Source organism: Haliotis rufescens, unplaced genomic scaffold, assembly GCF_023055435.1.
Source record: "Haliotis rufescens isolate VD_foot unplaced genomic scaffold, xgHalRufe1.0.p SCAF_8, whole genome shotgun sequence".
NCBI lineage: Eukaryota > Metazoa > Mollusca > Gastropoda > Lepetellida > Haliotidae > Haliotis > Haliotis rufescens.
In genome coordinates, this window is record NW_025964372.1 from 46750524 (window position 1) to 47020042 (window position 269519).

The following is a 269519-nucleotide window of genomic DNA, read 5'->3' on the forward strand; positions in this document are numbered from 1 at the left end:
GCTTCCATGGTAAAAACGTTTGCAGTTTTGATTTCCACAGCCATTGATACAATGTTGTAAATACGGCAAAAACCGCAATTGGTTTTGTTCTTTAAAATAATACACATGAAGATATACTGCACAAAGTCTCTCAAGAGGGGACCCGGCGTTCCTGTCGTCAGTGTAGAATTGCTATTACTGTCCCCCCGGCTCTACAGAAACCTATGGTCGTGAGTTCGAATCTTATATTTCCTTGGATTATGTTTCTCGGTTTGTCAGCACCCTAGCCGTTTTCATGGTTTTAACCAAACAGGAAAACGTAGTAGAACTGCCTTCTACCACATCTTGCTGACGCGCCGTGATATTACTGACAAATTGTTCAAAGCTGCGTGAAACCAAACTCACTAACTCAGTCACCGTCACCTCACTCCCTCGTTCAATGTACAGCCATAGAGAATATGGTACGTTTGCTTCAGACTGTGTCGACAAGTGAGGGAACTGACAACCTTCAAATTCAGGTCAGTCAATAAGCGAGACAAGCACTCGGGCAACTGTAGGGACAATTGAAGATTGACGTGACCTATTTGATAATACTTTAGTGACATGTACCGTATTCGACGTAATAAGCGACCCGCTCTAAAAAGCGCCCACGGCGATAATTGCTAATATATATAAAAAACAAACAAAATGCCATTATGTTTCACTCATATGCTCATTGTGCACGACCTGTGAAGATTCCGGGATAGAATAGGTTTTCAGCAACCCATACTTGCCGTAAAAGTCGGCTATGCTTGTCGTAAAAGGCAACTGACGGGATAGGGTGGTCAGGCTCGCTGACTTGGTTGATACATATCATCAATCCCAATTGCGTGGATCCATGCTCATGATGTCAATCACTGGATTATCTGATCCAGACTCGATTATTTTACAGACCGCCGTCTCAGTTTGGAGTATAACACAGAACACGGAGACAGTCGGCTTATCGTTTCTTCAACTTACACTCTCCCACAACGGTGAGTTGTCTTTAGCCTTCTTTTCTGTTCAATGTTTGACAATTTCATAATGGCAGAGACAATTTGTTTAATACGGATGAATGAACCTGGATTGGACAGGTAATGTTGTTCGGGATCTCCTCACTTTGCCACCACCTATTGTTCCCAGTATGAAAATCAGTCAGGCATGGTAATTGGTTGAACAATAGAAGGCACAAGGGGTTATCTCAAAATTTTGATATATGATATGCACAAAATTTCATTATTTTATGAGGCTGACGTCCACCTGCTCGGAGTTGGCTATGCTTGTTTAAACATTGCTACTGTTAATCCCTGGTGGCCTGGTAGCCTGGTGGCAAAGTGAGGATAAACCGCTACCGAGGCCTGGTGTGGACAGCGGGGATCGGGATTTATATTTTTTAGAACTAACCAGTATGCGTCAACAAACGGGTCTATGGTGGAAACTGTGCTTTTTAAGTACCATATGGTCGACTTGCCTAGGTTGTGGTAGAACCCTAATGCAAGCTATAATGTGCGTGCCCGTAAACGCAATTAATATCCTGTTCTTGATAGAGATGATAACTATTGTCCTGGAAGAAGTAAGTTACATCCCATTTTTTATGCCACCCAGTTGTGAGCACACCATGTGGTATTGCTATTGAAAAAAAAGAAATGCCCCAGGTGAGGATCGAACTCACGACCATACAGTAGAACATGGATATAACAAAGTACAAGTGACCAGAGAAATCTGATCGTTATATCCGCTGTTCGTCATATACGTTTTCGCTCGGATACGTCCGCCATCTTGGATAAAACAAAACACAATACATGTTGCAGTAATGACTTGCATAGGAGATAAATCGGGGATTTTTAACACTCCTTTGTATCCGTTTGTTCGCTATATCCGTGTTCATTATATCCGTGTTCTACTGTATTAGGCACGACATCTAAAATATATGGTCGACATGGTATTATAACGTTGTAATCTCTTCTGATATTTAACACATCGACGTATGCATGCTGTATTTTACATCATATTCTCGCCTTCTGCTAAGGTCAAAATGTGTCTGTATGTCATCATGTCCAATGTTACCGTTCCACATTAGGCTTGTGTTCATAAGCTAATGTTACAGTTCCACATTGGGCTTGTGTTAATAAGCTGATGTTACTGTTCCACATTAGGCTTGTGTTAATAAGCTAATGACACTGTTCCACATTAGGCTCGTGTTAATAAGCTAATGTTACAGTTCGCCATTGGGCTTGTGCTAGTAAGCTAATGATACTGTTCCACATTAGGCTTGTGTTAATATGCTAATGATACTGTTCCACATTATGCTCGTGTTAATAAGCTAATGATACTGTTCCACATTAGGCTTGTGTTAATAAGCTAATGTTCATCTTCCACATTGGGCTCGTGTTAATAAGCTAATGTTACCATTCCACATTAGGCTTCTGTTAATAAGCCAATATGACAGTTCAACATAAGGCTTGTGTTAATATGCCAATGTTACTGTTCCACATAAGGCCTGTGTTAATATGCTAATGTTACTGTTCCACATTAGGCTTGTGTTAATAAGCTAATGTTCATGTTCCACATTGGGCTCGTGTTAATAACCGAATGTTACCATTCCACATAAGGCTTCTGTTAGTAAGCCAATATGACAGTTCCACATAATGCTTGTGTTAATATGCTAATGTTACTGTTCCACATAAGGCCTGTGTTAATATGCTAATGTTACTGTTCCACATTAGGCTTGTGTTAATAAGCTAATGATACTGTTCCACATTAGGCTTGTGTTCATAAGCTACTGTTACTGTTCCACATTGGGCTTGTGTTAATTAGTTTATCTTGGCGTTTTGAAGAACACGGGAGTTTTTAGCGGGAGGATACACAATGAGAACAGCAGTGTTCGAACTCATTCTTGTTGGATATTGTGTTGCTGTGAAAGATTGATAAATAATATCACTATGGTATGTAAAACGGCAACGTGCACTCAAACAAATGTTGATTATTTTACCATGAAAGATGCATCGGAAAGGTTTCGTTGATTTGATGTGATTTTCGAGTGCAACTTCTGCATTGTTTGATGCAAAAGCGAAACGTGTGTTTTTCATCAGCTTGTACTTGATTGTTCACCTCATTAAACTTTAAGAGAACTAAATTCACTGTTAAACATTGAACAACAATTCTACTTTCCTGAAATGTATTGCATCGTAAAAGCTATTGGTGAGATAGATTCATATATTCCACTCTCTGTCAACTTGATTAATATATTATCGTTGACGATATTCTAGTATACAATATGTTTTCAATAGCGTTGGGCATATCTAACATCGAAACACTAGCATACTTGCCAACAGCAATTAGCTATTATGCAGTCAGCACCATGATCATTTATGATATAATATTTATACAATGAGTTATTGCGTGCATGTTCCTATAATTTCAACAATGACGGAACATAATAGTATGGAAAGTCACGCGATAGGGACTGTTTAACAAGTCGGCGCCAAGTGTTTAACTATTTCCTTCTGTATATCGGCTATCTCGGAGACGCAGAAATAGAAACAAAGTGCAAATGTAAGTGACTGATTTAGAAACTTGCATCCACCAATCCTTGTAAACAATCATTGTTTTTCTTTGTATTTGCCTTAACCCCTAGTGTTTCCATATATTTGCCTTAACCACCAGTGTTTGCCTGTATATGCCTTAACCTTAAGTGTGTTTGCCTGTATTTGTCTTAATACCTCGAGTGTGTTTGCCTGTATTTGTCTTAATACCCCGAGTGTGTTTGCCTGTATTTGTCTTAATACCCCGAGTGTGTTTGCCTGTGTTTGCCTTAACCCCCTGGTATTACCCGTGTTTTCCTTAACCCCGAGTGTGTTTGCCTTAATATCCCAATGTGTTTGCCTGTATTTGCCTTAATCCCCTAGTGATGTCCGTATTTGTCTTAATCCCCCAATGGCTGCCTTATTTCCCTGTGTTTCCCTGTATTTGCCTTAAACCCCAGTGTGTTTGCCTGTATTTGCCTTAATCCCCAGTGTGTTTGCCTGTATTTGCCTTAATCCCACAGTTTGTCCCTGTATTTGCCTTAATTCCCTAGTGTTGCCTGTATTTGCCTCAATCCCCAGTGTCTGCCTTATTTGCCTGTGTTTGCCTGTATTTGCCTTAACCCCCAGTGTGTTTGCCTGTATTTGCCTTAATCCCCCAGTTTTCCCTGTATTTGCCTTAACCCCCCGAGTGTTTGCCTGTATTTGCCTTAATCCCACAGTTTGTCCCTGTATTTGCCTTTACCCCCGAGTGTTTGCCTTATTTGCCTTAATACCTCAATGTCTGCCTTATTTGCCTGTGGTTGCCTGTATTTGCCTTAACCCCCAGTGTGTTTGCCTGTATTTGCCTTAATCCCCCAGTTTTCCCTGTATTTGCCTTAACCCCCCCGAGTGTTTGCCTTATTTGCCAACATCCCTAGTTTGTTTGCCTGTATTTGCCTTAATCCGCCAGTTTTTCCCTGTATTTGCCTTAACCCCCAGTGTGTTTGCCTGTATTTGCCTTAATCCGCCAGTTTTCCCTGTATTTGCCTTAACCCCCGAGTGTTTGCCTTATTTGCCTGTGTTTGCCTGTATTTGCCTTAATCCCCCAGTTTTTCCCTGTATTTGCCTTAACCCCCGAGTGTTTGCCTTATTTGCCTTAATACCTCAATGTCTGTCTTATTTGCCTATGTTTGCCTGTATTTGCCTTAACCCCCAGTGTGTTTGCCTGTATGTGCCTTAATCCCCCAGTTTTCCCTGTATTTGCCTTAACCCCCGAGAGTTTGCTTTATTTGCCTTAATCCCTCAGTGTCTGCCTTATTTGCCTGCGTTTCCCTGTATTTGCCTTAAACCCCAGTGTGTTTGCCTGTATTTTGCCTTAGTGAGAGAGTGTGTGTGAGAGTGTGTTTATGTGTTAGTGTTTGTGTGTTAGTTTGTGTGTGTGCCTGTGTGTGTGCCTCAGTCTGTGCGTGTGTGTGTCTTGAAAAACGACAAAAGCCATTCCATAAGCATATGAAAACCTATGCTAAAGTCGGTGGTTTGATTAACGTAGAGGCTCTTCATGGTAGAATTGTTATTTCTTTGTCTTATGATCCTCTTGTGAAGCATGTCAAGACTCCTGATGAAAACAAGGCTTTCCACAGTTTTCTTAAACAAGCCAAGGTCATAATCTGAATGTCAATGTTGATGGTTCTGTACTGCTGGGCTAAACATGGGTGTATTCTCTTTTGTTCGAAAGTTTAGAACATAAGATAATCGAAATTTTGTTTACTGTTTGCTGCACCGAGCTATACCATTGTTGCAAAGTTTATTGCATATTTTACGCGTGCTATAGCTTGATGTATAACCCACAGGGTTCGAAATAACCGAGTTCATAAACATCGTATGTGCACTAATGCCAGTATCCATTCTCGCGCATTGTTTCCGTCATCCCGACGGCATTGTTGACGTGATTCGAATCTCATTGTGACGTAAGGATGGAATGACGTCATACCAGAACGATGTCAGGTTGTTGAAGTCATTCGACAAATTGTGTTTTTCTAGGACAGCGGTGGTGATCAGTGAATTTTTCTCTAAAGGGGAGCTCAAAGGGATTAAGAAATAATGGCGAATAAAGAAATTACTACGCTAACATGTTTCTCATGGTGGTTTAACGAAACTCGCTTTCGCTTGGCAAATACAATAATTCTGACACTCGTTTCGTAAGACCAGTATGACACACAAGCTCGTATAATAACCTCTATATATGCAATAAATGTCCGTAATATAAGATGAATATCGTATTACAAGTAATAAATAATGTGCTGACATTTCAAGATCACTGTGAAACAACATATACGAACATTGTCAATATCCAGGAGAACTGTAACCACGTGACTCACTGTATAAACACACGACATCAGTGCTCCTTGACCTGGCCTATTTGTGTATGTGTCCTACTCTGTCGATGAGCCGCCATAGACACACGTACAGTGGATGTAACGGTAATATAAGGTACTGTAAGGTACGGTAAGGTACTGTTTTGTAAATGTTTGCGTCAGGGTCGGAATACTGTAGGGATTCCAGGTCAGACCCGCTCAAGATTAGCCAGTGCATTGTATCTCTAATAAATACCCTTGACACATGCGCCACCATAGCTTCGTTTCGGAAGGGACGTCAACACTGCATCGATTTAGCATAGAATTTCTCTCATTTCAATCGGGCTCAAAACTCTGATAGCGAGTTTGTCAATATCAAGGCGGAATGGAGATAACACATTGGATAATTCAGGATGGGTCAGAATTGGGACGCGATTATTTACATATAAACCAGGGCTACTTTGTCTTTGACCGTGGTCTAACTAACTGAATTGTTGCTAAGTGAATTGTTAGTTAAACACAACTTGGCATTGGCGAATTTTTTTTTCCCTATCATTTGTCTTGATGATAGAACAATTTCATGAAAATCTTTGTCGCCAGTCTGCACTGATGGAAAACGAATGTAGTCTTCTGCCACGGCGACATGGGAGAAAGGGTATGAAATTGACAACTAAATATTTAATGACATCAGTACCAATTGTTTTTCCCTTTATGAACTGCGAAATGTGTTTTATGCGATTGGTATATAGTATGTTACTCTTTGCATTCCAGTATTTGAACAGTATTTGTGATTTTGTAGCTTTTCGTTCAACCAAACGAACAGATAGAAAAGAAATTACTATTATCTTGATCAGGGCTATATTTGCTCATAATAGGCACATCAACATGGACAAGTAATAGTTAGTTGATTGATAAATGTGTTCGAGTTGGTCCAAAATGAATGGTATACTTGCCCCGGGACATGCATTTCATTACCCAAATTGGTAAAGTGCGAGGTGCACGTGCGAAAGGCTCGGGGAACACATTTCACGTGCTTAACACGCAGGGCCGACTCACACAGTGTTCTCACAGGTGAGCTCAGAGTTCCTGAATATCTTTCAAAATACCTTTAACAAAATAAAGTTTTTTAAGCATTGAAGGTGTCATAAATGTTGGACACGGTTTAAGAATGTGAGACCACTCGGCGCGCCTCGTGGTTTAATTGACCATTTCAACGATTAGACACTGGGTCCTCGTCGTCTAACCTTTACTTCGTTCCCCCGCCACCCGTGAACAGACGACTCTTACAGGTGGTGTTGTTGAGTCGTCAAAGTGGACACGATTTGTGGATAAAACCTTTAACAGGCATTTCTCAGAAATTGACGGATGACAACGGAGACACAATTTATGGATATCAACTTCTATACTCAACAACAAAAGTTCCTGTGACACCAATATTTTAGTGTTTTTTTCAAACAAGTAAAATTTGGTTTTCAATATTGTAGTACATGTATGGAATCAAGTCACACAAACTATTATGCAAGCCCAATGCATTTCACTACCCAAGAAAATACTTAAAAAACATCTGCGTTGACGGGATTCCATATGCATTGTTTAGCATCGTGCTGACAACAACCACTCAGAGAAACAACAAAATTACGCAATTATTCAACATTACGAAATGCCACGCCAGTCCGAAAATGAGCGTCTGCGAGCCATTGGCACGCCTGAAGCAGGATCAAGTCAACGTGATGTTGACAATTTTACGTCCACAGAAACAATATTTGGTGTTTATGGCAACGTTGGCAACAGACGAATGCAGTCAGAGACCATCCTTGGAGTGGTAGGCCACGCGTAACCAATAATCGACAAGACAACTGGATTCGAACAACACACCTACGAAATCGATTCCAGCCAGCAACAGTGACTGCAAGAAGCATCCCTAGCCTTCGACGAATATATCACAAACCGTACTTCGTCGCCTCAGATGTGCAGGGATTGTCGCCAGACGTCCCATATGGACAGGAAACCACCGTCAAGCACGTCTACAGTGGTGCAGACAGCGTCTACGCTGGAAGGCCATGCAGTGGGGACAAGTTTTATTCACTGAACAGTCTCGTTTTCACTTCAGCCACAGCGATGGACGGATTCGAGTGTACCGACGTCGAAGTGAACGTTACGTCAATCATTGTGTCATGGAAGAAGACCGGTTCGGGGCCGGCATCGTTATGGTATGGTGTGGGATGACTGCAAGACAGAAGACCCGTTAGACAGTGTTAGAGGGAAATCGCAATGGATTGATTAATTATACATAATTGTGAAGATATGAATATGCACTTACCACAACATTAACAATCAGATTGTCATGGCAAACATATAATGAAACTTTCACATCTGTCTGTGCTATTTATATGAACTACTAGTATATGTTCACAGGATGTATTAATTTCATGTTAGGGTATCTGTTGATGCAGATATCAAATATCAAATGTACATATTGTATACAACGAGTGTGAGTTATTTATCGTACAATAAAACACTGCAGGGAGAACACACCATGAGGGGCGCAGCAGTGTTTTATTGTACGATAAACAACGACTACGAGTCGTCTATTTCTTGTATTTGATATCAACATTATGAACTGCGTCTTTAAGGATGTTGATAAACTGTACAAGCTTCAGAAACTGACTTCAGAAATGTCAAACAAGTCCATTTTACGAACAGGTTGGCTAAGTTTGGTATTTCCAGCATATTCTCACAATCCTCACGTCGATTATCTGTACCATTTCTCCTAATACAGATTGTCCTGTCTCCCACTTTTGTGTGTGGTCGTTCTGCCACTACCTTTATCTGTGTAGCTCAGCTACATCTATGGGAAAAAAACTCACTGGACACTTCCCTAAAAAATCATCCAATTTGAGAGCGCATATTCGATTCACAGAAATGACGTTATGATAAAAGAATGTTTTATCGTGAAATAAGCCACGCTTTGTTCTTCATTATTCTCTGTGATATATAGCGTAACTATCTTATATCTATAATTAAGTGTATGCATAAAGATGTGATAGACCTTGGCATGGTCTACATGTTGGATGTGGCATAACTTTCCAAACAGTGAGTTCATATTCCATTCATTTGAGGTGCATAAGGAATGAACTGCTATAAAATAAGTTGTCAAGAAAGTAAGGGGATATAACTCTAAAACTATTCTTCTGAGGCAACTGTGTAATGAAGACCAAGTCATTCATTAAAAGTTGTAAGGAAATATCATATTTGGGTGCAGCAGACGCCCCTGAGCTCCATACAGTGGTGGACAATGGACCTGTTTGGGCAGAGTTTGGTGTCTGTCATTATTCTTAAAACAATGCTTTCTCATTATTCAAAGTAATTCTTATTGTGTACTGAGGTGAATACATATTTAATGAAAATATTAATTGCATTATTTCGGTACTAAAATCTGGTTTGTATTTTTTTAAGGTGGGTGAATAAGCCAACTGTAACAGACAGACAGATACAAGAGTTACCCCCTTTCATTCAAGTAACAGTTAATTCTCAACACCTATCAAAGTCATTTATCCCGCAATGAGTGTATATTTCATTCTTTTTTTGATGAAACCTTTTTTCCTTGGTAGATCTTACAGGTCTTCTTTTTATTCATCAGAAGGCAACATTACACAATCGTCTTGGATCCCTATTCCTAATTTAGCAAATTTTCAAAATGGCGGCTCACTCAATTCGTCGCGCCACTCACGACGACTTCGATGAGTTGATGCAGATTGGTGATGTGTACCAGGGGATGGACTATCTCGGGCATCGCTACCACACATACATCGACGACCCAAACAACAGATCATACGTCTACGTGATCGGAGATGAAAATGTAAGTGAAGGTTCCACGAAGTCGTTTTTCGCTGAAGACTGCTATACTCTATTCTATATTCGTTAATATTTATGAGCATTACTACGCTAGCCTGAAGTGTGTCTGAGGTTATTTGTACCAATGGCGGGTATTATACTGTTTTGGAGGGTGGTCTTGTTTGACTGTTTCTAGTTGCACTACGAGTCCCTTGTCGGAATTTCGGTTCAAAATTGGTCCCCAGCAACCTATTCTTTTCGTAAGATACTACTTAGTGGATCGGGTGGTCACGCTGTGTCATTAGGTTGGTTGCATGTCATCTACCCTGACGGCGTCGGAGATCAATCACTGGTTGTCAGTTTCAGAGTTGATTAATTTTTTTACAGACTACTGTCAAAGAGATGGAATATCGTTTAGTATGGCTTTAAACAAGCAAACATGATTAGGTTAATATAATGTATGTTTTAAAATGTGACTGCTTCCGTTTAATGGATAGAGCGTCTGCTTGGAGAGCGGAATGTCAGTGATTCGTTCCCCGGCCGCGTCATACCAAAAGACGTCATAAGATGAGACATTGTGTGTCCCGCAGTAGGCATTAAGGGGATAATGAAACTGGTCGGCTCGGAGTCTGTATACTGTGTCTGAGTGGGGTATTTATGTTAAACTGTGGCATGGTATCTCAGTATGGTATCACTATAAAACTGTTATTTATTGCGGACTGGAATGCACGCAGGCACGCAGGCACGCACGCATATAAGTGCAATAATCTAGAACTTTGGAGTTATAACATTGCATTGCAGATTGCCCTTTGCTCAGCATTCATCATCGATGATGGGCAGACCTTCATGATCAGAGGAGCCCGGACGAAGGAAGGTTTCCGAGGACAAGGGATCTACGGCAAACTCAATAAATACGTCTACGTCAGTATGGGGATATACCGTCCATCAAATATGACGTGATGACGACCGGCAATCACAACTACGACGCTAATAAAGATCACCTGTTAAGAAAACACACAGAATTAAATAGAAAGGTTAGTGTTAAAACTCGTACGAGAAATTACTGATGACAAACATGCAACATACAAAATGGGATTTTTTAGGATATTACAAAACTGGAGCAGAACCATCAACTGTGTTCGTATTGTGCAGTGAGTGTCTTTTTGATGTACTTGGTCATATTTGAATAACGTTTTCTTGTCAGTTAAACAAGCATATCTTGACCCGAAATTACATGTGTCCAAAGCTTTAAACGCAAACTAATAGACCCGAGGTATTCTCATTCGTGTGTCTTTGACTACGTCTGTTCGTTGTTTAACGCCGCACTCAGCAATATCCGGGCCATATGTCAGCGTACTGTAAATAATTCAGCCTGGGCCAGTCAATCCAGTGATCAATATCGTGACGACGCCGAGCCTGACAGCCCGATTCATTTCGTCGCCTATGCCGACCATCTTAGGTTACTGGGGACCTGTTTTAACCCGGAACAGGGAAGTTCATAATGTAATGCTCGGTGACTTGGCTTATTGAGTCTCCTCGTATCCTGGGGGGCACGGGTGGCCCAGTCGTCTAAGGCGCTGTGCAGAGTTGCGTCCCTTGGGCACGCCAGAAACCTATGATTGTGGGTTCGAATCCCGGTTCTCCCCGATTATGTTTCTAGGTTTGTAAGCACCATACCCGTGCTCGTGGGTTTCACCGAAGTGGTAAACGTCTTAGACCTGCATCACTTCGGGCTTTCCTCCAACATTAGGCTGTCACGCGTGATGTAACTGGAATACTGTTAAAAGCGGCGTTAAAATCCAACTCACTCACTCACTCCTCGTATCCTGATGGCGTGGAACCTTCCTGGTAATAATATTAATGAGCACGACCATGAAAGAACAGGCAAAATACCCACAAATGTGAGTAAGGTGTGGTTCAGTGGCTCTGTGTGCAGTTCTTCATCCCTCAGTCAAGTTCAGCTCCATCGGATAGATTTCTAGTCCCACTTTCTTCACGATCTGTGATTTGTTAGCCATACCTTGGCTTCATAACATGTTATGATTTCTCATTCCTTAATCTTCTGTTCTCTTTTCGTTGAAATGGCAAACAATTGAAACTGGAATGACATTAAAGCTGGCTGGCCGTAATATAATTAAAATATACTATTCAGAGATGTGGAGACGTCAAATACCACATGATGTACTTGTTAAATTGGATTTGTGGTAGGTATCGATGCCGGAAGGTAGCATTAAACTTCTATTACCATAATTTTACTGTATTATGTAACACTGTCCTCCCTAAACCTATTGTATATTACATCCACAGAGCCTGGTTCATGGTCGATTCAAGATGTCAGACACACATGTTCGTGAGCTAGAAGGACCATATCCGGTCTTGCAGGAAATGACGTCAAGTGATCTACTGGACCTCTTTGTTCTGAAGAATCACGCAAAAGTCTTTTTCCAGTGAAAAAAATTGTGATAGATTGGACACCACTCCGCTTCCTCCCCAGCAATATGAAGTACATCTTGGAACCGGAAGCACTGTGTCTGAGGTCAAAAGGCAATAAAGGCGAAACAACATTACTCACGTTTGGCACGCCTAGCAACTGCGAACTGGGCCTCCGGTACGGCATGGATATATTTGGAGATGACTTCGCAGATTTTCCGTATCACGTGAAACGGCATATGAGTCACGTGGTCACCCTGGCGCAAGGTCACGTGTTCCTGCAGATGGTTATAGAGGAGAGGTTCAGGGAAAACGCCGTCAATGTTCTCCCACTTTTAAACCTCCCACCTTTCGAGCTTTCATGGACAACCCAGATTAACTTTGAAACTACATTTAAAGTTGTAAAATGATGAACCTGCTCTGACTGATGATGTTTTTGCAAACACCTGCTTTTATCACTATTTGATAGTGATTCATAACCACATGCTTATGCTTTGTGCAATGGGCTCTGCTTTTAGAAGAGATTCCGTATGCTTTGGGAAAACTTTGTATCAGTGCATTATATTGTATGAATATTTTTTTTTTCAGTAAGTGGGCCATGGAGAATACTACAGTTATTCTTGTTAAATACTATTTTTACGAAACGAGTGGACTTTCTATGATATCTGACCGAGCTGCATTATCTTTTAGTGCTTACTCTGGTGTTAATGAGCGAAGTTTATTGGCTTGTGTGTAAAACCCCGTTTTTCTGGTAATCCTATTATTACATAGTTTATTTCTATCTAATGACACCCTGTTCTCTGGATCATGGCTCCGTGACTATCCATAACAATTAAGATGAACATTCAGTTCAAGTAAATGAATGAGTTTGTTTTGACGCTACAGTCAGTCAAAAAACCAATGCTGTGAGGTTTGATAACACTCTTCTACCAGGTCGAACATCGTGGATCCTCATTTTCTGCCTAAAGAGAATCATAGTTCATATGCTAATCCATCTACGAATACCCTCCCACTCAAGATGACCTTACTTGTTGCTATATCTATCATCTATCCCCCCAATCTCACCCCCCCCCCCCCCCCACGCCCCCCCCCCCCCCCACACACACACACGCACGCACGCAAACACGCACACACGCCCACGCACACACACACACACACACACACACACACACACACACACACACGCACGCACAAACAACTGACCTAAATAACCTGGACAGGAAATACTGCTGATAGCCTCTGGTCAACTCAGCCGCGCCACCGCAGAAAAGTTCAACTCTGCAGGGGGCATTCTCAGTGGCTTCAAACGCGCTGAAATGTTTTCGCCTTGCATCCAAGATGGTGGACAAGTGAAATCGTATGAAATTTGGCTATTTTATGTCCTATCTCTTTTTTGATTACCCAATAAAGTCAATTCATAGTTACACGGATGTGAAGAAGCTTACACTTTTATAAGACTTATTCATCTCATTCCAAAAAAGCTACTCGCGCTCACATAAAGTTGTAGTTATTATGTCACTGTTTTATTTCTTTAAAAATATATTACATGTTCAACAATAACAATTAAGATGAACATTCAATTTCCGATATAAGTAAATGAATAAGTGTGTTTTACGCCAAAATCAGTCAAAGACCAACGTTGTCCGGTGTGATGACACAATCTACCAGGTAGCACATTGTGTACACCCTATCCCCATTGAAGTCTCCACTGTGGGTATTCCTGGGGACGAAAAGGCCCCATGTACCTGGGAATTTCATCAATACATTCATGCGCGGCATTCTCTGCCTAAAGAAGATCATATAGTTAACATGCTAGTCCAACTCGAACTACCATCCCGCTCAAGATGAATGTTTTATGTAACATCCAACAGGCCCACATTTACGCACGCACGCGCACACACATATTTGGATTTACCAATCCCTGAATTGAGAAGACGTGCGTCACGAAGCTCCTCCAAGTCATCATCAATATCCGTATATGTCTGTGATGTCATTACCCATCCAAAGCCGAATATACCTTTATTGTGTTTTCTTGACAACAAATGTTATAATTGGGATAACACTTTCTGAGTAAAGTACAGATTCTCGTACTTTCTTGGGTTGAGTCCCGTCCGGGATTTGAACCAACACTGTGAGTGAGGCACCCAATCTAACCCAGCCACCGAACCAAAAATGTTAGTCCAGATGACGTATACTTTGTGTACTCCTCTGACAAGAGAAAAATGGCACGGCTTCTATGACCGAAAACTTTGAACCAACAATGCCTTTAAGAAAGTGGTCAACAGTAACACACATTATATTTGGATACCACTTTCTCAGTAAACTACATATTTTTAGGGTGGAGATAATAGACGTTGGTGGTTGATTATCAATTGACAAATTAAAGCCAAAACTTAACTTATGAATGATTGGTAATGGGAAATGGACAATGGGCAAACGGGAGGCGGGGTAATCAGCGCCATGCCAGTTATCTGTTGGCTTCCCTTGTTGCGTTCCCTTCTTTGCTATCTTTTTACTTTTGTTGTTCTTACAGGTACAAATATATGTTCTCTGCCTCATAGCATTTAATAATATGCACCTGATGAAGGAGAAAGTATATATTCCGAAACGCAGTGTTCCTCCGTTGACATCCATAAATATTTTTCCTTGTGTGTATCAGTTCTTAATGCCCTTCAAAGACTCAATCTAGCTTTGTTTTTAAATGTGGTGATATTTGCGTAGAATATAATATGGTCATGCCTATATACATTTGGGTCTTTGTCTACATAAGCATTTAGACATACAATTTAGAGGCTAAGGACATTGCTAATTCTGCAGGCATGAAGTACACGTCATAGCAAGCTGTGATCTTTATTCATACTTTAGATATTCGTAATGGAGATCTGTAACTGAAGTTTACCGTAATCTTCCGCAACTCTCACCTCCTGACCAGTTGAACGTCTTAGTGCATTCAGATGCCATTGTAAAATTCCAGGCTGCCCCTCTTTCTGTGATGTTTTGACGGATGAAATCTATTGCGTTATAATAATCTCTGTTTGCTGATATATAATATGTACATGTTGATGTGTGTGTGTGTGTGTGCGTGCGTGCGTGCGTGCGTGCGTGCGTGCGTGCGTGCGTGCGTGCGTGCGTGCGTGCGTGCGTGCGTGCGTGCGTGCATGCGTGCATGCGTTGTGATACGAGGGTTGGCGAACATGTTGTCAGATGATTGTGTGAGTAAGTTAAGTGGTTGAGGATGTGGCAGGTATGAGTATTGGTACATGCAGACTTGGGGTTGGGGGACTGGGTGTGCCTGTACTGAGGTTTTTTGTTTCACTCACTTATAGTGTTTTCTTTCACTCAAATACTGTTTTACGCATTTTAATGACTGAAACTGTAGTGACTCAAAGGTCATACTGGCCGGGCATTCAACATATCTACCCCAACTACATACGTAGCCATTTTTATGGTGTACAATTCTTCTTCTACCTCTCACACACACACACACACACACACACACACACACACACACACACACACACACACACACACACACACACACACACACACACACACACACGCATTAATTGTTTTATTAAATGCCTTTATTCTGTAAACCTCACCAAGTTTCAGCTTTCGCCTCTTCCTTTGTGGACTGAGGTTTCACATTTGTAAAATGATCTCTCTTATCTGTCTGTACCATCAACTTAACTGCCCTCACCCCCTGCAGTTTTCCCGTCCCATATTGCCAAGCAGGTGACCCACAAGGAGGAATACCGCCCTCCCTCAGTCCAGTGATATTGTGCCTAGCACAATATGTTGGGGATACGTAGCCTTGCTGTGGGCAAACATTTTGTAACAATTTGGCAAACTTTGATATGTAAACAGCAAATATTATTCAGTTTTATTTCAACAAAAACGGAAAAAATCGGATCCTACTTATTTTGTGGATACCATAACAATAAATCAAGCCAATAGATCGTTTGAGCTGGCATGAATATAAAAAATAATTAGCAAGTCGATAGTCATAATTCCCTCTGTTGGTCCCACGTGAAATGTTCTTCATGAATAGAATAGATGGCTGATAGACGTTCGACCGAATAATATCATTTGCTAACTTCAACTGTTCATCTAATTTCCATGAATGTATGTTACATAGTTCATATGTTCATGGGCTTCTTCACTGAATGTATAGTGTGGAGGACTACTTCACTTGAGGATAAGTAACATAAATAATGATGATAATTATGATAGTATTGCCATTAATATTCCTTCAGATTATTAAAAAAAAGTTATTATGTTTTCATAGAGAGAAAGAGGTATGGAGATTGTGAGATTATTTTTAGCATCGGAATTGTTAACATAATTCTTAAAGATATTATGTTTTGTTTGTTTGTTGTTAAATGCTGCACTCAGCAACGTAAGGATATAAAAACATTACATTTAGGTTCAGTTGAATTTTTATATTTGTATCATTTTGCAAATGTTACAGAGACCTGATAAGGGATATATAATAATGTATAGTCGCTATTCTTAAAGTAAGAATATGTTAGATTTATCAACCAGAAATATTGCACACAAGAGGATAATCATATTTGATGACACTATTCAACGTCGAAGTCAACGATATTTGTGTATGTTATTGCTACATGACACGGATACGTCATGATAAAGCAATTAGAAATTGGCATTTGATGATATAAGATAGCTACGCGATAAATCACAAAGAACAAAGAAGGAAGCGATATTTATTTCACGATAAAACATTGTTATAGCATGACGTCATTAATTGAGATTCGAACATGCACTCGCAACTTGAAAAGTAAAATTTGTAAATTTGACCTTATTTTTGAGAGGTATGTGTCTAGTGAGTTGTTCCCAATAAATGTTGCTGGAGAATCCGAAAGTGAGAGTGATATGACAATCGGTATTGGGAGAAAAGGTACAGATGATTGACGAGAAAATTGTGAGAATATGCGGGACCAAACTCAAATCCTAAAATGGATTTATCTAGCAAGGCCGCTGTCGGATTCTATTCAAGGAATCATCATTATTTAAGTTCGGGTAAATATTGTAAAGCGTGTATTTTTTCCTAATTTAACACCCTAAAAGAGGCTGTACGTAATGTTGATATCTCATATAGAAATAAACGAGTCTCGGTCGTTGTTTATCGTACAATAAACAACTCCCACTCGTCGTTTGTTTCTTAATTACATGACCATATACACTAACATCATATCTTTTCATGTTTATCTGTCAACAAAAGCGACATAAGCATTTCCATTATCATGAGAAACCCTTGCCAAAAGTAGCGCCAACTGCACCATTGCGACAACATCAGGAGCATGTTTCATGATTCATCATAATAAATGATGACATTGGATGCTCGCAAAAACGCGAGCTCATTCCGATCCACTAGTGGCACCCGCCACAAACACATCCAAAGGCAAGCCAATTGTTCACCCGAAAAGGCAGAGAATTGCATCTGACATCATTTTTGTCATTGATACGTCAAACCTGGAAATGCCGTCTACACGTCCAACACAAAGCCCAAGCCAGGACCCAAATCCTTCAAACCCGGCCAAAGTTCTGTTAATTACATACATTTCCCCCTAACCTTAAATAATCTATACTAGTTCTGAAGTAAATCGTATTTACCCGTATGAATCGTCTTATGCTATTTATTGCCGATAAACAGAATATGCACACTTTCTGAAAGTACTGTGTGATAAGTCACGCACCAAACCTATACTCTCGATATACATGCTGCTCTTACTTAAAAAAGAATATTGGGTTAACAAGATACGTATATTAAAGTACCATGCTTTCCTGATGTGCTCTCATTCTAATTTGAAATAATGGCATAAATAGTTACCACTCATCTTTCAATATTTTTCAAGGTTGGGTTAATCACGAACATATTTGAACATGTACAACATCTATACTTACTTATCTTTATACTTAAAGGCATCAGGTTTGTCTGTCATAAGACCCCGAAACAAATATGTCCAACACAGCCCAATATTTGGCTCTTGGCTCCTTGTTCTTATATTTTATAAGTATTGTTTAAACAACTGTTTTTTTTTCTGTAAAGTATGTTCATTTCAGAAATTAGATGTTATTCTAGCATCAGGTCTGTGGTACGTTTACTGCATCAGCATTACATTAAAACGATATTACATTATATAAATCCACACAGAGGAAATGCTTAACATTTATCTTTTAAGGAAGAGTGCAGGACGACTTGCTTTATACATATAAATGTGGACATATATGTATGGACATTTGGATGATACAGATATACCTCCTTAAAGATAGTGTTCGCAGATGACTGTAGAAAATGGAATAGTTATGTGAGTAATCGTGTTAATACCACGTTCAGCAATATTTAGCCATATTGCAATATTGGTTTCCAACATACAAGACGGACCATGAAATTTTGACTTGAATTTGGACCTGGCTTTCTGATGTGATGTAACACCCCAGAATCTCCGGTAGAAAAAGGGCTCAAAGCACGAATTAAGATCACGAGATGATACTGATGTATGCATCTGGACATATATTTGCGTAGTATTACTGCCTTAATTCATCAGTATATATGTATCTTGCATAAAAGGATATTATAGGATCGACGCTGACATGCGCATATAACCTATTCACCAGTGCTGTAATATTTCATTTCTTCTGACACATATCGACACGAGAAATTATATTTAAATTCAAAAGGAGCCCAAGTGGGATAGAAATTTGAGTCTGAACCTGTTGAACAAGGCTTGTTTCATTTTGGGCTATAGCATTGCCGCAAGGCCTGGGCGGAAGGGAACACCTGTTTGCACCCATCAGATACCAATCACAACTTCTCTCCCCAAACGAAAACAAAATACGAAAAATGTCGGAAGTGTATCCTTCTAATTTTCTATTTAGATACATATTTTAACTTTAAAGTAATTATATGTATCTCATGTATTATTGGTATCTGTGATGCTGGTACCGTTTTGTTGCCATTGTGTAGCTTTTGTGGAGTTATTATGAATATCAAATACATGCCTTGAAATATGGACTTGTGAAAGAACTCATCATTGAATCATTTGCATTTAAATTAATGCATATACGATTTACTTGGCGTGTATGGACATATTATCCATCTACTTATACACACTTATTATGGACATATACAGAATTTCATTGTACCTTATTATTTAAAAAAATACCCGTGAAGATCCGGGTTAGAATAGTCATTAAACAACCCATGCTTGTACGAAGGCGACTTGGCTCGCTGACTTGGTTGATGCATGTCATCGTATCCCAAATGCGTAGATCGGTTCTCTTGATGATAATGACTAAATTGTTTGGTCCAGACTGGATTATTTACGAACCACCGTCATATAGCTGGTATATTGCTGAGTGCGGCGTTAAACAACAAACAATCAAACAAAATCTATATAATTATTAAACACCTTCCAAAAATGAGAAATTAAACTTATATTTTCTATATATTCTGTTATATTTATAACATAATCAGATTCATAATTTAATTATTGCGTTGCTTTCTTCCCTGTCATTCAATGTGCATGTTCAAACCGCTAAACTTTTAATATTTCATTTTTCATAAATGGCTACGTTAGTGTGTTGCCTAGATCTCTCGTTACCTATTCACAAGAATAGATTAAAATAATTTGTTTTACTATCATATTTCTGTTTATCTAATTCATAATACGAAATTGTTAGTTCATTTATAATAGTATAGATCATATTCGTGTATATCACTATCTGATGCTAAGGTTTTATTTCAGAAAATATAATTAATTCAAAATGTAGAAAGATACACAATTTGCCATTATTTGACTTTTAAACTGTACAAATGATGATACAAAGTATGATATAATGATCAGAATGCCTGTAACGGGTAGTATTTAAGAAAGAAATATTTGTCGAGAAGTCCCATTTTTCAGATATGCCCTTCAGTAGTATTATTACATATCTCCAGAGAGAGGTTTACATTGTAGTTCTCATTATTTGTGGATAATTCAAAAAGCAACATAGAAAATATATATGCTACCATGACGAAAGAATACAGAGTATACATAACTCGCAATTCTATATATTCAGCAAACAGCCCAAAACCGAAACTCCACAACATATCCGATTACACTGATTAAGGCTGTCCCAGTTCTCCATGCGATACCGACGCCCGTTCGTCTCCCAGACCATACAGAATAATAAATTTAAAAGGAATCCAGCTCAAGTCTAGAACGATTTGGCAAGCCTTATTTCTATCCATGAAAGTTAGCATTAATAAAAAAATATTGTTCTTGTCTGCTTCAGATTATATTTGTAGATACTTATTTTAACTAGGAAAATTGTACTGACACCGGCGCTGTCCCTATTGAAGCTATCCATAAGAATTTCGAATTGCCGTCCATTGTTCGATGTCAATACATCGATGACAAGTGAGACTATCATAAAGTAATCGTTGATGCCGCGCTACACTTTGATAAAAATTATAATCAAGTTGACTGGTGTGTACATTACTACAGTGAACATGTACATGATCATGCCCTAATAATCAAATGCCGTAATGTCAAATACTAATTTATTATTGTGTGATGAATTTAACTGGATCAGTGGTAACATGTGATATTAATATTCTATCAATTTCTTTCCTGGTTGGTCCATCCATGTCTACAAAATGAAAATAATACAATTAAAATGGAGCATAGAACAATTCTTAATTTCAGGCTAGAGCTGTGGAAATCTAGACTTTCCCAATCATTATAGACTTGAGTTGGTCTCATGTTTTACATTATTCTCTTGGGTCAACGTCACAGCTCATACCATACACTAACAAGACCAGCTTGCCCCCCGCCGGAGCTCCCGGATTTTGGTTATATCATCTAACATGGCCAACTCTGCTCTTAAGTAAACAAGAACCTAATCAGCGAGGGGTCCTTTATCATCCCTATGTGGCTGCTTATAAAAATCTGATATCTTTTCCAAAAGACCTGGTTAATAATATATTTTCTGCTGAATATTCGAAACAAATAGAGTGAGTTGGTACTACATGTACATATGTATACGGTTCTATTTTAAATGACTGCAGCGCTCCATTATGAAAACAATTTGTTTTAACGCCGCTCTCAGCAGTATTCCAGTGATATATGACGGCGGTCTGTTGTATATGAAATATATGCAAATTGAATCTTGAATCTTGAAAGTTGTAACATTTCCGCAAATAAGTATCACATGCAGTATACAGTATATCAACTGCAATATACTGTATACATCAGTATACAGTGTGTCGCGAGCTCTGCGCTGGGCTGGGGCACACATTTCCTACACCTCTCCCTTCGGCAAACACATCACGAGGGTTGCAACGAGGTCACAGGTCAGGCGTGCACTCGTCAGTTGTCTAATACGGTAAAGAGTAAGATCTTCCGGAAGACCACTGCACTGGAGGTATGTGGATTATTGAGGAGGTACTATGTGTTTGGAACTGGGAGTTGAACACTAAGGACTTTTAGAGAAGAGCTCACAATAAAACGTTATGGACTCGCGGACGGACTTGTGTTATCATTTCAAGACGTACATTTATCAGGTTGAACTTCCTAACTGTAACAATAACTGAACTTTATGCCTTTTATACACATTTGTGATGGGGCGACAATGCGACGACGAGACATATTTTGACCTTGAAAATGTCGCGTTACGGCATCGTCGCCCTTTTGTAAAATAAAGAAAAGGATTATCAAAGAGCGACAATGCGAACACGCGACAATGCGACAAATGGCCAATTGTCGCACTTTTGTTAAATAGATCTTCAAGAAGGGTTATCAATAATGGGATGGGTGATGAGTTCAACTGCATACGCTGTGATTAACAATAATGCTCCGAGTCAATACAGTTTGTCAAATGTATGACATGTATTACGTGAATGAACATATTGTTTATACTCGTCCATGTTTTTGACGGACAAAATAATTTACATGCTCGGTAAAACTGAGGACGGGCATCATTATGTGTTTCCGTGCTTTGTTCAGGTGAACAATTGACTTGTCCTTGCATGTGTTTGTGACGGGTGCCACTTGTGTGGCAGGATACGCTCACCTTTTCCCGAACACCCATTGGATGACCTGAACCACTTCGGATTTTTATCCCACATCAGTCTGATACACCATGATATGACTGAAATACTGAAATACTGTGCAGTTGAAAATGATGTTTAATGCGATTACCGTAGTGTGTTACTGCAACTGTTCATATTTTGTGCAGTGATGTTATGTAATATGTAAAAGAAAGCATATTCAATTATCCAATTGATTTGAATAGAATATACTTGCGTCAGTGTATTTTATTAACGCCCCAAATCGTAATTTAAACACATAAAATAACAGATCTCGCATGGTGCCTTGACTTACTACTAGATTTAATGGGCCACCCCGGAATAAAATAGTTCCCCCCAAAGCGAGGAACATATGTTTTAGTATGTTTACAAGACATATATTCCAAACAATATCCTCATTAGATGAGAAGATCTTTTACAGAATTACCTCAGTAAGTCAATTATAATGACAGAGCGTCGTAATACATTTACATCAAGTACAATACGTCAAAATGGCCGACACGATAAACGTGACGGGAGATATTTTCGAAGTTGTTAATTAACCTGTGGCTATTTCAAGCTTTTGGCATCACTGATCAATTTGCCGATCATTGAAAGGTGATTGTGAAGATGTGTCAAATAGATACTAAGGTAAATTCATAGATTTCTGTAAATTGTCACTGCGACAGTTTGGATTTTTTTTCGTGTTTTTTCTCTCTGGGATGGGTTGTAGCGAGGGTATCCTTAAATGGGCTTGCAACCACGCTTCTGTATGAATTCGTACCAGGGAATTCCAAGGGTTTTCCCCAGGAATGTGGAAGTAGTCAGTGTTTACGCCTTTTCAAGAATACAGTCACGTGAAGAACGTCATGTGACCGACCTCGCGTCCAAGTCGTATATCTTGTAAACTTCACATTAAAAAAATAGTTATTGTTATAACCAAATGAAACACAACCCATTATCCGATAGGGGTAACTGTACATAGCCGTTACCACAATAAACTTAGTAACATTGTTTGGTTTGACTTCTTGGCGCGTGTCTGAATTCCATTAACATGTAACATATCCTAAAACTAGCTTATCAGCAAATCTCGCTGCACTGCGCGCGACAGATACTAGAGCAAGGCATGCCAGAAATACGAAACCTAAAGCTTCCGAAAGGAAGCCTTGGACATCACGTGCGTCGGGGGACCAGCGCCATCTGATTGGCCGTTAACAGTTGTACAAGGCGGAGCAAAAAGCATCGTTTTTCCGTCCATTTTACGCTTGAGAAACTCGACCCTTTTCTGGACACTTTCTAGACGCTGACCAATTAATCAATTTTAATGAATTTTTAGTCGTTTTTCCGTCCAATGACCACATACGGAAAAAAACGACGTTTTCGTGTTTGCAGTGATGCTCTGCCCACATTTAGGAGCAGCTCATTAATTAGTGGGTAAGACAAGGCAGTTTCACTGGTCACACTTGACTGGTCTGTCTTGCGATTGGGTCGTCTGACAATTGGGAGTGAACCATGTGCACATTGTTTCATATTATCACGTTAACACTTCACCTAGTTCATAGGAGCTTTCGAAGTAATGATGAGACCTGGAAACCAGTGACTGACATTACGAGCATCGTTCTATGTCTTAAGGGTGCCATGACAAACAACCAAGCAAGCTTCCATGGTAAAAACGTTTGCAGTTTTGATTTCCACAGCCATTGATACAATGTTGTAAATACGGCAAAAAAACGCAACTGGTTTTGTTCTTTAAAATAATACACATGAAGATATACTGCACAAAGTCTCGCAAGAGGGGACCCGGCGTTCCTGTCGTCAGTGCAGAATTGCGATTACTGTCCCTCAGGCTCTACAGAAACCTATGGTCGTGAGTTCGAATCTTATATTTCCTTTGATTATGTTTCTGGGTTTGTCAGCACCCTAGCCGTTTTCATGGTTTTAACCAAACAGGAAAACGTAGTAGAACTGCCTTCTTCCACATCTTGCTGACGCGCCGTGATATTACTGAAATATTGTTCAAAGCTGCGTGAAACCAAACTCACTAACTCAGTCACCCTCACCTCACTCCCTCGTTCAATGTACAGCCATAGAGAATATGGTACGTTTGCTTCAGACTGTATCGACAAGTGAGGGAATTGACAACCTTCAAATTCAGGTCAGTCAATAAGCGAGACAAGCACTCAGGCAACTGTAGGGACAACTGAAGATTGACGTGACCTATTTGATAATACTGGGCGAGGAGAGCAGTCTTGCATTTGCACGTTATAGAACACTGTTTGTACTCCGCGCGGATATACATGATTGTGTTTCCGAGGGTATGTAAGATGCGGCTCGGTGAACAATTGTTTTTTCATGTGTTTGTGAGAGTACCACCGGTGAGGCAGAGTACGCTCACCTTTTCGCGGACTCCTAGTATCATCACTATTTGATAGTGATTCATAAACACATGCTGATGATATAGTCGTAAATGTACAATCGACTCTGTTTGTGAAAGTATTCTTATGAATATGGAAAGAGTTTTGTCACATTTATTTACATCCATTCTTCTTCCAACCTTTCGTTACCCTCCCTATGTCTTCATTACCGACAGTGTGCAAGCGGTCATGACACCATTCTTGTTAATCTTCCATCTAACCCCAAATGTAGTTACATGTACCGTATAAGCGTACCGTATCGACGTAACAAGCGCCCCGCTCTAAAAAGCGCCCACGGCTTTATTTGCTAATATATTCAAACGCAAGATGTTTTAAGCAAATAGGTAACAAACACGGAACCATAAATTGATACGAGTTTTGGCATGTAGTGAAGCCTGGTGGTGTTAACAATATTTTTGGTTGCATTTTAGACGTCTCGAGTAAAAACGCAACGTAAAAAACGAATCGCCAAAACGCACCATTTCAATGTGGTTATCATGCACCCATATCTCGCGAAATAACGAACTGTAGTGGGTATAAAACTGTGGCCGATTTTTGGACCTACTACTCCTTGGTCAACAATACCACGCCTAACTCAAATTCAGAGAAACCAGGCTATCGGACGTTTGGAAGTTGGAGAGTCTGTCCAAGATGTTGCCCGTCATTTCAACGTTAACATAACCACAATTTACCGTCCCCTGCATCGATACAATGCCACACAGACCACAGATGACCTTCCTCGGAGCGGTCGTCCTAGGGTCACCACACCTCGACAAGATCGGCAGATTACCCGTCAACACCAGCGACATCCGTTCCTAAGTACAAGTGAAAGTGCTTGAGAGACCATAGGGACACATAATCGACACATTAGCCGGGACACTGTGGTCCGATGTCTCCGTTCCAACAACTTCAGATGTTGCCGACCAGCACGTTGTCCTGTTATCCAACCACGGCATCGACAAGCACGACTTCAGTGGGCACAGGGTCATCACAATTGGCGTCATCGTGAGTGGAGGCGTGTCATCTTCTCTGGTGAAAGTCGCTTTTGTGTCTCCCATGCAGACGGAAGAGTCAGAATTTGGCGGCGTCGAGGTGATCGTTTCGCTGACAGAAACGTTGTGGAAAGGGATCCATGGAGTGGACCTAGCGTCATGATATGGGCAGGGATTGGATTTAATGCGACCAAGTGATCAGACCCCACGTTGTTCCATTTTTTGCACAACATCAACAACATATTTTCCAGCAGGACAACGCTCGTCCCCATGTTGCCAAGAGCTACCATGGGCTTTCTGCAACAACACAACATCCGTGTTCTACCGTGGCGAGTCCTGAGCCCCGATCTGAACCCCATCGAACACTTGTACGATGAGGTTCAAAGGCGTCTGCACAATGTGCGCCCAGTCCCTACAACTGCCGATGAACTACGCACAGCTTCTCTGGATGTGTGCAGGAGGATCCCTAGGGCCTCACAAATCGTCTGATCCAGTCAATGTACAGGAGATGTGTGTGGCAGTGATCAATGCTAATGGTGGTCACAACAGGTATTGACAGACATTTTGGGTATTGACCCGAAACTGTGTAAGCCCTTAACATTTGAAAAAAACAAACTATGTCATGTGTCTTGTAATCCATTAAACTGTCTTCAGTCATTTTTTTGTCAATTTTGCCCTATTAGTATTTCTTGTCTTTACTGTTGAAAATAAATAACATGTATACTGCATAATCGACTTGCGTTTCTTTTGCATGTGAGTATAAATATACAACCCCAATTAGCACCCCCTCTGATTCATCAGTGTACACAATATTTATTTATTCGCGTATTTATTATGCACTCGTGTGTTCTATGCATCCTTAACTATGGACAATTAAATTCTAAAAAAAACTTTCAACAAGTGGTTTACGTCTTACTTTCTATTTCCCAGATGAATCCAGACTGACAGACAAACAGGAAAGCACCCAACGTCTCCCTTGACTTCTCACTGAACTAATTACATGATAGTTAAAATGAAGTAGAATTTAGCTGGGTGTAGGGTGTAGAGTCATAACTTGTTTGCTTTCATCACACTCAGGCGATGCGAGTCCCGCTCCATGCAGGGTTGCGGGCCGCCACGCACAGTGCAGAGCTGTGACAAGGTGGTAGAGTGGTGTAGAGAGCTCAGCGAACGGGATAGCGCTACGAGGAGATTGATCCTACGTGCAGTCTCCCGTTTGTGTGCCATCGGCGAACACGCGTGCAGCTGAGACGTTTCATGAAGTCGGGTGCACTTCAGTGCCGTAGCCAGGCGGATTTTTTTTAATAGAAAACAGTTTTATATCAATCATGAAAATACATGAAAAGTTGGAGACAAGTGATACTTGTACCAATATTTGTCACCTATACCCATGCTGCCCTGTTCGGGGCTCAAGTGCACACGTGTGAATGAGTGAGACATTGAGTAATAGTCCTACCGTATCACGAGTCTTCACGACAGGGTTTCGCACACTCACTATAAACTTTAATTATCATTATAGGTTACACGCAACCAAATGTTTTCCCATAGACTTCTGTAGTAACGTTATATGTTTTTTATAAATAACTAAGCATTCAACAGCTATTACCTCTACATGTGTGCACAGTTTGGCCTTAGAGCAGCAATAAAAACACAAAAAAATGACTAGCTCAGCCAGCTCCTTTTCCGAGTACAGGAAGCTAAACACACCACCCCCAGTTTCGCACCAAATGTCACCTACTTGAAAATAGTTGTGGTCATATTCAGCATAAGTCATCATGTTGAAAAAGACAGTACTAAATATAGAAAAACATGGTCAGTTTTAATAACTGGATGGATGTACATTTGAAAGACAAGAAAATCTTACAGAATATCCTCCATTCACAGCCTCCAGATATCTCTCGATCTGCACATGGATCCCTACGAAAACCGCACTGTAGAACCTTCATACTGCAAATATGTTTTATCTTGTTTTAAATGTAAAGCATTTATATAATTGACATTGATATTATATCAATTACACAATCACATAAATCTTCATTTCGTAGTTAATTAATAAAACCTATTGAACCAGACATTCAATTAAATTAAGTACGAAATAATGTTTCTTTGGTACGAAATTCGTTGGGTCCTGCTGAACTAATACGTCCTAACATATGTCATTGAATGCCAGGCCCATGCGCATGGTGGCTCAGAAAACTATGTTCTCATTTGGCAAAACAAACAAAATGCCATTATGTTTTTTCTTATTTTTCACATTTAGACTCTCCTAAATGAGCTGTAGCTGACTGCTCATATGTGCACGACCCGTGAAGATTCCGGGGTAGAATAGGTTTTCAGCAACCTATACTTGCCGTAAAAGGCGGCTATGCTTGTCGTAAAAGGCGACTAAGGGGATCAGGTGGTCAGGCTCGCTGACTTGGTTGATACATGTCATCGATCCCAATTGCATGGATCGATGCTTATGATGTCAATCACTGCACTGTCTGGTCCAGACTCGATTATTTAAAGATCGCCGTCATATAGCTGAACTATTGCTAAGTGCGGCGTTACACAACAAACAAGACAACAACAAAAACAACATAGATAAAATAAGATGTAAGTGCAATTATCTTCAATACGACATTAAACCCAGTTTCATTTCATCTCGCCTCACTTCATATCACTGGCGTCAGATCAATATGAGGCAACTCAGTCAACTGCGTGTTGTTCTGCGAGCCGTGACGATGACGTAAGGACAGCGTAGCCCGTTGGAGTATAACACAGAACACTCGTTTCTTCAACTTACACTCCCTCTCAACGGTGAGTTGTCTTTAGCCTTCTTTTCTGTTCAATGTTTGACAATTCCATAATGGTAGAGATATTCCTCGAGTGTTTTGCCTGTATTTGCCTTAACCCCTGAGTGATTGCCTTATTTGCCTTAGTCCCCCTGTGTCTGCCTTATTTGCCTGTGTTTGCCTGTATTTCCTTTAAACCCCAGTGGGTTTGCCTGTATTTGCCTTACTCCACTGGTATTACCCATGTTTTCCTTAACCACGAGTGTGTTTGCCTTAATATCCCAATGTGTGTTCCTGTATTTGCCTTAACCCCCTAGTGTTGTCCGCATTTGTCTTAATCCCCAAGTCTCTGCCTTATTTCCCTGTGTTTCCCTGTATTTGCCTTAACCCCAAGTGTGTTTGCCTGTATTTGCCTTAATTCCCCAGTTATTCCCTGTATTTGCCTTAACCCCCGAATGTTTGCCTTATTTGTCATAATCCCTCAGTGTCTGCCTTATTTGCCCGTGTTTGCCTGTATTTGCCTTAAACCCCGAGTGCGTTTTCCTGTATTTGCCTTAACCCGAGTGCGTTTGCCTGTATTTGCCTTACTCCCCTGGTATTACCTTTGGTGTTTTCCTTAACCCCGAACGTGTTTGCCTTAATATCCCAATGTGTTTACCTGTATTTGCCTTAACCCCCGAATGTTTGCCTTATTTGCCTTAAGCCCCAAATGTCTGCCTTATTTGCCTGTGTTTCCTTGTATTTGCCTTAACCCCCATTTTTTTCCCTGTATTTGCCTTAATCCCCTAGTGTCGACTGTATTTGCCCCAATCCCCATTGTCTGCCTTATTTGCCTGTGTTGCCTGTATTTACCTTTAACCCCAGTGTATTTGCCTGTATTTGCCTTAACGCCCCAGTGTATTTCCCTGTATTTGCCTTAACCCCCGAGTGTTTGTCTTATTTGTCTTAATCCCCCAGTGTCTGCCTATTTTGCCTGTGTTTCCCTGTAGATTGCCTTAAACCCCAGTGTGTTTGCCTGTATTTGCCTTAATCCCCAGTGTGTTTGCCTGCATTTGCCTTAATCTCTTAGTGTTGCCTATGTTTGCCCTAATCCCCCAGTGTTGCATGGAATTACCTAAAACCAAAGCCTAAATTCCCAGTTTGGTCTACAATGATAGCAGAAAATGAATTCCCTCTACTGGAATATTGGGATTTCTCGACATTACATTACATTCCTTTGTAATAAAAGTAGTCCTCTTCGGTGGGAAATGGATTGAATAGCACCAGACTAATTCAGTTAATCAGAATGCAGGAATTACAATGAACACAACGAAAATTTAATTAACAAAATAATAATTCAAACTCGTCAAAAGTTAATACCAAACCGTGTGTGAGAGCTGCATCACTGCAGTCCTCTTTAATCATGTCACAATGTGTTAGTGCCTTGATACGATTCTTATTACTCTTGTATTTTGAACGTGTGTGTGTGTGTTAAAAAAACACATTCCATAATCATATGTGTTAAAAAAACACATTCCATAATCGTAAACATGTATTTATGAATTATGGACCTTTAGTAGACCGTGCAACATTCAAAAAAGCACTATGATTTTGGGAACTGAACGCAACAAAAACATTTTAATTATCACAAGAATTCTCTACTACAATCCATTGTGCGATTCTAACTACAACATGACCATGTGTTCATGAAGCACTATCAAATTGAGATAATACCAAGTGTTTCGGAAAAGGTGAGCGTATTTTGCCCCACCGATTGCATCTGTCACAGTCTCATTCACAGGGTTTGCAAAGGTCGAAAACGACTTTTCCTAAAGAGAGGTGATTTGACTGACCCTAAACACTTCCGTCCTATTACCTGAATACATGGTATTAAATATTTACAGGGTGTCTCACTGATCTTGTGTCATCATTCTGCGCTTCCAAAGAAGTATACTAGCCACATAAGGAAACTGTGCACGGAGAAAATATAGATATAAGGGCACACCGTCCACATTTGAAATATAGGTTTGAACACAGCAATTATTGGAGACATTCAAACGCTCATGCACGTGCCGTGCGATATGACGTCATTGATGGGGGCCTATGGACGTGCAATGTGTTACTGCACGTGCATCCTGTGCAGCTGTACACAGAAATGTTGTCTTTACAGATGAATCGAGGTTCAACATTTCCCACAGTGACGGGCGCCAACGTGTCTACCGGCGTTTGGGAGAACGTTATGCACGCAACTGTATTGTGGAGAGGAATCGTTTTGGAGGTGGCTCTGTGATGATTTGGGGTGGGATAACAGCACGGCACCGAACCCTTTTGTGGTTGTTCAGGGCAATCTCACCGGTGTTGGCTACAGAGATCAGATTCTGAGGCCTGTGGTCATTCCTTTCCTGCAACGTCATGGTCCGAGATTGACATTTCAACAGGAAAACGCTCGTCCTCACACGGCTAGGGTCGCAATGGATTTCCTTCACCATAACAATGTCATGTTACTGCCATGGGCTGCAAATTTTCCAGATCTCTCCCCAATAGAGCATGTGTGGGATGAAATGGAGCGCCGTCTGCGTCGTCTTCCACATCCTCCAGATAACGTCCGTGACTTGGCACAGGATTTGAGGAGGATATGGCAGGCCATTCCCCAGGCCTTCCATGCCCATTTGGTGGACTCAATGCGTCGCCGATGCACTGCTGTGATTCACGCACAGGGTGGTCATACCCGTTATTGACTTTGTGACTTTGTCGTTTGACCCCCTATTCCATTTTGATCTTCTGACGTCATCGTAGCAGATGTTGTTCAGGTCCCGTTGACATTTTCTTATGGTCCGATCACTCAGCTGCTACAGCGCCTGCATCATTTTGTTCTTGCTGTGTTGTATTTCAATCCAGAATATATCTTCTCCGTGCACAGTTTCTTTAAGTGGCTAGTATATTTACATGGACCAGAAAGGAGACAGAAAGGGATGCTGGGGGTTTAAGGATCATGGGCTAGTTCAGAAACTGATCCATGAAGAGGCTAAAGCCTACCAGCGTGTATGTGCTTGCGTGCGTGCGTGTGTGCTAGTGCGTGTGTTCGTGTAGGGGTGAGGGTGGGGGATGAGAGAGTGTGCGTAAGAGTGTGTTTATGTGTTTATGTGTTAGGATTTGTGTGTGCGCCTGTGTGTGTGCCTCTGTCTCTGTGTGTCTCTGTGTGTCTTGAAAACGACAAAAGCCATTCCATAATCCCATGATAGCTATGCTAAAGTCCTTTATGTGATTTCTACATTATGGTAAGCATATGATAATGAAGTAAGTACCTTTAGTAGACCAGGCCACATCCCAAAAAGCACTATGACTGTGGTAAATAAAAGCGACAAATGTAGATTTAAGAAAATCTGGAGTTCAGAGCTGAACGCTCGCAAAAAAGTTCAAATAAGAATTCTTACGCTGTACCCGTCCTTTCGTATTCTTTGGGTGTTGTTGTTTTGACGAAACATGACATTCAGGGTAATGACACCCTCACACGAAGAATCAAGTGAGACAAAAGATCCCACCACACTCTTCCCTCAATAGGGAATTTACCAATTATAATGGGAGAACGTGGTTTGATTAACGTAGAAGCTCTTCATGATAGAATTGTTATTTATTTATTTGATCATCCTCTTGTGAAGCATGTCAAGACTCCTAATGAAAACAAGGCATTCCACAGTTTTCTTAAACAAGCCCAGGTTTTAATCTGAATGTCAATGTTGATGGTTCTGTACTGCTGGACGGTACAGAAATGAGTGTCAACAAATTAAAATGCCATATCAAATCGGACAAGACTCCTTTTTCAAAGAGAGGCTATCTGAACAACCACTGCATCGCGTTTATGTGCAGTGTGTTGTTAGGATCAGGAACCCTGCATAGTCATTCACTTGGATGAAGTCGGCTGGCCTGAAAAGTGAAACAGAAGTCATTTGTTTGCTGCTCAGGACCAGTCACTTCCAACTTCAAACCGACAGTGTGTTATTTTGCATAAAAAATGGTCATGTTCATATTCGTTCGTAAGAATGTCTGGTATCTGTGACCAAACTCACACTGATCATGACAGTAGCTGCTTCACTCTTCTCATTAACGCGTACTGTGAGAGCGCGACCCATATGTTCCTTGAGACGTCATGTGCACGTCACCCGTTAATAGATCCTCATTGATACAAAGCATGTGATATCGCCTTTGATACCCGTATCAAATTCGTCGCCATTGAATATCCATTTCTTGTTTGTTTCATTTTAGCCACCTTCTAAACATGGGTGTATTCTCTTTTGCTCGAAAGTTTAGAACATAAGATAATCGAAATTTTGTTTACTGTTTGCTGCACCGAGCTATGCCATTGTTGCAAAGTTTATTGCATATTTTACGCGTGCTATAGCTTGATGTTCGAAATAACCGAGTTCATAAACATCGTATGTGCACTAATGCCAGTATCACTTCTCGCGCATTGTTTCCGTCATCCCGACGGCATTCTTGACGTGATTCGAATCTCATTGTGACGTAAGGATGGAATGACGTCATACCAGAACGATGTCAGGTTGTTGAAGTCATTCGACAAATTGTGTTTTTCTAGGACAGCGGTGGTGATCAGTGAATTTTTCTCTAAAGGGGAGCTTAAAGGGCTTAAGAAATAATGGCGAATAAAGAAATTACTACGCGCACATGTTTGTCATGGTGGTTTAACGAAACTCGCTTTCGCTTGGCAAATACAATAATTCTGACACTCGTTTTGTAAGACCAGTATGACACACAAGCTCGTATAATAACCTCTATATATGCAATAAGTCAGTAATATAAGATGAATATCGTATTACAAGTAATAAATAATGTGCTGACATTTCAAGATCACTGTGAAACAACATATACGAAAATTGTCAATATCCGGGAGAATTGAACCACGTGACTCACTGTATAAGCACACGACATCAGTGCGCCTTGACCAGGCCTATTAGTGTATGTGTCCTACTCAGTCGATGAGCCGCCATAGACACACGTACAGTGGATGTAAAGGTAATATAAGGTACTGTAAGGTACGGTAAGGTACTGCTTTGTAAATGTTTGCGTCAGGGTCGGAACACTGTAGGGATTCCAAGTCAGACCCGCTCAAGATTGGCCAGTTGATTGTATCTCTTATCAATCTTGTTAAATACCCTTGACACATGTGTCATCATAGCTTCGTTTCAGAAGGGACGTCACCACTGCATCGATTTAGCATAGAATTTCAATCGGGCTATGATAGCGAGTTGGTCAATATCAAGGCGGAATGGAGATAACACATTGGATAATTCAGGATGGGTCAGAATTGGGCCACAGCTCCTTGTATTGGTTTGACAGGTCCGGACGCGATTATTTACATTTAAACCAGGGCACGTTTGTCTTTGACCGTTGTCTTACCAACTGAATTGTTACTAAGTGAATTGTTAGTTGAACACCACTTGGCAATGGCGGAACTTCTTTTTTTCCCTATCATTTGTCTTGATGATAGAACAATTTCATGAAAATCTTGGTCGCCAGCGGGATTTTAACCCGCGAAGTCCGCACTGAAGGCAAACGAATGTAGTCTTCTACCATGGCGACATGGGAGAAAGGGTATGAAATTGACAACTAAATATTTAATGACATCAGTACCAATTGTTTTTCCCTTTATGAACTGCGAAATGTGTTTTATGCAATTTTTATACAGTATGTTACTCTATGCATTCTAGTATTTGAACAATACTTGTGATTTTGTAGCTTCTCGTTCAAACGAACAGATAGAAAAGACATTACTATTATCTTGATCAGGGCTATATTTGCTCATAATAGCCACATCAACATGGGCAAGTAATAGTTAGTTGATTGATAAATGTGTTCGAGTTGGTCCAAAATGAATGGTATACTTGCCCCGGGACATGCATTTCATTACCCAAATTGGCAAAGTGCGAGGTGCACGTGCGAAAGGCTCGGGGGACACATTTCACGTGCTTAACACGCAGGGCCGACTCACACAGTGTTCTCACAGGTGAGCTCAGAGTTCCTGAATATCTTTCAAAATACCTTTAACAAAACAATGTGTTTTAAGCATTGTAGGTGCAATAAATGTTGGACACGGTTTAGGAATGTTGGACCACTCGGCGCGCCTCGTGGTTTAATTGACCATTTCAACGATTAGACACTGGGTCCTCGTCGTCTGACCTATACTTTGTTCCTCCGCCACCCGTGAATAGATGACTCTTACAGGTGGTGTTGTTGAGACGTCAAAGTGGACACGATTTTTGGATAAAATCTTTAACAGGCATTTCTCCGAAGTTGACAGATGACAACGTTTGACAACGGAGACACAATTTATCAACTTCTATACTCAACAAGAAAAGTTCCTGTGACACCAATATTTAAGTGTATTTTTCAAACAAGTAAAATTGGGTTTTCAATATTATAGTACATGTATGGAATCAAGTCACAAAAACGCAACTGCTACAGAAAAGCATGCATTCTATGCAAAAGTTGACTTTTATGCAAGCCCAATTCATTTCACTACACAAGAATGGATATAAAAACACGCGCTTTAACGAGATTCCATATGCATTGTTTAGCATCGTGCTGACAACAACCACTCAGAAAAACAACAAAATTACGCAATTATTCAACATTACGAATTGCCACGCCTGTCCGAAAATGAGCGTCTGCAAGACAATTTAACGTCCACAGAAACAACATTTGATGTTTATGGCAACGGTGGCAATAGACGAATGCAGTCAGAGACCATCCTCGGAGTGGTAGGCCACGCGTAACCAAAAATCGGATTCGAACAACACACCTACCAAATCGATTCCAGCCAGCAACAATGACTAAAAGTCACGACGAAATTGTTTCAGATTTGGTAAAAAACAGAAATTTGCATTAAATCTTATTCAATGTCACAGGAACTTTTGTTGTTCAGTATAGATGTGTTAATTATACATAATTGTGAAGATATGAAAATGCACTTACCACTACATAACAATCAGATTGTCATGGCAAACAGTTAATGAAACTTTCACGTCTTTCTGTGCTATTTAAATTATCTATATGGTCACAGAAAGTATTAATTTCATGTTAGGGTATCTATTGATGCAGGATGAACAAACCATGAGGGGCGCAGCAGTGTTTTATTGTACGATAAACAACGACTATGAGTCGTCTATTTCTTGTATATGATATCAACATTATGAACTGCCTCTTAAAGGATGTTGATAAACTGTACAAGCTTTAAAGATATTTACCCAAATGTTAATAATAATAACTCCCTGAACAGAAACTGACTTCAGAAATGTCAAACAAGTTCATTTTACGAACAGGATGGCTAAGTTTGGTATTTCATGCATATTCTCACAATCTTCACGTCGACTATCTGTACCATTTCTCCTAATACAGATTGTCCTGTCTCCCACTTTTGGGTGTGATCGTTCTGCCACTACCTCTATCTGTGTAGCTCAGCTACATCTGGGGGAAACAACTCACTGGACACTTCCCTAAAAAATCATCCAATTTGAGAGCACATATTCGATTCACAGAAATGACGTTATGATAAAAGAATGTTTTATCGTGAAATAAGCCACGCTTTGTTCTTCATTGTTCTCTGTGACATATTGAGTAACTATCTTATATCTATAATTAAGTGTATGCATAAAGATGTGATAGACCTTGGCATGGTCTACGTGTTGGATGTGGCATAACTTTCCAAACAGTGAGTTCATATTCCATGCATTTGAGGTGTATAAGGAATGAACTGCTATAAAATAAGTTGTCAAGAAATAAGGGGATATAACTCTAAAACTATTCTTCTGGGGTGGACAATGGACCTGTTTGGGCAGAGTTTGGTGTCTTGCATTATTCTTAAAACAATGCTTTCTCATTATTCTTATTGTGTACTGAGGTGAATACATATTTAATGAAAATATTAATTGCATTATTTCGGTACTAAAATCTGGTTTGTATTTTTTAAGATGAGTGAATAAGCCAACTGTAACAGAAGTATACAAGAGTTAACCCTTTCATTCAAGTAACAGGTAATTCTCAACACCTATCAAAGTCATGTATCCCGCAATGAGTGTATATTTCATTCTATTTTTGATGAAACCTTTTTCCTTGGTAGATCTTATAGTGGTCTTCTTTTTATTCATCAGAAGGCAACATTACACAATCGTCTTGGATCCCTGTTCCTAATTTAGCAAATTTTCAAAATGGGGGCTCACTCAATTCGTCGCGCCACTCATGACGACTTCGATGAGTTGATGCAGATTGGTGATGTGTACCAGGGGATGGACTATCTTGGGCATCGCTACCACACTTACATCGACGACCCAAACAACAGATCATACGTCTACGTGATAGCAGATGAAATTGTAAGTAAAGGTTCCACAAAGTCGTTTTTCGCTGAAAACTGCTATGCTCTATTCTACATCCGTTAATATTTATGAACATTACTACGCTAGTGTGTCAGGTTATTTGTACCAATGGCGAGTATTATAGTGTCTTGTAGGGTGGTATTGTTAGACTGTTCCTAGTTGCACTACGAGTCCCCTGTGGGAATTTCGGTTCAAATTTTGTCCCCAGCAACCTATTCTTTTCGTAAGATACTAATTAGTGGATCGGGTGGTCACGATGTGTCATTTGGTTGATGGCATGTCATCTACCCTGATGGCGTCGGAGATCAATCACTGGTTGTCAGTTCCAGAGTTTATTAATTGTTTACAGACTACTGTCAACGAGATGGAATATCGTTTAGTATTGCTTTAAACAAGCAAACATGATAAGGTTATTATAATGTATGTTTAAAAATGTGACTGCTTCCGTTTAATGGATAGAGTGTCTGCCCGGAGAGCGGAATGTCGGTGGTTCGATCCCCGGCTGCGACATGCCAAAAGGCGTTAAAAGATGATACATTTTATCTCCCGCAGTAGGCATTCCAGGGATAAAACAAGGACTAGTCAGCTCGGAGTCTGTATACTGTGTCTGAGTGGGGTATTTATGTTAAACTGTGGCATGGTATCTCAGTATGGTATCACTATAAAACTTATATTTATTCCGGACTGGAATGCACGCACGCACGCACGCATATAAGTGCAATAATCTAGAACTTTGGAGTTATAACATTGCATTGCAGATTGCCCTTTGCTCAGCATTCATCATCGATGATGGGCAGACCTTCATGATCAGAGGAGCCCGGACGAAGGAAGGTTTCCGGGGCCAAGGGTTCTACGGCAAACTCAATAAATACGTCTACGCCCAGTATGGGAAGATACCGTCCATCAAATATGACGTGATGACGACCGGCAATCACAACTACGACGCTAATAAAGATCGCCTGTTAAGAAAACACACAGAATTAAATAGAAAGGTTAGTTTTAAAACTCGTACGAGAGATTACTGATGACAAACATGCAACATAAAACAATGGGATTTTTTAGGATATTACAAAACTGGAGCAGAACCATAAACTGTGTTCGTATTGTTGCAGTGAGTGTCTTTTTGATGTACTTGGCCATATTTGAATAACGTTTTCTTGTCAGTTAAACAAGCATATCTTGACCCGAAATTACATGTGTCCAAAGCTTTAAACGCAAACTAATAGACCCGGGGTATTCTTATTCGTGTGTCTTTGAATACGTCTGTTCGTTGTTTAACGCCGCACTCAGCAATATCCAGGCCATATGTCGGCGTACTGTAAATAATTCAGCCTGGGCCAGTCAATCCAGTGATCTATATCGTGACGACGCCGAACAGCCAAGTCACCGAGCCTGACCGCCCGATTCATTTCGTCGCCTATGCCGACCATCTTAGGTTACTGGGGACCTGTTCTAACCCGGAACAGGGAAGTTCATAATGTAATGCTCGGTGACTTGGCTTATTGAGTCTCCTCGTATCCTGGGGGGCGCGGGTGGCCCAGTCGTTAAGGCGCTGTGCAGAGTTGCGTCCCTTGGGCACGCCAGAAACCTATGATTGTGGGGTCGAATCCCGGTCCTCCCCGATTATGTTTCTAGGTTTTTCAGCACCATACCCGTGCTCGTGGGGTTCACCGAAGTGGTAAACGTCTTAGACCTGCATCACTTCGGGCTTTCCTCGAACATTAAGCTGACACGCCATGATGTAACTGGAATACTGTTAAAAGCGGTGTTAAAATCCAACTCACTCACTCACACACTCCTCGTATCCTGATGGCTCGTAACATTCCTGATAATAATATCAATCACTTCATTGTCTGGTTCAGATTTGGCTATTGTCATGTAACGGGAATATTAATGAGCACGACCATGAAAGAACAGGCCAAATACCCACAAATGTGAGTAAGGTGTGGTTCAGTGGCTCTGTGTGAATAGCTTCATCCCTCGGTCAAGTCAAGCGCCATCGGATATGTTTCTAGTCCCAGTTTCATCACGATCCGTGGTTTGTTAGCGCCATACCTTGGCTTCACAAAATGTTCTCATTTCTTAATCTTCTCTTTTCTTTTCGTTGAAATGGTAAACAATTGTAACCGGAATACCATTAAAACTGGCTAGTCGTGATATTATTAAAATATACGATTCAGAGATGTGTAGACGTCAAATACCATATGGTGTACTTGTAAAATTCGATTTGTGCTAGGTATTGATGCTGGAAGGTAGTTTTAAACTTCTGTTACCATGATAACTCTACTGTATTTTGTAACACTGTCCTCCCTGAACCTATTGTATATTACATCCACAGAGTCTGGTTCATGGTCGATTCAAGATGTCAGACACACATGTTCGTGAGCTAGAAGGACCATATCCGGTCTTGCAGGAAATGACGTCAAGTGATCTACTGGACCTCTTTGGTTCTGAAGGATCACGCAAAAGTCTTTTTCCAGTGAATAAAATTGTGATAGATTGGATACCCCTTCGCTTCCTCCCCAGCAATATGAAGTACATCTTGGAGCCGGAAGCACTGTGTCTGAGGTCAAAAGGCAATAACGGCGAAACAACATTACTCACGTTTGGCACGCCTAGCAACTGCGAGCTGGGCCTCCGGTACAGCATGGATATATTTGGAGATGACTTCGCAGATTTTCCGTATCACGTGAAACGGCATATGAGTCACGTGGCCACCCTGACGCAAGGTTACGTGTTCCTGCAGATGGTTATAGAGGAGAGGTTCAGGGAAAACGCCGTCAATGTTCTCCCACTTTTAAACCTCCCACCTTTCGAGTTTTCATGGACAACCCAGATTAACTTTGAAACTACCTTTAAAGTGATAAAATGATGAACCCGCTCTGACTGATGATGTTTTTGCAAACACTTGCTTTTATCACTATTTGATAGTGCTTCATGACCACATGCTTATGCTTTGTGCAATGGGCTCCGCTTTTAGAAGAGATTCCATATGCTTTGGGAAAAGTTTGTATCAATGCATTATATTGTATGAATAATTTTATTTCAGTAAGTGGGCCATAGAGAATATTACACTCATAACTTGTCAATAACTTTGTTATGATAACATTGAAGGCCAAACGAACTGTAGATGGAAGTTTTGTTTGTTTGTTTGTTGTTTAACGCCGCACTCAGCAATATTCCTGCTATATGACGGCGGTCTGTAAATAATCGAGTCTGGAGTCTTTTTTCTGTTTCTGTGCATTGTACCACATGTCCCCTTATTTGATAGATTGATAAATGATTTAAGTTATATAGGCGCGATCTTTAAGCATAGAGCATTAAGCATGGGGCACCTTTCTACTTTATGTTTACTGCACGACATCAATTAGTGCTTCTCGTTGTTCTTCGGACTGAGCAGCAAACACAAACTCGCATATCTAATAAAGATTCTGAAGGTTTCTTTCTGCTCCCGAGTTCTATGTTTATTCTATGATCACTCAACCTATCATATACGGCCCTGCAATTCGCTGTGCAGCGTTGAGTCCATTGGGCACTTCAGAAACCTATATTGTGGCTTCGAGTCCCGGTTCGCCCCGATCATGTTTCTAGGTTTGTCAGCACCATACACCTGCCCACGGGTATCACCAAAGTGATAAACGTATCACTGGAATACTGTTCAAAGCAGCGTTAAACCCAACACACCCTGTCACTATTGGTGGGTGGGTGAGTTCGGTTTTACGCCGCTTTTAGCAATGCTCCAGCAATATCACGACGGGGACACCATAAATGGGCTTCACACATTGTACCCATGTCGGGAATCGAACCCGGGTCTTCGAGCTATCGCTTTAACCACTAGGCTACCCGACCGCCCCCTTTCACTATGGAGCTGATCAGTACGCATGATAATGATGAAGAAAGATTGTAACATGTTAATGTGTACGGTAACCTCCGAATTGTCAGACATCCCATTTGTCAGACAGCTTATACCAGGATTAGTCAAGGTTGGTAAGTCAAGCAATGGTAACCTTTCATCAAAGTGGAACAGAAAACACACATTTTGAGGAATTTACAGGATAGGTTTATTATGCACCTTTAATCATCAAATCATACCAGAAATTACACTTTTTGAAGTATTCATTACATAATTATTGCATTATTGCCGTTTCATCAAAGTACTGACAAACTTGACAGGAGTCTGATCTCTAGGTGGGTGGCAGTGGTCCGAGACATCTTTAAGGAAGTCCCCAACAGTGGAACATGCCTATAATACATTTCCCACGGCAGGTCTTGATGATAAATCACCAGTGTGTGGTCTGGCCTGGTCGATTCTAAGAGCAAGTGAAACCATCATTGGAAAAAACTTCCCCTAATCTTTGCTAATAAAACACACGCAACCAGACACAGATCAATCGCGTAGACGTAATCTGGTTAATCTGTATCACTTAACGAGTTTGAGTAGGATGCTCTGCCCACAGTTGGGAGCAGCTCATTAATTAGTAGGTAAGACAAGGCAGTTACATTGGCCACACTTGACTGGTCTCTCTGGCGATTGGGTCGTCTGACAAATGGGATGTCTGACAATTGGTAGTGTGCACATTGTTTCTTATTATCACGTTAACACTTCACCTAGTTCATAGGAGCTTTCGAAGTAATGATGAGACCAGAAAAACAGTGGTTGACATTACGAGCATCGTTCTATGTCTTAAGGGTGCCATGACAAGCAACCAAGCAAGCTTCGATGGTAAAAACGTTTGCAGTTTTGATTTCCACAGCCATTGATACAATGTTGTAAATACGGCAAAAAAAGGCAACTGGTTTTGTTCTTTAAAAAAATACACATGAAGATATACTGCACAAAGTCTCGCAAGAGGGGACCCGGCGTTCCTGTCGTCAGTGCAGAATTGCGATTACTGTCCCCCTGGCTCTACAGAAACCTATGGTCGTGAGTTCGAATCCAGTATTTCCTTTGATTATGTTTCTGGGTTTGGCAGCACCCTAGCTGTTTTCATGGTTTTAACCAAACAGGAAAACGTAGTAGAACTGCCTTCTACCACATCTTGCTGACGCGCCGTGATATCACTGAAATATTGTGCGTGCAACCAAACTCACAAACTCAGTCACCCTGATCTCACTCCCTCGTTCTGGCGCTCGGCATTGAGGGGCTAAAACAAGGACTGGTCGGCTCGGAGTCAGTATACTGTGTCTGAGTGGGGTATTCATGTTAAACTGCGGCATGGTATCTCAGTGTGCTAGCACTATACATCGGCATCAGTCCGGACTAGGACCGGCAGCCCCACACACATATACACGTGCATGCACTTCGCTGTATAAGTGCAATTATCTTGGACGCAACGTTAAACCCGGTTTCACCTCACCTCACTCCCTCATTCAATGCACAGCCATAGAGAATATGGTACGTTTGCTTCGGACTGAATCGACACGCGAGGGAACTGACTACCTTCAAATTCAGGTCAGTCAATAAGCGAGACAAGCACTCAGGCTACTGTGGGGACAACTGATTGACGTGACCTATTTGATAATACTGGCGAGGAGAGCAGTCTTGCATTTCCACGTAATAGAACACTGTTTGTACTCCGTGCGGATATACATGTGTTTCCGAGGGTATGTAAGATGCGGCTCGGTGAACAATTGACTTGTTTTTTCATGTGTTTTTGAGGGTACCACCGGTGAGGTAGGGTACGCTCCGCTTTTCGCGGACTCCCAGTATCATCACTATTTGATAGTGATTCATAAACACATGCTCATGATACAGTCGTTATCGTACAATCGAATCTGATTGTGAAAGTTTTCTTATGAATATGGAAAAAGTTTTGTCACATTTATTTACATCCATTCTTCTTCCAACCTTCGTTAGCGATTCGCTGTGCAGAGTTGCGTCCCTTGGGCACGCCAGAAACCTATGATTGTGGGTTCGAATCCAGGTTCTCCCCGATTATGTTTCTAGGTTTGTCAGCACCATACCCGTGGTCGTGGGTTTCACCGAAGTGGTAAACGTCTTAGACCTGCTCCTCCCACCTGCTTTCCTCCCACATTAAGCTGACACGCTACTGGAATACTGTTAAAAGCGGCGTTAAACCCAACTCACTCACTCACTCGTTACCCTGTCTGTATCATCGGTACCGACAGTGTGCAATCGGTCATGACACCATTCTTGTAAATCTTCCACCTAACCCCAAATGTAGCGACATGTACCGTATTCGTATTCGGCGCAGTTGCCCACCACACCACCCCAACCCCCTGGATTTTTTTATAGAAAACAGTTTTATTTGAATCAAGTTGGGGACAAGTGATACTTGTACAAATATTTGCTCTCCCTGTCAAAAAAAAGTTAATTAGGGCCTTGGTATTTCGCATCGCGACCGTCATAACTTGTTTGCTTCCATCACAGTCAGGCGTTGCGAGTCCCGCTCCATGAAGGGTTGCAGGCCGCCAAGCACAGTGGGGAGCTGTGACAAGGTGGTAGCGTGTTGTAGAGAGCTCCGCGGACGGGACAGCTTAAGCGCAGTCGTTTCATGAAGTCAGGTGCACTTGTCAGCTATAGTCATGCTGTCCTGTTCAGAACAAAAGTTCACACATGTGAATGAGTGAGACATTTTTACTCCGTAATAATCCTGCCGTATCACGGCCGGGTTCGCACAGTCACTATAAACTTTAATTATCATTTCATACTGAGAATATGTTTTATCTTGTTTTAAATGTAAACCATTCATATTATTGACATGCGTCAATGTCACAATCACACAAATCTACATTTCGTAGACAAGTAGGAAAACCTATTGCACCAGAAATTCAACTAAATTAATTACGAAATAAAGTTCCTTTGGTGCGAAATTCGTTGTGTCATGCTGAACAAATATATACGTCCTAACATATGTTAGAATGCCTCAGAAAACTATGTGCTCATTTGGCAAAACAAACAAAATGCCATTGTTTCACTCTTATTTTTCACATTTAGACTATCCTCTAACTGAGCTGTAACTGATTGCTCACATGTGCACGATCCGTGAAGATTCCGGGGTAGAATAGGATTTCAGCAACCCATACGCTGACTTGATTGATACATGTCATCGATCCCAATTGCGTGTCATGGATTGTCTGATCCAGACTCGATTATTTTACAGACCGCCGTTAAAATACCTGGATTATTGCTGAGTGCGGCGTTAAACAACAAACAAACAAACAAATCCCATGTGCACATCATGTTTCTTTGTAAATAAAATACGGTGTAAACATGGCCAGACAGCACATGAAATCTCGCCGCGAAATACTTCGAAATTAAAAAAGAAAGGAAATATTTTACAAAAACATAATAACATTATCCGAGCATGCATCCTACCAGACATCTTTGTCAAACAGCGTTTACACTTCGCTCACCACGGCGAAGATCAGCGTTCGATTCACAACGTTGATACAGCACACGAAACTCGTTACTTACCACTGAGCCCCTCAACAAACTTTAAAAACGCAACAGGTATAAACCCCCTCTCATGGTGTGGCCGGGGGTCGCCAGCGTCAGAGAACATTGCCAATGCCATTTCGTAACATGAGAAACGATTGCTGGAAGAAGCCAAAAATGTAAAACTCATGCAGGCCCGCTATGTTGTTTTTGTTTTTGTTTTGTTTGTTGTTTAACGCCGCACTTAGCAATATTCCAGCTATATGACGGCGGTCTGTAAATAATCGAGACTGCACCAGACAGTGCAGTGATTGACACCATGAGCATCGATCCACGCAACTGGGATACGCTGGCATGCACCAAACAAGTCAGCGAGCCAGACCCGCTATGTAAGTGCAAGTATCTTCAATACGCCATTAAACCCCGTTTCATTTCATCTCGCCTCACTTCATATCACTGGCGTCAGATCAATATGAGGCAACTCAGTCAACTGCGCGTTGTTCTGCGAGCCGTGACGATGACGTAGGGACAGCGTAATCCGTCTCAGTTTGGAGTATAACACAGAACACGGAGACAGTCGGCTCTTCGTTTCTTCAACTTACACTCCCCCACAACGGTGAGTTGTCTTTAGCCTTCTTTTCTGTTCAATGTTTGACAATGTCATAATGGTAGAGATATTTTGTTTAATACGGATGAAAGAACCTCGATTGGACAGGTAATGTTGTTCAGATGTCACTTCACACGCGCATCCAGGGCGTGGTTCAGGGGTGGGGGTTCCCCCTTTTTAAAGCATAGTGATCATGTTGACGTATATAAAAGACAAATAAAAACAAAGGGCTTTATAATTCTTGTTTTTAAAGCTCACCTTGAGGTTATAATGCGTTAAAGCTGTGGAGTTATATATTCTGCAAAGACAAACTCGAATATCTCTTTCCAAGTGCAGTGAGAGAGATGCCAGCATCAAATATTAATGTCACAATCAATTGTCATATGTGAGTAACTTCTGCCTTATACCGAGAACCTCTCATTATAACGCAAGAGTTTGATGTTACTGTGAATTATATCCAGCGACCAAAGCCAATTCAGTATCGCCCATTTGGGGTGTGTCTGTCATGTGTGCATTGTGTCATCTGTAAAGGATCCCCTTAAAATATATATGCTTACATTTTCGCTTGCCAGAGTTCCGGCACATTAACTATGCATTCTGTCCTTTTTTGCGCATACAGCAACTGAGTGTGTGGTTATGAATGGCTAACTTGATTGTCTGAACATACATGTAGGGACAGGCTAAAGATGTACGGATTCTAGTCCGTGTTTCATATGGTAAATCAATGACTGTTCACCGTTGCACTAATAAACCCGGACATTTCAATAGAGGTATGTTCTGGTATAAAGGAGGACAGATGGTTGTTTTTCTTGGTGTGTTTTTAACGCCGCACTCAGCAATATTCCACCTATATGACGGCGGTCTGTAAATAATCGAGTCTGGACCAGACAATCCGGTGATTAATACCATGAGCATCGATCTACGCAGTTGGGATCGATGACACGCATCAACCAAGTCAGAGAGCCTGACCATCCGATCCCGTTAGTCGCCTCTCACGACAAGCATAGTCGCCTTTTACGGCAAGTATGGCTTGCTAAAGACCTATTCCTCCCCAGGATCTTCACGGGTCAGAGACGACAGAAGACATCGAGCACTCATTGGAAGTTCTGCTTTATTCAACAAGGAGGCTTACATTATTGTGCAATTTGGTTAATTCACTGTTTTGTCTAAACACAAATGGGGGGGGCACGGGTGGCCCAGTCGTCTAAGGCGCCGCGATTCGCTGTGCAGAGTTGCGTCCCTTGGGCACGCCAGAAATCTATGATTGTGGGTTCGAATCCCGGTTCGCCCCGATTATGTTTCTAGGTTTGTCAGCACCATACCCGTGCTCGTGGGTTTCACCGAAGTGGTAAACGTCTAAGACCTGCATCACTTCGGGCTTTCCTCCCACATTAAGCTGACACGCCGCGATATAACTGGAATACTGTTAAAAGCGGCGTTAAACCAAACTCACTCACTCACTAAACACAAATGGCAGTTGTGATCAGAATTAGAACTTAATTTTAACATTTTACGTCACGTGTTAGTTATTTCGTCCAGTCTGTTCGTGTCTCTCGATGACTTTACCACCTGGAAAGACATCGATGTGCCCGCCTCCGTGGTCTTGTGGATCGCACGTCTGCCCGGAGAGCGGAAGATCAGTGGTTCATTCCCCTGTAGTTGGCCACGTCATAGCCAACGACGTTAAAAGAAGAAACTTGATGTTCCCCTGCCTGTCAAAAGGATAAAACAAGGGTTAGACGGAATCAGTATACTGCTTGTGATTGGAGTATCATTAATCAAGACTAGTACAAGCAGACGTACGCACGCACCTATATAATTTCAATAATCTTGAACGTGACGTTAAAACCCGTTTCACCTCACCTGGTGATGAATCACGTTTTTTTACATTATCCACATGACCACTGACCGCCCAGAGTGGTATTACACGTATTGTGCGTAAAAGAACCAAGTGTAAAACCAACAAACAACCAACAAGTGGTATACAATCAGTGGACTAAGTACCATGAAGACATGAATGACATGGATTACATGAACTCTGATATCGTGGCAGGGATAAAACCAAGGCAATTGTCAGTTTGCTTGAAATTGAAGCAACAAACTGCATGAATCTGAATGGTTTGTTTGATGAGCATTTCATATGTGCTATTCAAGGATAAGCTGCAATTACAATAACAGTACACAATAGAGCGGTGGTACAATATCCAATGACAGTATATACTATGATGGTAGTGGACAGTTACAAATACACAAATAAAGTGGTGATAGCAAATGTCAGTGAAAATAATTTATATTCACCCCGCGGGGACAATGGTGAAGCTTCCGAGATAGGCTAGGCAGGGAATCAGGGACGAAGAGCGATCCTCACATGAAAGCTGGTTCCGAAGCGATGAAAAGCCTGAGACATACGTAAACAATCTCTTGTCCCCTTATGTAGTCTAACTAGATACTGGAAAGTCCTTTAACATACTGTCACCGTCCGCGATAAACGGAACCGGACTTTTACACACCACACTAACAACTAAATATAGCAACTGAAATATAGTAGTTCCTGAAACATCTAGGGGCGTCATCCTATTGTCATCAGAAGCTTTCCTTTCTCAGGATAACCTGATCTCCAGGCTACAGAAGTTGTTTATGATAGAGAATCTTCCAGGAATTTTTTTTATCTTGCCTCATCCCAAGAACATTCTATAGAATGACCCGGTGAAATTGTACAGAATGCAATCAATGTATAAACCGAATACAACACGTTTCATGAATCTTATTGTTTCATTTTAAAAACAAACGATCGTCACATTTTACGACATATCACTCTGAAGACGACATTTGATTTGTCATTGTTCCATCTGTTGTCCCCGTCTTTGTCCCTACCATCATTCAGCAGAGCCTTGTACTGCTCGAACAGACGTACGTAACAGCGGTCAGGATGTTCTAATTTTTTATTGGCACGAACAATCTTGCGGGGTTTCGATGTACAACAGATACCATCGACCATTCTGGTCCTCATGTGGTCTGGTTATTTGCGGGTTCCTGAACACCTTAAGGGACTTGTGCTCCTTTCCTCCTTCGGCGCGAAATGCAGACCTATAAAAATATACTTTAAATGTAATCATTTTAATAATGAACACTTGCTGTGATGTATCAAAATATATCATTGCTTTAGTAGGTCAAGACAAACATTGAGTTATTTTCCCTGCAACACAGAAACGAAAATAGAGTCATTGCATGTTTTTCAGAGCCATATCTTTTTAACACAGGCAAATACACAAAAATACAATTTACCTGTGTGGTACAGAATTGTGTCAAACAGTAAAAAGCAGTTGTCTTGGTGTCTGTTCCACCAGCACCCCACATTCCTAAAGCAGGTTCTGTTCCTTACATATTTCAGTATTCTTTCAAGAAAACCTCTTTCCTCCAGTCAGTGTCGACTGCCTCCAAACTCATGATATTGAAACATATCTTTGTGGGAATCTTTTCATCGAATAGCCGATTTGAGCGAATGTGACGTAAATAATGTGGATTAGATATGTGTTTCAAGCTTGCGTTCGTACTTTGAACAAGACATATTTGAATGCTATACCGATGTTTTCAGAGCCCATTCCCAACAGATGCTGTCTCAAACAATTCATTAGAATATCCACATTGTAAATGATTTATTTTTGTCTTCATTGCCATCTTTGGAAAACCGCGACGACCCAGTTGTTTCGTACTTCCTCAACCTGTATCCATCACGCTAGATTGGGTCACAAACAAACCACCTGTCTCCTTCATTCATCCCGATCGTCGAGCGCTGTGCTGGTACTTCGCGCTATATGTGATTCCCCACGGTGACGGTAATGAGCCGTATAATGAAACATAGACGAAGAGCGTTGTGTCAGTTTCATCGGTTTGTTTAATTTTTTTTTACGGTTTATATTTATATGTTTCGTCTTTGTCTCTCGGCCTATATGGCAGATAAATCACCAGTTCTATCGTGAAGGATAAAACACCACTCCGGGTTTTGGGTTGAAAATGTAAAACCTTGTCAAAGGCCCTCGTTTTGCATTTTCACCCCCAACCCCCAAGTCGTATTTTATCCTTCACGTAGGAACTGGTCTAGATATTAACGAGTACCATATTGACATGGAGTCATGTGGAATCGTTAATGGGTATGTTGGTTGGTTGTTGTTGAACGCCGCACTCGGCAATATTCCAGTATGAAGACTACATCCGAGAGGTCCGGGGTAGAACAGGTTTTCAGCAACCCATGTTTGCCGTAAAAGGTGACTGTGCTTGTCGTAAAAGGCGACTAACGGGATCGGGTTGTCAGGCTCGCTGATCATGACTTGGTTGATGCATGTCATCGATCTCAAGTCGATGCTCATGATATCAATCACTCTATTTACGTCATATAGCTAGAATATTGCTGAGGGCGGCGTTAAAAAACAAACTAACCAACCAACTGAAGACTAACTTTCTCGCTAAGAAAGTCAGAAGTGAAAGCTGGTGGGGTGTGTGGGGTGTGTGTGTGTGTGTCGGGGGGTGGGGGGTGGGGGGGGTGGGGGATGGGGGTGCGTATGCCAGGTAATCCCAATGCTACTGAGGAACACATGATTGAAGAGGGACTTAACTGACTTTATGTTTCCACCGTTGCCAAAGTAGGCTGCAATTTCTGGGCTTGACCGTAGCGCCATCATCTCTCATTTCATTTGCATTTGCTTAAAATAAAATGGCGGCGCCCTGTCAAGACAATCTCATCGGAAATCAAGACCTTTTTCTGCAATAAAATAGGTCTTACTTCGTGAACTATATCAAATCACTTGAGCACCCTCGATAAAAACATGAAAAATAATGAAAAATATGTCTACACCCGGTTGACGCCACACATGCTCTGAAATCCTGCAATCGACCGAAATATGCATGGCAGTCGCCTTGTGTTTACGAGGTAAATGTCAATTTCGTTCCGCGACCATGCATAGACTCGTTTGTCTAGCCAAAAATTAAAGCCTAGTTCGACAAGGGTGGAAACTGGACCACTACAGTGTGTTAACTCCCTTCCCTCGGGAAGATGGGCGGCCATGTGTTTGTGGGTGGAGCGGACATATACTTGTGGGTAGGGCGGGCATATGCTTGTGGGTCAAGTGACCATATGTTTGGGGGTACGACGGACATATGTGTGGAAGCCGGGTAGACATAACGAGTGACTGAGTGAGTTTTGGTTTACGTCGCTTTTAACACTATTCCCGCATTATAACTACGATGGACACATGAAATGGGCTTCACAGATTATGCTCTTGGGGGAAATTAACCAGGCACCTCAGTTATACATGTACATATGATTAATGTAGTATATTCTCGTGTGTCCATATAGTTCGAGACATATGACATATTGTTTAAAAGTTCTTTAAGTATTTATATGGTTTGTTCGTACCGTCGTTGTATTGTTGTATTATAATATTTGTCTCACTGTCAACCCTCGGCGTAAGGCAGATGTCCAACCATCTCATCAGGCAGGCGACAGTTGAAGACTTTGATGGCGTCATGAATATAGGTGACGTCTACTTTGGCTTGGACTACCTCCGACACGTTTACCACACGATCATGGACAACCCCAACGCCACAGGCTACGTCTACGTTATTGGGGAAGAGATTGTAAGTAAAATGTTGGGATAATTTTATAGCTACATTGAGTTAGAGAGATAGATAGACACGTGGTCGAGAATTATCTCGCTTACACCACGGCATGGGATCGAGTCATGGTAAATATAAAACACCAACGCCGGAGATAAAACGAGTCTCTGAAACATATTCCATTTGCATGGGACGTAAGTATATGAATGGACCACTGAATACCAGTGATGACAGTTGGTGTTTGCGAAAAGGGTTAGCATGTCCTACCCTTCCTGTACCACCCGCAATTCACACCATTTGCATAAAAGAGCAAATGTTTGTTGGTTGGCTGGAGCTGCGGATCAGTTTGTTTGTTTGTTTGTTTGTTGTTTATCGCCGTACTCAGCAAAATTCCAGCTATATGACGGCGGTCTGAAAATAATCGAGTCTGGACCAGACAGTGCAGTGATTGACATCATGAGCATCGATCTACGCAATTGGGATACGATGACATGCATCAACCAAGTCAGTGAGCCTGACAACCCGATCCCGTTAGTCGCCTCTTATAATAAGTTAAGTCGCCTCTTACGCTTGTCAGACAATCAATGGACCAGAAAATCCTGTAACGAGGTACTGCATTTACTGATTTTGTTGAAACTTAAAACGGTATTTTCTTTGTAATTAGGTCTGATGTGTATGAAATGCAGAGATTCGGCTGCTTATTATAAAACAAAACAACGTTCAAGAAACATAATCATTTTGCAACACAGTGGGGTAGTATTAATATCTTGACCCAGACATTTCTTTTGAATTTGACAACAGTCAGATCAGTTGAAGCCTCTAACATGGCTGATAGTGTGATAGTGTGAGGTTATCTAAACGCGGAGGTAATAAGCCCCCACACACACGATGTGATCATCAGGGTCACAACTGCCTCTTAATGTTCGAGGGTGATACAAAAAGAGAACCTCACCCTCGTGTCTCTTGATAACAAACATATCAACACAAGTTGATCAAAGTGGAAAAACTCCGAGACTTTTATCAACAAGTGTTTGATATCAAAAGATACGAGGGTGAGATCTTATTTATCATCCAAAATCATTCTTCCCACTTTATTCAGTTTGTAGACAGTAATAAACAGTGTCTTAGTGTAAAAAGTACTGATAACCGCTTCAGTAGCCATTCGTGATGTCATTTGATTGTTACGTCATGGTAACGAATGACGTCACAAAGGTCTGCAAAGCATTGTGATGCAATTTCGTTGCAGCGATATCTACAATGTATATATCGATTGATCTCACCTAAGCGATATCTCCTGTGGGGGCCAGTTTTGGATGATAAATTTCAGTAATCATGCAGATGGAACATAAGCATTGTTATGAGAAAGTGATAAACAAAATCATTTACACTGCACAATGTAGATGTCGTGTTGTGAACTTCAACAGGACTGGCCACGTAAGTCATTGTAACCTGGCAGTAAAATGTGAACATAATTCAGTTTAAGCGTATTACCTTTGCCGATAGCGTCGGCAGGTTCGTACGTGTGATAATTAGTTTTTAGTCAAGTATAAAAAAGACTAGTTATAACCTTTAAGTAGAAGACAGTACAATGTTCTGGAACCTGGGGACGAGGCGATGGGTCAAGGCCAGAGACTGTCAAAATGTTAGAACAATTTCAATTTCAGCCAGTAAAATCATAATAAACAGTGCTCTTTGGTACAATTAACAAATTTCACTTATGTCGTTTCATGGATATTACACTTTTACACTGTTTAAGGCAGAAGTGTCGTAAAGTGATCAATAATTCAAGTTTAATATTGTATTATCATCAATTCTTATCATAAACCTACGCTTTAGCTAAACATGTCTGTTGTAATTACAAGTTATATAGTGATGGCGAAATTGTTACTGATTCTTGGTTTGAAGACGTTTGTTTAGTCCTATGCGTTTTAGCTTTTATTTAATTCCTTTTCTCTGCACGCAATTATTCGAGGGTAATCAATATATGAGTTTACTCATCACAGGAAACTGGGGGTTTAGGTCGAGATTGGAATCTAATTGGTGTTGGGACTATGATTATTTGAGATTTAAATTCATTTAAGTGACAGAAATGTATTGTGTGTTATGAATTTGATATACTTAAGTGTGAAAGACTGAGTTTTTCGAAGTTGAGAAAAGTGATATTTTCATTGTAGTGGACATAACATTTGATATTTCACTGCTGTGAACATAACACTTTGACAGAACTATTGTCATAAAAGAGTGACCTCCCCTCAGATTGTCTACCTTTGTCGTAAGTGTCTGGTCCGTTCACAAACTGTTGACGTCATTTTTACGTTAGTTCCACACCGACAAGGCAAAATAATGACAGATGGTTGTTTATTGGGTTAATATCGCCTCATGGCGTTTGTTATTCTCTTGAAAATATTCCGTTATAAACTGTTAATTGCTCACTTAATTCGTCAACCGAGACCGTTGGTTTCGCAAAGCGCCATTTTTGTTGCTTGACCAGTGTGTATTCTTTCGTTTCAAACAGCGTTCTCGAAGTTTTCAAGAATATATTTGGTTAAAGCTGATTTTGTGTATAATCATATCTATATGTATGATACAGAATTTTCGCGAAATTAACAATTACATTGGTGTTTAGTTGTAAGAAAATATTGCGTCACCATACGAGGGACAAGTTGAATGTTTTAGAAACTTTTCTAGCAAGCATTTCATTTTGGAGTTTAGAGAGTATGGGGGAGAGAGACAAGAGAGGTTTTGCCAAAGAAACACACAGATAACAAAAAGACAAAAAAAAAGCATAGCACGCGAAGAAAGGGGATTGGGATTGAGGGTTTAAGAAAGTGAGAAAGCAAACTTTAAGAATAGGAATTTTAAAAAAAACATATTCATCGATGGTGCTCATCTCATTCACCAGCCAATACAGGATACGGTTTTTAAAAGCTGCTATTTTATATGTAATGATAAGCGGTGCTTAATTAGTTGCTATGTGTAAATTACCAACGAGCCGTCGCGATGCCACATAAATATTTATTTGTTAGATATACATAGACGTCATTGTCACCGCTATTTCGCCTTTCACGCGCAATGGAATCTATTTCGGGGACTGATTATTCTCTGGCATTGATGTTTCTTATTATTGTGAGAATATGTTCAACAAAACGTACCTAAACTGTAGTCACATCACTTCTTGATAACGGTGTCAGTATCTACACCGAAACATCGCACAAAGAAGTTGTACATTTACAGAACTATCTTCCTTGTTATCAAAACATGGGTACAATGTCGGAAGCCAATGTATGGTGTCCCCAGCCGTGATATTGCTGGAATATTGCTAATCGCGGCGTAAAACCATACTCACTCACTGTTATCAAAACGTTATTTGAAAACAGGAGCCGAAACACTGCAATTTTAAGACGCAAAGCTCTAATCTAAGACTCGCCGCGAATAGCTGCAAAATTGCTGATGCGGCGTTAAGCAATATTCACTCACTCACTCACTCTAATCAAAGACACCCGTATCAAATACATCACCATCGAATAACCACTTTTTGTTTATTTCATTTTTAGCCCCCATAAAAAATGTCCCGTGGTTCATATAATACAGTTTCCATGAATATTATGTCACATTTTCAGATAAATGATACACGATTTTAAGAATCTTCTGATTCCACAGATTGGATTCACAAGCATTTACCGGCTTGACGATGGCAAAACGTTCTTCGTGAGAGCCAGCAGGATCAAGAGTGGGTTCCGTGGGAAGGGCCTTTATGGTAAACTGCTGCATTACGCGTGTGAGGATCATAAAAACATAGAATCCATCCAGTATGAAGCCATGGTCGTACATGGTGTCACCTACGAATCCAAGAGACTCAACCTTGAAAACAACCATACCCAGCTCGTCCAAAAGGTAACACAATCCATGTTGGTTGCCTTAGGTTGTAAGGTTTCTCATTTAACCTCACTGGACGTATGCACCTATAAAAAACAATACGTTTGGAATCTTCCTGAAATAAAAAAACTCTCTAGTTCTCGAAAGTAAATGATGAATTAGGCCTTAGGTCTTAGACGTTCAGACAGCGGCTCCTTGCATACAAGGAACACAACTTTGTTAATATGCTCACCCGAGACTCTGGAATCAGAGAAGGTAGTTACATTCTGTTTGGGTCCCTATACATTTTTTACACTTGCATTGTAACAGACTTCTTTCATTTCCAATTTATGCGCATCAATGACAAAAATTACGTGTGATGCAATTCCCTATTTTTTACAATATGTCCCGTGATATTTCATTTGCAAAATGTATCTGTCTTTGCATTTGTGTGTGACGTGTGCCACCGGTGGGGCAGGATACGTGTTCATAACCCCACTTTTTGCAAGCGCCTGGTATCATGACTATTTGACAGTGAACATGTTTGTACAGCTGCACATTCCTCCCCCATTATTTGTTTCACACAATTTTAGATAAACATGCATGTGTCGGCTTAGTTTAGCATATTACACGATATAACTTTGTTAGAGAGAGGTGTGAGAAGTCATGAAAACATAGAACTCCAGCATTTAGCATTCCTCGCCGCTTTTCTTTCTAAGACTCTCACGGGCGCTGACTCAAATCAACACAGTAGGCACCAGTATTCGTCTTTATACTTTCTTAGTAATCAACAAAGGTCACACCCTTTGCATCCCAGAATACAGTGGCCATAACTTTCTTCAAAGATCTTGAAGACTTTTTGACGTTTTGACTTGAGATAATAGTGGAAGACCAATGTTCCAGCACCAGTCCACTGATCTCTTTTAGAAATTGACGAAATCCTCCTCAATTAGCTCTAAATGTTCTATGTTAATGTCAGTTATTTTTTCCTTAAGATCAGAATTTAGGAACTTTGGCACCCACCAAGCAGATATCTGATTTATCTGTAAATATCCATGAATAACAGTTTCAATGGATCCATGGGTTGGACCTGTGTCTCCCTCAAGTTCAGTAATGATAATACGTCTATCTGACAGTATAAGTTTCTCTTTGATTCCATCTTCATTGATGGAAGTTGAGGGACATCGAAACCTAGGGTCATCATCAAGGTTTGTTCTGCCAGCCATAAACATAGCTGCCCAACGTTTAATAGTGGAATAGTTAGGAAACCTATCCCCATACACTTGTGACATGCTGTCATGAATATCTTGGGTAGTACTTTTCTTTGCTCGGTACTCGTTCCTTTCCATTTCTTTGTCCTTTTGGACCCCTATCACGTACACCTGGCTGTCACTAATATACAAACGGCTTCAATACACTTTCAATGAACTAAAATGCACTGCATAAACTAGTTCACTTTGTAATGGCCCATAGTTGAAAGTTAGTCAGGCTTAGAACCTTTTGACCAGCCCTGGTATTCCTTTAGCGTGTGTGCTACATATGCATTCTTAAAATATAGTCCAATTTCATTTAGTCCCGGTCGTGTTTTATATATCACATGTTCACAATTTCAGTCGGTCCTGAATTATCATTTAGAGCTGGAACGAATGAAAGTCCCTGGGCAGCCTTTGGATGCAGTTCTTGAGACGTTTGATTCGGCGGAAATGACGTCTTTGTTTGTTGACAAGAAGGCATGTGAAGCCTTATTCCCAAGTGGAAGAGTGATAACAGACTGGGTTCCTCTACGTCTTCTACCCTCAAATATGAGGTATATCCTGACAGCTGGTGCCACAGCTCTAGCGTCCAGGGACGAAAACGCGAGAGTGTCGCTCCTCACCATCGGGACCCCAGTGCCTTGTCAATTAGGACTCAGATACTGTTTAGACATTTTTGGAAATGATGGCACGGTGTTTCAAGAACACGTCATACGCCATATCGAGTATATCAAAAACATGACAGATAAAAATACAATGATAGTAATTATGATAGTAGTTGATCCTTGTTTAGCCAGTGTTGTGGACAAACAGTTGTCAGATATGGATATTCCTCCCTACGACTTCCATCCCAAGAGTATCACGGTATTTGAAGATAGCTTCAAGTGACTTTACTATTTCAGATGTTTAATTACACTAACTGTGAAGATTATGACTAGGGCGGAGTGGTTATAGTTCTACTTTGTATAATATCATGATAATGTCATTGCATATGAGAAGCCAGATAGTTGTTGACCGTTGAACGGAATTCTTATGCTTCTGCTTGGTATAATGATTCTCATGCCATGGTCTCCTTTCTGATTGGTCATAGCTTTCAAATCACAATGGCACGTCAGTAATTTGACGCTTCACCCATCGCCTGTGAATACACGTAAGTAATTCGTCCAGTGGTGGGGACGCAGTGTGTGGAAAAGACGAATGAAGTACCTGCGAATACTTTCCTATCAAATGGCCAATGTGACGACACCACTGTCATCACGAAAACAACTTTGTATTCAATCACTCGGTATAGGAACTATCACAACGATTACGTCTTTATGTATCAGGATAACTTCACTTGTGTTGACATCAATGTTTCTAAAGATTGTTTATAAAAGTGGAATTAAGTTATCCATCTGTATGTTGAACTAACATTGTCAATTGTGGGCATAACCTGCCCTTACTTTCCACTCAGTAATGGTCTCAAACTGGCACTTCTACGATAACTAAACCAAATAGAAAATGACCGGGTGAGGATCCAACTCACAACCTTCAGATTGCTCTGACATTGGACGTATGACTGATTAGGAGACTGACGCGCTCCCGGTGCCTGGTGTAGACGGCGGGGATTGGGGTTCATATTTTTTAGAACTTACTAGTATGCGTCAACAAACGGGTCCATGGTGGAAACTGTGCTTTTTTAAGTGCCATATGTTGGACTCGCCTAGGTTGTGGTAGAACCCTAATGAAAGCTATAATGTGTATGCCCATAAACGCCAATTAATATCCTGTTCTTGAAAGAGATCATAACTAGTGTCCTGGAAGAAGTAAATTACATCCCATTTTTCATGCCACCCAGTTGTGAGCACACCATGTGGTATGGCTCTTCATATATTCGATGCCTGCATTTGTCACATATTTTGAGAGTAGGATATTTTTCAAAGATGCCGACGCAGAGGTAAAGTATTCCCTTGTAAAAGCTTTTAACAAATGTGGTGATGATAAATGAAGAAAAACAAGAAATGCCCCGGGTGAGGATAGAACACAGCAAAAAAAAAGAAATTCCGGTATCCGGATCCCTTCCGGATACCTCCGGACACTTAGCCGAAACGCATCCGGGTATCCCGTGGCAGATACCTTGCTGGATACCAGATCTGTGGTATCCAGCATTGGACACCTCATCACTGGAAAACATGCCTCCTGGAATCTGGGTATCCGGCACCGGATACCTCAACCGATATCTCAATCTTGGTGTCAAAGGATCAGGTACCAGATAACCCACCGGATACCTCATTCTGAGTTTTTAAAAAATGCCACATTTTGGGGGGTGCATTTTGTTTAATTAAGTGTGAAACACCTAAAAATATATTTGAAATTAACCAAGAAAATTGAACATTGCTGAAGATATCCGGAAGGTATCCGAATGCAATTTTTCGATATGTCTTTTTTTTCTAGTAAATAATGTTAGCCTGGGCATATCAGATAGCTGTAGTGATATTCTGTGTTATTTCAGTTGTAAATATGCCCTTTAAGTTGAAATCGATGGGCATGTACTTTTGGAGAATACAATTTTTCAATTTCATCTATGATTACTTTTAGATGTTAAGCTGTTTAATGAACAAACATCAGTTCTAATACATGTATGATGATTACCAATAATTCCATGTTCAGACTTCAAGTTTGTTCTGAGTGAAAATATAAAGTCATCGACTGTGTGCTCACTTGGGCCTTTGGTCCTGGTGAGATGATAATAATAATTTTTGTAACGGTACAAGTACTTACCAGCTGCATTGAAGTTTGGAACACAATATGCCTCACTCTGAGGGTGACATGTACCAGATTTCATCGCACTACAGAGAGCACTTCCTCAGTTACTGTGAACATATTTACTGAAAGACATTGAAAGTTAATTTGACCTTCAATATCAGTTGCGACTATTTCAAAAACTATTGTAAAGGGCTTCATATCACTTATACCACTTATGAAGGCCCTAGGCAGAATTATATGCAACAATGAAAATATGACTTATGCTACTCATTGAAATTAGGTGACTGTGATTTGTTACCACTGCTCATACATGAGTATCAATTCACATAACATATAATACTGCATGCATAATAATTCACAAACATCTCCAGAAATAGGCATTTTAGGGATAATGGAAAAAGTAATTTATGACCTTCACTATTGCTTTGATATTAGACTTCAACCCTTCATGAGTCATCACTTTTGACCTTGACAGTGAATTTGACCTTCAATATCAGTGACAAATGTTGCAATAACATTTCAAATAGCTATCCAGCACATAAACCAAATAGGATGTCCTTTGATGGAATTCAAAGTAACATTGACAAAAAAATGAAAATGATATACCACTAAATGTATAAGAGTTATTTAGACTTCTGCAGGAAAAGGCACGTTAGAGAAAAATTAAGTATATGTAGGTCATACGTGACCTTTTGCCAACTTCTACCCCTGCCCTGACGAAGAGTTTGGCCAAAAGCAAACTTTTTTGTCTGGCTATGACATTGACCTTTGACATAACAGATCAATGTGTCATCAGACTTTCCCAGAGCTAAGGAAACACATGTTATTCCTGGCTATCAAATTGAGGCAAAATCTTGGAACATCCCCATTTACACAGCTGGCTAATGAAACAACAAACAATTATCAATTTGTTTTTATTTATATGCTTATACCGCCTATTGTAATGTGTTCACATGATGGTTCCTGGTGCAGTGTTCAATTTCCTCCTATTCTTCAATTCTCATAACAGAGCAGGATAACTGTTCGCTTGAGTTAAGAGTTACCTGCCCTCAAACCTCCTTTTCCTTCTATATTGCCATGGAAGCACAGAAACCAGGATGAGGGGATGCCAGATGGGCTCTATCCCTATTGCATTGTGTTAGTAGAATTGGGAATATTCTTTTCGGTGTATGGGGCCACATTTATAGACAATAAGTACCATTCATCATTCCTTTCAAGTGATTACCACATGGCCAATTTCTTCAACGTCCTTGAAGGGTCCCACTCCAACTTGTCATTGGTTGGTCTTCTCACATAAGCCAGACCAGCCTTTGTGAGTGTGTCCCAGTGCCACTTGGCATACAACTTCTCGGTCGGCCTCCATTGAAATAACAGGACTCTCCTCATCGCTGTCTGCCAATCACTTCTAAAATCTGGAGGGGTCCTTCCAGACTGTCAACCTGGAGTACTCATCCAGGGATCTCAAGTTGGACTTCAGTTTCTGCAGAATTAGGTATAAAGATTGTAGCAATGAAAAGGAATTGTTGCAACATGTACTTACAGATAGAAGGCAGCCAATTCACTAATTTTATCATATATGAGTCTTGTTATATACCAAACATTTGAGATATATATTGTTACATGTTGATGAGTTGAAACAATCATCAACTGACATCTCTTAATAAGCTAAAGTAATAATTGAGGTAGTAAGTGGGCTCATTGGTCACTCGTAATCGTACCCCAATGACGTGGGATATTGTCCATAACAGTCATCATCGTTGTGTCTGAATCAAGTTCATAACAGTAATCACTGGTTTGTCATATAACCGAACTATTGCTGGATGTGGTCTTAAATGAGTGAGTTGGGTTTAACGCCACTTTGAACAGTATTCCAGTTATATCACGGCGTGTTAGCTTGATGTGGGAAGAAAGCCCGAAGTGATGCAGGTCTTAGATGTTTACCACTTTGATGAAACCCACAAGCAAATGTATGATGCTAACAAACCCAGAAGCATTAATCGGGGCGTACCTGGATTCAATCCCACGACCATCGGTTTCTGTGAAGCCCAAGGGATGCAACTATGCATAGCAAGTTGTGTTACCTTAGATAATTGGGCCAACCATGCCAACACGGTGAAAAAGAACAAGCAAACTGAAGAAATATTTGCAGAATAGCTACATGAACATGATGAACCAAACAAAATAATTTCAAATATTTACCACTCACTGCTACTCTTCTCTTGTTCTTCATTGCTTCTCTTCCATGGGCTTCTCTCTTTCCATTGATGCTGTGTAGATGACTGACTCTTTTATTCATCCAGACATTCTGCAAACATAAGTAGCATTCACATTACAGAAATGTCCAAACTGTACATGTTGAACATTGGATTCAATTGAAAAGACCCCAGTTGAGATTCCAACTAAGAACGGTCCTTATTAAAATATTTCATGCCAAACATTCAGAGATAAAACTTAACCCCATATTTAACAACTGTCAAACAATTATTCGACAACAAAGCCAGGGTCATTCAACACAAACTTTACATAGGGAATCACTTGTTGCAAAAATATCCTCGCCAAGGTCAAAGTCATTCCATTTGAATTATTGAGTTATGAAGCTTATACAAAACAAGGACATAACAGTGTAATCATTATTAAAATGTCTTAAGCGTCAAAGAAAATAAGGTCTTTGTTGGCAATTCTTGTACATTATCGTCTGTGTTAGCATCCCACGAAAGTTTAGAGTTACTAATCGTTCCGAGATATTTGTAATTATTAACAATTTCAATTTTCGTCATTATCTATCAAAAGCGGATCTAATTTGTATCACCTGTTTTGACCACAAATCCATTACGACCCTTAAGGAAATCCTCGTCGTCATAACAAACACCCATTTTCGGTCCTTGGGGTTAGCTTGCTTTGGGCAAGGGTTAGCCATATTTTTTTACCTTTTCAAGCGTTAATCAGCGTTTCAAATGGCGCCCTGGACCGTATGGGGATTATGGGCAAAATTGCTTGTTCCGGGTTAACACGACAATGAACTAAGCTGGTTCACGGCTCCCTATGCGCGTCGTCAAGTTGCGCCAAGCTATATTGTGATATAAGGGACGGGGCCCAGCTTAGACACTGAACACGATAGATCATTTCTGCAGCAGTTACGGAAAAGGGCGAGGTTTGCCGAATACAGTTCACCGATGGCCATATTAGGAGCAGCGGGGAATTTGACAGTTGTATGGAACATGTTTTTGCCTAGCGTGCCAGCAATAAGGCACTGTGGCAGAGGGATATCCTAGCGGACCTGAAATTCCTACAGCAGAAATGTTTCACAACCTCGTCAAAATTGGCCTTATGTTGAGATTGCAGCTGAGGTCATGCTGGCAGCTGAAGTGATATATTCAGGTAAGAAATATGTGAATATTACAATGATCACGTATTGAAGTCATTTACCACCTGTAAGCCACTCCCTTGTGACACATTAACTTTTAGAGCCTACATGTAAGTAAATGTGTGATTTTATTTTTATAGGACAAGTAGCCTGTCTATCATATGTTAGTATTTGCTTATGTATATGATGTAGAAATATGTTTTACTTTAACTGGATACTCTGTATGCTGATATGACTCATTGTCTTATTTCATATCCTCACTTTACTCTGTGAGAATGATTACTAGCCTCAACTTATTTTTCTAGATTTGAAGAATCAAGAACAGGGAGGTTTTGCATCAGTGATCATCGTGAAGTGGAAGATAAGACATTTTAAGGATATGAACATTTTCATTTTCACTTTAACTAGTTGAACAATAACCATGATGACTTAATCACGTGGGAATATTTGGTGGTGCGGTAGCCTAGTGGTTGAAGCGTTCACTCTTCGTGATGAAAACCCTGCCACAGGTATTTCTGTTGATTATTTACAGACTAACGCCATATAGCTGCGAGTGCAGCGTTTGACATCAAACAAAGCTAACAGCCGCATACTTACTCATGTGGGGATTCCAGGTTGATATTGGTCCCCATCAGCATGATCAACCTCTGCTAGTTGTAAGAGATAACTTAATGTATAGGGTAATCAGGCTCGCTGACTTGGTTGATCCATGTCATCGTATCCCAATTGTGTGGATCGATGCGCATGATGTCAATTACTGGATTGTCTGCCCCAGACTTGATTATTTACAGACCGCCGTCATGTAGCTGGAATATGGCTGAGTGCAGAGTTAAACAACAAACACCATCATGATTCTACTACCTGCTCTTGTGGATACCATTTTGAGGATTCTACACATTACTTCTTTTCACGTCGTAACTATTGCAATAATACTACATGTGTTTAAAACAAATTTATTCATAATGAACTGGATTTGCAAACAAGCCGATGGCTTATCTAAATGCTGCTGAAATACAAAATAAGCATCAATAAAATACTTATTCAAAATTAATGCAATACTATCAGTTGCTCAATAATGTAATCGTCTGATTATAAGATAACTGAAGGAGAAGCCCATATTGATTAATTAAATCTACCAGATTCCGTGATAAATGCACATATTGATTGACTAATGTCAATGTTTTCCTGTACATAATTTCCAACATTACTATATAAAGCTTTCATATATCATATCCATACTGTATAAAAATACATATTATTTCTAATAATGGCATAATTTGGACACACAAATACGTAATGAATGGTGTCACAAGTGCTGGATAGGTCATTTGACATGCATCAGTTATATGTGAATTTAAAGCTCTACAGGCTAATCTGAGTCATGAAAGGATAGGACTTTGATTCTGTGAAAATAGAAATGCTAAAACATCTCCCGATTTTAACCATGCTATTACAGAATCTGTTCACTTGTTTTTGTATGTAATTTTTTTTTAACAATTACATCAATCTAATGATTGTTTGTATGTGTGACATGCCGGCATGTAGAGTGTATGTGTACAAGCGTGAACATACGCGTGTAAAAATGATGTATGTTTGGCTATGTACCAGTACACACATGTGCGTTTTTATATGCGGTTTGTATATTAGCATCATGATAGTTTCAACCGTAGGTACACTTAATCTAAACTTATGGTTTTGTGTACAGTTTATGTATATCACATGTTAAATGTCTTTGTAGGGAAAATTGCATATCAAAACTGTTATCTGGCAAGATACATTTCCTTGGTCCCCAGAAACATGTTACATGGTACTAAGCCGTCACTAGTCAATAAAGTAATTAACAGACAATTGCAAGTGATACTAACCACCCAACACTAATTGCCCTGTTAATCCCTAATCCACAATGAGTTGACATTGAGGTCATCTTGCTAATGAGCTGTTGTGAGCTTAGCGAGATGATAAACATCAAAGGTGGGACAGGCTTTGATCATGTGTTCTGTAGATGAGATGATGTCACTTGTTTAATGTTTATTTAGGATTAGCTACACCCCTTCATGCTACAAAGGCCGCCCTTGAGATTATCAGACAGTTTGTCTGGATACAACCTGATGTCTCAACTGTAGTTATTGGATTCTCCCTTGTAGCAAACTATGTGTGTGACTTTGACACTCTGTGCAGATGCATAACAATGCATAAAGAACTTGGGGTATGATTCAATTATGTCACGCAAGTCAAAGTTGGTTTCCACTGTATTTAGAAACAGACGATAGATCAAATACTGTTTAACTTCATAACAATCAAATGAGTATTCGAATAGGAAACATACACATATATTTACAATTACCCTTGAAAAATTCCAAAACCGGATAGAACTACGTTAATTATGATAACACTGTGCCAGACCATTATATTTGGCACTTTTTCCTGTTATTGTTAATCTTCATTAAGTTAATTTTCAAAAACGATAGGATAAATGATAAAAATATGATAATGATTTTACTCATGAATATTATCAGTAGCCAAATAAAGGGCAATCAGAGAGGGCAATCCACAAATATGACAGTCTCTAGGGGAGGTTTATGAAAAATTGATCATAAAATATATATAAAGTGCTTTGCATTTTTCCTTTTCAGGGAGAGTTATGTTAAACATGTATAAGAACATACCAGTACATGACCGGTCTCTTAAATAATTTTTAGTTGATGGTTCAGGTGGTTCTGTTCAATTGAATTTTTTTATCAGTGTCTATTTTGGTCTACCAATTAATGGTAGATATCAAATATCTATAATAAGTGAAATAATTATTTCCAATGTGGCTCCCATTGCAACTAAAGCAAGGAACGACTCAAATTAAGTCTGATTCAGCTGCTACATTGACATGTATTTGCTCCTCTAATCAGTAATTCAATCAGTTGTATAGTGACTTGATATATGGCGAAAATATCTGTTGTATGAAATCCTAATGTTACTTTCTTTTGTATTTGGCATGATAGGGTAGTCTAGTGGGTAAACCGTTCTCAGAAGCCCCAGGTTCTATTCCCGACATGGGTACTGTGTGAAAAGCCGGTTTCTGGTGTCCCTGCAGAGATATTGCTGGAATATTGCTAAAAGCCGCGGAAACCATACTAACTTGCTCACTCATTATATAGTATTTTGAGATCGTTTCCATGACTTGTGTGATTGAAAGATTTGATAATTATGAATAGTTCTGTTTTTATGTATAAGAACCTATTTTATGCAAGTTTGCATTACCTTGTTTGCCCTTCCTTTTTGATGTAATGCTAACATTCGAGAAAAATACAGGTGAGCCTTGTGGCACTACAGGAATTGGTTTTAGAAGATCAGATACAATTTTGTATTGTATTTGTTTGCTATGGCATATTTACATGTTCTAAAGTTAAAGGTTAACATGGTTACATATCAGTTGCTTGATGAATTGTCATTACCTTACTGATCGAGAAAACAACGTTTTATCCTTTTTCAATATATGTTTTTTTATTTTTTTAATAACAAGCTTTTAAAGATGTTATAAATTGTTTCAGGCACCTGTATTTCACAGTTGCTTAGACAAGCCATACAAATGACTCACCGGATGATGAATAATCGTCACCAGAACAACCAACAGGTTCACCTCAGAAAGTGATGATTCTGAATGAATAATGCCGCATCAGTGTGACCTGTGGGTTGTTTTATTACGACACTAATCAAGTCTGAAGGAATTAATACCACAGCAGTGTAACTATGTTTATGTGGTGTACACCGACACTGACTATACAAATCTGAATGGCTTTTGTAGTTTACTGCACAAACATAATTGACTTTAGATATTCTTCTACCTTGAAATTATTCTCCGATTTGACTAATTTGTTTATTTAGAAAATGGCATTGAAGCATTCTGTTTTTGATTTTTTTTGTAAACAGTTCGGGTTACTGAACCAATGAAATATCATACAATCAATAAATATTATTTTTTATCTGAACAAATTCTTTGTTTTGCTCATTAGCATAAAGAAATGTATTGTTTGTAGCGGCCATAAAATTTCCGAGTCCCGTGATGGCATTCGAACCACGGACCTTCTGATCACAGGTCGGACGCCTTGTCCACATGACCAAAGAGGTTAACCCCGTCAGCAAGCTGACAAGGTAAGGATGTCATCTGTGGGATGACTCCACGTCCTGCTACATGTTGATCAGCTATTACATAGGTGCTGAACATATATCAAATATACTAATGCCCTGAATGTTTTCCTACAATTAATACAGCTCCCTGAACAAAGTGTTTAGTTCCATTTCAGTAGAAACATTGATATTTCTATGTACCGGTACCTTATTAGGTGTTTTCGGTGGATGCCATTAGTCTTATGCACCTATTTGGGGCAATTATATTCTGTTTCTAACTTCAGTGAAACTCGTATGTCTAGATGTAACAAGTACTGATACCGTTCCAAAATGACCTTTTAAACTCACCAGGAACAAAGGCCAAAGTGAGCACATCGCCAGTGACTTTCATTTTTTGGTCAGTGTGTATGGCCAAAATATTCAAACAATATCATGATGGGTGACACCAAGCAATGGGCTTCACACATTGTACCGATGTGGTGAATCGAAAGGAAATGTAAGCATATCATAACAGGACTGACAGTTTTTCAATTAATACACTAAAACATCTAAAAAGAAATTGAAAAATATTTGCAACAAGAGTACACGCCCATAGATTTCAACTTTAGGGGGATATTTACAACTAAAATTGTATCCCGATACCTGCCGGACACCTACCGGATATCTTTAATCTTCTTCGTTAGTTTCAAACATACTTTTAGATGTTTTACACTTAATTGATCAACATGCAAAATGTCATGGAAGAAGTAAGTTACATCCCATTTTTCAAAGAGGCCGAATGGAGAGGTAAAGTATTTGGTGGGGAACGTTTTGAACAAATGTGTGATGATAAATGAAGAAAAAAAGAAATGCCCCGGGTGAGGATCGAACTCACGACCTTCAGATTGGTCTGACATTGGACGTATGACTGATTATGAGACTGACGCGCTACCTACTGCGCTACCGAGGCCTGGTGTGGACGGCGGGGATCGGGGTTTATATTTTTTAGAACTCACCAGTATGCGTCAACAAACGGGTCCATGCTGGAAACTATACTTTTTTAAGTGCCATATGTTGGACACTCCTAGGATGTGGTAGAACCCAAATGGAGGCTATAATGTGCGTGCCCGTAAACGCAATTAATTTCCTGTTCTTGGTAGAGATGATAACTAGTGTCCTGGAAGAAGTAAGTTACATCCCATTTTTCATGCCACTCAGTTGTGAGCACACAATGTGGTATGGCTCTTCAGATATCCGATGCCTGCATTTGTCACATATTTCCAGAGTAACGGCTCTATGGTGGAAACAGTGCTTTTTTAAGTGCCATATGTTGGACTCGCCTAGGTTGTTGTAGAACCCTAATGGAGGCTATAATGTGTGTGCCCGTAAACGCAATTAATATCCTGTTCTTGGTAGAGATGATAACGAGTGTCCTGGAAGAAGTAAGTTACATCCCATTTTTCATGCCACCCAGTTGTGAGCACACCATGTATGTGCTCTTCATATATCCGATGCCTGCATATGTCACATATTTCCAGAGTAGGATATTTTTCAAAGAGGCAGACGCAGAAGTAAAGTATTTCGTTGTAAACGTTTTGAACAAATGTGTGATGATAAATGAAGAAAATAAAGAAATGCCCCGGGTGAGGATCGAACTCACGACCTTCAGATTGCTCTGACATTGGACGTATGACTGATTATGAGACTGACGCGCTACCTACTGCGCTACCGAGGCCTGGTGTGGACGGCGGGGATAGGGATTTATATTTTGTGAACTCACCAGTATGCGTCAACAAACGGGTCCATGATGGAAACTGTGCTCTTTCAAGTGTCATATGTTGGACTCGACTAGGTTGTGATAGAACCCTAATGCAAGCTATAATGTGCGTGCCCGTAAACGCAATTAATATCCTGTTCTTGATAGAGATGATAACGAGTGTCCTGGAAGAAGTAGGTTACATCCCATTTTTCATGCCACCCAGTTGTGAGCACACCATGTGGTATGGCTCTTCATATATCCGATGCCTGCATATGTCACATATTTCCAGAGTAGGATATTTGTCAAAGAGGCAGACGCAGAAGTAAAGTATTTCGTTGTAAACGTTTTGAACAAATGTGTGATGATAAATGAAGAAAAAAAAAGAAATGCCCCGGGTGAGGATCGAACTCACGACCTTCAGATTGCTCTGAAATTGGACGTATGACTGATTATGAGACTGACGCGCTACCTACTGCGCTACCTACTGCTACCGAGGCCTGGTGTGGACGGCGGGGATAGGGATTTATATTTTGTGAACTCACCAGTATGCGTCAACAAACGGGTCCATGATGGAAACTGTGCTCTTTCAAGTGCCATATGTTGGACTCGCCTAGGTTGTAATAGAACCCTAATGCAAGCTATAATGTGCGTGCCCGTAAACGCAATTAATATCCTGTTCTTGATAGAGATGATAACGAATGTCCTGGAAGAAGTAAGTTACATCCCATTTTTCATGCCACCCAGTTGTGAGCACACCATGTGGTATGGCTCTTCATATATCCGATGCCTGCATATGTCACATATTTCCAGAGTAGGATATTTTTCAAAGAGGCAGACGCAGAAGTAAAGTATTTCGTTGTAAACGTTTTGAACAAATGTGTGATGATAAATGAAGAAAAAAAAAGAAATGCCCCGGGTGAGGATCGAACTCACGACCTTCAGATTGCTCTGACATTGGACGTATGACTGATTATGAGACTGACGCGCTACCTACTGCTACCGAGGCCTGGTGTGGACGGCGGGGATAGGGATTTATATTTTGTGAACTCACCAGTATGCGTCAACAAACGGGTCCATGATGGAAACTGTGCTCTTTCAAGTGCCATATGTTGGACTCACCTAGGTTGTGATAGAACCCTAATGCAAGCTATAATGTGCGTGCCCGTAAACGCAATTAATATCCTGTTCTTGATAGAGATGATAACTAGTGTTCTGGAAGAAGTAAGTTACATCCCATTTTTTGATGCCACCCAGTTGTGAGCACACCATGTGGTATGGCTCTTCATATATCCGATGACTGCATGTGTCACATATTTCCAGAGTAGGATATTTTTCAAAGAGGCAGACGCAGAAGTAAAGTATTTCGTTGTAAACGTTTTGAACAAATGTGTGATGATAAATGAAGAAAAAAAAAGAAATGCCCCGGGTGAGGATCGAACTCACGACCTTCAGATTGCTCTGACATTGGACGTATGACTGATTATGAGACTGACGCGCTACCTACTGCTACCGAGGCCTGGTGTGGACGGCGGGGATAGGGATTTATATTTTGTGAACTCACCAGTATGCGTCAACAAACGGGTCCATCATGGAAACTGTGCTCTTCCAAGTGCCATATGTTGGACTCACCTAGGTTGTGATAGAACCCTAATGCAAGCTATAATGTGCGTGCCCGTAAACGCAATTAATATCCTGTTCTTGATAGAGATGATAACGAATGTCCTGGAAGAAGTAAGTTACATCCCATTTTTCATGCCACCCAGTTGTGAGCACACCATGTGGTATGGCTCTTCATATATCCGATGCCTGCATATGTCACATATTTCCAGAGTAGGATATTTTTCAAAGAGGCAGACGCAGAAGTAAAGTATTTCGTTGTAAACGTTTTGAACAAATGTGTGATGATAAATGAAGAAAAAATAAGAAATGCCCCGGGTGAGGATCGAACTCACGACCTTCAGATTGCTCTGACATTGGACGTATGACTGATTATGAGACTGACGCGCTACCTACTGCGCTACCGAGGCCTGGTGTGGACGGCGGGGATAGGGATTTATATTTTGTGAACTCACGAGTATGCGTCAACAAACGGGTCCATGCTGGAAACTGTGCTCTTTCAAGTGCCATATGTTGGACTCACCTAGGTTGTGATAGAACCCTAATGCAAGCTATAATGTGCGTGCCCGTAAACGCAATTAATATCCTGTTCTTGATAGAGATCATAACGAGTGTCCTGGAAGAAGTAAGTTACATCCCATTTTTCATGCCACCCAGTTGTGAGCACACCATGTGGTATGGCTCTTCATATATCCGATGCCTGCATATGTCACATATTTCCAGAGTAGGATATTTTTCAAAGAGGCAGACGCAGAAGTAAAGTATTTCGTTGTAAACGTTTTGAACAAATGTGTGATGATAAATGAAGAAAAAAAAAGAAATGCCCCGGGTGAGGATCGAACTCACGACCTTCAGATTGCTCTGACATTGGACGTATGACTGATTATGAGACTGACGCGCTACCTACTGCGCTACCGAGGCCTGGTGTGGACGGCGGGGATAGGGATTTATATTTTGTGAACTCACGAGTATGCGTCAACAAACGGGTCCATGCTCGAAACTGTGCTCTTTCAAGTGTCATATGTTGGACTCACCTAGGTTGTGATAGAACCCTAATGCAAGCTATAATGTGCGTGCCCGTAAACGCAATTAATATCCTGTTCTTGATAGAGATGATAACGAGTGTCCTGGAAGAAGTAAGTTACATCCCATTTTTCATGCCACCCAGTTGTGAGCACACCATGTGGTATGGCTCTTCATATATCCGATGCCTGCATATGTCACATATTTCCAGAGTAGGATATTTTTCAAAGAGGCAGACGCAGAAGTAAAGTATTTCGTTGTAAACGTTTTGAACAAATGTGTGATGATAAATGAAGAAAAAAAAGAAATGCCCCGGGTGAGGATCGAACTCACGACCTTCAGATTGCTCTGACATTGGACGTATGACTGATTATGAGACTGACGCGCTACCTACTGCGCTACCGAGGCCTGGTGTGGACGGCGGGGATAGGGATTTATATTTTGTGAACTCACCAGTATGCGTCAACAAACGGGTCCATCATGGAAACTGTGCTCTTTCAAGTGCCATATGTTGGACTCACCTAGGTTGTGATAGAACCCTAATGCAAGCTATAATGAGCGTGCCCGTAAACGCAATTAATATCCTGTTCTTGATAGAGATGATAACGAATGTCCTGGAAGAAGTAAGTTACATCCCATTTGTCATGCCACCCAGTTGTGAGCACACCATGTGGTATGGCTCTTCATATATCCGATGCCTGCATATGTCACATATTTCCAGAGTAGGATATTTTTCAAAGAGGCAGACGCAGAAGTAAAGTATTTCGTTGTAAACGTTTTGAACAAATGTGTGATGATAAATGAAGAAAAAATAAGAAATGCCCCGGGTGAGGATCGAACTCACGACCTTCAGATTGCTCTGACATTGGACGTATGACTGATTATGAGACTGACGCGCTACCTACTGCGCTACCGAGGCCTGGTGTGGACGGCGGGGATAGGGATTTATATTTTGTGAACTCACCAGTATGCGTCAACAAACGGGTCCATGCTGGAAACTGTGCTCTTTCAAGTGTCATATGTTGGACTCACCTAGGTTGTGATAGAACCCTAATGCAAGCTATAATGTGCGTGCCCGTAAACGCAATTAATATCCTGTTCTTGATAGAGATGATAACGAGTGTCCTGGAAGAAGTAAGTTACATCCCATTTTTCATGCCACCCAGTTGTGAGCACACCATGTGGTATGGCTCTTCATATATCCGATGCCTGCATATGTCACATATTTCCAGAGTAGGATATTTTTCAAAGAGGCAGACGCAGAAGTAAAGTATTTCGTTGTAAACGTTTTGAACAAATGTGTGATGATAAATGAAGAAAAAAAAGAAATGCCCCGGGTGAGGATCGAACTCACGACCTTCAGATTGCTCTGACATTGGACGTATGACTGATTATGAGACTGACGCGCTACCTACTGCGCTACCGAGGCCTGGTGTGGACGGCGGGGATAGGGATTTATATTTTGTGAACTCACCAGTATGCGTCAACAAACGGGTCCATGATGGAAACTGTGCTCTTTCAAATGCCATATGTTGGACTCACCTAGGTTGTGATAGAACCCTAATGCAAGCTATAATGTGCGTGCCCGTAAACGCAATTAATATCCTGTTCTTGATAGAGATGATAACGAGTGTCCTGGAAGAAGTAAGTTACATCCCATTTTTCATGCCACCCAGTTGTGAGCACACCATGTGGTATGGCTCTTCATATATCCGATGCCTGCATATGTCACATATTTCCAGAGTAGGATATTTTTCAAAGAGGCAGACGCAGAAGTAAAGTATTTCGTTGTAAACGTTTTGAACAAATGTGTGATGATAAATGAAGAAAAAAAAAGAAATGCCCCGGGTGAGGATCGAACTCACGACCTTCAGATTGCTCTGACATTGGACGTATGACTGATTATGAGACTGACGCGCTACCTACTGCGCTACCGAGGCCTGGTGTGGACGGCGGGGATAGGGATTTATATTTTGTGAACTCACCAGTATGTGTCAACAAACGGGTCCATGATGGAAACTGTGCTCTTTCAAGTGTCATATGTTGGACTCGCCTAGGTTGTGATAGAACCCTAATGCAAGCTATAATGAGCGTGCCCGTAAACGCAATTAATATCCTGTTCTTGATAGAGATGATAACGAATGTCCTGGAAGAAGTAAGTTACATCCCATTTTTCATGCCACCCAATTGTGAGCCCACCATGTGGTATGGCTCTTCATATATCCGATGCCTGCATATGTCACATATTTCCAGAGTAGGATATTTTTCAAAGAGGCAGACGCAGAAGTAAAGTATTTCGTTGTAAACGTTTTGAACAAATGTGTGATGATAAATGAAGAAAAAATAAGAAATGCCCCGGGTGAGGATCGAACTCACGACCTTCAGATTGCTCTGACATTGGACGTATGACTGATTATGAGACTGACGCGCTACCTACTGCGCTACCGAGGCCTGGTGTGGACGGCGGGGATAGGGATTTATATTTTGTGAACTCACGAGTATGCGTCAACAAACGGGTCCATGCTCGAAACTGTGCTCTTTCAAGTGCCATATGTTGGACTCACCTAGGTTGTGATAGAACCCTAATGCAAGCTATAATGTGCGTGCCCGTAAACGCAATTAATATCCTGTTCTTGATAGAGATGATAACGAGTGTCCTGGAAGAAGTAAGTTACATCCCATTTTTCATGCCACCCAGTTGTGAGCACACCATGTGGTATGGCTCTTCATATATCCGATGCCTGCATATGTCACATATTTCCAGAGTAGGATATTTTTCAAAGAGGCAGACGCAGAAGTAAAGTATTTCGTTGTAAACGTTTTGAACAAATGTGTGATGATAAATGAAGAAAAAATAAGAAATGCCCCGGGTGAGGATCGAACTCACGACCTTCAGATTGCTCTGACATTGGACGTATGACTGATTATGAGACTGACGCGCTACCTACTGCGCTACCGAGGCCTGGTGTGGACGGCGGGGATAGGGATTTATATTTTGTGAACTCACCAGTATGCGTCAACAAACGGGTCCATGATGGAAACTGTGCTCTTTCAAGTGCCATATGTTGGACTCACCTAGGTTGTGATAGAACCCTAATGCAAGCTATAATGAGCGTGCCCGTAAACGCAATTAATATCCTGTTCTTGATAGAGATGATAACGAATGTCCTGGAAGAAGTAAGTTACATCCCATTTTTCATGCCACCCAGTTGTGAGCACACCATGTGGTATGGCTCTTCATATATCCGATGCCTGCATATGTCACATATTTCCAGAGTAGGATATTTTTCAAAGAGGCAGACGCAGAAGTAAAGTATTTCGTTGTAAACGTTTTGAACAAATGTGTGATGATAAATGAAGAAAAAAAAAGAAATGCCCCGGGTGAGGATCGAACTCACGACCTTCAGATTGCTCTGACATTGGACGTATGACTGATTATGAGACTGACGCGCTACCTACTGCGCTACCGAGGCCTGGTGTGGACGGCGGGGATAGGGATTTATATTTTGTGAACTCACCAGTATGTGTCAACAAACGGGTCCATGATGGAAACTGTGCTCTTTCAAGTGTCATATGTTGGACTCGCCTAGGTTGTGATAGAACCCTAATGCAAGCTATAATGAGCGTGCCCGTAAACGCAATTAATATCCTGTTCTTGATAGAGATGATAACGAATGTCCTGGAAGAAGTAAGTTACATCCCATTTTTCATGCCACCCAGTTGTGAGCACACCATGTGGTATGGCTCTTCATATATCCGATGCCTGCATATGTCACATATTTCCAGAGTAGGATATTTTTCAAAGAGGCAGACGCAGAAGTAAAGTATTTCGTTGTAAACGTTTTGAACAAATGTGTGATGATAAATGAAGAAAAAATAAGAAATGCCCCGGGTGAGGATCGAACTCACGACCTTCAGATTGCTCTGACATTGGACGTATGACTGATTATGAGACTGACGCGCTACCTACTGCGCTACCGAGGCCTGGTGTGGACGGCGGGGATAGGGATTTATATTTTGTGAACTCACGAGTATGCGTCAACAAACGGGTCCATGCTCGAAACTGTGCTCTTTCAAGTGTCATATGTTGGACTCACCTAGGTTGTGATAGAACCCTAATGCAAGCTATAATGTGCGTGCCCGTAAACGCAATTAATATCCTGTTCTTTGATAGAGATGATAACGAGTGTCCTGGAAGAAGTAAGTTACATCCCATTTTTCATGCCACCCAGTTGTGAGCACACCATGTGGTATGGCTCTTCATATATCCGATGCCTGCATATGTCACATATTTCCAGAGTAGGATATTTTTCAAAGAGGCAGACGCAGAAGTAAAGTATTTCGTTGTAAACGTTTTGAACAAATGTGTGATGATAAATGAAGAAAAAAAAAGAAATGCCCCGGGTGAGGATCGAACTCAAGACTTTCAGATTGCTCTGACATTGGACGTATGACTGATTATGAGACTGACGCGCTACCTACTGCGCTACCGAGGCCTGGTGTTGACGGCGGGGATAGGGATTTATATTTTGTGAACTCACCAGTATGTGTCAACAAACGGGTCCATGATGGAAACTGTGCTCTTTCAAGTGTCATATGTTGGACTCGCCTAGGTTGTGATAGAACCCTAATGCAAGCTATAATGAGCGTGCCCGTAAACGCAATTAATATCCTGTTCTTGATAGAGATGATAACGAATGTCCTGGAAGAAGTAAGTTACATCCCATTTTTCATGCCACCCAGTAGTGAGCACACCATGTGGTATGGCTCTTCATATATCCGATGCCTGCATATGTCACATATTTCCAGAGTAGGATATTTTTCAAAGAGGCAGACGCAGAAGTATAGTATTTCGTTGTAAACGTTTTGAACAAATGTGTGATGATAAATGAAGAAAAGAAAAAATGCCCCTGGTGAGGATCGAACTCACGACCTTCAGATTGCTCTTACATTGGACGTATGACTGATTATGAGACTGACGCGCTACCTACTGCGCTACCGAGGCCTGGTGTGGACGGCGGGGATAGGGATTTATATTTTGTGAACTCACCAGTATGTGTCAACAAACGGGTCCATCATGGAAACTGTGCTCTTTCAAGTGTCATATGTTGGACTTGCCTAGGTTGTGATAGAACCCTAATGCAAGCTATAATGAGCGTGCCCGTAAACGCAATTAATATCCTGTTCTTGATAGAGATGATAACTAGTGTCCTGGAAGAAGTAAGTTACATCCCATTTTTCATGCCACCCAGTTGTGAGCACACCATGTGGTATGGCTCTTCATATATCCGATGCCTGCATATGTCACATATTTCCAGAGTAGGATATTTTTCAAAGAGGCAGACGCAGAAGTAAAGTATTTCGTTGTAAACGTTTTGAACAAATGTGTGATGATAAATGAAGAAAAAAAAAGAAATGCCCCGGGTGAGGATCGAACTCACGACCTTCAGATTGGTCTGACATTGGACGTATGACTGATTATGAGACTGACGCGCTACCTACTGCGCTACCGAGGCCTGGTGTGGACGGCGGGGATAGGGATTTATATTTTGTGAACTCACGAGTACGCGTCAACAAACGGTCCATGCTGGAAACTGTGCTCTTTCAAGTGTCATATGTAGAACTCACATAGGTTGTGATTGAACCCTAATGCAAGCTATAATGTGCGTGCCCGTAAACGCAATTAATATCCTGTTCTTGATAGAGATGATAACGAGTGTCCTGGAAGAAGTAAGTTACATCCCATTTTTCATGCCACCCAGTTGTGAGCACACCATGTGGTATGGCTCTTCATATATCCGATGCCTGCATATGTCACATATTTCCAGAGTAGGATATTTTTCAAAGAGGCAGACGCAGAAGTAAAGTATTTCGTTGTAAACGTTTTGAACAAATGTGTGATGATAAATGAAGAAAAAAAAAGAAATGCCCCGGGTGAGGATCGAACTCAAGACTTTCAGATTGCTCTGACATTGGACGTATGACTGATTATGAGACTGACGCGCTACCTACTGCGCTACCGAGGCCTGGTGTGGACGGCGGGGATAGGGATTTATATTTTGTGAACTCACCAGTATGTGTCAACAAACGGGTCCATGATGGAAACTGTGCTCTTTCAAGTGTCATATGTAGAACTCACATAGGTTGTGATTGAACCCTAATGCAAGCTATAATGTGCGTGCCCGTAAACGCAATTAATATCCTGTTCTTGATAGAGATGATAACGAGTGTCCTGGAAGAAGTAAGTTACATCCCATTTTTCATGCCACCCAGTTGTGAGCACACCATGTGGTATGGCTCTTCATATATCCGATGCCTGCACATGTCACATATTTCCAGAGTAGGATATTTTTCAAAGAGGCAGACGCAGAAGTAAAGTATTTCGTTGTAAACGTTTTGAACAAATGTGTGATGATAAATGAAGAAAAAAAAAGAAATGCCCCGGGTGAGGATCGAACTCAAGACTTTCAGATTGCTCTGACATTGGACGTATGACTGATTATGAGACTGACGCGCTACCTACTGCGCTACCGAGGCCTGGTGTGGACGGCGGGGATAGGGATTTATATTTTGTGAACTCACCAGTATGTGTCAACAAACGGGTCCATGCTCGAAACTGTGCTCTTTCAAGTGTCATATGTAGAACTCACATAGGTTGTGATTGAACCCTAATGCAAGCTATAATGTGCGTGCCCGTAAACGCAATTAATATCCTGTTCTTGATAGAGATGATAACGAGTGTCCTGGAAGAAGTAAGTTACATCCCATTTTTCATGCCACCCAGTTGTGAGCACACCATGTGGTATGGCTCTTCATATATCCGATGCCTGCATATGTCACATATTTCCAGAGTAGGATATTTTTCAAAGAGGCAGACGCAGAAGTAAAGTATTTCGTTGTAAACGTTTTGAACAAATGTGTGATGATAAATGAAGAAAAAAAAAGAAATGCCCCGGGTGAGGATCGAACTCAAGACTTTCAGATTGCTCTGACATTGGACGTATGACTGATTATGAGACTGACGCGCTACCTACTGCGCTACCGAGGCCTGGTGTGGACGGCGGGGATAGGGATTTATATTTTGTGAACTCACCAGTATGTGTCAACAAACGGGTCCATGCTCGAAACTGTGCTCTTTCAAGTGTCATATGTAGAACTCACATAAGTTGTGATTGAACCCTAATGCAAGCTATAATGTGCGTGCCCGTAAACGCAATTAATATCCTGTTCTTGATAGAGATGATAACGAGTGTCCTGGAAGAAGTAAGTTACATCCCATTTTTCATGCCACCCAGTTGTGAGCACACCATGTGGTATGGCTCTTCATATATCCGATGCCTGCATATGTCACATATTTCCAGAGTAGGATATTTTTCAAAGAGGCAGACGCAGAAGTAAAGTATTTCGTTGTAAACGTTTTGAACAAATGTGTGATGATAAATGAAGAAAAAAAAGAAATGCCCCAGGTGAGGATCGAACTCACGACCTTCAGATTGCTCTGACATTGGACGTATGACTGATTATGAGACTGACGCGCTACCTACTGCGCTACCGAGGCCTGGTGTGGACGGCGGGGATAGGGATTTATATTTTGTGAACTCACCAGTATGTGTCAACAAACGGGTCCATGATGGAAACTGTGCTCTTTCAAGTGTCATATGTTGGACTCGCCTAGGTTGTGATAGAACCCTAATGCAAGCTATAATGAGCGTGCCCGTAAACGCAATTAATATCCTGTTCTTGATAGAGATGATAACGAATGTCCTGGAAGAAGTAAGTTACATCCCATTTTTCATGCCACCCAGTTGTGAGCACACCATGTGGTATGGCTCTTCATATATCCGATGCCTGCATATGTCACATATTTCCAGAGTAGGATATTTTTCAAAGAGGCAGACGCAGAAGTAAAGTATTTCGTTGTAAACGTTTTGAACAAATGTGTGATGATAAATGAAGAAAAAAAAAGAAATGCCCCGGGTGAGGATCGAACTCACGACCTTCAGATTGCTCTGACATTGGACGTATGACTGATTATGAGACTGACGCGCTACCTACTGCGCTACCGAGGCCTGGTGTGGATGGCGGGGATAGGGATTTATATTTTGTGAACTCACCAGTATGTGTCAACAAACGGGTCCATGCTGGAAACTGTGCTCTTTCAAGTGTCATATGTTGGACTCGCCTAGGTTGTGATAGAACCCTAATGCAAGCTATAATGAGCGTGCCCGTAAACGCAATTAATATCCTGTTCTTGATAGAGATGATAACGAATGTCCTGGAAGAAGTAAGTTACATCCCATTTTTCATGCCACCCAGTATTGAGCACACCATGTGGTATGGCTCTTCATATATCCGATGCCTGCATATGTCACATATTTCCAGAGTAGGATATTTTTCAAAGAGGCAGACGCAGAAGTAAAGTATTTCGTTGTAAACGTTTTGAACAAATGTGTGATGATAAATGAAGAAAAAAAAAGAAATGCCCCGGGTGAGGATCGAACTCACGACCTTCAGATTGCTCTGACATTGGACGTATGACTGATTATGAGACTGACGCGCTACCTACTGCGCTACCGAGGCCTGGTGTGGACGGCGGGGATAGGGATTTATATTTTGTGAACTCACCAGTATGCGTCAACAAACGGGTCCATGATGGAAACTGTGCTCTTTCAAGTGTCATATGTTGGACTCGCCTAGGTTGTGATAGAACCCTAATGCAAGCTATAATGAGCGTGCCCGTAAACGCAATTAATATCCTGTTCTTGATAGAGACGATAACGAATGTCCTGGAAGAAGTAAGTTACATCCCATTTTTCATGCCACCCAGTTGTGAGCACACCATGTGGTATGGCTCTTCATATATCCGATGCCTGCATATGTCACATATTTCCAGAGTAGGATATTTTTCAAAGAGGCAGACGCAGAAGTAAAGTATTTCGTTGTAAACGTTTTGAACAAATGTGTGATGATAAATGAAGAAAATAAAAGAAATGCCCCGGGTGAGGATCGAACTCACGACCTTCAGATTGCTCTGACATTGGACGTATGACTGATTATGAGACTGACGCGCTACCTACTGCGCTACCGAGGCCTGGTGTGGACGGCGGGGATAGGGATTTATATTTTGTGAACTCACCAGTATGTGTCAACAAACGGGTCCATGCTGGAAACTGTGCTCTTTCAAGTGTCATATGTAGAACTCACATAGGTTGTGATTGAACCCTAATGCAAGCTATAATGTGCGTGCCCGTAAACGCAATTAATATCCTGTTCTTGATAGAGATGATAACGAGTGTCCTGGAAGAAGTAAGTTACATCCCATTTTTCATGCCACCCAGTTGTGAGCACACCATGTGGTATGGCTCTTCATATATCCGATGCCTGCATATGTCACATATTTCCAGAGTAGGATATTTTTCAAAGAGGCAGACGCAGAAGTAAAGTATTTCGTTGTAAATGTTTTGAACAAATGTGTGATGATAAATGAAGAAAAAAAAAGAAATGCCCCAGGTGAGTATCGAACTCACGACCTTCAGATTGCTCTGACATTGGACGTATGACTGATTATGAGACTGACGCGCTACCTACTGCGCTACCGAGGCCTGGTGTGGACGGCGGGGATAGGGATTTATATTTTGTGAACTCACCAGTATGCGTCAACAAACGGGTCCATGATGGAAACTGTGCTCTTTCAAGTGTCATATGTTGGACTCGCCTAGGTTGTGATAGAACCCTAATGCAAGCTATAATGAGCGTGCCCGTAAACGCAATTAATATCCTGTTCTTGATAGAGATGATAACGAATGTCCTGGAAGAAGTAAGTTACATCCCATTTTTCATGCCACCCAGTTGTGAGCACACCATGTGGTATGGCTCTTCATATATCCGATGCCTGCATATGTCACATATTTCCAGAGTAGGATATTTTTCAAAGAGGCAGACGCAGTAGTAAAGTATTTCGTTGTAAACGTTTTGAACAAATGTGTGATGATAAATGAAGAAAAAAAAAGAAATGCCCCGGGTGAGGATCGAACTCACGACCTTCAGATTGCTCTGACATTGGACGTATGACTGATTATGAGACTGACGCGCTACCTACTGCGCTACCGAGGCCTGGTGTGGACGGCGGGGATAGGGATTTATATTTTGTGAACTCACCAGTATGTGTCAACAAACGGGTCCATGATGGAAACTGTGCTCTTTCAAGTGTCATATGTTGGACTCGCCTAGGTTGTGATAGAACCCTAATGCAAGCTATAATGAGCGTGCCCGTAAACGCAATTAATATCCTGTTCTTGATAGAGATGATAACGAATGTCCTGGAAGAAGTAAGTTACATCCCATTTTTCATGCCACCCAGTTGTGAGCACACCATGTGGTATGGCTCTTCATATATCCGATGCCTGCATATGTCACATATTTCCAGAGTAGGATATTTTTCAAAGAGGCAGACGCAGAAGTAAAGTATTTCGTTGTAAACGTTTTGAACAAATGTGTGATGATAAATGAAGAAAAAAAAAGAAATCCCCCGGGTGAGGATCGAACTCAAGACCTTCAGATTGCTCTGACATTGGACGTATGACTGATTATGAGACTGACGCGCTACCTACTGCGCTACCGAGGCCTGGTGTGGACGGCGGGGATAGGGATTTATATTTTGTGAACTCACCAGTATGTGTCAACAAACGGGTCCATGCTGGAAACTGTGCTCTTTCAAGTGTCATATGTAGAACTCACATAGGTTGTGATAGAACCCTAATGCAAGCTATAATGAGCGTGCCCGTAAACGCAATTAATATCCTGTTCTTGATAGAGATGATAACGAATGTCCTGGAAGAAGTAAGTTACATCCCATTTTTCATGCCACCCAGTTGTGAGCACACCATGTGGTATGGCTCTTCATATATCCGATGCCTGCATATGTCACATATTTCCAGAGTAGGATATTTTTCAAAGAGGCAGACGCAGAAGTAAAGTATTTCGTTGTAAACGTTTTGAACAAATGTGTGATGATAAATGAAGAAAAAAAAAGAAATGCCCCGGGTGAGGATCGAACTCACGACCTTCAGATTGCTCTGACATTGGACGTATGACTGATTATGAGACTGACGCGCTACCTACTGCGCTACCGAGGCCTGGTGTGGACGGCGGGGATAGGGATTTATATTTTGTGAACTCACCAGTATGTGTCAACAAACGGGTCCATGCTCGAAACTGTGCTCTTTCAAGTGTCATATGTTGGACTCGCCTAGGTTGTGATAGAACCCTAATGCAAGCTATAATGAGCGTGCCCGTAAACGCAATTAATATCCTGTTCTTGATAGAGATGATAACGAATGTCCTGGAAGAAGTAAGTTACATCCCATTTTTCATGCCACCCAGTTGTGAGCACACCATGTGGTATGGCTCTTCATATATCCGATGCCTGCATATGTCACATATTTCCAGAGTAGGATATTTTTCAAAGAGGCAGACGCAGAAGTAAAGTATTTCGTTGTAAACGTTTTGAACAAATGTGTGATGATAAATGAAGAAAAAAAAAGAAATGCCCCGGGTGAGGATCGAACTCACGACCTTCAGATTGCTCTGACATTGGACGTATGACTGATTATGAGACTGACGCGCTACCTACTGCGCTACCGAGGCCTGGTGTGGACGGCGGGGATAGGGATTTATATTTTGTGAACTCACCAGTATGCGTCAACAAACGGGTCCATGATGGAAACTGTGCTCTTTCAAGTGTCATATGTTGGACTCGCCTAGGTTGTGATAGAACCCTAATGCAAGCTATAATGAGCGTGCCCGTAAACGCAATTAATATCCTGTTCTTGATAGAGATGATAACGAATGTCCTGGAAGAAGTAAGTTACATCCCATTTTTCATGCCACCCAGTTGTGAGCACACCATGTGGTATGGCTCTTCATATATCCGATGCCTGCATATGTCACATATTTCCAGAGTAGGATATTTTTCAAAGAGGCAGACGCAGAAGTAAAGTATTTCGTTGTAAACGTTTTGAACAAATGTGTGATGATAAATGAAGAAAATAAAAGAAATGCCCCGGGTGAGGATCGAACTCACGACCTTCAGATTGCTCTGACATTGGACGTATGACTGATTATGAGACTGACGCGCTACCTACTGCGCTACCGAGGCCTGGTGTGGACGGCGGGGATAGGGATTTATATTTTGTGAACTCACCAGTATGTGTCAACAAACGGGTCCATGCTGGAAACTGTGCTCTTTCAAGTGTCATATGTAGAACTCACATAGGTTGTGATTGAACCCTAATGCAAGCTATAATGTGCGTGCCCGTAAACGCAATTAATATCCTGTTCTTGATAGAGATGATAACGAGTGTCCTGGAAGAAGTAAGTTACATCCCATTTTTCATGCCACCCAGTTGTGAGCACACCATGTGGTATGGCTCTTCATATATCCGATGCCTGCATATGTCACATATTTCCAGAGTAGGATATTTTTCAAAGAGGCAGACGCAGAAGTAAAGTATTTCGTTGTAAATGTTTTGAACAAATGTGTGATGATAAATGAAGAAAAAAAAAGAAATGCCCCAGGTGAGTATCGAACTCACGACCTTCAGATTGCTCTGACATTGGACGTATGACTGATTATGAGACTGACGCGCTACCTACTGCGCTACCGAGGCCTGGTGTGGACGGCGGGGATAGGGATTTATATTTTGTGAACTCACCAGTATGCGTCAACAAACGGGTCCATGATGGAAACTGTGCTCTTTCAAGTGTCATATGTTGGACTCGCCTAGGTTGTGATAGAACCCTAATGCAAGCTATAATGAGCGTGCCCGTAAACGCAATTAATATCCTGTTCTTGATAGAGATGATAACGAATGTCCTGGAAGAAGTAAGTTACATCCCATTTTTCATGCCACCCAGTTGTGAGCACACCATGTGGTATGGCTCTTCATATATCCGATGCCTGCATATGTCACATATTTCCAGAGTAGGATATTTTTCAAAGAGGCAGACGCAGTAGTAAAGTATTTCGTTGTAAACGTTTTGAACAAATGTGTGATGATAAATGAAGAAAAAAAAAGAAATGCCCCGGGTGAGGATCGAACTCACGACCTTCAGATTGCTCTGACATTGGACGTATGACTGATTATGAGACTGACGCGCTACCTACTGCGCTACCGAGGCCTGGTGTGGACGGCGGGGATAGGGATTTATATTTTGTGAACTCACCAGTATGTGTCAACAAACGGGTCCATGCTGGAAACTGTGCTCTTTCAAGTGTCATATGTTGGACTCGCCTAGGTTGTGATAGAACCCTAATGCAAGCTATAATGAGCGTGCCCGTAAACGCAATTAATATCCTGTTCTTGATAGAGATGATAACGAATGTCCTGGAAGAAGTAAGTTACATCCCATTTTTCATGCCACCCAGTATTGAGCACACCATGTGGTATGGCTCTTCATATATCCGATGCCTGCATATGTCACATATTTCCAGAGTAGGATATTTTTCAAAGAGGCAGACGCAGAAGTAAAGTATTTCGTTGTAAACGTTTTGAACAAATGTGTGATGATAAATGAAGAAAAAAAAAGAAATGCCCCTGGTGAGGATCGAACTCACGACCTTCAGATTGCTCTGACATTGGACGTATGACTGATTATGAGACTGACGCGCTACCTACTGCGCTACCGAGGCCTGGTGTGGACGGCGGGGATAGGGATTTATATTTTGTGAACTCACCAGTATGTGTCAACAAACGGGTCCATGATGGAAACTGTGCTCTTTCAAGTGTCATATGTTGGACTCGCCTAGGTTGTGATAGAACCCTAATGCAAGCTATAATGAGCGTGCCCGTAAACGCAATTAATATCCTGTTCTTGATAGAGATGATAACGAATGTCCTGGAAGAAGTAAGTTACATCCCATTTTTCATGCCACCCAGTTGTGAGCACACCATGTGGTATGGCTCTTCATATATCCGATGCCTGCATATGTCACATATTTCCAGAGTAGGATATTTTTCAAAGAGGCAGACGCAGAAGTAAAGTATTTCGTTGTAAACGTTTTGAACAAATGTGTGATGATAAATGAAGAAAAAAAAAGAAATGCTCCGGGTGAGGATCGAACTCAAGACCTTCAGATTGCTCTGACATTGGACGTATGACTGATTATGAGACTGACGCGCTACCTACTGCGCTACCGAGGCCTGGTGTGGACGGCGGGGATAGGGATTTATATTTTGTGAACTCACCAGTATGTGTCAACAAACGGGTCCATGCTGGAAACTGTGCTCTTTCAAGTGTCATATGTAGAACTCACATAGGTTGTGATAGAACCCTAATGCAAGCTATAATGTGCGTGCCCGTAAACGCAATTAATATCCTGTTCTTGATAGAGATGATAACGAATGTCCTGGAAGAAGTAAGTTACATCCCATTTTTCATGCCACCCAGTTGTGAGCACACCATGTGGTATGGCTCTTCATATATCCGATGCCTGCATATGTCACATATTTCCAGAGTAGGATATTTTTCAAAGAGGCAGACGCAGAAGTAAAGTATTTCGTTGTAAACGTTTTGAACAAATGTGTGATGATAAATGAAGAAAAAAAAAGAAATGCCCCGGGTGAGGATCGAACTCACGACCTTCAGATTGCTCTGACATTGGACGTATGACTGATTATGAGACTGACGCGCTACCTACTGCGCTACCGAGGCCTGGTGTGGACGGCGGGGATAGGGATTTATATTTTGTGAACTCACCAGTATGTGTCAACAAACGGGTCCATGCTCGAAACTGTGCTCTTTCAAGTGTCATATGTTGGACTCGCCTAGGTTGTGATAGAACCCTAATGCAAGCTATAATGAGCGTGCCCGTAAACGCAATTAATATCCTGTTCTTGATAGAGATGATAACGAATGTCCTGGAAGAAGTAAGTTACATCCCATTTTTCATGCCACCCAGTTGTGAGCACACCATGTGGTATGGCTCTTCATATATCCGATGCCTGCATATGTCACATATTTCCAGAGTAGGATATTTTTCAAAGAGGCAGACGCAGAAGTAAAGTATTTCGTTGTAAACGTTTTGAACAAATGTGTGATGATAAATGAAGAAAAAAAAAGAAATGCCCCGGGTGAGGATCGAACTCACGTCCTTCAGATTGCTCTGACATTGGACGTATGACTGATTATGAGACTGACGCGCTACCTACTGCGCTACCGAGGCCTGGTGTGGACGGCGGGGATAGGGATTTATATTTTGTGAACTCACCAGTATGTGTCAACAAACGGGTCCATGCTGGAAACTGTGCTCTTTCAAGTGTCATATGTTGGACTCGCCTAGGTTGTGATAGAACCCTAATGCAAGCTATAATGAGCGTGCCCGTAAACGCAATTAATATCCTGTTCTTGATAGAGATGATAACGAATGTCCTGGAAGAAGTAAGTTACATCCCATTTTTCATGCCACCCAGTTGTGAGCACACCATGTGGTATGGCTCTTCATATATCCGATGCCTGCATATGTCACATATTTCCAGAGTAGGATATTTTTCAAAGAGGCAGACGCAGAAGTAAAGTATTTCGTTGTAAACGTTTTGAACAAATGTGTGATGATAAATGAAGAAAAAAAAAGAAATGCCCCGGGTGAGGATCGAACTCACGACCTTCAGATTGCTCTGACATTGGACGTATGACTGATTATGAGACTGACGCGCTACCTACTGCGCTACCGAGGCCTGGTGTGGACGGCGGGGATAGGGATTTATATTTTGTGAACTCACCAGTATGTGTCAACAAACGGGTCCATGCTGGAAACTGTGCTCTTTCAAGTGTCATATGTTGGACTCGCCTAGGTTGTGATAGAACCCTAATGCAAGCTATAATGAGCGTGCCCGTAAACGCAATTAATATCCTGTTCTTGATAGAGATGATAACGAATGTCCTGGAAGAAGTAAGTTACATCCCATTTTTCATGCCACCCAGTTGTGAGCACACCATGTGGTATGGCTCTTCATATATCCGATGCCTGCATATGTCACATATTTCCAGAGTAGGATATTTTTCAAAGAGGCAGACGCAGAAGTAAAGTATTTCGTTGTAAACGTTTTGAACAAATGTGTGATGATAAATGAAGAAAAAAAAAGAAATGCCCCGGGTGAGGATCGAACTCACGACCTTCAGATTGCTCTGACATTGGACGTATGACTGATTATGAGACTGACGCGCTACCTACTGCGCTACCGAGGCCTGGTGTGGACGGCGGGGATAGGGATTTATATTTTGTGAACTCACCAGTATGCGTCAACAAACGGGTCCATGATGGAAACTGTGCTCTTTCAAGTGTCATATGTTGGACTCGCCTAGGTTGTGATAGAACCCTAATGCAAGCTATAATGAGCGTGCCCGTAAACGCAATTAATATCCTGTTCTTGATAGAGATGATAACGAATGTCCTGGAAGAAGTAAGTTACATCCCATTTTTCATGCCACCCAGTTGTGAGCACACCATGTGGTATGGCTCTTCATATATCCGATGCCTGCATATGTCACATATTTCCAGAGTAGGATATTTTTCAAAGAGGCAGACGCAGAAGTAAAGTATTTCGTTGTAAACGTTTTGAACAAATGTGTGATGATAAATGAAGAAAAAAAAAGAAATGCCCCGGGTGAGGATCGAACTCACGACCTTCAGATTGCTCTGACATTGGACGTATGACTGATTATGAGACTGACGCGCTACCTACTGCGCTACCGAGGCCTGGTGTGGACGGCGGGGATAGGGATTTATATTTTGTGAACTCACCAGTATGCGTCAACAAACGGGTCCATGATGGAAACTGTGCTCTTTCAAGTGTCATATGTTGGACTCGCCTAGGTTGTGATAGAACCCTAATGCAAGCTATAATGAGCGTGCCCGTAAACGCAATTAATATCCTGTTCTTGATAGAGATGATAACAAATGTCCTGGAAGAAGTAAGTTACATCCCATTTTTCATGCCACCCAGTATTGAGCACACCATGTGGTATGGCTCTTCATATATCCGATGCCTGCATATGTCACATATTTCCAGAGTAGGATATTTTTCAAAGAGGCAGACGCAGAAGTAAAGTATTTCGTTGTAAACGTTTTGAACAAATGTGTGATGATAAATGAAGAAAAAAAAAGAAATGCCCCGGGTGAGGATCGAACTCACGACCTTCAGATTGCTCTGACATTGGACGTATGACTGATTATGAGACTGACGCGCTACCTACTGCGCTACCGAGGCCTGGTGTGGACGGCGGGGATAGGGATTTATATTTTGTGAACTCACCAGTATGCGTCAACAAACGGGTCCATGATGGAAACTGTGCTCTTTCAAGTGTCATATGTTGGACTCGCCTAGGTTGTGATAGAACCCTAATGCAAGCTATAATGAGCGTGCCCGTAAACGCAATTAATATCCTGTTCTTGATAGAGATGATAACGAATGTCCTGGAAGAAGTAAGTTACATCCCATTTTTCATGCCACCCAGTATTGAGCACACCATGTGGTATGGCTCTTCATATATCCGATGCCTGCATATGTCACATATTTCCAGAGTAGGATATTTTTCAAAGAGGCAGACGCAGAAGTAAAGTATTTCGTTGTAAACGTTTTGAACAAATGTGTGATGATAAATGAAGAAAAAAAAAGAAATGCCCTGGGTGAGGATCGAACTCACGACCTTCAGATTGCTCTGACATTGGACGTATGACTGATTATGAGACTGACGCGCTACCTACTGCGCTACCGAGGCCTGGTGTGGACGGCGGGGATAGGGATTTATATTTTGTGAACTCACCAGTATGCGTCAACAAACGGGTCCATGATGGAAACTGTGCTCTTTCAAGTGTCATATGTTGGACTCGCCTAGGTTGTGATAGAACCCTAATGCAAGCTATAATGTGCGTGCCCGTAAACGCAATTAATATCCTGTTCTTGATAGAGATGATAACGAATGTCCTGGAAGAAGTAAGTTACATCCCATTTTTCATGCCACCCAGTTGTGAGCACACCATGTGGTATGGCTCTTCATATATCCGATGCCTGCATGTGTCACATATTTCCAGAGTAGGATATTTTTCAAAGAGGCAGACGCAGAAGTAAAGTATTTCGTTGTAAACGTTTTGAACAAATGTGTGATGATAAATGAAGAAAAAAAAAGAAATGCCCCAGGTGAGGATCGAACTCACGACCTTCAGATTGCTCTGACATTGGACGTATGACTGATTATGAGACTGACGCGCTACCTACTGCGCTACCGAGGCCTGGTGTGGACGGCGGGGATAGGGATTTATATTTTGTGAACTCACGAGTACGCGTCAACAAACGGTCCATGCTGGAAACTGTGCTCTTTCAAGTGTCATATGTAGAACTCACATAGGTTGTGATTGAACCCTAATGCAAGCTATAATGTGCGTGCCCGTAAACGCAATTAATATCCTGTTCTTGATAGAGATGATAACTAGTGTCCTGGAAGAAGTAAGTTACATCCCATTTTTCATGCCACCCAGTTGTGAGCACACCATGTGGTATGGCTCTTCATATATCCGATGCCTGCATATGTCACATATTTCCAGAGTAGGATATTTTTCAAAGAGGCAGACGCAGAAGTAAAGTGTTTCGTTGTAAACGTTTTGAACAAATGTGTGATGATAAATGAAGAAAAAAAAAGAAATGCCCCGGGTGAGGATCGCACTCAAGACTTTCAGATTGCTCTGACATTGGACGTATGACTGATTATGAGACTGACGCGCTACCTACTGCGCTACCGAGGCCTGGTGTGGACGGCGGGGATAGGGATTTATATTTTGTGAACTCACCAGTATGTGTCAACAAACGGGTCCATGCTGGAAACTGTGCTCTTTCAAGTGTCATATGTAGAACTCACATAGGTTGTGATTGAACCCTAATGCAAGCTATAATGTGCGTGCCCGTAAACGCAATTAATATCCTGTTCTTGATAGAGATGATAACGAGTGTCCTGGAAGAAGTAAGTTACATCCCATTTTTCATGCCACCCAGTTGTGAGCACACCATGTGGTATGGCTCTTCATATATCCGATGCCTGCATATGTCACATATTTCCAGAGTAGGATATTTTTCAAAGAGGCAGACGCAGAAGTAAAGTATTTCGTTGTAAATGTTTTGAACAAATGTGTGATGATAAATGAAGAAAAAAAAAGAAATGCCCCGGGTGAGGATCGAACTCACGACCTTCAGATTGCTCTGACATTGGACGTATGACTGATTATGAGACTGACGCGCTACCTACTGCGCTACCGAGGCCTGGTGTGGACGGCGGGGATAGGGATTTATATTTTGTGAACTCACCAGTATGCGTCAACAAACGGGTCCATGATGGAAACTGTGCTCTTTCAAGTGTCATATGTTGGACTCGCCTAGGTTGTGATAGAACCCTAATGCAAGCTATAATGAGCGTGCCCGTAAACGCAATTAATATCCTGTTCTTGATAGAGATGATAACGAATGTCCTGGAAGAAGTAAGTTACATCCCATTTTTCATGCCACCCAGTTGTGAGCACACCATGTGGTATGGCTCTTCATATATCCGATGCCTGCATATGTCACATATTTCCAGAGTAGGATATTTTTCAAAGAGGCAGACGCAGAAGTAAAGTATTTCGTTGTAAACGTTTTGAACAAATGTGTGATGATAAATGAAGGAAAAAAAAGAAATGCCCCGGGTGAGGATTGAACTCACGACCTTCAGATTGCTCTGACATTGGACGTATGACTGATTGTGAGACTGACGCGCTACCTACTGCGCTACCGAGGCCTGGTGTGGACGGCGGGGATAGGGATTTATATTTTGTGAACTCACCAGTATGTGTCAACAAACGGGTCCATGCTGGAAACTGTGCTCTTTCAAGTGTCATATGTTGGACTCGCCTAGGTTGTGATAGAACCCTAATGCAAGCTATATTGAGCGTGCCCGTAAACGCAATTAATATCCTGTTCTTGATAGAGATGATAACGAATGTCCTGGAAGAAGTAAGTTACATCCCATTTTTCATGCCACCCAGTATTGAGCACACCATGTGGTATGGCTCTTCATATATCCGATGCCTGCATATGTCACATATTTCCAGAGTAGGATATTTTTCAAAGAGGCAGACGCAGAAGTAAAGTATTTCGTTGTAAACGTTTTGAACAAATGTGTGATGATAAATGAAGAAAAAAAAAGAAATGCCCCGGGTGAGGATCGAACTCACGACCTTCAGATTGCTCTGACATTGGACGTATGACTGATTATGAGACTGACGCGCTACCTACTGCGCTACCGAGGCCTGGTGTGGACGGCGGGGATAGGGATTTATATTTTGTGAACTCACCAGTATGCGTCAACAAACGGGTCCATGATGGAAACTGTGCTCTTTCAAGTGTCATATGTTGGACTCGCCTAGGTTGTGATAGAACCCTAATGCAAGCTATAATGAGCGTGCCCGTAAACGCAATTAATATCCTGTTCTTGATAGAGATGATAACGAATGTCCTGGAAGAAGTAAGTTACATCCCATTTTTCATGCCACCCAGTTGTGAGCACACCATGTGGTATGGCTCTTCATATATCCGATGCCTGCATATGTCACATATTTCCAGAGTAGGATATTTTTCAAAGAGGCAGACGCAGAAGTAAAGTATTTCGTTGTAAACGTTTTGAACAAATGTGTGATGATAAATGAAGAAAAAAAAAGAAATGCCCCGGGTGAGGATCGAACTCAAGACTTTCAGATTGCTCTGACATTGGACGTATGACTGATTATGAGACTGACGCGCTACCTACTGCGCTACCGAGGCCTGGTGTGGACGGCGGGGATAGGGATTTATATTTTGTGAACTCACCAGTATGTGTCAACAAACGGGTCCATGCTGGAAACTGTGCTCTTTCAAGTGTCATATGTAGAACTCACATAGGTTGTGATAGAACCCTAATGCAAGCTATAATGAGCGTGCCCGTAAACGCAATTAATATCCTGTTCTTGATAGAGATGATAACGAATGTCCTGGAAGAAGTAAGTTACATCCCATTTTTCATGCCACCCAGTTGTGAGCACACCATGTGGTATGGCTCTTCATATATCCGATGCCTGCATATGTCACATATTTCCAGAGTAGGATATTTTTCAAAGAGGCAGACGCAGAAGTAAAGTATTTCGTTGTAAACGTTTTGAACAAATGTGTGATGATAAATGAAGAAAAAAAAAGAAATGCCCCGGGTGAGGATCGAACTCACGACCTTCAGATTGCTCTGACATTGGACGTATGACTGATTATGAGACTGACGCGCTACCTACTGCGCTACCGAGGCCTGGTGTGGACGGCGGGGATAGGGATTTATATTTTGTGAACTCACCAGTATGTGTCAACAAACGGGTCCATGCTCGAAACTGTGCTCTTTCAAGTGTCATATGTTGGACTCGCCTAGGTTGTGATAGAACCCTAATGCAAGCTATAATGAGCGTGCCCGTAAACGCAATTAATATCCTGTTCTTGATAGAGATGATAACGAATGTCCTGGAAGAAGTAAGTTACATCCCATTTTTCATGCCACCCAGTATTGAGCACACCATGTGGTATGGCTCTTCATATATCCGATGCCTGCATATGTCACATATTTCCAGAGTAGGATATTTTTCAAAGAGGCAGACGCAGAAGTAAAGTATTTCGTTGTAAACGTTTTGAACAAATGTGTGATGATAAATGAAGAAAAAAAAAGAAATGCCCCGGGTGAGGATCGAACTCACGACCTTCAGATTGCTCTGACATTGGACGTATGACTGATTATGAGACTGACGCGCTACCTACTGCGCTACCGAGGCCTGGTGTGGACGGCGGGGATAGGGATTTATATTTTGTGAACTCACCAGTATGTGTCAACAAACGGGTCCATGATGGAAACTGTGCTCTTTCAAGTGTCATATGTAGAACTCACATAGGTTGTGATTGAACCCTAATGCAAGCTATAATGTGCGTGCCCGTAAACGCAATTAATATCCTGTTCTTGATAGAGATGATAACGAGTGTCCTGGAAGAAGTAAGTTACATCCCATTTTTCATGCCACCCAGTTGTGAGCACACCATGTGGTATGGCTCTTCATATATCCGATGCCTGCATATGTCACATATTTCCAGAGTAGGATATTTTTCAAAGAGGCAGACGCAGAAGTAAAGTATTTCGTTGTAAACGTTTTGAACAAATGTGTGATGATAAATGAAGAAAAAAAAAGAAATGCCCCGGGTGAGGATCGAACTCACGACCTTCAGATTGCTCTGACATTGGACGTATGACTGATTATGAGACTGACGCGCTACCTACTGCGCTACCGAGGCCTGGTGTGGACGGCGGGGATAGGGATTTATATTTTGTGAACTCACCAGTATGTGTCAACAAACGGGTCCATGATGGAAACTGTGCTCTTTCAAGTGTCATATGTTGGACTCGCCTAGGTTGTGATAGAACCCTAATGCAAGCTATAATGAGCGTGCCCGTAAACGCAATTAATATCCTGTTCTTGATAGAGATGATAACGAATGTCCTGGAAGAAGTAAGTTACATCCCATTTTTCATGCCACCCAGTTGTGAGCACACCATGTGGTATGGCTCTTCATATATCCGATGCCTGCATATGTCACATATTTCCAGAGTAGGATATTTTTCAAAGAGGCAGACGCAGAAGTAAAGTATTTCGTTGTAAACGTTTTGAACAAATGTGTGATGATAAATGAAGAAAAAAAAAGAAATGCCCCGGGTGAGGATCGAACTCACGACCTTCAGATTGCTCTGACATTGGACGTATGACTGATTATGAGACTGACGCGCTACCTACTGCGCTACCGAGGCCTGGTGTGGACGGCGGGGATAGGGATTTATATTTTGTGAACTCACGAGTATGTGTCAACAAACGGGTCCATGCTGGAAACTGTGCTCTTTCAAGTGTCATATGTTGGACTCGCCTAGGTTGTGATAGAACCCTAATGCAAGCTATAATGAGCGTGCCCGTAAACGCAATTAATATCCTGTTCTTGATAGAGATGATAACGAATGTCCTGGAAGAAGTAAGTTACATCCCATTTTTCATGCCACCCAGTATTGAGCACACCATGTGGTATGGCTCTTCATATATCCGATGCCTGCATGTGTCACATATTTCCAGAGTAGGATATTTTTCAAAGAGGCAGACGCAGAAGTAAAGTATTTCGTTGTAAACGTTTTGAACAAATGTGTGATGATAAATGAAGAAAAAAAAAGAAATGCCCCGGGTGAGGATCGAACTCACGACCTTCAGATTGCTCTGACATTGGACGTATGACTGATTATGAGACTGACGCGCTACCTACTGCGCTACCGAGGCCTGGTGTGGACGGCGGGGATAGGGATTTATATTTTGTGAACTCACCAGTATGCGTCAACAAACGGGTCCATGATGGAAACTGTGCTCTTTCAAGTGTCATATGTTGGACTCGCCTAGGTTGTGATAGAACCCTAATGCAAGCTATAATGAGCGTGCCCGTAAACGCAATTAATATCCTGTTCTTGATAGAGATGATAACAAATGTCCTGGAAGAAGTAAGTTACATCCCATTTTTCATGCCACCCAGTATTGAGCACACCATGTGGTATGGCTCTTCATATATCCGATGCCTGCATATGTCACATATTTCCAGAGTAGGATATTTTTCAAAGAGGCAGACGCAGAAGTAAAGTATTTCGTTGTAAACGTTTTGAACAAATGTGTGATGATAAATGAAGAAAAAAAAAGAAATGCCCCGGGTGAGGATCGAACTCACGACCTTCAGATTGCTCTGACATTGGACGTATGACTGATTATGAGACTGACGCGCTACCTACTGCGCTACCGAGGCCTGGTGTGGACGGCGGGGATAGGGATTTATATTTTGTGAACTCACCAGTATGCGTCAACAAACGGGTCCATGATGGAAACTGTGCTCTTTCAAGTGTCATATGTTGGACTCGCCTAGGTTGTGATAGAACCCTAATGCAAGCTATAATGTGCGTGCCCGTAAACGCAATTAATATCCTGTTCTTGATAGAGATGATAACTAGTGTCCTGGAAGAAGTAAGTTACATCCCATTTTTCATGCCACCCAGTTGTGAGCACACCATGTGGTATGGCTCTTCATATATCCGATGCCTGCATATGTCACATATTTCCAGAGTAGGATATTTTTCAAAGAGGCAGACGCAGAAGTAAAGTATTTCGTTGTAAACGTTTTGAACAAATGTGTGATGATAAATGAAGAAAAAAAAAGAAATGCCCCGGGTGAGGATCGAACTCACGACCTTCAGATTGCTCTGACATTGGACGTATGACTGATTATGAGACTGACGCGCTACCTACTGCGCTACCGAGGCCTGGTGTGGACGGCGGGGATAGGGATTTATATTTTGTGAACTCACCAGTATGTGTCAACAAACGGGTCCATGCTGGAAACTGTGCTCTTTCAAGTGTCATATGTAGAACTCACATAGGTTGTGATTGAACCCTAATGCAAGCTATAATGTGCGTGCCCGTAAACGCAATTAATATCCTGTTCTTGATAGAGATGATAACGAGTGTCCTGGAAGAAGTAAGTTACATCCCATTTTTCATGCCACCCAGTTGTGAGCACACCATGTGGTATGGCTCTTCATATATCCGATGCCTGCATATGTCACATATTTCCAGAGTAGGATATTTTTCAAAGAGGCAGACGCAGAAGTAAAGTATTTCGTTGTAAACGTTTTGAACAAATGTGTGATGATAAATGAAGAAAAAAAAAGAAATGCCCCGGGTGAGGATCGAACTCAAGACCTTCAGATTGCTCTGACATTGGACGTATGACTGATTATGAGACTGACGCGCTACCTACTGCGCTACCGAGGCCTGGTGTGGACGGCGGGGATAGGGATTTATATTTTGTGAACTCACCAGTATGTGTCAACAAACGGGTCCATGCTCGAAACTGTGCTCTTTCAAGTGTCATATGTTGGACTCGCCTAGGTTGTGATAGAACCCTAATGCAAGCTATAATGAGCGTGCCCGTAAACGCAATTAATATCCTGTTCTTGATAGAGATGATAACGAATGTCCTGGAAGAAGTAAGTTACATCCCATTTTTCATGCCACCCAGTATTGAGCACACCATGTGGTATGGCTCTTCATATATCCGATGCCTGCATATGTCACATATTTCCAGAGTAGGATATTTTTCAAAGAGGCAGACGCAGAAGTAAAGTATTTCGTTGTAAACGTTTTGAACAAATGTGTGATGATAAATGAAGAAAAAAAAAGAAATGCCCCGGGTGAGGATCGAACTCACGACCTTCAGATTGCTCTGACATTGGACGTATGACTGATTATGAGACTGACGCGCTACCTACTGCGCTACCGAGGCCTGGTGTGGACGGCGGGGATAGGGATTTATATTTTGTGAACTCACCAGTATGTGTCAACAAACGGGTCCATGCTGGAAACTGTGCTCTTTCAAGTGTCATATGTAGAACTCACATAGGTTGTGATTGAACCCTAATGCAAGCTATAATGTGCGTGCCCGTAAACGCAATTAATATCCTGTTCTTGATAGAGATGATAACGAGTGTCCTGGAAGAAGTAAGTTACATCCCATTTTTCATGCCACCCAGTTGTGAGCACACCATGTGGTATGGCTCTTCATATATCCGATGCCTGCATATGTCACATATTTCCAGAGTAGGATATTTTTCAAAGAGGCAGACGCAGAAGTAAAGTATTTCGTTGTAAACGTTTTGAACAAATGTGTGATGATAAATGAAGAAAAAAAAAGAAATGCCCCGGGTGAGGATCGAACTCAAGACTTTCAGATTGCTCTGACATTGGACGTATGACTGATTATGAGACTGACGCGCTACCTACTGCGCTACCGAGGCCTGGTGTGGACGGCGGGGATAGGGATTTATATTTTGTGAACTCACCAGTATGTGTCAACAAACGGGTCCATGCTGGAAACTGTGCTCTTTCAAGTGTCATATGTAGAACTCACATAGGTTGTGATTGAACCCTAATGCAAGCTATAATGTGCGTGCCCGTAAACGCAATTAATATCCTGTTCTTGATAGAGATGATAACGAGTGTCCTGGAAGAAGTAAGTTACATCCCATTTTTCATGCCACCCAGTTGTGAGCACACCATGTGGTATGGCTCTTCATATATCAGATGCCTGCATATGTCACATATTTCCAGAGTAGGATATTTTTCAAAGAGGCAGACGCAGAAGTAAAGTATTTCGTTGTAAACGTTTTGAACAAATGTGTGATGATAAATGAAGAAAAAAAAAGAAATGCCCCGGGTGAGGATCGAACTCACGACCTTCAGATTGCTCTGACATTGGACGTATGACTGATTATGAGACTGACGCGCTACCTACTGCGCTACCGAGGCCTGGTGTGGACGGCGGGGATAGGGATTTATATTTTGTGAACTCACGAGTACGCGTCAACAAACGGGTCCATGCTGGAAACTGTGCTCTTTCAAGTGTCATATGTAGAACTCACATAGGTTGTGATTGAACCCTAATGCAAGCTATAATGTGCGTGCCCGTAAACGCAATTAATATCCTGTTCTTGATAGAGATGATAACGAGTGTCCTGGAAGAAGTAAGTTACATCCCATTTTTCATGCCACCCAGTTGTGAGCACACCATGTGGTATGGCTCTTCATATATCCGATGCCTGCATATGTCACTTATTTCCAGAGTAGGATATTTTTCAAAGAGGCAGACGCAGAAGTAAAGTATTTCGTTGTAAACGTTTTGAACAAATGTGTGATGATAAATGAAGAAAAAAAAAGAAATGCCCCGGGTGAGGATCGAACTCAAGACTTTCAGATTGCTCTGACATTGGACGTATGACTGATTATGAGACTGACGCGCTACCTACTGCGCTACCGAGGCCTGGTGTGGACGGCGGGGATAGGGATTTATATTTTGTGAACTCACCAGTATGTGTCAACAAACGGGTCCATGCTGGAAACTGTGCTCTTTCAAGTGTCATATGTAGAACTCACATAGGTTGTGATTGAACCCTAATGCAAGCTATAATGTGCGTGCCCGTAAACGCAATTAATATCCTGTTCTTGATAGAGATGATAACGAGTGTCCTGGAAGAAGTAAGTTACATCCCATTTTTCATGCCACCCAGTTGTGAGCACACCATGTGGTATGGCTCTTCATATATCCGATGCCTGCATATGTCACATATTTCCAGAGTAGGATATTTTTCAAAGAGGCAGACGCAGAAGTAAAGTATTTCGTTGTAAACGTTTTGAACAAATGTGTGATGATAAATGAAGAAAAAAAAGAAATGCCCCGGGTGAGGATCGAACTCACGACCTTCAGATTGCTCTGACATTGGACGTATGACTGATTATGAGACTGACGCGCTACCTACTGCGCTACCGAGGCCTGGTGTGGACGGCGGGGATAGGGATTTATATTTTGTGAACTCACCAGTATGTGTCAACAAACGGGTCCATGATGGAAACTGTGCTCTTTCAAGTGTCATATGTTGGACTCGCCTAGGTTGTGATAGAACCCTAATGCAAGCTATAATGAGCGTGCCCGTAAACGCAATTAATATCCTGTTCTTGATAGAGATGATAACGAATGTCCTGGAAGAAGTAAGTTACATCCCATTTTTCATGCCACCCAGTTGTGAGCACACCATGTGGTATGGCTCTTCATATATCCGATGCCTGCATATGTCACATATTTCCAGAGTAGGATATTTTTCAAAGAGGCAGACGCAGAAGTAAAGTATTTCATTGTAAACGTTTTGAACAAATGTGTGATGATAAATGGAAACTGTGCTCTTTCAAGTGTCATATGTAGAACTCACATAGGTTGTGATTGAACCCTAATGCAAGCTATAATGTGCGTGCCCGTAAACGCAATTAATATCCTGTTCTTGATAGAGATGATAACGAGTGTCCTGGAAGAAGTAAGTTACATCCCATTTTTCATGCCACCCAGTTGTGAGCACACCATGTGGTATGGCTATTCATATATCCGATGCCTGCATATGTCACATATTTCCAGAGTAGGATATTTTTCAAAGAGGCAGACGCAGAAGTAAAGTATTTCGTTGTAAACGTTTTGAACAAATGTGTGATGATAAATGAAGAAAAAAAAAGAAATGCCCCGGGTGAGGATCGAACTCAAGACTTTCAGATTGCTCTGACATTGGACGTATGACTGATTATGAGACTGACGCGCTACCTACTGCGCTACCGAGGCCTGGTGTGGACGGCGGGGATAGGGATTTATATTTTGTGAACTCACGAGTACGCGTCAACAAACGGTCCATGCTGGAAACTGTGCTCTTTCAAGTGTCATATGTAGAACTCACATAGGTTGTGATTGAACCCTAATGCAAGCTATAATGTGCGTGCCCGTAAACGCAATTAATATCCTGTTCTTGATAGAGATGATAACGAGTGTCCTGGAAGAAGTAAGTTACATCCCATTTTTCATGCCACCCAGTTGTGAGCACACCATGTGGTATGGCTCTTCATATATCCGATGCCTGCATATGTCACATATTTCCAGAGTAGGATATTTTTCAAAGAGGCAGACGCAGAAGTAAAGTATTTCGTTGTAAACGTTTTGAACAAATGTGTGATGATAAATGAAGAAAAAAAAAGAAATGCCCCGGGTGAGGATCGAACTCACGACCTTCAGATTGCTCTGACATTGGACGTATGACTGATTATGAGACTGACGCGCTACCTACTGCGCTACCGAGGCCTGGTGTGGACGGCGGGGATAGGGATTTATATTTTGTGAACTCACCAGTATGCGTCAACAAACGGGTCCATGATGGAAACTGTGCTCTTTCAAGTGTCATATGTTGGACTCGCCTAGGTTGTGATAGAACCCTAATGCAAGCTATAATGAGCGTGCCCGTAAACGCAATTAATATCCTGTTCTTGATAGAGATGATAACAAATGTCCTGGAAGAAGTAAGTTACATCCCATTTTTCATGCCACCCAGTATTGAGCACACCATGTGGTATGGCTCTTCATATATCCGATGCCTGCATATGTCACATATTTCCAGAGTAGGATATTTTTCAAAGAGGCAGACGCAGAAGTAAAGTATTTCGTTGTAAACGTTTTGAACAAATGTGTGATGATAAATGAAGAAAAAAAAAGAAATGCCCCGGGTGAGGATCGAACTCACGACCTTCAGATTGCTCTGACATTGGACGTATGACTGATTATGAGACTGACGCGCTACCTACTGCGCTACCGAGGCCTGGTGTGGACGGCGGGGATAGGGATTTATATTTTGTGAACTCACCAGTATGCGTCAACAAACGGGTCCATGATGGAAACTGTGCTCTTTCAAGTGTCATATGTTGGACTCGCCTAGGTTGTGATAGAACCCTAATGCAAGCTATAATGTGCGTGCCCGTAAACGCAATTAATATCCTGTTCTTGATAGAGATGATAACGAATGTCCTGGAAGAAGTAAGTTACATCCCATTTTTCATGCCACCCAGTTGTGAGCACACCATGTGGTATGGCTCTTCATATATCCGATGCCTGCATGTGTCACATATTTCCAGAGTAGGATATTTTTCAAAGAGGCAGACGCAGAAGTAAAGTATTTCGTTGTAAACGTTTTGAACAAATGTGTGATGATAAATGAAGAAAAAAAAGGAATGCCCCGGGTGAGGATCGAACTCACGACCTTCAGATTGCTCTGACATTGGACGTATGACTGATTATGAGACTGACGCGCTACCTACTGCGCTACCGAGGCCTGGTATGGACGGCGGGGATAGGGATTTATATTTTGTGAACTCACCAGTATGTGTCAACAAACGGGTCCATGATGGAAACTGTGCTCTTTCAAGTGTCATATGTTGGACTCGCCTAGGTTGTGATAGAACCCTAATGCAAGCTATAATGTGCGTGCCCGTAAACGCAATTAATATCCTGTTCTTGATAGAGATGATAACGAGTGTCCTGGAAGAAGTAAGTTACATCCCATTTTTCATGCCACCCAGTTGTGAGCACACCATGTGGTATGGCTCTTCATATATCCGATGCCTGCATATGTCACATATTTCCAGAGTAGGATATTTTTCAAAGAGGCAGACGCAGAAGTAAAGTATTTCGTTGTAAACGTTTTGAACAAATGTGTGATGATAAATGGAAACTGTGCTCTTTCAAGTGTCATATGTAGAACTCACATAGGTTGTGATTGAACCCTAATGCAAGCTATAATGTGCGTGCCCGTAAACGCAATTAATATCCTGTTCTTGATAGAGATGATAACGAGTGTCCTGGAAGAAGTAAGTTACATCCCATTTTTCATGCCACCCAGTTGTGAGCACACCATGTGGTATGGCTATTCATATATCCGATGCCTGCATATGTCACATATTTCCAGAGTAGGATATTTTTCAAAGAGGCAGACGCAGAAGTAAAGTATTTCGTTGTAAACGTTTTGAACAAATGTGTGATGATAAATGAAGAAAAAAAAAGAAATGCCCCGGGTGAGGATCGAACTCAAGACTTTCAGATTGCTCTGACATTGGACGTATGACTGATTATGAGACTGACGCGCTACCTACTGCGCTACCGAGGCCTGGTGTGGACGGCGGGGATAGGGATTTATATTTTGTGAACTCACGAGTACGCGTCAACAAACGGTCCATGCTGGAAACTGTGCTCTTTCAAGTGTCATATGTAGAACTCACATAGGTTGTGATTGAACCCTAATGCAAGCTATAATGTGCGTGCCCGTAAACGCAATTAATATCCTGTTCTTGATAGAGATGATAACGAGTGTCCTGGAAGAAGTAAGTTACATCCCATTTTTCATGCCACCCAGTTGTGAGCACACCATGTGGTATGGCTCTTCATATATCCGATGCCTGCATATGTCACATATTTCCAGAGTAGGATATTTTTCAAAGAGGCAGACGCAGAAGTAAAGTATTTCGTTGTAAACGTTTTGAACAAATGTGTGATGATAAATGAAGAAAAAAAAAGAAATGCCCCGGGTGAGGATCGAACTCACGACCTTCAGATTGCTCTGACATTGGACGTATGACTGATTATGAGACTGACGCGCTACCTACTGCGCTACCGAGGCCTGGTGTGGACGGCGGGGATAGGGATTTATATTTTGTGAACTCACCAGTATGCGTCAACAAACGGGTCCATGATGGAAACTGTGCTCTTTCAAGTGTCATATGTTGGACTCGCCTAGGTTGTGATAGAACCCTAATGCAAGCTATAATGAGCGTGCCCGTAAACGCAATTAATATCCTGTTCTTGATAGAGATGATAACAAATGTCCTGGAAGAAGTAAGTTACATCCCATTTTTCATGCCACCCAGTTGTGAGCACACCATGTGGTATGGCTCTTCATATATCCGATGCCTGCATATGTCACATATTTCCAGAGTAGGATATTTTTCAAAGAGGCAGACGCAGAAGTAAAGTATTTCGTTGTAAACGTTTTGAACAAATGTGTGATGATAAATGAAGAAAAAAAAAATGCCCCGGGTGAGGATCGAACTCACGACCTTCAGATTGCTCTGACATTGGACGTATGACTGATTATGAGACTGACGCGCTACCTACTGCGCTACCGAGGCCTGGTGTGGACGGCGGGGATAGGGATTTATATTTTGTGAACTCACCAGTATGTGTCAACAAACGGGTCCATCATGGAAACTGTGCTCTTTCAAGTGCCATATGTAGAACTCACCTAGGTTGTGATAGAACCCTAATGCAAGCTATAATGTGCGTGCCCTTAAACGCAATTAATATCCTGTTCTTTGATAGAGATGATAACGAGTGTCCTGGAAGAAGTAAGTTACATCCCATTTTTCATGCCACCCAGTTGTGAGCACACCATGTGGTATGGCTCTTCATATATCCGATGCCTGCATATGTCACATATTTCCAGAGTAGGATATTTTTCAAAGAGGCAGACGCAGAAGCAAAGTATTTCGTTGTAAACGTTTTGATCAAATGTGTGATGATAAATGAAGAAAAAAAAAGAAATGCCCCGGGTGAGGATCGAACTCACGACCTTCAGATTGCTCTGACATTGGACGTATGACTGATTATGAGACTGACGCGCTACCTACTGCGCTACCGAGGCCTGGTGTGGACGGCGGGGATAGGGATTTATATTTTGTGAACTCACCAGTATGCGTCAACAAACGGGTCCATGCTCGAAACTGTGCTCTTTCAAGTGCCATATGTTGGACTCACCTAGGTTGTGATAGAACCCTAATGCAAGCTATAATGTGCGTGCCCTTAAACGCAATTAATATCCTGTTCTTTGATGGAGATGATAACGAGTGTCCTGGAAGAAGTAAGTTACATCCCATTTTTCATGCCACCCAGTTGTGAGCACACCATGTGGTATGGCTCTTCATATATCCGATGCCTGCATATGTCACATATTTCCAGAGTAGGATATTTTTCAAAGAGGCAGACGCAGAAGTAAAGTATTTCGTTGTAAACGTTTTGAACAAATGTGTGATGATAAATGAAGAAAAAAAAGAAATGCCCCGGGTGAGGATCGAACTCACGACCTTCAGATTGCTCTGACATTGGACGTATGACTGATTATGAGACTGACGCGCTACCTACTGCGCTACCGAGGCCTGGTGTGGACGGCGGGGATAGGGATTTATATTTTGTGAACTCACCAGTATGTGTCAACAAACGGGTCCATGCTCGAAACTGTGCTCTTTCAAGTGCCATATGTTGGACTCACCTAGGTTGTGATAGAACCCTAATGCAAGCTATAATGTGCGTGCCCTTAAACGCAATTAATATCCTGTTCTTTGATGGAGATGATAACGAGTGTCCTGGAAGAAGTAAGTTACATCCCATTTTTCATGCCACCCAGTTGTGAGCACACCATGTGGTATGGCTCTTCATATATCCGATGCCTGCATATGTCACATATTACCAGAGTAGGATATTTTTCAAAGAGGCAGACGCAGAAGTAAAGTATTTCGTTGTAAACGTTTTGAACAAATGTGTGATGATAAATGAAGAAAAAAAAGAAATGCCCCGGGTGAGGATCGAACTCACGACCTTCAGATTGCTCTGACATTGGACGTATGACTGATTATGAGACTGACGCGCTACCTACTGCGCTACCGAGGCCTGGTGTGGACGGCGGGGATAGGGATTTATATTTTGTGAACTCACCAGTATGCGTCAACAAACGGGTCCATGCTCGAAACTGTGCTCTTTCAAGTGCCATATGTTGGACTCACCTAGGTTGTGATAGAACCCTAATGCAAGCTATAATGTGCGTGCCCTTAAACGCAATTAATATCCTGTTCTTTGATAGAGATGATAACGAGTGTCCTGGAAGAAGTAAGTTACATCCCATTTTTCATGCCACCCAGTTGTGAGCACACCATGTGGTATGGCTCTTCATATATCCGATGCCTGCATGTGTCACATATTTCCAGAGTAGGATATTTTTCAAAGAGGCAGACGCAGAAGTAAAGTATTTCGTTGTAAACGTTTTGAACAAATGTGTGATGATAAATGAAGAAAAAAAAGAAATGCCCCGGGTGAGGATCGAACTCACGACCTTCAGATTGCTCTGACATTGGACGTATGACTGATTATGAGACTGACGCGCTACCTACTGCGCTACCGAGGCCTGGTGTGGACGGCGGGGATAGGGATTTATATTTTGTGAACTCACCAGTATGCGTCAACAAACGGGTCCATGATGGAAACTGTGCTCTTTCAAGTGTCATATGTAGAACTCACATAGGTTGTGATTGAACCCTAATGCAAGCTATAATGTGCGTGCCCTTAAACGCAATTAATATCCTGTTCTTGATAGAGATGATAACGAGTGTCCTGGAAGAAGTAAGTTACATCCCATTTTTCATGCCACCCAGTTGTGAGCACACCATGTGGTATGGCTCTTCATATATCCGATGCCTGCATATGTCACATATTTCCAGAGTAGGATATTTTTCAAAGAGGCAGACGCAGAAGTAAAGTATTTCGTTGTAAACGTTTTGAACAAATGTGTGATGATAAATGAAGAAAAAAAAAAGAAATGCCCCGGGTGAGGATCGAACACAAGACCTTCAGATTGCTCTGACATTGGACGTATGACTGATTATGAGACTGACGCGCTACCTACTGCGCTACCGAGGCCTGGTGTGGACGGCGGGGATAGGGATTTATATTTTGTGAACTCACCAGTATGCGTCAACAAACGGGTCCATGATGGAAACTGTGCTCTTTCAAGTGCCATATGTTGGACTCGCCTAGGTTGTGATAGAACCCTAATGCAAGCTATAATGTGCGTGCCCTTAAACGCAATTAATATCCTGTTCTTTGATAGAGATGATAACGAGTGTCCTGGAAGAAGTAAGTTACATCCCATTTTTCATGCCACCCAGTTGTGAGCACACCATGTGGTATGGCTCTTCATATATCCGATGCCTGCATATGTCACATATTTCCAGAGTAGGATATTTTTCAAAGAGGCAGACGCAGAAGTAAAGTATTTCGTTGTAAACGTTTTGAACAAATGTGTGATGATAAATGAAGAAAAAAAAAAGAAATGCCCCGGGTGAGGATCGAACTCACGACCTTCAGATTGCTCTGACATTGGACGTATGACTGATTATGAGACTGACGCGCTACCTACTGCGCTACCGAGGCCTGGTGTGGACGGCGGGGATAGGGATTTATATTTTGTGAACTCACCAGTATGCGTCAACAAACGGGTCCATGATGGAAACTGTGCTCTTTCAAGTGTCATATGTAGAACTCACATAGGTTGTGATTGAACCCTAATGCAAGCTATAATGTGCGTGCCCGTAAACGCAATTAATATCCTGTTCTTGATAGAGATGATAACGAGTGTCCTGGAAGAAGTAAGTTACATCCCATTTTTCATGCCACCCAGTTGTGAGCACACCATGTGGTATGGCTCTTCATATATCCGATGCCTGCATATGTCACATATTTCCAGAGTAGGATATTTTTCAAAGAGGCAGACGCAGAAGTAAAGTATTTCGTTGTAAACGTTTTGAACAAATGTGTGATGATAAATGAAGAAAAAAAAAAGAAATGCCCCGGGTGAGGATCGAACTCAAGACCTTCAGATTGCTCTGACATTGGACGTATGACTGATTATGAGACTGACGCGCTACCTACTGCGCTACCGAGGCCTGGTGTGGACGGCGGGGATAGGGATTTATATTTTGTGAACTCACCAGTATGCGTCAACAAACGGGTCCATGAGGGAAACTGTGCTCTTTCAAGTGCCATATGTTGGACTCACCTAGGTTGTGATAGAACCCTAATGCAAGCTATAATGTGCGTGCCCTTAAACGCAATTAATATCCTGTTCTTTGATAGAGATGATAACGAGTGTCCTGGAAGAAGTAAGTTACATCCCATTTTTCATGCCACCCAGTTGTGAGCCCACCATGTGGTATGGCTCTTCATATATCCGATGCCTGCATATGTCACATATTACCAGAGTAGGATATTTTTCAAAGAGGCAGACGCAGAAGTAAAGTATTTCGTTGTAAACGTTTTGAACAAATGTGTGATGATAAATGAAGAAAAAAAAAAAATGCCCCGGGTGAGGATCGAACTCACGACCTTCAGATTGCTCTGACATTGGACGTATGACTGATTATGAGACTGACGCGCTACCTACTGCGCTACCGAGGCCTGGTGTGGACGGCGGGGATAGGGATTTATATTTTGTGAACTCACCAGTATGCGTCAACAAACGGGTCCATGATGGAAACTGTGCTCTTTCAAGTGCCATATGTTGGACTCACCTAGGTTGTGATAGAACCCTAATGCAAGCTATAATGTGCGTGCCCTTAAACGCAATTAATATCCTGTTCTTTGATAGAGATGATAACGAGTGTCCTGGAAGAAGTAAGTTACATCCCATTTTTCATGCCACCCAGTTGTGAGCACACCATGTGGTATGGCTCTTCATATATCCGATGCCTGCATGTGTCACATATTTCCAGAGTAGGATATTTTTCAAAGAGGCAGACGCGGTAGTAAAGTATTTCGTTGTAAACGTTTTGAACAAATGTGTGATGATAAATGAAGAAAAAAAAGAAATGCCCCGGGTGAGGATCGAACTCACGACCTTCAGATTGCTCTGACATTGGACGTATGACTGATTATGAGACTGACGCGCTACCTACTGCGCTACCGAGGCCTGGTGTGGACGGCGGGGATAGGGATTTATATTTTGTGAACTCACCAGTATGCGTCAACAAACGGGTCCATGATGGAAACTGTGCTCTTTCAAGTGTCATATGTAGAACTCACATAGGTTGTGATTGAACCCTAATGCAAGCTATAATGTGCGTGCCCGTAAACGCAATTAATATCCTGTTCTTGATAGAGATGATAACGAGTGTCCTGGAAGAAGTAAGTTACATCCCATTTTTCATGCCACCCAGTTGTGAGCACACCATGTGGTATGGCTCTTCATATATCCGATGCCTGCATATGTCACATATTTCCAGAGTAGGATATTTTTCAAAGAGGCAGACGCAGAAGTAAAGTATTTCGTTGTAAACGTTTTGAACAAATGTGTGATGATAAATGAAGAAAAAAAAAAGAAATGCCCCGGGTGAGGATCGAACTCAAGACCTTCAGATTGCTCTGACATTGGACGTATGACTGATTATGAGACTGACGCGCTACCTACTGCGCTACCGAGGCCTGGTGTGGACGGCGGGGATAGGGATTTATATTTTGTGAACTCACCAGTATGCGTCAACAAACGGGTCCATGATGGAAACTGTGCTCTTTCAAGTGCCATATGTTGGACTCGCCTAGGTTGTGATAGAACCCTAATGCAAGCTATAATGTGCGTGCCCGTAAACGCAATTAATATCCTGTTCTTTGATAGAGATGATAACGAGTGTCCTGGAAGAAGTAAGTTACATCCCATTTTTCATGCCACCCAGTTGTGAGCAAACCATGTGGTATGGCTCTTCATATATCCGATGCCTGCATATGTCACATATTTCCAGAGTAGGATATTTTTCAAAGAGGCAGACGCAGAAGTAAAGTATTTCGTTGTAAACGTTTTGAACAAATGGGTGATGATAAATGAAGAAAAAAAAGAAATGCCCCGGGTGAGGATCGAACTCACGACCTTCAGATTGCTCTGACATTGGACGTATGACTGATTATGAGACTGACGCGCTACCTACTGCGCTACCGAGGCCTGGTGTGGACGGCGGGGATAGGGATTTATATTTTGTGAACTCACCAGTATGCGTCAACAAACGGGTCCATGCTCGAAACTGTGCTCTTTCAAGTGCCATATGTTGGACTCACCTAGGTTGTGATAGAACCCTAATGCAAGCTATAATGTGCGTGCCCGTAAACGCAATTAATATCCTGTTCTTGATAGAGATGATAACGAGTGTCCTGGAAGAAGTAAGTTACATCCCATTTTTCATGCCACCCAGTTGTGAGCACACCATGTGGTATGGCTCTTCATATATCCGATGCCTGCATGTGTCACATATTTCCAGAGTAGGATATTTTTCAAAGAGGCAGACGCAGAAGTAAAGTATTTCGTTGTAAACGTTTTGAACAAATGTGTGATGATAAATGAAGAAAAAAAAAGAAATGCCCCGGGTGAGGATCGAACTCACGACCTTCAGATTGCTCTGACATTGGACGTATGACTGATTATGAGACTGACGCGCTACCTACTGCGCTACCGAGGCCTGGTGTGGACGGCGGGGATAGGGATTAATATTTTGTGAACTCAACAGTATGCGTCAACAAACGGGTCCATGATGGAAACTGTGCTCTTTCAAGTGTCATATGTAGAACTCACATAGGTTGTGATAGAACCCTAATGCAAGCTATAATGTGCGTGCCCGTAAACGCAATTAATATCCTGTTCTTGATAGAGATGATAACGAGTGTCCTGGAAGAAGTAAGTTTCATCCCATTTTTCATGCCACCCAGTTGTGAGCACACCATGTGGTATGGCTCTTCATATATCCGATGCCTGCATATGTCACATATTTCCAGAGTAGGATATTTTTCAAAGAGGCAGACGCAGAAGTAAAGTATTTCGTTGTAAACGTTTTGAACAAATGTGTGATGATAAATGAAGAAAAAAAAAAGAAATGCCCCGGGTGAGGATCGAACTCAAGACCTTCAGATTGCTCTGACATTGGACGTATGACTGATTATGAGACTGACGCGCTACCTACTGCGCTACCGAGGCCTGGTGTGGACGGCGGGGATAGGGATTTATATTTTGTGAACTCACCAGTATGCGTCAACAAACGGGTCCATGATGGAAACTGTGCTCTTTCAAGTGCCATATGTTGGACTCGCCTAGGTTGTGATAGAACCCTAATGCAAGCTATAATGTGCGTGCCCTTAAACGCAATTAATATCCTGTTCTTTGATAGAGATGATAACGAGTGTCCTGGAAGAAGTAAGTTACATCCCATTTTTCATGCCACCCAGTTGTGAGCACACCATGTGGTATGGCTCTTCATATATCCGATGCCTGCATATGTCACATATTTCCAGAGTAGGATATTTTTCAAAGAGGCAGACGCAGAAGTAAAGTATTTCGTTGTAAACGTTTTGAACAAATGTGTGATGATAAATGAAGAAAAAAAAAAGAAATGCCCCGGGTGAGGATCGAACTCACGACCTTCAGATTGCTCTGACATTGGACGTATGACTGATTATGAGACTGACGCGCTACCTACTGCGCTACCGAGGCCTGGTGTGGACGGCGGGGATAGGGATTTATATTTTGTGAACTCACCAGTATGCGTCAACAAACGGGTCCATGATGGAAACTGTGCTCTTTCAAGTGCCATATGTTGGACTCGCCTAGGTTGTGATAGAACCCTAATGCAAGCTATAATGTGCGTGCCCGTAAACGCAATTAATATCCTGTTCTTTGATAGAGATGATAACGAGTGTCCTGGAAGAAGTAAGTTACATCCCATTTTTCATGCCACCCAGTTGTGAGCACACCATGTGGTATGGCTCTTCATATATCCGATGCCTGCATATGTCACATATTTCCAGAGTAGGATATTTTTCAAAGAGGCAGACGCAGAAGTAAAGTATTTCGTTGTAAACGTTTTGAACAAATGTGTGATGATAAATGAAGAAAAAAAAAGAAATGCCCCGGGTGAGGATCGAACTCACGACCTTCAGATTGCTCTGACATTGGACGTATGACTGATTATGAGACTGACGCGCTACCTACTGCGCTACCGAGGCCTGGTGTGGACGGCGGGGATAGGGATTTATATTTTGTGAACTCACCAGTATGCGTCAACAAACGGGTCCATGATGGAAACTGTGCTCTTTCAAGTGCCATATGTTGGACTCGCCTAGGTTGTGATAGAACCCTAATGCAAGCTATAATGTGCGTGCCCTTAAACGCAATTAATATCCTGTTCTTTGATAGAGATGATAACGAGTGTCCTGGAAGAAGTAAGTTACATCCCATTTTTCATGCCACCCAGTTGTGAGCACACCATGTGGTATGGCTCTTCATATATCCGATGCCTGCATATGTCACATATTTCCAGAGTAGGATATTTTTCAAAGAGGCAGACGCAGAAGTAAAGTATTTCGTTGTAAACGTTTTGAACAAATGTGTGATGATAAATGAAGAAAAAAAAAAGAAATGCCCCGGGTGAGGATCGAACTCACGACCTTCAGATTGCTCTGACATTGGACGTATGACTGATTATGAGACTGACGCGCTACCTACTGCGCTACCGAGGCCTGGTGTGGACGGCGGGGATAGGGATTTATATTTTGTGAACTCACCAGTATGCGTCAACAAACGGGTCCATGATGGAAACTGTGCTCTTTCAAGTGCCATATGTTGGACTCGCCTAGGTTGTGATAGAACCCTAATGCAAGCTATAATGTGCGTGCCCGTAAACGCAATTAATATCCTGTTCTTTGATAGAGATGATAACGAGTGTCCTGGAAGAAGTAAGTTACATCCCATTTTTCATGCCACCCAGTTGTGAGCACACCATGTGGTATGGCTCTTCATATATCCGATGCCTGCATATGTCACATATTTCCAGAGTAGGATATTTTTCAAAGAGGCAGACGCAGAAGTAAAGTATTTCGTTGTAAACGTTTTGAACAAATGTGTGATTGATAAATGAAGAAAAAAAAAGAAATGCCCCGGGTGAGGATCGAACTCACGACCTTCAGATTGCTCTGACATTGGACGTATGACTGATTATGAGACTGACGCGCTACCTACTGCGCTACCGAGGCCTGGTGTGGACGGCGGGGATAGGGATTTATATTTTGTGAACTCACCAGTATGCGTCAACAAACGGGTCCATGATGGAAACTGTGCTCTTTCAAGTGCCATATGTTGGACTCGCCTAGGTTGTGATAGAACCCTAATGCAAGCTATAATGTGCGTGCCCGTAAACGCAATGAATTTCCTGTTCTTTGATAGAGATCATAACGAGTGTCCTGGAAGAAGTAAGTTACATCCCATTTTTCATGCCACCCAGTTGTGAGCACACCATGTGGTATGGCTCTTCATATATCCGATGCCTGCATATGTCACATATTTCCAGAGTAGGATATTTTTCAAAGAGGCAGACGCAGAAGTAAAGTATTTCGTTGTAAACGTTTTGAACAAATGTGTGATGATAAATGAAGAAAAAAAAGAAATGCCCCGGGTGAGGATCGAACTCACGACCTTCAGATTGCTCGGACATTGGACGTATGACTGATTATGAGACTGACGCGCTACCTACTGCGCTACCGAGGCCTGGTGTGGACGGCGGGGATAGGGATTTATATTTTGTGAACTCACCAGTATGCGTCAACAAACGGGTCCATGCTCGAAACTGTGCTCTTTCAAGTGCCATATGTTGGACTCACCTAGGTTGTAATAGAACCCTAATGCAAGCTATAATGTGCGTGCCCGTAAACGCAATTAATATCCTGTTCTTGATAGAGATGATAACGAGTGTCCTGGAAGAAGTAAGTTACATCCCATTTTTCATGCCACCCTGTTGTGAGCACACCATGTGGTATGGCTCTTCATATATCCGATGCCTGCATATGTCACATATTTCCAGAGTAGGATATTTTTCAAAGAGGCAGACGCAGAAGTAAAGTATTTCGTTGTAAACGTTTTGAACAAATGTGTGATGATAAATGAAGAAAAAAAAAGAAATGCCCCGGGTGAGGATCGAACTCACGACCTTCAGATTGCTCTGACATTGGACGTATGACTGATTATGAGACTGACGCGCTACCTACTGCGCTACCGAGGCCTGGTGTGGAAGGCGGGGATAGGGATTTATATTTTGTGAACTCACCAGTATGCGTCAACAAACGGGTCCATGATGGAAACTGTGCTCTTTCAAGTGCCATATGTTGGACTCGCCTAGGTTGTGATAGAACCCTAATGCAAGCTATAATGTGCGTGCCCGTAAACGCAATTAATATCCTGTTCTTTGATAGAGATGATAACGAGTGTCCTGGAAGAAGTAAGTTACATCCCATTTTTCATGCCACCCAGTTGTGAGCAAACCATGTGGTATGGCTCTTCATATATCCGATGCCTGCATATGTCACATATTTCCAGAGTAGGATATTTTTCAAAGAGGCAGACGCAGAAGTAAAGTATTTCGTTGTAAACGTTTTGAACAAATGTGTGATGATAAATGAAGAAAAAAAAGAAATGCCCCGGGTGATGATCGAACTCACGACCTTCAGATTGCTCTGACATTGGACGTATGACTGATTATGAGACTGACGCGCTACCTACTGCGCTACCGAGGCCTGGTGTGGACGGCGGGGATAGGGATTTATATTTTGTGAACTCACCAGTATGCGTCAACAAACGGGTCCATGATGGAAACTGTGCTCTTTCAAGTGCCATATGTTGGACTCGCCTAGGTTGTGATAGAACCCTAATGCAAGCTATAATGTGCGTGCCCGTAAACGCAATGAATTTCCTGTTCTTTGATAGAGATCATAACGAGTGTCCTGGAAGAAGTAAGTTACATCCCATTTTTCATGCCACCCAGTTGTGAGCACACCATGTGGTATGGCTCTTCATATATCCGATGCCTGCATATGTCACATATTTCCAGAGTAGGATATTTTTCAAAGAGGCAGACGCAGAAGTAAAGTATTTCGTTGTAAACGTTTTGAACAAATGTGTGATGATAAATGAAGAAAAAAAAGAAATGCCCCGGGTGAGGATCGAACTCACGACCTTCAGATTGCTCTGACATTGGACGTATGACTGATTATGAGACTGACGCGCTACCTACTGCGCTACCGAGGCCTGGTGTGGACGGCGGGGATAGGGATTTATATTTTGTGAACTCACCAGTATGCGTCAACAAACGGGTCCATGCTCGAAACTGTGCTCTTTCAAGTGCCATATGTTGGACTCACCTAGGTTGTGATAGAACCCTAATGCAAGCTATAATGTGCGTGCCCGTAAACGCAATTAATATCCTGTTCTTGATAGAGATGATAACGAGTGTCCTGGAAGAAGTAAGTTACATCCCATTTTTCATGCCACCCAGTTGTGAGCACACCATGTGGTATGGCTCTTCATATATCCGATGCCTGCATATGTCACATATTTCCAGAGTAGGATATTTTTCAAAGAGGCAGACGCAGAAGTAAAGTATTTCGTTGTAAACGTTTTGAACAAATGTGTGATGATAAATGAAGAAAAAAAAAGAAATGCCCCGGGTGAGGATCGAACTCAAGACCTTCAGATTGCTCTGACATTGGACGTATGACTGATTATGAGACTGACGCGCTACCTACTGCGCTACCGAGGCCTGGTGTGGAAGGCGGGGATAGGGATTTATATTTTGTGAACTCACCAGTATGCGTCAACAAACGGGTCCATGATGGAAACTGTGCTCTTTCAAGTGCCATATGTTGGACTCGCCTAGGTTGTGATAGAACCCTAATGCAAGCTATAATGTGCGTGCCCGTAAACGCAATTAATATCCTGTTCTTTGATAGAGATGATAACGAGTGTCCTGGAAGAAGTAAGTTACATCCCATTTTTCATGCCACCCAGTTGTGAGCAAACCATGTGGTATGGCTCTTCATATAACCGATGCCTGCATATGTCACATATTTCCAGAGTAGGATATTTTTCAAAGAGGCAGACGCAGAAGTAAAGTATTTCGTTGTAAACGTTTTGAACAAATGTGTGATGATAAATGAAGAAAAAAAAGAAATGCCCCGGGTGAGGATCGAACTCACGACCTTCAGATTGCTCTGACATTGGACGTATGACTGATTATGAGACTGACGCGCTACCTACTGCGCTACCGAGGCCTGGTGTGGACGGCGGGGATAGGGATTTATATTTTGTGAACTCACCAGTATGCGTCAACAAACGGGTCCATGCTCGAAACTGTGCTCTTTCAAGTGCCATATGTTGGACTCACCTAGGTTGTGATAGAACCCTAATGCAAGCTATAATGTGCGTGCCCGTAAACGCAATTAATATCCTGTTCTTGATAGAGATGATAACGAGTGTCCTGGAAGAAGTAAGTTACATCCCATTTTTCATGCCACCCAGTTGTGAGCACACCATGTGGTATGGCTCTTCATATATCCGATGCCTGCATATGTCACATATTTCCAGAGTAGGATATTTTTCAAAGAGGCAGACGCAGAAGTAAAGTATTTCGTTGTAAACGTTTTGAACAAATGTGTGATGATAAATGAAGAAAAAAAAAGAAATGCCCCGGGTGAGGATCGAACTCACGACCTTCAGATTGCTCTGACATTGGACGTATGACTGATTATGAGACTGACGCGCTACCTACTGCGCTACCGAGGCCTGGTGTGGACGGCGGGGATAGGGATTAATATTTTGTGAACTCAACAGTATGCGTCAACAAACGGGTCCATGATGGAAACTGTGCTCTTTCAAGTGTCATATGTAGAACTCACATAGGTTGTGATAGAACCCTAATGCAAGCTATAATGTACGTGCCCGTAAACGCAATTAATATCCTGTTCTTGATAGAGATGATAACGAGTGTCCTGGAAGAAGTAAGTTTCATCCCATTTTTCATGCCACCCAGTTGTGAGCACACCATGTGGTATGGCTCTTCATATATCCGATGCCTGCATATGTCACATATTTCCAGAGTAGGATATTTTTCAAAGAGGCAGACGCAGAAGTAAAGTATTTCGTTGTAAACGTTTTGAACAAATGTGTGATGATAAATGAAGAAAAAAAAAAGAAATGCCCCGGGTGAGGATCGAACTCAAGACCTTCAGATTGCTCTGACATTGGACGTATGACTGATTATGAGACTGACGCGCTACCTACTGCGCTACCGAGGCCTGGTGTGGACGGCGGGGATAGGGATTTATATTTTGTGAACTCAGCAGTATGCGTCAACAAACGGGTCCATGATGGAAACTGTGCTCTTTCAAGTGCCATATGTTGGACTCGCCTAGGTTGTGATAGAACCCTAATGCAAGCTATAATGTGCGTGCCCTTAAACGCAATTAATATCCTGTTCTTTGATAGAGATGATAACGAGTGTCCTGGAAGAAGTAAGTTACATCCCATTTTTCATGCCACCCAGTTGTGAGCACACCATGTGGTATGGCTCTTCATATATCCGATGCCTGCATATGTCACATATTTCCAGAGTAGGATATTTTTCAAAGAGGCAGACGCAGAAGTAAAGTATTTCGTTGTAAACGTTTTGAACAAATGTGTGATGATAAATGAAGAAAAAAAAAAGAAATGCCCCGGGTGAGGATCGAACTCACGACCTTCAGATTGCTCTGACATTGGACGTATGACTGATTATGAGACTGACGCGCTACCTACTGCGCTACCGAGGCCTGGTGTGGACGGCGGGGATAGGGATTTATATTTTGTGAACTCACCAGTATGCGTCAACAAACGGGTCCATGATGGAAACTGTGCTCTTTCAAGTGCCATATGTTGGACTCGCCTAGGTTGTGATAGAACCCTAATGCAAGCTATAATGTGCGTGCCCGTAAACGCAATTAATATCCTGTTCTTTGATAGAGATGATAACGAGTGTCCTGGAAGAAGTAAGTTACATCCCATTTTTCATGCCACCCAGTTGTGAGCACACCATGTGGTATGGCTCTTCATATATCCGATGCCTGCATATGTCACATATTTCCAGAGTAGGATATTTTTCAAAGAGGCAGACGCAGAAGTAAAGTATTTCGTTGTAAACGTTTTGAACAAATGTGTGATGATAAATGAAGAAAAAAAAAGAAATGCCCCGGGTGAGGATCGAACTCACGACCTTCAGATTGCTCTGACATTGGACGTATGACTGATTATGAGACTGACGCGCTACCTACTGCGCTACCGAGGCCTGGTGTGGACGGCGGGGATAGGGATTTATATTTTGTGAACTCACCAGTATGCGTCAACAAACGGGTCCATGATGGAAACTGTGCTCTTTCAAGTGCCATATGTTGGACTCGCCTAGGTTGTGATAGAACCCTAATGCAAGCTATAATGTGCGTGCCCGTAAACGCAATGAATTTCCTGTTCTTTGATAGAGATCATAACGAGTGTCCTGGAAGAAGTAAGTTACATCCCATTTTTCATGCCACCCAGTTGTGAGCACACCATGTGGTATGGCTCTTCATATATCCGATGCCTGCATATGTCACATATTTCCAGAGTAGGATATTTTTCAAAGAGGCAGACGCAGAAGTAAAGTATTTCGTTGTAAACGTTTTGAACAAATGTGTGATGATAAATGAAGAAAAAAAAGAAATGCCCCGGGTGAGGATCGAACTCACGACCTTCAGATTGCTCTGACATTGGACGTATGACTGATTATGAGACTGACGCGCTACCTACTGCGCTACCGAGGCCTGGTGTGGACGGCGGGGATAGGGATTTATATTTTGTGAACTCACCAGTATGCGTCAACAAACGGGTCCATGCTCGAAACTGTGCTCTTTCAAGTGCCATATGTTGGACTCACCTAGGTTGTGATAGAACCCTAATGCAAGCTATAATGTGCGTGCCCGTAAACGCAATTAATATCCTGTTCTTGATAGAGATGATAACGAGTGTCCTGGAAGAAGTAAGTTACATCCCATTTTTCATGCCACCCAGTTGTGAGCACACCATGTGGTATGGCTCTTCATATATCCGATGCCTGCATATGTCACATATTTCCAGAGTAGGATATTTTTCAAAGAGGCAGACGCAGAAGTAAAGTATTTCGTTGTAAACGTTTTGAACAAATGTGTGATGATAAATGAAGAAAAAAAAAGAAATGCCCCGGGTGAGGATCGAACTCACGACCTTCAGATTGCTCTGACATTGGACGTATGACTGATTATGAGACTGACGCGCTACCTACTGCGCTACCGAGGCCTGGTGTGGACGGTCGGGATAGGGATTTATATTTTGTGAACTCACCAGTATGCGTCAACAAACGGGTCCATGATGGAAACTGTGCTCTTTCAAGTGCCATATGTTGGACTCGCCTAGGTTGTGATAGAACCCTAATGCAAGCTATAATGTGCGTTCCCGTAAACGCAATTAATATCCTGTTCTTGATAGAGATGATAACGAGTGTCCTGGAAGAAGTAAGTTTCATCCCATTTTTCATGCCACCCAGTTGTGAGCACACCATGTGGTATGGCTCTTCATATATCCGATGCCTGCATATGTCACATATTTCCAGAGTAGGATATTTTTCAAAGAGGCAGACGCAGAAGTAAAGTATTTCGTTGTAAACGTTTTGAACAAATGTGTGATGATAAATGAAGAAAAAAAAAGAAATGCCCCGGGTGAGGATCGAACTCAAGACCTTCAGATTGCTCTGACATTGGACGTATGACTGATTATGAGACTGACGCGCTACCTACTGCGCTACCGAGGCCTGGTGTGGACGGCGGGGATAGGGATTTATATTTTGTGAACTCACCAGTATGCGTCAACAAACGGGTCCATGCTGGAAACTGTGCTCTTTCAAGTGTCATATGTAGAACTCACATAGGTTGTGATTGAACCCTAATGCAAGCTATAATGTGCGTGCCCGTAAACGCAATTAATATCCTGTTCTTGATAGAGATGATAACGAGTGTCCTGGAAGAAGTAAGTTACATCCCATTTTTCATGCCACCCAGTTGTGAGCACACCATGTGGTATGGCTCTTCATATATCCGATGCCTGCATATGTCACATATTTCCAGAGTAGGATATTTTTCAAAGAGGCAGACGCAGAAGTAAAGTATTTCGTTGTAAACGTTTTGAACAAATGTGTGATGATAAATGAAGAAAAAAAAAGAAATGCCCCGGGTGAGGATCGAACTCACGACCTTCAGATTGCTCTGACATTGGACGTATGACTGATTATGAGACTGACGCGCTACCTACTGCGCTACCGAGGCCTGGTGTGGACGGCGGGGATAGGGATTTATATTTTGTGAACTCACCAGTATGCGTCAACAAACGGGTCCATGATGGAAACTGTGCTCTTTCAAGTGCCATATGTTGGACTCGCCTAGGTTGTGATAGAACCCTAATGCAAGCTATAATGTGCGTGCCCGTAAACGCAATGAATTTCCTGTTCTTTGATAGAGATCATAACGAGTGTCCTGGAAGAAGTAAGTTACATCCCATTTTTCATGCCACCCAGTTGTGAGCACACCATGTGGTATGGCTCTTCATATATCCGATGCCTGCATATGTCACATATTTCCAGAGTAGGATATTTTTCAAAGAGGCAGACGCAGAAGTAAAGTATTTCGTTGTAAACGTTTTGAACAAATGTGTGATGATAAATGAAGAAAAAAAAGAAATGCCCCGGGTGAGGATCGAACTCACGACCTTCAGATTGCTCTGACATTGGACGTATGACTGATTATGAGACTGACGCGCTACCTACTGCGCTACCGAGGCCTGGTGTGGACGGCGGGGATAGGGATTTATATTTTGTGAACTCACCAGTATGCGTCAACAAACGGGTCCATGCTCGAAACTGTGCTCTTTCAAGTGCCATATGTTGGACTCACCTAGGTTGTGATTGAACCCTAATGCAAGCTATAATGTGCGTGCCCGTAAACGCAATTAATATCCTGTTCTTGATAGAGATGATAACGAGTGTCCTGGAAGAAGTAAGTTACATCCCATTTTTCATGCCACCCAGTTGTGAGCACACCATGTGGTATGGCTCTTCATATATCCGATGCCTGCATATGTCACATATTTCCAGAGTAGGATATTTTTCAAAGAGGCAGACGCAGAAGTAAAGTATTTCGTTGTAAACGTTTTGAACAAATGTGTGATGATAAATGAAGAAAAAAAAAGAAATGCCAAGGGTGAGGATCGAACTCACGACCTTCAGATTGCTCTGACATTGGACGTATGACTGATTATGAGACTGACGCGCTACCTACTGCGCTACCGAGGCCTGGTGTGGACGGCGGGGATAGGGATTTATATTTTGTGAACTCACCAGTATGCGTCAACAAACGGGTCCATGATGGAAACTGTGCTCTTTCAAGTGCCATATGTTGGACTCGCCTAGGTTGTGATAGAACCCTAATGCAAGCTATAATGTGCGTGCCCGTAAACGCAATGAATTTCCTGTTCTTTGATAGAGATCATAACGAGTGTCCTGGAAGAAGTAAGTTACATCCCATTTTTCATGCCACCCAGTTGTGAGCACACCATGTGGTATGGCTCTTCATATATCCGATGCCTGCATATGTCACATATTTCCAGAGTAGGATATTTTTCAAAGAGGCAGACGCAGAAGTAAAGTATTTCGTTGTAAACGTTTTGAACAAATGTGTGATGATAAATGAAGAAAAAAAAGAAATGCCCCGGGTGAGGATCGAACTCACGACCTTCAGATTGCTCTGACATTGGACGTATGACTGATTATGAGACTGACGCGCTACCTACTGCGCTACCGAGGCCTGGTGTGGACGGCGGGGATAGGGATTTATATTTTGTGAACTCACCAGTATGCGTCAACAAACGGGTCCATGCTCGAAACTGTGCTCTTTCAAGTGCCATATGTTGGACTCACCTAGGTTGTGATAGAACCCTAATGCAAGCTATAATGTGCGTGCCCGTAAACGCAATTAATATCCTGTTCTTGATAGAAATGATAACGAGTGTCCTGGAAGAAGTAAGTTACATCCCATTTTTCATGCCACCCAGTTGTGAGCACACCATGTGGTATGGCTCTTCATATATCCGATGCCTGCATATGTCACATATTTCCAGAGTAGGATATTTTTCAAAGAGGCAGACGCAGAAGTAAAGTATTTCGTTGTAAACGTTTTGAACAAATGTGTGATGATAAATGAAGAAAAAAAAAGAAATGCCCCGGGTGAGGATCGAACTCACGACCTTCAGATTGCTCTGACATTGGACGTATGACTGATTATGAGACTGACGCGCTACCTACTGCGCTACCGAGGCCTGGTGTGGACGGCGGGGATAGGGATTTATATTTTGTGAACTCACCAGTATGCGTCAACAAACGGGTCCATGATGGAAACTGTGCTCTTTCAAGTGCCATATGTTGGACTCGCCTAGGTTGTGATAGAACCCTAATGCAAGCTATAATGTGCGTGCCCGTAAACGCAATGAATTTACTGTTCTTTGATAGAGATCATAACGAGTGTCCTGGAAGAAGTAAGTTACATCCCATTTTTCATGCCACCCAGTTGTGAGCACACCATGTGGTATGGCTCTTCATATATCCGATGCCTGCATATGTCACATATTTCCAGAGTAGGATATTTTTCAAAGAGGCAGACGCAGAAGTAAAGTATTTCGTTGTAAACGTTTTGAACAAATGTGTGATGATAAATGAAGAAAAAAAAGAAATGCCCCGGGTGAGGATCGAACTCACGACCTTCAGATTGCTCTGACATTGGACGTATGACTGATTATGAGACTGACGCGCTACCTACTGCGCTACCGAGGCCTGGTGTGGACGGCGGGGATAGGGATTTATATTTTGTGAACTCACCAGTATGCGTCAACAAACGGGTCCATGCTGGAAACTGTGCTCTTTCAAGTGTCATATGTAGAACTCACATAGGTTGTGATTGAACCCTAATGCAAGCTATAATGTGCGTGCCCGTAAACGCAATTAATATCCTGTTCTTGATAGAGATGATAACGAGTGTCCTGGAAGAAGTAAGTTACATCCCATTTTTCATGCCACCCAGTTGTGAGCACACCATGTGGTATGGCTCTTCATATATCCGATGCCTGCATATGTCACATATTTCCAGAGTAGGATATTTTTCAAAGAGGCAGACGCAGAAGTAAAGTATTTCGTTGTAAACGTTTTGAACAAATGTGTGATGATAAATGAAGAAAAAAAAAGAAATGCCCCGGGTGAGGATCGAACTCACGACCTTCAGATTGCTCTGACATTGGACGTATGACTGATTATGAGACTGACGCGCTACCTACTGCGCTACCGAGGCCTGGTGTGGACGGCGGGGATAGGGATTTATATTTTGTGAACTCACCAGTATGCGTCAACAAACGGGTCCATGATGGAAACTGTGCTCTTTCAAGTGCCATATGTTGGACTCGCCTAGGTTGTGATAGAACCCTAATGCAAGCTATAATGTGCGTGCCCGTAAACGCAATGAATTTCCTGTTCTTTGATAGAGATGATAACGAGTGTCCTGGAAGAAGTAAGTTACATCCCATTTTTCATGCCACCCAGTTGTGAGCACACCATGTGGTATGGCTCTTCATATATCCGATGCCTGCATATGTCACATATTTCCAGAGTAGGATATTTTTCAAAGAGGCAGACGCAGAAGTAAAGTATTTCGTTGTAAACGTTTTGAACAAATGTGTGATGATAAATGAAGAAAAAAAAGAAATGCCCCGGGTGAGGATCGAACTCACGACCTTCAGATTGCTCTGACATTGGACGTATGACTGATTATGAGACTGACGCGCTACCTACTGCGCTACCGAGGCCTGGTGTGGACGGCGGGGATAGGGATTTATATTTTGTGAACTCACCAGTATGCGTCAACAAACGGGTCCATGCTCGAAACTGTGCTCTTTCAAGTGCCATATGTTGGACTCACCTAGGTTGTGATAGAACCCTAATGCAAGCTATAATGTGCGTGCCCGTAAACGCAATTAATATCCTGTTCTTGATAGAGATGATAACGAGTGTCCTGGAAGAAGTAAGTTACATCCCATTTTTCATGCCACCCAGTTGTGAGCACACCATGTGGTATGGCTCTTCATATATCCGATGCCTGCATATGTCACATATTTCCAGAGTAGGATATTTTTCAAAGAGGCAGACGCAGAAGTAAAGTATTTCGTTGTAAACGTTTTGAACAAATGTGTGATGATAAATGAAGAAAAAAAAAGAAATGCCCCGGGTGAGGATCGAACTCACGACCTTCAGATTGCTCTGACATTGGACGTATGACTGATTATGAGCCTGACGCGCTACCTACTGCGCTACCGAGGCCTGGTGTGGACGGCGGGGATAGGGATTTATATTTTGTGAACTCACCAGTATGCGTCAACAAACGGGTCCATCATGGAAACTGTGCTCTTTCAAGTGCCATATGTTGGACTCACCTAGGTTGTGATAGAACCCTAATGCAAGCTATAATGTGCGTGCCCTTAAACGCAATTAATATCCTGTTCTTTGATAGAGATGATAACGAGTGTCCTGGAAGAAGTAAGTTACATCCCATTTTTCATGCCACCCAGTTGTGAGCACACCATGTGGTATGGCTCTTCATATATCCGATGCCTGCATATGTCACATATTTCCAGAGTAGGATATTTTTCAAAGAGGCAGACGCAGAAGTAAAGTATTTCGTTGTAAACGTTTTGAACAAATGTGTGATGATAAATGAAGAAAAAAAAGAAATGCCCCGGGTGAGGATCGAACTCACGACCTTCAGATTGCTCTGACATTGGACGTATGACTGATTATGAGACTGACGCGCTACCTACTGCGCTACCGAGGCCTGGTGTGGACGGCGGGGATAGGGATTTATATTTTGTGAACTCACCAGTATGCGTCAACAAACGGGTCCATCATGGAAACTGTGCTCTTTCAAGTGCCATATGTTGGACTCACCTAGGTTGTGATAGAACCCTAATGCAAGCTATAATGTGCGTGCCCGTAAACGCAATTAATATCCTGTTCTTGATAGAGATGATAACGAGTGTCCTGGAAGAAGTAAGTTACATCCCATTTTTCATGCCACCCAGTTGTGAGCACACCATGTGGTATGGCTCTTCATATATCCGATGCCTGCATATGTCACATCTTTCCAGAGTAGGATATTTTTCAAAGAGGCAGACGCAGAAGTAAAGTATTTCGTTGTAAACGTTTTGAACAAATGTGTGATGATAAATGAAGAAAAAAAAAGAAATGCCCCGGGTGAGGATCGAACTCACGACCTTCAGATTGCTCTGACATTGGACGTACGACTGATTATGAGACTGACGCGCTACCTTCTGCGCTACCGAGGCCTGGTGTGGACGGCGGGGATAGGGATTTATATTTTGTGAACTCACCAGTATGCGTCAACAAACGGGTCCATGATGGAAACTGTGCTCTTTCAAGTGTCATATGTTGGACTCGCCTAGGTTGTGATAGAACCCTAATGCAAGCTATAATGTGCGTGCCCATCAACGCAATTAATATCCTGTTCTTGATAGAGATGATAACGAGTGTCCTGGAAGAAGTAAGTTACATCCCATTTTTCATGCCACCCAGTTGTGAGCACACCATGTGGTATGGCTCTTCATATATCCGATGCCTGCATATGTCACATATTTCCAGAGTAGGATATTTTTCAAAGAGGCAGACGCAGAAGTAAAGTATTTCGTTGTAAACGTTTTGAACAAATGTGTGATGATAAATGAAGAAAAAAAAGAAATGCCCCGGGTGAGGATCGAACTCACGACCTTCAGATTGCTCTGACATTGGACGTATGACTGATTATGAGACTGACGCGCTACCTACTGCGCTACCGAGGCCTGGTGTGGACGGCGGGGATAGGGATTTATATTTTGTGAACTCACCAGTATGCGTCAACAAACGGGTCCATGCTGGAAACTGTGCTCTTTCAAGTGCCATATGTTGGACTCACCTAGGTTGTGATAGAACCCTAATGCAAGCTATAATGTGCGTGCCCGTAAACGCAATTAATATCCTGTTCTTTGATAGAGATGATAACGAGTGTCCTGGAAGAAGTAAGTTACATCCCATTTTTCATGCCACCCAGTTGTGAGCACACCATGTGGTATGGCTCTTCATATATCCGATGCCTGCATATGTCACATATTTCCAGAGTAGGATATTTTTCAAAGAGGCAGACGCAGAAGTAAAGTATTTCGTTGTAAACGTTTTGAACAAATGTGTGATGATAAATGAAGAAAAAAAAGGAATGCCCCGGGTGAGGATCGAACTCACGACCTTCAGATTGCTGTGACATTGGACGTATGACTGATTATGAGACTGACGCGCTACCTACTGCGCTACCGAGGCCTGGTGTGAACGGCGGGGATAGGGATTTATATTTTGTGAACTCACCAGTATGCGTCAACAAACGGGTCCATGATGGAAACTGTGCTCTTTCAAGTGCCATATGTTGGACTCACCTAGGTTGTGATAGAACCCTAATGCAAGCTATAATGTGCGTGCCCGTAAACGCAATTAATATCCTGTTCTTGATAGAGATGATAACGAGTGTCCTGGAAGAAGTAAGTTACATCCCATTTTTCATGCCACCCAGTTGTGAGCACACCATGTGGTATGGCTCTTCATATATCCGATGCCTGCATATGTCACATATTTCCAGAGTAGGATATTTTTCAAAGAGGCAGACGCAGAAGTAAAGTATTTCGTTGTAAACGTTTTGAACAAATGTGTGATGATAAATGAAGAAAAAAAAGAAATGCCCCGGGTGAGGATCGAACTCACGACCTTCAGATTGCTCTGAAATTGGACGTATGACTGATTATGAGACTGACGCGCTACCTACTGCGCTACCGAGGCCTGGTGTGGACGGCGGGGATAGGGATTTATATTTTGTGAACTCACCAGTATGCGTCAACAAACGGGTCCATGATGGAAACTGTGCTCTTTCAAGTGCCATATGTTGGACTCGCCTAGGTTGTGATAGAACCCTAATGCAAGCTATAATGTGCGTGCCCTTAAACGCAATTAATATCCTGTTCTTTGATAGAGATGATAACGAGTGTCCTGGAAGAAGTAAGTTACATCCCATTTTTCATGCCACCCAGTTGTGAGCACACCATGTGGTATGGCTCTTCATATATCCGATGCCTGCATATGTCACATATTTCCAGAGTAGGATATTTTTCAAAGAGGCAGACGCAGAAGTAAAGTATTTCGTTGTAAACGTTTTGAACAAATGTGTGATGATAAATGAAGAAAAAAAAGAAATGCCCCGGGTGAGGATCGAACTCACGACCTTCAGATTGCTCTGACATTGGACGTATGACTGATTATGAGACTGACGCGCTACCTACTGCGCTACCGAGGCCTGGTGTGGACGGCGGGGATAGGGATTTATATTTTGTGAACTCACGAGTATGCGTCAACAAACGGGTCCATGATGGAAACTGTGCTCTTTCAAGTGCCATATGTTGGACTCACCTAGGTTGTGATAGAACCCTAATGCAAGCTATAATGTTCGTGCCCTTAAACGCAATTAATATCCTGTTCTTTGATAGAGATGATAACGAGTGTCCTGGAAGAAGTAAGTTACATCCCATTTTTCATGCCACCCAGTTGTGAGCACACCATGTGGTATGGCTCTTCATATATCCGATGCCTGCATATGTCACATATTTCCAGAGTAGGATATTTTTCAAAGAGGCAGACGCAGAAGTAAAGTATTTCGTTGTAAACGTTTTGAACAAATGTGTGATGATAAATGAAGAAAAAAAAGAAATGCCCCGGGTGAGGATCGAACTCACGACCTTCAGATTGCTCTGACATTGGAAGTATGACTGATTATGAGACTGACGCGCTACCTACTGCGCTACCGAGGCCTGGTGTGGACGGCGGGGATAGGGATTTATATTTTGTGAACTCACCAGTATGCGTCAACAAACGGGTCCATGCTCGAAACTGTGCTCTTTCAAGTGCCATATGTTGGACTCACCTAGGTTGTGATAGAACCCTAATGCAAGCTATAATGTGCGTGCCCTTAAACGCAATTAATATCCTGTTCTTTGATAGAGATGATAACGAGTGTCCTGGAAGAAGTAAGTTACATCCCATTTTTCATGCCACCCAGTTGTGAGCACACCATGTGGTATGGCTCTTCATATATCCGATGCCTGCATATGTCACATATTTCCAGAGTAGGATATTTTTCAAAGAGGCAGACGCAGAAGTAAAGTATTTCGTTGTAAACGTTTTGAACAAATGTGTGATGATAAATGAAGAAAAAAAAGAAATGCCCCGGGTGAGGATCGAACTCACGACCTTCAGATTGCTCTGACATTGGACGTATGACTGATTATGAGACTGACGCGCTACCTACTGCGCTACCGAGGCCTGGTGTGGACGGCGGGGATAGGGATTTATATTTTGTGAACTCACCAGTATGCGTCAACAAACGGGTCCATCATGGAAACTGTGCTCTTTCAAGTGCCATATGTTGGACTCACCTAGGTTGTGATAGAACCCTAATGCAAGCTATAATGTGCGTGCCCGTAAACGCAATTAATATCCTGTTCTTGATAGAGATGATAACGAGTGTCCTGGAAGAAGTAAGTTACATCCCATTTTTCATGCCACCCAGTTGTGAGCACACCATGTGGTATGGCTCTTCATATATCCGATGCCTGCATATGTCACATATTTCCAGAGTAGGATATTTTTCAAAGAGGCAGACGCAGAAGTAAAGTATTTCGTTGTAAACGTTTTGAACAAATGTGTGATGATAAATGAAGAAAAAAAAAGAAATGCCCCGGGTGAGGATCGAACTCACGACCTTCAGATTGCTCTGACATTGGACGTACGACTGATTATGAGACTGACGCGCTACCTTCTGCGCTACCGAGGCCTGGTGTGGACGGCGGGGATAGGGATTTATATTTTGTGAACTCACCAGTATGCGTCAACAAACGGGTCCATGATGGAAACTGTGCTCTTTCAAGTGTCATATGTTGGACTCGCCTAGGTTGTGATAGAACCCTAATGCAAGCTATAATGTGCGTGCCCATCAACGCAATTAATATCCTGTTCTTGATAGAGATGATAACGAGTGTCCTGGAAGAAGTAAGTTACATCCCATTTTTCATGCCACCCAGTTGTGAGCACACCATGTGGTATGGCTCTTCATATATCCGATGCCTGCATATGTCACATATTTCCAGAGTAGGATATTTTTCAAAGAGGCAGACGCAGAAGTAAAGTATTTCGTTGTAAACGTTTTGAACAAATGTGTGATGATAAATGAAGAAAAAAAAGAAATGCCCCGGGTGAGGATCGAACTCACGACCTTCAGATTGCTCTGACATTGGACGTATGACTGATTATGAGACTGACGCGCTACCTACTGCGCTACCGAGGCCTGGTGTGGACGGCGGGGATAGGGATTTATATTTTGTGAACTCACCAGTATGCGTCAACAAACGGGTCCATGCTGGAAACTGTGCTCTTTCAAGTGCCATATGTTGGACTCACCTAGGTTGTGATAGAACCCTAATGCAAGCTATAATGTGCGTGCCCGTAAACGCAATTAATATCCTGTTCTTTGATAGAGATGATAACGAGTGTCCTGGAAGAAGTAAGTTACATCCCATTTTTCATGCCACCCAGTTGTGAGCACACCATGTGGTATGGCTCTTCATATATCCGATGCCTGCATATGTCACATATTTCCAGAGTAGGATATTTTTCAAAGAGGCAGACGCAGAAGTAAAGTATTTCGTTGTAAACGTTTTGAACAAATGTGTGATGATAAATGAAGAAAAAAAAGGAATGCCCCGGGTGAGGATCGAACTCACGACCTTCAGATTGCTGTGACATTGGACGTATGACTGATTATGAGACTGACGCGCTACCTACTGCGCTACCGAGGCCTGGTGTGGACGGCGGGGATAGGGATTTATATTTTGTGAACTCACCAGTATGCGTCAACAAACGGGTCCATGCTCGAAACTGTGCTCTTTCAAGTGCCATATGTTGGACTCACCTAGGTTGTGATAGAACCCTAATGCAAGCTATAATGTTCGTGCCCGTAAACGCAATTAATATCCTGTTCTTGATAGAGATGATAACGAGTGTCCTGGAAGAAGTAAGTTACATCCCATTTTTCATGCCACCCAGTTGTGAGCACACCATGTGGTATGGCTCTTCATATATCCGATGCCTGCATATGTCACATATTTCCAGAGTAGGATATTTTTCAAAGAGGCAGACGCAGAAGTAAAGTATTTCGTTGTAAACGTTTTGAACAAATGTGTGATGATAAATGAAGAAAAAAAAAGAAATGCCCCGGGTGAGGATCGAACTCACGACCTTCAGATTGCTCTGACATTGGACGTATGACTGATTATGAGACTGACGCGCTACCTACTGCGCTACCGAGGCCTGGTGTGAACGGCGGGGATAGGGATTTATATTTTGTGAACTCACCAGTATGCGTCAACAAACGGGTCCATGATGGAAACTGTGCTCTTTCAAGTGCCATATGTTGGACTCACCTAGGTTGTGATAGAACCCTAATGCAAGCTATAATGTGCGTGCCCGTAAACGCAATTAATATCCTGTTCTTGATAGAGATGATAACGAGTGTCCTGGAAGAAGTAAGTTACATCCCATTTTTCATGCCACCCAGTTGTGAGCACACCATGTGGTATGGCTCTTCATATATCCGATGCCTGCATATGTCACATATTTCCAGAGTAGGATATTTTTCAAAGAGGCAGACGCAGAAGTAAAGTATTTCGTTGTAAACGTTTTGAACAAATGTGTGATGATAAATGAAGAAAAAAAAGAAATGCCCCGGGTGAGGATCGAACTCACGACCTTCAGATTGCTCTGAAATTGGACGTATGACTGATTATGAGACTGACGCGCTACCTACTGCGCTACCGAGGCCTGGTGTGGATGGCGGGGATAGGGATTTATATTTTGTGAACTCACCAGTATGCGTCAACAAACGGGTCCATGATGGAAACTGTGCTCTTTCAAGTGCCATATGTTGGACTCGCCTAGGTTGTGATAGAACCCTAATGCAAGCTATAATGTGCGTGCCCTTAAACGCAATTAATATCCTGTTCTTTGATAGAGATGATAACGAGTGTCCTGGAAGAAGTAAGTTACATCCCATTTTTCATGCCACCCAGTTGTGAGCACACCATGTGGTATGGCTCTTCATATATCCGATGCCTGCATATGTCACATATTTCCAGAGTAGGATATTTTTCAAAGAGGCAGACGCAGAAGTAAAGTATTTCGTTGTAAACGTTTTGAACAAATGTGTGATGATAAATGAAGAAAAAAAAGAAATGCCCCGGGTGAGGATCGAACTCACGACCTTCAGATTGCTCTGACATTGGACGTATGACTGATTATGAGACTGACGCGCTACCTACTGCGCTACCGAGGCCTGGTGTGGACGGCGGGGATAGGGATTTATATTTTGTGAACTCACCAGTATGCGTCAACAAACGGGTCCATGATGGAAACTGTGCTCTTTCAAGTGCCATATGTTGGACTCACCTAGGTTGTGATAGAACCCTAATGCAAGCTATAATGTGCGTGCCCTTAAACGCAATTAATATCCTGTTCTTTGATAGAGATGATAACGAGTGTCCTGGAAGAAGTAAGTTACATCCCATTTTTCATGCCACCCAGTTGTGAGCACACCATGTGGTATGGCTCTTCATATATCCGATGCCTGCATATGTCACATATTTCCAGAGTAGGATATTTTTCAAAGAGGCAGACGCAGAAGTAAAGTATTTCGTTGTAAACGTTTTGAACAAATGTGTGATGATAAATGAAGAAAAAAAAGAAATGCCCCGGGTGAGGATCGAACTCACGACCTTCAGATTGCTCTGAAATTGGACGTATGACTGATTATGAGACTGACGCGCTACCTACTGCGCTACCGAGGCCTGGTGTGGACGGCGGGGATAGGGATTTATATTTTGTGAACTCACCAGTATGCGTCAACAAACGGGTCCATGATGGAAACTGTGCTCTTTCAAGTGCCATATGTTGGACTCACCTAGGTTGTGATAGAACCCTAATGCAAGCTATAATGTGCGTGCCCTTAAACGCAATTAATATCCTGTTCTTTGATAGAGATGATAACGAGTGTCCTGGAAGAAGTAAGTTACATCCCATTTTTCATGCCACCCAGTTGTGAGCACACCATGTGGTATGGCTCTTCATATATCCGATGCCTGCATATGTCACATATTTCCAGAGTAGGATATTTTTCAAAGAGGCAGACGCAGAAGTAAAGTATTTCGTTGTAAACGTTTTGAACAAATGTGTGATGATAAATGAAGAAAAAAAAGAAATGCCCCGGTGAGGATCGAACTCACGACCTTCAGATTGCTCTGACATTGGACGTATGACTGATTATGAGACTGACGCGCTACCTACTGCGCTACCGAGGCCTGGTGTGGACGGCGGGGATAGGGATTTATATTTTGTGAACTCACCAGTATGCGTCAACAAACGGGTCCATGATGGAAACTGTGCTCTTTCAAGTGCCATATGTTGGACTCACCTAGGTTGTGATAGAACCCTAATGCAAGCTATAATGTTCGTGCCCGTAAACGCAATTAATATCCTGTTCTTGATAGAGATGATAACGAGTGTCCTGGAAGAAGTAAGTTACATCCCATTTTTCATGCCACCCAGTTGTGAGCACACCATGTGGTATGGCTCTTCATATATCCGATGCCTGCATATGTCACATATTTCCAGAGTAGGATATTTTTCAAAGAGGCAGACGCAGAAGTAAAGTATTTCGTTGTAAACGTTTTGAACAAATGTGTGATGATAAATGAAGAAAAAAAAAGAAATGCCCCGGGTGAGGATCGAACTCACGACCTTCAGATTGCTCTGACATTGGACGTACGACTGATTATGAGACTGACGCGCTACCTTCTGCGCTACCGAGGCCTGGTGTGGACGGCGGGGATAGGGATTTATATTTTGTGAACTCACCAGTATGCGTCAACAAACGGGTCCATGATGGAAACTGTGCTCTTTCAAGTGTCATACGTTGGACTCGCCTAGGTTGTGATAGAACCCTAATGCAAGCTATAATGTGCGTGCCCGTAAACGCAATTAATATCCTGTTCTTGATAGAGATGATAACGAGTGTCCTGGAAGAAGTAAGTTACATCCCATTTTTCATGCCACCCAGTTGTGAGCACACCATGTGGTATGGCTCTTCATATATCCGATGCCTGCATATGTCACATATTTCCAGAGTAGGATATTTTTCAAAGAGGCAGACGCAGAAGTAAAGTATTTCGCTGTAAACGTTTTGAACAAATGTGTGATGATAAATGAAGAAAAAAAAAGAAATGCCCCGGGTGAGGATCGAACTCACGACCTTCAGATTGCTCTGACATTGGACGTACGACTGATTATGAGACTGACGCGCTACCTTCTGCGCTACCGAGGCCTGGTGTGGACGGCGGGGATAGGGATTTATATTTTGTGAACTCACCAGTATGCGTCAACAAACGGGTCCATGATGGAAACTGTGCTCTTTCAAGTGTCATATGTTGGACTCGCCTAGGTTGTGATAGAACCCTAATGCAAGCTATAATGTGCGTGCCCATCAACGCAATTAATATCCTGTTCTTGATAGAGATGATAACGAGTGTCCTGGAAGAAGTAAGTTACATCCCATTTTTCATGCCACCCAGTTGTGAGCACACCATGTGGTATGGCTCTTCATATATCCGATGCCTGCATATGTCACATATTTCCAGAGTAGGATATTTTTCAAAGAGGCAGACGCAGAAGTAAAGTATTTCGTTGTAAACGTTTTGAACAAATGTGTGATGATAAATGAAGAAAAAAAAGAAATGCCCCGGGTGAGGATCGAACTCACGACCTTCAGATTGCTCTGACATTGGACGTATGACTGATTATGAGACTGACGCGCTACCTACTGCGCTACCGAGGCCTGGTGTGGACGGCGGGGATAGGGATTTATATTTTGTGAACTCACCAGTATGCGTCAACAAACGGGTCCATGCTGGAAACTGTGCTCTTTCAAGTGCCATATGTTGGACTCACCTAGGTTGTGATAGAACCCTAATGCAAGCTATAATGTGCGTGCCCGTAAACGCAATTAATATCCTGTTCTTTGATAGAGATGATAACGAGTGTCCTGGAAGAAGTAAGTTACATCCCATTTTTCATGCCACCCAGTTGTGAGCACACCATGTGGTATGGCTCTTCATATATCCGATGCCTGCATATGTCACATATTTCCAGAGTAGGATATTTTTCAAAGAGGCAGACGCAGAAGTAAAGTATTTCGTTGTAAACGTTTTGAACAAATGTGTGATGATAAATGAAGAAAAAAAAGGAATGCCCCGGGTGAGGATCGAACTCACGACCTTCAGATTGCTGTGACATTGGACGTATGACTGATTATGAGACTGACGCGCTACCTACTGCGCTACCGAGGCCTGGTGTGGACGGCGGGGATAGGGATTTATATTTTGTGAACTCACCAGTATGCGTCAACAAACGGGTCCATGCTCGAAACTGTGCTCTTTCAAGTGCCATATGTTGGACTCACCTAGGTTGTGATAGAACCCTAATGCAAGCTATAATGTTCGTGCCCGTAAACGCAATTAATATCCTGTTCTTGATAGAGATGATAACGAGTGTCCTGGAAGAAGTAAGTTACATCCCATTTTTCATGCCACCCAGTTGTGAGCACACCATGTGGTATGGCTCTTCATATATCCGATGCCTGCATATGTCACATATTTCCAGAGTAGGATATTTTTCAAAGAGGCAGACGCAGAAGTAAAGTATTTCGTTGTAAACGTTTTGAACAAATGTGTGATGATAAATGAAGAAAAAAAAAGAAATGCCCCGGGTGAGGATCGAACTCACGACCTTCAGATTGCTCTGACATTGGACGTATGACTGATTATGAGACTGACGCGCTACCTACTGCGCTACCGAGGCCTGGTGTGAACGGCGGGGATAGGGATTTATATTTTGTGAACTCAGCAGTATGCGTCAACAAACGGGTCCATGATGGAAACTGTGCTCTTTCAAGTGCCATATGTTGGACTCACCTAGGTTGTGATAGAACCCTAATGCAAGCTATAATGTGCGTGCCCGTAAACGCAATTAATATCCTGTTCTTGATAGAGATGATAACGAGTGTCCTGGAAGAAGTAAGTTACATCCCATTTTTCATGCCACCCAGTTGTGAGCACACCATGTGGTATGGCTCTTCATATATCCGATGCCTGCATATGTCACATATTTCCAGAGTAGGATATTTTTCAAAGAGGCAGACGCAGAAGTAAAGTATTTCGTTGTAAACGTTTTGAACAAATGTGTGATGATAAATGAAGAAAAAAAAGAAATGCCCCGGGTGAGGATCGAACTCACGACCTTCAGATTGCTCTGAAATTGGACGTATGACTGATTATGAGACTGACGCGCTACCTACTGCGCTACCGAGGCCTGGTGTGGATGGCGGGGATAGGGATTTATATTTTGTGAACTCACCAGTATGCGTCAACAAACGGGTCCATGATGGAAACTGTGCTCTTTCAAGTGCCATATGTTGGACTCGCCTAGGTTGTGATAGAACCCTAATGCAAGCTATAATGTGCGTGCCCTTAAACGCAATTAATATCCTGTTCTTTGATAGAGATGATAACGAGTGTCCTGGAAGAAGTAAGTTACATCCCATTTTTCATGCCACCCAGTTGTGAGCACACCATGTGGTATGGCTCTTCATATATCCGATGCCTGCATATGTCACATATTTCCAGAGTAGGATATTTTTCAAAGAGGCAGACGCAGAAGTAAAGTATTTCGTTGTAAACGTTTTGAACAAATGTGTGATGATAAATGAAGAAAAAAAAGAAATGCCCCGGGTGAGGATCGAACTCACGACCTTCAGATTGCTCTGACATTGGACGTATGACTGATTATGAGACTGACGCGCTACCTACTGCGCTACCGAGGCCTGGTGTGGACGGCGGGGATAGGGATTTATATTTTGTGAACTCACCAGTATGCGTCAACAAACGGGTCCATGATGGAAACTGTGCTCTTTCAAGTGCCATATGTTGGACTCACCTAGGTTGTGATAGAACCCTAATGCAAGCTATAATGTGCGTGCCCTTAAACGCAATTAATATCCTGTTCTTTGATAGAGATGATAACGAGTGTCCTGGAAGAAGTAAGTTACATCCCATTTTTCATGCCACCCAGTTGTGAGCACACCATGTGGTATGGCTCTTCATATATCCGATGCCTGCATATGTCACATATTTCCAGAGTAGGATATTTTTCAAAGAGGCAGACGCAGAAGTAAAGTATTTCGTTGTAAACGTTTTGAACAAATGTGTGATGATAAATGAAGAAAAAAAAGAAATGCCCCGGGTGAGGATCGAACTCACGACCTTCAGATTGCTCTGAAATTGGACGTATGACTGATTATGAGACTGACGCGCTACCTACTGCGCTACCGAGGCCTGGTGTGGACGGCGGGGATAGGGATTTATATTTTGTGAACTCACCAGTATGCGTCAACAAACGGGTCCATGATGGAAACTGTGCTCTTTCAAGTGCCATATGTTGGACTCACCTAGGTTGTGATAGAACCCTAATGCAAGCTATAATGTGCGTGCCCTTAAACGCAATTAATATCCTGTTCTTTGATAGAGATGATAACGAGTGTCCTGGAAGAAGTAAGTTACATCCCATTTTTCATGCCACCCAGTTGTGAGCACACCATGTGGTATGGCTCTTCATATATCCGATGCCTGCATATGTCACATATTTCCAGAGTAGGATATTTTTCAAAGAGGCAGACGCAGAAGTAAAGTATTTCGTTGTAAACGTTTTGAACAAATGTGTGATGATAAATGAAGAAAAAAAAGAAATGCCCCGGTGAGGATCGAACTCACGACCTTCAGATTGCTCTGACATTGGACGTATGACTGATTATGAGACTGACGCGCTACCTACTGCGCTACCGAGGCCTGGTGTGGACGGCGGGGATAGGGATTTATATTTTGTGAACTCACCAGTATGCGTCAACAAACGGGTCCATGATGGAAACTGTGCTCTTTCAAGTGCCATATGTTGGACTCACCTAGGTTGTGATAGAACCCTAATGCAAGCTATAATGTTCGTGCCCGTAAACGCAATTAATATCCTGTTCTTGATAGAGATGATAACGAGTGTCCTGGAAGAAGTAAGTTACATCCCATTTTTCATGCCACCCAGTTGTGAGCACACCATGTGGTATGGCTCTTCATATATCCGATGCCTGCATATGTCACATATTTCCAGAGTAGGATATTTTTCAAAGAGGCAGACGCAGAAGTAAAGTATTTCGTTGTAAACGTTTTGAACAAATGTGTGATGATAAATGAAGAAAAAAAAAGAAATGCCCCGGGTGAGGATCGAACTCACGACCTTCAGATTGCTCTGACATTGGACGTACGACTGATTATGAGACTGACGCGCTACCTTCTGCGCTACCGAGGCCTGGTGTGGACGGCGGGGATAGGGATTTATATTTTGTGAACTCACCAGTATGCGTCAACAAACGGGTCCATGATGGAAACTGTGCTCTTTCAAGTGTCATATGTTGGACTCGCCTAGGTTGTGATAGAACCCTAATGCAAGCTATAATGTGCGTGCCCATCAACGCAATTAATATCCTGTTCTTGATAGAGATGATAACGAGTGTCCTGGAAGAAGTAAGTTACATCCCATTTTTCATGCCACCCAGTTGTGAGCACACCATGTGGTATGGCTCTTCATATATCCGATGCCTGCATATGTCACATATTTCCAGAGTAGGATATTTTTCAAAGAGGCAGACGCAGAAGTAAAGTATTTCGTTGTAAACGTTTTGAACAAATGTGTGATGATAAATGAAGAAAAAAAAGAAATGCCCCGGGTGAGGATCGAACTCACGACCTTCAGATTGCTCTGACATTGGACGTATGACTGATTATGAGACTGACGCGCTACCTACTGCGCTACCGAGGCCTGGTGTGGACGGCGGGGATAGGGATTTATATTTTGTGAACTCACCAGTATGCGTCAACAAACGGGTCCATGATGGAAACTGTGCTCTTTCAAGTGCCATATGTTGGACTCGCCTAGGTTGTGATAGAACCCTAATGCAAGCTATAATGTGCGTGCCCGTAAACGCCATTAATATCCTGTTCTTGATAGAGAAGATAACGAGTGTCCTGGAAGAAGTAAGTTACATCCCATTTTTCATGCCACCCAGTTGTGAGCACACCATGTGGTATGGCTCTTCATATATCCGATGCCTGCATATGTCACATATTTCCAGAGTAGGATATTTTTCAAAGAGGCAGACGCAGAAGTAAAGTATTTCGTTGTAAACGTTTTGAACAAATGTGTGATGATCAATGAAGAAAAAAAAAAGAAATGCCCCGGGTGAGGATCGAACTCACGACCTTCAGATTGCTCTGACATTGGACGTATGACTGATTATGAGACTGACGCGCTACCTACTGCGCTACCGAGGCCTGGTGTGGACGGCGGGGATAGGGATTTATATTTTGTGAACTCACCAGTATGCGTCAACAAACGGGTCCATCATGGAAACTGTGCTCTTTCAAGTGCCATATGTTGGACTCACCTAGGTTGTGATAGAACCCTAATGCAAGCTATAATGTGCGTGCCCGTAAACGCAATTAATATCCTGTTCTTTGATAGAGATGATAACGAGTGTCCTGGAAGAAGTAAGTTACATCCCATTTTTCATGCCACCCAGTTGTGAGCACACCATGTGGTATGGCTCTTCATATATCCGATGCCTGCATATGTCACATATTTCCAGAGTAGGATATTTTTCAAAGAGGCAGACGCAGAAGTAAAGTATTTCGTTGTAAACGTTTTGAACAAATGTGTGATGATAAATGAAGAAAAAAAAGAAATGCCCCGGGTGAGGATCGAACTCACGACCTTCAGATTGCTCTGACATTGGACGTATGACTGATTATGAGACTGACGCGCTACCTACTGCGCTACCGAGGCCTGGTGTGGACGGCGGGGATAGGGATTTATATTTTGTGAACTCACCAGTATGCGTCAACAAACGGGTCCATGCTCGAAACTGTGCTCTTTCAAGTGCCATATGTTGGACTCACCTAGGTTGTGATAGAACCCTAATGCAAGCTATAATGTGCGTGCCCTTAAACGCAATTAATATCCTGTTCTTGATAGAGATGATAACGAGTGTCCTGGAAGAAGTAAGTTACATCCCATTTTTCATGCCACCCAGTTGTGAGCACACCATGTGGTATGGCTCTTCATATATCCGATGCCTGCATATGTCACATATTTCCAGAGTAGGATATTTTTCAAAGAGGCAGACGCAGAAGTAAAGTATTTCGTTGTAAACGTTTTGAACAAATGTGTGATGATAAATGAAGAAAAAAAAGAAATGCCCCGGGTGAGGATCGAACTCACGACCTTCAGATTGCTCTGACATTGGACGTATGACTGATTATGAGACTGACGCGCTACCTACTGCGCTACCGAGGCCTGGTGTGGACGGCGGGGATAGGGATTTATATTTTGTGAACTCAGCAGTATGCGTCAACAAACGGGTCCATGATGGAAACTGTGCTCTTTCAAGTGCCATATGTTGGACTCACCTAGGTTGTGATAGAACCCTAATGCAAGCTATAATGTGCGTGCCCTTAAACGCAATTAATATCCTGTTCTTTGATAGAGATGATAACGAGTGTCCTGGAAGAAGTAAGTTACATCCCATTTTTCATGCCACCCAGTTGTGAGCACACCATGTGGTATGGCTCTTCATATATCCGATGCCTGCATATGTCACATATTTCCAGAGTAGGATATTTTTCAAAGAGGCAGACGCAGAAGTAAAGTATTTCGTTGTAAACGTTTTGAACAAATGTGTGATGATAAATGAAGAAAAAAAAGAAATGCCCCGGGTGAGGATCGAACTCACGACCTTCAGATTGCTCTGACATTGGACGTATGACTGATTATGAGACTGACGCGCTACCTACTGCGCTACCGAGGCCTGGTGTGGACGGCGGGGATAGGGATTTATATTTTGTGAACTCACCAGTATGCGTCAACAAACGGGTCCATGATGGAAACTGTGCTCTTTCAAGTGCCATATGTTGGACTCACCTAGGTTGTGATAGAACCCTAATGCAAGCTATAATGTGCGTGCCCTTAAACGCAATTAATATCCTGTTCTTTGATAGAGATGATAACGAGTGTCCTGGAAGAAGTAAGTTACATCCCATTTTTCATGCCACCCAGTTGTGAGCACACCATGTGGTATGGCTCTTCATATATCCGATGCCTGCATATGTCACATATTTCCAGAGTAGGATATTTTTCAAAGAGGCAGACGCAGAAGTAAAGTATTTCGTTGTAAACGTTTTGAACAAATGTGTGATGATAAATGAAGAAAAAAAAGAAATGCCCCGGGTGAGGATCGAACTCACGACCTTCAGATTGCTCTGACATTGGACGTATGACTGATTATGAGACTGACGCGCTACCTACTGCGCTACCGAGGCCTGGTGTGGACGGCGGGGATAGGGATTTATATTTTGTGAACTCACCAGTATGCGTCAACAAACGGGTCCATCATGGAAACTGTGCTCTTTCAAGTGCCATATGTTGGACTCGCCTAGGTTGTGATAGAACCCTAATGCAAGCTATAATGTGCGTGCCCGTAAACGCCATTAATATCCTGTTCTTGATAGAGAAGATAACGAGTGTCCTGGAAGAAGTAAGTTACATCCCATTTTTCATGCCACCCAGTTGTGAGCACACCATGTGGTATGGCTCTTCATATATCCGATGCCTGCATATGTCACATATTTCCAGAGTAGGATATTTTTCAAAGAGGCAGACGCAGAAGTAAAGTATTTCGTTGTAAACGTTTTGAACAAATGTGTGATGATCAATGAAGAAAAAAAAAAGAAATGCCCCGGGTGAGGATCGAACTCACGACCTTCAGATTGCTCTGACATTGGACGTATGACTGATTATGAGACTGACGCGCTACCTACTGCGCTACCGAGGCCTGGTGTGGACGGCGGGGATAGGGATTTATATTTTGTGAACTCACCAGTATGCGTCAACAAACGGGTCCATCATGGAAACTGTGCTCTTTCAAGTGCCATATGTTGGACTCACCTAGGTTGTGATAGAACCCTAATGCAAGCTATAATGTGCGTGCCCGTAAACGCAATTAATATCCTGTTCTTTGATAGAGATGATAACGAGTGTCCTGGAAGAAGTAAGTTACATCCCATTTTTCATGCCACCCAGTTGTGAGCACACCATGTGGTATGGCTCTTCATATATCCGATGCCTGCATATGTCACATATTTCCAGAGTAGGATATTTTTCAAAGAGGCAGACGCAGAAGTAAAGTATTTCGTTGTAAACGTTTTGAACAAATGTGTGATGATAAATGAAGAAAAAAAAGAAATGCCCCGGGTGAGGATCGAACTCACGACCTTCAGATTGCTCTGACATTGGACGTATGACTGATTATGAGACTGACGCGCTACCTACTGCGCTACCGAGGCCTGGTGTGGACGGCGGGGATAGGGATTTATATTTTGTGAACTCACCAGTATGCGTCAACAAACGGGTCCATCATGGAAACTGTGCTCTTTCAAGTGCCATATGTTGGACTCACCTAGGTTGTGATAGAACCCTAATGCAAGCTATAATGTTCGTGCCCTTAAACGCAATTAATATCCTGTTCTTGACAGAGATGATAACGAGTGTCCTGGAAGAAGTAAGTTACATCCCATTTTTCATGCCACCCAGTTGTGAGCACACCATGTGGTATGGCTCTTCATATATCCGATGCCTGCATATGTCACATATTTCCAGAGTAGGATATTTTTCAAAGAGGCAGACGCAGAAGTAAAGTATTTCGTTGTAAACGTTTTGAACAAATGTGTGATGATAAATGAAGAAAAAAAAGAAATGCCCCGGGTGAGGATCGAACTCACGACCTTCAGATTGCTCTGACATTGGACGTATGACTGATTATGAGACTGACGCGCTACCTACTGCGCTACCGAGGCCTGGTGTGGACGGCGGGGATAGGGATTTATATTTTGTGAACTCACCAGTATGCGTCAACAAACGGGTCCATGCTCGAAACTGTGCTCTTTCAAGTGCCATATGTTGGACTCACCTAGGTTGTGATAGAACCCTAATGCAAGCTATAATGTGCGTGCCCTTAAACGCAATTAATATCCTGTTCTTGATAGAGATGATAACGAGTGTCCTGGAAGAAGTAAGTTACATCCCATTTTTCATGCCACCCAGTTGTGAGCACACCATGTGGTATGGCTCTTCATATATCCGATGCCTGCATATGTCACATATTTCCAGAGTAGGATATTTTTCAAAGAGGCAGACGCAGAAGTAAAGTATTTCGTTGTAAACGTTTTGAACAAATGTGTGATGATAAATGAAGAAAAAAAAGAAATGCCCCGGGTGAGGATCGAACTCACGACCTTCAGATTGCTCTGACATTGGACGTATGACTGATTATGAGACTGACGCGCTACCTACTGCGCTACCGAGGCCTGGTGTGGACGGCGGGGATAGGGATTTATATTTTGTGAACTCACCAGTATGCGTCAACAAACGGGTCCATGATGGAAACTGTGCTCTTTCAAGTGCCATATGTTGGACTCACCTAGGTTGTGATAGAACCCTAATGCAAGCTATAATGTGCGTGCCCTTAAACGCAATTAATATCCTGTTCTTTGATAGAGATGATAACGAGTGTCCTGGAAGAAGTAAGTTACATCCCATTTTTCATGCCACCCAGTTGTGAGCACACCATGTGGTATGGCTCTTCATATATCCGATGCCTGCATATGTCACATATTTCCAGAGTAGGATATTTTTCAAAGAGGCAGACGCAGAAGTAAAGTATTTCGTTGTAAACGTTTTGAACAAATGTGTGATGATAAATGAAGAAGAAAAAAGAAATGCCCCGGGTGAGGATCGAACTCACGACCTTCAGATTGCTCTGACATTGGACGTATGACTGATTATGAGACTGACGCGCTACCTACTGCGCTACCGAGGCCTGGTGTGGACGGCGGGGATAGGGATTTATATTTTGTGAACTCACCAGTATGCGTCAACAAACGGGTCCATGATGGAAACTGTGCTCTTTCAAGTGCCATATGTTGGACTCACCTAGGTTGTGATAGAACCCTAATGCAAGCTATAATGTGCGTGCCCTTAAACGCAATTAATATCCTGTTCTTTGATAGAGATGATAACGAGTGTCCTGGAAGAAGTAAGTTACATCCCATTTTTCATGCCACCCAGTTGTGAGCACACCATGTGGTATGGCTCTTCATATATCCGATGCCTGCATATGTCACATATTTCCAGAGTAGGATATTTTTCAAAGAGGCAGACGCAGAAGTAAAGTATTTCGTTGTAAACGTTTTGAACAAATGTGTGATGATAAATGAAGAAGAAAAAAGAAATGCCCCGGGTGAGGATCGAACTCACGACCTTCAGATTGCTGTGACATTGGACGTATGACTGATTATGAGACTGACGCGCTACCTACTGCGCTACCGAGGCCTGGTGTGGACGGCGGGGATAGGGATTTATATTTTGTGAACTCACCAGTATGCGTCAACAAACGGGTCCATCATGGAAACTGTGCTCTTTCAAGTGCCATATGTTGGACTCACCTAGGTTGTGATAGAACCCTAATGCAAGCTATAATGTGCGTGCCCGTAAACGCAATTAATATCCTGTTCTTTGATAGAGATGATAACGAGTGTCCTGGAAGAAGTAAGTTACATCCCATTTTTCATGCCACCCAGTTGTGAGCACACCATGTGGTATGGCTCTTCATATATCCGATGCCTGCATATGTCACATATTTCCAGAGTAGGATATTTTTCAAAGAGGCAGACGCAGAAGTAAAGTATTTCGTTGTAAACGTTTTGAACAAATGTGTGATGATAAATGAAGAAAAAAAAGAAATGCCCCGGGTGAGGATCGAACTCACGACCTTCAGATTGCTCTGACATTGGACGTATGACTGATTATGAGACTGACGCGCTACCTACTGCGCTACCGAGGCCTGGTGTGGACGGCGGGGATAGGGATTTATATTTTGTGAACTCAGCAGTATGCGTCAACAAACGGGTCCATCATGGAAACTGTGCTCTTTCAAGTGCCATATGTTGGACTCACCTAGGTTGTGATAGAACCCTAATGCAAGCTATAATGTGCGTGCCCGTAAACGCAATGAATATCCTGTTCTTTGATAGAGATGATAACGAGTGTCCTGGAAGAAGTAAGTTACATCCCATTTTTCATGCCACCCAGTTGTGAGCACACCATGTGGTATGGCTCTTCATATATCCGATGCCTGCATATGTCACATATTTCCAGAGTAGGATATTTTTCAAAGAGGCAGACGCAGAAGTAAAGTATTTCGTTGTAAACGTTTTGAACAAATGTGTGATGATAAATGAAGAAAAAAAAGAAATGCCCCGGGTGAGGATCGAACTCACGACCTTCAGATTGCTCTGACATTGGACGTATGACTGATTATGAGACTGACGCGCTACCTACTGCGCTACCGAGGCCTGGTGTGGACGGCGGGGATAGGGATTTATATTTTGTGAACTCAGCAGTATGCGTCAACAAACGGGTCCATCATGGAAACTGTGCTCTTTCAAGTGCCATATGTTGGACTCACCTAGGTTGTGATAGAACCCTAATGCAAGCTATAATGTGCGTGCCCGTAAACGCAATGAATATCCTGTTCTTTGATAGAGATGATAACGAGTGTCCTGGAAGAAGTAAGTTACATCCCATTTTTCATGCCACCCAGTTGTGAGCACACCATGTGGTATGGCTCTTCATATATCCGATGCCTGCATATGTCACATATTTCCAGAGTAGGATATTTTTCAAAGAGGCAGACGCAGAAGTAAAGTATTTCGTTGTAAACGTTTTGAACAAATGTGTGATGATAAATGAAGAAAAAAAAGAAATGCCCCGGGTGAGGATCGAACTCACGACCTTCAGATTGCTGTGACATTGGACGTATGACTGATTATGAGACTGACGCGCTACCTACTGCGCTACCGAGGCCTGGTGTGGACGGCGGGGATAGGGATTTATATTTTGTGAACTCACCAGTATGCGTCAACAAACGGGTCCATCATGGAAACTGTGCTCTTTCAAGTGCCATATGTTGGACTCACCTAGGTTGTGATAGAACCCTAATGCAAGCTATAATGTGCGTGCCCGTAAACGCAATTAATATCCTGTTCTTTGATAGAGATGATAACGAGTGTCCTGGAAGAAGTAAGTTACATCCCATTTTTCATGCCACCCAGTTGTGAGCACACCATGTGGTATGGCTCTTCATATATCCGATGCCTGCATATGTCACATATTTCCAGAGTAGGATATTTTTCAAAGAGGCAGACGCAGAAGTAAAGTATTTCGTTGTAAACGTTTTGAACAAATGTGTGATGATAAATGAAGAAAAAAAAGAAATGCCCCGGGTGAGGATCGAACTCACGACCTTCAGATTGCTCTGACATTGGACGTATGACTGATTATGAGACTGACGCGCTACCTACTGCGCTACCGAGGCCTGGTGTGGACGGCGGGGATAGGGATTTATATTTTGTGAACTCAGCAGTATGCGTCAACAAACGGGTCCATGATGGAAACTGTGCTCTTTCAAGTGCCATATGTTGGACTCACCTAGGTTGTGATAGAACCCTAATGCAAGCTATAATGTGCGTGCCCGTAAACGCAATGAATATCCTGTTCTTTGATAGAGATGATAACGAGTGTCCTGGAAGAAGTAAGTTACATCCCATTTTTCATGCCACCCAGTTGTGAGCACACCATGTGGTATGGCTCTTCATATATCCGATGCCTGCATATGTCACATATTTCCAGAGTAGGATATTTTTCAAAGAGGCAGACGCAGAAGTAAAGTATTTCGTTGTAAACGTTTTGAACAAATGTGTGATGATAAATGAAGAAAAAAAAGAAATGCCCCGGGTGAGGATCGAACTCACGACCTTCAGATTGCTCTGACATTGGACGTATGACTGATTATGAGACTGACGCGCTACCTACTGCGCTACCGAGGCCTGGTGTGGACGGCGGGGATAGGGATTTATATTTTGTGAACTCAGCAGTATGCGTCAACAAACGGGTCCATGATGGAAACTGTGCTCTTTCAAGTGCCATATGTTGGACTCACCTAGGTTGTGATAGAACCCTAATGCAAGCTATAATGTGCGTGCCCGTAAACGCAATTAATATCCTGTTCTTGATAGAGATGATAACGAGTGTCCTGGAAGAAGTAAGTTACATCCCATTTTTCATGCCACCCAGTTGTGAGCACACCATGTGGTATGGCTCTTCATATATCCGATGCCTGCATATGTCACATATTTCCAGAGTAGGATATTTTTCAAAGAGGCAGACGCAGAAGTAAAGTATTTCGTTGTAAACGTTTTGAACAAATGTGTGATGATAAATGAAGAAAAAAAAAGAAATGCCCCGGGTGAGGATCGAACTCACGACCTTCAGAATGCTCTGACATTGGACGTATGACTGATTATGAGACTGACGCGCTACCTACTGCGCTACCGAGGCCTGGTGTGGACGGCGGGGATAGGGATTTATATTTTGTGAACTCACCAGTATGCGTCAACAAACGGGTCCATGCTCGAAACTGTGCTCTTTCAAGTGTCATATGTTGGACTCGCCTAGGTTGTGATAGAACCCTAATGCAAGCTATAATGTGCGTGCCCATCAACGCAATTAATATCCTGTTCTTGATAGAGATGATAACGAGTGTCCTGGAAGAAGTAAGTTACATCCCATTTTTCATGCCACCCAGTTGTGAGCACACCATGTGATATGGCTCTTCATATATCCGATGCCTGCATATGTCACATATTTCCAGAGTAGGATATTTTTCAAAGAGGCAGACGCAGAAGTAAAGTATTTCGTTGTAAACGTTTTGAACAAATGTGTGATGATAAATGAAGAAAAAAAAGAAATGCCCCGGGTGAGGATCGAACTCACGACCTTCAGATTGCTCTGACATTGGACGTATGACTGATTATGAGACTGACGCGCTACCTACTGCGCTACCGAGGCCTGGTGTGGATGGCGGGGATAGGGATTTATATATTGTGAACTCACCAGTATGCGTCAACAAACGGGTCCATGATGGAAACTGTGCTCTTTCAAGTGCCATATGTTGGACTCGCCTAGGTTGTGATAGAACCCTAATGCAAGCTATAATGTGCGTGCCCGTAAACGCAATTAATATCCTGTTCTTGATAGAGAAGATAACGAGTGTCATGGAAGAAGTAAGTTACATCCCATTTTTCATGCCACCCAGTTGTGAGCACACCATGTGGTATGGCTCTTCATATATCCGATGCCTGCATATGTCACATATTTCCAGAGTAGGATATTTTTCAAAGAGGCAGACGCAGAAGTAAAGTATTTCGTTGTAAACGTTTTGAACAAATGTGTGATGATAAATGAAGAAAAAAAAGAAATGCCCCGGGTGAGGATCGAACTCACGACCTTCAGATTGCTCTGACATTGGACGTATGACTGATTATGAGACTGACGCGCTACCTACTGCGCTACCGAGGCCTGGTGTGGACGGCGGGGATAGGGATTTATATTTTGTGAACTCACCAGTATGCGTCAACAAACGGGTCCATGCTGGAAACTGTGCTCTTTCAAGTGCCATATGTTGGACTCACCTAGGTTGTGATAGAACCCTAATGCAAGCTATAATGTGCGTGCCCGTAAACGCAATTAATATCCTGTTCTTTGATAGAGATGATAACGAGTGTCCTGGAAGAAGTAAGTTACATCCCATTTTTCATGCCACCCAGTTGTGAGCACACCATGTGGTATGGCTCTTCATATATCCGATGCCTGCATATGTCACATATTTCCAGAGTAGGATATTTTTCAAAGAGGCAGACGCAGAAGTAAAGTATTTCGTTGTAAACGTTTTGAACAAATGTGTGATGATAAATGAAGAAAAAAAAGGAATGCCCCGGGTGAGGATCGAACTCACGACCTTCAGATTGCTGTGACATTGGACGTATGACTGATTATGAGACTGACGCGCTACCTACTGCGCTACCGAGGCCTGGTGTGAACGGCGGGGATAGGGATTTATATTTTGTGAACTCACCAGTATGCGTCAACAAACGGGTCCATGATGGAAACTGTGCTCTTTCAAGTGCCATATGTTGGACTCACCTAGGTTGTGATAGAACCCTAATGCAAGCTATAATGTGCGTGCCCGTAAACGCAATTAATATCCTGTTCTTGATAGAGATGATAACGAGTGTCCTGGAAGAAGTAAGTTACATCCCATTTTTCATGCCACCCAGTTGTGAGCACACCATGTGGTATGGCTCTTCATATATCCGATGCCTGCATATGTCACATATTTCCAGAGTAGGATATTTTTCAAAGAGGCAGACGCAGAAGTAAAGTATTTCGTTGTAAACGTTTTGAACAAATGTGTGATGATAAATGAAGAAAAAAAAGAAATGCCCCGGGTGAGGATCGAACTCACGACCTTCAGATTGCTCTGACATTGGACGTATGACTGATCATGAGACTGACGCGCTACCTACTGCGCTACCGAGGCCTGGTGTGGACGGCGGGGATAGGGATTTATATTTTGTGAACTCAACAGTATGCGTCAACAAACGGGTCCATGATGGAAACTGTGCTCTTTCAAGTGCCATATGTTGGACTCGCCTAGGTTGTGATAGAACCCTAATGCAAGCTATAATGTGCGTGCCCGTAAACGCAATTAATATCCTGTTCTTGATAGAGAAGATAACGAGTGTCATGGAAGAAGTAAGTTACATGTACATCCCATTTTTTATGCCACCCAGTTGTGAGCACACCATGTGGTATGGCTCTTCATATATCCGATGCCTGCATATGTCACATATTTCCAGAGTAGGATATTTTTCAAAGAGGCAGACGCAGAAGTAAAGTATTTCGTTGTAAACGTTTTGAACAAATGTGTGATGATAAATGAAGAAAAAAAAAGAAATGCCCCGGGTGAGGATCGAACTCACGACCTTCAGATTGCTCTGACATTGGACGTATGACTGATTATGAGACTGACGCGCTACCTACTGCGCTACCGAGGCCTGGTGTGGACGGCGGGGATAGGGATTTATATTTTGTGAACTCACCAGTATGCGTCAACAAACGGGTCCATGATGGAAACTGTGCTCTTTCAAGTGTCATATGTTGGACTCGCCTAGGTTGTGATAGAACCCTAATGCAAGCTATAATGTGCGTGCCCATCAACGCAATTAATATCCTGTTCTTGATAGAGATGATAACGAGTGTCCTGGAAGAAGTAAGTTACATCCCATTTTTCATGCCACCCAGTTGTGAGCACACCATGTGGTATGGCTCTTCATATATCCGATGCCTGCATATGTCACATATTTCCAGAGTAGGATATTTTTCAAAGAGGCAGACGCAGAAGTAAAGTATTTCGTGGTGAACGTTTTGAACAAATGTGTGATGATAAATGAAGAAAAAAAAGAAATGCCCCGGGTGAGGATCGAACTCACGACCTTCAGATTGCTCTGACATTGGACGTATGACTGATTATGAGACTGACGCGCTACCTACTGCGCTACCGAGGCCTGGTGTGGACGGCGGGGATAGGGATTTATATTTTGTGAACTCACCAGTATGCGTCAACAAACGGGTCCATGCTGGAAACTGTGCTCTTTCAAGTGCCATATGTTGGACTCACCTAGGTTGTGATAGAACCCTAATGCAAGCTATAATGTGCGTGCCCGTAAACGCAATTAATATCCTGTTCTTTGATAGAGATGATAACGAGTGTCCTGGAAGAAGTAAGTTACATCCCATTTTTCATGCCACCCAGTTGTGAGCACACCATGTGGTATGGCTCTTCATATATCCGATGCCTGCATATGTCACATATTTCCAGAGTAGGATATTTTTCAAAGAGGCAGACGCAGAAGTAAAGTATTTCGTTGTAAACGTTTTGAACAAATGTGTGATGATAAATGAAGAAAAAAAAGGAATGCCCCGGGTGAGGATCGAACTCACGACCTTCAGATTGCTGTGACATTGGACGTATGACTGATTATGAGACTGACGCGCTACCTACTGCGCTACCGAGGCCTGGTGTGAACGGCGGGGATAGGGATTTATATTTTGTGAACTCACCAGTATGCGTCAACAAACGGGTCCATGATGGAAACTGTGCTCTTTCAAGTGCCATATGTTGGACTCACCTAGGTTGTGATAGAACCCTAATGCAAGCTATAATGTGCGTGCCCGTAAACGCAATTAATATCCTGTTCTTGATAGAGATGATAACGAGTGTCCTGGAAGAAGTCAGTTACATCCCATTTTTCATGCCACCCAGTTGTGAGCACACCATGTGGTATGGCTCTTCATATATCCGATGCCTGCATATGTCACATATTTCCAGAGTAGGATATTTTTCAAAGAGGCAGACGCAGAAGTAAAGTATTTCGTTGTAAACGTTTTGAACAAATGTGTGATGATAAATGAAGAAAAAAAAGAAATGCCCCGGGTGAGGATCGAACTCACGACCTTCAGATTGCTCTGACATTGGACGTATGACTGATCATGAGACTGACGCGCTACCTACTGCGCTACCGAGGCCTGGTGTGGACGGCGGGGATAGGGATTTATATTTTGTGAACTCAACAGTATGCGTCAACAAACGGGTCCATGATGGAAACTGTGCTCTTTCAAGTGCCATATGTTGGACTCGCCTAGGTTGTGATAGAACCCTAATGCAAGCTATAATGTGCGTGCCCGTAAACGCAATTAATATCCTGTTCTTGATAGAGAAGATAACGAGTGTCATGGAAGAAGTAAGTTACATGTACATCCCATTTTTTATGCCACCCAGTTGTGAGCACACCATGTGGTATGGCTCTTCATATATCCGATGCCTGCATATGTCACATATTTCCAGAGTAGGATATTTTTCAAAGAGGCAGACGCAGAAGTAAAGTATTTCGTTGTAAACGTTTTGAACAAATGTGTGATGATAAATGAAGAAAAAAAAAGAAATGCCCCGGGTGAGGATCGAACTCACGACCTTCAGATTGCTCTGACATTGGACGTATGACTGATTATGAGACTGACGCGCTACCTACTGCGCTACCGAGGCCTGGTGTGGACGGCGGGGATAGGGATTTATATTTTGTGAACTCACCAGTATGCGTCAACAAACGGGTCCATGATGGAAACTGTGCTCTTTCAAGTGTCATATGTTGGACTCGCCTAGGTTGTGATAGAACCCTAATGCAAGCTATAATGTGCGTGCCCATCAACGCAATTAATATCCTGTTCTTGATAGAGATGATAACGAGTGTCCTGGAAGAAGTAAGTTACATCCCATTTTTCATGCCACCCAGTTGTGAGCACACCATGTGGTATGGCTCTTCATATATCCGATGCCTGCATATGTCACATATTTCCAGAGTAGGATATTTTTCAAAGAGGCAGACGCAGAAGTAAAGTATTTCGTGGTGAACGTTTTGAACAAATGTGTGATGATAAATGAAGAAAAAAAAGAAATGCCCCGGGTGAGGATCGAACTCACGACCTTCAGATTGCTCTGACATTGGACGTATGACTGATTATGAGACTGACGCGCTACCTACTGCGCTACCGAGGCCTGGTGTGGACGGCGGGGATAGGGATTTATATTTTGTGAACTCACCAGTATGCGTCAACAAACGGGTCCATGATGGAAACTGTGCTCTTTCAAGTGTCATATGTTGGACTCGCCTAGGTTGTGATAGAACCCTAATGCAAGCTATAATGTGCGTGCCCATCAACGCAATTAATATCCTGTTCTTGATAGAGATGATAACGAGTGTCCTGGAAGAAGTAAGTTACATCCCATTTTTCATGCCACCCAGTTGTGAGCACACCATGTGGTATGGCTCTTCATATATCCGATGCCTGCATATGTCACATATTTCCAGAGTAGGATATTTTTCAAAGAGGCAGACGCAGAAGTAAAGTATTTCGTGGTGAACGTTTTGAACAAATGTGTGATGATAAATGAAGAAAAAAAAGAAATGCCCCCGGTGAGGATCGAACTCACGACCTTCAGATTGCTCTGACATTGGACGTATGACTGATTATGAGACTGACGCGCTACCTACTGCGCTACCGAGGCCTGGTGTGGATGGCGGGGATAGGGATTTATATATTGTGAACTCACCAGTATGCGTCAACAAACGGGTCCATGATGGAAACTGTGCTCTTTCAAGTGCCATATGTTGGACTCGCCTAGGTTGTGATAGAACCCTAATGCAAGCTATAATGTGCGTGCCCGTAAATGCAATTAATATCCTGTTCTTGATAGAGATGATAACGAGTGTCCTGGAAGAAGTAAGTTACATCCCATTTTTCATGCCACCCAGTTGTGAGCACACCATGTGGTATGGCTCTTCATATATCCGATGCCTGCATATGTCACATATTTCCAGAGTAGGATATTTTTCAAAGAGGCCGACGCAGAAGTAAAGTATTTCGTTGTAAACGTTTTGAACAAATGTGTGATGATAAATGAAGAAAAAAAAAAGAAATGCCCTGGGTGAGGATCGAACTCACGACCTTCAGATTGCTCTGAAATTGGACGTATGACTGATTATGAGACTGACGCGCTACCTACTGCGCTACCGAGGCCTGGTGTGGACGGCGGGGATAGGGATTTATATTTTGTGAACTCACCAGTATGCGTCAACAAACGGGTCCATCATGGAAACTGTGCTCTTTCAAGTGCCATATGTTGGACTCGCCTAGGTTGTGATAGAACCCTAATGCAAGCTATAATGTGCGTGCCCATCAACGCAATGAATATCCTGTTCTTTGATAGAGATGATAACGAGTGTCCTGGAAGAAGTAAGTTACATCCCATTTTTCATGCCACCCAGTTGTGAGCACACCATGTGGTATGGCTCTTCATATATCCGATGCCTGCATATGTCACATATTTCCAGAGTAGGATATTTTTCAAAGAGGCAGACGCAGAAGTAAAGTATTTCGTTGTAAACGTTTTGAACAAATGTGTGATGATAAATGAAGAAAAAAAAGAAATGCCCCGGGTGAGGATCGAACTCACGACCTTCAGATTGCTCTGACATTGGACGTATGACTGATTATGAGACTGACGCGCTACCTACTGCGCTACCGAGGCCTGGTGTGGACGGCGGGGATAGGGATTTATATTTTGTGAACTCACCAGTATGTGTCAACAAACGGGTCCATGCTCGAAACTGTGCTCTTTCAAGTGCCATATGTTGGACTCGCCTAGGTTGTGATAGAACCCTAATGCAAGCTATAATGTGCGTGCCCATCAACGCAATGGATATCCTGTTCTTTGATAGAGATGATAACGAGTGTCCTGGAAGAAGTAAGTTACATCCCATTTTTCATGCCACCCAGTTGTGAGCACACCATGTGGTATGGCTCTTCATATATCCGATGCCTGCATATGTCACATATTTCCAGAGTAGGATATTTTTCAAAGAGGCAGACGCAGAAGTAAAGTATTTCGTTGTAAACGTTTTGAACAAATGTGTGATGATAAATGAAGAAAAAAAAGAAATGCCCCGGGTGAGGATCGAACTCACGACCTTCAGATTGCTCTGACATTGGACGTATGACTGATTATGAGACTGACGCGCTACCTACTGCGCTACCGAGGCCTGGTGTGGACGGCGGGGATAGGGATTTATATTTTGTGAACTCACCAGTATGTGTCAACAAACGGGTCCATGCTCGAAACTGTGCTCTTTCAAGTGCCATATGTTGGACTCGCCTAGGTTGTGATAGAACCCTAATGCAAGCTATAATGTGCGTGCCCATCAACGCAATGAATATCCTGTTCTTTGATAGAGATGATAACGAGTGTCATGGAAGAAGTAAGTTACATCCCATTTTTCATGCCACCCAGTTGTGAGCACACCATGTGGTATGGCTCTTCATATATCCGATGCCTGCATATGTCACATATTTCCAGAGTAGGATATTTTTCAAAGAGGCAGACGCAGAAGTAAAGTATTTCGTTGTAAACGTTTTGAACAAATGTGTGATGATAAATGAAGAAAAAAAAGAAATGCCCCGGGTGAGGATCGAACTCACGACCTTCAGATTGCTCTGACATTGGACGTATGACTGATTATGAGACTGACGCGCTACCTACTGCGCTACCGAGGCCTGGTGTGGACGGCGGGGATAGGGATTTATATTTTGTGAACTCACGAGTATGCGTCAACAAACGGGTCCATGCTCGAAACTGTGCTCTTTCAAGTGCCATATGTTGGACTCACCTAGGTTGTGATAGAACCCTAATGCAAGCTATAATGTGCGTGCCCGTAAACGCAATGAATATCCTGTTCTTTGATAGAGATGATAACGAGTGTCCTGGAAGAAGTAAGTTACATCCCATTTTTCATGCCACCCAGTTGTGAGCACACCATGTGGTATGGCTCTTCATATATCCGATGCCTGCATATGTCACATATTTCCAGAGTAGGATATTTTTCAAAGAGGCAGACGCAGAAGTAAAGTATTTCGTTGTAAACGTTTTGAACAAATGTGTGATGATAAATGAAGAAAAAAAAAGAAATGCCCCGGGTGAGGATCGAACTCACGACCTTCAGATTGCTCTGACATTGGACGTATGACTGATTATGAGACTGACGCGCTACCTACTGCGCTACCGAGGCCTGGTGTGGACGGCGGGGATAGGGATTTATATTTTGTGAACTCACCAGTATGCGTCAACAAACGGGTCCATGATGGAAACTGTGCTCTTTCAAGTGTCATATGTTGGACTCGCCTAGGTTGTGATAGAACCCTAATGCAAGCTATAATGTGCGTGCCCTTAAACGCAATTAATATCCTGTTCTTGATAGAGATGATAACGAGTGTCCTGGAAGAAGTAAGTTACATCCCATTTTTCATGCCACCCAGTTGTGAGCACACCATGTGGTATGGCTCTTCATATATCCGATGCCTGCATATGTCACATATTTCCAGAGTAGGATATTTTTCAAAGAGGCAGACGCAGAAGTAAAGTATTTCGTGGTGAACGTTTTGAACAAATGTGTGATGATAAATGAAGAAAAAAAAGAAATGCCCCGGGTGAGGATCGAACTCACGACCTTCAGATTGCTCTGACATTGGACGTATGACTGATTATGAGACTGACGCGCTACCTACTGCGCTACCGAGGCCTGGTGTGGATGGCGGGGATAGGGATTTATATATTGTGAACTCACCAGTATGCGTCAACAAACGGGTCCATGATGGAAACTGTGCTCTTTCAAGTGCCATATGTTGGACTCGCCTAGGTTGTGATAGAACCCTAATGCAAGCTATAATGTGCGTGCCCATCAACGCAATGAATATCCTGTTCTTTGATAGAGATGATAACGAGTGTCCTGGAAGAAGTAAGTTACATCCCATTTTTCATGCCACCCAGTTGTGAGCACACCATGTGGTATGGCTCTTCATATATCCGATGCCTGCATATGTCACATATTTCCAGAGTAGGATATTTTTCAAAGAGGCAGACGCAGAAGTAAAGTATTTCGTGGTGAACGTTTTGAACAAATGTGTGATGATAAATGAAGAAAAAAAAGAAATGCCCCCGGTGAGGATCGAACTCACGACCTTCAGATTGCTCTGACATTGGACGTATGACTGATTATGAGACTGACGCGCTACCTACTGCGCTACCGAGGCCTGGTGTGGATGGCGGGGATAGGGATTTATATATTGTGAACTCACCAGTATGCGTCAACAAACGGGTCCATGATGGAAACTGTGCTCTTTCAAGTGCCATATGTTGGACTCGCCTAGGTTGTGATAGAACCCTAATGCAAGCTATAATGTGCGTGCCCATCAACGCAATGAATATCCTGTTCTTTGATAGAGATGATAACGAGTGTCCTGGAAGAAGTAAGTTACATCCCATTTTTCATGCCACCCAGTTGTGAGCACACCATGTGGTATGGCTCTTCATATATCCGATGCCTGCATATGTCACATATTTCCAGAGTAGGATATTTTTCAAAGAGGCAGACGCAGAAGTAAAGTATTTCGTTGTAAACGTTTTGAACAAATGTGTGATGATAAATGAAGAAAAAAAAGAAATGCCCCCGGTGAGGATCGAACTCACGACCTTCAGATTGCTCTGACATTGGACGTATGACTGATTATGAGACTGACGCGCTACCTACTGCGCTACCGAGGCCTGGTGTGGACGGCGGGGATAGGGATTTATATTTTGTGAACTCACGAGTATGCGTCAACAAACGGGTCCATGCTCGAAACTGTGCTCTTTCAAGTGCCATATGTTGGACTCACCTAGGTTGTGATAGAACCCTAATGGAGGCTATAATGTGCGTGCCCGTAAACGCAATGAATATCCTGTTCTTTGATAGAGATGATAACGAGTGTCCTGGAAGAAGTAAGTTACATCCCATTTTTCATGCCACCCAGTTGTGAGCACACCATGTGGTATGGCTCTTCATATATCCGATGCCTGCATATGTCACATATTTCCAGAGTAGGATATTTTTCAAAGAGGCAGACGCAGAAGTAAAGTATTTCGTTGTAAACGTTTTGAACAAATGTGTGATGATAAATGAAGAAAAAAAAGAAATGCCCCGGGTGAGGATCGAACTCACGACCTTCAGATTGCTCTGACATTGGACGTATGACTGATTATGAGACTGACGCGCTACCTACTGCGCTACCGAGGCCTGGTGTGGATGGCGGGGATAGGGATTTATATATTGTGAACTCACCAGTATGCGTCAACAAACGGGTCCATCATGGAAACTGTGCTCTTTCAAGTGCCATATGTTGGACTCGCCTAGGTTGTGATAGAACCCTAATGCAAGCTATAGTGTGCGTGCCCATCAACGCAATGAATATCCTGTTCTTTGATAGAGATGATAACGAGTGTCCTGGAAGAAGTAAGTTACATCCCATTTTTCATGCCACCCAGTTGTGAGCACACCATGTGGTATGGCTCTTCAGATATCCGATGCCTGCATATGTCACATATTTCCAGAGTAGGATATTTTTCAAAGAGGCAGACGCAGAAGTAAAGTATTTCGTTGTAAACGTTTTGAACAAATGTGTGATGATAAATGAAGAAAAAAAAGAAATGCCCCGGGTGAGGATCGAACTCACGACCTTCAGATTGCTCTGACATTGGACGTATGACTGATTATGAGACTGACGCGCTACCTACTGCGCTACCGAGGCCTGGTGTGGACGGCGGGGATAGGGATTTATATTTTGTGAACTCACGAGTATGCGTCAACAAACGGGTCCATGCTCGAAACTGTGCTCTTTCAAGTGCCATATGTTGGACTCACCTAGGTTGTGATAGAACCCTAATGGAGGCTATAATGTGCGTGCCCGTAAACGCAATGAATATCCTGTTCTTTGATAGAGATGATAACGAGTGTCCTGGAAGAAGTAAGTTACATCCCATTTTTCATGCCACCCAGTTGTGAGCACACCATGTGGTATGGCTCTTCATATATCCGATGCCTGCATATGTCACATATTTCCAGAGTAGGATATTTTTCAAAGAGGCAGACGCAGAAGTAAAGTATTTCGTTGTAAACGTTTTGAACAAATGTGTGATGATAAATGAAGGAAAAAAAAGAAATGCCCCGGGTGAGGATCGAACTCACGACCTTCAGATTGCTCTGACATTGGACGTATGACTGATTATGAGACTGACGCGCTACCTACTCCGCTACCGAGGCCTGGTGTGGACGGCGGGGATAGGGATTTATATTTTGTGAACTCACCAGTATGCGTCAACAAACGGGTCCATGATGGAAACTGTGCTCTTTCAAGTGTCATATGTTGGACTCGCCTAGGTTGTGATAGAACCCTAATGCAAGCTATAATGTGCGTGCCCATCAACGCAATTAATATCCTGTTCTTGATAGAGATGATAACGAGTGTCCTGGAAGAAGTAAGTTACATCCCATTTTTCATGCCACCCAGTTGTGAGCACACCATGTGGTATGGCTCTTCATATATCCGATGCCTGCATATGTCACATATTTCCAGAGTAGGATATTTTTCAAAGAGGCAGACGCAGAAGTAAAGTATTTCGTGGTGAACGTTTTGAACAACTGTGTGATGATAAATGAAGAAAAAAAAGAAATGCCCCGGGTGAGGATCGAACTCACGACCTTCAGATTGCTCTGACACTGGACGTATGACTGATTATGAGACTGACGCGCTAACTACTGCGCTACCGAGGCCTGGTGTGGATGGCGGGGATAGGGATTTATATATTGTGAACTCACCAGTATGCGTCAACAAACGGGTCCATGATGGAAACTGTGCTCTTTCAAGTGTCATATGTTGGACTCGCCTAGGTTGTGATAGAACCCTAATGCAAGCTATAATGTGCGTGCCCGTAAACGCAATTAATATCCTGTTCTTGATAGAGATGATAACGAGTGTCCTGGAAGAAGTAAGTTACATCCCATTTTTCATGCCACCCAGTTGTGAGCACACCATGTGGTATGGCTCTTCATATATCCGATGCCTGCATATGTCACATATTTCCAGAGTAGGATATTTTTCAAAGAGGCAGACGCAGAAGTAAAGTATTTCGTTGTAAACGTTTTGAACAAATGTGTGATGATAAATGAAGAAAAAAAAAAGAAATGCCCCGGGTGAGGATCGAACTCACGACCTTCAGATTGCTCTGACATTGGACGTATGACTGATTATGAGACTGACGCGCTACCTACTGCGCTACCGAGGCCTGGTGTGGACGGCGGGGATAGGGATTTATATTTTGTGAACTCACCAGTATGCGTCAACAAACGGGTCCATGATGGAAACTGTGCTCTTTCAAGTGCCATATGTTGGACTCACCTAGGTTGTGATAGAACCCTAATGCAAGCTATAATGTGCGTGCCCGTAAACGCAATTAATATCCTGTTCTTGATAGAGATGATAACGAGTGTCCTGGAAGAAGTAAGTTACATCCCATTTTTCATGCCACCCAGTTGTGAGCACACCTTGTGGTATGGCTCTTCATATATCCGATGCCTGCATATGTCACATATTTCCAGAGTAGGATATTTTTCAAAGAGGCAGACGCAGAAGTAAAGTATTTCGTGGTGAACGTTTTGAACAAATGTGTGATGATAAATGAAGAAAAAAAAGAAATGCCCCGGGTGAGGATCGAACTCACGACCTTCAGATTGCTCTGACATTGGACGTATGACTGATTATGAGACTGACGCGCTACCTACTGCGCTACCGAGGCCTGGTGTGGACGGCGGGGATAGGGATTTATATATTGTGAACTCACCAGTATGCGTCAACAAACGGCTCTATGGTGGAAACTTTGCTTTTTTAAGTGCCATATGTTGGACTCGCCTAGGTTGTGGTAGAACCCTAATGGAGGCTATAATCTGCGTGCCCTTAAACGCAATTACTTTCCTGTTCTTTGTAGAGATAATAACTAGTGTCCTGAAAGAAGTAAGCTACATCCCATTTTTCATGCCACCCAGTTGTGAGCACACCATGTGGTATGGCTCTTCAGATATCCGATGCCTGCATGTGTCACATATTTCCAGAGTAGGATATTTTTCAAAGAGGCAGACGCAGAAGTAAAGTATTTCGTTGTAAACGTTTTGAACAAATGTGTGATGATAAATGAAGAAAAAAAAAGAAATGCCCCCGGTGAGGATCGAACTCACGACCTTCAGATTGCTCTGACATTGGACGTGTGACTGATTATGAGACTGACGCGCTAACTACTGCGCTACCGAGGCCTGGTGTGGACGGCGGGGATAGGGATTTATATATTTTAGAACTCACCAGTATGCGTCAACAAACGGGTCCATGGTCGAAACTGTGCTTTTTTAACTGCCATATGTTGGACTCGCCTAGGTTGTGGTAGAACCCTAATGCAAGCTATAATGTGCGTGCCCTTAAACGCAATTAATATCCTGTTCTTGATAGAGATGATAACGAGTGTCCTGGAGGAAGTAAGTTACATCCCATTTTTCATGCCACCCAGTTGTGAGCACACCATGTGGTATGGCTCTTCAGATATCCGATGCCTGCATGTGTCACATATTTTCAGAGTAGGATATTTTTCAAAGAGGCAGACGCAGAAGTAAAGTATTTCGTTGTAAACGTTTTGAACAAATGTATGATGATAAATGAAGAAAAAAGAAGAAATGCCCCGGGTGAGGATCGAACTCACGACCTTCAGATTGCTCTGACATTGGACGTATGACTGATTATGAGACTGACGCGCTACCTACTGCGCTACCGAGGCCTGGTGTGGACAGCGGGGATCGTGCTTTATATTTTTTAGAACTCACGAGTATGCGTCAACAAACGGGTCCATGGTCGAAACTGTGCTTTTTTAACTGCCATATGTTGGACTCGCCTAGGTTGTGGTAGAACCCTAATGCAAGCTATAATGTGCATGCCCGTAAACGCAATTAATATCCTGTTCTTTATAGAGATGATAACGAGTGTCCTGGAAGAAGTAAGTTACATCCCATTTTTCATGCCACCCAGTTGTGAGCACACCATGTGGTATGGCTCTTCAGATATCCGATGCCTGCATGTGTCACATATTTCCAGAGTAGGATATTTTTCAAAGAGGCAGACGCAGAAGTAAAGTATTTCGTTGTAAACGTTTTGAACAAATGTGTGATGATAAATGAAGAAAAAAAAGAAATGCCCCGGGTGAGGATCGAACTCACGACCTTCAGATTGCTCTGACATTGGACGTATGACTGATTATGAGACTGACGCGCTAACTACTGCGCTACCGAGGCCTGGTGTGGATGGCGGGGATCGGGGTTTATATTTTGTGAACTTACCAGTATGCGTCAACAAACGGGTACATGATGGAAACTATGCTTTTTTAAGTGCCATATGTTGGACTCACCTAGGTTGTGATAGAACCCTAATGCAAGCTATAATGTGCGTGCCCGTAAACGCAATTAATATCCTGTTCTTGATAGAGATGATAACGAGTGTCCTGGAAGAAGTAAGTTACATCCCATTTTTCATGCCACCCAGTTGTGAGCACACCATGTGGTATGGCTCTTCAGATATCCGATGCCTGCATGTGTCACATATTTCCAGAGTAGGATATTTTTCAAAGAGGCAGACGCAGAAGTAAAGTATTTCGTTGTAAACGTTTTGAACAAATGTGTGATGATAAATGAATAAAAAAAAAGAAATGCCCCGGGTGAGGATCGAACTCACGACCTTCAGATTGCTCTGACATTGGACGTATGACTGATTATGAGACTGACGCGCTACCTACTGCGCTACCGAGGCCTGGTCTGGACAGCGGGGATAGGGATTTATATTTTTTAAAACTCACCAGTATGCGTCAACAAACGGGTCCATGGTGGAAACTATACTTTTTTAAGTGCCATATGTTGAACTCGCCTAGGTTGTGATAGAACCCTAATGCAAGCTATAATGTGCGTGCCCGTAAACGCAATTAATATCCTGTTCTTTATAGAGATGATAACGAGTGTCCTGGAAGAAGTAAGTTACATCCCATTTTTCATGCCACCCAGTTGTGAGCACACCATGTGGTATGGCTCTTCATATATCCGATGCCTGCATATGTCACATATTTCCAGAGTAGGATATTTTTCAAAGAGGCAGACGCAGAAGTAAAGTATTTCGTTGTAAACGTTTTGAACAAATGTGTGATGATAAATGAAGAAAAAAAAAGAAATGCCCCGGGTGAGGATCGAACTCACGACCTTCAGATTGCTCTGACATTGGACGTATGACTGATTATGAGACTGACGCGCTACCTACTCCGCTACCGAGGCCTGGTGTGGACGGCGGGGATAGGGATTTATATTTTGTGAACTCACCAGTATGCGTCAACAAACGGGTCCATGATGGAAACTGTGCTCTTTCAAGTGTCATATGTTGGACTCGCCTAGGTTGTGATAGAACCCTAATGCAAGCTATAATGTGCGTGCCCATCAAAGCAATTAATATCCTGTTCTTGATAGAGATGATAACGAGTGTCCTGGAAGAAGTAAGTTACATCCCATTTTTCATGCCACCCAGTTGTGAGCACACCTTGTGGTATAGCTCTTCATATATCCGATGCCTGCATATGTCACATATTTCCAGAGTAGGATATTTTTCAAAGAGGCAGACGCAGAAGTAAAGTATTTCGTGGTGAACGTTTTGAACAAATGTGTGATGTTAAATGAAGAAAAAAAAGAAATGCCCCGGGTGAGGATCGAACTCACGACCTTCAGATTGCTCTGACACTGGACGTATGACTGATTATGAGACTGACGCGCTACCTACTGCGCTACCGAGGCCTGGTGTGGATGGCGGGGATAGGGATTTATATATTGTGAACTCACCAGTATGCGTCAACAAACGGGTCCATGATGGAAACTGTGCTCTTTCAAGTGTCATATGTTGGACTCGCCTAGGTTGTGATAGAACCCTAATGCAAGCTATAATGTGCGTGCCCGTAAACGCAATTAATATCCTGTTCTTGATAGAGATGATAACGAGTGTCCTGGAAGAAGTAAGTTACATCCCATTTTTCATGCCACCCAGTTGTGAGCACACCATGTGGTATGGCTCTTCAGATATCCGATGCCTGCATGTGTCACATATTTCCAGAGTAGGATATTTTTCAAAGAGGCAGACGCAGAAGTAAAGTATTTCGTTGTAAACGTTTTGAACAAATGTGTGATGATAAATGAATAAAAAAAAAGAAATGCCCCGGGTGAGGATCGAACTCACGACCTTCAGATTGCTCTGACATTGGACGTATGACTGATTATGAGACTGACGCGCTACCTACTGCGCTACCGAGGCCTGGTCTGGACAGCGGGGATAGGGATTTATATTTTTTAAAACTCACCAGTATGCGTCAACAAACGGGTCCATGGTGGAAACTATGCTTTTTTAAGTGCCATATGTTGAACTCGCCTAGGTTGTGATAGAACCCTAATCCAAGGCTATGATGTGCGTGCCCGTTAACGCAATTAATATCCTGTTCTTGGTACAGATGATAACTAGTGTCCTGGAAGAAGTAAGTTCATCCCATTTTTCATGCCACCCAGTTGTGAGCACACCATGTGGTATGGCTCTTCAGATATCCGATGCCTGCATGTGTCACATATTTCCAGAGTAGGATATTTTTCAAAGAGGCAGACGCAGAAGTAAAGTATTTCGTTGTAAACGTTTTGAACAAATGTGTGATGATAAATGAAGAAAAAAAAGGAATGCCCCGGGTGAGGATCAAACTCACGACCTTCAGATTGCTCTGACATTGGACGTATGACTGATTATGAGACTGACGCGCTACCTAGTGCGCTACCGAGGCCTGTGTGGACAGCGGGGATCGTGCTTTATATTTTTTAGAACTCACCAGTATGCGTCAACAAACGGGTCCATGCTGGAAACATGTTTTTTATGTGCCATATGTTGGACTCGCCTAGGTTGTGGTAGAACCCTAATGCAAGCTATAATGTGCGTGCCCGTAAACGCAATTAATATCCTGTTCTTTATAGAGATGATAACGAGTGTCCTGGAAGAAGTAAGTTACATCCCATTTTTCATGCCACCCAGTTGTGAGCACACCATGTGGTATGGCTCTTCAGATATCCGATGCCTGCATGTGTCACATATTTCCAGAGTAGGATATTTTTCAAAGAGGCAGACGCAGAAGTAAAGTATTTCGTTGTAAACGTTTTGAACAAATGTGTGATGATAAATGAAGAAAAAAAAAAAATGCCCCGGTTGAGGATCGAACTCACGACCTTCAGATTGCTCTGACATTGGACGTATGACTGATTATGAGACTGACGCGCTACCTACTGCGCTACCGAGGCCTGGTGTGGACAGCGGGGATCGGGGTTTATATTTTGTGAACTTACCAGTATGTGTCAACAAACGGGTCCATGATGGAAAGTATGCTTTTTTAAGTGCCATATGTTGGACTCGCCTAGGTTGTGATAGAACCCTAATGCAAGCTATAATGTGCGTGCCCTTAAACGCAATTAATATCCTGTTCTTGATAGAGATGATAACGAGTGTCCTGGAAGAAGTAAGTTACATCCCATTTTTCATGCCACCCAGTTGTGAGCACACCATGTGGTATGGCTCTTCAGATATCCGATGCCTGCATGTGTCACATATTTCCAGAGTAGGATATTTTTCAAAGAGGCAGACGCAGAAGTAAAGTATTTCGTTGTAAACGTTTTGAACAAATGTGTGATGATAAATGAATAAAAAAAAAGAAATGCCCCCGGTGAGGATCGAACTCACGACCTTCAGATTGCTCTGACATTGGACGTATGACTGATTATGAGACTGACGCGCTACCTACTGCGCTACCGAGGCCTGGTCTGGACAGCGGGGATAGGGATTTATATTTTTTAAAACTCACCAGTATGCGTCAACAAACGGGTCCATGCTGGAAACTATCCTTTTTAAGTGCCATATGTTGAACTCGCCTAGGTTGTGATAGAACCCCAATGCAAGGCTATGATGTGCGTGCCCGTAAACGCAATTAATATCCTGTTCTTGGTACAGATGATAACGAGTGTCCTGGAAGAAGTAAGTTCATCCCATTTTTCATGCCACCCAGTTGTGAGCACACCATGTGGTATGGCTCTTCAGATATCCGATGCCTGCATGTGTCACATATTTCCAGAGTAGGATATTTTTCAAAGAGGCAGACGCAGAAGTAAAGTATTTCGTTGTAAACGTTTTGAACAAATGTGTGATGATAAATGAAGAAAAAAAAGAAATGCCCCGGGTGAGGATCGAACTCACGACCTTCAGATTGCTCTGACATTGGACGTATGACTGATTATGAGACTGACGCGCTACCTACTGCGCTACCGAGGCCTGGTGTGGACGGCGGGGATCGGGGTTTATATTTTGTGAACTTACCAGTATGCGTCAACAAACGGGTCCATGATGGAAACTGTGCTTTTTTAAGTGCCATATGTTGGACTCGCCTAGGTTGTGATAGAACCCTAATGCAAGCTATAATGTGCGTGCCCTTAAACGCAATTAATATCCTGTTCTTGATAGAGATGATAACGAGTGTCCTGGAAGAAGTAAGTTACATCCCATTTTTTTCATGCCACCCAGTTGTGAGCACACCATGTGGTATGGCTCTTCAGATATCCGATGCCTGCATGTGTCACATATTTCCAGAGTAGGATATTTTTCAAAGAGGCAGACGCAGAAGTAAAGTATTTCGTTGTAAACGTTTTGAACAAATGTGTGATGATAAATGAAGAAAAAAAAAGAAATGCCCCGGGTGAGGATCGAACTCACGACCTTCAGATTGCTCTGACATTGGACGTATGACTGATTATGAGACTGACGCGCTAACTACTGCGCTACCGAGGCCTGGTGTGGATGGCGGGGATAGGGATTTATATTTTGTGAACTCACCAGTATGCGTCAACAAACGGGTCCATGATGGAAAGTATGCTTTTTTAAGTGCCATATGTTGGACTCACCTAGGTTGTGATAGAACCCTAATGCAAGCTATAATGTGCGTGCCCGTTAACGCAATTAATATCCTGTTCTTGATAGAGATGATAACGAGTGTCCTGGAAGAAGTAAGTTACATCCCATTTTTCATGCCACCCAGTTGTGAGCACACCATGTGGTATGGCTCTTCAGATATCCGATGCCTGCATGTGTCACATATTTCCAGAGTAGGATATTTTTCAAAGAGGCAGACGCAGAAGTAAAGTATTTCGTTGTAAACGTTTTGAACAAATGTGTGATGATAAATGAAGAAAAAAAAGAAATGCCCCGGGTGAGGATCGAACTCACGACCTTCAGATTGCTCTGACATTGGACGTATGACTGATTATGAGACTGACGCGCTACCTACTGCGCTACCGAGGCCTGGTGTGGACGGCGGGGATCGGGGTTTATATTTTGTGAACTTACCAGTATGCGTCAACAAACGGGTCCATGATGGAAACTGTGCTTTTTTAAGTGCCATATGTTGGACTCGCCTAGGTTGTGATAGAACCCTAATGCAAGCTATAATGTGCGTGCCCTTAAACGCAATTAATATCCTGTTCTTGATAGAGATGATAACGAGTGTCCTGGAAGAAGTAAGTTACATCCCATTTTTTTCATGCCACCCAGTTGTGAGCACACCATGTGGTATGGCTCTTCATATATCCGATGCCTGCATGTGTCACATATTTCCAGAGTAGGATATTTTTCAAAGAGGCAGACGCAGAAGTAAAGTATTTCGTTGTAAACGTTTTGAACAAATGTGTGATGATAAATGAATAAAAAAAAAGAAATGCCCCGGGTGAGGATCGAACTCACGACCTTCAGATTGCTCTGACATTGGACGTATGACTGATTATGAGACTGACGCGCTAACTACTGCGCTACCGAGGCCTGGTGTGGATGGCGGGGATAGGGATTTATATTTTGTGAACTCACCAGTATGCGTCAACAAACGGGTCCATGATGGAAAGTATGCTTTTTTAAGTGCCATATGTTGGACTCACCTAGGTTGTGATAGAACCCTAATGCAAGCTATAATGTGCGTGCCCTTAAACGCAATTAATATCCTGTTCTTGATAGAGATGATAACGAGTGTCCTGGAAGAAGTAAGTTACATCCCATTTTTCATGCCACCCAGTTGTGAGCACACCATGTGGTATGGCTCTTCAGATATCCGATGCCTGCATATGTCACATATTTCCAGAGTAGGATATTTTTCAAAGAGGCAGACGCAGAAGTAAAGTATTTCGTTGTAAACGTTTTGAACAAATGTGTGATGATAAATGAAGAAAAAAAAGAAATGCCCCGGGTGGAGATCGAACTCAAGACCTTCAGATTGCTCTGACATTGGACGTATGACTGATTATGAGACTGACGCGCTACCTACTGCGCTACCGAGGCCTGGTGTGGACAGCGGGGATAGGGATTTATATTTTGTGAACTCACCAGTATGCGTCAACAAACGGGTCCATGATGGAAACTGTGCTTTTTTAAGTGCCATATGTTGGACTCGCCTAGGTTGTGATAGAACCCTAATGCAAGCTATAATGTGCGTGCCCTTAAACGCAATTAATATCCTGTTCTTGATAGAGATGATAACGAGTGTCCTGGAAGAAGTAAGTTACATCCCATTTTTCATGCCACCCAGTTGTGAGCACACCATGTGGTATGGCTCTTCAGATATCCGATGCCTGCATGTGTCACATATTTCCAGAGTAGGATATTTTTCAAAGAGGCAGACGCAGAAGTAAAGTATTTCGTTGTAAACGTTTTGAACAAATGTGTGATGATAAATGAATAAAAAAAAAGAAATGCCCCGGGTGAGGATCGAACTCACGACCTTCAGATTGCTCTGACATTGGACGTATGACTGATTATGAGACTGACGCGCTAACTACTGCGCTACCGAGGCCTGGTGTGGATGGCGGGGATAGGGATTTATATTTTGTGAACTCACCAGTATGCGTCAACAAACGGGTCCATGATGGAAAGTATGCTTTTTTAAGTGCCATATGTTGGACTAACCTAGGTTGTGATAGAACCCTAATGCAAGCTATAATGTGCGTGCCCGTTAACGCAATTAATATCCTGTTCTTGATAGAGATGATAACGAGTGTCCTGGAAGAAGTAAGTTACATCCCATTTTTCATGCCACCCAGTTGTGAGCACACCATGTGGTATGGCTCTTCAGATATCCGATGCCTGCATGTGTCACATATTTCCAGAGTAGGATATTTTTCAAAGAGGCAGACGCAGAAGTAAAGTATTTCGTTGTAAACGTTTTGAACAAATGTGTGATGATAAATGAAGAAAAAAAAGAAATGCCCCGGGTGGAGATCGAACTCAAGACCTTCAGATTGCTCTGACATTGGACGTATGACTGATTATGAGACTGACGCGCTACCTACTCCGCTACCGAGGCCTGGTGTGGACAGCGGGGATAGGGATTTATATTTTTTAGAACTCACCAGTATGCGTCAACAAACGGGTCCATGCTGGAAACATGTTTTTTATGTGCCATATGTTGGACTCGCCTAGGTTGTGGTAGAACCCTAATGCAAGCTATAATGTGCGTGCCCGTAAACGCAATTAATATCCTGTTCTTTATAGAGATGATAACGAGTGTCCTGGAAGAAGTAAGTTACATCCCATTTTTCATGCCACCCAGTTGTGAGCACACCATGTGGTATGGCTCTTCAGATATCCGATGCCTGCATGTGTCACATATTTCCAGAGTAGGATATTTTTCAAAGAGGCAGACGCAGAAGTAAAGTATTTCGTTGTAAACGTTTTGAACAAATGTGTGATGATAAATGAATAAAAAAAAAGAAATGCCCCGGGTGAGGATCGAACTCACGACCTTCAGATTGCTCTGACATTGGACGTATGACTGATTATGAGACTGACGCGCTAACTACTGCGCTACCGAGGCCTGGTGTGGATGGCGGGGATAGGGATTTATATTTTGTGAACTCACCAGTATGCGTCAACAAACGGGTCCATGATGGAAAGTATGCTTTTTTAAGTGCCATATGTTGGACTCACCTAGGTTGTGATAGAACCCTAATGCAAGCTATAATGTGCGTGCCCGTTAACGCAATTAATATCCTGTTCTTGATAGAGATGATAACGAGTGTCCTGGAAGAAGTAAGTTACATCCCATTTTTCATGCCACCCAGTTGTGAGCACACCATGTGGTATGGCTCTTCAGATATCCGATGCCTGCATATGTCACATATTTCCAGAGTAGGATATTTTTCAAAGAGGCAGACGCAGAAGTAAAGTATTTCGTTGTAAACGTTTTGAACAAATGTGTGATGATAAATGAAGAAAAAAAAGAAATGCCCCGGGTGGAGATCGAACTCAAGACCTTCAGATTGCTCTGACATTGGACGTATGACTGATTATGAGACTGACGCGCTACCTACTGCGCTACCGAGGCCTGGTGTGGACAGCGGGGATAGGGATTTATATTTTGTGAACTTACCAGTATGCGTCAACAAACGGGTCCATGATGGAAACTGTGCTTTTTTAAGTGCCATATGTTGGACTCGCCTAGGTTGTGATAGAACCCTAATGCAAGCTATAATGTGCGTGCCCTTAAACGCAATTAATATCCTGTTCTTGATAGAGATGATAACGAGTGTCCTGGAAGAAGTAAGTTACATCCCATTTTTTTCATGCCACCCAGTTGTGAGCACACCATGTGGTATGGCTCTTCAGATATCCGATGCCTGCATGTGTCACATATTTCCAGAGTAGGATATTTTTCAAAGAGGCAGACGCAGAAGTAAAGTATTTCGTTGTAAACGTTTTGAACAAATGTGTGATGATAAATGAAGAAAAAAAAAGAAATGCCCCGGGTGAGGATCGAACTCACGACCTTCAGATTGCTCTGACATTGGACGTATGACTGATTATGAGACTGACGCGCTAACTACTGCGCTACCGAGGCCTGGTGTGGATGGCGGGGATAGGGATTTATATTTTGTGAACTCACCAGTATGCGTCAACAAACGGGTCCATGATGGAAAGTATGCTTTTTTAAGTGCCATATGTTGGACTAACCTAGGTTGTGATAGAACCCTAATGCAAGCTATAATGTGCGTGCCCATCAACGCAATTAATATCCTGTTCTTGATAGAGATGATAACGAGTGTCCTGGAAGAAGTAAGTTACATCCCATTTTTCATGCCACCCAGTTGTGAGCACACCATGTGGTATGGCTCTTCAGATATCCGATGCCTGCATGTGTCACATATTTCCAGAGTAGGATATTTTTCAAAGAGGCAGACGCAGAAGTAAAGTATTTCGTTGTAAACGTTTTGAACAAATGTGTGATGATAAATGAAGAAAAAAAAGAAATGCCCCGGGTGGAGATCGAGCTCAAGACCTTCAGATTGCTCTGACATTGGACGTATGACTGATTATGAGACTGACGCGCTACCTACTCCGCTACCGAGGCCTGGTGTGGACAGCGGGGATAGGGATTTATATTTTTTAGAACTCACCAGTATGCGTCAACAAACGGGTCCATGCTGGAAACATGTTTTTTATGTGCCATATGTTGGACTCGCCTAGGTTGTGGTAGAACCCTAATGCAAGCTATAATGTGCGTGCCCGTAAACGCAATTAATATCCTGTTCTTTATAGAGATGATAACGAGTGTCCTGGAAGAAGTAAGTTACATCCCATTTTTCATGCCACCCAGTTGTGAGCACACCATGTGGTATGGCTCTTCAGATATCCGATGCCTGCATGTGTCACATATTTTCAGAGTAGGATATTTTTCAAAGAGGCAGACGCAGAAGTAAAGTATTTCGTTGTAAACGTTTTGAACAAATGTGTGATGATAAATGAAGAAAAAAAAGAAATGCCCCGGGTGAGGATCGAACTCACGACCTTCAGATTGCTCTGACATTGGACGTATGACTGATTATGAGACTGACGCGCTACCTACTGCGCTACCGAAGCCTGGTGTGGACGGCGGGGATAGGGATTTATATTTTTTAAAACTCACCAGTATGCGTCAACAAACGGGTCCATGCTGGGAACTTTGTTTTTTATGTTCCATATGTTGGACTCACCTAGGTTGTGATAGAACCCTAATGCAAGCTATAATGTGCGTGCCCTTAAACGCAATTAATATCCTGTTCTTGATAGAGATGATAACGAGTGTCCTGGAAGAAGTAAGTTACATCCCATTTTTCATGCCACCCAGTTGTGAGCACACCATGTGGTATGGCTCTTCAGATATCCGATGCCTGCATGTGTCACATATTTCCAGAGTAGGATATTTTTCAAAGAGGCCGACACAGAGGTAAAGTATTTCGTTGTAAACGTTTTGAACAAATGTGTGATGATAAATGAAGAAAAAAAAGAAATGCCCTGGGTGAGGATCGAACTCACGACCTTCAGATTGCGGGGATAGGGATTTATATTTTGTGAACTCACCAGTATGCGTCAACAAACGGGTCCATGATGGAAACTATGCTTTTTTAAGTGCCATATGTTGGACTCGCCTAGGTTGTGATAGAACCCTAATGCAAGCTATAATGTGCGTGCCCTTAAACGCAATTAATATCCTGTTCTTTGATAGAGATGATAACGAGTGTCCTGGAAGAAGTAAGTAGTAGTATAGGTAATGGGGGTTCTGGCTCACTTCCACTGGAGCCGGATTCATATACCTATACTGCTACTACAGATGGAATTTTTGATGCCAAAATGATTATGTGATTTAATGATAGTCATGAGATTGACTCTAGCTCACCAATACCTGGGGCCAATCATTGCTTCTATTAGTATCAAAATGATGATGCGATTCAACGAAAGTAGTTTTAAAAGAAATATCAATATTAATTAATAATGGATAAAATTTACTATAGCCCACGAGGATATTGGAAAGGTGTAGGAGCAATAAAAAAATAAGCCACCGCGGCTAAGGTATCTAAAGATGTGGCCAAGGATTGGTATAAGAAACAAGCGATGTGGCAAATATATTTACCGGCACCGCGTTATATACCGAGGAAGAAGTTTGATATTTTTACGACGAATGAAGTTCATCAGGCTGACCTCTTGTTTCTTCCCCACGATAAGGTAAAACGCAAAACGTATAAATACGCTTTAACGGTAGTGGATGTGGCTAGTCGATACAAAGAGGCTGAGCCATTAACATCGAAAGAATCAACAGAGGTAGCTAATGCACTGAGTCGCATATATAAACGCGGACCGCTAAAATGGCCTAAGCTATTTCAAGTAGATCCCGGTGGCGAGTTTATGGGATCGGTAACTAAACTGCTAACAAAGCATGATGTCGAAATCGTCCGTGGTGAAAGAGAGGCCCACCGCAGTCAAGCTATCGTTGAAAGATTTAACAGGACATTAGCGGAACGTTTGTTTGGCGATCAGTATGGGATCAAAATGAAATCCGAGCGATTGAGATCAACCGAATGGGTGACACGATTATCAGCTGTTGTATCAGCGCTGAATAATGAAGTAACGAGATTAATAGGGAAGAAACCATCCGATGCTATTAAAATGAAATCCTTGACTTCCGAATCTTCAGCACCGAGGAGAGGCAAAGAACGAAAACTTCCGGATAGAGTAAGGGTAAGATATTTATACCAGCCCGGTGAACTCGAAGGAGGCCTACGTCGCGCAACCGATCCCATATGGTCCCTTAAGGCGTATAACATTAGTCGATTGGTTACGAAAGAAGGAGAGCCTATTCTTTATTATCTTCAAGATGGACCGGGTAGGGCATTTGTACGAGAAGAGTTGTTCATAGTTCCCGACGGTACAGTATTACCACCATAACCATAAGCATAGGTATTTACACCATCATTATCAATCCATCTCTTTGTATCTAAGGGGGATAATGATGTCTTGTTCATTCTTAATCCATATATCCTATGATTGTAACTTCTTAAAGAGTTCATCTCGTGTTTGAACGTTCTACCGTTAAATAATTATTCTTTATACTGTTCGTGTTTGATATGCTTTTTTACAACATACTTCTTAACGCCCTTAGCTTTTCTTATCTCTCCATTATCGGACTTCTTTATAGAATACATCTTAGGTCTTAATCCTACATACTCTGCTATAGGGGTCCCAGCACATTCATCCTTCATCTTACCTAACACCTTTTTATTTACTACGCTGTGCAGTGGATTATCTTTTGGGTAATCGCTTGTGTCGTACATATCTAATTTTTCTGCCATATCTTTATACACATCCTCGGTTTGTATTTCCATCAACAAAGAATCTGTGTCGGTATATAACACCTCGCATCTATCGCCGTATTGCTTCTTAAGTTCGTTGTAATAAAAGTCATACATTAAGTGTTTTGACAAGTCGAGGATACTCATAGCGACGTACACCGGTCTGTTGAATTTTATATTACTCTTCTGCATATGCAACGCGGCTAAGTCGTTATCGAATATCTTGCTTCTGTTAAAAGCCGGACTGGCTATAAGTTTCCTGAGTCTTTCTTCCTCATTAGATCTGACTAATTTAACATCAACACGCTTCCTTAGATTCTCCATAGTTTTACCAAATACTGAGTTATTCATGAGCTTATATAGATTCTTTTCAAAATCGCTTGTAGCTATCTTTCTTAAATCTGTGTTCAACCTTCTATAGGGCTCCATCCAAGGGCTTTGATCGAACTTTAGAACTCTGTGTATTTTCTTAAGTTTCATGCCTAACGATAGATACAACTGGAGATTTCTGTAGTGAACTATATATTTTGTTTTATCCATCAAATTTGGTACGAGTTTTTCTACGTTAGCTAACCTACTATTACCCATCAAGGAGCGTTGATATTCCGACATCCAATCTTTATTAACCATTAATCTTTCGGGAGCTAGCGGATAACTGTTATGGTCTTTATGTAACGAACTTGGATATTCCAAGTCAACTTCTAGTATGTATCCTTTATTCACTTCGATATTATGGTTATTATTCACTTCGACCCATTCAAAACCACCCGTGGGTAAAGGTTGACTCATAGCCCATCCGTACAAATTGTTAGCGTCGAGATATAATATGTGAGTGTTGGGTTTACTGGGATCGTATCCTTCCACTAATTTATTATTAGCCTTAGAATACCTTTTAGCTGCCATCGATATACCACCTCTTAATCCTTTCTCAAAAACAAGTGCATATCGTAATCGTAATTTTAGTTCTACACCGGTCTTCTTCAACAATGCATCCCACGATAGTCCGGGACTGGAATAGTACCATGCCGGGTCCAAGCCATATTGTTTGAAACATGTCTTTCTAAATATCTCGAATATATCGGCGAGTAACAGTACATCGGTTTTTAAGTACAGATCGTGATAATCGCCTAAATTCTTACAACCTAATTTATCCCAGACCGTCAGAGCGTGTTCATAATCGGCATCTGTTATTCTAGATTCTGTTAAGTTACTATAGAATGATTCGAGGGGTGGTAATTCAGTTTCTTCGAATCTAGACCAATCATCCATATATTCGTAAGGATATACACCTTTTCTCAGCAACAAATGACGTGTTATCTTATCGGTATATTTATTTGTTATCGCGAAGTCATCAGGATTGTTCGCATTAGCTAAATTGTCCAGGGAAGATAACAGAAACTGTACGGAGTCTATGAATCTAAGCCCATTACTTTGCTTTGTTCTAGATTTCCCATCCTTGTCCCTATAATGTATAGGTTTAGTCAACGAGAACGATATGTATTTTTCCATATTATTAGGAATGCACGTTAAACCGCCGTCGGTCTTCGAGATAGCTTGCATAATGAGATGTGAATCGTATCCCCTAAGGTTATGAAACACAACGGGGATGGGTATTGTTTGAGAGTTCATTTTTAGTTTCAAGTTACACTCGTTATGAGCGGCTCCCCGATAATTACCCGTGACGTGACAATGATCTCTTACGGAATCCCCATCCAGGGGTTTATTACAAACGTGACAACTCGTTGACTTCTTATGGGCCCTCCAATTATTGCTCGTCATACGCATGGGTTTCTTACACGATAATTTTTCCCTGATTATTCTCTCTTCATTTTGTAGATATTCTAGGAACTTTCCCGCTGCATCGAGACCTCTGTAAATCACGGGCGGGTTTGTTTTCCCATCATACCTTACAACTATATATCCAAACCCACAAGGAATATGTTCTTGAGTTTTGTACGTAAAACTATTATCAGTATTGCTATGGTTGGTATTTTCTATGGGTTTGATAAGCGCTTCGAAGTCGGCGTAAATTACGTACGGTACTGGCATTTGATTACAATAATGTTCAAATTTTAATATATTTTTTCCCTCTTTAGGCATATCGATCCTGATAGCATTCTGTCCAACACCTCTACAGTCTTCTTTATGCACTTCTAATAGATCTTGTCTGCTGTACCCATGCAGGCATCTTTCACAGAAATATTTCTTTTCTTTATGTTTTGTTTGATCGTATAATAGCCTGTTTAAACTCTTTATCCATGTATAATGATATTTACCATCTTTTTCGATCAGAAATGAATTGATTCTGGGGATATTTTCCGGAGCGGAGCTTATCCTGTGTACAACAATTCCTTTAGAATTAAATTATTTTGCTTTTCCACCTTATCAATTTGTGATATTGGTGTAGGTTCGTCTATACCATCGAAGTTGAGTCCATCGTTTTGGGGATAGCTAGAAGGTCTATCCGGATTTTTGTCTACGGGGAACAATGCAGATCTTATCATCATTCTTAAACAGTCATCGGATTTATTTTTTACGTTAATTATGCCTTTTTTCTTCTTATAATACGGAGGTAAATCTATATAAGATCCACCTTTGAAGGGCATATAATTTGCTATATCTAAATATAAACTATCGATTTTATCAACACCCCAACCCGAACCTCTATTAGTCCAGCGTTCTAAAGTTTCCTGTATCCTCTGAATTGATGTATCTAATGATGAGTTTATAGTATCGGATTCGGTTATAACTTCTTGATTGCTACGGAAATATGGTTCGGTATATTCGGTGCTATCGTCTGTGTTACTTTTACTCAATGTCATTTTAATCGTCAGCTGGTATTTTATACTATGTAAATCATCTAATTCCTCGTTAATTTTACTCGATATGATGGGCTTAATATCGTTAACATCCATGTTGGAATTAATATCCATCTTCCAACCTCTTAGATATTTACCAACGCCGGCGGATGTGGGTACAAATATTAATTCTTGATGTTGATTATCATTATTATTAGGTTGATTCTCAACATCATTATCATTATCAACATTATCAATAGGTTGATTATTATCTAGTAAAGCGATCAATTCAGCTCTTCTCATTCGAGAATAACCTCTCAGCCCACTGTTTCTCGCTCGAACTTTGAGTTCTCTAACAGTCTGGGGTCTGTTGTATTCCAAACCGAGTAAATCCATCAATTCAGCTTTTCTCATACGAGAATATCCACGCAGTCCACTTTGCTTTGCCATAGCTTTTAATTCTCTGACAAAAAACATTGTGGTTGAATGGTATATGCAAAATGAGACAAATGTCTAATTGGTTGTTTTCATATATCTAAATACATATTCTCCCCAACCTATTCCTCTCATTCATGTAATCTCTCTTCCTAGCATAAATAATCTGGTTCCTGACCCTATCAGCACCGTGTTCCTTACATAAACAATAACGACCTTTGACCCCTATCCTGCATACAGAACACGTATAGTTAATGTTTCCGCGCCTGATGTAATAATTGTGTATGCCGCAGTAAAAAAAATCAACACAGCGTCGGTTACAAAGGGTAGTCTTTCCCATGAGTGTAAACTTGCAGTTATTCATGGTATATACATCTATCATATCATTTGTCTAAATGCAAATCACAGCTACACTGTGAGATATTGATTATGCTATTTATAGATCGCTCTAAACTAGGTCACTCTGACTTATGCATGGTATAGCTGAAAATCAATAGAGAAGTCAATCCAATAATAATAAATGTGACCTCTCGGTTCTTTTGTTCCTCTGACGGTGTATAAAACTGACTCATTGTTGGTCTTGGTATTGGGTCTAGTTTTTTCCCATAAACGAGGAAGTATTCGTGCATGGCAGATTCGACATCTTTAAACGTTTGAATTGAATGTCCTTCCTTAATCAGTTGTTCATGAATAAAGTCTAATCTCTTCATTCTCTGCTGTGTATATTGTAACTGGGCTGCTTGGTATTGTTCTAAAGCTTCGTTATGTCGTTTACGCTCCTCTTCAACTTCTTTAGCGTTTGATTCCCTCATACTGGAAAATAAATAATTACTCCCCGAAAAAGCTAGAGCATTAACAACAGCTCCACCGACCATCATCGCAATTGATGCCATATTCAAATCTTTATATGAATATAAATATTCAAATGTTTAATTACTTCATCATGTCTTCCGGGATAAGTCCTTGTTTGATGAGCATATCCTTCGTTGCCATAGCTAATCCAATATCCAGAACCATCATTGGTATGTCATATCCATTAAAATCTAGCTTGGGAGGTGTGGCTTTAGTAATCATTTTAGCCATACGGGCATAGCCAATGGCCAAGCCGGTGACCACCGCTGAATGATACGTCGCGTTTACCAACATTTTACCGTCTGTAGCTGGAGTAGTCATGCTTCTTATAGCATTATATGAGGACTAACCTCTAATTGAACTTGTTGTTGCGGCGGGGGTGACGTTTTCTCTTCTCCGGTCTTATAAAAGAACCATACAACCGCTATACCAGCAACTCCTACTAGTGCCCATGTTTTAATCGGATTAATATTTGAATTATTTATTAATTTCGCTTTTCGCGCCAGCCCTCCCTTTCTTCCTCCAGCTATTTTCAAAGGATTCTTAGTAACTCTGGGTTGTTTTTTTGTTTTCTCATTCACATGTGGTGCATTCACATTCACTGGTGGTGGTTCCTCATTCACTTGTTGTGTGTTCACTTCTTGTTGCGTTTCCACAATCTGTGGTTCCTCGTTCACAATCTGTGGTGTCACCTGTTGTGATTGTGTCTCCATTTATATTATTAAGTGGGCACGTATGTTTAAATTGACAATACCTAGCCGTTATTAAAGCTGTGGTGAACGGAGCTAAAAACATTCCGTATCTATGATAAAACTCACAGCTTACCGCGCTTATAGCGTGTTCAATGAATGGGTCTTTCTCGAGAGATTCACATTAATACAGGCGATGTTCTGCCGGGATGGGGAGAAACGTACTAGCTACGGCTGTGTATAGTTGTAATATAGAAGACCCTATCGTTTTAGTCATGGTAGCTCCAAGTCTAGACTCGTAACGCGCGTACAGTTTTTTAATCTCTTCGTCGGTCATGTTATCAATTTTTTCGATGGTATAATTTTCTCCCAAATATTGGGAACATTTTCCACCGGCTACCAAAGCGGCGAGTCTTTCTCTATGTTTATCTAAAGATTTATCTAAAGATTTATCAGCATGTTGATGTGTTTTTTGATCAGGCTCAGATTCTTTGAGCATTTGTTCGATGAGTTCGTCGCATTCCATAATGTAATACCTAAGGAGATATTTAAGTCTAACATAATATAATATGACATATCCAATACATCCCGTTATAATGAACTGTTGCGAAAGAATGAGGATTTCGAACCACATTTTATGTAATATTAACCGCTAATGTTCAATTTGCTACATTTTTGCTACATTTTTGCTACATTTTTGCTATAATTTTGCTACATTTTGCTATAATTTTGCTACAATTTTGCTAAGCAATTGCATAAGCAGCTGGTTGATCGGTTTTTAATACGAGTTTACAGTGCTTCGTTGCCGCTAACACTTTTCTGACTTTATCTCGTTCCCCCTTGGTATAAATGACATCATTTTCGCGTAAACATTCCTCGAATGAATCTCGGTCTTTGCAATGAAAGAGTGCTACCCATTTGGTCTGCTCTCTGAGATCTTTCAGGACAGAGTTGTATTTTTGAGTAAGTACCCAAACGCTATGTTGAGTATGCCGACCGGAGAATGCTAAATACGAAAGCATATCTTTCTTTTTTGTTAGTTCTTTACTCGCGCTGCAATCGTCTATTACGAAAAGGGTTGATTCTCCTTTGTATTTTTCGTGACATACTCGGAGGCAGTCTTGTAAACGATCGCCCGGATCGACTCTGTGTACCCCGTCATCATTCATTACCCAATCTCTCGATAGGTATGTTTTATTAACGCTTATAGTCGGGCACAGAATAATAATATGATCGAAAACGTCCCGATAATGACTTTCTAAAATATCTAGAATAAAAGCTGTTTTTCCGCAGCCCGTTTGACCGCATATGATAGCGCAGTGCGGATCTTGAGGTAAAAGATTATCAATAGATTGCTTGCACGAATCTCCCATTCTGTATATTAAGTTGCGCATCCATAATCACGTACAAATATATGTTTAATTTACCAGCCGCTTCCTGGAGCTTCGTTATCTGTATGGTGGCACCCTCGCTAGCATTTTCTATTCTCCTCCCACTGCCGTGTAGTTGGTCATCGTCCGTTGTTCGCATGTCGAGCCATAGCGCGTACTTCGTGGTGAGGTATTCACCCATCGATACACTCCCGAGAGACAGATCTTTCACGACCGCGTTAACTTCCGGGGAGCGTTTTATAGAAGGAAGTTTTTTAATCTCATCCCACTGGTGATACGCTAGCATTCCTTGGCTATATAGTTGATTAGGAACGCCCTCGATAGTCAATTCTACTTTTGTAATCTTGGGATTGTAGAACTTCTCGGTATTTCTTTTAAACGCATCGGAGGGGTCCTCGAACAACATTAAAATACCCTTCAGCGACCTCGTGGGAACGTTTAGATTAATATTCCACATCGTATCTTTTTTGTCCCTCGTGATCTTTCGGTGTCGCAGCATGCGATCGTACAAAATGGCTAAACTTCCCGTATACTGGTTACGAATTTGTCTGGCTAATTCGGGGTTCCGTTATCATATCGTACTCCAGCGAGATATTGTCAATTGAATAGCTAGCATCTTCATTAGCAGATCTGATTACTCTACCGTAGTCATTAAAAGTGAGTTCGTATTCTAACCTATCGCCTAGGGATGCTTGATAAAAGGGCATGTGGGAATCTAGTAATCCAAAGTCTAAGGGAACATAGAATCTGTTACCTAATGCGTCGGCAACGGCCTTATCTTATCCTTATCACCCACGCGCAGTCTCAATGTGTTCTTATTACAAATACCTTGGTACTGTAAGTTTTCCCGCTCTTTATCCGTTCTCCAGAGATCCATGTAGCAATAGTATACATCGCTATCGTCGATACTCAAAACCTCATTACCGCTAATTTTAATCGCGATTTTCTTAACGATAGCACGACCTATGTTCTGAACGGGCTCCCTGTTAACGTCTGTAGAAGTCAAACTAATCGTAAATGCTAGTCGGACAGTTCCCGGAACTAACACATCGTGTGCGCCGAGATTAGGAAAGCGAACCAGAAGCGTTTGATTCTGATCTATGGTACTAGGGTTATTAGTTATAGTTACAGACTGACGAATTGCTTTGACCCCTAATGGATCTCGAAGTCTACGTTGTGGGTTTAACTTGCGTCCGTATTGTGAAGACATTGTTTATATTGAAATTATGTACCCTATGTTTAATATAAAAATGACTGATTTTGATATTAATGACTTTGATCTAAGTACCTTTGATGATCCGAATCCAATCGAAGAGGGTACTGATGAAACCAGGTTTAGTAGTCTTAACGATGAACTTTTACAATCGTCTGTCAATGATTATTACGATGCATTAAAAGATGATAAAAATTATGTTATCCCAATAGGTCGTGACTATTCAAAGTTTATGCTAGATAGTAAAGGAATATTACGACTGCGTGACTCTCCACATATTGATCTTATGCATTATAGTACTTGTAAGCCCCTAGCCTTGTCTACTATCGCTGGTAAACATAGCCGCGAGTTTGTTCGTGATAAATTAGGTTTTGTAGAATACGGACGAACAAAACTTCCCGCGAAGACTACTAAGGTTCTTAGGACTGTGCGGGAAGAACTCAGTAACACAGAAAATTTGGAAGAAGCCTCTAACGTGGCCTCGAACGGACTCGGAGAAATCTTGGATACCTATTACGATAATTCCACGTTACAGGTACCATATTCAGAGTTCAGTATGAGGGAATTACGAGGTCTTGACAAGGCAATGCGAACAATGCGGGGAGAACTCATCAATAATATAGCCAAGATATCCGAAATCGACAAGCATATAGCTCAAGAGAAAACAAAACTTGAACAGGCGGGCGATGAGTTCAGTAGACGCCGCGTAGCGGAAAGATTGCGTAACTTAGAAGACGAAAGATCGGCCCGCCTCGAAGCTGCTTCCAGTAATAGAAAGGCACTTCGTTCGCAAATCAGTCGTATTCGAGAAACTATCGATCAAGTCCTCAACGATGACACTACACTGGCCGATAAAATTAAAACATTGTTCAGAGAACAGGGAATAACAATTGCCAGTATTTTAACCGCGTTGGGATTTATTATATCGACTTTGACTCTCTCGTTAACAGGTGGCAGTACAGGTGGAGGTGTACCTCCTAACGATAAAAATGGTATAAAAGAGTGGATAAAAAAGCATTTAAAAGCATTAGGTTCAGCACTGGGAAAGCTCGCTGAGAAAGCCGCGGCCGCACTTCCCGGTATAATAGGGAGTGTTGTTTCCTGGCTATTGAATTTATTAGCTAAGACCACCACTTGGCTTAGTCAAAACTTGTGGGGGCTGATCGTAGCAATTGCAGGGCTGTTGTACGTATTCGCTAAGAACTATTTAACCACCAAATCAGTTCGCTAACCAAATCATGAGTAAGCCAACCGAGACTCCACCCACTACAAGCGCTGTTTTTTCATCGATATGTTGTTGATTTTTAGCCTCAATATGCGGTGGTACTTGTGCGTTAGTAGATGGTTGTGCATTAGTAGAAGTTTTAGCGATAGTTGGTGTTTGCGGCTTGACTATTCCCTTTTCGCCCGTGATCGTTTGAGTTATTAATTCGACGTTAATATCTGAATTTATACCTGGTTTTTGTTGATCGGTAGCGATAACAATTTTATTATTATAGCCTATCACTTGACCGATCTTAAGTTCCATATTACTCGGAGACATGTATAGTCCCGGAGCATAAACGAAGTCCACTTTGGATTGAGCGTACTGTAATGCATCTTGAAAACGCTTTATAGACGATGGTATGTCAACTGGTGAATTAATGGCGTCCTCCACGTTTGCGACAAACTGTTTTTGCGCATCGAGCGCCGTCCCAGTACCGATAATGGATGTTCGTGTTTGCGATTGTGCACCGAGAATTGCCCATACATAAGTTCTTATCGATTCATTAAATCTTACAAATCCTGGGTTAGTAAAATTATTTTCCGTTTTATCATTAAGAAATTCATTCCAAGCGTTTGCAGGTGGTTGCTCAACCTTTTGGACGGTGAAAGCAACACCACCCTTAAAGTTCATACGATCATCTCTCCACTCGTTACTCGAGAGAGCAAAGCTCGGAAGGAGCCGACCCCTTTTCAGTAAATCATCGCTGACTTCTTTAACAGAGTGTGCACCAGCGTACGGAATACCTAGACCATGGTTTGCTCCTTTAATACGCCAATCTTTACTCGTAGAAACATTAAATTCATTACAAATACGTTCATACGCCCCCCTATTATACGGATTATTTGTGGAATTCCACGCTCGATCCTGCGGTAATGGAGCACTAATTTCTTTAAGTAAACGTCTAATCTGATAGTACACGTGAAATAATAAAACAGACTTATTTAGCATAAATCCTGGGGCATTAACAGATACGCCACATCCCGTTGTGGCACACCATATGGCAAAGTTTAACTGATTCTGCCAAAATTGCATCGGATTGTGAAACCAATCGTGCACCATTTTATCGCTAGTTGCCGTGACCCTGTACTTTTCAAAGATATCGGGGAATTTAACGAAAGATTCAGCACCAGAGGCAGTTACTATAATCGATTGATTAGTAATGTATCTCGATTTCATATTTAAGTTATGATATAGTATCATTGTATATTTAATATGTATGTTACACTCCCGGGAATAACAAATGGTCAGTCTATTGAACTGCTTCATACTATCGATAACTCGGATGGACAACTCGAAGTAGCTCTATGTGATGTAACGTATTACCCACTGTGGACCAATATAAGTGCTATAAAAAATAATAATAAGATGAGTATACCAGGTGAAAACAATGGTATTGACAGAGAACTCATTATACCTGATGGGTATTACAGCGTATGCTCACTCAATGATGAATTTTTTAAGTCTAATGGAATGAGTATCACACAAAATGAGTCGAATGGGACAGTGAAAATATACACTGGAGAAAAAGGTGTAATTATTTACGAGTACTTAGCAATTACACTTGGACTTGGACAGTCAGCATTATTACCACCCAAAAAAACAGTGACTGTATATTCATTACCCGATTTAGTTCCCTATAAAGAGTTGTGCATCCATCATGATCAGATCAGTACGACGGATAATATTCAACAAGAAAGTCCTTCAACTCTACTCAGATGTGTTCCAGTTAAAGATGAAAAATACAATAGCGGTAGAACGGAATCTTTCTCAACATTACAATATAAAAAATTAAAGCGGGGTATTATTTCAGACCTCAAAATTTTTGTATTAGATGTAAAACACCAACCTGTACATATAGGATACTTAAGTGTAACACTCCATATTAAAAATAATGGTTGATTCCATATTTAAGTTATGATATAGTATCATTGTATATTTGATATGTATGTTACACTCCTGGGAATAACAAATGGTCAGTCTATTCAACTGCTTCGTACTATCGATAACTCGGATGGACAACTCGAAGTCGCCCTATGCGATGTAACGTATTACCCGAGGTGGACCAATATAAATGCTGCAAAAAATAATAATAGGATAAATATATTATCCGTACTTGGTACTGTCAAATACATTACTATACCTGATGGGTATTACAGTGTAAGCTCACTCAATGATGAAATTTTAAAGCCTAATGGAGTTAGTCTCTCACAAAATGAGGCGACTGGGACAGTGAAATACAACCATTCAGATGATATAATTGTATTGGGCAAACCAGGTAGAGAGGAATTTAGTCGCTTAGATGACACACATCCTTATGTTAAATTACCCGATTTAGTTCCCTATAAAGAGTTGTTCATCCATTTTGATCAAATAAGCACGACGGATAATATTCAACTAGAAAGTCCTTCAACTTTGCTCAGATCTATTCCAGTGAAAAATGAAAAATATAATAGCGGTAGAACGGAATCTTTCTCGTCATTACAATATAAAAAATTGAAGCGTGGTATTATTTCAGACCTCAAAATTTCTTTATTAGATGTAAAACACCAACCTGTACATATAGGATACTTAAGTGTAACACTCCATATTAAAAATAATGGTTGATGCATCAGGCCCTGGAACAGTAAGACAATGTAATACAATTGCACTTTCCGATCTCGGAGACACGGAAGGATTCGGTAAACCCGGCACCGATGGTAAGTTATACGCTTTACACTTACACGATAATGTATACAATCGGAAAGAAGTCACATTCACGGGTAATCTAGGAGATTTAAGCGATGTTGATGTTAGTAGACTCCTTAAAAACACTTCGTACAATATTACTCGCAACGATGATAATAAATGGACTATGGTCGAAGCAAACATCGAGTGGCTACTGAATATCGTCATTATCCCACCTTATGTGATGATTGGTAAGGGACATAATTTAACTAAGATAATAAATAGTGGCATCGTACTCGCGGCTTATATCCCATCAAAACGAAAAAGTGTGTTAGTTACCCCCCTTCCAGAAAACCCAGGTCATATGTTATATAGTCGTCCGGCCTTAAAAAATGTTACTTTAAATTTGGTTACTGAATTCGAAGATATTAAAGTTAACTTGAGTGCAATACCTAATCTTTCTACGCTTATTATTGAAGTCTTGTTTGGAGATGCACCGGAAGATGCCTTCGATATATTACCAGGTCTATCGATTAAATGGCAAAAGAAACACCAACGTCAACGTTGCAGTATTATTCATATCGGAGCATCACCCGTTGCAACCCTCGAGGGGGTACAAATTATTAAAAGTGACAATATTTCTCTTTCTAAGATATTCTTGCCGTATAATATACATTTGATAAGGTTGATGTATAGTCTCAAAACATTTAAGCAAGACCAATTAAAGACTATTATATGATCGTTATATACACTATGAGTTTATATCCAACGCTCGGTGAAGCATTTGAAAAGATGGAAACTGTTGATGGATTTCGATTACATCAAATAAGCGACATAAAACATCGAATAGGGAAGGATAGGGAGTTGAGACTTGGATTGTATAAAAAGTATTGCAGAGCCTTGAATGCTCTGGACGGAGTTGACACCGTGCTTTTGGTATCTGGCATGGGACTCGGTGTAGCGGGTATCGGTTTACTATCAACTATAATCGCCGCGCCTATCGTGCTCGGCATGGAAATAACCGCTGGAATATCGGGACTGGCAGGAATAGCGATAAAATTCATTTCTCGTAGGTTACAAAAGAAAGCATTAAAACACAATAGTATTCGGATACTCGCCGAAGCAAAGTTGAACAGCATTGAGGATCATATTTCGACAGCAATGACCGATTGTAAGATATCCGAGGATGAGTTTCGTTTAGTGCTGTCGGAACTCACCAAATACAATAAAATGAAGCAGGAGATTCGATCAAAATCTCGTAAGACCAGTGGTATTAGCGAAGACGAGAAAAAAAAGTTCATAGAAGAGGGGAGGCAACAAGCGCGTCAATTATTCCGTGCCAAAACCAAAGAACTGGTTGGAGATTAAAAATAGATTGCTTACTATCGTGTGATTACATTTAGACAAATGCTAACATAAATATATAATAATGGAGAAAGCTATTCAATGGAAAGAATTACCACAAGGTTTTTATTATATCAGTGATGTCAAACCAACCAAATACGGTTATCAATTGTTTCTTATCAATTTACAAAAAGAGTGTAGTTATATAGTCTGGTCTCCTAGTAAAATGAACGAAGAACTTAATAAAAATGTTGAATATCGCTTTATCGATAAAAATAATAAAGAATATTTTTATTACCATTTAGACTCCTCTAAAGCAATGATTGGCCCCAGGTATTGGTAGTGGTCCAGAACCATCATTACCTATAAAAATTTATATCATAGACTCCAGGTGGTGGTGAGCTGGAGTCAATTTAGCTGAATCTCATGACTATCGTTGAATCGCATAATCATTTTGGCATAAAAAATTCCATCTGTAGTAGCAGTATAGGTATATGAATCCGGCTCCAGTGGAAGTGAGCCAGAACCCCCATTACCTATACTACTTAAGTTACATCCCATTTTTCATGCCACCCAGTTGTGAGCACACCATGTGGTATGGCTCTTCAGATATCCGATGCCTGCATGTGTCACATATTTCCAGAGTAGGATATTTTTCAAAGAGGCCGACACAGAGGTAAAGTATTTCGTTGTAAACGTTTAGAACAAATGTGTGATGATCAATAAAGAAAAAAAAAAAAAGCCCCGAGTGAGGATCGAACTGACGACCTTTAGATTGCTCTGACATTGGACGTATGACTGATTATGAGACTGACGCGCTACCTACTGCGCTACCGAGGCCTGGTGTGGACGGAGGGGATAGGGATTTATATTTTTTAGAACTCACCAGTATGCGTCAACAAACGGGTCCATGATGGAAACTATGCTTTTTTAAGTGCCATATGTTGGACTCGCCTAGGTCGTGGTAGAACCCTAATGCAAGCTATAATGCGCATGCCCGTAAACGCAATTAATATCCTGTTCTTGATAGAGATGATAACGAGTGTCCTGGAAGAAGTAAGTTACATCCCATTTTTTATGCCACCCAGTTGTGAGCACACCATGTGGTATGGCTCTTCAGATATCCGATGCCAGCATGTGTCACATATTTTCAGAGTAGGATATTTTTCAAAGAGGCAGACACCAGAAGTAAAGTATTTCGTTGTAAACGTTTTGAACAAGTGTGTGATGATAAATGAAGAAAAAAAAGAAATGCCCCGGGTGAGGATCGAACTCACGACCTTCAGATTGCTCTGACATTGGACGTATGACTGATTATGAGACTGACGCGCTACCTACTGCGCTACCGATGCCTGGTGTGAACAGCGGGGATCGTGCTTTATATTTTTTAGAACTCACCAGTATGCGTCAACAAACGGGTCCATGGTCGAAACTGTGCTTTTTTAACTGCCATATGTTGGACTCGCCTAGGTCGTGGTAGAACCCTAATGCAAGCTATAATGTGCATGCCCTTAAACGCAATTAATATCCTGTTCTTGATAGAGATGATAACGAGTGTCCTGGAAGAAGTAAGTTACATCCCATTTTTCATGCCACCCAGTTGTGAGCACACCATGTGGTATGGCTCTTCAGATATCCGATGCCTCCATGTGTCACATATTTTCAGAGTAGGATATTTTTCAAAGAGGCAGACGCAGAAGTAAAGTATTTCGTTGTAAACGTTTTGAACAAATGTGTGATGATCAATAAAGAAAAAAAAAAAGAAATGCCCCGGGTGAGGATCGAACTCACGACCTTCAGATTGCTCTGACATTGGACGTATGACTGATTATGAGACTGACGCGCTACCTACTGCGCTACCGAGGCCTGGTGTGTATGGCGGGGATAGGGATTTATATTTTTTTAAACTCACCAGTATGCGTCAACAAACGGGTCCATGCTGGGAACTTTGTTTTTTATGTTCCATATGTTGGACTCACCTAGGTTGTGATAGAACCCTAATGCAAGCTATAATGTGCGTGCCCTTAAATGCAATTAATATCCTGTTCTTGATAGAGATGATAACGAGTGTCCTGGAAGAAGTAAGTTACATCCCATTTTTCATGCCACCCAGTTGTGAGCACACCATGTGGTATGGCTCTTCAGATATCCGATGCCTCCATGTGTCACATATTTCAAGAGTAGGATATTTTTCAAAGAGGCCGACACAGGGGTAAAGTATTTCGTTGTAAACGTTTTGAACAAATGTGTGATGATCAATAAAAAAAAAAAAAAGAAATGCCCCGGGTGAGGATCGAACTCACGACCTTCAGATTGCTCTGACATTGGACGTATGACTGATTATGAGACTGACGCGCTACCTACTGCGCTACCGAGGCCTGGTGTGGACAGCGGGGATCGTGCTTTATATTTTTTAGAACTCACCAGTATGCGTCAACAAACGGGTCCATGGTCGAAACTGTGCTTTTTTAACTGCCATATGTTGGACTCGCCTAGGTCGTGGTAGAACCCTAATGCAAGCTATAATGTGCATCCCCGTAAACGCAATTAATATCCTGTTCTTGATAGAGATGATAACGAGTGTCCTGGAAGAAGTAAGTTACATCCCATTTTTTATACCACCCAGTTGTGAGCACACCATGTGGTATGCCTCTTCAGATATCCGATGCCAGCATGTGTCACATATTTTCAGAGTAGGATATTTTTCAAAGAGGCAGACGCAGAAGTAAAGTATTTCGTTGTAAACGTTTTGAACAAATGTGTGATGATCAATAAAGAAAAAAAAAAGAAATGCCCCGGGTGAGGATCGAACTCACGACCTTCAGATTGCTCTGACATTGGACGTATGACTGATTATGAGACTGACGCGCTACCTACTGCGCTACCGAGGCCTGGTGTGTATGGCGGGGATAGGGATTTATATTTTGTGAACTCACCAGTATGCGTCAACAAACGGGTCCATGCTGGGAACTTTGTTTTTTATGTGCCATATGTTGGACTCGCCTAGGTTGTGATAGAAACCTAATGCAAGCTATAATGTGCGTGCCCTTAAACGCAATTAATATCCTGTTCTTGATAGAGATGATAACGAGTGTCCTGGAAGAAGTAAGTTACATCCCATTTTTCATGCCACCCAGTTGTGAGCACACCATGTGGTATGGCTCTTCATATATCCGAGGCCTGCATGTGTCAAATATTTCCAGAGTAGGATATTTTTCAAAGACGCAGAAGTAAAGTATTTCGTTGTAAACGTTTTGAACAAATGTGTGATGATAAATGAATAAAAAAAAGATATGTCCCGGGTGAGGATCGAACTCACGACCTTCAGATTGCTCTGACATTGGACGTATGACTGATTATGAGACTGACGCGCTACCTACTGCGCTACCGAGGCCTGGTGTGGACGGCGGGGATCGTGCTTTATATTTTTTAGAACTCACCAGTATGCGTCCACAAACGGGTCCATGGTCGAAACTGTGCTTTTTTAACTGCCATATGTTGGACTCGCCTAGGTCGTGGTAGAACCCTAATGCAAGCTATAATGTGCATGCCCGTAAACGCAATTAATATCCTGTTCTTGATAGAGATGATAACGAGTGTCCTGGAAGAAGTAAGTTACATCCCATTTTTCATGCCACCCAGTTGTGAGCACACCATGTGGTATGGCTCTTCAGATATCCGATACCTGCCTGTGTCACATATTTTCAGAGTAGGATATTTTTCAAAGAGGCCGACGCAGAAGTAAAGTATTTCGTTGTAAACGTTTTGAACAAATGTGTGATGATCAATAAAGAAAAAAAAAAAGAAATGCCCCGGGTGAGGATCGAACTCACGACCTTCAGATTGCTCTGACATTGGACGTATGACTGATTATGAGACTGACGCGCTACCTACTGCGCTACCGAGGCCTGGTGTGGACGGCGGGGATAGGGATTTATATTTTGTGAACTCACCAGTATGCGTCAACAAACGGGTCCATGATGGAAACTGTGCTCTTTCAAGTGCCATATGTTGGACTCGCCTAGGTTGTGATAGAAACCTAATGCAAGCTATAATGTGCGTGCCCTTAAACGCAATTAATATCCTGTTCTTGATAGAGATGATAACGAGTGTCCTGGAAGAAGTAAGTTACATCCCATTTTTCATGCCACCCAGTTGTGAGCACACCATGTGGTATGGCTCTTCAGATATCCGATGCCAGCATGTGTCACATATTTTCAGAGTAGGATATTTTTCAAAGAGGCTGACGCAGAAGTAAAGTATTTCGTTGTAAACGTTTTGAACAAATGTGTGATGATAAATGAAGAAAAAAAAGAAATGCCCCGGGTGAGGATCGAACTCACGACCTTCAGATTGCTCTGACATTGGACGTATGACTGATTATGAGACTGACGCGCTACCTACTGCGCTACCGAGGCCTGATGCAGGGATAGGGATTTATATTTTTTAAAACTCACCAGTATGCGTCAACAAACGGGTCCATGATGGAAACATGTTTTTTATGTGCCATATGTTGGACTCGCCTAGGTTGTGATAAAACCCTAATGCAAGCTATAATGTGCGTGCCCTTAAACGCAATTAATATCCTGTTCTTGATAGAGATGATAACGAGTGTCCTGGAAGAAGTAAGTTACATCCCATTTTGTATGCCACCCAGTTGTGAGCACACCATGTGGTATGGCTCTTCAGATATCCGATGCCTTCATTTGTCACATATTTCCAGAGTAGGATATTTTTCAAAGAGGCCTACACAGAGGTTAAGTATTTTGTTGTAAACGTTTTGAACAAATGTGTGATGATCAATAAAGAAAAAAAAAGAAATGCCCCGGGTGAGGATCGAACTCACGACCTTCAGATTGCTCTGACATTGGACGTATGACTGATTATGAAACTGACGCGCTACCTACTGCGCTACCGAGGCCTGATGCGGGGATAGGGATTGATATTTTTTAAAACTCACCAGTATGCGTCAACAAACGGGTCCATGGTCGAAACTGTGCTTTTTTAACTGCCATATGTTGGACTCGCCTAGGTCGTGGTAGAACCCTAATGCAAGCTATAATGTGCATGCCCTTAAACGCAATTAATATCCTGTTCTTGATAGAGATGATAACGAGTGTCCTGGAAGAAGTAAGTTACATCCCATTTTTCATGCCACCCAGTTGTGAGCACACCATGTGGTATGGCTCTTCAGATATCCGATGCCAGCAAGTTTCACATATTTCCAGAGTAGGATTTTTTTCAAAGAGGCAGACGCAGAAGTAAAGTATTTCGTTGTAAACGTTTTGAACAAATGTGTGATGATAAATGAAGAAAAAAAAGAAATGCCCCGGGTGAGGATCGAACTCACGACCTTCAGATTGCTCTGACATTGGACGTATGACTGATTATGAGACTGACGCGCTACCTACTGCGCTACCGAGGCCTGGTGTGGACGGCGGGGATAGGGATTTATATTTTGTGAACTCACCAGTATGCGTCAACAAACGGGTCAATGCTGGAAACTGTGCTCTTTCAAGTGTCATATGTTGGACTCGCCTAGGTCGTGGTAGAACCCTAATGCAAGCTATAATGTTCGTGCCCGTAAACGCAATTAATATCCTGTTCTTGATAGAGATGATAACGAGTGTCCTGGTAGAAGTAAGTTACATCCCATTTTCATGCCACCCAGTTGTGAGCACACCATGTGGTATGGCTCTTCATATATCCGATGCCTGCATATGTCACATATTTCCAGAGTAGGATATTTTTCAAAGAGGCCGACGCAGAGGTAAAGTATTTCGTTATAAAAGCTTTGAACAAATGTGTGATGATAGATGAAGAAAAAAAAAGAAATGCCCTGGGGGAGAATCGAACTCACGACCTTCAGATTGCTCTGACATTGGACTTATAACTGATTATGAGACTGACGCGCTACCTACTGCGCAATCACGGTACGTTTCTATTATAATTAATCTCCGGTCTAATGCCTTTACACAAAAGTCTACGTTCAATGGTGTCAGACGAAGTAACAGTTTCTCCTGCGTTCAACACTACTCTAATACCAACACCTGCTTGTGGCATTTAGAGATTGTCGTATGGATAAAGACAGGATTGACTTATACATTTCAACTTCTTGTATTCTGTATCCATAATTAGCCAAGTCTGTCTTCACTAATCCTGGAAGGTAGGCGGTCGGGTAGTGGTAAAAGCGTTCACTCGTCACGCCGAAGACACGGGTTCGATTCCCGACATGGGTACAATGTGTGAAGCCCATTTCGTGTGTCCTCCGTCGTGATATTGCGGCACTATTGCTAAAAGCGGCGTTAAACCATACACACTCACTCACTGATACTGGGCGGTGAATAGAACAAACTTCACAAATTCTTGGGCGACATCGTTTTGACGGTCCAATTTGGATAGATCAATATGCGTGTTTTTAATCTACGCACAGGCACACAAACTGTCCATCAAAGAAATGTGTTGAGTTACGAATGTATTATATATTCGGAAATGCATTTATTTTGACCATGACATACACTCGGTAGGGCAAATCAACTTTGTGTCGCATCTTTCTGATATACACTGGATAGGACACATCAACTTGGCACCACATCACACAGCCATACATAAAATAGGATATATCGGCTTACGATGGAAATTTATTGATTTTGCCAGTTGGGTCCTGGAGTCGATCGATCCATGTCTCCAGCATCCCCTTCACAAGACCACGTGGTGGACGGCGGATTTGATTGTGTATTCGATCCATGGACGTTATTGCCTATGCTGTCACAGGGTGTTAGCGAGTGTGAGCATAGGGTGTTGACGGGTGTGTTGAAGGGTGTGGATATAGGGTGTAGACGGGTGTGGATATAGGGTGTTGACGGGTGTGGATATAGGGTGTTGACGGGTGTGTTGACGGGTGTGGATATAGGGTGTTGACGGGTGTGGATATAGGGTGTTGACGGGTGTGGATATAGGGTGTTGGCGGGTGTGGATATAGGGTGTTGACGGGTGTGGATATAGGGTGATGACGGGTGTGTTGACGGGTGTGGATATAGGGTGATGACGGGTGTGTTGACGGGTGTGGATATAGGGTGTTGACGGGTGTGGATATTGGGTGTTGACGGGTATGTATGTTGGGTATCGAATCAAACTTCCAATCTGAAGTCACTATATGGATAAAACATTGCCGATGTGATTTTTAATTTTAATTCACTCACTCCTATCTGTATGAGCCCACAACTCAAGTAGTGTAAGACACGAACAATCATGGCATCATATTCTCATAACTTAGACTACCTCCCAGAATAACATTGAGGAAATGACAATAGTTCCAGCCTGTCTATTGTTTCATTCAAATGACGTCTATACCGGAGGGCGTCATACATGGCTACCATTTAATGGTCACCAGTGCTTCGTGTGCATTCCCAGTGTACTTCTACATAGTTTTTACACTGGAAGTTGACAACTTTAAGCTTTGCAAACCCGTGACTGACAACATGAGTATGTATTTACGTTGTTCTATAAGTGCCCCTTAATCTACTGTAGATAATTCAATGGACAGGGATGATTGCTGTTTTCCTGGGGCAGTTGCTCTACAATATCAATGGCAATATTAAAACATACCACTCATGATATAATGACGTGACTGTGCCAGACTCTTACTACCGTCATCAATTCCCGTATAATTTAACCGCATGTTCATTACAGGAAAATGCAGTGCGCTCCTCAGCGGCGCATGTACACACAATGACACACATCTAGGTTGAACTGTAATTCAAAAATTGACATGACACGATAAGATGCTGATCACTTCAACTGTAATTGTCCCATATTTCTAGATAAGGAGGATATATAAATCAAACGAAGTAACATTTTCCTGATCGCGATTCTCATTTTAATCAACATATGTGTGAAAACACGAGTGAGTGTTCATTCACTTAGAATCCAGACAATATTATAGATTTCCGAGATCCAACATCCTACATAAAGAAGCAAAATATTTTTTTTCTCCAGACTGGGGTTGAACGATTTTCCTTCGAAACACATTCCACTTTTCACAATCGTTCCAGAACAATGACTCTGTTGAAGCTTGGGACACGTTAGTTCATATCCATGACACATCAAAACTCAATTTACACAATTGAAAACAAAATACATGAATAAACATCCATTGGCAGCGTGGTCGCAAGAGACCTGGAAGACAAGATCACGAAGTGGTCGATAAAGATGACAGATTTTACACTTACAACTTTCACAAGAACACAGCGATTTCTTTCACTATCAACCATTGTTTGTGTTTCTCAGTAAGTGTCACCCTTAAACATTTTACTTTTGAAATGGTTCCGTTGTGATAATCCAAACGACCTTCCGCAAATGATCCTAACGGAGCGATAGGAATACAAGATGGCGGTTGAACCAAAGCTGTATACCGCCTGCCATATTCCAAAATGGCGCCGTGTGCCCGGTCTCTTTCCGGGTCAGCAAAATGACCCGTTTCTATGGCAACACTACTTACATTCTGGGGTTCATCAAATATAACGGTAATACTGTCTCCAGAGTTGGGGTTTCTACCCCAGAAAAACCTTCCCGTATTTGATTTGTTATAAGCTAAGCCAATATGATTGTCTTCAAATGTGCTTATAGTGGTATACAGCTTTGCTGGTGGATTATCTCCCTTGTGCTTCTTAACACGACCTTCAAAGTACACATCCACCATATTACGGGTAGTATTACTCAGTGAAGAATGGTAGCCCACGTGATTAAACAGAGTCGGAATTCTAACAAATCGTTTCCTTTGCAGCATAAGATTCAGAAAATGCAACAACAAAAAGTCACATGGTTGCTCGTTGTAGAACGATCGCAAGAGGTTTGCAAGTTTGGGAATATCAAAACTTTTGTAAAGCTTTCCAATGTATCCCATAACAGAAAAGTCCAGCATGGTCCACGTGTGCTTCCGCTGCTGAATGTAGGACCTTATTTTTGGTACGTATCCTTCCGCGGCTGTGACGTCATCCTCCAGCTGCATATAGTACTCGGACAGGTCTTTGGCATAGTTCATCAAAAATGCATAGTCAAGATTTTGTTTCGACCGCCATTTGACTCTATATTCCGCATCCCCGAACGTTGTCCTCAGAGCGTCCAAAGACGGGTAGTAACTGTCTGGTGCTCTCATCATATGAATAAAGCCGTTGAGGACATGCGCGGAGAACTCATCAGTGAGAGCATGTTTCAATTCCGAAATGTAGGTGGCGTTTTGGTCGTTCACAGAAATAACAACTGTAACATTTTGGCGATCTGTTTCAGAGCTGTGGTCGATCAGTGACCTCAGCGTTGACAAAAGATATGTTCCATTTTCTCTGCAAACTGTTGGAATTCCAATGGTTAGAAAGCCTGAAAGAGGAAGCAATTTGACACATGCTACCTATTATAAGTAGTTTATAATGATTCATTTGTTCTTTTGTAATTATATACGTAGGACATATGCAATATCACACTGTAGCACTACATCAAACCTTTGCACTCTATTCTTTAACACACCCGTGGAGATTCGGGTCAGAATTGGTCGTCAGCATTCCATCCTTGCCGTAAATGGAGACTACGCTTGACGTACGAGGCGACTAACGGGTTCGGTTGGTGAGCTCGCTGACTTGGTTGGTGCATGTCATCGTCTCCCAATAGCATAGATCGATGATGATGATGATGTCAATCACAGGGTTGTCTGGTCCAGTTTCGATTATTTACAGACCGCCGTCATATAGCTGGTGTATTGCTGAATGCGGCGTTAAACAACAAACAAACTATTTTGTGACACCTCACAGTGGAGGTGTTGGCCCCTGTCAGTTGTGGCATGTTGTGACGTGTACTCTGTCATCATCTGCCCCATTTACGCACATTGTGCAGCTTCTGTCTGAACAAATCATATAAACTGTTAAGTGACACATCACAACATGGTGGAATGGGTTAACTGGACATCGTACACCAACGGTACGAATCGTTGTGCATAATATCAAACATGGGATGTCCTGGTCCAAACTCGAATATTAAGTAAGCCTGATGTGGGAAGAAAGCTTGAAGTGAAGTTGACCCTAGACGTTTAACACTTTTGTTCTGACCAAACTAGAAACAATCAGGTCGAATCTGGAATTCGAACCAACGACCATTTGTTTCTGGCATGCCTGAAGGACGCAAGTCTGCACAACTAATTGTAAAAACGACTTGGCCTATTGGGCCACCCGTGCACCCTAACTGTTCTGACAGTACATCCTTTCATAAGTGTTACCTTTCTGTAATCTGGGTTTTCCAACAAGAAGAATCGCTTCGCCCCACATGTCAGCTCGTGGCTGCTGAAATTAACATGAACAAGATCAGTTCTGTCAAAGTCTTTGTTTGTTGGTTGTTGTTTACTGCCGCACTTAGGAATATCCCAGCCATACGGCAGCGGTCTGGAAATAATCTATCCTGTTTAAATATCTAACCTTAGTGTTACTACGTGCACATATTGGATATGGGACGCATAAAATACGGGGTGTATCACCATCAATAAACACCTAAACTGAAACAGGATTAACAAAGTCGACTTCAAATGCGACTTAATTGACTTTCCGTACATCTCACACGACACTCTTGTAGGATGAACATGACTTAAAAAACTATCCTTAATAGACTTTAATGAATTAGCTTTAACGTCATCTATGAGAAAGACATCTAAAGTCCGACTACAATGACGAGGATATGGCGATAAACTGCTCGTGACTACATAAGCTACCCATTCAAATGTCTTCAAAAGGTGGAATAAAGGTTGCTCGCTTTGCACTATCTTAATACACTCGTATATATTGATCCTAATAACTTCACCTTCAACAAGCTTTCAAATTTCCGACCAAGCCGCAATATACACAGACACTTACCGTATAGCGCCTCTCTACGTTGTTGTCGATCATTATTGTGCCTAAAAAATATATAAAATGTTCAAGGTACTGTCTGGTCAATGGGTTACAAATAACAATGTCGCTATGTACATAATGATACTGTAATGAACATACAGGTCATATCTTGCTCCACGTTGGGCTAGTCCATGTTATTACAGCTTATCTTAGTTTAAGGATTCGGATATGAGAGCGAAACAGTGAGTTAGGATTGAAGCCTATTTGAACAGTATTTCAGTTTTGATTATGACGGCGTGTCAGCTTGTGGGAGGAACGCCCGAGGGGATGCAGGTCTTTAGACGTTTACCACATTGGTGAAACCAACGACCACTGATATGGCGGTGACAAACAAATCATCTTTAATCAGGGTGAATCTTGAGTTCGAAACCCCAATCATAGATAGGATCATGACACGACAACGGGACGCAACTCTTCACATCGAATTGCAGCGTGTTAGATGATTGGTCGACCCGTCCTCCCGGTTCGAGTCACAGGCTGAATTAGCAGATTAACATTCTCTGTTTTCAATGTAGAGCTAGGCTGCCCGTCGACTTAACCGCGCTGAACTGAATTTTGGAACCGAACGCTCAGCATGAGGTTTCAAGTGATACATTTAACGAGGTTAAATCTACAGGTAACCTTGCTCTACATTGATAACACAGTATGTTTATCTCTAATCTACCAGACTAAGCACGCGAACAATTTGGTGTTAAATTTTTTTGTGAATGAGTCCAGGGTTTGAGTAGGTTGTCGATCTGAATTTACTGACTCATCGACAACAGCCTTTAAACAAAATATGACGCTCTTATTGCTCAAGAAGTTTGACACGAATACCCTACTCAGACACAGTGTATACTGACTCCGAGCCGACCAGTCCTTGTTTTAGCCCCTCAATGCCGAGGGTAACAACAATGTCTTTTAACGTCTTTTGGTATGACGCGGCCGGGAATCGAACCCCGAACTTTCCGCTGTCCGAGCGGACGCTCTACCGCTGGACCACGGAGGCGGTCACCAAGTCGCAGAGCCTGTCAGGGTTCATCGCCTGTTATGATCAGCAGTTGACACCTGGATGTCTGTTTTATCACAAGGCCACACGGTGTCACAGCCGCTCGTTGTTTGCCAGGGGAAGTGAGTGAGAGACGTTTGATACCGCTGTTAGCAATATTCGAGCAATATCTCAGCGGGGGACACCAGTAATAGGCTTTATAGGGCTCCATAACTCTGCCATACAATTTCGGCCATGTATAATACATTCCAGAATTTTCTTTTGTTCAGTTTTCAAATTTGAATAGAGAACTTTGTCAATATATTTTTCAAATAGTAGTCTGGAATGAGTGGAATGACTTTCGGACTGGCCAGTGTCAACTTCCTGGTAATCATTTCATTGGTCGGTCAAAGTTCGCGGAAGGTCGTTCTGACGTGACCTGCAGTGAGAAGATCTCTGTTTAGCGGTAGCAAGCACTCACCGACCAACGGTGGCGAACGGCCCTAGGAAGATCTGATACAATAACCTGTTTCTTTGCTATCTGCGGTAAATAATTCGACTGACCCAATGAAACCTATCGGAAACGCTCCTAATTGCCCGTGGTAACACGTATATTATTTATTAAGGTATTTAAAACGTCGCTTGCACATGAATTTCTCAACACCCAACATAAGCACCCGACCTATCCTTGTTTTAGTCCCTTAATGCCGAGCGCCAGACAGGGAAACAACGAGAACGTCTTTAGGTATGACGCGGTGGGGGTTCTCCGGGCGAACGCTCTACCAGTAGACCATGGAGTGCAGTCAGTTTTCAAGTATTCGCACATTAATCAAGGTATAGATAATAGCGCAGTGGGTGGAACGAATGACAACTGATGTGCGTGTGTGTTTGCACAGCGGCTAGCACACACAGCATACACGGCACACATATGAATCGCTATGAATTACATTAGTGAGTGAGTGAGTTTGGTTTAACACCGCTTTTAACAGTATTCCAGTTATATCACGGCGTGTCAGCTTAATGTGGGAGGAAAGCCCGAAGTGATGCAGGTCTCAGACGTTTACCACTTCGGTGAAACCCACGAGCACGGGTAAGGTGTTGACAAACCTAGAAACATAATTGGGGCGAACCGGGATTCGAACCCACAATCATAGGTTTCTGGCGTGTCCAAGGGACGCAACTCTACACAGCGAATCGCGGCGCTTTAGACGACTACGCCACCCGTGCCCCCAAATTACATTATACCAGGTATGCGCGAAAGGGTGCCCTGCTCAAATATAACATAAAAGCAATGCTTACCAGTTCCGGCAGAGCACGCGGTCGTTCTAAGCGACGAATTCCACATTAACCACGTTAACGTCAACGTCATCATTGTGATCAACAGCCAGTGTCTGACGTTGCATCGTGGCCAACGTCGAACCAGCATGGTGGATACTCGGACCTCTATCACCAAGGTGGATTCTGACGGATATCGTTAACCCAAAAGGCCACAGAAAACACTAGCAGAACCAGAGAGACATCAAGCAGATATTCTGTGGGCCACGATGATCTATCTAGCTCTGCTGGGGTTGCATGATAACGCTTAGGTTTGCTAGATGGTGCTTGGTCAGGAGTTGCTTGAGAATGCTTGGGAAGGATGCTTGGAGTTGCTTGAGGAGGCTGGAGGATGCTTCGGGTTGCTTGATGATGCTTGGGTTGATTGATCCCGCATCAGCGGGGGTCTTCTGAGGATTCTGTGGCTGCTTGATGATGCTTTTGGCTGCTGGAAGATGCTTGGGGCAGGGCTGCTTGACGATGTAAACCCTGTGTCTGTTGGCTCAGCTAAAACAGAAACGTGTAACTTGTAAATGATGTTTCTTTGATTGTTGTTTAACGCCGCACTCAGCAATATTCCAGTTATATGACGGCGGTCGGTAAATAATCGAGTCTGGACCAGACAACCAAATTATTGACATCATGAGCATCGATCCACGCAATTGGGATACGATGACATGCATGCATCAACCAATTCAGCGAGCCTAACAAACCGATCCCGTTAGTCGCCTCTTACGACAAGCACAGTCGCCTTTTACAGTTATCATGGGTTGCTGAAAACCCATTCTATACCTGATCTTCTCGGGTTTGTAAATGATCTAATATTGAACATCCCTAGAGTGCACATTTGATCACATTTTATCAGCATCGCTGCAGTTTACATCGGAAGTGTGAGGGCGATATAACAGTAAAGCCACGCATCGAAGTGTCGAAGCCAGTGTCTATTATATACGCATTTCATTGACGAACCGACGAACATTTTACTGTCGAATACATACAGCTGACTGAAATGTATCTTTTGCGACTAATACAAGCACTTGTATGTTTTGTGGACCAGATAGGCCAATCAATTAAGCTATCGTTTCCATCTTGAGTGATAAAGTGACACCCTCGGTGGTTACCTGGATACGGCGGTATGAACCGGATTGCGTGATTGATTTCTTTCTGAACACAAATGACAAACTTTCTGCTTCGCACGGTGACTGGAATTAATTAAGAATTGTGTCTAACCATGCTAATCTTTTTAATCAGTAACAACTGATGCACCGGCGAACTGTTCATTGTTTGTAAAATGAGACGAAAATAAACAGAATACTGCATAATGCACACTTGTTAGAGTGTAATAAATTAAAACGTACCCAGTCTCTCACACAATTCAACAGAATATCGCAAATCATACATATTCTCCCCTCCCCCCCCCCCCCCCCCTCCTCTCCTCTCACTTGTCAGCTCGAAGACAGTACTCTCTCTCTCTCTCTCTCTCTCTCTCTCTCTCTCTCTCTCTCTCTCTCTCTCTCTCTCTCTCTCTTACCAAGTTGTAATATACGTAAACGCTGATTAGGCGTAAACATATAAACTGCTAAGTAGCATTCTTGTAATATTATAGATATTCAAATAAGTGTACTTGTTCTTAGTGTGTGGCGTGGATACATATAGAAGCAATATATGTATTATGATCAGGGTTCATTTGTACCCCATCAGCAAGTGTGAAGCAGGTCCTAACACATCTGTTTTGTCAAATATGTAAATGAATGGCAAAAGTAGGATTGATTAAGGGATCGACCGATGTATTAATAAAAGAGATTGAGCGGTCAAGGGGTACACAGCTTGCTCTGAAATCGCACTTTATTTTTGAACAGATTGCAGTATGCCACTATAAAGTGGGCACTGGTGAATATATCATCATTAAAAAACTAGCCAACACGGTATGGGGAATAACGGATTGTCAGTGTGTATGAGTGGTATACCAATCCCGGAGTCTCAAGCATTCCCAGCCAGGGCTGAAAACCCGCTACCCCAATTTAACAATGTGTACGCCATGACAAGGACAATTCAACGTTGTGTACGCAATGACAAGGACAATTCAACAATGTGTACGCCATGACAAGAAAAATTCAACAATGTGTACGCAATGACAAGGACAATTCAACAATATGTACGCCATGAAAAGGACAATTCAACAATGTGTACGCAATGACAAGGACAATTCAACAATATGTACGCCACGACAAGGAAAATTCAACAATGTGTACGCAATGACAAGGACAATTCAACAATGTGTACGCCATGACAAGGACAATTCAACAATGTGTACGCAATGACAAGGAAAATTCAACAATGTGTACGCAATGACAAGGACAATTCAACAATGTGTACGCCATGACAAGAAAAATTCAACAATGTGTACGCAATGACAAGGACAATTCAACAATATGTACGCCATGAAAAGGACAATTCAACAATGTGTACGCAATGACAAGGAAAATTCAACAATATGTACGCCACGACAAGGAAAATTCAACAATGTGTACGCAATGACAAGGACAATTCAACAATGTGTACGCCATGACAAGGACAATTCAACAATGTGTACGCAATGACAAGGAAAATTCAACAATGTGTACGCAATGACAAGGACAATTCAACAATGTGTACGCAATGACAAGGACAATTCAACAATGTGTACGCAATGACAAGGAAAATTCAACAATGTGTACGCAATGACAAGGACAATTCAACAATATGTACGCCATGAAAAGGACAATTCAACAATGTGTACGCCATTGCAAGGAAAATTCAACAATGTGTACGCAATGACAAGGAAAATTCAACAATGTGTACGCTATGACAAGGACAATTCAACAATATGTACGCCATGAAAAGGACAATTCAACAATGTGTACGCCATTGCAAGGAAAATTCAACAATGTGTACGCCATGACAAGGAAAATTCAACAATGTGTACGCAATGACATGGACAATTCAACAATATGTACGCCATGAAAAGGAAAATTCAACAATGTGTACGCCATTGCAAGGAAAATTCAACAATGTGTACGCCATGACAAGGAAAATTCAACAATGTGTACGCAATGACAAGGACAATTCAACAATATGTACGCCATGAAAAGGACAATTCAACAATGTGTACGCAATGACAAGGAAAATTCAACAATGTGTACGCAATGACAAGGAAAATTCAACAATGTGTAGGCAATGACAAGGACAATTCAACAATATGTACGCCATGAAAAGGACAATTCAACAATGTGTACGCCATTGCAAGGAAAATTCAACAATGTGTACGCCATGACAAGGAAAATTCAACAATGTGGACGCCATGACAAGGACAATTCAACAATGTGTACGTCACGACAAGGACAATTCAACAATGTGTACGCAATGACAAGGAAAATTCAACAATGTGTACGCAATGACAAGGAAAATTCAACAATGTGTACGCAATGACAAGGACAATTCAACAATATGTACGCCATGAAAAGGAAAATTCAACAATGTGTACGCCATTGCAAGGAAAATTCAACAATGTGTACGCCATGACAAGGACAATTCAACAATGTGTACGCCATGACAAGGACAATTCAACAATGTGTACGCCATGACAAGGACAATTCAACAATGTGTAGGCAATGACAAGGGCAATTCAACAATGTGTACGCCATGACAAGGGCAATTCAACAATGTGTACGCCATGACAAGGACAATTCAACAATGTGTAGGCAATGACAAGGAAAATTCAACAATAACACTCTGACCCGGAAAACCCTCAAAACGCTTCATTATGAGATACAGCAAGTGTCCATTAAAATGACTTGCATACCATCAAATCACTTCATTGTAGATTTATCTTCGGGATTCACTTACTTCCAACGTACTCCTTAAACCATAGAAGCACGTTTCTTATAGCGAGGAGATATCGGAATGGAAGAAAACCTCGATATTACGCATTACAAAAAGTCGCCAGGTAATACATACACTTAGAATCCAGACAATGTCCACACATGCCCGACATGGATTATATACAATTGACTTCAAGATATTATGAGAATATATGCTTGGATCTCTTACCTTTCACCGCGGTAGGTCCGAGTTAAATGACAATACGTGACGTCTAATCTGGACTTGCGACAGACAATGACATTGGCTTTCTACAGCTGTTGCGTTTTCCGCGTGTGTTCAGTGTGTATGTCGGTATTGTGAACGCTGTGTGTAGGAAGCAACTTGATTGTATTGCTGAAGGCTTGTCTATTGTTAACAAATCACAGGACACCGTGAAGGGGCCTTAACCGTTCAGATAACGCCCACGTGATATATGGGGTTTGTTTTGCAGTGGCGATCGTCACACCTGCACTATAACTCACTGGATCATCGATCTGTTTAATATTGAACACCAACTCTTACCTTGTGAAAGCCTAACGTATATTGTTCGTCTATACAACATCGAAAATACAGAATGTCCACTATGTACAAGGTGAGGTAAAATGGGGTTTAACGTCGCGTCCAAGATTATTGCACTTATATAGCGACGTGCATGTACGTGTGTGTGTGGCTGCTTGTACTAGTCTGGACTGATGCCGATTTATAGTGCTAGCTCACTGAGATACCATGCCGCAGTTTAACATGAATACTCGACTCAGACACAGTATACTGACTCCGAGCCGGCCAGTCCCTGTTTTATCCCCTTAATGCCGAGCGCCAGACAGGGTAACAACAAGTACCATCTTTTAACGTCTTTTGGTATGACGCGGTCGGGGATCGAACCCCGGACCTTCCGCTCTCCGGGCGGAGGCTCTACCACAAGACCACGGAGGCGGTCCCAATACGTAGAAGGTTATAATAGCAATACTACAGTAATATCCTAATAGGGCAAAAACTTACACTCATTCTATTCATGTGTTCATTGAACAGAGATGGCTACACAAGAAATGGATTTTGGCACATTCCACTCATGTGTTAATCAAACATGGATCTGAGGCGTGACGAGCCAATCCATCGCGAGGCAATGTATCCAAAGCCCCCAAACGGATTGAGTAATTGGCCATGAGCTTCATAACCCAAGCGTGATGGAGATGGCGTGACAGTATGGCATTCTGTAGTTTACAACAGTGATCAGCGAACGTATACTTGTCGTTTGTTGTGTAACGCTGCACTCAGTAATATGCCAGTTGTATGTCGGACGCCTGTAAATACTCGAGTCTGGAGGCCAGTTGTTGATATTACGAGTAACGTCCTACGTCGTCGGGGGTGTAGACATACGAGCAACGTCCCATGTCGACGGGGGTGAAGACATACATGTCCCGGAGTCTAACCACCCGAACTATTTAGTTACCTCTTACGACCAGCATAGGTTTGCGGGAACCTATTCTAACTCTGAACACACCCACCCACTAATTCACCCTCACCCCACACCCCACACCCCACACCCCACACCCCACACCCCATCCTCCACCGTCCATATAGATATTTATATAGTGAATGGTGAAATATGTTTTTTGCACTTACGCAACAACGTGCATGCACATGTGTGTTGGGGGTGGAGGGGGTGCTTCCCGGCACTAGTCCGGACTGATGCCTATTTATAGGCAAGCACTCTGAGAAGCCATGCCGCAGTTTAACATGAATATCCCACTCAGACAAGGTATAGTGAATCCGAGCCAACCAGTCCTTGTTTTAGCCCCTTAATGCCGAGAGCCAGACAGGGTAACAACAAGTACCATCCTTTAACGTCTTTTGGTATGACGCCACGGAGGCGATCCATATTCCAATACTAAAATCTGTAATTGTCCAAAAGCATGGAGCATGGGTCCTTTAAAAGTGTATCCATTTCATATTCGACCGCCTCCGTGGTGAAGTGGTAGGGCATCCACCTGCAGAGTGGAAGGATTCGATCCCCGGCCGCGTCATACAAAAAGACGTTAAAAAATGGTAATTGTTGTTACCCTGTCTGGCGCTCGGCATTAAGGGGCTAAAACAAGGACTGGTCGGCTCGGAGTCAGTATTCATGTCTGAGTTGGGTATTCATAATAAAGTGCGGCATTTCTCAGTGGGCTAGCACTCTAAATCGGCATCAGTCCGGACTCGTACAAGCAGCCGCCCACATATATAAGTGCAATCATCTTGGACGCGACGTTTAACCCCATTTAACCTCACCCCACCCATGTTATATTCGAGTTCCTGGTAAGACACACACACCCGCGCTTATTTGTATTGATTCGCTTAAAATATACTCTTGAAAGATGGTAAGGGATACTCGGAAACAACTTAAAAATTAAAAATTTGGGAGATATTAGTTTCTTGTGATAGTTGAATGATAACAATGAACGCAGAAGGAACATATTACAACCGAGGGTGAAGAATGATAATAGATGATTTGACCGCCAACATTCTTGAAGCACGAAGATATAAAATTTCAAAGTTTGCCAAACAGTCACTCGCCAAGGCATGCTGTGTATAAGTCTCCCAATGACGATTTGAGGGTGTCTGTTCCAATCCTCTTGCAGCGTCTGACCAAGTTCAGTCAACGTGGTCAGCGGCCTATGACGTTGAGGCAGACGTCTCCTTATCATGTCCCAGATGTGTTCAATGGTAGAAAGGTCTTGGTTTACTGTCTGCTAATCACAGACCACAAAACACTTAACGTATTGGCCACTGCACGCGGACTTCTCCACCTTTCCAGCATGTCAATAGCCCGTAGACGCTCCGCGCGTTGCAGACGCCGCATCGCCAGGTCATACACAAACAATGAAGGAGACCACAACTGCATGATAAACAGAATTAATAAGATTGACAGGAATAATGGTCCACAGACATTCATCGACCCAAAGTGGCAATGTGTTTTTACGTTCTCGTATAGGATGTTTGTCGTCAACACTCACCTTTGTTCTGAAACTTGGTATCAACATTAATTTTTCATATACTTTCTTGAAGAATATATACAAACATGTGCAACCTCCAAAGCATGACGAATCGATCAATTATCTCACCACGAGAGGCATAGGTTCTTTGGAATCAATTCAATCTTCAGCAACCCATGCTTGCCGTAAAAGGCGGTGATAATTGTCGTAAGTGAGTGAGTGAGTTGGGTTTAACGCCACTTTTAACAGTATTCCAGCTATATCACGGTGTGTCAGATGATTGTGAGAGGAAAGCCCGAAGTGATGCAGGTCTCAGACGTTAACCACTTCGGAAGGACCGGATGAGGGCAACACATACCCCTGTCTTGGTCCCGAAAGGACCGGATGAGGACAACACGTGGCCTTTACTGGGTTCCGGAAGGACCGGATGAGGACAACGCGTGGCCCTGACTGGGTCCCGGAAGGAACGGATTAGCACAACACCTGCCCCTGACTGGGTCCCGGAAGGACCGGATGAGGACAACACATACCCCTGACTTGGTCCCGAAAGGACCGGATGAGGACAACACGTCGCCTTTACTGGGTTCCGGAAGGACCGGATGAGGACAAGACAAGTCTCCCAAGTCCTGTGCTTGTAAGCGGCGCGATGATGAGACCAGTCATTCCCAGAACTGGTACACTATCGTATGAAAGTGATTGATCGCTGCCTGACTTTGTAGACACGAATATGTCTTTTCCATCATCTTTTCCCCTTCAACGATTGCTTTTGTTTGTCTGTCAGGGATGAAATCGCGAATGCTTTCGTTATCGACCAGATCTTCGTCTGCTGTAGTCGCCATATTTGAAGCCATACCAGCTGAGAACAGTAATCTGATTGGATATTGACGTTTTCATTACGAGGGGCACAACCCTTAACATCCTACATGAGTGTAATTTGTTTTGAAACCATACCTCAAAATAGTAGTTAAATGCTGTTTACACGTTTACATATTTACTAATCTCTGAAAGGGAGTTGTCCACTCTATACGTTTAGTATCAGAGATAGACAATGGGATATATAAGATTTTATACCTTGGCGGGTGCTACCGGTATGGCGAGATATCCTTACCCTTTTCGCGAACACCTGGTGTCATCACTGATTTTAAGTGATCCATTTCTATAATCCCCCCCCCCCCCCCCCCCCCCTCTATTTTTCCTTTTACTCCCAATGGAATCTGTTTCGTCAAACAATCTAACAATTTTCTAAAATTGACGGTTGAAACTGGTCACATTAAACAAATAAACTAATATTATACGTCACCCTGTTATATTCGGCCTTATCGTAACTCAGAATGATGGTCCACGTGATCTTGATAAAATACTGTGCAACCTGCCTTGGATGGGAATAGATTTCTCAGCAGGGTAAAAAATCTCTTTACCCCGGCACGAGCTGCACGTGCATTTCTGAGAGGCAGAATAAATCCCTTATACCCCGCTTCCAAGCAAAAAGCCGCACGCTTTTCCCCCACCGAGTCAATTAAAGTCACGTGACATAGGACAAGCTGACCTCAGCTCAATCGAACAGCTGTTTTCCATCAATTCAGCAACCCATGCTTGCCGTAAAAGGCGACTAACGGGATCGGGATGATTGATGCATGTCATCGTGACGTTTCGATGTACGAAATTAGAATACGATGTCATGCATCGACCAAGTCAGCGATCCTGACCGCCCGGTCCCGTTAGACGCCTCTCACGACAAGCATGGGTTGCTGAACACCTATTCCAAACCGGATCTTCACGGATTTGCATAATGTCAATTGCAACATAAAACGAGTGTGAGCTCCGCGATTCAACAGTCTCACTCCCACGAGGGTAGTCAGTTACTCCGCTGTATGCAGTCGTAGGTCTGAAACCCACGCCTAAATATAAGTAGTATATCAAACGAAAAAGTCATACTTTATTGAACATATTTTGAGTGATGTTGATGCGATGATCTGTTTATGAAGAATTCATGTAAAAGTTCTTTATACCTGTTCAACCCTAACTGCAGTAAATATGGAAATAGCATTTGAAGAGCGAAAGTCATGCACTCGAAGTAAAAAGTTGATTTGTGTATCTTCACGTTATTAGGTCGGACTTGCTAAGAAATAGTTTGGGGGTATGCTTTACTGTCAAGCATACTACTGCTTCAAAATATCCAACATTGTATGCCTAAAACTCGGTTAATGGCCTATTCTAACAACCCACCAACATCTACGACTTGCTCTTGTCTGCTCCAACATGACTTCGCCGACATGCCGCATCCGTCAATGAAGGATCCCCTGCGGTAACTCACATAACCCGGCTTGCATTTTCACGAGACACCACATACGTTGGTTGGTTGGTTGTTTTACGCCGTACTCAGCAATATACCAGCTATATGACGGCGGTCTGTAAATAATCGAGCCTGGAACAGACAATCCAGTGATTGATATCATGAGCATCGACCCATGCAATTGGGGTCGATGACATGCATCAACCAAAACACCGAGCCTGACCACCCGAAGATCCGGAGTAGAATATGTCTTCAGCAACCCATGCTTACCGTAAAAGGCGACCATGCTTGTCGTAAGAGGCGAGTAACGGACTCGGGTTACTCGCCTCTTACGAAAAGCATAGTCGCCTTTTACGGCAAGCATGGGGGCGGTCGGGTAGCCTAGTGGTTAAAGCGTTCGCTCGTCACGCCGAAGACCCGGGTTCGATTCCCAACATGGGTACAATGTGTGAAGCCCATTTCTGGTGTCCCCCGCCGTGATATTGTTGGAATATTGCTAAAAGCGGCGTAAAACCAAACTCACTCACTCACTACGGCAAGCATTGGTTGCTGAAGAGCTATTCTACCGCAGATCTCCACGGGTTCCACATAAGTCTAAACAAACAAACGATTACATAATCGTAATGAATCTCTATTGTGCGATTCCGACTGTATAGTAAGCATGTGTTCATTAATCATTATCAATTACTGATGATGCCGGGGTTGCGCATCCTGCAATGGGTCTCAAACACATGCAAAGACAAGTCAAGGTTTCCTCTGCACACAGGAACATGATACAAGCCAAAATAGGGAATTGCATCTGACATCATTTTAATCTCTGATGTGTCAAACGTTAAGGACTTGTTACATTGAAGAAACAAATTTTGTGTCAAATAACGCTCCTTGAAATCTTCGTCAGAAGAGCATGATCGAATTGTACCTCAGCTGCTTGAATATTGCTGAAAGGGATACTCAGTTATTTAAACGTCCACATCATCTATCTTATGGATACTTCCTTGTCTCTCTGAATCTTAACGAATAGGTCTAAATATGAAACAGTTTCACTGGCCTTTTTCTATTTCTTGTTCAGGTGGGTAAATCAGTGGAAGAGAATTGGCTATGTTACAGGGAAATCTGTCTCTCTGTTTCCATGTACCGTTTCCTCTTACACTCACACTGACACCGAAACAGCCACCTGCCATAGCACGTCACTTGCCAAGCATCGATCGGAGGGTGTGTGCAATGGATAAATCATGAGAATCTGTTGTTTCCGGTCGTAAAGGCTACGAACCCCGATTCGAGTGACTTCCCGACCAAAACGATGTGACGGTTCATTGAAAGGCAATTCACATAGTGATTCACATAAGGAAGAAAATATATATGGATGTCAACTTCTTTATTATGAGGAACACAACATTTCGGAGTATATGCTTACTCCTTCATCAGGTCATCGTTGTGTTCATCATACTAAAGAGGGGCGGTCGGGTAGCCTAGTGGTTAAAGTGTTCGCTCGTCACGCGGAAGACCCGGGTTCGATTCCCGACATGGGTACAATGTGTGACGCCCATTTCTGGTGTCCCCCGCCATGATATAGCTGGAATATTGCTAAAAGCGGCGTAAAACCATAACACTCACTCACTCACTCATAATATAGAAGTTGACATCCATATATTCTCTTCCTGGTGTGACGGCTGACATACAATTCCTCTATAGTTTGGATTGTGATCTGTAGCTGCGTCAGTTTTACTTTTTACAATGCACACTCAGAACGCCCATGGAGATCCTGGCTAAGAATAAGCAGCAACAACAAAAGCGTGACGTCAAAATGGTTTGAGTACTGACATATGGTCTCAGAATTGATTATTCCTCAACACAATGTTCTGGAATATGGACGTTGGCAGTTGCGTTCACGTTCGACTCGGTATACCTTTAACGATGCAACATTACTTGCATAGCTCATGGTGTAACATTATTTCCAAATATTGGACTCGTTTGCCGACTTTGCTTCATTTTGTCAGCACACCTCATGCTTCAATACCTCAAGCCAGGTGACTGTACCATATTGAACCATTTCTTTACAGGGCTTGTGTTTTTTTCAATACTGACATCAGACGGGGTATCACATGGCATATTGCATAATGGCTGCCCGTCGGTATGGCACAAGGTTGAATGTATGCTTATAGGTATGGGATAATGTATAATGGATGCTTGTTGGTATGGGATATTGCATAATGGATGCTTGTTGGTTTGGGGCAACGTATAATGGATGATTGTTGATATGGGACAATGTATAATGGATGATTGTTGGTATGGGATATTGCATAATGGATGCTTGTTGGTATGGGGCAATGTATAATGGATGCTTGTTGATATTGGACAATGTATAATGGATGATTGTTGGTATGGGACATTGTATAATGGATGATTGTTGGTATGGGATATTGCATAATGGATGATTGTTGGTATGGGACAATGTATAATGGATGATTGTTGGTATGGGACAATGTATAATGGATGATTGTTGGTATGGGACATTGTATAATGGATGATTGTTGGTATGGGATATTGCATAATGGATGATTGTTGGTATGGGACAATGTATAATGGATGATTGTTGGTATGGGACAATGTATAATGGATGATTGTTGGTAGGGGACATTGTATAATGGATGATTGTTGGTATGGGATATTGCATAATGGATGATTGTTGGTATGGGACAATGTATAATGGATGATTGTTGGTATGGGACAATGTATAATGGATGCTTGTTGATATGGGACAATGTATATTGGATGATTGTTGGTATGGGATATTGCATAATGGATGCTTGTTGGTATGGGGCAATGTATAATGGATGCTTGTTGGTATGGGACAATGTATAATGGATGATTGTTAGTATGGGACAATGTATAATGAATGATTGTTGGTATTGGGACAATTTATAATGGATGATTGTTGATATTGGACAATGTATAATGGATGATTGTTGGTATGGGACATTGCATAATGGCTGTCCGTCTGTATGGTACAATGCATAATGGATGCTTGTTGGTATGGGACAATGTATAATGGATGCTTGTTGGTATGGGACATTGCATAATGGCTGTCCGTCGGTATGGTACAAGGTTGAATGTATGCTTGTAGGTATGGGACAATGTATAATGGATGATTGTTGGTATGGGACATTGCATAATGGATGCTTGTTGGTATGGGACAATGTATAATGGATGATTGTTAGTATGGGACAATGTATAATGGATGCTTGCTGGTAGGGGACATTGCATAATGGGTGCTTGCTGGTATGGGACAATGTAAAATGGATGTTTCAGGCTACCAAAGATAGGGATGACTGGAATTATCCACAACAATGACACATGGGCCATGCAATCTTGACAGTCGTTCTGACCAATCCCATAAAACCCGAAACCTGCACACTCGTTGAAAACTTGAAGACAACCCAAGTTCTTTCAAATAATGATGATGATGATGAGCATAATCATAATGTGCCAAATCCACACCCTAAAGCATGATCAAAGCTGATCATGATGACGAATAATAATAATCCATCCTCCCTCGCCCAATGCAATGTCTCTTAACATTAAGAGAATGTGTCGAGACCCGAACTGTTTCTTGGAGCCCTTTCGTTCAGTGAACGTGTGAAGTTGGAAGAACAAGACGGATATTCTCTCATATGAACACTGTCATATTCCTTCACGGCCTTCACCGTTCACCTTTCATTAATGTTTTATCGACTAATATTGTTTGTAAGCGAAAATCCATTTTCCTTCTCCGTCTTACGTTATATTTCCAGTCTCAGCAAAGAGCACTGCATTATCAGCGCGAATAGAAGCCACTCGTATAATATAGACTAATCCTCAACACGGAATCAGAATATTCCATCTCGGGGTGGATGTGAGTGAGTGAGTGAGTGAGTGAGTGAGTGAGTGAGTGAGTGGGTGAGTGGGTGAGTGAGTGAGTGAGTGAGTGATGAGTTACCACTCAACGAACACGAGTATGGTGCTGAAGAAGGAAGAAACATATTCAGGGCAACATTAGGCCTTTAACCCGCGAACTTGAGTTCCCGGCACGCACAAGAAAAATTATCGATTTAAGTGATGACACGCGTTACATACAAGGAATTATGTCTTCCAACTCATTCAAATTGCCAACTTGTATTCTTTTGCAACAATCTCTTTTCATTCCACATAGCTTTTGTTCTCATCATGCGGCCTTGTGCTTTTATCTTATTGATTTCTTCAAGTTTTTCGCTTAAAGCATTTCGTCAATTTCTTGTGTTATTTCATCCATATTTCTAGTTAAGGTAGATTTTTCTTTTTCTCTTTCTCGTTTTTTTATGTGATGAATATTTAATGGTTTCTCCCCTAATCATTAACAATGGTGTTTCGAGAAACAGCTGGTCGTCAATACTGAATTCATTTGTGTTATCATTTGTTTTTCGTATTGTATCTCGTATAATATGTATCTATCGTAAATTATCATCCAAAACTGGCTCCCACAGGAGATATCGCTTGGGGGAGATCAAGAGATATGTACATTGTAGATATTGCTGCAATGAAATTACATCACAAGGCTTTGCAGACCATTGGTTACCATGACGACACAATCAAATGACATCAATAATGGCTCTGCTACTGAAGCTGTTAGCAGTACGTTTTACACTTATGACACAGCGTATTACTGTCTACAAACTGTAAAGGTTGGAAGAATGATGTTGGATGTTAAATAGAACAAGCAAGCCTCGGCGTTTTTTCACTTTTATCAACTCGTGTTGATATATTTGATATCAAAAGACACTCGGGTGAGATTCTCTATTTCTATTCCATCACTTTTCACATCATCAAGGTTGTAGTCTAAGTACTTGGAACATAAAATGGTTACCCCTCTGGAATTACTTCTAAGTGAACTAAAATAACTTTTCATCTTGAAGACAATATATTGAGGAACGTTTTCTCTTTAAGAATCTGTACATTTTCTTTCGCTTTACCTTATCATTTAAACCTCTGTCATTTAATGATGTAATCTTTATTTTATCCATTGTGAGTAGTTAAATCGTATTCCTGATATGTCGCCCGTGAAGATCCGGGATAGAATAGGTCTTCAGCAACCCATGCTTGCCATAACAGGCGACTATGCTTGTCGTAAGAGGCGACTAACGGGATCGGGTGGTCAGGCTCGCTGACTTGGTTGATGCATGTCATCGATCCCAATTGCGTGGATCGATGCTCATGTTGTCAATCACTGGAATGTCTGTTCCAGACTCGATTATTTACAGATCGCCGTCATATAGCTGGAATATTGCTGGGTGCGGCGTTAAACAACAAACAAACAAACCTGATATGTATGATATATATATAGTTTGGTACTGCAACAAGGAAACGTACAACTACATTTAAACATAACTTACATATTGAAATATGATATCATATTTCTTGCAGAGCAGGTTAATATAAAGTAAGTTCATGTACAGAGATTGATATTTCTGATTGACAAACATGCAACAAAGATTGAAGAAATACAACAAAAAGGAAGTTCATTAAATGTATGCCTTTTTCTACTCTCAACAGGGTGTTGTTTTGTCTTCTCTTACTAACATTCTATTTCTCCTCTTACTAGCATTCTATTTCTCCTCTTACTGGCATTCTATTTCTCCTGTTACTAGCATCCTATTTCTCCTCTTACTGGCATTCTATTTCTCCTCTTAATGGCATTCTATTTCTCCTCCTACTAGCATTCTACTTCTCCCCTTACTAGCATTCTATTTCGCCTCTTACTAGCATTCTACTTCTCCCCTTACTAGCATTCTATTTCTCCTCTTACTAGCATTCTATTTCTCCTCTTACTAGCATTCTATTTCTCCTCTTACTGGCATTCTATTTCTCCTCTTACTGGAATTCTATTTCTCCTCTTACTAGCATTCTATTTCTACTCTTACTAGCATTCTATTTCTCCTCTTACTGGCATTCTATTTCTCCTCTTACTAGCATTCTATTTCTCCTGTTAATAGCATTCTATTTCTACTCTTACTAGCATTCTATTTCTCCTCTTACTGGCATTCAATTTCTACTCTTACTGGCATTCTATTTCTCCTCTTACTGGCATTCTATTTCTCCTCTTACTGGCATTCTATTTCTCCTCTCACTAGCATTCCATGTCTAAGCTTACTAGAATTCGATTTTTACTCTTACCAGCATCCTATTTATACTCTTACAAATAATCTATTTGCCCTGTAACTAGCATTCTATTTGTTCTCTTTTTACTAGCATTTTATTTCTACTCTTACAAGAACTCTTACTGGCATTCTATTTCTCCTCTTACTAGCATTCTATTTCTCCTGTTAATAGCATTCTATTTCTACTCTTACTAGCATTCTATTTCTCCTCTTACTGGCATTCAATTTCTACTCTTACTGGCATTCTATTTCTCCTCTTACTGGCATTCTATTTCTCCTCTTACTGGCATTCTATTTCTCCTCTCACTAGCATTCCATGTCTAAGCTTACTAGAATTCGATTTTTACTCTTACCAGCATCCTATTTATACTCTTACAAATAATCTATTTGCCCTGTAACTAGCATTCTATTTGTTCTCTTTTTACTAGCATTTTATTTCTACTCTTACAAGAACTCTATTTCTACTCTTATCAGCACTCTTTTTCCACTCGTCCTAGCATTCTATTCCTTCTCTTTCTAGATGTCTTTCTATACTCTAGATTTCTCTTACTAAAACCCCTTGGAGTAGTTGTTATAATATTGGGTTAGCTAATTTCTTCATGTGTATGTGTACGCAAGCAACTCAAATTGATAATGGTGATTTACAAACGGAGTGTATGATACGGAATAAAACAATATTCACACTATCACTCATATATAAAACATGTCACTCTCGGTGCTCATGATGCCAATCACAGGATTGTATTGTTTGGTTCAGATCGCCATCATATTCTGGAATATTGCTGAGTGCGACGTTAAAAAACAAACACACAAAATCAATTTCAAAGGAAAGGGGTGAATTTAAAATGTCATTGTTTTTCACTTATCCTACAAGCACTTGATTCGTACCTTTAAAACCACACTTGAAGAGTACAAGTTTAGACTTTTTTCGGTCACCGAGATTTTGACAGAAAATAATCTGAAAACGAACTAATAAAGGCGTTATTTCTGCGACATGCTATTTGAAAATCCACAATTCCTGGTCATATAGGTATTCGTATTTATGAAAAGAAACAAAATTAAAGAGAAATACAAATATAAACTCCTATCAGGTGAATTCTTTCATTTGAAATCAAAATAACAAAGCAGATTTCAGTCAAACACACACCCTTGGAGTCCGTTCAATATTGCTGTTTAATCGTAACGATATAAACTCTCACAAACTGCTCAGTAACATCCATGTATTATTACTGATATTCAAATAGGTGTACTTGTTCTTAGTGTGACATGGACAGACATATAGAAGTAACAACTGTATTATGATCATGGTTCATTGTACCCCATCAGCAAGTGTGAAGCAGGTCCTAACACATCTGCTGTGTCATGTATTATGCGTTATACAGTCGAAACTCGCTTATATACGGACAATTGCCTGTTCTCAAACATGTGAAATGAATGGCAAAAGTTTATGAAGGATGGACCGATTTATAAATTAAATATGTTGTGCTGTACAGACCTAAAAGCATGCTGTGACAGCGCACTTTAGTGAAACAGCTGACGAAATGCATGTTTAGCGTTGTCTACCTGTCTACCTGCTTGTGTACAGCTGTGACGGAGAGGTTTGGGCAACCATCTAACACAAACTTTAATGACCATTTTTACCCCCATTTGATGAAAGCTAAGATTGAATTCATGCTGTGTGAATTAATGTAGTCAAGACAGCTGTACATCTCCCTCGACGAATCGTATTATTAAAGTGGGCGGTCGGGTAGCCTCGTAGTTAAAGTGTTGAACGAAGCGACTCGAACACCAGCACTTTCCCATTTAACAACGTCTGGTTTAAACCGTCTTTTTATTCAAAACGTAAAAGGAGGCTGATTTACATCTTGTATATTCCTTCTAGATAACGCCACCTTCGACCGCCTCCGTGGTCTTGTGGTAGACCGTCCGCCCGGAGACGTTAAAAGATGGTACTTGGCGTTCGGCATTAAGGACCAAATAAGGACTAGTCGGCTCGGAGTCAGTATACTGTCTGAGTGGGGTATTCATGTTAAACCGCGGCATGGTATCGCAGTGAGCTAGCACCATAAATCGGCATCGGTGCGGACTAGTACAAGCAGCCACACACACACACACACACACACACGTACATGCACGTCACTACATAAGTACAATAATCTTGGACGCGACGTTGGGGTTTGAGGTTGTGACTACTGCAGGCTTGAAGTGATTTACAACGCCATTTACGTTTCAAAGAATTGGATGATGGTGTACATCGAAAGAAAAAAATGCAATTTGGGGTTTGTTTTAACTAAAAATATAATTGTAAAAATCTGGTATTGTAGCTGTAAACAATATCTGTTCCTCGACAAAAACGAAGCGTGAAGAGGTTACCAGTAGTATGACATCTTAACGCGATCTCTTACGTGATAGAGAGGTAATTGAGAAAAGCGACATATGTTAAGTGTGTTGTCGATCTGGATTAAGGATACGCCAGTAACTGCCTTTAAACAAGAGTAAGATATTGGTTATTTAAGTAAGACATTGGTTATTTAAGTAAGCCATTGGTTATTTATATTAGACATTGGTTATTTATATTAGACATTGGTTATTTACACCAATATACTGTAGTCATATACGTGGCAGGTATTGAAAGTGTTGAACAAAGTTAACAAATCTGTTTTCAGGGAACAAGAATGATGCCGAATTTAAGACGAGGCTTGTGTCTTATTTGAGGTGGGTTTCAAATCAAATTTGACCCGTGAAGATCCGGGGTAGAATAGGTCTTCAGCAACACATGCTTGCCGTATAAGGCGACTATGCTTGTCGTAAGAGGCGACTAACGGGATCGGGTGGTCAGGCTCGCTGTCTTGGTTGATGCATGTCATCGATCCTAATTGCGTGGATCAATGCTTGTGATATTATTCACTGGATTGTCTGGTCCAGACACGATTATTTACAGACCGCCGTTATATAGCTGGAATATTGCATAGTCGCCTGTTACGGGAAGCATGGGTTGCTGAAGACCTTTTCTACCCCGGATCTTCACGGGTCCCTTACTCAGTACTGACCCAGCTGTTTGTACAACACGATACCGAAACCGACGTGGTCTGTAAATAATCGCGTCTGGACTAGACAATCCAGTGATTGATATCATGAACATTGATCCACGCAATTGGGATCAATGACATGCATCAACCAAGTCAGCGAGCCTGATCACCAGATTTGGTTTGTAGCCCCTTACGACAAGCATAGTTGCCTTTTATGGGTTGCTGAAGACCTAGATTAACCAGGATCTTCACGGGTCTGAGGTGAGAAAGAGCAACAGTGGTCGTGTTTTGGATTGCACTTTGTTGCTTAATGCCCTACGCTGAGCAATAGGTGTACATGTGATTATGAATTATTCAAGGATTGCTTATTCCTGTGTTCACAGACAGACCTGATATTCCTTGGGCACCAACGCCCGCCTCGGACAACCTTGTTGCAACTGTGACACAGATACAGTGGTTTGTGTATGTTAGGGTTAATCTCGCGGCGTGGGAGGTGTTTGACATCAACTTGCCGAATATTTCTCAAAAGATTTGACGTAACAGTCGGATGAAGATCATAATATTAAAAGCGACAAACGTCCCTTGTACAATTCGGGTTGTATCATGAACATGTGTTCATAAATCACTATCAAACAATGATGATACCAGGTGTTCGCGAAAAGGTGAACGTATCGAAGAGTGATCACATGCAGAGACAAGCACAAACATATATTACACAAGTTCAAAATCAAATACTTATATTCTCGACTTGTTTAACAGAATGGTTACAAAATGCATATTTTTTTGCAAATCTGATTGATGAAATAACCATCCATAAAAATACATTCAATTTCATCGGAACCTGATGCATATTGGCACTGCTTGGGCGCAGGTCATTTTGATTTCCAAGAAATGGCTCGCGTCCAAGCATTTCAATAGTTGGGGAAATACTGACAAAAACCGAGGTACTAATCTATTTCTCACAAATCTCTGTCTTAGTAATTACGAGGTTGTACTTATGTACCAGTTGTTTTGAAATAATTACTCAGTAACAGTACATATTCAGAATATTCAGACCATATCTCCACCCCTTACTTCGCTATGACTAAACATGACCCACACCAATTACTACTCACTGTCAATGGCTGTCAAAATAGTTGTTTCTGGGGACAGCTGTATTTACAAATTGCATGATTTGCTTGTTTGTTTGTTTGTTTGTTTGTTTGTTTGTTGTTTAACGCCCCGCTCAGCAATAGTCCAGCTATATTACGGATTTAAATAGTCGAGTCTGGACCAGACAATCCAGTGATTGACATCATGAGCATTGATCCACACAACTGGGATTCCGGTGACATTCATCAATCAAGTCAGCGAGCCTGACCACCCGATCCCGTTATTCGCCTTTTACGACAAGCATAGTCGCCTTTTACAGCAAGCATGGGTATACCTATTCTACCCCGGATCTTCAGGGGTTTCAAAACACCGTAGGTATATCTCCAAGTCACACTGTACATTAAGCGTGTCCATCTGTTCATCTGTTTCTACGTTTATCATTCTGCTTCAGATAATACACATTAGACGGACTTTTTAAAATAAAATTTCTAAGTGTGCCCTTCAAGCAAGGTGAAGTTGTTCTAACTGCGCCAATCCGATTTTAAGAATGTCACCCGCACCCTGGAACAGGGAATTTCGAACACTCGATACACAGTAGATCTTGTTTCGTTTAGTGTCATAACCACAAGCGTTCTGACAAAGCATCTGTTAAACCCATAAACTATTGATTTTATTGCCATCACCGGACAAGAAGAAATAATGACTGGATGGTTTGGGGGATCATCCCAGTGACCTCCTGTGGGGATCACCCCAGTGACCTACTGGGTGGAGAGTTCAGGCTCCGTAACTTGGCTAGCAGCGTGTCATCGTACCCTGACGGCGTGCATCGTTGCTCATAATATCAATCACTGGATTACAGACCTCTGTCATATAGCTGGAATATTGCCGAGTGAGGCGTTGAACAACACACACAACAACACAAAATCATAAGGCTTTAACGCCGCTGTGGTGGTCATTTCAGTCTTACCACGGCGTGTGATCTTATTGAGCAAGTGACGCATTTCGTAGCGTTAAACACTTGAAACCCACGAGCACGAGACCATCGGATCCTGGCAACTAAGGGACACAACTGCCTTAGATGCTGTTCCCTAAACATATCCAGAAAATGATTAATTTTTGCCTTTTTAACCGAGTCTATATTTCAGTTTTTCAGACTGATCAAGGAAGTTTTGAGAGTCAAGAAACATGGAACCATGTATTCAATACATGATCGAGAAACTGATGTCGATAATGAGTGAGTATTGGTAAGTTTTTCTTAATGAAGTTTTCAGCAATATTCCAGTAATAGATCTTCTTACTAATGGGCAACACAATGTGTTTCCAATTTCTAAATTTGTTCCGTAGTATTAAGAATGAGATGGTATGCTATCGCCTTACATAGTGAAAAGCGCAGCTACAGTTTCTTTCTCGGGACATTTCGGGAGGGTAGAAGAGGCACACACTCACACACTCTCTCTCTCTCTACCACACACACACACACACACACACACACACACACACACACACACACTCCCCTCTTCCTTGGAACCTCTGGTAATAACCTGTATTCTTGTTCCAGATGCCTTCAAAATCCCATTCGACACACTGCCCCTATATCGACGACCTACATGTCTTAATTAGTTAGGAGGTGATTATCTAAATATTTTCAATTACATGATAACCAGCCAAAATGTCGGCCACTAGCTGCCTGGCTGCATCGTCAGCACAGATCATATTCAAGGAAGTTGAACAAAGCTCAGCAACATCCAGTTGCCAATAACATACCGCTTGGTCCCCCAAACAAAAGGGCATTGTCTAAAGCAGAGAGATACTTCACTTACCTATGATCATGTGTTCAGGGTATCATCTGCTGGGGAAAACACGAGATGTACCTTTCAACTCTCGTGTGTGATTATTATCGACAAAGTAGAAAGATCAAGTTTCACAAGACTTCCCGACACGATCAGTCTGCGAGGGCGAACTGGAAAGGCGGGTTAGTTTGATTGCTGTTGTATCACTTGGAGATCTGCTGTGGGGCGTTTTCGACATAATGTGTATTCCCACTGTAAGCTGTCAGGAAACTTTCTTTTATGTATTTTCTTTGTAATTTACGGGCTTTTAATGCAGTGTAGCGGTCAAGGGGTGGTACGTGTCAAAGCAAGGAGTGGGAACACGGTTACTTTTAAAATGACTGTTTGTGATTTACTGTTCAAATAACATCTATTTCCAGAGAGGATAATACGCAAATTAATACTTTATAACAAAACAAACTACAGTAAACTACGGTTATAACGAACACGCTTATAACGAACTTACGGATATAACGAACTTACTTTTTTGGTCCCGACTATTCGTGTAGTTATGCTGTATATATGCTTATAACGAACTACGGTTATAACGAACTAAAATTAGTAGTCCCTTTGAGTTCGTTATAACCGTACTTTACTGTATCCTGGTGGGATACCGACCCTATGGGACGTGGCCTATTTTTGTATGTTTTAACATGTTTTCAACACAGAGCATGGCTTCCGTGCAGTCAAATTGGTTGCTCAGAAGATGGGAGACGTCTCAACAAAGTTGCGTCCTGTAAAGGCGCGCCAGGGTCGGCTCAGGGAGAGTTTGTATCCCAGTTTTCCTACCGATATTTAATATGTTGCCTCTAAGCAACACACCTAGTCTGTCATACATACCCTGAAACAAATATATCCAATACAGCCCCTGCAAGTCTATAGTAGTTGGCAAGTCTAGATTACTTCAGTTTCTGAACACGAAGAGTGAGTGAGTGAGGTTTTACGCCGCTTTTAGCAATATTCCAGCAATATCAGGGCGGGGGACACCAGAAATGGGCTTCACACATCGTACCCATGTCGGGAATCGAACCTGGGTCTTCGGCGTGACGAGCCAACGCTTTACCCACTAGGCTACCCGACCGCCCCCTGAACCTGAAGAGAGTCTCTGCATGGGCTCCTTTTTATTATTTTGTATTAAGATAATTTAACGTTTATTATGTGTAAAATATTTTCATTTCAGGGACCAGATGTTAGTCAATAACATACCCGTTCACGTCGTTTCATCAAAACAGGAGCAACAGTGAATGAGTGATCAGAATTTCAGTTATATGCGAGCTTCGGAACGCCACGGAACAATATCATGGCCTTCAATATGCGCATTCGGGAAAGGTCGTTCCAGCTTAACTGTTTCGATGTAGATTCTTACACCATTATCACGTTAGAATTCCAGCTGGATAACGGTGTAAAACTCCACATCGAAATGTCGCTATGAGCAATAAACCAGAAGTTGTTATCCATAAAGTTGTACGTTTTTCTTACTCGTTTAAGGTTGTTTTCCTGATTCAGAAATCAGATATTTCCGAATGCTTCGCGCACTCGAATCAAGAATGTAGAAGCAACAACGTTGTCCAGAAAGGTACGCGACCTCCTATGGTATGTCCTCAGATCTTCACGCCGCGATGTCGTGTCAGAGTAAAGGAGGTGATGTTAATGTGAGCCGCTGCTGTCATAAGGCGTTGGCCATGTTCACGGGGGTGGGGCTCACAGCTCTGGGATCATTATCAGGACGAATCTGGCACATCCATAACTTCACTAGATAATGTGTTTAGATTCCTTAAATTGCCTCATGCTTTTCACATGTTTAGGTCTGTCGTAGTAATCAGATAAACTTTCATTGTAAGCTTCTTGTATGAGAGAAACACCATTAGTCAAACACATTGAAGATCACTTAGAATTTCAAACCTCGGCCGACATGGGTACAATGTGTGAAGCCCATTTCTGGTGTCCCCCGTCGTGATATTGCTGGAATATTGCTAAAAGCGGCGTACTCACTCACTCACTCACTCACTCACTCAAACCTCGGCGGGATACATACCTCTTGATTTCTAATCGTCACGCTACGGAGACTGCTGTCGTCACATATCTCAACTTTCCTAGTCACCGTTTTACCGAGTTTGGTTAAGTTGTACATAATTTTGTAAATATTGTACCAAGTTCGTTGTAAGTCCTGGTGGTATATGTGTGATGCAAGTGCCTGTGAATCTGATTTGTGTATTTACTTTCAATATATACATCTTATCCATATTGGACTTATTGCCTGATGATGTTTATGGAAACGGGTTTCTAGTCTAAGCATGTTTAAATACGAAACATGTTTATGCGTGTTCAAATTCGAAACATGTTCAAACTTAACACAAGTTACAAATCTAAGTTGTAAGGTGTTTACATTCTGAACTTGTTTAGATTATGGGGATGTTGTGTTTAGATGGTATTTAGGCTGTAAGACGTTACCTCATTTCATGTGTTTAGACCTAAATACGTTTAGATAGAACCCAATAAATGTTGATTCCGTTTAGGTTTAAAACTCATTTCTAATCATGTTTAGATCTAAATATGCATTGTCTGTGTTTAGATCCTAAACACTTTTAACAGTGTAGTCTAAATTATAAAACAACAAGCCCTATTCCACATGACATCAGCATCAGAATTCGTTTTTAGGGGAATCAAATGTATTGTGAAAGAAAAAAACAACTTCTATGTTAGCTACAAAGAAAATTATAATGTGTGCCTCGTTAAGAGACGAAGCGCTTTAATTAACCATCAACATCGACCTTAAGGTCAAATTCATCCATCTGTTTGCTTTGTCCGCCAGGCCTGTATATTTTACTGTTATATTTTCCATGGTAACACCTACGTTATCAATCGACAGTAGGAAATGAAAATATCTCTACACATCTGCCGAGCGCGGAAACGAAGATTGATTAACGAGGACACTGAGCAGCAATTAATTACAACTACTAAATAATAATATATACTCAATATATCCTTACTTAACGTCTCAAGGATTGGCTATTGTGATTAACAATCCTGTGACAACGCACCCGACCGTTGAAACGTTAGGTCCACAAGAGAGGAGGCTAAATCGATGCGGATTGTGGGTTTATACTGATCGCCCGTGTCGTCATTAATTCACCGTTATTAACTTTCTGTGCTATAGCCCGCATCAGTAGTACAGTCAAGGGAGGTACCTTAAGATTTACCTGTTGTATACATGTGTTTTTTTGTATAATAAAAAATAGTGCCTTTTATATAATTTTATTTATTGGCACTGTGTACGCGCGCCTCTCTCTCTCTCTCTCTCTCTCTCTCTCTCTCTCTCTCTCTCTCTCTCTCTCTCTCTCTCTCTCTCTCTCTCTCTCTCTCTCTCATAAACAAAATCAATGTCAAAGGAACAGAGTGAATTTAAAGTGTCATTGTTTTTCATTTATCCTACAAGCACTTGATTCGTGCCTTCCATCACACTTGAGGGTTAGACTTTTTTCGACCACCGAGATTTATACAGAAAAAATCCGAAAACCAACTAATAAAGCCGAGAGGCCTAAAGTGTCACGCCCCAACATATATCTTTGATACTGCAGGTGGTTCGTTCAACTCTATCGCTCTTTACGCGTATTGTGATTAAGAACTGGTTTTGTTGGGGAGTTGCGAGCACATTCTTCCATCAGTAACGGGAATTTCAGGTTATCAGTCACGACTTGAACCGTTAAACAGCTGAAGATTGATTATAACACCGTCTTCCATCGACTCCAACTGCCTCGGCAGAGATGAAAAGGATGTGACCGACGGAGATAAAACGCAACATGAACACAGAGGCAAGATACTCCCGTCTGTCTCGTCAAAACCTCCAGGATGAAACGAATGGGGATTGCCTAAAAGTCGGGCCAAGAAAAGTCGGGCCGGGCCGGGCCAGCGGGTAATACTAAAAATGTATTGCAGAATAATAAAACGAAACGTGCATATCTAGGCAGATCGCAAATGTCCACAAACGTATAGTTTTGCTCATTTAATTGAGTTTGAATCAAAATGCATCTTCAACAATGTAATAAACTGATAATGATGACTACATACCGTGAGTCCTCGTAGAAAAGTCAGTGTCTTGACTGTGTGTTTTCTGTGATGAGAAAGTTTCTCACCGACCTTAGCGTGTAGGGGTGTGAGTTTTAAACATATTTATTTCACAACTTGCGAACTAGGTTGGTAAACAAGCAAAAGCTTATTTGAATACCGCTCCAGAATTAGAATACAATATAATGTATTATCAAATGTGTTTACATCTACAGCCTAATATTATATCTTCCATATATACCGCTTTATAATGTCACAGTACATCGTATTTAAAGAAAACTGGTCCGTTAAAGTCAAGCACGTTTATTGTATTTTCTTAAGAAAATCTCTGTCACAAGTGTTCGGTCCGACTTGGCCCGGGCTGTCAAATTCAACTTTAAACACACAAATGTATCATCAAATGTGTTTACATCTACAGCCTAGTATTATATCTACCTATATACCGTTTTATAATGTCACAGTACATCGTATTTAAAGAAAACTGGTCCGTTAAAGTCAAGCACGTTTATTGTATTTTCTTAAGAAAATCTCTGTCAGAAGTGTTCGGTCCGACTTGGCCCGGGCTGTCAAATTCAACTTTAAACACACAAATGTATCATCAAATGTGTTTACATCTACAGCCTAGTATTATATCTACCTATATACCGTTTTATAATGTCACAGTACATCGTATTTAAAGAAAACTGGTCCGTTAAAGTCAAGCACGTTTATTGTATTTTCTTAAGAAAATCTCTGTCAGAAGTACGGCATACATTGTATTCTGTCAGAAGTGTTCGGTCCGACTTGGCCCGGGCTGTCAAATTCAACTTTAAACACACAAATGTATCATCAAATGTGTTTACATCTACAGCCTAGTATTATATCTACCTATATACCGTTTTATAATGTCACAGTACATCGTATTTAAAGAAAACTGGTCCGTTAAAGTCAAGCACGTTTATTGTATTTTCTTAAGAAAATCTCTGTCAGAAGTGTTCGGTCCGACTTGGCCCGGGCTGTCAAATTCAACTTTAAACACACAAATGTATCATCAAATGTGTTTACATCTACAGCCTAGTATTATATCTACCTATATACCGTTTTATAATGTCACAGTACATCGTATTTAAAGAAAACTGGTCCGTTAAAGTCAAGCACGTTTATTGTATTTTCTTAAGAAAATCTCTGTCAGAAGTACGGCATACATTGTATTCTGTCAGAAGTGTTCGGTCCGACTTGGCCCGGGCTGTCAAATTCAACTTTAAACACACAAATGTATCATCAAATGTGTTTACATCTACAGCCTAGTATTATATCTACCTATATACCGTTTTATAATGTCACAGCACATCGTATTTAAAGAAAACTGGTCCGTTAAAGTCAAGCACGTTTATTGTATTTTCTTAAGAAAATCTCTGTCAGAAGTGTTCGGTCCGACTTGGCCCGGGCTGTGAAAATCAACTTTAAACACACAGATGTATCATCAAATGTGACAGACAGACAGACAGATAATTGTTTATTTACGTCTCACTTCTGTACAACATACTACATACATATATACATAGAACATAGATAAAAGCACAGAACCACTCAATATGAGTTATGAGAGACGAGGTCACCTAAAATTAAAAATACAAGTAGAATTTATAAGTGGTAAAATATATCACGAAGGTAAATCTAAGCATTAAATAAAATATTTTTGCGTTTTGCAAGTAAAAGTTTGCAGGTTTTGGCCGTTAGAAACAACAAATCATCTTTGGACATAATAAAAGAGAACTTATCAACATCAGATAAACTTGAAAAGTATCACAGAGATTCGCACATGTAGTTAAAAGGCTATCAGTAATGTTTTTATATAAACGACAATGAAATAAACCATGGCTTTTATCCTCCACGCATTCATGACAGTTAAAACACACCCGTTCATTCAATGGTATATTATTGTAGCGACCTGTCAGCGGAATAGAGCTTGAGCACGGCGGTGAGACCGGGGTAGGGGAAACTGCAAATACCGTTCAACTTCAAAACTTGTCTTAAAATGTCGATAAAGTCGGAGCTTGTTATTTCCTGTTCCATGTCTACTTTCCTCCTGTCTGACTGACTTACTCCATTCCTGTATGAAGTTCTGCTTTATCTTCTCTCTAACCGTGCTCGTTAAAAAGTGTATATAAAAAGTGTTTCCAATAGGGATAAAATGGTCTAACTGTAAACTTCGTAGTTTCTTGTGGACACGGAGATTCCAGTTACGTGTTCCTAATGACGCCGCTGAGTCTGCCCACTTGAACACTTTAAATACAAGTCTGTCCGGATTCACGTCGCACGATCGCTTGTGATACCTTGCTACACTTCTCCATAGCCGTACAACCGGTGGCTCCCATCCCATGTCCCCTGATACAGCGCTGTTTGGGGTTGACTTCCTCACTCCCATAAAATACTTCATGGCCCTGTTATGTACGGTGCTGATAGCTGGAATGTGATGAGCTCCCCATATCGCAGCTCCATAGTCTATTGTTGCCCACACCATGGAGTCATATAGCTTGGTAAAGGTTTTGTACTCCATCCCTCCTAGAATCTTGCTCTTTGATATGAGAAGTCCCAGAGCACGACTTGCAGCACTTGCCACGGCATTCCCCATCCGAGTGTAGTCCAGATGTTCTGTTAGTAACAAACCGAGGTAACAGTAACTCTCCACTATTTCCAAATTAATGCCGCTACACCGGAATAAACTATCCGTTCTTGTCACTGCCTGGCTCCGGAAATCCACAATCTTCGATTTGTTGGGATTAATTGACATCTTGTTTGTCGTACACCACTGCCCAAGCCCGTTAAGAAGTATGTTTAAGTCCTGTTCACTCTCAGCCAGAAGAATGATGTCGTCAGCGTAAGCCAGAACACAAATGCATTCATCGTCAACAGTTACACCAACTTCTATGGCATTCAGCGTAGTTATGAGGTCATTGATGTACAGGTTGAATAACAGTGGAGAAAGTAGGCATCCCTGGCGTAGACCACTCTTGACGTTAAACCAAGACGTAAACGACCCGTTTATCCGCATACAAGCCTGAACATTCCGATACAGTGAGACAATAGCATTAAACATATTCCCTTGGATCCCGATGTCACTCAATTTACTAAATAGAATACCTCGATCAATACAGTCGTAAGCTCTCTTGAAGTCCACGAAAGCAGCAAAAAGTTTGTTTCCCCATACTCTTACGAGTCTCTATTATGGATGTCACAGTACATCGTATTTAAAGAAAACTGGTCCGTTAAAGTCAAGTACGTTTATTGTATTTTCTTAAGAAAATCTCTGTCAGAAGTACGGTATGCATTGTAGACAGACAGACAATAATTTATTAATGTCCCACTCCTGTACATACATAAAACAGCTCTGTACAAATAAACATTGATAGAATGTACAGAACCATTCGACAGAATTATGAGAGATTATTTACACATTATCCCAATGCTAAGTATATGATAAATTGTTGAATTCATTAAATTGAGAACGAATTGTGTGGTTTTTCAAGGCATTGCCTAAAAGTCGGGCCGGGCCGGGCCAAGACGGGCCAAAGTGTTACTGGCTAATTACTTCATTATCGGCGACCATACCTACATATTATTGATGCAACATACACATATGTCATTAATGAACAATCACCAAACAAAAAAGTGCACCATAAATAAGTAATTCGGAGTAAATTGCTTGAAAACCAGAAAGTGGAGCAGTGTGTAAGCGTCGCTGATCTTGGTAACATGTAAAAGAGCAATCGTTAAACGAAATAAGATTTGAAACGTATCAAATACTTCTAGCTATCGTGATACAACGTTCCATCTGTGCGCATAGTGTTTATATTTATAGGAACGTTCTATATATAAGTAAATACCACTTTATAATGTCACTGATCGTCATATTTAAAGCAGACACGTTGGTTAAAGTAGACCTCTTCTCCCTATACTCTCAACAGTCACACAGGTGTTCGGTCCGACTTGGCCCGGGATGTCAAAATCAACTTCAAACTCACATATGTATCATCAAATGGATTCACATCTATAAACTAGTATAATATCTACCTAAATACCACTTTATAGTGTCTCAGATCGCTGAACTTAAAGAAAATAAGGTGCTCAAAGTGAAGCATTTTTACTGTATTTTCTTTAGAAATTCTCTGTCAGAAGTGTTGGGTCCGACTTGGCCCGGGCTGTCAAAATAAACTTAAACCTCACAGATGTATCATCAAATGGATTTACATCTTTAGAATAGTATTATATCTGCCTATATACCACTTTATAGTGTCTCAGATCGGTGTACTTAAAGAAAACAAGGTGCTCAAAGTGAAACCCTTTTTCCTCTACATTCTCAACATAGTCTCTATCAGAAGTGTTTTGCTTGTGTTGGGTCCGACTTGGCCCGGGCTGTCAAAATCAATTTTAAACACACAGACGTAACCTCAAATGTGTTTACATCTATAGGTTAGTGTTCTATCTACCTATATACCACTTTATAATGTCACGGTACATCGTATTTAAAGAAAACAAGGTGCTCAAAGTGAAGCATTTTTACTGTATTTTCTTAAGAAAATCATCTATAGATTAGTATTATATCCACATATATATGGGCCTGCCCATGGACGAGAATATTTCCCTTTACTCAAAACTCATGTTTTTGTTTCGCAAATACTTAACTTGTATTCCATCAAGTATCATACACAAAATTTAACTCATTTTAACTTAATTCAACGATTTTATAGCGATATTGAAATATTTCGCCCATGGGCGAGAAAAAGGCTTGGCCCATGGGCGAGCATATTTTCCTTTACAGAAAACACATGTTTGTTTCGCAAATACTTAACTTGTATTCCATCAAGTATCATACACAAAATTTAACTCATTTTAACTTAATTCAACGATTTAATAGCGATATTGAAATATTTCGCCCATTGGCGAGAATATTTTCCTTTACACAAAACTCATGTTTTTGTTTCGCAAATACTTCACTTGTATTCCATCAAGTATCATACACAAAATTTAACTCATTTTAACTTAATTCAACGATTTTAGAGCGATATTGAAATATTTCGCCCATGGGCGAGAAAAAGGCTTGGCCCATGGGGGGAGCATATTTTCCTTTGCTCAACAGTTTTAGTTTCGCAAATACATTAAGGGATTATATGGTATGGTAGCTGTAGCAGACAGATTGACAGTCGTTGTTACGTGCGTCACTAGGTAATTAGTACGGCATTGACCCTATTGTTGATTGTTACACTTCTTTGAGGATTACCTCTGTGGCCAGTGGCAGACCTAATTCAAACTCCTTCCACTTACTTACTTACTTACTTTGGAGATTTAACGTGCGCTTTCCGACTGATGCGTATTTCGCACACTGGCCCGGCCAGGCCATTTAATGTGTTTCCGAAAGGGGCGAAAGTGGTCTGTGCAACCCAAGAGGGGGGTTTAGGGGTTGCTTATATAGAATTTGGGAATTTTGAGATTTGGAATAGATGCCGATGGGGTTGGGGAGGAGAACTAAGGGAGCTGGGTATGGTGGGTGTTTGTTTGTTTATGTGATTTTGATTTGGTAGGTTATTGTGTTTTTAGATGCGTTTTATTAGTTCCGTTTTTATTAAGAATACGCCTAAGGCCTTGAAGTTTTCAAGTTTATTTTGTGGGTTTAGTATTGCTTCTAGAGTGAGAGCCTTGTTTAGATTGAGGGTGGTTTGAATGCGGTTCGATGTGTTAGGTAGTGTGTGCAGTGGATGAGTGTGGGCAGTTACCTGTAGTGTGTTTTTTTATTTTTTTTAGGTGGTTATTTAGGTTGGTGTGTCCTGTTTAGAGTTTAGTGATTACTCTGTCGATTTTTTTGGATGGATGGAGAATTTTTGGTTTGGTTAGTGGTTTGCTGAGCACTCTTTTGATTTGGCTATTTGAGTTCAGATATAGGTTATGCCATTTTTTGGTGATTTTTTGCTTGTTTACACTTTTAATTTCTGATTTTGAGATGGGTAAGTTTAAGCTTATTTCTGGGATTTTGAGGGATAGTTTAGCTGCTTTATCGGCGTTTTCATTACCGTATATTCCTACGTGGGCGGGTATCCACAAGAAGGTTATTTGTTTGCCTGCCTTAGTTAGGTCGTTGGAGCTTTTAAGTATTTGATTTATTAATTTAGGTCAGTTTTTGGTATTTTTGTTTTGGAGGGCTTGCAGTCCACTTAGGGAGTCGGTAAGTATTAGGATTTTTTTTGTGGTTTTTGGATTCTTGATTATGGAGGGCTGAGGCCATGCACATTAGTTCTGCCGTGAATATTGACTGGTTGTTTGGGAGTCGGAAGGATTGTGTGGTTTTAGTTGGTTGTGTGGTATGGACTCCGAAACCTGTGTGTTTGGAGGTCGGATCTGAGGATCCGTCCGTGTAAATGTGACACCAATTTGGCCAATTTTCGTGTATGTATGCTAGTGTGGTAGTTTTAGCTATGTTTGGGTCGGTTTGTTTATTTATTTGGCTAGCTAGTGTTGTGTCTATTTTGGGTATTTTAAGTTTAGGGGTGAAAATATTTGATTGTTTGCAGTTTTGTTTAAGATTTTTAATTTGGTGTTCATTTAGGTAGTTTGTTATTCTTTGGGATATTGGGGTAAGTAAGGGGTGTTTACGAGCTAGAGCTTGGTTTTTGGGGCTGATGTTTTGATTTATTAAGTTTTGGATGAGAGGGTTTGATTGGGACGCGGCCGAGAAATTTAAGCTTAGCTGTTCCCTGCGTAGACTTAGTGGCATTTCTCCTGTTAAGGCCTGAAGTGAGGTGTAGGAGGTGCCATGTTGGGTGCGTGTAATTAGTTTGAGAGCCTGATATTGTATTGAGTCAAGTTTTTTAGATAGAGAGTTGTTTAGGGTGTTGTATATTGCGCAGCCGTAGTCTAGTTTTGATCTAATTAGTGATATGTAGAGAGAGAGGAGGGTATCTTTTGAGGCTCCCCAGTTAGAGCCAGTTAGGCATCTTAGTGTGTTTAGGTCTTTACTGCATTTAGTTGTTAGGTTTTGGATGTGAGCATCCCAGGTGAGATGTTCATCGAAAATAAGTCCTAAGAATTTGGTTTGTTTTTGAAATGTGATTGTTTGATTGTTTAGCTGGAGGATTGGGGAGGCGGGTTTCATGTTTTTATGTTTGAATACTATTCCTGTTGTTTTTTCTGAGTTAAGGGAGAAGCCCCATTTGTCAGCCCATTGCTGTATTTTATTAAGAGATTTTTGGAGTAAATTTTGGGCCATGTTCATGCTTTTAGTGCGGATCCAGATGGCTCCATCATCCGCGAATTTTGATGTGTTTACTTTAGGGGATAGGCCCTCGAATAGATCGTTTATCATTATATTGAAGAGGGTGGGGCTGAGGATACTGCCCTGTGGAGTACCATTTTCTAGAAGACAGTGGTCCGATAGAGTTTGGTCTATACCCACGGTTATTTTACGATTGTTTAGGAAGTCCTGGATGTAGTTTATTATCTGACCTTTGAGTCCTATTTTTTTAAGTTTTTTGTATTAGCCCATCGTGCCATACCATGTCGAAAGCTTTAGAGAAGTCTAAGAAGATGCCTGTGGTATATTGTTTATTTAGTTGTCCTGTCTTAATATCTTGTTCTAGTCGGGCGAGGTTATCTAGGGTTGAGCGGCCAGGAGTGAAACCGCTTTGATCTGGGTTTATGATGTTATTTTGGGTTAAGTAATGTTGTAATCTATTTTTAGTCATTGATTCCATTACTTTACATAAGTTTGAAGTTAGGGATATTGGTCATAGAGAACTTTAATTTATGGCGTCTTTTAACACCAAACACTTCTGACATAGATTTTCTTAAGAAAATACAGTAGAAATGCTTCACTTTGAGCCCCTTGTTTTCTTTAAATACAATGTACCCTGACATTGTAAAGTGGTATATAGGTAGATATAACACTAATCTATAGATGTAAACACATTTGAAGATACATATGTGTGTTTAAAGTTGATTTTGACAGCCCGGGCCAAGTCGGACCCAACACAAGCAAAACACTTCTGATAGAGACTATGTTGAGAATGTAAAGGGAAAAGGGCTTCAGTTTGAGCCCCTTGTTTTCTTTAAATACGAGGTACCGTGACATTATAAAGTAGTATATAGGTAGATATAACACTAATCTATAGATGTAAACACATTTGAAGATACGTCTGTGTGTTTAAAGTTGATTTTGACAGCCCTGGCCAAGTCGGACCCAACACAAGCAAAACACTTCTGATAGAGACTATGTTGAGAATGTAGAGGAAAAAGGGCTTCACTTTGAGCACCTTGTTTTCTTTAAGTACAGCGATCTGAGACACTATAAAGTGGTAGTTAGGTGGATATAATATTTATCTATAGATGTGAATCCAATTGATGATACATCTGTGAGGTTTAAGATAATTTAGACTGCCCGGGCCAAGTCGGACCGAACACTTCTGACATAGATTTTCTTAAGAAAATACAGTAGAAATGCTACACTTTGAGCCCCTTGTTTTCTTTAAATACGATGTACCGTGACATTATAAAGTGGTATATTGGTAGATATAACACTAATCTATAGATGTGAATCCATTTGGTGATACATCTGTGAGGTGTAAGTTGATTTTGATAGCCCGGGCCAAGTCGGACCGAAGACTTCTGACATAGATTTTCTTAAGAAAATACAGTAGAAATGCTTCACTTTGAGCCCCTTGTTTTCTTTAAATACGATGTACCGTGACATTATAAAGTGGTATATTGGTAGATATAACACTAATCTATAGATGTAAACACATTTGAAGATACGTCTGTGTGTTTAAAGTTGATTTTGACAGCCCTGGCCAAGTCGGACCCAACACAAGCAAAACACTTCTGATAGAGACTATGTTGAGAATGTAGAGGAAAAAGGGCTTCACTTTGAGCACCTTGTTTTCTTTAAGTACAGCGATCTGAGACACTATAAAGTGGTAGTTAGGTGGATATAATATTAATTTATCGATGTGAATCCATTTGATGATACATCTGTGAGGTTTTAGTTGCTCTTGAGAGCCCGGGCCAAGTCGGACCGAACACTTCTGACATAGATTTTCTTAAGAAAATACAGTAGAAATGCTTCACTTTGAGCCCCTTGTTTTCTTTACATACGATGTACCGTGACATTATAAAGTGGTATATAGGTAGATATAACATTAATCTATAGATGTAAACACATTTGAAGATACATACGTGTGTTTAATGTTGATTTTGACCGCCCGGGCCAAGTCGGACCGAACACTTCTTACATAGATTTTCTTAAGAAAATACAGTAAAATACTTCACTTTGAGCCCCTTGTTTTCTTTAAATACGATGTACCGTGACATTATAAAGTGGTATATAGGTAGATATAACACTAATCTATAGATGTAAACACATTTGAAGAAACATATGTGTGTTTAAAGTTGATATTGACCGCCCGGACCAAGTCGGACCCAACACAAGCAAAACACTTCTGATAGAGAGAATGTAGAGAGAAAAGGGCTTCACTTTTGAGCACCGTGTTTGCTACTGCAATATGAGACACTAAAGTGTTATATAGGTAGATTTTATATTATAATTAGTTTATAGATGTAAAGTATGTGTTGTATTTTTAGAAGCGCTTTGACAGTTATTAACGCGTGTCGTGTCAGTCCTATGACATTCGCGAATATCCACTTGCAGAAAACATCCTGTGTTGGTTTAACATCAATTAGTAAAGGTTAATTAGGGATGCCAAACACGTTAATTAATGAAAGAAGAGTAGTCAAAACACTGTCATTTCGAATCCCTGCCCAGGACATCACACCCCTGCACGCTAAGGTCGGTGAGAAACCTTCTCATCAAAGTAAAGACACAGTCAAGACACTGACTTTTCGGTATGAACTCTCGGTATGTAGCTATAATTATCATTTTATTACATTGCTGAAGATACATTTTTATTCAAACTCAATTAAATGAGCAAAACTATCCGTTTCTGGACATTTGAGATCTGCCTAGATATGCACGTTTCGTTTTATTATTCTGCAATCCATTTTTAGTATTACCCGCTGGCCCGGCCCGGCCCGACTTTTCTTGGCCCGACTTTTAGGCAATCCCGTTTTTCAATACATCTTAGACTGGTGAGTCGTCTGCTCGATGATAACCAGCCTATTCGTATGCTACCCCAGCTGGAGCCATCTGGTAACAATTAATCACAAGCTGTCAATGTACAATACATTATAATACATCATGATGGCAGTTTCCATGTAACGATTAAGTATTTCTGAGCAGCTTAAAGATATGTTCAATATCTAGATATATGTATCTTTACTTTGCTTAGAAATACTTAATCTTTACATGAAAACTGTCATCTTGATGTATTATGCTGCTGGTGATTGAGCCGTGATTGCTGCCAAGGGCGGCCACACGAGATACTGAGTTCAGCGCACCCTTGTGGCCTTATGTGACGTGACAATGAACAGTTTTCAATGCCTTTGTACAACGACAACATGTGACTATCGGACTCCAAAATTTAATTTTTGTATCTATGATATTAAATTAAATATATCGACTTTATTAGGTTCAATAAATTTACTAACAAATCTACCTATTACGCATTGAGCGATTATCTCCTTTTGCATGTCCGATTGGGAATCTCAAATGTCCGGTTTAAAATATTGCTTACCGGACATTTAAATTTTTCTGTCCGGACATTTTAAAAAGTATTGTCCGGACATTCGGGATGAACGGGATTCGAGCACACTGTCATAGGTTTCTGGCGTGCCCAAGGGACACCACTCTGCATAGCGAATTGCAGCGCATAAGGCTAACTTTGACCAACCGTGCCCCCGTACTCAACTGTAACAAACTATCATACAACAAAGATGTTGAAGATGAGATATGTATTGCGTAACATTCCATGAAGAAACAGTGGCAATATTACACTATCACAAACTACAAAATATATGCACATAAGTACATTTAACATACAGAGAAGGCACCTTATAACAAGTTTATTTTCAAACAAGTGTATTATAATGATGTGGCAACAATATGAGCATTGAGCCAAACACTTCTGATAGAGTCTCTGTTCAGAATGTAGAGGGAAAAGGGCTTCACTTTGAGCTCCTTACTCTCTTTAAATACCGCGATCTGTGACATTATAAAGTAGTATAAAGGCAGATATAATACTAATCTATAGATGTAAATACATTTGATGATACATCTGTGTGTTTAAAGTTGATTTTGACAGCCCGGACCAAGTCGGACCCAACACAAGCCAAACACTTTTGATAGAGACTATGTTGAGAATGGAGACGGAAAAGGGCTTCACTTTGAGCTCCTTACTCTCTTTAAATACCGCGAACTGAGACATTAGAAAGTGGTATATAGGTAGATTTAATACTAATCTACAGATGTAAACACATTTGAAGATACATCTGTGTGTTTAAATGTGATTTTGACAGCCCGGGTCAAGTCGGAACGAACACTTCTGACAAAGATTTTCTTAAGAAAATACAGTAAAAGTGTTTGACTTTAACGGATCAGTTTTCTTTCAATTAATTATTGCGCAAAAGCGCATGTCGTAGCATTAACCACTTGAAATCCACGAGGAGACCATCGGATCCTGGCAACTAAGGGACACAACTCCCTTAGACTCCGTTCCCCAAACATATCTAGGTAATGAATCATTTTTGCCTTTTAATAGAGTCTTTATTTTGTTTATCAGACTGATCTGGGAAGATTTAAGAGTAAAGGAACATGGAACCATCTATTCAGTACTGGTACATGATCGATAAACTTTTGGTTTGTTTGTTTGTTGTTTAACGCCGCATTTAGCAATATTAAAGCTAAATGATAGAGGTCTGTACATAATCGAGACTGGACAAGACAATCCAGTGATTGACATCATGAGCATCGATCCACGCTATTGGGATAGGATGACATGCATCAACCATGTATTTTACAGCAGGAATGGGTTGCCGAAGACCTATTCTACACGGGTCTATTTTATATGCAATCCGAGGCGGTCGGGTAGCCTAGTGGTTAAAGCGTTCGATCGCTACGCCCGACAATGGTGTCCCCCGCCGGGGGAATATTGCAGCAATTAATTATTGCTGGAATATTGCTAAAAGCGGCGTAAAACCATACTCACTCACTCACTATATGCAATCCGCTTAGTTCATGTATGTGTTTACCCAAGAGCTTCTTTTCTGGCCAATACGCGACCAATTACAGGCCAATGAATGTGTTGTCGACTGCGGCATAAAATAACGCCCCAAATCCCAGTACAGCGCAACAATTAACTCATTTTCTGGAATTATGTTATTATGTTGCGTTGCTGGAAGAATGATGTGATCTGTATTTTCCTGATAATATTCGAGCAAGATTACCGCCAACATAATTATAACATAGTTAGGTGCATAGCGTCGACACTGAGAGACCCTGCATTCCTCAGCTATAACAGGAAGGGTTACGTTGACCTGAAACGGGGAGAAATTGATACATGTTATGGATGAATGAGAATCTATGGAATGTGTAACCGCAATAAACATGTATGAGCGGCGTCAGTTGTCAACAATACCAGAGCGTGTTGGTTACAGTTTTGGCTGTTGTTTAGCGCCGCACATTCAACTTTGTGACGGCGGTCTGTAAATTATCGATCCGAACCAGACAATCCAGTGAATTGATTGACATCATGAGGATTGAGTGAGTGAGTGAGTGAGTTTTGAGTGAGCATGGGTTTACGCCGCTTTTAGCAATATTCCAGCAATGCCACGGCGGGGGACACCAGAAATGGGCTTCACACATTGTACCCATGTGGGGAATCGAACCCGGGCCTTCGGTGTGAGCAAACGCTTTAACCACTAGCCTACCCCACCGTTCCTTCATGAGGAGTGGTCCACGCAATTGGGATAAAGTGACCATGCGTGACCCCCGAATCCATTTAGTGGCCCCTTGTATGCATAGGTTGCTGGGGACCTTTAATCTAACCTGAACGCCTGGAGTTTGCTGAATAAAGTCCACATGGCTCGTTTACATACTTGATACACAATGTGTGCACATGCACTAAAGATTTACAATTATATTTGTACATGGGTAGGTGTCTTTTCAGTTATATAGACGTATTTAAAAGTAGATTCTTTCGTGGGGGGTAGAAAGGGATATTGATAGAATTTATGAAAGGATGGTTGTTCATTATTATATTTGGTGATGAATGTTTCTATTTTTGTCGTACTAGTCTATCTGGATCGTAAAGACGTGTAAGTTTCCCTAAGACCGAAAAACGGGTGTTTGAACGTAAAGATGTGTAAGTTTCCCTAAGACCGAGAACGGGTGTTTGATTGTAAAGATGTGTAAGTTTCCCTAAGACCGAGAACGGGTGTCTGATTGTAAAGACGTGTAAGTTTCCCTAAGACCGAAAACGGGGGTTGGGTCGTGAAGCGAGAGTCACCAGAGCGTGAGGCACGGTAACGGTATAACGAGACAGCATTGGCACTATAGCGCGGTAATTGAGCGGATGGTAGAGCTCGGGCTGCACCCGGTCAATTGCATTGTTGCCCATGTATTTCAATCATTCAAACGCTACCTTTTGAAACGCAGATGATTTTTCAGAGCTGATTTGTCTCACGCTCTTGGGATGACCCCAACATTATTTGTGTTATCAAAGGAGAGCATATACACGTGTCTGGGAATGATCACTCTTTGAAATGTAGCATGTAAACGGCTTTTCACATTCTAATACCATTCGACAGATTCACAATGGCGGGTGAAAATGAAACCTTATGTTAGCTATTGGATTACGCACGATATACAAAAGGTTCATTTAGGAGATAAACATGTTCTGTTTTCAATGTAGAGCTAGGTTACCTCTAGGCTTTAACCGAGCTGAATTGAATTTGGAACCAAACGGGCTGCGTAAGGTTTCAAATGTTAAATTTGGGGAAATATACAAATGCCCAATACACTGTACGATTATGGTAATATAATATTGTATCGAGAATGGCAGATTTTTTATTGAAGACGAACTCCATTATTGCTAATATGCGAGTGCACATATTCAGCTCTGAACAGAAAGTATCTTAAACAGGACATCACGTCTCAGACCATACTATCTTTGACTGAAATTATTTCATTTTAAAACCTTGCAGTTGTTTATATGTAAATATCATTTGTCCATTCAAGGGAATAAGCAGTCTAGATTATCGGCCGTGGGGAATATTTGGAAATAATTCATATTATGAACATATATTCTTCACATCTGGCATATAAAGACATAGTTACACATGCCAAAAGCATTGTTCATGGGATGACGTCGGCCATAGGCATAGAATCAGTTACATTCACGCAGTGACTCCGTGCTTCACATCCTGCACACAGGGGGCACGGGTGGCCCAGTCGTCTAAGGCGCCGCGATTCGCTGTGCAGAGTTGCGTACCTTGGGCAGGCCAGAAACCTATGATCGTGGGTTCGATTCCCGGTTCGCCCTGATTATGTTTCTAGGTTTGTCAGCACCATACCCATGTTAGTGGGTTTCAACGAAGTGGTAAACGTCTGAGACCTGCATCACTTCGGGCTTTCCTCCCACATTAAGCTGACACGCCGTGATATAACTGGAATACTGTTAAAAGTGGCGATAAACCAAACTCACTCACTCACTCACTCACACATCCTGCACAGGAGTTGGGAACTAGACCCGTATAGTCATCTTTAGAACACATTCATTTCAAGAGCCGGTTGGGTAGTCTTGTGGTCAACATGTTTGCTCATCGCGCGACTCGCGAGTTCGATTCCCTTCGTGGATGCAATGTGTGAAACCCATGCCTGGTGTCACCCGCCGTGACAGTGCGTGGATATTTATAAAGCGGCTTAAAACAGTACCCCCTCACTCACTCACTCACTCATCCATGGCGTTATCCATATCTTACCCTGAACTGTTTGGACTTTTGTGGGTGAGATTAAATGGGGTTTACGTCGCGTCAACATTTTTGTACTTATATAGTCTTTATTTATTATTATTAAAATAGCACCTGGTGAGTTAAAACCTGTATTCACGTTTGCATGTTTCAGGAGTTTATAGTTCCATTGGGAGACAAAGTCGCTAAATGGTATTCTTACGTAAGAAACAGTCAGAACAGAACAGAACAGATATTTTATTAGGTAGATACAATTTTTATGGATAACAACTTCTTTAATACTGTGGAAAGCGACGTTTCGGTTTAGATCCTTATACCGCTGTCTTGCTTGACAAGACGTTGTTATCCATAAAAATTGTGTCTATCTTGTCATCCGCCAACTTCTAAGTAATGCCTATCAAACAAGTTAGATATTTTATTCATGAAAAAGACTTTGGCTTCAGCCCCTCGTCTAACAGATACAACAAATATATATATATTGACAATGGAGGTAGGACACGATTTCATATTTACTGTAAGCAGGATTTAATATATTTAGAAATGTAAAACAGTTGTGTTTTACAACTTGTTTGTGGCAGGCTAACTAGTTTTAATTCAGATGGCCTTTCCCAATAGTATTTATGTATATATTTTACTCTGATATCTTTATATTTGGGACATATTAATAGAAAATGATACTCATCTTCAAGTACGTTAACACTTCTAGCTTGACAATAATCACAGTATCTAAGATCTTTGATAATGTTGTAATATCGTCCAACTTCTATTTTTAACTTGTGACTCGATATTCTAATCATTGTTACATATTTTCGTAGACCCTGTGGTAAAATATTGAGATATAGTTCATAACCAAAAGTTACTTTTAGATTTTTGCACAACATCAACTTTCTACTATTATTGAGATCTGAGTTCCATGTTTGTATATAGTTATCAATAAGGACAAATAACATAGGATTTACAGACCAAGGATTTAACCACACATATGTAAAACCATTTGTACAAAACATATCTTTTACGACCATGCCCAATTTTTCGCACCTTTATCAATGGTTCTTTATTTAATGGCACTGAGAAGAACCGTCGCCTCGTCCTTGAAGCAAATTGCAAAATATATGTTCTAGTAAATACAGTATACTGTGTCTGAGTGGGGTATTCATGCTGAACTGCGCCACACAAACAAACACACACACACACACACACGCGCGCACGCACGCACGCACGCACGCACGCGCGCGCGCATGTTTAGAATTTAAATTTGTTTCAATAAAGTGTATTTCATTTGTCAATACGTAACATATGGATAAAATGTATAATATATTATTAGATGTTACTTGTGCACATCAGGTATTTGCATTACGCATACATACCACCAGGCATTATAACGAACAGGTAAACGTACAGGTAAACCAAGCTAATTTATGGTGACTACGAAAGTTAACATTTGTGGCGTCTGTGTCTCCGGGGCACAGGTGGTAGAGTGAAGGACTACAAACCAAAAGGTTGCAAGTTCGTATCGCAGCGGGGGTGAATTTCTAAGTGTTCTTAAATTTTTTGTTGCTGTATGACTAATGGTATGTCTCTCGTACATGAAGCTTATTATGGAAGTATTCTCACCCTCAAAAGAGACGCGAACCATAGTTTGTTTTTGTTTGTTTATTTGTTGTTTAACGCCGCACCCAACAATATTCCACCTATATGACGGCGGTCTGTTAGTAATCTAGTCTGGACCAGACAATCCGGTGATTGACACTATGAGCAACGATCCACGGAATTGGGATTGATGACATGCATCAACCAAGTCAGCGAGTGCGACCACCCGACCCCGTTAGTCGCCTCTTACGACAAGCATAGTCGCTTTTTACGGCAGGCATGGGTTGCTGAAGACCTATTCTACCCCGGATCTTCACGGGTCGCGAACCATAGTAACTTATAGAGAAGTATGTACGTTAAAAAGAGATGTGTCAAACGTGTATCATTTGAAGACAAAAGTAACAATCCGCCAAGTGTTAAGACAAAGTGTCTTTACTATCGCGAAATGCTGCACGTGGTTTCCAAATTTTAGACGCTAATCTTGCACGAGACAAATGGTAAATCTCGAGTCGTGGATCTATGACGTCACATATAAAGCGTTCATGAGCGTCGCTTCACACAACTTCCCAGTATGTTCGTTTGTGCATCAAACCAATCCAATATCTCTTGAATATGAGTAATTCATCATATAGTAACCAATATGTATCATGGTATTCGCGTTTCTATTGTCGGTGAGTATATATCTGTGATAGGGATAGGATATATCTGTGATGTTACATGGATGGGATAGGATATGCCCTGTGATATACAGTTGGGACATATATTGTATTTGCGTTTCTTCTGGCGATGAGTATATATCTGATTACTGCGATTCTTTCAGTGGGGGTGGGGATAGGTACATACGGGTCTTTCACACATTTAAACCCTGATCACGTTTAAAGTTTAAACACAATCCTAAACATGTTCAGGCCTAAACATGTCAACGTGTTAAGGTTTGTGTTTGGGATCTAAGTACATTTTACTAGTGTAGAACGTGTTTTAATATATCAGGATTGCCGTATTGGACGGAATTATGTGAACTAGCTCAGAGATGAGTGTCGAAGATGTAAACGCGTACATGACGGAAGAACGGATGACGGACCACGCGCTACAAAAGAAATTATGAAAAACACTCTCACAGTTGCAAAGTTGTGATATTTATTTGATATTAATATTATTCAATTCTACGTGTTAAAAACTGCGGCATAGTACCTCGGTGGTCCAGCACTATAAGAAAAACTGGCATTAGTCCGTACTGGTACAAGCAGCCACACACGTCCGGTCGGTTTTAATGAGGTGGAATCCACAAGAAAGAACATCAACACGCAATCGGACATGGCACGTTATCGAACTGTCTCTCTACCTAATCATAATAAATAAGGAGAAAGAAAGATCGATTCGCTCTGTTAACATGTAGGACCCGTGAAGACCCGGGATAGAATAGGTCTTCAGCAACCCGTGCTTGCCACAAAATGCGTCTATGCTTGTCGTAAGAGGCGACTAACGGGATCGGGAGGTCAGGCTTGCTGACTTGGTTGATGCATGTCATCGTATCCCAATTGCCTGGATCAAGGCTCACGATGCCAGTCACTGGATTGTCTGGTTCAGACTCGATTATGTACAGACCGCCGTCATATAGCTGGAATATTGCTGTGTGCGGCGTTAAACAACAAACAAACAAACAAAAATGTTAACATAATATTAAATGTGGCAATGGAGATGTTTTAATTAAGATAATGGACAAATGTAGACATGAACCTGGATCAAAGAGAACAAGGAATGTTGTGTTGTTCTGATGCAATAAAAGGGCGGTCGGGTAGCCTAGTGGTTAAAGCGTTCGCTCGTCACGCCGAAGACCCGGGTTCGATTCCCGACATGGGTACAATGTGTGAAGCCCATTTCTGGTGTCCCCCGCCGTGATATTGCTTGAAAATTGCTAAAAGCGGCGTAAAACCATACTCAGTCAGTCAGTCGTGATATTGCTGGAATGTTGCTAAAAGCGGCGTTAAACCGTACTCACTCACTCACTCACTCACTCACTCACTCACTCTGATGCAATAAACAACGTCGGAATGCTTCTTGGAAATGGTTGGACCATTTGCCAATGCTACCATTAAGGAAACATATAACATTCCAAACATATAGGTTGAAGATTTGATAAGATTTTCTATTTAGCCAATAATGGTCAGGTTTCTTGGAAGGATGAAGCCAACTGACAAAAACAGTATTCGCTGGGGTGAGTTACGGATAAATATGCATAGCTAAGCAGACCATGTAGGCCTTCTACTTTCATGGTAGGCAAACATGGTGACGCCCTTAGTTATCTGTGATCGAGTCAGAATCGACCGCCGGGGATCTGGACAAATTACTACTCAAATGAATGGAGCGTGAGATTGCAATATATAGTGAGAAATATTAAACAATTGATACACTTAGATGCAATGAACATAATGTTAAACGTTATAATCGACATAGAAGATATTTCAAATGTTATGTAATCGTAAGAAAAGAGACTTCCAAGATACCGCAAGAGCTAAATGTGATGATATTAAAAGTCATAGCGATAAATTGTGGAAGGATATCAAGGCAATACGAAACAAATATGTTTCAAGCACTATCACTTCTAAGGAATCGACCGAAAAAAGATATACTTTTAAAACTACTTAAAAACATGTATTTAATTAGTACATTTATTGCTATAAAAAAGATGACGAAAATAACTTTGATAACCAAAATAGTCATTTTTATTCTCAGTATTTGATTCTAAGCTCTTTGTTGATACATGTTGTGTGTTGCAACCTTTCTGAGTTCTAAAACAAAATAAGCTCCCGGATATGATGGCATTCTAGCAGAACTGAGTAAAACTTCCCTCTAAATAAGTGTTCCCATATGTGTAAAACTGTTCAGATAGATTATAAGGTCTGGAATGTACCATAGAACACGATGGAGAGTGATTATATTTCCGCTTCACAAGATAGGTGTTGACGATCAGATTAGAACCTCAAAGAGTCGACAGAGTTGTCTCCCCGGACAACAATCTACTTCCGGTGCGTACAGTCGAAAAGAAATATGATAGGTGATGAATACGTGACACTTGTTTATGAATAACAACCATTTTATTCTTTACAGCGACTTTTCAGAGTCCCTCCATTAGATGACCCGTAGTGAGTCATATATGTATATACCTGTTGATGTGATTACAAAAGGTTGGATTAATGTACAAAAGTAACTATATTAATTATGACCATCCTGACATCGATATTTGCTGGCAACAAACAAAGTTCTCCATATCATGGAAAATGGGAGACCGCAAGAAAATATTGAAATACAAAGAAAGAAGCCAAACATTCAGAGACCTATGCCACATTACAAAATATCATTTCTATGTCATTATCATGATCATGGGAGGTACACAATCATAAACCACTGAAGTTTAGTGAAGCATTTAGTTTTCTCATTGATCAAATTCATTGTAAATAACTTTGAATATGTTATAAGTGTGGTGGTAAACAGTGAAGTCGAAAACATTTGTGAGATATACTATCACAATAAGGTAAATGCATTTGTCTGTAATTTTAGGCTACTCACCACGGCTAATGTTTATGAACTTTTTTGCAACTTAACGGGATGCAGATCCATATTAACTGGAAACATGATAAATAAATAACCAAACTTGAAATATACCCATGTTTAGGTGACAATGGGTGGCTCAGGACGAAAATGTGACTGTAGTTTCCACTTTTCGTTTGTTTTTTGTAAGAACTAGTAGGAGAGAGTTTTGTCGGAGACTCTAGATAACCTTTGAGAATGCGTTTTTCTAACATATACCATTAATTATAACAGGATATTGGAAATTAATATAGACTGCCATGTCGTTTGACTGTAGTTAGGATTGTACAAATACAAACATTTGTTATCCTATATGATCATATATAGTAATATAAAGTCGAGAAATATAGTATATAGAGGGAAGTACTTAATATTTATAGAATAACCCACGAGGTACGAGTGATTACGGTAAATATGTCACGAGTGAAATTAATGTTTTAAGTTCCGAGCTTTAGCGAGGAACTTAAAACATTAATTTCACGAGTGACATATTTTCCGTAATCACTCGTACCTCGTGGGTTATTCTTTTTATTACCCATATTCATATTAAAGACATGTTTCAACAAAAAAAACAATCAACTGTCGCCGATCAAGAATCAGCTGTTTTGTATCAATCCGCGTGTGACTAAATACTGTCCACTCATTGCAACCGCATTTCTCAATTAACACGTTGTTACGCGTGAAAAATATAGTTCTGTTAAAAATTGTAATTAAAAGATCAAATTATTGCAGTTATATTTCTGTCCGATTTACACAGCGTACACGATCTAGCATTGATAAAGAAGACAGGTTTCCAAAAAGGTTCATCAGGTTTTTTAATCAAAGCTTGTTTTGACAAGATCTCGTCACTGACAGACAGCCCCCGTCGTGCATCGGCAGATACATGCATTTCACATTGAGAAGAGGAAACACGGAAAACCTGTCAAATTTTTTATGTGTCATTTGACTAAAATGCCAAAATCTATAACAACAACATAGACGGAATGTACAGAAGTCTTGTTTGTTAGAGAAAAGTTACGAAAAGAAGGTAAACTTTGAAAAGTACGATTGCTGTCACAGTGTCGGAATGAATGACCCGACCTGACCCAGATATGAGACAGCCGAAACCAGGAATGACAAGAGAACCGGCGTTACAGTTTAATCCGGACAACAAGTTTATTGAACATCGTGTGTGATTTGAGACAAGTGTCACTGATGGGAAACATGTGCATGTGGGATTTCAGGAGGATTTGTCAAACGCGGAGTGGACACAGTCAGATGACGGGAGTTTGTTGATATTTTGATGTGATTCATAATGGTCGAATACCTGTTGATAGACAAACACGGTATCTGGAGACTTGGTGCTAAGCTGTCCGCATTCACGGAGTTCATTTAGTTCAATATCGGACACAGGATCAGCTCGCTGGGGTAAGTTTTCTTTTCCTTGTATTTTTAATTATTTTTGTTTTGATTTCAAAACCTCCGACTTCAGCAAAGTGCATCGATTTCGCAACCAGATGCTGGTAATCATGTCGCTAAGGTAACACTCTATGCTACCCTTGATCTCCTTCAAAGTAGACAGTTCGAATTCTGAACTGTCTGATGTGCATGTCGAAATGATAAATTTGCAAATAATAATGTTTAGTTGCACCTTTCCTGTGTCATTAACCCTCATAGTCATATGGTCAGCGGACGTCAGTCAGCCTGCATACCGCTCAGCGCCGTAGAATCTATTTTGCAGACGTCGCGGTTACGAAAAACGTATACATTGTATAAACAAGTGTCACGTCCTTATTTCTTCACACAACGTTACAAAATTGTACGAAATAGTGTATCTTTATGATGTCTTTCGGAAAGTCTAAATGTCGTTGCAAAATGAATTTGTTTTTATTCTCATGCCATCGTTGAAAGTGTGAGTAGTCATATTTTTCGTGCTTTTCTTACCTTTATACATTTGTGAACTAAATTCATGTCAACTTGTCAAGTTTATATTTTTTCATTGTGTTTTCATTTTCATTGGCAGTTATCGATGTCATCATCGTTCACAAAGGCAAACCTGTCTATACAAAGTTCGGTTTTTGGATCCGGGTGGTCTAAAAATTCTTGAAACAGCAAGCTCTCTAACACAGACGCAAACCAGGACTTGGTGGTGATGATCTTGGCGCCCTAGAAACAGTTTCTGGCAACATCACAATGTGAATCTTTGAACTTCAATCTGGCCATATGCAGTTTTGACAACAAAGACATTAAATGTGTTCAGAGGTTGAACTATACGAATAACTTTTCATGTCAGTCAGATCTCCGTCCGCTTTAACGAGGTCATTTACTTTGACAGGTCTCAAATGGCCAGCCATGTTTGTTTACAAACGGGGACTTAGTTTTGGTTTTTACTGTAAAATGAAAATCTTGTGAAATAAATGAAAAAAATGATAATGTGAAATCATGTTGTTAATATGAAACTATGTGTCTTGTCTTAAAAATCTCGAATCAGGAAGATTGTAGCACGTAAAACATCTGAAGGGAAAGGCGTGGATTTGTGAATGAATGGGATGAGAAAAAAATAGTTCCGTTGTCCAATGAAAATTGATCTTTGTTCTACTGACCAATCAGCTTCGAGAATCACTAATTGCACACTGTGCAAATATCAAAAAGTTATTACACTGCATATTTGAGCCCATATGGGTAATAAACTGGTATGTGTTTGTTATAACCATGAACTGTAGTGTCAGAGTGTAGAGAGCACAATGTAGCTTAGAACGCGTTGATGCATATTATATGTTTGCAGTTATTATATGGATGAGAATTCTGTGAGCACGTGATTTTAGAGCAGGTGTCGAGAAGACGCGTAAAACAGACACATCTGACGATCACATTTGGCAAGTTGTCATATCTATTTACATTTATATTCAACCTCACGTGCCAAGTCTTCTACAAGCCCTCAAAAATATAAACACTAAAAACCGCCCCAAACTAATAAATCAAATACTCAAAAGCTCAAACAACTTAACTAAGGCAGGTAAACAAATAGAGTTCATTTGGATCCCCGCCCACGTAGGAATCTTTGGAAATGAAAACGCAGATAAAGCAGCAAAATTATCCCTTAAACTCCCAGAAATAAGCTTAAACTTACCCAGCTCAAAATCAGAAATCAAAAGTGTAACTAAACAAAAAATCAACAAAAAATGGCAAAATATATATATAAACTCAAATAGCCAAATCAGGAAAGTACTAAAAAAAAACCTAACTAAACCCAAAATGCTACACCCATCCCAAAAAGTCGACAGAATAATTACTTATCTACAAACAGGCCACACCAAACTAAATAATCACTGTAAAATAACTAATCTACACACAGCAGGAACCCGCCCACACTGCAAACAACAAGAAACACCACAACACGTACTCATTCACTGCACACCCTACCAAACACATCGAACAACACTACAGACCACCCTAAATCTTAAAACCGCATTTACACTAGAATCAACCCTAAATCCACAAAATAAATTCGAAAAATTCAAAGCCTTAGGCATATACCTAATTAAAACAGGACTAATTAGTCGCATTTAAACCCAAATAAAATATTAAAACCAAAACTACCTTATCTAACAACCACCCAACACACACAGCTCCCTTAGTTCGTCCTCCACCCACTCTTGGCATTCGTTCCAAATCTCAAAATTTCAAAATTACTATATAAGCAACCCCTAAAGCCCCCCTCCTGGGTTGCACAAACTCATTTTTCCCCTTTTCGGAAACACATTAAATGGCCTGGCCGGGCCCGTGTGCGACATACGCTTGCAGTCGGAAGGCGCACGATAAATCTCCAATATAAGTAAGTAAGTAAGCCAAGTCTTTGTGGTTAAACAAGAGAAAAGTGACATAAGTTTCATTACGCTACCTTATATGTATTCGATTGATTATAAGCCAGCTGTTTTGAGATTTAGTCATTTTCATCCTCAGACATCGAACATGTTCAAGGCCATTGGTGGCATAATTCAGTCGACCTAATTTATCAAACGTAGCAAGCTGTGTGTATGTTGTGCAGTTGGTGGTTCTGCTGTATTCCAAGATGGCGCTTTCAGCGATATCTCTCTTCAGCGTCCTGTATCCCGTCACTATGGTGATGTGTTTCAAGGTGCGAGGTTTTCCGAAAGCTATAGTCGCTGTATCCCCAATTCGGACATCTTTTGCCCACAGTGTCCCCTGACCAGAGTATACGCGGCCCAACGTGAAACGCTCGTGAATAGTCATGGTCGTGGACAGAGTGGCCGGAGGATTGTGGTCATCTTGACTCAATGATGGCCTGGTCTGTCCTGGTAGGGTTGACCAATATCCAATGTGCATAAATAAATCTGGGTGATGTTTTAAGGACATCTTCTGCAACATTATTTTCTGAAAAAAACTCAGCAGATAATCGCAGGGTTGTTCGTTAAAGAAAACCCGCAGCAAATAAGCCAGTTTACCTATATCAGTACTGTGATAGAGTTTACCAATGAAGCCAAATCGAGAGAATTCAGCCATAGTCCATGAAGCATATCTTCCGTTCAGTTGTCGAATATAGGACTTTATCCGACCGAGATAATCACGAGCCGCGATGACGTCATCCTCCAGTTGCATATAGTATTCAGAAAGAGGCTTTGAATAATGCATGAGAAACGCGTAATCCAGATTCTGTTTGGATCGCCACCTTACGCGTTCAGTACTGTCTCCGTAAGTCCTCTTCAGTGCTCTTAATGGCGGATAGTAGGCATCAGGTGCGCTTATAACTTGAATAAAGCCGTTTTCCAAATATTTAGGAAACCACATGCTAACATTTCGCACCAATTCGGCTGCGTAGGTGGCGTTTCTATCGGCAAGAAATATAACTATTGTCGTGTCATTTTTGTCGTTCTCTGTTGAGTTTAGAACAAGAGACTTGAGTGTGTCGTAGATATATGTTGCGATTGGTCGTCTGGTAGTTGGCAGCCCAATGGTCAAGAAACCTGTTGTGAACACAATCATATGTGTATTAATCATTGTTGCAAAACGATCATAATTTTTCGCAAATATTTTCGTTAATTATCTCTCTTCACTTGCCCATATCTTGATTGTCTGATGTCTATATAACACTTATTTTATATGCACATTGAGTGACGGGTGCTCCATGTTTACCCTTTTCGTGAACATCTGATGTCAACACTGATTTTCAGTGATCCATTCACATAATATTCACGGCTGTTTTGCCTTTTACACGCCCAATGTAATCTGATTCGTCGGATAATCGAGTTTTACATTTTAAGGATTTGCTCTACTCCGTACAACTTGCAGTACAAACAAGTTTGTGTCAAGACATTAAAACACCACATTACTCATTCGTGCTTAATTTGAAGGCACGCATTTATATCATGTTCCCACCGTTTGGAAAAGGACACACCGCTGTGATTAATGTTCCGCCATTAACTGAAGAAGTGAAATACAATACAATTGCGTTTCGTTTGAAATTATGCCAGGGACGGCTTCGAATGAAGGGCAAGGTCACCGTCAGAATAACGACAGCTAGTTAACAGGGTGTTGCGCAGGGGACTGTAATATTGTCCAGGCATTGTGCCAATCTTATGTCAGGCACTTTTATTCCCACGGTTGTATGATAAAGATTTATTTACCACCCGAGTGATCTGTGTGTGTGTGTGAGTGTGTGTGTGTGTGTGTGTGTGTGTGTGTGTGTGTGTGTGTGTGTGAGAGAGAGAGAGTGTGTGTGTGTGTGTGTGTGTGTGTGTGTGTGTGTGTGTGTGCTACCGTGTTCATTCATATACACTCTTTTAATTGGGTCATTTCCTGAAAGATATTAGCCTCGAGGGGTCATTCCTAAGTAGGTCTACAAGTTGTAGATATGATTCAAAATATTATCATTAGGTTCTATTTCGCCACACAAAATTGTAACAGCATACTGAAAGTCACAAGTGCTGTATTAGCGTAGGACTGACACAGTGTACCTAAGTTTATATCTATACATACATGTATGTATATTGATTTGTACTTGATTTATGTTAAGATATATATTAATTTAGGCAGGATTGCAAAGCTGTTTTTCACAATTCAATTACAAATGTGAAGTGCTAGATTATTTGGAGAAGTGTTAATCTTGATGAAGTCTCTGCAGTTTATATGAATGGAAACAAGTTGACCAATATTTGAAGTTCAGATTTAATAAGTTAGTGACGTCATCACGTCATGGATTCTTGGACATGACAAAAATATACAGAGTAAAGCGTACTGCAATATAACTATCTGCGAGGCAAGGAATGGGTTCATTGTGGTGGTGGTTGCAGAGACAAATACATACTGAGACCATATCACCGTATAATTGGCAATTATATTTTCTTTCATTCATATATGAAACGTTAGAAGAATGGTGTAAACATTGTTGGGATCCCATTCCATTCCTGGTGTCAGATCTTTGAAAAGCCAATAAACTGAAATTTATATAATCAAAAATTCGAATTTCTGACTTTAACGAGGTCCAGGTATATTACGTGGAATGTCTGCATGAGAGCTGCTTTGTGTATTTACAAGTGTGTTAGGAGATCTCTGAGGCCTAAAAAAGAGTCATAAACTACAGGTTTCGTTGATAGGAGATATATCGAGTCACAAATAATGTACTGCCTTATAATTAAATTAAAGCGACAAAGCCCTTTCCATAGCCATGAGAAATTTCCGCTAAAAGCAGATGCTTTTGTACGATTCCGACGATGTCATGAGCATGTGTTTATGAATCACTATCAAAAAGCGATGATACCAGGTGTTCGCGAAAGGGTCAGCGTATCCTGCTCAACTGGTGGCACCCGTCATAAATGCAAAGACAAGTCAAGACTAGATATCGAAAATTTTAAAGACAGATAGTGATCCCATTAACTTAAAAAAGCATCACAAATATCTACATATAAGGGCCCTAAAACTTTATAGAACTTTATTAACACTGTTCTGCGCTAAGTAGGGATATTTGTAACTATGAAAAGTATCATTAATACAAATGTACCTCGGTAGTACGTTGCCACTGTTATGCTCTGAAGAGCATTGTATATAATAGCGTGTTAGTTATTGCCCTCCAGCTATGTAAACGTGTATTTTCTTACTATAGTCGTCTGGTTATACTATTATATTTATTACAATTCTTAGACAAAATAATTATACTCACTGGATTTTCAACGTATCTGGACAACCCCAAATGTCCGTTGTCGAAAAATTCTAAAATAGAAATATATTTCAGTCAGGTTCCTTTTTTCTTTTAACACTGCTGTTTTGCTTATTTTACATATTTTACCCGTATTAGGTAGGAATCGAGCTCGGGCCATTAGCATGATGAGCTCTCGTCTGAAACACGAGGTGACTTGACCACCACACCGCACGCTATAAAGGCATGCAGTTTATGGTTGCCTTTGGCATACGGTATAGCACTGAAACTGTTTGAGAATGAGATTGCAGTTATTAGCTTATATCACATGAACACAACAATTCCGTTTAATACTATTCTGTTACAAAACAAACGAACACTAAACACTATCTTCGTATGCAGTCCAGTGGTCGCAAATGCTACACCCTATGTGTTTGGTCCACACACTCAATCCCCCTCTCACTCCGCTTGGACTCGTCCGGCTAATGGCAGTTTCACAGTGCAAGTCTACTTAGATACCATATTGCAGTTTAACCCCACTCGAACACAGCATACCAAGCCGACCAGTCTTTGTTTTATCGCATTAATGCCGAGCGCCTGGCAGGGTAACAAGAAGTACCATTTTTGTACGACCTATGTTCACGGTGTGAAGTTCAACTACTGGACTCCAGAATCCCCTGGAGCGTTCTCCTGGGCAGGAAGGACACAACTATCCCATGCTTGTCATAGGAGACGGTGAATGAGAACTGGGTGGCCACTTTGTGTATGCGTGACATTTGGCTCCATGTCGTGAATCGTTGTGCATGCTCTCATTTTGTATGGCTCATGGACTATCGTATCTGCAGAGTGAACTTAAGACACATTGAGTGTTAGATATTTAAGTAATTTATCGACGTCCTCGTCGGGAACCAGGACTTTATTGCTGGTCCTACGAGACTTGGAAGACTGCGTCATTGTCACCCGATGGTTGATCAGTCAATGTGTGTCGTCCAGATTTCACTCACTCACTCACTCACTCACTCACTCACGCACTCACTCACGCACTCACTCAATCACTCACCTGACCGCGATCCGTTTGGCTGAAGGGGAAATATTCCGAGTAGAAAACACAAGCATGCCATTAATAGTATCAGGTACGGCCTTTGTTTCTTGCTGATGCACCTTGCCATCTTCAGTACGTATTTCATTTTGGGAAGGGCAGTTCCTGTAAAACAAAACACTTGCGAGTAGAGTGACATACACGCTTGTGTGCCGAGCTCGTCACGTCACGTTCATTATGTTGTTCAAGGCGTTACCGTACTTTGTAATATTAGGGAATTATACTCCCTTGTGGCCGACCAATTTATCGAAACATTCAATGCAAAAATATAGTTCCATTGAAAACCAATGTTGCGTTCAGCTATTACACATCAGGCTCACAGTATGACAACATGGCAATGAACATAGTGTTTGTTGGTTAACGCCGCGGTAACAAGATGCATGCAAGTATTATCTTACAAATTGAATACATAATGTTACGTGTCGTTTCCCAAATTGAAACATTATGTTTACCCAGGAATCTGTACGTAACAAAATTGGGTGTGAAATCAACAAGTGGTATACAATCAACAAATGAATTACAAAATTCACTTAGAATACAACTCAATACAAATTACTGCACAGCAATTACAATGGCAGTAAACAAGAGAGTGGTAGTACAATTTACAATGGCAAATTATAATATGATGGCAGTGGCCAGTCCATCGGCACTAGAACATTACTACATTAGAAGTTTCCATAACATACTATCACCGTCCGTGGTATACAGGACCAGAAGTTTATACACCACACTAGCATCTAAATAAAGTAACTTCCTGACGACTGCTTTCTGTCAACACACAATGCAATGAGCGTCTACCGAATCTCAACAGAAACAATGTAACATAGTTGCAATCATTGTTAAACAACAAAATACACTGCCATATGACAATAACTAACACCGTATAAACTGAGAGGCAAAAGAAATAGACTGAGTTGTTTCTATGTAATTGTAAATTGAAAGAACTGTTTGATTATGTCTATTGAATCATGACTCATTCCTGCAACAGTTTGTAAACAGTAATTTGTGGCTGGGTATTTTGTGTATAAATATATTGGTTCAATAAAGAGTGAAATTAAAAAATAATTTGCATACATATACCCCACCATGCCGATAAAGATAAGATGTCTAAGATATCCCTCAGTTTATTTGGAAATTTCCTCAAAATTATGTGTTATATTAGGAAATGAGCTTCAAAGACGTCGTTTGACGACCGAAGAAATAGGCATGCTTAAAACTGGGTCAACACAACGTCACCTTGCACACGTCTTTTGTGTCAGTTTGTTGGTGTCACTGTGATAAGCAGGGAATGGAATCGGTACCAGACGTTTGGATGAGCTATCTATCAAGCGATATGCAGATGGTTGACAGTGTTCCACCACACAGCGGGAGGACAGGTTTCTCCCGATTGCAGCAAACGTAATCACTTCCTGACTGGCACCACACTCAGAAATGACACGCGGAACGCTAGTGGCGTTAACGTTTCTACTAAGACAGTGCGTTATCGTCTCCGTGAGGCTGGTCTTCGTTCACAGAGTGCCTGACCCGACTTCACAGGCAGGCACGTTTGAATTGGACAGACCAGGACTGGGCCCCAGTACTTTTCACTGATGAATCGAGATCATGTCCAGACTTCACAGATCGCCGTGCCCGAGTGTTGCGTAGATAAGGGGACAGATTTCAGGATTCCAACGTAACTGAACATGACTGCTATGGAGAGGCTGAATCACTATTTGGAGTGGGATCAGTAGAGCTGGAAGAACAGTCCTCCATGTCCTATAGCGGGGCACGATGACAGGTGTGTGCACTTCGGGGATTGTATTCTGGATGTGTACCTGATACCGCATGCTGGTGCAATAGGACCGGACTTGACCTCATCGTTTCTGGGTCGTCGATGCCTACTTAGAGGAGGAGACCATTGTCCTCGTGGAGTGACCAGTCCGGTCACCAGACGTCTACCCTATCGACCACATTTGGAACGAGCTGCAGATCCCCATCACACTACGCCCTGTCCGTCCGGCAACACTACAGGATCTCGCCAATGCTCTTACTGAAGAGTGGAAGATCTTCCCTTGGCAACGACCCAGAAACATATTGGGAGCGTAAGACGACGGTGCCAGGCTGTGATCACATATCACGTGGATGACGTACGCTCTACTTAAAGGCTTTTGGGGGTTATTTGACAATGTATTGTTTTCGTGATTTTTTTAACTTTTCAGTTTTGGTCAAATACTCTCAGTTTACCGGGTGATCTGACTGATTATTGGTCTCATTTGTTTATTGGCATTGTGTGGCACATGACAACGGACTTTTGTTCATTAAACATGTCTTCACGAAGTATTGTAATTGTCTATTTCAGCTGATGCACACAATATGATGTATTATCTTTTAAAGTGGTGATCCAAAGCTAACTTTGAGCAGTATTTGGGTGTGTTTGTGTGTGTCAATGTATATCTGTGTGTGTGTTTTCACTTGGAGAATCAAGATCACACGGTTCAATGATGTTCAATTCGTCACTCGTTGATGAAATTTTACAGCTACCTCGCAAGTCTGGAACAATATTCCAATTTTTGACGACATGTCGAGCATTTTACGGCCACTTCTGAGCTATCGAACTAAGCTGACAACGCGCTCACAGATGGCTCCCGTTGTGTGTTATATTGGTCGATGAAAAATCTTACACGTTTTAGGTTAGGAATGTCCATTGTTTCAACAGGTTAACCTACCCTGTGCACGTGCCGAGGTTGGACAGCTAAGTGGACTAGTTGCTTTAGCTTTGAGGGGAGTTTTGAAATATTGTGCACGTAGCACAAGTGCTGTCATTAGGTTGTCTGTATAGCGTCTGTGTGCATGCATATAAGCACATTTTTAACAAACAGTCAGGAAATGTGCGATATAATTTTGAAGACAGATATCAAAAGGTGTTTTTCCCATGAAAACGGAGATCGTTCACATTCAGAGGAAGAATAACAATACGCAAATCAAATATCATACCCCTTTTACGTCTTCTTGATTCAAATAACAGCTACTTTAAATGCATGGACATCAAATGGGTAACGTGTTGACCTCAACAGGTATGTGGCAAGCACTTGCCCAATCTGATATATTTCCCCATTGGGAACTAATTATATTTCACTTCCAAACACGAAACCTTCATAAAATCGCAACATATCGATAACAAATTTTGAAATGCTGTGATCTCAATTTTTTAATAATTGAGGAAGATAATTAACTAAGTCAGAAATAGAGTAGTTAAAATCTGAACTACCTGAGTTCAAAATGGAACATGAAAATAGAAAAATCCGCTACATGTGAACACTTATCGAGACGCTTTGAATTGGATCAAGAAGCAACAATTGACAAGAAAACGCGTAACTTTGAATATAAGCTACTTCACAGAATTATTACTGCAAATTGATTTCTGCACAAAATAGACCGTGAAGATCCGGGTAGAATAACAAACTGCAAGAAGCGATATTAACTCCATAACGACAATGGGAGACATTTTGCGGGGAGGCAACTCCTGTATGACAATAGTTCCTTCAAAGTGCAGTGAAATATCAAGTGGTATGTTCACTGCAATAAAGATATACGGCTTAGAAAAGGTCTTCAACAACCCATGCTTTACGTCAGAGGTGACAGTGCTTGTCGTAAGAGGCGACTAACGGGATCGGTGGTCAGGCTCGCTGACTTGGTTGATACATATCATTGTATCCCAATTGCGTAGATCGATGCTCATGATGTCTTTCACTGGATTTTCTGGTCCAGACTCGATTATTTACAAACCGCCGTCTTATAGCTGGAATATTGTTGAGGCGTTAAACAACAATCAAACAAATAAACTACATAAAATTGGCAGACGAGTTGACAGTTCATGTACTTTCTGCGAAAATAAACTGAAATGTCAGAAAACGTTTTCTTCACTTGCAACAAAGTTCAACCATTAATACAGCAGTTTGTGAAATTGTACATCACCATCACAAAAGTTATCGATTTGGATTGCACATCGTTCATACTTGGCACTGTGTGCTATCAAACCACTTATATGCAATCACAAAACAATACATGTATAAATGAAAATGTACAGAAACTGATTTAAGAGCTAAACATCATGAGACAAACAAATAAAATAGCAAAGTAAATATAAGGAGAAGATCACTTCTGTCTGTCCCAATGGGATACATTGTTTAGCGAAAAACCTATGCTGTAATTGGATAGCATGTGTGATCAAACTTATGCTCTCCTCCGTCTACCATTACCCTCTCCTCCATCTACCATTATCCTCTCCTCCATCCAACATTGTCCTCTCCTCAATCCTTCGTCTACCATTATCCTCTCCTCCATCTACCATTACCCTCTCCTCCATCTACCATTATCCTCTCCTCCATCCAACATTGTCCTCTCCTCCATCTACCATTATCCTCACCTCCATCTACCATTATCCTCTCCTCCATCCAACATTGTCCTCTCCTCCAACTACCATTATCCTCTCCTCAATCCTCCATCTACCATTATCCCCACCTCCACCTACCATTATCCTCTCCTCCATCTACCATTATCATCTCCTCCATCCAACATTGTCCTCTCCTCCATCTACCATTATTCTCACCTCCATCTACCATTATTCTCTCCTCCATCCTCCATCTACAATTATCCCCAGCTCCATCTACCATTATCATCTCCTCCATCCAACATTGTCCTCTCCTCCATCTACCATTATCATCTCCTCCATCCTCCTCCATCTACCATTATTCTCACCTCCATCTACCATTATCCTCTCCTCCATCCAACATTGTCCTCTCCTCCAACTACCATTATCCTCTCCTCAATCCTCCATCTACCATTATCCCCACCTCCACCTACCATTATCCTCTCCTCCATCTACCATTATCATCTCCTCCATCCAACATTGTCCTCTCCTCCATCTACCATTATTCTCACCTCCATCTACCATTATTCTCTCCTCCATCCTCCATCTACAATTATCCCCAGCTCCATCTACCATTATCATCTCCTCCATCCAACATTGTCCTCTCCTCCATCTACCATTATTCTCACCTCCATCTACCATTATTCTCTCCTCCATCCTCCATCTACAATTATCCCCAGCTCCATCTACCATTATCATCTCCTCCATCCAACATTGTCCTCTCCTCCATCTACCATTATTCTCACCTCCATCTACCATTATCCTCTCCTCCATCCTCCATCTACCATTATCCCAACCTCCAACTACTATTATCCTCTTCTCCATCTACCATTATCATCTCCTCCATCTACCATTTCCATGTCCTCCATCCTCCATCTACCATTATCCTCTCCTCCATCCAACATTGTCCTCTCCTCTATCTACCATTATCATCTCCTCCATCCTCCATCTACCATTATCCTTTCCTCCATCCAACATTGTCCTCTCCTTCATCTACCATTATCATCTCCTCCATCCTTCATCTACCATTATCCTCTCCTCCATCTACCATTATCATCTCCTCCTTCCAACATTGTCCTCTCCTCCATCCACTATTATCCCCTACTCCATCTACCATTATCCTCTCCTCCATGTACCATTATCCCCTTCTCCAACTACTATTATCCTCTCCTCCATCTAACATTATCCTCTCCTCCAACTACTATTATCCTCTCCTCCATCTACCATTATCCTCTTCTTCATGTATCATTATCCCCTCCTCCATCTACCATTATCCTCTCCTCCCTGTATCATTATCCCGTCCTCCATCTACCATTATCCTCTCCTCCATGTACCATTATCCCCTCCTCCATGTACCATTATCCCCTCCTCCATGTACCATTATCCCCTCCTCCATCTACCATTATCCCCTCCTCCATCTACCATTATCCCCTCCTCCATCTACCATTATCCTCTCCTCCATCTACCATTATCCTCTCCTCCATCTGACATTATTCTCTCCTCCAACTACTATCATCCTCTCCTCCATGTCCCATTATCCTCTCCTCCATCTACCATTATCCCCTCCTCCATCTACCATTATCCTCTCCTCCATCTACCATTATCCTCTCCTCCATCTACCATTATCCTCTCCTCCATCTACCATTATCCTCTCCTCCAACTACTATTTTCCCCTCCTCCATCTACCATTATCTTCTCCTCCATGTACCATTATCCCCTCCTCCATCTAGCATTATCCTCTCCTCCATGTACCATTATCCCCTCCTCCATCTAGCATTATCCTCTCCTCCATCTACCGTTATCCTTTTCTCCATCTACCATTATCCCCTCCTCCATCTACCATTATCCTCTCCTCCATCTACCATTATCCCCTCCTCCGTGTACCATTATCCCCTCCTCCATCTACCATTATCCCCTCCTCCACCTACCATTATCCTCTCCTCCATCTACCATTATCCTCTCCTCCAACTACTATTATCACCTCCTCCATCTACCATTATCCCCTCCTCCAACTACTATTATCCTCTCCTCCAACTACTATTATCCTCTCCTCCAACTACTATTATCCCCTTCTCCATCTACCATTATCCCCTCCTCAATCTACTATTATCCTCTCCACCATGTACCATTATCCCCTCCTCCAACTACTATCATCCTCTCCTCCATGTACCATTATCCTCTCCTCCATCTACCATTATCCCCTCCTCCAACTACTATTATCCTCTCCTCCATCTACCATTATCATCTCCTCCATCTAACATTATCCCCTCCTCCAACTACTATTATCCTCTCCTCCAACTACCATTATCCTCTCCTCCATCTAACATTATCCCCTCCTCCAACTACTAATATCCTCTCCTCCATGTACCATTATCCCCTCCACCAACTACTATTATCCTCTCCTCCATCTACCATTATCCTCTCCTCAGTCTACCATTATCCCCTCCTCCAGCTACTATTATCCTCTCCTCCATGTACCATTATCCCCTCCTCCATCTAACATTATCCTCTCCTCCAACTACTAGTATCCTCTCCTTCATCTACCATTATCCCCTCCTCCAACTACTATTATCCTCTCTTCAATCTACTATTATCCTCTCCTCCATCTACCATTATCCTCTCCTCCATCTACCATTATCCTCTCCTCCATCTACCATTATCCTCTCCTCCATCTACCATTATCCCCTCCTCCATCTAACATTATCCTCTCCTCCATCTAGTATTGTCATCTCCTTCATGTACCATTATCCTCTCCTCCATCTACCATTATCCACTTCTCCATGTACCTTTATCCCCTCCTCCATCTACCATTATCCTCTCCTCCATCTACCATTATCCCCTCCTCCATCAACCATTATCCTCTGCTCCATCAACCATTATCCTCTCCTCCATCAACCATTATCCCCTCCTCCAACTACTATTATCCCCTCCTCCAACTACTATTATCCTCTCGTCCATCTACCATTATCCTCTCCTCCATCTACTATTATCATCTCCTCCATCTACCATTATCCTCTCCTCCATCTAACATTATCCCCTCCTCCATCTACCATTATCCCCTCCTCCATCTACTATTATCCTCTCCTCCATCTACCATTATCCTCTCCTCCATCTACTATTATCCCCTCCTCCAACTACTATTATCCTCTCTTCCATCTACCATTATCCTCTCCTCCATCTACCATTATCCTCTCCTCCATCTACCATTATCCCCTCCTCCATCTACCATTATCCTCTCCTCCATCTACTATTATCATCTCCTCCATCTACCATTATCCTCTCCCCTATCTACCATTATCATCTCCTCCATCTACCATTATCCCCTCCAACTACCATTATCCCCTCCTCCATCTACTATTATCCTCTCCTCCATCTACCATTATCCTCTCCTCCATCTACTATTACCCCCTCCTCCAACTACTATTATCCTCTCTTCCATCTACCATTATCCTCTCCTCCATCTACCATTATCCTCTCCTCCATCTACCATTATCCTCTCCTCCATCTACTATTATCCCCTCCTCCAACTACTATTATCATCTCCTCCATCTACCATTATCCTCTCCTCCATCTACCATTATCCCCTCCTCCATCTACCATTATCCTCTCCTCCAGCCAACATTGTCCTCTCCTCCATTTACCATTATCCTATTGGTGATCCTTTATTATCGCTTCATTTCTATTATTAATCTTTCCACCTGTGAAGATCCGGGGTAGAGTTGGCCTCAGGGAACCCATGCTTGCCGTAACCCATGGTTCCAACCCATTGTGCCTTTGTTTTCTAGAATTGGCTGTCTGCTGGTTATTGGACGAAACCTGAAGCTTTAACAAATGTTATATTTGGGATAACACTTTCTTAGTAAAGTACAGATTAAAGTACTTTGGGGGTTGAGCCCCGTCCGGGATTCGAACACACACTGCCAGAGTGAGGCACCTAATCGGCAGCACAAAGTCAGCGATCTAACCCACATCGTCCGATAACGATTCTGTCATGCGTGGGTCAATTATTTACTGCAGTACTAAATAACCATCTTTGGCGTCTAACATACTTTACTAGTGAAAATGATTGGGGGTGGGGGGTCGGGTTTGTTTTGTTGAACGCCGCACTCAGCAGTATTCCAGCTACATGACGGCGGTCTGTAAATATTCGAACCTGACAATCCAGTGATTGAATTCATGAGCATCGATCTTCGCAAATGGGACACGATGACATGTTTCAAAAGTCAGCGAGCCTGACCACCAGATCGCGTTTGTCGCCTCTTAAAACGCGCATTCGCAGGTGTGATCGGACGTGTTCACGTCGAGCTGATGAAACGAGTTCAAAATGGACTAATACACATCAACAATAACAACGAAAAACGGTGAAAGATACACAGAACTTATGTGAGTACAGTTGTGACGAGAATGTTCAGACCAATTACAATTTAATGTCGTTTGGAGAAGAAATAGTCTCATGTCATCAGAAGGCAATCGCCTGTCAATCGCTGTCACGCACCAGTCATCCGTGACAATCACTGATTTCACGTGCAATATGGGAGACACTTGAATGTTGGCGAGGGCATATCTTGTGTTTTACACCATGTAGACGCAATCCACGTCGATTATTGGAAGAACTAAGAATATAGGAATCATATTCATCAAGACATTTGAAGATATTGCTCATGTTGAATTTGTTTCTACATGTCAGTGGGTGTTTGATGGCTCCTCATGGTCAAATGTATACCAGTCAGTTTGACAAGACAATGTGCAAGACCTCATGTGTTGTTGGTGAAATTAACAATGTTTATGCCTGCATTTACCTGTACATACCACGACCCTTACAAATATGTTCTGACGTGGAGTTGAACCCAGGCCCGCGGTGTCGGGGCAGTGGCGGTAGGAGTGCTCGGAGTAAGGCAACTGGACAGTCTACTCTAGCGTTCACGAGTGACGTTAATTCAAACAACAGCGATTCTGACCAATACGAGTGAGTGAGTGAGTATGGTTTTACGCCGCTTTTAGCAATATTCCAGCAATATCACGGCGGGGAACGCCAGAAATGGGCTTCACACATTGTACCCATGTCGGGAATCGAACCCGGGTCTTCGGCGTGACGAGCGAACGCTTTAACCACAAGGCTACCCGACCGCCCCGACCAATACGAGGATGACACCACTGATGTTTTGAAACTGATAAGATCGGACATTGATAAACTTAATAGAAAGTTTGATACAGTCAGAAATGAAATTAAAATTAATTTTTTGAAGATGATATCAGAAAACGTTGAACTTAAACAAAAGAATATCTAAACTATTTTTGTTGATAAAAAAGAGGCCCAGAGCAGGAGAAACAATCTTTTTATTCATGGCATAGAGGGCGTGATTGGAGAAAAGTGGGCGGAGACTGAGAAACTAGTGAGTTATTTTCTACACGATAACCTTGGTATGGACAATGTGACACTATCGATATCGAGCGAGCTCATCGTCTAAGAAGTCAAGGAAGACAGAAGCCTTTAATTGTAAAGTTCCTGTCCTACAAGGGCATGGTAAGCATCATTGAACTTGCCAGAGAGAAACTTTAAAGGAAACGAGTTGTTCCATGTAGAGAACGATTATACGGAGAGAGTCAGAAAGATAAGTGCGGGGCTTATCCCTTATATGGTGGATGCACGTAAAAATGATAAGACTGCTTACCTCTCCTATGACAAGCTAGTGAAAAACGGCGAAGTCTATGTCCTTGAAAATAATGATGGTTGGATGGTTTGTGGTTTAACGCCGCGCTCAGCAATATTCCAACTACATGACGGGGGTCTGTAAATAATCGAGTCTGGACCAGACAATCCAATGATTAATATCATGAGCATCGATCCACGCCATTGGGATCGATGACATGCATCAACCAAATCAGTGAGCCTGACCACCCGATCCCGTTAGTCACCTCTTACGACAAGCATAGTCGCCTTTTATGGCAAGCATGGGTTGCTGAAGACCTATTCTACCCCGGATTTTCACGGGTCTGAAAATGAGACCTCAGAAAGATCAGTAATCGACCCACTACCACCAATCGGGGGTCACCGAGCCATAATCGTTGGGCACATGGAGGGACGGCTCATGGCCCAGGAGGAGCGGCGGCGAGGGTACTCATGGGGAGTATGTTGGCCCAGGAAGACGGCCGCGGCCCAGATTCAAAGACCGATACATATCTACCTGTACGGGACACGCCACCATCTACACTGGTCAATCTTAATGTGTGTGTGTGTGGAACATACAAGGAATACATTCCCATCTGCAAGATAACGCCTTCATGACATTCATGAACAGTTTGATATTTTCGGCTATGTCGAAACTATGCAGTGTAACACTAGTAAGCTAGTAAACTTATTTCCTGATTATCTATGTCATGTAACCCAAGCAAAAAGAATCCAGCAGTTAAAGGATAGTTAAAGTTAAGGATAATTTCATCATTGGGTTTCTATACAAACTCCCTGAAACATCCCCGTTATACGAGGACCCTGAGATTGATGGTATTGAAGAGTTGGACTCTAAAATATCAGTTATTATATCGCGCTATGGTAGTGATACACCTATCCTATTATTAGGGGAACATAATGCCAGAGTTGGGTCGAATGACGATATTTTGATTGAAGATGATCATGACTTTAATTACCCACAGATTTGTATTCAGCTGATGACTTTAACGAGATCAACGCAAGACCTTGTAGTGAATAAGTATGGGTTAGCTCTATTGGAAGTATGCAAGTTGTGGGGAATACACATTGTAAATGGTAGGAGAAAAGGTGATGAAGTTGGTTCAGTCACGTGTATTACAAGAAATGGATCAAACCTAGTTGACTATGTACTAGCAACTACAAACTGTTTTCAATCTGTTATAGATATCGTTGTTCATTCCAGAACGGACTCGGGCCATCTTCAAGGATCTTGTATTTTACAAGTTAAATTAAATTCAAGTGCTGTTTATGTCGCAAACGATGGCGGCGTAATTAATATGTGACGATGTGTTGAAATATAAATGGGCTCATTTACGACGTAGAAAATTAAATGACGCTGAAATATCTGAGATATCACTTAACACTGTGAATGATCTTCTGCTATTGCAACTGAGAAGCTAGTGGAGCTCTTGCAACATATAGGGAATCATCTTAAACGTAACTGTAACAGTCCATAGTCGAGTTTAATACGTGTACAACCTAAATGGTTTGATCATGAATGTAAGCTCGCAATAAGAACCAAATATTGTCGTCTTAACACGTTTCGGAGATGTCGAACAAATGATAATTTGAGGAGGTATATTCAGTCTAAGAGACACTTCCGTATTTCATGTAAAGAGAAGTGCCAATATTTCAACAATGAGATCGCGGACGATGGCGATTGTAAGAAGTTTTGGGTTAAAATAAAAGCACTACTGCAGAACCGAAATGAGAAGATACATATGTCGGCAGAGAAGTGGTTTATTTATTTTAAAGATTTATTACGCCCGACTCGTTGTAACAGCAGTGATGGGTTTGATGCAACTGTGAATGATTATATGACACATCACGATGATGAATGTACTTATTTTATTACTTGCCCGTGAAGAGATCACCCGTTTAATAAACATACAGCTGTATTACACATTGTGTAATACCAAAACGCGTGCTTATGTACTCTCGGAACACGTTTCACGAACAAATATTGAAAGCTCTCAACATCCCTTGGCTTATTCAACGACATTGCGTGTGGAGATGATAGATCACTGAGAGGAGCTTATGCACACTCGATGACCTCAGCAACCTTGTTGCTAGGTTGACGTCACATGGCATTGTTTCGCCGTAGGATCTTGCAACAAAATTCCACAAATTACGTCATCGGGTATTGTGACGTAATTGTAAACTTTGAGGTGCAAGGCCCCGTTCCACAAGGCGATCGTACGGTAGCGCAACGACAGTCGTTGGTCTAAGTTAAAGTATATGAGTTGCGATAACCTTAACGCTACGATTATTTTGTGGAACGGACGCCTGAATTCTAAAGGTGGACCGTTGGATGGTATTAAATTCATATGTTTCAACTTTTGACGTATTTGAAGTACATGTATTACTGTGTTAAACTCAGTTGGATTATGCCGTGGATCGTGTAGGTGTCAGCCTATTCACACTCAACAGTATAATTCTAAAAACGTTATAAATGGCCAGTAATAAATAAAATACTAAACTCGCTCCCGTGTTATACCAATTTTATGAAACTCGTGAATAGTTGTGGTATCTGACTCGCTTTCGCTCGTCAGATACCAGAACTATTCACTCGTTTCATAAAATTGGTATTACACGGGAGCTCGTTTGGTATTCTATTTGTAACAGTATGGATAATCTGTCAGAACGTATTAGCAGAGAGGAGATTGAAATTAATCAAGTCACTTCAAATGGGCAAATCCCGGGGTATTGATGATTTACCACCCGAAGTTTTTAAACACGCTAATTCAATTTTACTATATTTAGAAATATTATTCAATGCTATATTGGATAGCTTTTTTTCCGATAGTTGGAATGTCGGCATGATTATCCCGTTGTATAAAAAGGGGATGTTTATGATCCAAACAGTTACCGTTCTATTTCTTTGCTACATGTCATGGGTAAAATATTCACATCTATCCTTGAATCCAGAATAAGGATATGGCTGCAGGTACATAAAGTATTACATGAATGTCAAGCAGTTATTAGACATGACTATGCTACAATTAATCATATATTTGTCCTATAATCTTTATGTCAAAAGAATTTGAGAAAACCAAAACACAGATTCTATGCAACTTTCATAGACTTTCGTAAAGCATTTGACTTTGTTGACAGAAATAAGCTATTGTATGTACTTCTCAAAGGTGTACATGGGAAAATGTTTAGAATTCTAAAAGATATGTATGACAAAGTCTTAGTTTGTGTTAGAATCGGAAGTTCGAAAACTGAAATATCATGTGGAGTACGCCAGGGATGTATGTTGAGTCCTGTTTTATTTATATTTTTTATAAATGTGCTTGTAGATGAAATGAAGAAATATGGATATAGAGGTGTTTTTGTTAGAGATGGACTAAACGATATCATAATGATATTATTTGCAGATGACGTTATATTGATTGATGACACTCTAATAGGCCTACAAAGAAAACTTGATGTGTTAAAAGGTTAATGTAACAAATGGGGCCCAGAAGTTAATATTGAGAAGTCATGCATTGTTGTTTTCAGAAATGGCGGATACCTAAAAAATACAGAACAATGGACTTATGGTGGTACACATATAAAAGTAGTATCCCACTATAAATATCTAGGTATTGTCTTCACATGCACATTAATTTGGTCAAAAGCGTGTGAAACATTAGCACTACAAGCCAGAAAGGCTTCGTTTCCTATTATTACCTTATTAAAGGATTATCCAAACATTTCTCTTAAGGTAGCATCTCCAATATTTGACAGTAAAACAGCTTCCATATTGTTATATGGTTCGGAAATATGGGGTTACACTTCTCGTGAAAATATTGAATATTTTTTAATTTAAACGATATTTATCTGTTAAGAAAAAGTATCAACAAATGCCGTACTAGGCGAAGTAGGTAGGACCTACTTATGGGTTAACTATTTTAGTCGGTGTATAAAGTATTTGTGCATGCCGTTGCATATGGATAGTTGTCGATACCCAAAGCCATGTTATGACATGTTGAAATCACAGAATGAAAACGGCAGCCACAACTGTGTAACGCATGTTCGTTTGCTGCTACTAGAGACTTGATTTCCGTATGTTTGGATCGCACAGGAATGTGGCAGCATATCAAATTTTATACAATGTTATAAGCAAAGATGTAAAGACATAGATATTCAGAATCGGCATGCTAAATTATTTTTTCGTCATTTCTAAACCATTATTCTACATATACATGTAAGTCTGTACTCGAACCGGAGAAATATATTATGGACTTATGTCCAAACAAGGATTTTATCCGCATATTATTTAAATTCCGATGTTTAAACCATAAGTTGGGTATTCAACTCTTTCGTAACAATGACAAAGTCAATATTGATTTACTTTAGTGCAAGAAATGTAGTCATAATATAATTGAAGATGAATACCACATCTTTTCAGTTTGTCCATTTTATAAGGAAAACAGAAAGCTCTACATCTAAAGCTACTATTACCAGTATCCATCACGATCAAAATTTAATCAACTAGTAGCAACAAAAAATATTAAGCTAATTAAAAATATAACGATATATTTGAAAAGAAATCTGCCTGTATAATGTATCATAAATATTGTATTGAGATAGTATTACAGTTGTCCAACCTTTCCGTGTGAAAAGGTTTATCTCATGTAATGTACTTTCGGCCATGCGGCCTTTGATTAAACTTCTTCTTCTTCTTCTTCTTCTTCTTCTTCTTCTTCTTCTTCTTCTCAGTCGCCTGTTACGGCACGCATGGGTTGCTGAAGACCTATTCCATCCCGGATTCTTCACGGGGATCTATTATTTCTGAGATTCAAGCAGGTTTTCGCAAGAAGTATGCCAGTATTGATAACATTTGTGTTTTATAGGGTTTGATTGATATTAGAAAGCACAAAAACAACTTGTTCTGTGCAGTTGTAGACTTTCAGAAGGCGTCCAAATTATATAACGAATAAGGTTATGGCAAACAACTTCTGTCATATGGCATGACGATTAAACTATTTAGATTAATTCAGGTTATATACTGTAATAATAAACCCAATATTATCCATAATAGAGACATCTTGGGCTACTTTAGCTGTAACAAGGGAGTGCGCCAGGGAGAATACTTGTTTCCATTATTGTTCAGTCAAACGACATTGAAACCTATTTCAAAGCCTATAACTGTACAGGTATCACTTTAGACACTGTTGTAGGATTTAAACATGCATAAATTGTGATACTTGTTTTGTGTTTTGTTATCTTTTTGTAAGAGCGACAATGTCACCTCTGGGATTCCATAGAATTCAGAAGACTACTTCTGCCCTGGAACCCCCCACAATGCTATAGCTCGTGTACATAGAGAACAAAAATGGATATCGACCACCACCTGTAACCGTTCTGTGGCCAGGTTGGCCCAGACGTGTAGGGCATCGCAAAATTCAGTGTTGCGTCTTTTGCAGCGTGCTAGAAATCTATAAACGTGAGTTCGAATCCCAGATTCGCACGTGGGCTTCACAAAGAAATAAACAAGTGAGACCTGCATAACCTCCTACTTCAATCTGACACGCCGTGATATAACTGAAATACAGCCTTAGAATGTTGTTTTATCCTGTCGTTTATCCTGTGGGAGTACTTTATGTCATTTGAGAGTGAGGCGCAACTAAACTGGTCTGTCTGTCTGTCCAAACTCACCCAGATCTATCAAACTTAACATTCTTAAATATATTTGTTTCTCTATTTCGGGTTTTTCTTGTCATTCTTGAAATGGCTTATACTGTTCTTATATAACTCTAATGGAAACTATTATATTCGTCACATGTGTCATTCGGGGTCTGAAGTAACTATAGTTATAGTTGAGACGACGTGCACTCCACGAGACCGAATTCAAAAATGACACATGCACCAAACATTTTTAGCCGAGGTCTTACATGTCGAAAATATAACTCTTCATCAGGATTATAAAGTGTATTATACGGGCATTTTGGACCGTCGTCATCAATAACGAAGTTCGTTACGCATTATTACACAATATGTGCCACAGCTATTTGTCATTAGCAGTGGTGTCTTCAATCAGTAATAAAAAAGAGATAGAATTACAATCCTTATACATTGTACACAAATTATGCAAATAAACATAATACCAACTACCGGAAAGAAAGCAAGAGGAAGAGAAGATTCTGATCGTTGTGGTTAGACATCTGCATGAGGAAGAGGCAAGCGAAGAAACCGCAATCAGCATATTCTCTACATATACCAAACAAAAGTCTAAATAGTCACCTGATTTCTCTTCATTCCCAGCCGTACAACAGTCTACCGCCACACGTACGTTCTTCGACTGAAGAACTGAAGTCCCAAGCCCAGGAAAACGACACTCGTAAAATTCCTGGATGATTTGGGCAAAATGCTAAAGTTAGGTTGAAAGACGAGCCCGGAGACGATCGAGTAGTTTCATATAACTAATTATTTTCCGGGGCCTGCAGATGTTGTGAGCTATTGATAACTGGCTGCTGCTTGACAACAATGTGCATGATGCAGCTACTTTTATCTTGTTAATGTTATTATTATTGACTGTCCGCCATTTGATACACATTGTGCAATTGTGCTGTGCATATATGAACTGTATATGATATCCTACCATTGCAAAAGAAATCCATAACAAGCTTGTATATGGTTTTGAAAGATCCAAAGCATATACAAGTTTGGAATGATGCGATATACAGAAATATACAAGTGTGAATATATGACATAATCATACAAAAATATACAATAGTGTATATATGTTGTATCCAAATTGTTTTTCTTTGTATATACCAGTAAAGTGAGATAATTCTTATGTATTCGTGTATAATTATTGTATATGTACAAAATGAAGAGTTTTAAGTTGAGCACGGTGTTCCTTTGTAAATGTTGGTAAAGGGGGATATTGCTATGTATTGTTCTATAATTGTTTTGTATGTGCAAAAAGCTGATCAAAATTGTTAGCAAGTTACAAATAAAACTGATATAGTGGCGTGTAACATTATTGGAATGTTTAATTAGTACTCCTCACTGTTAGAGGGAGTCCTTTCTCTCAATGATATTGACGGGTAAGCGATTGAGGCGTCTGGTACTTTTCCTGGCGCGGTGCTTATAAGTAATTATGACATGGTTAATATTTGTATTGTTTAGGGTGTTACACAATTAAACATATCTATTTCTTTTGAGTGATTGAGTGATTGTTGTTTAACGCAGCATCAACAATCGTCTAGCTATTCGCGTCGATTGTTCCCAAGAATTATGGCTCACATTTAACCGTCCCGTTATTTTGCAGATTGTTCTCTTCATTGGTGAAATGGCACACACCTAAATCCTTTTCACTTCCCCCAACATTGTTATATATGTATGCAAACTGATCAATCTGTCTTTATGATATTTGATAAAAACGTGATTTTATTGAATGTGTCAAGGCTACCATAGTGCTTTACAAAGACGCGTGTGCGAGCATGTGCACGTGCATGTATATTTGTATACGCGAGATGCTCATGTATGTTTGTATATGCGAGGTGCTCGTGTGATATATTCTACTATAATCCATGGGGTGTGGGAGGGGCAGGGGGAATGGGGGGATCTGCACAAGATGTTAATGTATTCATACTTCTCACGATCTCCAGATAAGCTGCGTATTTGCGTGAAATACGCAAACTGCATTTGTAAATCACCATAAACCTTTTGAGTTGCTTGCGTACACAAATTATAAAATCCAATATGCGTAATAACCTAATGTAGCTTTCCAGCTCGCGCTCACAGATGTTTTTACATATCTTTTCTTACTGGGTGAATGCAGGCATCTTGTACACAAGAATTCCACTGTAGTGAATAATGCACAGCTGTGCAACATCTTATTTATTGTAACTTGTATCACTGTAACGAAGTTATGTAGTACATCAACACATGTTCAGTAGAAGTTAAAAACTAAAACAGTATAGAAGTACAATTATTTTGAACAAGGTCCATTCATAGGTTTGCAATTAAGGATTGACTGTGTATTTTTTTCGGTTCATTGAGGTATGAATCGAAAAGCCGATGTGTAAACTGTATGGATCCGTGTAGCGGATTCTTACAAAAGTTTGCACTTCGGTTTTTCGATTCATACCTCAATGAACCGAAAAGAAATACACATTCAATGCTTATAATTAAATTCGACAACGTAAAACATGTTTTATCTACAATAGTTTAACCAAAAACAGTTGTATATATCAAAACAGACGAAAATGACGAGATTGAAAAACATTCCAGGTGTATGAATACATACTGTGGCGTGACATAAATCAGGTGATCGTTTAATTTATGCACATAACTTGAGACGCCTACACGGCCAGTGGCCAATAAACGGAGAGTAGGATCAAAACAATGTTCATTGGACCTGTCAATCAAGGCAAGAGACGAGAAGAACTGCAACAGTCAGACTGTAACGAACCGGAAGAAATATGTCCGGGAGAAACTGTTTCATATGACATGGTCTGCAAAATAACGGTACGGTAAAATTTGGGCCATAATTCTTGGGAACAATCCACGCGAATAGCTAGACGATTGTTGATGCGGCGTTAAACAATAACCACTCAATCACTCAAAAGAAATAGATATGTTCCCTGAAAACGGGAAAACACAGTTGGAAAAATGGTAGTTAGAAATGAAACCCGAAGACATGAAAGTTGTGGAACCGAAGCGAGTGGGGACAAAAACAGGCGAGCGAGCCTGCACGTTTGGGATATTGGGATTCCCCGACATTCCGCAGTAATAAAATTAGTGCGCCTCGGTGGTCGTGGCTTAAGTTTTTACATTCATTGGGAAAGGAATGCAAAAACAAGTAACCAATTTAGGCAATCGGAATGCAGGAATTTCAATGAACACAGCGAAATTTTAATAATTATCCTATAGACGGGATGAGAGTAATAATACACTGAATACCGCAACAAACTATCAATACCCAATGTGAATTACAACATGTGAGTGAACGCTCAATAGCTCAGTCATTTATCGGAAGCCCTGGTCTCCCACACTCCCACTCAATTGTCAAAAGAACTGGTAACCTGCTGAAGGAAAGCGATTAAATTGATGACATAATGGGAACGTTTCAGCTTGCATAATAGTGTTTTATTTAACCAGAATCTTAACAGAAAGGTTAATGGGGGCATATGAACCTTGATGGCAAAAATTTCAGCATAAGTGAAATTACAGTTAACCCAATATTAAAATGTTGGAAACGTATCATCATCTTATTTTAGTACCGACGATATGAGCATGAACTATTCAAATACACACCCTTGATATCCGGAATGACACATAACTTTCTAAGGCTTGGAAACATTTGAAACTTATATATTTACAAATGTTTCCTCACCTAAGGAAACGTTCATATTTCAAACCCTAGTACACTTAGAAGGGACTATGAAAGCTCAGAACCTATTACAATTAAAAGGAATGCATTCGAATACTCTAT

General features: G+C 41.4%; 3 protein-coding genes, 1 long non-coding RNA gene and 184 other non-coding genes across 193 annotated transcripts; 3 read left to right on the plus strand and 185 right to left on the minus strand.

The window, feature by feature from the left end:
• Positions 1 to 5907: 5907 nt before the first annotated feature.
• LOC124126969 lies at positions 5908 to 12810 on the plus strand. 2 transcript variants are annotated; one of them, XR_007219390.1, is made up of 4 exons: positions 5908 to 5993; positions 9498 to 9716; positions 10493 to 10725; positions 11999 to 12810. It is a non-coding gene; the product is annotated as an uncharacterized LOC124126969 (long non-coding RNA). The 2 variants fall into 2 exon arrangements; XR_006859863.2 differs by having other exon boundaries at positions 9543 to 9716.
• Positions 12811 to 28257: 15447 nt separating this feature from the next.
• On the plus strand, positions 28258 to 40176 carry LOC124126971 (histidine N-acetyltransferase-like). Of its 2 annotated transcripts, XM_046490497.2 has the most exons (4): positions 28258 to 28404; positions 36524 to 36742; positions 37504 to 37737; positions 39084 to 40176. In XM_046490497.2, exons 2-4 carry the CDS (start codon positions 36581 to 36583, stop codon positions 39615 to 39617), a joined length of 930 nt encoding a protein of 309 aa, XP_046346453.2. In that variant the 5' UTR covers positions 28258 to 28404; positions 36524 to 36580; the 3' UTR covers positions 39618 to 40176. The 2 variants fall into 2 exon arrangements, with proteins under 2 accessions (XP_046346453.2, XP_048244780.1); XM_048388823.1 differs by lacking the exon at positions 28258 to 28404 and having other exon boundaries at positions 36385 to 36742.
• Positions 40177 to 44540: 4364 nt separating this feature from the next.
• LOC125376842 (histidine N-acetyltransferase-like) lies at positions 44541 to 56878 on the plus strand. 2 transcript variants are annotated; one of them, XM_048389039.1, is made up of 4 exons: positions 44541 to 44760; positions 50224 to 50385; positions 54025 to 54258; positions 55833 to 56878. In XM_048389039.1, the coding sequence occupies exons 2-4, from the start codon at positions 50224 to 50226 to the stop codon at positions 56358 to 56360; spliced, it is 924 nt and encodes a 307-aa protein (XP_048244996.1). In that variant the 5' UTR covers positions 44541 to 44760; the 3' UTR covers positions 56361 to 56878. The 2 variants fall into 2 exon arrangements, with proteins under 2 accessions (XP_048244996.1, XP_048244997.1); XM_048389040.1 differs by having other exon boundaries at positions 55855 to 56001.
• A 9671-nt stretch (positions 56879 to 66549) lies between these two features.
• Trnam-cau lies at positions 66550 to 66649 on the minus strand. The gene is made up of 2 exons: positions 66613 to 66649; positions 66550 to 66585 (listed from the first exon to the last, which is right to left on the minus strand). It is a non-coding gene; the product is annotated as a tRNA-Met (tRNA).
• Positions 66650 to 67314: 665 nt separating this feature from the next.
• On the minus strand, positions 67315 to 67414 carry Trnam-cau. The gene is made up of 2 exons: positions 67378 to 67414; positions 67315 to 67350 (listed from the first exon to the last, which is right to left on the minus strand). It is a non-coding gene; the product is annotated as a tRNA-Met (tRNA).
• Positions 67415 to 67825: 411 nt separating this feature from the next.
• Positions 67826 to 67935, minus strand: Trnam-cau. Its single transcript has 2 exons — positions 67889 to 67935; positions 67826 to 67861 (listed from the first exon to the last, which is right to left on the minus strand). It is a non-coding gene; the product is annotated as a tRNA-Met (tRNA).
• Positions 67936 to 69365: 1430 nt separating this feature from the next.
• Positions 69366 to 69465, minus strand: Trnam-cau. The gene is made up of 2 exons: positions 69429 to 69465; positions 69366 to 69401 (listed from the first exon to the last, which is right to left on the minus strand). It is a non-coding gene; the product is annotated as a tRNA-Met (tRNA).
• Positions 69466 to 69876: 411 nt separating this feature from the next.
• Trnam-cau lies at positions 69877 to 69976 on the minus strand. Its single transcript has 2 exons — positions 69940 to 69976; positions 69877 to 69912 (listed from the first exon to the last, which is right to left on the minus strand). It is a non-coding gene; the product is annotated as a tRNA-Met (tRNA).
• Positions 69977 to 70386: 410 nt separating this feature from the next.
• Positions 70387 to 70486, minus strand: Trnam-cau. The gene is made up of 2 exons: positions 70450 to 70486; positions 70387 to 70422 (listed from the first exon to the last, which is right to left on the minus strand). It is a non-coding gene; the product is annotated as a tRNA-Met (tRNA).
• A 411-nt stretch (positions 70487 to 70897) lies between these two features.
• On the minus strand, positions 70898 to 70997 carry Trnam-cau. Its single transcript has 2 exons — positions 70961 to 70997; positions 70898 to 70933 (listed from the first exon to the last, which is right to left on the minus strand). It is a non-coding gene; the product is annotated as a tRNA-Met (tRNA).
• A 410-nt stretch (positions 70998 to 71407) lies between these two features.
• On the minus strand, positions 71408 to 71507 carry Trnam-cau. Its single transcript has 2 exons — positions 71471 to 71507; positions 71408 to 71443 (listed from the first exon to the last, which is right to left on the minus strand). It is a non-coding gene; the product is annotated as a tRNA-Met (tRNA).
• A 411-nt stretch (positions 71508 to 71918) lies between these two features.
• On the minus strand, positions 71919 to 72018 carry Trnam-cau. The gene is made up of 2 exons: positions 71982 to 72018; positions 71919 to 71954 (listed from the first exon to the last, which is right to left on the minus strand). It is a non-coding gene; the product is annotated as a tRNA-Met (tRNA).
• Positions 72019 to 72429: 411 nt separating this feature from the next.
• Positions 72430 to 72529, minus strand: Trnam-cau. The gene is made up of 2 exons: positions 72493 to 72529; positions 72430 to 72465 (listed from the first exon to the last, which is right to left on the minus strand). It is a non-coding gene; the product is annotated as a tRNA-Met (tRNA).
• A 411-nt stretch (positions 72530 to 72940) lies between these two features.
• Trnam-cau lies at positions 72941 to 73040 on the minus strand. The gene is made up of 2 exons: positions 73004 to 73040; positions 72941 to 72976 (listed from the first exon to the last, which is right to left on the minus strand). It is a non-coding gene; the product is annotated as a tRNA-Met (tRNA).
• Positions 73041 to 73451: 411 nt separating this feature from the next.
• On the minus strand, positions 73452 to 73551 carry Trnam-cau. Its single transcript has 2 exons — positions 73515 to 73551; positions 73452 to 73487 (listed from the first exon to the last, which is right to left on the minus strand). It is a non-coding gene; the product is annotated as a tRNA-Met (tRNA).
• Positions 73552 to 73962: 411 nt separating this feature from the next.
• Positions 73963 to 74062, minus strand: Trnam-cau. Its single transcript has 2 exons — positions 74026 to 74062; positions 73963 to 73998 (listed from the first exon to the last, which is right to left on the minus strand). It is a non-coding gene; the product is annotated as a tRNA-Met (tRNA).
• Positions 74063 to 74983: 921 nt separating this feature from the next.
• Positions 74984 to 75083, minus strand: Trnam-cau. The gene is made up of 2 exons: positions 75047 to 75083; positions 74984 to 75019 (listed from the first exon to the last, which is right to left on the minus strand). It is a non-coding gene; the product is annotated as a tRNA-Met (tRNA).
• A 411-nt stretch (positions 75084 to 75494) lies between these two features.
• Trnam-cau lies at positions 75495 to 75594 on the minus strand. The gene is made up of 2 exons: positions 75558 to 75594; positions 75495 to 75530 (listed from the first exon to the last, which is right to left on the minus strand). It is a non-coding gene; the product is annotated as a tRNA-Met (tRNA).
• A 1942-nt stretch (positions 75595 to 77536) lies between these two features.
• On the minus strand, positions 77537 to 77636 carry Trnam-cau. The gene is made up of 2 exons: positions 77600 to 77636; positions 77537 to 77572 (listed from the first exon to the last, which is right to left on the minus strand). It is a non-coding gene; the product is annotated as a tRNA-Met (tRNA).
• Positions 77637 to 78047: 411 nt separating this feature from the next.
• Trnam-cau lies at positions 78048 to 78147 on the minus strand. The gene is made up of 2 exons: positions 78111 to 78147; positions 78048 to 78083 (listed from the first exon to the last, which is right to left on the minus strand). It is a non-coding gene; the product is annotated as a tRNA-Met (tRNA).
• Positions 78148 to 78558: 411 nt separating this feature from the next.
• On the minus strand, positions 78559 to 78658 carry Trnam-cau. The gene is made up of 2 exons: positions 78622 to 78658; positions 78559 to 78594 (listed from the first exon to the last, which is right to left on the minus strand). It is a non-coding gene; the product is annotated as a tRNA-Met (tRNA).
• Positions 78659 to 79069: 411 nt separating this feature from the next.
• Positions 79070 to 79169, minus strand: Trnam-cau. The gene is made up of 2 exons: positions 79133 to 79169; positions 79070 to 79105 (listed from the first exon to the last, which is right to left on the minus strand). It is a non-coding gene; the product is annotated as a tRNA-Met (tRNA).
• A 411-nt stretch (positions 79170 to 79580) lies between these two features.
• Positions 79581 to 79680, minus strand: Trnam-cau. Its single transcript has 2 exons — positions 79644 to 79680; positions 79581 to 79616 (listed from the first exon to the last, which is right to left on the minus strand). It is a non-coding gene; the product is annotated as a tRNA-Met (tRNA).
• A 411-nt stretch (positions 79681 to 80091) lies between these two features.
• On the minus strand, positions 80092 to 80191 carry Trnam-cau. The gene is made up of 2 exons: positions 80155 to 80191; positions 80092 to 80127 (listed from the first exon to the last, which is right to left on the minus strand). It is a non-coding gene; the product is annotated as a tRNA-Met (tRNA).
• Positions 80192 to 81113: 922 nt separating this feature from the next.
• On the minus strand, positions 81114 to 81213 carry Trnam-cau. Its single transcript has 2 exons — positions 81177 to 81213; positions 81114 to 81149 (listed from the first exon to the last, which is right to left on the minus strand). It is a non-coding gene; the product is annotated as a tRNA-Met (tRNA).
• Positions 81214 to 81624: 411 nt separating this feature from the next.
• Trnam-cau lies at positions 81625 to 81724 on the minus strand. Its single transcript has 2 exons — positions 81688 to 81724; positions 81625 to 81660 (listed from the first exon to the last, which is right to left on the minus strand). It is a non-coding gene; the product is annotated as a tRNA-Met (tRNA).
• Positions 81725 to 82135: 411 nt separating this feature from the next.
• Positions 82136 to 82235, minus strand: Trnam-cau. Its single transcript has 2 exons — positions 82199 to 82235; positions 82136 to 82171 (listed from the first exon to the last, which is right to left on the minus strand). It is a non-coding gene; the product is annotated as a tRNA-Met (tRNA).
• A 411-nt stretch (positions 82236 to 82646) lies between these two features.
• Trnam-cau lies at positions 82647 to 82746 on the minus strand. Its single transcript has 2 exons — positions 82710 to 82746; positions 82647 to 82682 (listed from the first exon to the last, which is right to left on the minus strand). It is a non-coding gene; the product is annotated as a tRNA-Met (tRNA).
• A 411-nt stretch (positions 82747 to 83157) lies between these two features.
• Trnam-cau lies at positions 83158 to 83257 on the minus strand. Its single transcript has 2 exons — positions 83221 to 83257; positions 83158 to 83193 (listed from the first exon to the last, which is right to left on the minus strand). It is a non-coding gene; the product is annotated as a tRNA-Met (tRNA).
• A 411-nt stretch (positions 83258 to 83668) lies between these two features.
• On the minus strand, positions 83669 to 83768 carry Trnam-cau. The gene is made up of 2 exons: positions 83732 to 83768; positions 83669 to 83704 (listed from the first exon to the last, which is right to left on the minus strand). It is a non-coding gene; the product is annotated as a tRNA-Met (tRNA).
• Positions 83769 to 84690: 922 nt separating this feature from the next.
• Trnam-cau lies at positions 84691 to 84790 on the minus strand. The gene is made up of 2 exons: positions 84754 to 84790; positions 84691 to 84726 (listed from the first exon to the last, which is right to left on the minus strand). It is a non-coding gene; the product is annotated as a tRNA-Met (tRNA).
• Positions 84791 to 85201: 411 nt separating this feature from the next.
• Positions 85202 to 85301, minus strand: Trnam-cau. Its single transcript has 2 exons — positions 85265 to 85301; positions 85202 to 85237 (listed from the first exon to the last, which is right to left on the minus strand). It is a non-coding gene; the product is annotated as a tRNA-Met (tRNA).
• Positions 85302 to 85712: 411 nt separating this feature from the next.
• Positions 85713 to 85812, minus strand: Trnam-cau. The gene is made up of 2 exons: positions 85776 to 85812; positions 85713 to 85748 (listed from the first exon to the last, which is right to left on the minus strand). It is a non-coding gene; the product is annotated as a tRNA-Met (tRNA).
• Positions 85813 to 86223: 411 nt separating this feature from the next.
• Positions 86224 to 86323, minus strand: Trnam-cau. Its single transcript has 2 exons — positions 86287 to 86323; positions 86224 to 86259 (listed from the first exon to the last, which is right to left on the minus strand). It is a non-coding gene; the product is annotated as a tRNA-Met (tRNA).
• Positions 86324 to 86734: 411 nt separating this feature from the next.
• On the minus strand, positions 86735 to 86834 carry Trnam-cau. Its single transcript has 2 exons — positions 86798 to 86834; positions 86735 to 86770 (listed from the first exon to the last, which is right to left on the minus strand). It is a non-coding gene; the product is annotated as a tRNA-Met (tRNA).
• A 411-nt stretch (positions 86835 to 87245) lies between these two features.
• Trnam-cau lies at positions 87246 to 87345 on the minus strand. The gene is made up of 2 exons: positions 87309 to 87345; positions 87246 to 87281 (listed from the first exon to the last, which is right to left on the minus strand). It is a non-coding gene; the product is annotated as a tRNA-Met (tRNA).
• Positions 87346 to 87756: 411 nt separating this feature from the next.
• On the minus strand, positions 87757 to 87856 carry Trnam-cau. The gene is made up of 2 exons: positions 87820 to 87856; positions 87757 to 87792 (listed from the first exon to the last, which is right to left on the minus strand). It is a non-coding gene; the product is annotated as a tRNA-Met (tRNA).
• A 411-nt stretch (positions 87857 to 88267) lies between these two features.
• Positions 88268 to 88367, minus strand: Trnam-cau. Its single transcript has 2 exons — positions 88331 to 88367; positions 88268 to 88303 (listed from the first exon to the last, which is right to left on the minus strand). It is a non-coding gene; the product is annotated as a tRNA-Met (tRNA).
• Positions 88368 to 89288: 921 nt separating this feature from the next.
• Positions 89289 to 89388, minus strand: Trnam-cau. The gene is made up of 2 exons: positions 89352 to 89388; positions 89289 to 89324 (listed from the first exon to the last, which is right to left on the minus strand). It is a non-coding gene; the product is annotated as a tRNA-Met (tRNA).
• Positions 89389 to 89799: 411 nt separating this feature from the next.
• Positions 89800 to 89899, minus strand: Trnav-cac. Its single transcript has 2 exons — positions 89863 to 89899; positions 89800 to 89835 (listed from the first exon to the last, which is right to left on the minus strand). It is a non-coding gene; the product is annotated as a tRNA-Val (tRNA).
• A 411-nt stretch (positions 89900 to 90310) lies between these two features.
• Positions 90311 to 90410, minus strand: Trnam-cau. Its single transcript has 2 exons — positions 90374 to 90410; positions 90311 to 90346 (listed from the first exon to the last, which is right to left on the minus strand). It is a non-coding gene; the product is annotated as a tRNA-Met (tRNA).
• Positions 90411 to 91332: 922 nt separating this feature from the next.
• Positions 91333 to 91432, minus strand: Trnam-cau. Its single transcript has 2 exons — positions 91396 to 91432; positions 91333 to 91368 (listed from the first exon to the last, which is right to left on the minus strand). It is a non-coding gene; the product is annotated as a tRNA-Met (tRNA).
• A 411-nt stretch (positions 91433 to 91843) lies between these two features.
• Positions 91844 to 91943, minus strand: Trnam-cau. Its single transcript has 2 exons — positions 91907 to 91943; positions 91844 to 91879 (listed from the first exon to the last, which is right to left on the minus strand). It is a non-coding gene; the product is annotated as a tRNA-Met (tRNA).
• A 411-nt stretch (positions 91944 to 92354) lies between these two features.
• On the minus strand, positions 92355 to 92454 carry Trnam-cau. Its single transcript has 2 exons — positions 92418 to 92454; positions 92355 to 92390 (listed from the first exon to the last, which is right to left on the minus strand). It is a non-coding gene; the product is annotated as a tRNA-Met (tRNA).
• Positions 92455 to 92865: 411 nt separating this feature from the next.
• On the minus strand, positions 92866 to 92965 carry Trnam-cau. Its single transcript has 2 exons — positions 92929 to 92965; positions 92866 to 92901 (listed from the first exon to the last, which is right to left on the minus strand). It is a non-coding gene; the product is annotated as a tRNA-Met (tRNA).
• A 411-nt stretch (positions 92966 to 93376) lies between these two features.
• Trnam-cau lies at positions 93377 to 93476 on the minus strand. The gene is made up of 2 exons: positions 93440 to 93476; positions 93377 to 93412 (listed from the first exon to the last, which is right to left on the minus strand). It is a non-coding gene; the product is annotated as a tRNA-Met (tRNA).
• Positions 93477 to 93887: 411 nt separating this feature from the next.
• Positions 93888 to 93987, minus strand: Trnam-cau. Its single transcript has 2 exons — positions 93951 to 93987; positions 93888 to 93923 (listed from the first exon to the last, which is right to left on the minus strand). It is a non-coding gene; the product is annotated as a tRNA-Met (tRNA).
• A 411-nt stretch (positions 93988 to 94398) lies between these two features.
• Positions 94399 to 94498, minus strand: Trnam-cau. The gene is made up of 2 exons: positions 94462 to 94498; positions 94399 to 94434 (listed from the first exon to the last, which is right to left on the minus strand). It is a non-coding gene; the product is annotated as a tRNA-Met (tRNA).
• A 411-nt stretch (positions 94499 to 94909) lies between these two features.
• On the minus strand, positions 94910 to 95009 carry Trnam-cau. The gene is made up of 2 exons: positions 94973 to 95009; positions 94910 to 94945 (listed from the first exon to the last, which is right to left on the minus strand). It is a non-coding gene; the product is annotated as a tRNA-Met (tRNA).
• A 411-nt stretch (positions 95010 to 95420) lies between these two features.
• Trnam-cau lies at positions 95421 to 95520 on the minus strand. Its single transcript has 2 exons — positions 95484 to 95520; positions 95421 to 95456 (listed from the first exon to the last, which is right to left on the minus strand). It is a non-coding gene; the product is annotated as a tRNA-Met (tRNA).
• Positions 95521 to 96442: 922 nt separating this feature from the next.
• Trnam-cau lies at positions 96443 to 96542 on the minus strand. The gene is made up of 2 exons: positions 96506 to 96542; positions 96443 to 96478 (listed from the first exon to the last, which is right to left on the minus strand). It is a non-coding gene; the product is annotated as a tRNA-Met (tRNA).
• A 921-nt stretch (positions 96543 to 97463) lies between these two features.
• On the minus strand, positions 97464 to 97563 carry Trnam-cau. Its single transcript has 2 exons — positions 97527 to 97563; positions 97464 to 97499 (listed from the first exon to the last, which is right to left on the minus strand). It is a non-coding gene; the product is annotated as a tRNA-Met (tRNA).
• A 1241-nt stretch (positions 97564 to 98804) lies between these two features.
• Trnam-cau lies at positions 98805 to 98904 on the minus strand. The gene is made up of 2 exons: positions 98868 to 98904; positions 98805 to 98840 (listed from the first exon to the last, which is right to left on the minus strand). It is a non-coding gene; the product is annotated as a tRNA-Met (tRNA).
• A 411-nt stretch (positions 98905 to 99315) lies between these two features.
• On the minus strand, positions 99316 to 99415 carry Trnam-cau. The gene is made up of 2 exons: positions 99379 to 99415; positions 99316 to 99351 (listed from the first exon to the last, which is right to left on the minus strand). It is a non-coding gene; the product is annotated as a tRNA-Met (tRNA).
• Positions 99416 to 99825: 410 nt separating this feature from the next.
• Positions 99826 to 99925, minus strand: Trnam-cau. The gene is made up of 2 exons: positions 99889 to 99925; positions 99826 to 99861 (listed from the first exon to the last, which is right to left on the minus strand). It is a non-coding gene; the product is annotated as a tRNA-Met (tRNA).
• A 1241-nt stretch (positions 99926 to 101166) lies between these two features.
• On the minus strand, positions 101167 to 101266 carry Trnam-cau. Its single transcript has 2 exons — positions 101230 to 101266; positions 101167 to 101202 (listed from the first exon to the last, which is right to left on the minus strand). It is a non-coding gene; the product is annotated as a tRNA-Met (tRNA).
• A 408-nt stretch (positions 101267 to 101674) lies between these two features.
• On the minus strand, positions 101675 to 101774 carry Trnam-cau. The gene is made up of 2 exons: positions 101738 to 101774; positions 101675 to 101710 (listed from the first exon to the last, which is right to left on the minus strand). It is a non-coding gene; the product is annotated as a tRNA-Met (tRNA).
• A 412-nt stretch (positions 101775 to 102186) lies between these two features.
• Trnam-cau lies at positions 102187 to 102286 on the minus strand. The gene is made up of 2 exons: positions 102250 to 102286; positions 102187 to 102222 (listed from the first exon to the last, which is right to left on the minus strand). It is a non-coding gene; the product is annotated as a tRNA-Met (tRNA).
• A 411-nt stretch (positions 102287 to 102697) lies between these two features.
• Trnam-cau lies at positions 102698 to 102797 on the minus strand. The gene is made up of 2 exons: positions 102761 to 102797; positions 102698 to 102733 (listed from the first exon to the last, which is right to left on the minus strand). It is a non-coding gene; the product is annotated as a tRNA-Met (tRNA).
• Positions 102798 to 103208: 411 nt separating this feature from the next.
• Trnam-cau lies at positions 103209 to 103308 on the minus strand. The gene is made up of 2 exons: positions 103272 to 103308; positions 103209 to 103244 (listed from the first exon to the last, which is right to left on the minus strand). It is a non-coding gene; the product is annotated as a tRNA-Met (tRNA).
• A 411-nt stretch (positions 103309 to 103719) lies between these two features.
• Positions 103720 to 103819, minus strand: Trnam-cau. The gene is made up of 2 exons: positions 103783 to 103819; positions 103720 to 103755 (listed from the first exon to the last, which is right to left on the minus strand). It is a non-coding gene; the product is annotated as a tRNA-Met (tRNA).
• Positions 103820 to 104744: 925 nt separating this feature from the next.
• Trnam-cau lies at positions 104745 to 104844 on the minus strand. Its single transcript has 2 exons — positions 104808 to 104844; positions 104745 to 104780 (listed from the first exon to the last, which is right to left on the minus strand). It is a non-coding gene; the product is annotated as a tRNA-Met (tRNA).
• A 412-nt stretch (positions 104845 to 105256) lies between these two features.
• On the minus strand, positions 105257 to 105356 carry Trnam-cau. The gene is made up of 2 exons: positions 105320 to 105356; positions 105257 to 105292 (listed from the first exon to the last, which is right to left on the minus strand). It is a non-coding gene; the product is annotated as a tRNA-Met (tRNA).
• Positions 105357 to 105767: 411 nt separating this feature from the next.
• On the minus strand, positions 105768 to 105867 carry Trnam-cau. Its single transcript has 2 exons — positions 105831 to 105867; positions 105768 to 105803 (listed from the first exon to the last, which is right to left on the minus strand). It is a non-coding gene; the product is annotated as a tRNA-Met (tRNA).
• A 411-nt stretch (positions 105868 to 106278) lies between these two features.
• Trnam-cau lies at positions 106279 to 106378 on the minus strand. The gene is made up of 2 exons: positions 106342 to 106378; positions 106279 to 106314 (listed from the first exon to the last, which is right to left on the minus strand). It is a non-coding gene; the product is annotated as a tRNA-Met (tRNA).
• A 412-nt stretch (positions 106379 to 106790) lies between these two features.
• Positions 106791 to 106890, minus strand: Trnam-cau. The gene is made up of 2 exons: positions 106854 to 106890; positions 106791 to 106826 (listed from the first exon to the last, which is right to left on the minus strand). It is a non-coding gene; the product is annotated as a tRNA-Met (tRNA).
• Positions 106891 to 107301: 411 nt separating this feature from the next.
• On the minus strand, positions 107302 to 107401 carry Trnam-cau. Its single transcript has 2 exons — positions 107365 to 107401; positions 107302 to 107337 (listed from the first exon to the last, which is right to left on the minus strand). It is a non-coding gene; the product is annotated as a tRNA-Met (tRNA).
• Positions 107402 to 107812: 411 nt separating this feature from the next.
• Positions 107813 to 107912, minus strand: Trnam-cau. The gene is made up of 2 exons: positions 107876 to 107912; positions 107813 to 107848 (listed from the first exon to the last, which is right to left on the minus strand). It is a non-coding gene; the product is annotated as a tRNA-Met (tRNA).
• A 412-nt stretch (positions 107913 to 108324) lies between these two features.
• Positions 108325 to 108424, minus strand: Trnam-cau. Its single transcript has 2 exons — positions 108388 to 108424; positions 108325 to 108360 (listed from the first exon to the last, which is right to left on the minus strand). It is a non-coding gene; the product is annotated as a tRNA-Met (tRNA).
• Positions 108425 to 108837: 413 nt separating this feature from the next.
• On the minus strand, positions 108838 to 108937 carry Trnam-cau. The gene is made up of 2 exons: positions 108901 to 108937; positions 108838 to 108873 (listed from the first exon to the last, which is right to left on the minus strand). It is a non-coding gene; the product is annotated as a tRNA-Met (tRNA).
• A 412-nt stretch (positions 108938 to 109349) lies between these two features.
• On the minus strand, positions 109350 to 109449 carry Trnam-cau. Its single transcript has 2 exons — positions 109413 to 109449; positions 109350 to 109385 (listed from the first exon to the last, which is right to left on the minus strand). It is a non-coding gene; the product is annotated as a tRNA-Met (tRNA).
• A 413-nt stretch (positions 109450 to 109862) lies between these two features.
• Trnam-cau lies at positions 109863 to 109962 on the minus strand. The gene is made up of 2 exons: positions 109926 to 109962; positions 109863 to 109898 (listed from the first exon to the last, which is right to left on the minus strand). It is a non-coding gene; the product is annotated as a tRNA-Met (tRNA).
• Positions 109963 to 110375: 413 nt separating this feature from the next.
• On the minus strand, positions 110376 to 110475 carry Trnam-cau. The gene is made up of 2 exons: positions 110439 to 110475; positions 110376 to 110411 (listed from the first exon to the last, which is right to left on the minus strand). It is a non-coding gene; the product is annotated as a tRNA-Met (tRNA).
• Positions 110476 to 110886: 411 nt separating this feature from the next.
• Positions 110887 to 110986, minus strand: Trnam-cau. The gene is made up of 2 exons: positions 110950 to 110986; positions 110887 to 110922 (listed from the first exon to the last, which is right to left on the minus strand). It is a non-coding gene; the product is annotated as a tRNA-Met (tRNA).
• Positions 110987 to 111397: 411 nt separating this feature from the next.
• Trnam-cau lies at positions 111398 to 111497 on the minus strand. Its single transcript has 2 exons — positions 111461 to 111497; positions 111398 to 111433 (listed from the first exon to the last, which is right to left on the minus strand). It is a non-coding gene; the product is annotated as a tRNA-Met (tRNA).
• Positions 111498 to 111908: 411 nt separating this feature from the next.
• Positions 111909 to 112008, minus strand: Trnam-cau. Its single transcript has 2 exons — positions 111972 to 112008; positions 111909 to 111944 (listed from the first exon to the last, which is right to left on the minus strand). It is a non-coding gene; the product is annotated as a tRNA-Met (tRNA).
• Positions 112009 to 112419: 411 nt separating this feature from the next.
• Trnam-cau lies at positions 112420 to 112519 on the minus strand. The gene is made up of 2 exons: positions 112483 to 112519; positions 112420 to 112455 (listed from the first exon to the last, which is right to left on the minus strand). It is a non-coding gene; the product is annotated as a tRNA-Met (tRNA).
• A 411-nt stretch (positions 112520 to 112930) lies between these two features.
• Positions 112931 to 113030, minus strand: Trnam-cau. Its single transcript has 2 exons — positions 112994 to 113030; positions 112931 to 112966 (listed from the first exon to the last, which is right to left on the minus strand). It is a non-coding gene; the product is annotated as a tRNA-Met (tRNA).
• Positions 113031 to 113441: 411 nt separating this feature from the next.
• On the minus strand, positions 113442 to 113541 carry Trnam-cau. The gene is made up of 2 exons: positions 113505 to 113541; positions 113442 to 113477 (listed from the first exon to the last, which is right to left on the minus strand). It is a non-coding gene; the product is annotated as a tRNA-Met (tRNA).
• Positions 113542 to 113952: 411 nt separating this feature from the next.
• Positions 113953 to 114052, minus strand: Trnam-cau. The gene is made up of 2 exons: positions 114016 to 114052; positions 113953 to 113988 (listed from the first exon to the last, which is right to left on the minus strand). It is a non-coding gene; the product is annotated as a tRNA-Met (tRNA).
• Positions 114053 to 114464: 412 nt separating this feature from the next.
• On the minus strand, positions 114465 to 114564 carry Trnam-cau. Its single transcript has 2 exons — positions 114528 to 114564; positions 114465 to 114500 (listed from the first exon to the last, which is right to left on the minus strand). It is a non-coding gene; the product is annotated as a tRNA-Met (tRNA).
• A 413-nt stretch (positions 114565 to 114977) lies between these two features.
• On the minus strand, positions 114978 to 115077 carry Trnam-cau. The gene is made up of 2 exons: positions 115041 to 115077; positions 114978 to 115013 (listed from the first exon to the last, which is right to left on the minus strand). It is a non-coding gene; the product is annotated as a tRNA-Met (tRNA).
• A 412-nt stretch (positions 115078 to 115489) lies between these two features.
• Positions 115490 to 115589, minus strand: Trnam-cau. The gene is made up of 2 exons: positions 115553 to 115589; positions 115490 to 115525 (listed from the first exon to the last, which is right to left on the minus strand). It is a non-coding gene; the product is annotated as a tRNA-Met (tRNA).
• Positions 115590 to 116000: 411 nt separating this feature from the next.
• On the minus strand, positions 116001 to 116100 carry Trnam-cau. Its single transcript has 2 exons — positions 116064 to 116100; positions 116001 to 116036 (listed from the first exon to the last, which is right to left on the minus strand). It is a non-coding gene; the product is annotated as a tRNA-Met (tRNA).
• Positions 116101 to 116511: 411 nt separating this feature from the next.
• On the minus strand, positions 116512 to 116611 carry Trnam-cau. Its single transcript has 2 exons — positions 116575 to 116611; positions 116512 to 116547 (listed from the first exon to the last, which is right to left on the minus strand). It is a non-coding gene; the product is annotated as a tRNA-Met (tRNA).
• A 411-nt stretch (positions 116612 to 117022) lies between these two features.
• On the minus strand, positions 117023 to 117122 carry Trnam-cau. The gene is made up of 2 exons: positions 117086 to 117122; positions 117023 to 117058 (listed from the first exon to the last, which is right to left on the minus strand). It is a non-coding gene; the product is annotated as a tRNA-Met (tRNA).
• Positions 117123 to 117533: 411 nt separating this feature from the next.
• Positions 117534 to 117633, minus strand: Trnam-cau. Its single transcript has 2 exons — positions 117597 to 117633; positions 117534 to 117569 (listed from the first exon to the last, which is right to left on the minus strand). It is a non-coding gene; the product is annotated as a tRNA-Met (tRNA).
• A 411-nt stretch (positions 117634 to 118044) lies between these two features.
• On the minus strand, positions 118045 to 118144 carry Trnam-cau. Its single transcript has 2 exons — positions 118108 to 118144; positions 118045 to 118080 (listed from the first exon to the last, which is right to left on the minus strand). It is a non-coding gene; the product is annotated as a tRNA-Met (tRNA).
• A 922-nt stretch (positions 118145 to 119066) lies between these two features.
• Positions 119067 to 119166, minus strand: Trnam-cau. Its single transcript has 2 exons — positions 119130 to 119166; positions 119067 to 119102 (listed from the first exon to the last, which is right to left on the minus strand). It is a non-coding gene; the product is annotated as a tRNA-Met (tRNA).
• A 411-nt stretch (positions 119167 to 119577) lies between these two features.
• On the minus strand, positions 119578 to 119677 carry Trnam-cau. Its single transcript has 2 exons — positions 119641 to 119677; positions 119578 to 119613 (listed from the first exon to the last, which is right to left on the minus strand). It is a non-coding gene; the product is annotated as a tRNA-Met (tRNA).
• A 411-nt stretch (positions 119678 to 120088) lies between these two features.
• Positions 120089 to 120188, minus strand: Trnam-cau. The gene is made up of 2 exons: positions 120152 to 120188; positions 120089 to 120124 (listed from the first exon to the last, which is right to left on the minus strand). It is a non-coding gene; the product is annotated as a tRNA-Met (tRNA).
• Positions 120189 to 120599: 411 nt separating this feature from the next.
• On the minus strand, positions 120600 to 120699 carry Trnam-cau. Its single transcript has 2 exons — positions 120663 to 120699; positions 120600 to 120635 (listed from the first exon to the last, which is right to left on the minus strand). It is a non-coding gene; the product is annotated as a tRNA-Met (tRNA).
• A 411-nt stretch (positions 120700 to 121110) lies between these two features.
• Trnam-cau lies at positions 121111 to 121210 on the minus strand. Its single transcript has 2 exons — positions 121174 to 121210; positions 121111 to 121146 (listed from the first exon to the last, which is right to left on the minus strand). It is a non-coding gene; the product is annotated as a tRNA-Met (tRNA).
• A 411-nt stretch (positions 121211 to 121621) lies between these two features.
• Trnam-cau lies at positions 121622 to 121721 on the minus strand. Its single transcript has 2 exons — positions 121685 to 121721; positions 121622 to 121657 (listed from the first exon to the last, which is right to left on the minus strand). It is a non-coding gene; the product is annotated as a tRNA-Met (tRNA).
• A 411-nt stretch (positions 121722 to 122132) lies between these two features.
• Positions 122133 to 122232, minus strand: Trnam-cau. Its single transcript has 2 exons — positions 122196 to 122232; positions 122133 to 122168 (listed from the first exon to the last, which is right to left on the minus strand). It is a non-coding gene; the product is annotated as a tRNA-Met (tRNA).
• A 411-nt stretch (positions 122233 to 122643) lies between these two features.
• Positions 122644 to 122743, minus strand: Trnam-cau. Its single transcript has 2 exons — positions 122707 to 122743; positions 122644 to 122679 (listed from the first exon to the last, which is right to left on the minus strand). It is a non-coding gene; the product is annotated as a tRNA-Met (tRNA).
• A 410-nt stretch (positions 122744 to 123153) lies between these two features.
• Trnam-cau lies at positions 123154 to 123253 on the minus strand. The gene is made up of 2 exons: positions 123217 to 123253; positions 123154 to 123189 (listed from the first exon to the last, which is right to left on the minus strand). It is a non-coding gene; the product is annotated as a tRNA-Met (tRNA).
• A 411-nt stretch (positions 123254 to 123664) lies between these two features.
• Trnam-cau lies at positions 123665 to 123764 on the minus strand. Its single transcript has 2 exons — positions 123728 to 123764; positions 123665 to 123700 (listed from the first exon to the last, which is right to left on the minus strand). It is a non-coding gene; the product is annotated as a tRNA-Met (tRNA).
• A 410-nt stretch (positions 123765 to 124174) lies between these two features.
• On the minus strand, positions 124175 to 124274 carry Trnam-cau. The gene is made up of 2 exons: positions 124238 to 124274; positions 124175 to 124210 (listed from the first exon to the last, which is right to left on the minus strand). It is a non-coding gene; the product is annotated as a tRNA-Met (tRNA).
• Positions 124275 to 124685: 411 nt separating this feature from the next.
• Positions 124686 to 124785, minus strand: Trnam-cau. The gene is made up of 2 exons: positions 124749 to 124785; positions 124686 to 124721 (listed from the first exon to the last, which is right to left on the minus strand). It is a non-coding gene; the product is annotated as a tRNA-Met (tRNA).
• A 411-nt stretch (positions 124786 to 125196) lies between these two features.
• On the minus strand, positions 125197 to 125296 carry Trnam-cau. Its single transcript has 2 exons — positions 125260 to 125296; positions 125197 to 125232 (listed from the first exon to the last, which is right to left on the minus strand). It is a non-coding gene; the product is annotated as a tRNA-Met (tRNA).
• A 411-nt stretch (positions 125297 to 125707) lies between these two features.
• Positions 125708 to 125807, minus strand: Trnam-cau. The gene is made up of 2 exons: positions 125771 to 125807; positions 125708 to 125743 (listed from the first exon to the last, which is right to left on the minus strand). It is a non-coding gene; the product is annotated as a tRNA-Met (tRNA).
• A 411-nt stretch (positions 125808 to 126218) lies between these two features.
• On the minus strand, positions 126219 to 126318 carry Trnam-cau. The gene is made up of 2 exons: positions 126282 to 126318; positions 126219 to 126254 (listed from the first exon to the last, which is right to left on the minus strand). It is a non-coding gene; the product is annotated as a tRNA-Met (tRNA).
• Positions 126319 to 126728: 410 nt separating this feature from the next.
• On the minus strand, positions 126729 to 126828 carry Trnam-cau. Its single transcript has 2 exons — positions 126792 to 126828; positions 126729 to 126764 (listed from the first exon to the last, which is right to left on the minus strand). It is a non-coding gene; the product is annotated as a tRNA-Met (tRNA).
• Positions 126829 to 127239: 411 nt separating this feature from the next.
• Positions 127240 to 127339, minus strand: Trnam-cau. Its single transcript has 2 exons — positions 127303 to 127339; positions 127240 to 127275 (listed from the first exon to the last, which is right to left on the minus strand). It is a non-coding gene; the product is annotated as a tRNA-Met (tRNA).
• A 411-nt stretch (positions 127340 to 127750) lies between these two features.
• Positions 127751 to 127850, minus strand: Trnam-cau. The gene is made up of 2 exons: positions 127814 to 127850; positions 127751 to 127786 (listed from the first exon to the last, which is right to left on the minus strand). It is a non-coding gene; the product is annotated as a tRNA-Met (tRNA).
• Positions 127851 to 128260: 410 nt separating this feature from the next.
• Positions 128261 to 128360, minus strand: Trnam-cau. Its single transcript has 2 exons — positions 128324 to 128360; positions 128261 to 128296 (listed from the first exon to the last, which is right to left on the minus strand). It is a non-coding gene; the product is annotated as a tRNA-Met (tRNA).
• Positions 128361 to 128771: 411 nt separating this feature from the next.
• Trnam-cau lies at positions 128772 to 128871 on the minus strand. The gene is made up of 2 exons: positions 128835 to 128871; positions 128772 to 128807 (listed from the first exon to the last, which is right to left on the minus strand). It is a non-coding gene; the product is annotated as a tRNA-Met (tRNA).
• Positions 128872 to 129282: 411 nt separating this feature from the next.
• Positions 129283 to 129382, minus strand: Trnam-cau. The gene is made up of 2 exons: positions 129346 to 129382; positions 129283 to 129318 (listed from the first exon to the last, which is right to left on the minus strand). It is a non-coding gene; the product is annotated as a tRNA-Met (tRNA).
• Positions 129383 to 130303: 921 nt separating this feature from the next.
• On the minus strand, positions 130304 to 130403 carry Trnam-cau. The gene is made up of 2 exons: positions 130367 to 130403; positions 130304 to 130339 (listed from the first exon to the last, which is right to left on the minus strand). It is a non-coding gene; the product is annotated as a tRNA-Met (tRNA).
• Positions 130404 to 130814: 411 nt separating this feature from the next.
• Positions 130815 to 130914, minus strand: Trnam-cau. The gene is made up of 2 exons: positions 130878 to 130914; positions 130815 to 130850 (listed from the first exon to the last, which is right to left on the minus strand). It is a non-coding gene; the product is annotated as a tRNA-Met (tRNA).
• A 410-nt stretch (positions 130915 to 131324) lies between these two features.
• Positions 131325 to 131424, minus strand: Trnam-cau. Its single transcript has 2 exons — positions 131388 to 131424; positions 131325 to 131360 (listed from the first exon to the last, which is right to left on the minus strand). It is a non-coding gene; the product is annotated as a tRNA-Met (tRNA).
• Positions 131425 to 131835: 411 nt separating this feature from the next.
• On the minus strand, positions 131836 to 131935 carry Trnam-cau. The gene is made up of 2 exons: positions 131899 to 131935; positions 131836 to 131871 (listed from the first exon to the last, which is right to left on the minus strand). It is a non-coding gene; the product is annotated as a tRNA-Met (tRNA).
• A 411-nt stretch (positions 131936 to 132346) lies between these two features.
• Positions 132347 to 132446, minus strand: Trnam-cau. Its single transcript has 2 exons — positions 132410 to 132446; positions 132347 to 132382 (listed from the first exon to the last, which is right to left on the minus strand). It is a non-coding gene; the product is annotated as a tRNA-Met (tRNA).
• Positions 132447 to 132856: 410 nt separating this feature from the next.
• On the minus strand, positions 132857 to 132956 carry Trnam-cau. The gene is made up of 2 exons: positions 132920 to 132956; positions 132857 to 132892 (listed from the first exon to the last, which is right to left on the minus strand). It is a non-coding gene; the product is annotated as a tRNA-Met (tRNA).
• Positions 132957 to 133367: 411 nt separating this feature from the next.
• Positions 133368 to 133467, minus strand: Trnam-cau. Its single transcript has 2 exons — positions 133431 to 133467; positions 133368 to 133403 (listed from the first exon to the last, which is right to left on the minus strand). It is a non-coding gene; the product is annotated as a tRNA-Met (tRNA).
• Positions 133468 to 133878: 411 nt separating this feature from the next.
• Positions 133879 to 133978, minus strand: Trnam-cau. The gene is made up of 2 exons: positions 133942 to 133978; positions 133879 to 133914 (listed from the first exon to the last, which is right to left on the minus strand). It is a non-coding gene; the product is annotated as a tRNA-Met (tRNA).
• Positions 133979 to 134899: 921 nt separating this feature from the next.
• Trnam-cau lies at positions 134900 to 134999 on the minus strand. Its single transcript has 2 exons — positions 134963 to 134999; positions 134900 to 134935 (listed from the first exon to the last, which is right to left on the minus strand). It is a non-coding gene; the product is annotated as a tRNA-Met (tRNA).
• Positions 135000 to 135409: 410 nt separating this feature from the next.
• Trnam-cau lies at positions 135410 to 135509 on the minus strand. The gene is made up of 2 exons: positions 135473 to 135509; positions 135410 to 135445 (listed from the first exon to the last, which is right to left on the minus strand). It is a non-coding gene; the product is annotated as a tRNA-Met (tRNA).
• Positions 135510 to 135921: 412 nt separating this feature from the next.
• Positions 135922 to 136021, minus strand: Trnam-cau. Its single transcript has 2 exons — positions 135985 to 136021; positions 135922 to 135957 (listed from the first exon to the last, which is right to left on the minus strand). It is a non-coding gene; the product is annotated as a tRNA-Met (tRNA).
• Positions 136022 to 136432: 411 nt separating this feature from the next.
• Trnam-cau lies at positions 136433 to 136532 on the minus strand. Its single transcript has 2 exons — positions 136496 to 136532; positions 136433 to 136468 (listed from the first exon to the last, which is right to left on the minus strand). It is a non-coding gene; the product is annotated as a tRNA-Met (tRNA).
• A 410-nt stretch (positions 136533 to 136942) lies between these two features.
• Trnam-cau lies at positions 136943 to 137042 on the minus strand. Its single transcript has 2 exons — positions 137006 to 137042; positions 136943 to 136978 (listed from the first exon to the last, which is right to left on the minus strand). It is a non-coding gene; the product is annotated as a tRNA-Met (tRNA).
• A 411-nt stretch (positions 137043 to 137453) lies between these two features.
• Trnam-cau lies at positions 137454 to 137553 on the minus strand. Its single transcript has 2 exons — positions 137517 to 137553; positions 137454 to 137489 (listed from the first exon to the last, which is right to left on the minus strand). It is a non-coding gene; the product is annotated as a tRNA-Met (tRNA).
• Positions 137554 to 137964: 411 nt separating this feature from the next.
• Trnam-cau lies at positions 137965 to 138064 on the minus strand. Its single transcript has 2 exons — positions 138028 to 138064; positions 137965 to 138000 (listed from the first exon to the last, which is right to left on the minus strand). It is a non-coding gene; the product is annotated as a tRNA-Met (tRNA).
• A 412-nt stretch (positions 138065 to 138476) lies between these two features.
• Trnam-cau lies at positions 138477 to 138576 on the minus strand. Its single transcript has 2 exons — positions 138540 to 138576; positions 138477 to 138512 (listed from the first exon to the last, which is right to left on the minus strand). It is a non-coding gene; the product is annotated as a tRNA-Met (tRNA).
• Positions 138577 to 138987: 411 nt separating this feature from the next.
• On the minus strand, positions 138988 to 139087 carry Trnam-cau. Its single transcript has 2 exons — positions 139051 to 139087; positions 138988 to 139023 (listed from the first exon to the last, which is right to left on the minus strand). It is a non-coding gene; the product is annotated as a tRNA-Met (tRNA).
• A 410-nt stretch (positions 139088 to 139497) lies between these two features.
• On the minus strand, positions 139498 to 139597 carry Trnam-cau. The gene is made up of 2 exons: positions 139561 to 139597; positions 139498 to 139533 (listed from the first exon to the last, which is right to left on the minus strand). It is a non-coding gene; the product is annotated as a tRNA-Met (tRNA).
• A 410-nt stretch (positions 139598 to 140007) lies between these two features.
• Positions 140008 to 140107, minus strand: Trnam-cau. Its single transcript has 2 exons — positions 140071 to 140107; positions 140008 to 140043 (listed from the first exon to the last, which is right to left on the minus strand). It is a non-coding gene; the product is annotated as a tRNA-Met (tRNA).
• A 412-nt stretch (positions 140108 to 140519) lies between these two features.
• Positions 140520 to 140619, minus strand: Trnam-cau. Its single transcript has 2 exons — positions 140583 to 140619; positions 140520 to 140555 (listed from the first exon to the last, which is right to left on the minus strand). It is a non-coding gene; the product is annotated as a tRNA-Met (tRNA).
• Positions 140620 to 141031: 412 nt separating this feature from the next.
• On the minus strand, positions 141032 to 141131 carry Trnam-cau. Its single transcript has 2 exons — positions 141095 to 141131; positions 141032 to 141067 (listed from the first exon to the last, which is right to left on the minus strand). It is a non-coding gene; the product is annotated as a tRNA-Met (tRNA).
• Positions 141132 to 141542: 411 nt separating this feature from the next.
• On the minus strand, positions 141543 to 141642 carry Trnam-cau. Its single transcript has 2 exons — positions 141606 to 141642; positions 141543 to 141578 (listed from the first exon to the last, which is right to left on the minus strand). It is a non-coding gene; the product is annotated as a tRNA-Met (tRNA).
• Positions 141643 to 142053: 411 nt separating this feature from the next.
• Positions 142054 to 142153, minus strand: Trnam-cau. The gene is made up of 2 exons: positions 142117 to 142153; positions 142054 to 142089 (listed from the first exon to the last, which is right to left on the minus strand). It is a non-coding gene; the product is annotated as a tRNA-Met (tRNA).
• A 411-nt stretch (positions 142154 to 142564) lies between these two features.
• Trnam-cau lies at positions 142565 to 142664 on the minus strand. Its single transcript has 2 exons — positions 142628 to 142664; positions 142565 to 142600 (listed from the first exon to the last, which is right to left on the minus strand). It is a non-coding gene; the product is annotated as a tRNA-Met (tRNA).
• Positions 142665 to 143075: 411 nt separating this feature from the next.
• On the minus strand, positions 143076 to 143175 carry Trnam-cau. The gene is made up of 2 exons: positions 143139 to 143175; positions 143076 to 143111 (listed from the first exon to the last, which is right to left on the minus strand). It is a non-coding gene; the product is annotated as a tRNA-Met (tRNA).
• A 411-nt stretch (positions 143176 to 143586) lies between these two features.
• Trnam-cau lies at positions 143587 to 143686 on the minus strand. Its single transcript has 2 exons — positions 143650 to 143686; positions 143587 to 143622 (listed from the first exon to the last, which is right to left on the minus strand). It is a non-coding gene; the product is annotated as a tRNA-Met (tRNA).
• A 411-nt stretch (positions 143687 to 144097) lies between these two features.
• Positions 144098 to 144197, minus strand: Trnam-cau. The gene is made up of 2 exons: positions 144161 to 144197; positions 144098 to 144133 (listed from the first exon to the last, which is right to left on the minus strand). It is a non-coding gene; the product is annotated as a tRNA-Met (tRNA).
• Positions 144198 to 144607: 410 nt separating this feature from the next.
• Trnam-cau lies at positions 144608 to 144707 on the minus strand. Its single transcript has 2 exons — positions 144671 to 144707; positions 144608 to 144643 (listed from the first exon to the last, which is right to left on the minus strand). It is a non-coding gene; the product is annotated as a tRNA-Met (tRNA).
• A 410-nt stretch (positions 144708 to 145117) lies between these two features.
• Positions 145118 to 145217, minus strand: Trnam-cau. Its single transcript has 2 exons — positions 145181 to 145217; positions 145118 to 145153 (listed from the first exon to the last, which is right to left on the minus strand). It is a non-coding gene; the product is annotated as a tRNA-Met (tRNA).
• Positions 145218 to 145628: 411 nt separating this feature from the next.
• Positions 145629 to 145728, minus strand: Trnam-cau. Its single transcript has 2 exons — positions 145692 to 145728; positions 145629 to 145664 (listed from the first exon to the last, which is right to left on the minus strand). It is a non-coding gene; the product is annotated as a tRNA-Met (tRNA).
• Positions 145729 to 146138: 410 nt separating this feature from the next.
• On the minus strand, positions 146139 to 146238 carry Trnam-cau. Its single transcript has 2 exons — positions 146202 to 146238; positions 146139 to 146174 (listed from the first exon to the last, which is right to left on the minus strand). It is a non-coding gene; the product is annotated as a tRNA-Met (tRNA).
• A 417-nt stretch (positions 146239 to 146655) lies between these two features.
• On the minus strand, positions 146656 to 146755 carry Trnam-cau. Its single transcript has 2 exons — positions 146719 to 146755; positions 146656 to 146691 (listed from the first exon to the last, which is right to left on the minus strand). It is a non-coding gene; the product is annotated as a tRNA-Met (tRNA).
• A 410-nt stretch (positions 146756 to 147165) lies between these two features.
• Trnam-cau lies at positions 147166 to 147265 on the minus strand. The gene is made up of 2 exons: positions 147229 to 147265; positions 147166 to 147201 (listed from the first exon to the last, which is right to left on the minus strand). It is a non-coding gene; the product is annotated as a tRNA-Met (tRNA).
• A 411-nt stretch (positions 147266 to 147676) lies between these two features.
• Positions 147677 to 147776, minus strand: Trnam-cau. Its single transcript has 2 exons — positions 147740 to 147776; positions 147677 to 147712 (listed from the first exon to the last, which is right to left on the minus strand). It is a non-coding gene; the product is annotated as a tRNA-Met (tRNA).
• Positions 147777 to 148186: 410 nt separating this feature from the next.
• Positions 148187 to 148286, minus strand: Trnam-cau. Its single transcript has 2 exons — positions 148250 to 148286; positions 148187 to 148222 (listed from the first exon to the last, which is right to left on the minus strand). It is a non-coding gene; the product is annotated as a tRNA-Met (tRNA).
• A 417-nt stretch (positions 148287 to 148703) lies between these two features.
• Positions 148704 to 148803, minus strand: Trnam-cau. The gene is made up of 2 exons: positions 148767 to 148803; positions 148704 to 148739 (listed from the first exon to the last, which is right to left on the minus strand). It is a non-coding gene; the product is annotated as a tRNA-Met (tRNA).
• Positions 148804 to 149213: 410 nt separating this feature from the next.
• On the minus strand, positions 149214 to 149313 carry Trnam-cau. The gene is made up of 2 exons: positions 149277 to 149313; positions 149214 to 149249 (listed from the first exon to the last, which is right to left on the minus strand). It is a non-coding gene; the product is annotated as a tRNA-Met (tRNA).
• A 410-nt stretch (positions 149314 to 149723) lies between these two features.
• Trnam-cau lies at positions 149724 to 149823 on the minus strand. The gene is made up of 2 exons: positions 149787 to 149823; positions 149724 to 149759 (listed from the first exon to the last, which is right to left on the minus strand). It is a non-coding gene; the product is annotated as a tRNA-Met (tRNA).
• A 412-nt stretch (positions 149824 to 150235) lies between these two features.
• Positions 150236 to 150335, minus strand: Trnam-cau. Its single transcript has 2 exons — positions 150299 to 150335; positions 150236 to 150271 (listed from the first exon to the last, which is right to left on the minus strand). It is a non-coding gene; the product is annotated as a tRNA-Met (tRNA).
• A 411-nt stretch (positions 150336 to 150746) lies between these two features.
• Positions 150747 to 150846, minus strand: Trnam-cau. The gene is made up of 2 exons: positions 150810 to 150846; positions 150747 to 150782 (listed from the first exon to the last, which is right to left on the minus strand). It is a non-coding gene; the product is annotated as a tRNA-Met (tRNA).
• A 411-nt stretch (positions 150847 to 151257) lies between these two features.
• Trnam-cau lies at positions 151258 to 151357 on the minus strand. Its single transcript has 2 exons — positions 151321 to 151357; positions 151258 to 151293 (listed from the first exon to the last, which is right to left on the minus strand). It is a non-coding gene; the product is annotated as a tRNA-Met (tRNA).
• Positions 151358 to 151768: 411 nt separating this feature from the next.
• Trnam-cau lies at positions 151769 to 151868 on the minus strand. Its single transcript has 2 exons — positions 151832 to 151868; positions 151769 to 151804 (listed from the first exon to the last, which is right to left on the minus strand). It is a non-coding gene; the product is annotated as a tRNA-Met (tRNA).
• Positions 151869 to 152280: 412 nt separating this feature from the next.
• Trnam-cau lies at positions 152281 to 152380 on the minus strand. Its single transcript has 2 exons — positions 152344 to 152380; positions 152281 to 152316 (listed from the first exon to the last, which is right to left on the minus strand). It is a non-coding gene; the product is annotated as a tRNA-Met (tRNA).
• A 410-nt stretch (positions 152381 to 152790) lies between these two features.
• Trnam-cau lies at positions 152791 to 152890 on the minus strand. The gene is made up of 2 exons: positions 152854 to 152890; positions 152791 to 152826 (listed from the first exon to the last, which is right to left on the minus strand). It is a non-coding gene; the product is annotated as a tRNA-Met (tRNA).
• A 411-nt stretch (positions 152891 to 153301) lies between these two features.
• Trnam-cau lies at positions 153302 to 153401 on the minus strand. Its single transcript has 2 exons — positions 153365 to 153401; positions 153302 to 153337 (listed from the first exon to the last, which is right to left on the minus strand). It is a non-coding gene; the product is annotated as a tRNA-Met (tRNA).
• A 411-nt stretch (positions 153402 to 153812) lies between these two features.
• On the minus strand, positions 153813 to 153912 carry Trnam-cau. Its single transcript has 2 exons — positions 153876 to 153912; positions 153813 to 153848 (listed from the first exon to the last, which is right to left on the minus strand). It is a non-coding gene; the product is annotated as a tRNA-Met (tRNA).
• Positions 153913 to 154323: 411 nt separating this feature from the next.
• Positions 154324 to 154423, minus strand: Trnam-cau. The gene is made up of 2 exons: positions 154387 to 154423; positions 154324 to 154359 (listed from the first exon to the last, which is right to left on the minus strand). It is a non-coding gene; the product is annotated as a tRNA-Met (tRNA).
• A 411-nt stretch (positions 154424 to 154834) lies between these two features.
• On the minus strand, positions 154835 to 154934 carry Trnam-cau. The gene is made up of 2 exons: positions 154898 to 154934; positions 154835 to 154870 (listed from the first exon to the last, which is right to left on the minus strand). It is a non-coding gene; the product is annotated as a tRNA-Met (tRNA).
• Positions 154935 to 155346: 412 nt separating this feature from the next.
• On the minus strand, positions 155347 to 155446 carry Trnam-cau. Its single transcript has 2 exons — positions 155410 to 155446; positions 155347 to 155382 (listed from the first exon to the last, which is right to left on the minus strand). It is a non-coding gene; the product is annotated as a tRNA-Met (tRNA).
• A 410-nt stretch (positions 155447 to 155856) lies between these two features.
• Positions 155857 to 155956, minus strand: Trnam-cau. Its single transcript has 2 exons — positions 155920 to 155956; positions 155857 to 155892 (listed from the first exon to the last, which is right to left on the minus strand). It is a non-coding gene; the product is annotated as a tRNA-Met (tRNA).
• A 412-nt stretch (positions 155957 to 156368) lies between these two features.
• On the minus strand, positions 156369 to 156468 carry Trnam-cau. Its single transcript has 2 exons — positions 156432 to 156468; positions 156369 to 156404 (listed from the first exon to the last, which is right to left on the minus strand). It is a non-coding gene; the product is annotated as a tRNA-Met (tRNA).
• A 410-nt stretch (positions 156469 to 156878) lies between these two features.
• Trnam-cau lies at positions 156879 to 156978 on the minus strand. Its single transcript has 2 exons — positions 156942 to 156978; positions 156879 to 156914 (listed from the first exon to the last, which is right to left on the minus strand). It is a non-coding gene; the product is annotated as a tRNA-Met (tRNA).
• Positions 156979 to 157389: 411 nt separating this feature from the next.
• On the minus strand, positions 157390 to 157489 carry Trnam-cau. The gene is made up of 2 exons: positions 157453 to 157489; positions 157390 to 157425 (listed from the first exon to the last, which is right to left on the minus strand). It is a non-coding gene; the product is annotated as a tRNA-Met (tRNA).
• Positions 157490 to 157901: 412 nt separating this feature from the next.
• On the minus strand, positions 157902 to 158001 carry Trnam-cau. The gene is made up of 2 exons: positions 157965 to 158001; positions 157902 to 157937 (listed from the first exon to the last, which is right to left on the minus strand). It is a non-coding gene; the product is annotated as a tRNA-Met (tRNA).
• Positions 158002 to 158412: 411 nt separating this feature from the next.
• On the minus strand, positions 158413 to 158512 carry Trnam-cau. Its single transcript has 2 exons — positions 158476 to 158512; positions 158413 to 158448 (listed from the first exon to the last, which is right to left on the minus strand). It is a non-coding gene; the product is annotated as a tRNA-Met (tRNA).
• Positions 158513 to 158923: 411 nt separating this feature from the next.
• Trnam-cau lies at positions 158924 to 159023 on the minus strand. The gene is made up of 2 exons: positions 158987 to 159023; positions 158924 to 158959 (listed from the first exon to the last, which is right to left on the minus strand). It is a non-coding gene; the product is annotated as a tRNA-Met (tRNA).
• Positions 159024 to 159435: 412 nt separating this feature from the next.
• Positions 159436 to 159535, minus strand: Trnam-cau. Its single transcript has 2 exons — positions 159499 to 159535; positions 159436 to 159471 (listed from the first exon to the last, which is right to left on the minus strand). It is a non-coding gene; the product is annotated as a tRNA-Met (tRNA).
• Positions 159536 to 159945: 410 nt separating this feature from the next.
• On the minus strand, positions 159946 to 160045 carry Trnam-cau. The gene is made up of 2 exons: positions 160009 to 160045; positions 159946 to 159981 (listed from the first exon to the last, which is right to left on the minus strand). It is a non-coding gene; the product is annotated as a tRNA-Met (tRNA).
• Positions 160046 to 160456: 411 nt separating this feature from the next.
• On the minus strand, positions 160457 to 160556 carry Trnam-cau. The gene is made up of 2 exons: positions 160520 to 160556; positions 160457 to 160492 (listed from the first exon to the last, which is right to left on the minus strand). It is a non-coding gene; the product is annotated as a tRNA-Met (tRNA).
• A 919-nt stretch (positions 160557 to 161475) lies between these two features.
• Positions 161476 to 161575, minus strand: Trnam-cau. Its single transcript has 2 exons — positions 161539 to 161575; positions 161476 to 161511 (listed from the first exon to the last, which is right to left on the minus strand). It is a non-coding gene; the product is annotated as a tRNA-Met (tRNA).
• Positions 161576 to 161986: 411 nt separating this feature from the next.
• Trnam-cau lies at positions 161987 to 162086 on the minus strand. Its single transcript has 2 exons — positions 162050 to 162086; positions 161987 to 162022 (listed from the first exon to the last, which is right to left on the minus strand). It is a non-coding gene; the product is annotated as a tRNA-Met (tRNA).
• A 410-nt stretch (positions 162087 to 162496) lies between these two features.
• On the minus strand, positions 162497 to 162596 carry Trnam-cau. Its single transcript has 2 exons — positions 162560 to 162596; positions 162497 to 162532 (listed from the first exon to the last, which is right to left on the minus strand). It is a non-coding gene; the product is annotated as a tRNA-Met (tRNA).
• A 413-nt stretch (positions 162597 to 163009) lies between these two features.
• Positions 163010 to 163109, minus strand: Trnam-cau. The gene is made up of 2 exons: positions 163073 to 163109; positions 163010 to 163045 (listed from the first exon to the last, which is right to left on the minus strand). It is a non-coding gene; the product is annotated as a tRNA-Met (tRNA).
• Positions 163110 to 163519: 410 nt separating this feature from the next.
• Trnam-cau lies at positions 163520 to 163619 on the minus strand. The gene is made up of 2 exons: positions 163583 to 163619; positions 163520 to 163555 (listed from the first exon to the last, which is right to left on the minus strand). It is a non-coding gene; the product is annotated as a tRNA-Met (tRNA).
• Positions 163620 to 164032: 413 nt separating this feature from the next.
• Positions 164033 to 164132, minus strand: Trnam-cau. The gene is made up of 2 exons: positions 164096 to 164132; positions 164033 to 164068 (listed from the first exon to the last, which is right to left on the minus strand). It is a non-coding gene; the product is annotated as a tRNA-Met (tRNA).
• Positions 164133 to 165053: 921 nt separating this feature from the next.
• On the minus strand, positions 165054 to 165153 carry Trnam-cau. Its single transcript has 2 exons — positions 165117 to 165153; positions 165054 to 165089 (listed from the first exon to the last, which is right to left on the minus strand). It is a non-coding gene; the product is annotated as a tRNA-Met (tRNA).
• Positions 165154 to 166073: 920 nt separating this feature from the next.
• Trnam-cau lies at positions 166074 to 166173 on the minus strand. The gene is made up of 2 exons: positions 166137 to 166173; positions 166074 to 166109 (listed from the first exon to the last, which is right to left on the minus strand). It is a non-coding gene; the product is annotated as a tRNA-Met (tRNA).
• Positions 166174 to 167096: 923 nt separating this feature from the next.
• Positions 167097 to 167196, minus strand: Trnam-cau. The gene is made up of 2 exons: positions 167160 to 167196; positions 167097 to 167132 (listed from the first exon to the last, which is right to left on the minus strand). It is a non-coding gene; the product is annotated as a tRNA-Met (tRNA).
• A 919-nt stretch (positions 167197 to 168115) lies between these two features.
• Trnam-cau lies at positions 168116 to 168215 on the minus strand. The gene is made up of 2 exons: positions 168179 to 168215; positions 168116 to 168151 (listed from the first exon to the last, which is right to left on the minus strand). It is a non-coding gene; the product is annotated as a tRNA-Met (tRNA).
• A 16151-nt stretch (positions 168216 to 184366) lies between these two features.
• Trnam-cau lies at positions 184367 to 184466 on the minus strand. Its single transcript has 2 exons — positions 184430 to 184466; positions 184367 to 184402 (listed from the first exon to the last, which is right to left on the minus strand). It is a non-coding gene; the product is annotated as a tRNA-Met (tRNA).
• A 414-nt stretch (positions 184467 to 184880) lies between these two features.
• Trnam-cau lies at positions 184881 to 184980 on the minus strand. Its single transcript has 2 exons — positions 184944 to 184980; positions 184881 to 184916 (listed from the first exon to the last, which is right to left on the minus strand). It is a non-coding gene; the product is annotated as a tRNA-Met (tRNA).
• Positions 184981 to 185392: 412 nt separating this feature from the next.
• Trnam-cau lies at positions 185393 to 185492 on the minus strand. The gene is made up of 2 exons: positions 185456 to 185492; positions 185393 to 185428 (listed from the first exon to the last, which is right to left on the minus strand). It is a non-coding gene; the product is annotated as a tRNA-Met (tRNA).
• A 413-nt stretch (positions 185493 to 185905) lies between these two features.
• Positions 185906 to 186005, minus strand: Trnam-cau. The gene is made up of 2 exons: positions 185969 to 186005; positions 185906 to 185941 (listed from the first exon to the last, which is right to left on the minus strand). It is a non-coding gene; the product is annotated as a tRNA-Met (tRNA).
• Positions 186006 to 186408: 403 nt separating this feature from the next.
• On the minus strand, positions 186409 to 186508 carry Trnam-cau. The gene is made up of 2 exons: positions 186472 to 186508; positions 186409 to 186444 (listed from the first exon to the last, which is right to left on the minus strand). It is a non-coding gene; the product is annotated as a tRNA-Met (tRNA).
• Positions 186509 to 186922: 414 nt separating this feature from the next.
• On the minus strand, positions 186923 to 187022 carry Trnam-cau. Its single transcript has 2 exons — positions 186986 to 187022; positions 186923 to 186958 (listed from the first exon to the last, which is right to left on the minus strand). It is a non-coding gene; the product is annotated as a tRNA-Met (tRNA).
• Positions 187023 to 187432: 410 nt separating this feature from the next.
• Positions 187433 to 187532, minus strand: Trnam-cau. Its single transcript has 2 exons — positions 187496 to 187532; positions 187433 to 187468 (listed from the first exon to the last, which is right to left on the minus strand). It is a non-coding gene; the product is annotated as a tRNA-Met (tRNA).
• Positions 187533 to 187935: 403 nt separating this feature from the next.
• On the minus strand, positions 187936 to 188035 carry Trnam-cau. Its single transcript has 2 exons — positions 187999 to 188035; positions 187936 to 187971 (listed from the first exon to the last, which is right to left on the minus strand). It is a non-coding gene; the product is annotated as a tRNA-Met (tRNA).
• Positions 188036 to 188439: 404 nt separating this feature from the next.
• Trnam-cau lies at positions 188440 to 188539 on the minus strand. Its single transcript has 2 exons — positions 188503 to 188539; positions 188440 to 188475 (listed from the first exon to the last, which is right to left on the minus strand). It is a non-coding gene; the product is annotated as a tRNA-Met (tRNA).
• Positions 188540 to 189614: 1075 nt separating this feature from the next.
• Positions 189615 to 217737, minus strand: LOC124152785 (alpha-1,3-mannosyl-glycoprotein 4-beta-N-acetylglucosaminyltransferase C-like). 3 transcript variants are annotated; one of them, XM_046525846.2, is made up of 5 exons: positions 217603 to 217737; positions 196309 to 196830; positions 194007 to 194047; positions 193379 to 193439; positions 189615 to 192489 (listed from the first exon to the last, which is right to left on the minus strand). In XM_046525846.2, exons 2-5 carry the CDS (start codon positions 196433 to 196435, stop codon positions 191351 to 191353), a joined length of 1368 nt encoding a protein of 455 aa, XP_046381802.2. In that variant the 5' UTR covers positions 196436 to 196830; positions 217603 to 217737; the 3' UTR covers positions 189615 to 191350. The 3 variants fall into 3 exon arrangements, with proteins under 3 accessions (XP_046381802.2, XP_046381799.2, XP_046381800.2); XM_046525843.2 differs by having other exon boundaries at positions 193379 to 193442; XM_046525844.2 differs by lacking the exon at positions 217603 to 217737 and adding an exon at positions 200413 to 200608 and having other exon boundaries at positions 193379 to 193442.
• Between the last annotated feature and the right edge of the window lie 51782 nt (positions 217738 to 269519).

Excerpts from the sequence above, each read along its gene's own strand:
- LOC124126971 (XM_046490497.2), top strand. The coding sequence starts at position 36,581 with ATGGGGGCTCACTCAATTCGTCGCGCCACTCATGACGACTTCGATGAG. Across the intron at positions 36,743-37,503 it reads ACGTGATAGCAGATGAAATT|ATTGCCCTTTGCTCAGCATT; the intron begins GTAAGTAAAGGT and ends ATTGCATTGCAG. Across the intron at positions 37,738-39,083 it reads ACACAGAATTAAATAGAAAG|AGTCTGGTTCATGGTCGATT; the intron begins GTTAGTTTTAAA and ends TTACATCCACAG.
- LOC125376842 (XM_048389039.1), top strand. The coding sequence starts at position 50,224 with ATGTCCAACCATCTCATCAGGCAGGCGACAGTTGAAGACTTTGATGGC. Across the intron at positions 50,386-54,024 it reads ACGTTATTGGGGAAGAGATT|ATTGGATTCACAAGCATTTA; the intron begins GTAAGTAAAATG and ends CTGATTCCACAG. Across the intron at positions 54,259-55,832 it reads ATACCCAGCTCGTCCAAAAG|TCGGTCCTGAATTATCATTT; the intron begins GTAACACAATCC and ends TCACAATTTCAG.
- LOC124152785 (XM_046525843.2), bottom strand. The coding sequence starts at position 196,435 with ATGCTGGTTCGACGTTGGCCACGATGCAACGTCAGACACTGGCTGTTG. Across the intron at positions 193,443-194,006 it reads ACGTAGAGAGGCGCTATACG|CAGCCACGAGCTGACATGTG; the intron begins GTAAGTGTCTGT and ends TGTTAATTTCAG. Across the intron at positions 192,490-193,378 it reads AAAACCCAGATTACAGAAAG|GCTTTCTAACCATTGGAATT; the intron begins GTAACACTTATG and ends TTCCTCTTTCAG.